Genomic DNA, 243,793 nt, shown 5'->3' with positions numbered 1-243,793 from the left:
TGACAATATCCCACTTGAAGTTCTCTGGAGAGCTGCTGCTGGTTAGTATAGATAATAGTGAGTTGGATGGACCAGTGGTCAGACTCTGTGGAAGGCTGCTTCCTATATTTTTGGAAGCCACCTAAGGTTGTAGTCCTCAACATACCAGAAAGTTAAGTACCATTATTAATCCAGCCCAGCCTTTCGCATGATGTATTCTGCATATAAATTAAATAAGCAGGGGGACAATATACAGCCTTGCCGTACTCCTTTCCCAATTTTGAACCAATCAGTTGTTCCATATCCAGTTCTAACTGTAGCTTCTTGTCCCACATAGAGATTTCTCAGGAGACAGATGAGGTGATCAGGCACTCCCATTTCTTTAAGAACTTGCCATAGTTTGCTGTGGTCGACACAGTCAAAGGCTTTTGCATAGTCAATGAAGCAGAAGTAGATGTCTTTCTGGAACTCTCTAGCTTTCTCCATAATCCAGCGCATGTTTGCAATTTGGTCTCTGGTTCCTCTGCCTCTTCTAAATCCAGTTTGCACTTCTGGGAGTTCTCGATCCACATACTGCTTGAGCCTTCCTTGTAGAATTTTAAGCATAACCTTGCTAGCGTGTGAAATGAGTGCAATTGTGCGGTAGTTGGAGCATTCTTTGGCACTGCCCTTCTTTGGGATTGGGCTGTAGACTGATCTTCTTCAATCTTCTGGCCACTGCTGCGTTTTCCAAATTTGCTGGCATATTGAGTGTAGCACCTTATTGAGTGTAGCACCTTATTGTTCACCCTACCTCCCTGCTAACTGCCAGAGTTTTGGACTACAATTCCCATCAGCCCCAGCCAGCATAGCCAATGGCCGAAGATGGTGGGAGTTGTAGTTCAACAGCATTCTGAGGACTACAGGTTCCCCCGCTCCTACAGAAAAAAGAAGCAGCGCCACCTTTCTAGTTCTGCTTCGCCACAGGTCTCTGCAAGCAATGGAGGCAGGAAAAGCTACGCGGCGCCTTTAAGAGCTCGTCCGCCCCAGCGCGGGAAAGGAAGCAAGCTAAGGGGCGGGACTTAGGCCAAGCCCGCGAAAGTCGGATACTTTGTTGCCGCCGGATGGAACGCTGAGTAGCAAGCCGGGCTCGGAACGTTCCATCGGGAGAAGAAGCGGCCACGTGGACGCCATGGCGCAGCTCCGGGTCACCGATTTCTTCGCGCAGAACAAGAAGGGCCCCGCGGGGGGCAGCTTGAGCGCCAAGCGCCGGAAGGTACAAGCTGATGGAGCCCCCGAGCCCCTGGAGGCCGGCAGGCCCGAGAAGAAGGAGCAGCAGCAGGAGAAGGAAGAGACGGGGCTGGGCCTCTTGGAGCCTCCTCGCACCCCGCTCGGCTCCAGCTGCCCGCAGCCCTCGCAGCCCAGCAGCAGTAGGAAAAGGCGCAGGCCGGAGCCCGAGGCGGAGCTCACGCCGGTCTCTGCCCAAGGCCGCCGCCGCCTCGGTGCGAAGGGCACCGCCCGGAAGACGCTGGTGATGCCCGCGGAGGAAAAAGGGGAGGCGGTGAGTGATCCGAAAGGAGGGGAAGCAGGACCGCGCGTTCTGACTTCGAGCGTCTTTAATCCGGATTAGTTGCCCGGAGCCTTGTTGTGTAGTGGGAAATGGTGGAAGTCGGGGTTGTGTGAATGGGCCCGCTCCTTCGGATTTTCTTGATCCTTCCCGGGTGTGAGCTCTGAGGCGACATAGCAGCAGGCACCGTTCTAGGGAAGAGACCTGTGGGGTCAGACCTGAGCCCGGCAGATGGCCAAGCCATTCCCACGTTGGTTGTCTGCAGTGTCTTGGATGGTTGAGTTAGACTGTTCCTGTATATGGCGGTGCTATTAAGTTGTCGTAGTGTAGAGGCCTTGTTATTCACTGTGCCCAAAAATGGGAAAAAGAATACTTTTGAAATGGGCATTAAAATGGTTAATGGGGCTCAGAGCAAAATATGTATAATCCCCCTGACTTTGCAGCACATGCATTTGTGCTGCAATTGGTTTGAATTGGTGGGAACTGACCAAGGAGGGAATATGGGTTTGTAGTGAGAACCCAATGTGGTTAGAAAACTTGGAATACTGTGTTCAGTTGTAATTTGAATCCATTGGTTTGGTTCCCACACTCTGGAGCAGCAGAAAACAAGCCAGCCCTTCAAATATTTGAAGCTGGCCATCATGTCAACTCTCAGCCTTCTCTTCTCCAGGCTACATACTCAACGCCCTTAAGCAACTGGTATTCTGAAGGGAGATGTGTTGCCAATTCTGACTGGAGTGCTTCTGTTTCAGGTCCCAGGCTTTGCTTCCCCCACAGCCCTTGGGCTACCCAGCCCCTCCAGTCTGGATAAAAAGGCAAAGGATTTGGCCAATGGGACTCTTTCACCAGGTCTGCAGCTGGAGACCACAGTGCAGCCTGGCATAGTGTCAGTAGAGAAGGTGAGCCTTGGAGAAGAAGGGGGTGGGGTGGCCTTTGGATTGTATAGGCCACCATCTCTAAACATCTGACATAGCATTCTGCTGCCTCTTGAAGCTTGCACAGCTCAGTAAACCTGATAGAGCTGCCACAGCACCCTTTGTCATTAGCATACACATTGACTGGGTTCAGTGGCTCCAGATTCTAATGGCCCAGCACTCTTTCCTGTGTTCAAAACTCTCATTGTTCTAGGTGCATTTTGCAACAGGGAATTTCATTAGTGCAAGCAGTTTCTGAGTTCTGGGTGCAGTACTGCGCCTAAGATTTCAGATTAAAACTGCGGAGTGGAAGGAAAGGAGCTTTTTCTGCCTCCCCACTTCCAGCTACTCTCTGAAGACTGGAGAAGAGACCTTCTAAAGAATGTTAGGGGGGGTTGCAGGGGAAGGACTAGACCATGTGAAAAATGAACATAATATTTTAGCTGCACTTCATTCATTTTCAGCTTCGTATCCTTGTTTTAAAAAATGGGTGGCTAGACATTCTGTTGTAGCACATGTAACCTTGGTTTAAGGTGCTATTTAGCTTCTAGCTTTCATATCTCAGTTTCTAACACTGACTACTTCAGAGCTGCGAGATTAAGGAAAGATGAAGCACTGCTGCTAAGTTTGCTTAAGAATTGCAACCGTAGTGATTGAGGGCTGGCAGTCTGATGGAGTCTGTGATGCTCACAGGCCATTCAGTTGCTTACCTCGCCACTGTTTGCCGCTTGCCACTGGCAAGTACCAAACTGTAGAGATTACTTAAAAGGACTGTCTGCTGGATATTTAGATTTCAAAAGGGAGGGTCGCCTGTACAAATGAACATAAGAAGCTGCCTTATAGCAGCTCAGACTATTAGCCTATTCAGGCCACTGCTGTCTGCTCTGAATGGCAGCCCCTCTCCAGGGTCTCTGGCAGAGAGAGGTCGTTCTTGCCCTTTCCTTCCCTATGTGAATAAGGCAGGAATCTCCCTAGCTGAGATTTCTCTCCTTCCAAACAGGAGGTGGTGTCTAAGGAGAAGTTGGCGGAGCTGAGCGGTCGTCTGGCGAAGATCCGTGCCCTGGCACAGAAAGTCACTTTGCCAGCCAGCTCCTCAGAGGCTGACGGTGACATAAAGAGCAGATTAAAACGGGCTCGGCTGCTGGAATCCAAAATCAGCAAGAGGAAAGAGGCTGAGAAGGAGAAAGTGAGGAACCTCCCTCAACTCCAGCTGGGCAAAAGCAATCCTGAGCCAACAGCAGAGACCAGGTAGGGGAAGAGCTTTCTGAGGGGTTGGCCTTGGTGATGAAGCCAGGTGTCTGGTGAGAGGGGACATGGCGATTTTCTAGATTAGGGGTCTTAGGGTATTGAACCCTTTTTTTTTTGGAAATTCCCAGGGCGACAGCTTGCATTTGATGCCTTTTTACTTTTAGCATATCAGTACTCATCAATCTTTCTTCTTTGTGTGTAATATTGTGCTGCTGCATGTAAAATTCTGCAGGGATTAATTTTAGCAAATTTATAAATTTGTTTTCTGTGCCTGGTGTTCTGTAGTGCAACAGTTACACTAATAGTTTGATTGCTGTTGTTTTCTGTTTTGTTTTGTATGTTATATATTTGTACAAAATTCAAAATTCCTTTCTGGTTACTGGCCATTGGCCATAATAGAGTAATTGATTGTTTGATTGAGTTTAGGGGTGGTTAGCTTGTGCCCACCCCAATTGTTATGTGACTGCCATTTCCCCTAGACATTATTGGCCTCGCTGGCTGGGATTGGTGGGAGTCTAGCAACATCTGGGCAGTGACAAGTGAGCCACCCCTGTTTGAGGCCATCAAAGAAGCCCAATCCTAAGCAGAGCTGGGCATTTCCTATAGTTTGAGTCTGCAGGATGGTTGGATGTCCCAGTCAATAATTAGGATTGCAACGCCCAGCCAATAAATTTAAAATATTTTTGATCCGCTAGAAAGGTGCCCCTCAGTAACTTGTACAGCAGATCTGAAAATGGCTTTGCTGCTCTTAAATGCTTGCAACTATCATCCAAAACCTCAGCCGACAACTACCTGTGTGAGAGCTAAGGTGACACTGTGCTGTCGTGTGACGGAAACAGCCGATCATTTTTATTCTCCCCATCTTCCCAGTGCGAAGGCTCCAGCCTTCCAGCGCTTCCACAACCTCGCCCAGGACGTCCCCCCGGGACTCACGCTGCCTTACAAGTACAAGGTGCTGGCCGAGATGTTCCGCAGCATGGACACCATTGTGGGGATGCTTTTCAACCGCTCGGAGACGGTGACCTTTGCCAAGGTCAAGCAAGGCATCCAGGACATGATGCGCAGGTGAGAGCTCACCCTTTCTCCTGGGGGTGGGCAGGGAGCGCGGGAGGCAATCGCCTGTGAGCAGTCAGTCTGGAGAAGCAGAGAGAGTGACTATCTCTCCACCTGGCAAGCTCATAATTCTGCCCAGGATGCCAATTGGGAATAACAGAGTGAAGATGACAGCAGCCTTTGTAACACAGCGGTAGACCAGAATTCCCTTCTGGGCTGGTGGTTTCCCCCCCTGATGTTAATTACTTGGCATGTAATAAAATTGATGGCCTTGCCTGAGCAGAAAGCAATAGTACTTCATGCAATGAGTGGCGAACCAAAGAAGTTTAGCTCACAGGGTGTTGTCATCAGCTGGTTGGCCCCCAGTACTCTTGCAATGCCGCACACCCTCGCCAAACCTGCTCTGTGCCCAGAGTGCTTTGAGGACCCATTAAAGCGGGGGTCAGCAACCTTTTTCAGCCGTGGGCCAGTCCACTGCCCCAAATTCCTATGCCCCACAAATAACCCAGAGATGCATTTTAAATAAAAGCACACATTCTACTCATGTAAAAACACGCGGATTCCTGGACCGTCCGTGGGCCGGATTTAGAAGGCAATTGGGCTGCATCCAGCCCATGGGCCTTAGGTTGCCTACCCCTGCATTAAACTGTGGTCATGCTGCTCAGTTGCAAAGAATGTATGAGAGAGGCTGCAGACGCCTCTGGCTTTTGGTGCAGAGGTTGGACTGCCCCCTACTGCTCAAAGTTAAGAGTTGCAGCTGTTGCCCTGCTCACTTTTGCCTCGACCCTTGTCTACATGCGCCCCCCCTGCAAAGGTTTCCCATTCCCTTGACTAGATAAAATCATGGAAGCTGGGTAACTGGTCTTGGGATCTCTTGGCAGTGATAAATGGTGTTGAAACCTCCCCAGCTAGAGTCAGAATACCTCTTTCTTCTGCTTGAAGACTTCTGTCCGTAGAGACAAAAGTGCTGGGCTAGGTGGATACTCTTGACCACTTTCCCTTCAAGCTTTTAGTCCTCATGGTGTTTTAGTACTAACACACAAGACCCTATGCAGCTCCGGGTCAGGTTACTTGAGAGAGAGACTGCCTTCTCTCTTATACACCCAGCAAATTGCTTGGTTTGCGGGTAAGTTTCTTGGGCAAGTCCCCAAAATCTCAGAGGTTTGTCCCATAGCAGCTTGGAGCGGGGCTTTTAGTGTGGCTGCCCCTGTTCCGTGGAATAGCATTCCTGTTGAGATTCAGCAGGCGCCCTCTGTCTGCACTTTCTGAGAACAACTGAAGACATGTTAGTTGTGATTCCTGCATTGCAGGGGGTTGGACTAGATGACCCTTGGGCTCTCTTCCAGCTCTTAGCGTTATTTGTTCCATCAGCCTTTCCCAGCTGGACCAATGGGTATTTGCCATCACTGTCTATTTTGGATGGTTTTCATCTTGTTTTAAATTTATCTGCTGTTTTTTTGTGTCTCTAAATGTTTTTTGTTTGCTTGCTGGTTTTAACAGTACGTCACCTTGAGATGATTGCATAGAAGGTGGTTAATAACTTAACAACAATATCACGGGTGCAAACCTACTTCGCGTGCCAGGCTGTATCTGTCTGCCAGACCCAAGAACCTCAAGACTCTCCTGGTCCTCATTTTGAGGGTGCCACCAAAATGATGGTGGGATGTTCACTCCCGAAGGGGTTGATTACATTCTATTTATCTGGTCATTTATAAACTTCTGATTGTGTGCAAGATCTTGGGCGCTGATATTCTCCCTGCCTGTCTGCAGGCAATTTGAAGAACGGAACCTGGGTCAGATCAAAGCTGTGTATCCGGCTTCGTACATCATGCGCCAGGAGAAGAACATTCCCACCTTTGGCACCCCTGGTCAGAAGAGAGGCGACTACCAGCTGACGATTGAACCCGTGCTAGAGGCAGGTGGGTCCCGTGCGGCATTCGCAAAAGAAGCTCCTATGAGCTAGGGAGGAAAGTGGGCAGGTAGACTTCATTGTACGTTTCCTGCCACACCCTTTGAAATGTACTAAAGACCAAACTTGAAGACGTTGGTTGCCAAAGAACCACCCCAGTGTGTGTCATTGTAGGACCATTGTAGCATTGTAGCAACCTTGGTCCCGGGGACCAGGTGTGGCTCTCCAGGCCCCTGTTTCTGGCCCTTGGGAGTCTTTTTGGGCTGCACCCTGTTTGTTCCTGACAGTGGCGCCTCTCGCTTGCCTTGGGAGGAGGATGGAGAGAGGAGCGTGTAAACACCAGCCTATGCCACATTTTACATTAGTTGCTCCGCCCACTTTTGCCTCTGGCCCCGCCCACCACTGGCATGTGCCCCCCCCCCCCCCAACTCAAAGGTTTCCCATCTCTGGACTGGTGGGTAGAAGGGAACAGCAGTTTCAGAGGGAGATGTGGCCCATCACCCTTCAATTTTTTTGTTTCAGGAGAGAAGCTGTCGGCATTGCACCTGATGCAGCGTCGGAAAATATTTGGCAGGAACTTGGTTAACATCGTGAAAGGGCACCACAAGGCGAGTCTCTTCTCCCCCCACCCCCCAAAAAAGTGCTGGATTTACCCAGTAAGCAGACTAAGCTCATACACCAGCAACGCATGAGAAGCTCTGGGAAGAATTTGACAGCTAAAAAAAACACACACACCAAAGAATTGGAACTTTCAGGCATCTTACACTCCACAGTCTTCCCCTGTTTTCCTGTTCTCTTCTTATTACTTATCCCCACCTAAACTGGGGGGAATGACAACTAATGTCTACTAACGTAGACCAAAAGAATGTGAAGAAAGCAGATCCTGTCATGGGTTGCACATGACATAATATGCGCACACATTTCTGCAAGCATGCAAGCTCTTGAAAAATACAATTTTATTTTACGGTTTAGCACCATCCTTGTCTTGAATTGCATATGGAGGCACCATCATCTTGTCAGTGCTTAGGACCTCTGAAGGTCTTCATCTGGCCCTTCCCCCTCCCAGCTGTCGTCTCCTCCCTCCACCATGGCTCGTTCCTGCCTTTGCCATGTAAATGAGAAAATACCTCTTATGGAGGGTTGCTTCACATCAGGCTTTCCCAAACTTGGGTCTCCAGATGTTTCTGGGTTACAGTTCCCCTCATCCCTGACCACTAGTCCTGATGGGAGTTGTAGCCCAAAAGCAGCTGGAGACTCAAGTTTGCTATACCTTATCAGGTGCTGGTCCGGGTGCTATATCAGGCATAGTCATCACCTCCCCTGTGCTAACTTCCCATAGGCTTTCTTGGCGTCTCTCAACCCTCCAATGGTGGTGCCGGAAGACAAACTGACAAGGTGGCATCCCCGGTTCAATGTTGACGACGTGCCCGACATCGTCCCTGCGGAGGTGCCTCAGCCCCCGCAGGTGGACAAAATCACGACTGCTCAAGAGGTGCTGGCCAAGGCTCGCAGCCTGATGACGCCCAAGGTAAAGCTGGCCAAAGGAGAAGGCCCTCTGAGTGTGGGTGGAACTCTTTGACTTAGCTATTATTTCCATTTTATATCCTGTTCTCCCTTGCAAAGGAGCCCCCGGGGCAGCAAACCTGTCAATAACATCAATTTTTTTATAAAGCCTTCTTGCAAACAGTTAGCCACTCATCTCTCAAGGTTGCCAGGAGCAGCTTCTTTCAGCCGTCAGATGTAATTCCTTGTGGAAGGAATTCCACAAATGGGGAGCCACCACCGAAAAGCCCCTGTCGTAGGTTGCTGCCAACTGGGTATGCCCCAGTGATGGCACAACTGAAGCCTCACCTGCCAATCTTGGGATAGGAGATATTGAGGAAGGCGCCATATAGGGATTTCTATGCTAATACTTTGAATTTCTGTGTACTAAATTTGTAAGGAATATTTTATATAAATTTGTACTGATACCTTGAATTTATTATGAGTGGATCTTGACCATCGAAGTATGAACAGTTGTTATGGGTCTGCCTCCTTGTGTGACTATTGACTCTTCCCCTGCAGTCAGAAGTTGGCCAATTTTTTCTTTGGACTTGATTTTATTTTGGCCTTCATGCCAGCCCATGGCAGCTCCCCCCCTAAAAAAGGGAGGGGTCCAAAATTTGGGATTTGGTACTAGAGAGGGAAAGCCTGTGGCTAGATAAAGTTGGTTGTTGATTACTGTGATGGAGAAGAGGGAGCAACAGGTCCTCTCTGCTGCCTCAACCACCTGCATCTCAGTTGAATGGGCTGTTTGTGCATGGTAGGGGCGAGAAATTGTTCAGGAGAGTATCAGTTTACTGTTACGCATGGCATCGCAATTGCTTTTCAGCTACGCAAGACTCCTTTGCTTGCCAGGTGAGAAAAACTGCTACTGATGTCTGACCCACCTGCTCTCTCTTTCTTTCTGCCACACCCAACAACAGATGGAGAAGGCGCTGGCCAATCTGGCTCTGAGGACTGCCGAAACCAGCCCCTCTGTGCCGGAGTCCCCTCGGCCACCCCCGCCAGCTCCGGCTGGCACCCCCAGCAGCCTGAAAGGGGTGTCGCAGTCCTTGTTGGAGAGGGTGAGTGCCTTGCCGTCTCCTCACCAGGCAGGCTTCAGGCTTGTGCGATGTGGGTCACCTTTGTTCTTGGTTTGTAAAGTAGGGAAGTCCAGGTCCCAACATCCAAAGTCATAAAGGGGTTTTGCAGATGGGGCAGGACCACTGACCTGCTCCATGTCATGCATCATTGCTATTACTCTTACTTTTATTTTATTTTAATTTTTATTTAGTTTAGTAAGTAGTATTAGGGTGGCGGGGGACGCGGGTGGCGCTGTGGGTTAAACCACAGAGCCTAGGGCTTGCCAATCAGAAGGTTGGCGGTTCGAATCCCCGCGACGGGGTGAGCTCCCGTTGCTCGGTCCCTGCTCCTGCCAACCTAGCAGTTTGAAAGCACATCAAAGTGCAAGTAGATAAATAGGTACCGCTCCGGCGGGAAGGTAAACGGCGTTTCTGTGCGCTGCTCTGGTTCGCCAGAAGCGGCTTAGTCATGCTGGCCACATGACCCGGAAGCTGTACGCTGGCTCCCTTGGCCAATAAAGCGAGATGAGCGCCGCAACCCCAGTCGGCCACGACTGGACCTAATGGTCAGGGTTCCCTTTACCTTATTAGGGTGGCACCTTTGAGTGCAAATTGCTGGAAACTGCAAGATGGGAGAGTGCCCTTGTGCTTGGGCCCTGCTTGTGGGATTCCCATTGGGGGCATCTGGTTGGCCACTCAGAACAGGATGCTGGGCTAGATGGCCTGATCCTGCGGGCTCTTCTTATATTCTTCCCCTTCCCACACAGACTCACTCCTTGCTCTTCTTGCAACGCTCTTTGCCCTGCCCTACCCACCCCCTTTCCTTGCCGCAGACAAGATGCACACTTAGAATTCTAAAGGACGCATAGCTCAGTTCCAGCAGAGCATCTGCTTTGCATGTAGAAGCTATCAGGTTTGATCCCTTCTGATGCTGCCACCACCACCACCTCTCTCCCTTTCTCTCTCTCAGGTCAGAGCCAAGGAAGTTCAAAAGCTGCAGGCGCTGATGGTGCGGAACCCGCAGCAGGAGCGGCGCCTGGACATGCTGTCGCGTCTGCCGGAGATGGCGCGGGTCCTGCGCAACGTCTTTGTGGCGGAGAAGAAGCAGGCGCTGCCCCTGGAGGTGGCATGCCAGCAGATGATGGCCAGCTACCGGTCCCTCATGACGTTTGGTAAGGGGAGGAAGTGGGCACACCTGGCGAGCTTTGAGAGGGAGAGAAGGGGGGTGATGCCTTGTCTCCAGGCAGAGATGGGGAAGCTGTGCCCCTCGGATGTTGCAGAACTATCATGCCTCATTTTAGGCGGCTCCCAACACCTGAATCTGCTCCATTCTTCCACCCCATCGGGGTTTGTTCCTTCCTGTTTATTTTCTAATTTCCCCCAGCCATTTTTAAAAGTGTGTCCCCTGTATGAAGTTCCAGAACTAGAATAGGCTGTATTTTAGGAGCATAGGAATTGGCCTGCTGGGTCAGGCAAGTGGCCCATCTAACTGAGCATCCTATTCCCCCAGTGTCTGACCAGATGCCTGTTGGAAGCCTGCAAGCTGGACAGGAGTGCAACAGTGCTCTGCCCACCTGTGAATCCCAGCATCCTGGTATTCAGAGGCCTAACGTCTCTTAACATTGGAGGCAGGGTGTAGCCTTGTCCTCCATGAGTTAGTCTGATCCTCTTTTAAAGCCATCCCACTTGCTGGCCATCACTGCCTTCTGTGGGAGGCAAGTTCGAGATCAAAGTTTCAGCTTAATTTATCTTTAAATACTTGACTTACAAAGCAATGCTTTGCTGCTGGCATGGCTTGGGGTGAAGTTGTTTACCTCCCAGCTGTGTAAGAACAAACACCTTATAGGTGTTTGTAGCACACAATCGGAAAAGATCAACTTCCACTGCAACAGTGGCTGAATTGGTCTGTTGTGTTTACCCCAAAAATAATCTTCTGTATACTTGAGGGTAACCCGATCAAACCCAGTTGGGCTAGGTATTCTAATCTGAAGCAGGGTGATCGCTAGTCTAGAAAACTTTCCTTTTTTTGTCCTGGCACCACCCTCTGCCAGCGTGTGACTCCCGACTTACTATACACGGAGCCCTGGGAATGTGCCCTCTAACCAAAAAAAGCTGCATATCTTTTTAAGAGGATTAATCGTGCAACCGTCTGCATGCAAAGAGTCCTTTCCCTGCCATGTTTTCAGTGGTGATTTAACCACCAAGGAGTCATTTATAGTGGGTATCCCTATGATAGACAGGGGCTTTCTGTTCTCGCTTAACAAAAGCTGTTAAGTGAGAAAACAATCAGATGGCCCAGCGCTCTGTCTGAAACTCTTCCTCTGTCCCTGCAGGAGAGACAGAAAAGCACCTTCGTCTCCTCTCAGAGCTGCTGCCTGGCTGGGTGAGCGTTGTCCCCATCCGGCAAGAAACGTACATCAAGCTGGACAAAAGCGTGGACCTCAACGTTGTCACGGAGAGACTGGCCGCAAGGGCAAAGGAAGAGGAAAGGCTCTAATCTATGCTGCAGGATGGGGGGAGATCATGATGCCTTAGGCTCAGCATCATTGTGTGCCTGTTGGCACAGTCTCTCTTGGGAAAGGACCCCGATGGCCAGAGACGTGTGTGTCGTTTTCTCTCCTTGCAGCTGATGCATGAATGTGAGCAAAATGTGAATATTGTGGCTTTTTCAGAATTAAGAGGATATGGCATCTCTCCTTCCTTCCTTCCCTCCTAGTTTTCTAAGTGCCATCCTGGTGCCTGTGTAGCTGTTACGGTTCTGTAAGGCCACAAGAGGGCAGCACATACAAACCAGGAAATTCAGTTTGATTGGCGCATCACAACAAAGTACCAAACTTTTCGCCTTCGTGCATTAAAAAAGTTCTTTGTCAGCACCGCTTCCCACTTGCCAGATTAGCTGAACAGGCATAGTGAATGACGCTGCAGGACCACAAAGCCATGACTAGCATTTCCATTCCCTCATCTGGCAGGAACGGGTGGGAGCTGCCTTTTTCCACAAAGGGAGTTTCAGTTCCTCCAAGACTTGGTAGACAGAGGACATTAAAAGTACTTTTAAAAAAATTGGTTGTAAAACATAACTTGTATATGAACCTTAGCAATAACTATTTATTGATCAGGAGGAGCTTAAAATGAGTGATTTTTAACTGGCCAAGCCATTTAGTTGACATTTTTGTCCCTTAGCTTCAGTAAAGGGGATTGAGCCAAGAGCAGCGGTGGTGGATTTCTGCAATTTCGTTTGAGCCTGAGGTCACAGGTCCACCATACATTTAACGTACTACACTTGCCCCAAAGAATGCTGGGAACTGTAGTTTGTTAAGGGTGCAGAGGTTCTAACTCTGAGTGGTAAACTACAGTTCCCAGGATCTTTGGGGGGAATTGACTTTGCATGCCTTAGAGCACCCTGTCTCAACCTTTCCCCAGATGTTGGACTTACAGCTCCCATCTTCCTTGACCACAGCTCCCGGCTGGTTAAGGATTATGGGATTTGTAGCCCAACCACCTGGGACCCTGAGGTTGGGAAAGGCTGGCTCAGCCCATTGTACGGCTCTACAATCTCACACATGGAACCAGGGAATCTATCTGCCAGTAAAGGGACTTCCTTGTGACTGCATGTGAGCTCATCTCATCCCCTTCCTTTATTTTTTTGGCTCTTTCCTTTAGCAGATGCTGAGACAGCTGCTGTGCAAACTGCTGTTGTGACTTATTTGCCTTAAACATATGAAATTATAGTTCACCCTGTTAGGCAATCCATGTGTTTGGGAGCTAAATGGGGCCCTTGAATTGAGGTCCCTGGCCTGCACCTGCCTCTTAGCATTGCAGCTATTCTGTACTGACTCCAAAACCATCAGTGGCAGCACTGGATTATCTGTTCTGTGGCCACAGGAAGCTGAATAAAACCCCTATTCACAAATACCTTATCTGACTCTGTTTGTGGAACTTTCATCACTTGCAAACTTAAGGGGTGGCTAATCTGAGGCCATCAAGCTGTCACTGGACTACCAATTCCTATCATCCCTGAACACCAGCCGTGCTAACTGAGGCTGATGGTAGTAGTAACAGCTGAGGACCCCCAGTAGCTACTACTGCCTTTTATTGAAATGATCTTGATGCCATTTTTAGTAGTTAGGGCAACCTTGCAATAACATTTTAGAAATCAGCATGAAAATAAAGAGAAAGCGGAATGCAACAAAACCAAACAACCCCAAACCCACAGCAAACAGAAGAATCCACACTAGAAAAGTGGCGCAGGTGAGTCTGCATAATGTATTTTGATGGCAAAACTGAAGATCTAGCTAGAAAAAATGGCGTCATTGTTAATTATGCAAATAAAACTTCTCATTCTTTTTGGAGTTGGTTTTTTTTTTTTTTTAGGTGCTGGCATGAGAGAAGTTCTATGGTGATTAGAGTATAATTTTTAGCTTTAAAGTAAACATAAGCAGAGACATTTTGTATGCCTCTCTTAATGCTGATAGCATAAATGATTTTAGCCAGGAAAGTTATTTTGAGGAGTGTCAAGGAGGCGGGGGAAGGAAAGGGGTAAGAGTGGGCTGTATCCACTATGTTTTACTTAGAGCAGACCCACTGAAATTAATAGACCTAAGTCATGTCCATTAATTTAAATGTTTCTACTCGTACACTGGATGGTTTTAAGTCACTGGTGCTTTTACTACCTGGTTCTCTTCCTCAATTGTACATTATGTGAAAGGGACAATTTTTTTTTTTACAAGCAGTTTCGAATTTGGGACAGAAGTATCTGAAGAAGAGGGCATGCACATGAAAGCTCATACCAATAACAAACTTAGTTGGTCTCTTAAGGTGCTACTGGAAGGATTTTTTTTTTATTTTGTTTCGAGCGCAGAAGTACTTTTCCATTCCAGGGCCAAAAGAAAAGACCTGTGCAGAACCGCAAGCCATAGCTATTGGGGGAAATGCTCAGGGTGCAGCTCGTCCAAAGTGTTCTAAGAGGATGTCCATAATATGCTGGCGTGGTTTAGGTGGAATTTAGCAACCAAGACCGATGCCAAACTTAGGCATCCCTGCCCTGGGGGCACATTCAAGCTTTTGCAAGGACTACATCTTCCATCATGTCTGCTCACTGAGGCTGATGGGAACTGTAGTCCAAAATGTTTTGAGGACACCAGGCTGGCTCTCCCTGCCCCCCCCCCCAATTAGCATAGGGGAATAACAATCTTTTGCTTTCTAAAAGGTGTAAGTGACTTCTGTTTTGAAAAGGCTGACTCTGGGAAGCCTCTATAGGCCTGGGTTCTGGTGAGCGAGTCGTCCCCTTCCCAATCTGCTAAGTCCAAGACTGCCTACAAGGAGATAGCCTTAAAGAAAAATCCCAGCTTCATTTGGTGCTTTTAATAATAATAAAAGCCTCTCCCATGGCACTTAAGTAATTAGCCCTTCACTTACAAAGTCCAAGGTGACAACGCCAACTTGATGGGAGCAAGGGTCTCTTTAAGATAAAAAAGAAAAGAAAGCTTGCAGGCAACAATGCAAAGCTAGGAATTGTTTGGCAGAGGAAGGCGGCAAGGCCATCTCAACTGAAACAAGGCTTGAGGCAGGCGGTCACTCCTGGGTATCAGTCATACTGCAGCAGTGAGTAGAGGGAGTTTGGCTTGATGGCTTCTTGCCCTTTAAGGGACTTTAACTCTATAAGCACCACACACTCCAGGATATTAGCCCCCAGCTTCTTCATCAGCTCACAGGCAGCTTGCATGGTCCCTAGATGAGAGACGGGGGTGTTACTCATGCAGAAGAAAAACCTGCACTGTTCAGCTACCCTTGATTGTAACATGAGAAGAACCCACAGCTGGAGCCCACATCCTGTTCCCTCCATGGCCAACCAGACAGCTATGGGAATATCTCCCCCAACTTGTGATTCCCAACAACTGGCACTCAGATCATGCTGCTTTTAACAGCGTGGGGTAGGGCACAACCTTATCCTCCACCAATATGTTAAATTCCATTTTAAACCCAAGTGGGCCAACATTACGCCATGCGTTTGCAATTGGGTAATTAGGACCAAGTAAAAAAATGGGGCAAGCTTCCGAGTTCTCCAGAATTCCTCATCAGGAAAAATGTGACACAAGTTGAGAGGTGGCAGTGGCAGCCAGGCAACATTTGAGGAGGAAAGTAAAACAAAAAGGCAGAAAAACGAGGCTGGATAATGTTTTAGCCATGAGATCTGCTTACATGTCAAGTCTAGCATGGAGATTGCAGACTTGTTCCACTCTCGGGTGCAGAACTATCATGTTGCACACTTGAGATTAAGGAGAAAAAACATGGCTGCTGTGCCCATTTCCTTGAGCAAGCAAAGCCTGGCATGTCACCCAGTGCTGACCAGCACCCACAATGAATCCATGAGGTCCTGGGCAGGCAAAAGAGCAGGAATAAAGAGGAACATGGCAAGTCTTGTCTTTGGGCTAAGTCAGCGGGGGCGTCATCTTCCATTCGGGTGTCTGCAGAACTGGAAAGGACCCCGACTGCCAATCCTCTCTACCCAACAGCCTCAGTACCTGCCCGGTTCTCACCTCCTGTGGCAAGTAGGTCATCGATCAAGAGCACATTCTGACCGGGGCTCACTGCGTCGTTTTGAACTTCGAGCTCTGCCTGTGGGATGCAAAAGAAGGGTGGATTTTAGGCTTGCTGAATGGGCAATGTAGTGGCCAGAATCCGGGGGGGGGGGGGGCTCATCACCCCAAAATGTGGGACAGAACTGCCTGGCATTGGCGAGGGAGCAGGGAGGACTCAACCGCCAGCAAGTCAGCTGTCTGTGGGAAGAACAGTGGCATGGATGCTATCAGCTCTGCTGATAGGGGATTGGGGTGGAAAGAGGACTTCAGGGGTGGGGCTACTCTCTATCAAGCAACGGCAGCCAGAAACGCCACTTGCCTCAGTTGTAAATTCCAAGAACTGTAAGAACTTGTGTTTGGCAAGATGTGGGTCACAATATTGATTACAAATTATGTGAAAAGCTGTGGAAAATGAATATGGATTTCATGGCATGCTATGCGGTAAAATATGAAAATGACCCAGAGATGGTGTTCAACACACACCAGATTGGCCAAAATGTCTAAAAAAAGAAAAAGGTATATGTTGGAAGTGTAATGAAATTGAGGGATCCTTTTTCCACATGTGGCGGTCCTGTAAAGTAATTAAGGAATATTGGGCAACTATATATAAAGAATTTAAAAATATATATTAAAAAAAACTTTCCCCAAAACAGATTTTCCTCTTGGGGATGGTAACAATGGAGGTCCAAAAAACCCGAGAGAGTTTATTACTATATGCCACCACCACAGCTAGAACCTTATTGGCACAAAGGTGGAGAACAAGTATAGTACCCACTAAGGAAGAATTGCAGTGTAAAATGTTCGAATATGCTGGACTGGATGGTCTGACAAACAGGATAAGAGAAAACGATGAAGAGGAATGGATAATGTTTAGTGAATATTTTAAGAACCAAAACAAATACATAGCTTAGCAGGTCTCAGGTAAATCCAGCAGTGTTGAAATATTTTTTTAATAGATAACAAACTGGATGATTAAAAAGTTGTGATTACATGGAGTAGAAAAACAAAGGAACCAGGATAAGGGTGGAAAGGAAGTTATATGGTATATGTATACATGCTGTATTTGGTACAAAGTCGTAAGTGGGACAGGCAGAGGGGGGGGGGTGAAATGTGCTCTGTTCCTGTTTTTGAAAATGCAAATAAAAAAGGGAAAAAAGAATTCGTGTTTGAGCTTTTCCCTCTTCCTTTTTCCTCATGTGTCATGTCTTTTTAGATTGTGAGTGTGAGGGAAGAGACTGTCTTAGAGCTGACTTTGCTAAGCTGCTCTAAGATTTTTTGGTGTACAAATGTGGTAAATTAAAAATTATAATACACTTTTTTAAAAAATGGCTTTGCATTCTCCTGCTGAGCCAGCATAAATCAACACTGGGCGATCGTTAGAAGCCCCTCCACCAGAGCTGCATTTGAAATCCTTTGATGAGCCCCCACCTCCACCCCCTAGAAAAAAAACCCCACCAATACCTGGCCATATTCCAGAGAGTAGGCAACAGACACTGTGGGACCTGGTAGCTTCCCCTTCTTCCGTATTAGCACAAATCCAACTCCCAATCTCTGTGCCAAAGCTGGTCCAAAAAGGAATCCTCGGGAATCAAGACCTGTCAGAAGCAGAGAAGCAGCAGCTTACTTTCTCAGTCCTCAAAATTAAAAGCGGTACTCCCATCGTTGTGGCACAGTGAGTGTGGTATGTGAGGCATTCTACCTGCTGACAGGAGGATGGGATTGTAAACCTGTCTCTGGTCTTCACACTGCAGGGGGGGCAGCGCGCGTTCACATGACAGAATGCTTCTCTATGCAGTGCAATCCCCCGCAAGTAGAAAGTTAGCAGACCAGGGAGAAACCAGGCACAGGTTTAGAAACTTCTGCTGCTGTTTGCAAGGCCATTCAGTGGAGGCTTAAGTGGAGCAAATGCCAAGCTCTTTGTGATTTAAAGGGAGTACTGTCTGGTTTCAGTGGCTCAGCCTTGGCATATACATTTGACCAAGAGTGCATCTGAGCATGCACAGAGAACTCAGAGGAGTCAAGGGAGGAAGATTTGTTGTCAGGATGCAGCATGTTTGTAGATGGGGCATTCATGGCCTCAAGATCCACTGACTTTCTCTCAAGGACAGCCTTCCCCAACCTGGTGCCCTCCAGAGTTTTAAAGACAAACCGGTCCCTGGCTCACCTGCAATGTACTCAACCTGGGGATGTGAGGCCTTGACGTGAGCTTCCAGGAGGTGAATTGCAGCTGCAAAGGCAACAGGGTCCTTTAAGAGGGGGGTGATATCTCTATGGAGAGAAAGAAGCACTTGTCAAAAAAAATTCTTTGTGAGTGGGAATTATCCTTCAGAAGAAAAATATTTGGGACCCAGCATTGGAGCTGCTTTACAAATGAAGTTAAAGCAACAGGTATCTAACCTCTTGTGTATTTCCCTTATTCTCCCACTTCCTCTAGGCTTAATCAAACCTGAAAGCTAGGTACTGTATCACTTCAGTCACGTCCCCTGGCCCACAGATGGCATATTCCGCTTGCTATGGCGCTCCTTGGGGCATGGGCCTCAGCAGGAACTTTTCGCTGGGGCAAAGTAAAACACTGAAAGGGGGAAACAGGCCAAAAAACGAGAAGAAGCATGGCTACATGTTTTTAGGTTCCACGCATGCTAGAAACAGCCTGTGGAATCAGGGAGTTTTGGGTCATGTCCCACCTACCCACCCCTGTGGATGCCCATACTTGCTGAGAGGGCAGAAGCACTGGGTCCTGGTTTTACTTTGTCCCCTGATCGAGGGCAGAAACCAGCCTGGGCCTCCTTTCATCTCTGCAGTGCTGGGGCAAATCATTTAGCAACTGCGCACATAAGTGATTATGCTTCTGGACTGCAAACTCTGCTCCAGAGACCTGCCCTGCTGGTACTTTGGAGAGCACCAGGCGCCTGGAGGGCGTGATAATAAATAAATGGATGTTTTTAGAAGACGACCACCCCCACCCCTACTTCGAGCACCGGCTTAATCTGAGCCCTGGAGCCTCTTAAATGAGGGGCATTCGACAACCAGAGGGAAGAAGTTTACGGTCAGAAAAAAAGTGTACTTCGGAGCATGGGCAGAGTGCATTTTCCTCTCCCCAGTCGCCGGGACCTTGTAGTGGCCCACTGGCAACAGGAGCGCTTCCCCAAGGGAGGGGGAAGGATTGCGCTCTGCACATGCTCAGGGGAACAAGACCTCGGCATCACATATAGCCCAAAGTGGCCGCTACCCGTCCCGCTTACCGGAAAAGCACCCCCGGCGTGGGAAAATCGGGGAACTCCCGGATCCGCTCCTGGACCAACCGCCGCTTCTGTTGCAGCCGCAGCTGCCGCAACTCAGCGCCCATGGCTAGAGCAGTCAATCTGCCCGGTACGAAGCAACGCGCATGCGTGGGAAAGTCGCCCTCCTGGGAGAAACCATTCGGCGGGGGGGACGACACTAGTTGCAAGGAACCACCACTCTTGCGCGGTTGGGGGGGGAGTGAGCAAAGAAAGTTAGAACCTTCAGGTCCCTATCTATGTGGGGTTATATTAACCACAAATAATTAGTGGCTCCTTATTTACCCTGAGTTTTAAGGTCCAGCTTTGTGCACAGAACCAAGGCCGTTAAATATTTTTGGTTTTAAAAACGGAGAGTTCTTTTCCTCCACTTTGTCAGCGGGTGCTCAAGGGCGAGGCAGGACTCTTGAATATTTAGCCGGTGAATCAGCAGAGACTGGTGGTTTTGCAGCCCTGGGCTTCCGCTCTCTGGCTTGCAGCCGTCCTCAACGCGAGCTATACTTTGCAAAGGTCAGGTCCCTGCCCCACCTCCCTTACAATCGAGAATCTTGACACAAGGCACACGCAGAGGAGAGCTGGGATCAGAAAATATGGGGTTATTGTAGCTACGAGGACTTGGAGTGGGTTTGTGCGCCATTTTCCAGAGGAAAAGTCCTCTCTTTATTTTCTGTCTTATTTAATTTTCCTCCAAGGAGCTCAATGTGGCATACATTGTCTTCTCCTCCTTCCCCATTTTTATAATTCACAACAATCCTGTGAGGTAGGTTAAACAGAGTGACTGGCCCAAGGTCACCCAGTGTCCAGTCCAAGTCTGGTTTAAAGATAAACCAGCCTATCAGTAATTAGCAGATCAAGCAAGCACACAACTCCTCCCCCCTGATATTTAAATCATTGTGATTTCCCTTAAAATATGCAAATATAATTGGTTTATGCAAATACAGTGGTATCTTGGGTTAAGAACTTAATTTGTTCTGGAGGTCCGTTCTTAACCTGAAACTGTTCTTAACCTGAGGTGCCACTTTAGCTAATGGGTAAACGTTAAAGAAATTGGAGTTCTTGTTGAAAATACACTGAAAAGGATATATCAAGAACTCTGGCCACAAGTTTCAATATAAGGAATAATTCCTACTCGAGAGTTGAAAAGAAAAACGTGTATATTCTGCTAAGAATAACAGTTTGAAGCTAATAGTAAATTTAAACACAACGTGTAAGTCCGATAGTTTTAAGGTAATAGTAAATTTAGATACAAATTTAGAAACTACAGAAATAATGTAGTTTCAAATATGCAGCTTAAACGTTGTATCTAAATTTACTATTACCTTAAAACTATCAGACTTGCACGTTGTGTTTAAATTTACTATTAGCTTCAAACTGTTATTCTTAGCAGAATATACACATTTTTCTTTTCAACTCTCGAGTAGGAATTATTCCTTATATTGAAACTTGTGGCCAGAGTTCTTGATATATCCTTTTCAGTGTACTTTAGCTAATGGGGCCTCCCACTGCTGCCGCATGATTTCTGTTCTCCTGAAGCAAAGTTCTTAACCCAAGGTACTATTTCTGGGTTAGCGGAGTCTGTTACCTGAAGCGTCTGTAATAATGCAAAGGTGTCCTCATTTTGTGTCATGCATTTCCTGTCCTTTGGCAATCTGTAGGTGGCCATCCTCTGTGTACTTTTTGCTTTTTCTATAACTTTTTATCGGGTTTTATAAACAAGGATCATAGGAATTATAAGTGATACAAATAAATAGACCAAGTCTTCTCATGTCATTTGTACATCACAAAAATAGCATAAAACATTTGCAGTAACAGCTACAACGTATATTCAACCTTTTCCAACCAAAGACCCAGTTCTAATCCAAACATGCATATGGAAACATGTTTCTCATTTATTTAACCATATATCTGTATGTTGGCCATGTTACTGTTGTGACCAACTTTATATCATGCCGTGATCCAAACTGTTGGCCCCAACCCACTAGCTGAAGTCCCAGTATGTAGTTTAAGCTTTAAACGGCAACAACAAAACCTTGAACTTGGCTTGGTAAGCAGTAGGCAGTCAGTGCAGATTGTTTAACCCTGGTGGATGTGTTCAAAGCCGGATGTCCCATGAAGCCCCCTGGTGGAGCCGAAGGGACAGTTTCTAGAACTCACCTTGGCAATGTTGGATTTCCAGTGGTAAAGGTTTGCTTCTGTTCCTGTAAGAATGTGGCTGAAACCCTGAACGTACTTCTCAATTAATATGCTTTGTGCAAGGCATTTTTAATCTTGTTGCAGACACAAAAGGGGCAGCCAGGTTTGGTTCATTAGAATAGAATCCACAGATCAGCTAAATAGCCAACGTTCATGGTACAGTCTGCAAGCTTTCAAGTTACGCAGAACTCTTTGCCAGGCTAGATAAGACGGAAAAGAATGCATCTTGGGTGAAGGAACACCAGACAAGGTGCTTGTAGGGGCACTGCCATTTCCCCGTTTCCAGTCTCCATTGCTGAGAATATTTATTTTTTCTTTAAAGGGATATAGTTGAGCTGAAAGCCTATACAAAGGTCACATCCATCCAGAAGGATTTGCATTTCTCAGAAAGGCCTTTGTTGGGCAAGACAGAAAACGGGCTGGGTGGGTGATGAAGCAGAAGGTCACTGTGTAGGCTATTTTCACAGCTGTCCCTGCTAATACTAGGATTTTCTCAAAGACAAATTATCTTCTCCACCACCAGAAAAAATCCTTTCCCCCAACAGCTGGCCCAAGCTGGCCAGTCCTTAGCAACAGAAGAAACAAACACTGACCCAAGCATGCAACTTTCCATCGGAACACAGAGCTTTTTTAACAGCTATATCCCCAAAGACAGGAAGTGATTGGAATTGCAGGGGGGTTCTGTTTTGCAGTTGAGTTTGTTCTGCAATTTCACCACCAATTCGGCTTTTCTGTGACAACCCTAACACTTTCCTTTTCACAGGAGAAGGCTATAGATAGCATCTTTATTACAACTTTGCCATCTTTATTGGATCTGTCTTCACAACAACCCTGTGAGATAGGCTACTGTCATAAAGTTTGACAGAGAAGGTGACTTACTCAAGGCTACTTAATGAATCCATGGCAGAGGCCAGTCTTTCAATGTCTCCCCTGGGATCCACTTAGTGAAGTGGAACAAGACTTTGCTGGTGTAGGCATGTGAAGAAATCCATCACAGCTTAAACCAAAAGGCTTGGTTTATCAGACAGAATTCTAGCATGACTGGCCCCCAAGGCACTTCTTCTCCTTTCCTTCCCCAACTTCTCACATTTTAAAATACTGCACGCCGGGATTTGCATTTCAAATCTTATTATCTTCCACAATCTCATTCAACAAGGAGCTCAGGGAAGAGAGACACAGCACTTGTAGATCACATATTATATTGGCCTTAATTTCTTACAATCACACAATAAGAAAGTTATAAAGCTGACAAAAGTATTTCTTGAAAGTTAACAACAAACATACAGAACTCTTCTAATCATACTAAAAACAACATCACAGCAGCAGACATTTATTCATATTAACCTTTGGCACTTCTTGAAAATGTATATTTTGGCACCATTTGAGACCAAGTCTTAAAAGAAATGTTGGCAATGGAGAACACTTCTTTGCATAGCAAAATAACAGAAGAAAGGTTTACCTTGCCAGCCATCTGTTTCCAGCAGTGGCTGACCAGGTGTCTCCAAGAAGCCCACAAGCTGGGCCTGATGACAACTACCCTGTTGTTCTTCCATCCCACAGCAACTGGCATGCAGAGGTAGACTGCCTCTAAACATAGAAGTTCCACTTAGCTATCAGAGGCATTAACTATTGATAATATAGCTCAGGTGTGGGGAGCCTCTGGCCAGACCATTTTGGCCAAGCCACACTCACCTGCCCTACACCTGCTAGCATATATTGCATCAGGTGTGAGATGCAGGTAAAGTAATAGCTGGGCCCAAAAGGGCACCTGCGGAGCCCTTTTTGAAGTGCAATGCAGGACTCTCTGCAAACACCAATGATCAGCTGACTTTTAGTGCTCGAAGAGAGCCCTGCACTGCCAAAGCCCCAACAATCAGCTGTGCTTGGCTGCACTAGGAAGTTATCTAGTGCAGCCAAGGGGGCTGCAGGAAGCAACTTGGATTTAAAGCACTTCCTCCTGTGTTTTGAATCCAAAAAGCTAAGAAAGAAAGAAAGAAAGAAAGAAAGAGAAAGAAAGAAAGAAAGAAAGAAAGAAAGAAAGAAAGATGAAGCAGTTTGTATTGAAAGCGCTGGAGAAAGCACTTTGAGTAGAGACCATTTTCTTTGCAGAGGGAAAAAGACTTCAATTTTAGGTGCATTGTCCTCTCTGCAAAGACTTCAAAGGGGCTTCCTGTAACTAATGATCAGCTGAATGGTGGATATGGCTAGTTCATTGCACTTCCAGTGCCAATCAGCTGATTAGTGCTGGAATAACATCCTCAAAGGAGGATGCAACAACCTCCTTTAAACTTTGACACCATTATGATGTCTGGTGATTGACAGGTGGGTAGTCCTGCCCACCTGCCAAAGCTGGCCTGCAGAGGGTATGGGAGACATTATAGCCAATAGACTGTAATGTTGCTGGCACTCCATGCAGTGAGCAGCAGTCTTTGCTCCAAACATGTTTAAGCAACACTGTACATTCGCTGGAGCTGCTGAATACTGGCATCAACGCTTAACAATTTTTAGATGGCACAAAGATGCTCTGCCTCATCAGGTCCAGAAGGGTTCCTGAGCTCCAGGACAAACTTCCAATTCTAGGCAGTGGGAGGGGAGCAGAATGCTGTGAGAGATGATCACAACTGATAACTGAGGGCTCAGTCTCAAAGGAACTTATGAGTAGCAAAGGACTAAGGCAAGGCTCTCCAGCCCTAATATCTGAAATAGTCTTAAGCTCACAGTACCTTGGCCCTGTCTGTACTGAGAGGCTGAATTCATATAGATTTACTGCTGTAACCCTGAGAAAGAGAGGAGGGAAACACTCTGCGCTTCTTCCCACAATGCCCCTTTCCTGAAGAAATGATCCGCAGCAGCCCTGTCTCCAGCAGGTCAGGCATGAGATGCTCAGTGGGGCCAAAAGCACTTATGAGGGTTGGGGCTGGGAGGCTTCAAACACTTCCCTATCTTCTCACAGCCTGGAGGAGCCCAATTCTGTTGTAAGACAGGAAGAGAAACTGGGTCAGCCACAAATCACTGGGAAAAATTAGTATCTGAATTTGCTTGCTTTCCTGTTATATCCCAACCTACCCCCATTTTCAGATGATGTCTCTCACCTTGGTAGCCTGGAGGCAGGGGCTGTTGGTTTGTTTGTTTTGTTTTTAAAAACCAAACACTTTGTGCATTACTTAGGATACCTTTGGCCAGAAGTAGCTAACCTGAAAGCCTCTGATGCTCTGCTTCCAACCCCCATCCCCCCTGAACACTGGCCTTCCTGGCTGGGGCTGATGGGAGGTGGAATCCAGCAAGGTCTGGAGGGATGCTGGTTCCTCACCCCAGGCTCAGGCACTTTATTAACAACAACAACTTATTTCTGTTAGAAAAGTGACATTCAAGAATCACTACACCTTGTGCACAGGATGGTAAAACTAGTGCAAAGACCCACATGCTAAAACCCCATTCCACCAGACTGGGCTGCCTTGTCCTCTTCACAACAGGGTCATGTATTAGCTCCCCCCCCCCCCCCCCCGCCGCACTATCCCTGCATTATTCTGGGGCTGTCTCAAATCCCTCTTCTGGCATCGTGATAAGTGAGCAAACCTTTGTATTGCTGACAGGAAGAGAGAAACAGCCCTAGACTTTGAAAGGCTCTATAATTATTTTGCACAGACATATTTGCGGAGATTACCCAAAGCGCTCAGGAGAAGACAGCAGTCTCGGAAGGCCAAGGGTGAGACAGATAAGAACATTTGTGTTTTAATGAGCAGTTTGATGGATTAGCCCGCCAACTGATGGATTAGAAGGCATTTACATGGCGACACCGAAACAGGAGAGCTCAGCCTCGACACCTCTGTGGTTCACCGGAATTATCATGCCCTTGCTTGAGTTTTGTAGAAGACAGCCAATGTCAGGAAGGAGGAAGAGGACACCCTCCACTAAGAGAAATCCCTCCTAGAGCCCAGAAGCGATTGGTTACAACCAGGCAATGAGTGCAACCTACCCACCTGAGAAGTCTCAAGGGGGCCTTTAGTCACCAAACAGCCTGTCTTTAGGATGAGCAGCACAGAATTCTCCAAGGGTGTTCCTGATGGCAGTGGGTCACACAACTGGGGCACCAGGGGAGAAATTGCCAAAGTGCCTTCCCTCAAATTCTTCACCTCAGCCCTTAATCCAGTGAGCTTCCTCGCTCCCCCACTTATCTCTGGGTCCCTCTGGCTCTGTCATCTTCGCCCTTGTGCTGGAAAAGCCTCTTATCCCTCAAAGGCATGTTTATGCCTAGCCTTTACTCTGGCCTCTGACACTTGAGATAGATAATATTTTGGGCCCCACCCAATTCCTGTGGCTGTCATTTGTTTTAAAACGTTATTAATACTGTATTTTCAGATTACTGTAACTTGCCCTGGGACCTTATGGTGAAGGGCAGGTAATAAATAAGGAAATCAACTCTATTTGGAACAGAGCTGAAAGCAGCTCTGGAGAAGGCAAGTGAAAACCAGCAGTAGAGTCAAGCCCTCACTCCTCATCAGCTAGTGTGGACAAGTCAAGAGGGCCTAGACTTCTGCATGAGCCACTCTCAGTCCCCATAAAATGCTCTCTGCTGCACATCCCTCATAAGCCACCCTACCTTCTTCCAATTTGTCCCTTCCCTCATTTGAACCTTTGCTGCTCATTAGTGAATCTATGACCCTCCATTTTGGTCTTTTTCATCCAGCAAAGGCTGCAAGGCCTCTGAGGTGGAGAATGCCTCACATCCATATTCTGTACTGCACCTAGCACACGCTTGGCCCAACATCAATCACCTTCAAAGGGCAGCCAAGCGCATCACCATCTCCCTCCTTCGGCGTCTCTCTGCAAAGCCCACCCATCCATGGGAGAATCCAGCTGTCAGTTTATTAAAGGTCATTCCTGCCCGCTCTGTGCTGTTTGCGTTATTTTTATCTGCTTTGTTTCATGTGAGAGCCCTACAGGGGGAAATAGTTTTTGAGAGGCTGCTGGTGAGTGAGGCTTTGCATTCTGCACTGCTAACACCAGGTGGCAATGATGGCCTGGCAATCACAGCAACGGGCATTTTTGCAGGCATTCAGCTCTTGGAAGGAGGGCTCCAGCCAACTTAAAGAACAATTAACAGCGTTTTCATAATCTGTCTATCACTTCCAAAATGTAAAGGGAAGGACAGTGGAAGCGGTGCAAGGCAAACAGATGGAAGCCTCAGTTGCCAGAGAAGCTGAAGTTTCTCACAGAGAGTTGGACTCTCCTAGATTTTATGACTGCAAGGGTCAAATTTCTACCTCTTTCAAGGTGCTGTGGTCCCTTGTACATTAACTGGCAACAGATCTACTGAGTTTCAGACAGTGCTATTTCCCAGCCATACCTGGAGATACCAGGAGTCGAACCTAAGACCTACTGCCTCCAAAGCACATACTAGGCACTGCAAAAGCTGAGAAGAGGAAAGATGCCTCAGTGATGATGGACAGAGACTTTTCAGGCTCATTTCCATATGTATGGAACTGGTCTTTCAGTGCTGCTGCCTCTTTGAATTCACAAAGGAAGATATAGTGACAACAGAAATGCATGGACTTTTTCTTTTACATAAACTCCTAGTGAATTGAAGCACTTCCTGCAAAAAGGGAAAGATGATGTTCTGAGTTGCCCAACCTAAGGGGAGATAAGCTCCACAGACTACATGAAGGACCAAGGGGTTTTATGCTTATTTACATTTTAATCCCTTACCATGACCGCCTTGTCACAGACGTTCAGCTGAGGCTGCCCAGGTAGCAATGTCTCCTTGTGCTGCTCGACGATGGGGGAGATTCTTTCTATAACACTTTGGTATTCAGCACTTGAAAAACTGGAAAGGCAGAAAAAGGAGATCAGGCACAACAGAGATGTAAACACAAGGAATGCTGGCATACCTGGTGTGGTGGATGGGAGATTGCTGTGTTATACCACATTAGACTTCTTTGACTATTTAGCCCAGCATCGTCAACTCTGACTGGCAGCAACTATTCACCACCTGCTACCAGATCTACCAGGGACTTCTGCAGGCAAAGCAGGTGCTCTATCATGGAGCTGTGGCTTGTGCTGAGTTACTCAACCCATATGTGGAGCGGCAGCTGCGGAGAGCCATCAATGACAACTTCTGCTCACTCTGGAGATGGTGCAGCACAGTCTAGATTAAAATTTCACGTGTTGCACGGCTGTGGGTGCATGGAGTTCGCACATTAGGACAGGAGTGGGCAGATGGTAGACAGACAGCTTGTACACAGAGATCATCCCAGCAAGCGGCTAATGGGGTGTGCAGCAGAAAACTGGCTCTGCCCCTTGAACTGCCTTTCTGAGCCTGGTTCTGGTTGGTGGATCCTGTGATTCTAATTTAAAAACAACAACATAGTTCTCCCAAGCCTGACATTTGTTCATGGTTGAATTAGGGATTACCAGACCTAGACAGCTTAAAAAACAGTCCTTCGGCTTCAACCCTAAGGGCCCACCACACCTGCTCCCATGCCTTCAGATGGTTCCTGGACCTGGATGCTTAAAACACTGTTAGGAATAGCATAGAATACGAAGATTGGCCTTCAGCAGGCCCAAGATGCTGTGGATACACAGGGAGCATCACAGCATCTGCCTCACCCTCTGCCTGCGCCCAAGGTAATAGACATAGACTCCATGCCACAGGAACACAAAAGTGGACTGACTCAAGTTATGCTTCACAGAATGGTACCCATTTAAATAGATGTGAATTCCTCCACTGCCACCCTACTGCCACAGAGTGAGCAAAGCACTGACATGTTCAAGGGAATATATTATCTTGAGAGTATATTTTACTTACTTACTTGTTAGAGTCTTTAATCTCATTTTGTTCCCAAATTCTGAGTAAGAAGTTAAGTAGTAACACAGAAAACACCTTCAACAACTCAACACCAAGTGATCCAAATCTTTATTTCTGTTTTGGACACTGCAATCATCCAAAGCTGATGTAGTTTAAATGTTCAAAGCTATGACCAATCCAGATCCAGCATGGATCTGGGTTGCAAGATGTCTTATTGTGGCTTCAGCAGCTTTGAGAGGTGGAGAGAGCAATTCTGAGCATGTGGCAATGTGCCTGCCCCACACAGGAACACACACTGAAGACCTTTACCTTGGTTGACTTTGGTCTGTACAAAAAGTCACTTGAATTAGAACTTCCCAAGATTGTGGAACGTGCAATGTTAGAAATATTGCAAAAAGTTGGAAAAACTAATAATTGGATACGGCAAAGATTAAAAGTAACGGATGCAGTGGAAAAGGTTGTGAAGTTAACATGGATATATGCAGGACATGTGGCAAGAGGCAATTTGGGCTGATGAAGGTTAATCAATGCTACAATTTCAAAAGGCCAAGGGCATGACCACCTATGTAATGGGTAGACAATCTAAAATTAATAGCAGGGCTTATGTGGATGCAAGAAGCAAGCAACAGAAGATGATGGAGGGAACTTGAAGAGGCATATATCCAAAGATGGGTGAGAGATGATGGAGAAGACGAAGACAAGGTTGGACACCTTGCATTGTTTTCACACAAGAGGGCTTTCACTGACTCTCCTGTGAATGTTAAGGAGGAGCAGGAAACCAGGCCCCTCTTCACTCTCCCCCACCCCAACAACCCACCCCTTACTCTTATCAGGATTATAAACTTCAGCAGGTATTTGTTTAAGTGGCTTAACGTTCCCTTTCACTGTGGTATTACTTCAAGTACTTCTTAAATGGAGGATTAATACCCAGTGATCTCATTTTGTCCATCATATTAAGAGTCACTTAGGAAACAAAGAACTGCAAATTGCTTTTGGAGATAAAATGGAAACAATGCCGCTCAGGCCTGACCCTGGACCCCCTTTACTCCTGGTCCGAGCTGCCCACTGGCCCTGGGGGCTCCAGAGCATTTCCTTCTCCAAAATCAATCACATTCGAAACCGAGGAACACGCCAACGGTTTCCAGTAAGTGCTATAAATACCATATCTTCTTGGCAGCCTTCCAGACAAACACACACACACACACACACACACACACACACACACACACACTAAGTCCAATGGTGGAGCTGGATCTAAGCATGGCTCAGAACAAAGTGGAAGGAAGGTTGCAAGGAGGAATTGCATTCTTGAGAACAATGGCAGACTTCATCTCAGAGAAGAGAGAATTTGTGACCTCTTCTGCCACAGAACATAAGAACCAATTGCTGGAGGAGACCCAATGGCAGTCTCTCTAGCCCGGGATCTTGCTTCCCAGTAGCCCACCAGATACAGATAAGCCTTTAAGGCAACGGCTATCAGTGGCTACTAGCCATTTTCTTGATTGGGACGCTATACTTCTGTTGATGCAGCCTAGAATAGCATTCGCTTCTTTTGCTGCTACATCACACTGTAGGCTCATGTTTAACTTCTGGTCTACTAAGACCCCTAGATCCTTTTCACATGTACTACTGGCAATCCAGGTGTTCCCCATTTTATATTTGTGGAGCTGGTTCTTTTTGCCTAAGCGCAGAACCTTGCAATTGTCCCTACTGAAATTCATTCTGTTAGTTTTGGCCCAGTTCTCCAATTTGTTAAGGTCATCTGTTGTGCTCAGATCCCTGCCTGTAGGCTTCCTGTAGGAATCTGCTTAGCCACTGTGAGAACAGGTTGCTGAAGTCTCTGGAAAATAGGGGCCTGCTTTGATCTGAACCCACTATCCCACTTTTTAAGAGGGGTAGCCCTGTTGATCTGTTGCATCAAACAGACTGTTGTGGCACTGAAAACAAATGCAAAGGCGTCTCAAGAAATTAGTAATAGGAGCATAAAATTTATATGCACACAAAGAAAGAACAGAGCAAGTCATTCCCAACAAGTGGCAATGGGGAGAAGTAAGTAGAGCAAGAACGATAGTATTGTATTGTTATCATATAGTATTAACACACACAGAAAGAGGCAACGGCCTGGTTCATGCGCCAAACTACGGCATCCTGGAACTGTGCAAATTTACAGGCTCCTGGAGAACAGCTTGCAGCTGCTTTGCTCTTCCCCAATTTTTCACTCCTGTGCTGTGCTATGCAAGGCCAAGTCGAGCCACAATGGAGCAAGGCAATGGCGCACTAACCTCACCTGTCTGTCTTCTTGCAGCTGCCCACCAGACATTGCTGTCAAGTTTAATAAAAGCAGGGAACATGGGCATCAGCCAGCACTGGGTGATGGAGGCTGTTTATTTCACTGGGGTACACACAGGAAATCTTCCCACACAAAAGCAGAGAGCCAGCAGCGCAGATTGTAGAGATCTTGTCTTCTCCTGCACTTATCCTCATCAGCTATTTGAACTGGTTAACAGGCTGGTGCACATATAGATTGCATATGGGATGTACAATACCCCCTGCTCTGCAAAGAAAAGCTGCTTGGTCATGCCCACCTCTGCATTATCCAAGGGAGGAAAAAGAATCATGAGGGAAAGAATGACCAGAATCCACAGCAATTTTCATGCTGCTGCTGGTGCTATGCCTGTACAGGTGTTTGGAACGCCTATTGTCTAAGCAAACTGACAGGCTGCTTTGCCCCTGGGCCGCCCTAAATTTGTATTCTGTCTCTTCAAGCCTGCCAAAGGGAGGATGGGAATTGCAGTGGAAGAATGAGAGGGAAGAGCGCGCCAGGGTGAGCAGGTGGTGTTGTGAGGAGTTTGCTCGGAGAGATTCCCCCTGTGTACGCAGAATTATTCCACGCTCAGGATGAAGGAGCAGAGTGGACAGAGTCCAGGGTCATTACACTAATTGACACTTTACCTCCAGGAAGTCCCCAGAGAGCCAATCAGGGATGGATTGGAGGCGCAAGGTCCCAGGCACAGGTGTGGCGTGTGTTTAGTTCATTTAGCGTAATTGTGCTTCTGCAATCTGTTCTCATTGCCCTCCCACTCCAAGCAAAATCTGTACACAACTCACTCCATTGTTAACCCCACTGTGGCCTGCCGTGAAAACTCAGTTTGGGGCTGGAAGGAAGGAGCTGTTGTTAATATATTGCCTCCCTCCCTGGGCTATGATGATCTTAATCTTTGAGCCTTTACACTCCCCTTTCCAGCTTCACAGAACTGTCTGAGGTTACTGAATCTGAATGATGAGAAGCCAAGCTGTAAATATATATATGCCTTTTTTGTATTTCTCTCTTCCTTTGTTTAAGTATCTGTGTACATACTCTCTCTCTCTCTCTCTCTCTCTCTCTCTCTCTCTCTCTCTCTCTCTCTCTCTCTTTCTGCATCCAAATGCCTGCAAAGCCAGGTGGTGCAGCTCTTTCCATCTGCAATGAGTTGTGTGTCTCACCCCCTGACTCAAGACAAAACAAAGAAGGATCTGGTAACATAGGAGTCTTTGCTAGAGAAAGCATTTCCCACCCCTAAAAACTTAAGATGCATAGCAATGCAAGTTGGCATAATACAGACATCACCTCACCTATTTTCTCCCCATTTTATATTTTATTACAAGACAGGCTGTCGTTTAAAAAACAACACCACTCTTCCACAGACCTAGACACTGGGAGAACAGCTTGGAACCCTGAGACTACAAAGAGAGAGGGCATGAACTATGCTGGACTATGAGGGACCTATGGCCTGATCCAGCTTTGGGGATCTTCTTATGTTCAGTAGTATGTGCAATACAGTGAGCTCAGGTTTACAGCATCCCCACAGACAGGCAGGTCCTCCCCATATTCTGTGGACAGAATCACTGACAAGCCCATTTTTGTTCCTCTGCTTGCAAGGCCCTTGCTGGTACCCATCTTTCGAGTGAAATTATGCCTGGGCAAGAAAACACTTGCTCTCCCTCTGAGAAGCACTAATACAGGGACTCCCAACAGGCAGGCTGCCAAGGGGGATAATTAAGGCAAATCAAAAATACGCACCCGCCACACTAGTAACATCTCTGCAAATGAGGATAATTTAATTACCCACAAAGAAGGGGAGACCTCCTTTACACAAGGCTTCCAATGTGACCGGAGATATGAGAGGATATAAACATTAGAGAGCTTCCCAAATGAACTTTCATTTGGTTTATTATTATATTTATTTAAAGAGAGAGAGAGAGAATGTGCGCCTTTCTATTATGCCCTGCATATTAAAACATCATTTCGCCATAATCGTGTCATAATCTCCCCATAAAATTCAATCAAGACAATAGCTTGCCGGGTGTTTGGAAAGCAAGGGAGCCAGATGAGAAATGGCTGCAGATGAAAACAATGGAATGCAGCTCAACTCAGAAAGGGCGGTTTTCCAAAGAGACAATTAGATGACAAGGCAGGGGATGCCCTGCGGAGAGAGAGCTCCCAAATCTGGATCCAAGTAGCTTGGATTTTGAAATGAAAACCCCTCAGCCCAAAGCACCTAAACTGGAGCTCTGTGTGTTACACTTGCAGGACTGGGACGCCTGGGATTTGCTGCTGGGTGCAGAATTCAGCATACCGACAGCCATAGCCTTTTCTTTTTGAAAGGAAGCTTTCAGCTCTTGTGGTTGGTAAGATAAACTTGACAACATTGGGGCCATGCCTGGGGGCCCAACAGGACATAAAAGAGATGGGGCGTCTGCACCAAGCATGGCAGGTTGCTCCTTTTGTAGGGAGAGGGGAATTGCAGAAATAATTCTATATATGCAGACTGTTGGACTGGCATGATGTATTCAGAAAGCCGATGTGTGGTGTGGTGAGCAGCATGTTGTGCAAGGACCTGCAAAGACCCTATAGTGTTCAGGCAGGCCTTTGAAAATTGAATTTCTTTACAAGGCAGTTCTTCTTGAGATGTTACTGATGTTATGATAATATGATGCCACTATGCTATTTCTATTTTCTGGCCAGCCCTGAGGCTCACTGCGTGCAGTTGGCCTGGCCATAATTTCACTGCCCAATCTGTAAGATAGATGGGAATAGGAATGTAATAAATAATAAATAAAATATTCAGCTCTCAGATTCAAGGTGTTGCTCAATGTAGCATTCAAAGTTGTTGCTCAGTGCAGCCCTACTAGGCAGCACTGGGCGGTGGTGGGATAGATGAAGGCAGGAACTTGTATATGAAAAGATGCAACAAGACATTTTAGAGTATTGGTCATAGCAGAGGTCGCACTTCAGGCAGCAAAACATTATGATCTGTCTTTGGGTGTGGGTTCGCTTGGTAGACAATTTCTGCTTCTAGTGTGGACTATGCATGGTCTTGACAAAAAAAGAAATAGTATTGCATAAACGATTATCAATATAAATTAATACATAGCTGCCTACTGAAATGTTAAGTTTCTCTTCACTTAAATCACACCTATGAATATAACTATAGCCTTTAAGTCAAGAGGAATCTGCAGATCCAAATTAGGTTAAGAACTTAAGAATGGCCCTGCTGGATCAGACCAAAGTCCCATCTGGCCCAGTACCCTGTTCTCACAGTGCCCCTCTGGGAAGCTCACAAGCAACACCCAACTCTCTGGGAAAGGGGCACAGCGTTCTTTCTGACTGGTGCAACCAAAACGCTTCAGAGAATGAGAGAAGGAAAGGAGAGAAACAAAACCACCCTCAAGGTGAGCGAGAGAAAGTCATATTGTCAGGCTCCCCTGTTTCCTTCCCAGTGGGTCATTACAAGTACTGAAACTTGAAAAAGTGGCGCCTGGCCTTTCTTTTTTCCTCCTCCCTCCTCATCAGTTTTTCCTTGCAAGTAATGCATTTCAGATTGGTTGTCTTACTACTAATGTTTGTAAACAGCTCTGGGAGCCTTTTTGGCTAATAAGTTGGGTCAAAAGAGGTTATGAATAATTTTGAGTTTGTGCCAGAATTGGTGATTCCAATAAGAACCACAGCGAGTTCAAAGATGGAATTATTTCACCCCCCACTCCCAATGACAGCATCTCTATATGCAGAGTTTACGCAAATTATGTGCACATTAAAACCTATAAGTCAGCTATACTTCTCCAGCTCATGATTCACTCCCACACTGCCTGCCCCTGCAGTTAGTGCAATGTGAACCAGCAACGCTCAAGCCACCAAAATCAACTGCAAAAAGAATTCATTAGGGCTGAAAAGCAGGAAGATCTTATTTACTCCAAGGATAGGACCATCGTCTCTTTTTCCTTTCCTCCCCAGCAGAGAACACTTAGTGGGCAGCGCAGTCACGTGGTTCTGCCAGGACAGTAATGGAGTGAGCGCAAGTGCTCCGCTATTTAGAAGGATGGGTAATTGCAGCCCTGTCAGTTCTAAGAGCACCTTGCTGTAAAAGCCACTTTGGTGCAGGTGGAGCCAACAACGTCCGTTTCCTCTCTCCTTAACGCTCCATTTTGTAAACAGGATTTGTTTCAGGGAAAGCAGATGGTACACTCCAGCTCCTCGTGAGAAAACCCGCCCAACCTTTCCAAGTGATCCACCAAGGCTCTTTTGCTCCATTGCCAATGCAACCTCATGTGCCTCTCTGCAGCTACTCCTGGTGGCTGCTAGAATCCCAGGCTCACCTGCCAATTTATAGGGAGGAGGCAGGCATGGAAATATGCTTACCAAACAGCTGCCACAGACTCTCAGTTCACACCCTGCCTTTCAGTGGCCTCAGGTGAGGGCAAAAGGCAGGCAGAAAGATGTCTTAAACCCTTTAATGGAGCATGGATTTAATCTTAGGGATAAGTGAAACCTATCTTGAATAGCTTCTGGCTACACAAACATGCCAAGTTCCTTAGGAACATGGAAAGCTGCCTTTTCCCAGCCCAGAATATTTCTCCACCTAGTCTGGTGGAGATCATCATCTGCTCTGACTGACAGTGACTCTCCAGGGTGTCAGGCAGAGTCTTTCCCATCACCTATGGCCTGATCCTGGAGAGGCAAGGACTGAACTGGGGACCTGGCGCTTGCATACTGCACCATCTGCTGCTGAGCTACAACCCTTCCCCTTTGCCACCAAGAGGGCTCCCAGCTCTGACATTAAGATGATTGCTACCAAGGAGACAGTCTTCGTGATTATACTCTTCATCAAAAACACCCTCGGGGCTGAAAGCGGGAGGGTGGGGGGAGCATTCAGAGCACCATTATAACTCCAAGCATGTTGCTTTCAGGGGCCTTCTCTGCAAAGAGCCTCCCGCCCGCATCCCCTAAAACTGCAGATCCCCTCCCGGTCTCCTCAGGGTCTTGAAACCAGCTTGCAGCATGGAAGTCTGGGGCCACTTGGCTGGAAGGAGGTCAAGACCTCTTGCACGGCTCTAATTAAGGTTGAGGGAGCTTGCAAAGAAGAACCAACTGGAGGGGAGGCGTTGTTCCACAGGTCAGATATGCCCCCGCTTTCTACTTAATGGCATTCAGAATCTACCACCTGAGACAGCTCCCTCACTTTTCACCCCACCGGAGAGCTGTCTTTGTCTGCAGCCATTAAAAATCCAGTTCTGTTGGTTTTAGTTCATTTTACCGGCTTGTCAGAGAGCTGTACAGCTGCAGTGCTGTCAGGATAATGCATTTTGATCCAACTTGCTTCTTTCACACTTTCATTCTGAGCTTCCCAGAAGCCTTGTTATTAAAAGCATAGATGCTGTCTGTCAACTTCAGGACCAGCCCAAGACATTTTGCTGCCTGAGGCAAAAGATAAGATGCCACCCTCATCCCCCGCTTTCCAAGTCCAGAAGCAGACCCGGCTAGCAGCCGAATTTTAGTTCAGCAGTGGCAGTGGGACACCATGGTCTACCACAGAGCAGGCTGTACATTGTACACAAAGTACCCTTTGCTGTGGATCCCTGCATCCCAGAACCAGCTGCCTGAGATGCCCGCCTTCCTCTGCCTCATGGTATGGAAGGCCCTGGTCAGCCTGGCTTTGTATGCTGCTGCTGAACAATTCTGTGATGCTCAAAAGCTTGCATTCTTTCCCACAGAGAAAGGACAAGCCAGTTAAAAGGGATGCTGTGCTTGACTAGTTTACCTTGCTCTCTTGTAAGGCTGGTGTTCACCTCAAGAACACCACTTGTGTTTCCGATCACATGCCTGCCTTACCTTATTGGATACTTTTCCCCAGGGTCCTTTCCCAAGTGAAACAGAAGTGGAAGCTTGGAGTGCTCCTCTTGGTCATGGGTCGTTACTCCAGAAACATTTTGGCCGGGGCAAAAATCAATGCCCTGCAAGAGAAAGAGGATCACCATTCACTAAAGATCAACAACAAAAGCACATGAGCTGTAGGTGGCCAGGGATCTTGAATTCTCATCAGTTTACATTAAGAAAGAAACTTTCAAGTCCTAGTGATTTAACAGAAAAACATGGAAACAAATGTATACAGGGCCCCAGATTCATAGAGTTGTCAAATGTTGCCATGTTAATTCCAATGGATTTCAAAGTGGCTCAGTGAAATCATGTTTCCCCAGTGCTGATTCATTACCAGAATCTCCTCTCCACACCCACACGCGTTCTCAGGCTGGCTGCCAGGCTGTACTGAGGACAGGAGAAGCTTCCTAATTGTCATTACATTTGTATCACCCCTTTCCTCTACCTGGAAAAGCTTGAGAATAGCATACATAGGCATCCCAGGTGGTCTCCCATCCAGGCAGGGACCAGACTCAGACCTTTTGCAGGGTTGCTGCCTCACAAGCCTTTGGACCAAAAGGCCAGTAAATTGGTTTCCTAGGAGTTCAATGTCACGCAAGAAAAATGGACCCAAAGAGGCTTGCAAAATGGAATTTGTTTTTCATGCTCAACTGACTGGCACATGTGTGGTTAGGAAGGACCTGCTCACCACCATCCCCAGTCAGTGACACACAACCCTCAAGACATGCTTTCCCCACAACCATGTGCCTTGACCCACTTACTGAAGGCATTCAATAATATCTATCCCCAGGACAGCTTGCTTGCTCCTGCTTCCCAACCTCTATGGCTTCCAGGTACACAATCTCCTTACTTTAATTAGTGTACACATGGCAAACTTCTCCACCATGCAAAGGGTGAAACCATCCCTCATTCTCTCAGTGTAAAGTGCAGAATCATAATCAAAAGATAGACAACACATATTGCTGGCCCCACTCCAGATTCCACAATAGTCAGTCAGGTTGAAATAGTCAAAACTGCTGCACTCCAGCAGCTGATGACAGTTCTAGAGCAAATCCTATACTAATGCACTGTCCCAAACTATCACACAGGGCATATCATACTGCTAACCACAGCATACCCTTTCTTTGCAATAATGCTATAATGTCTCTGGTCTATTCCATAAGGCAAACTTTTATTTGCCACACCCACACCCACACCCCACATCACTAACAGGGCACTTGCTGGAATCAAGAGCATGATGCAATGAGTTCTCTTTCTGCACCACACCCCCATGCATCACATCCTTCTAAAACATTAATCATGAAGAGAGGAGTTCATTACAGTTGTGTCTGCTGGATGCTCTGATGGCAACCTGGATGTTGCTCAGAAAGCTGCATCCTCAAGTTCCAGATGGCTGGCAACTTCCATGTAAAGATGGAAACAAATCCATCTTGGTTGCGTACAAATGTGCATTTGTAGACTGCTTACACCAATCTGAATCTCAAAGTGATCTATCATAGAGGGGCATGATCCTGTGCAGCAGGAAGTATCCACCCATCACCCAACATCTCTGGAGGAAGAGTTAACTGCTAGAAATCCCCCTGGCCTAGCGTGTGTGTGTTTTAAACCACCCACAGAATGGCTTCATTCACCTTGCCCAACTTCTAACCCAGCACTACAATGGCAGCATTTCCAATTACCAGCATTCTCACACTGACTGAGTTGAACTACCCAGTCTGCAACATCTATTTTCAGCCTGAGTGCATCTTCCCACTAAAGGAGCTGTCAATGGGTCAGTAGGATACTTTTAAATAAATATGGCACAAGATCAGCAAATGAGATGCCAGCTCAATACACATGGGCCCTAGAAGTGTCTCTTTGAATACCAGTCACCAAGTATGTTCTTACTTCTCCTCTTGTAGGTAACAAACCACATTTCTGCCTAGCAGGGGGGGAGCTGCAGATGCAAAACCTCCCCTCATTCTGGAGAGCCTAGAAGCAGGAAGAGAGAACACATGGTCACCTAGAAACAGCCTCTCATACATCTACACCGCCCCACCACTAGTTGCCTGAAATTGATGTTTTAGGTAACCGGGGAAGGAAGGAGAATCAGGAGAAGCTTGGGATGGGGAGGAGAAAAGTTGAAGAAGCTGCCCTGGAACTGCCTTGCTTTTGCACCATCCATGTGGCAAAAGCTAAAAAAAGATCATAGGTGGGCAACTTGCAGGCCAAGAAACCAAGAATGGGTCTGCATGCAGCAAGAGGAGAAATTGGGACCAAGGTGGCAGAATGGACTGGACCCATTTAGAGGGCAGGCAGAGAATTGCATTTTTGAATGCTCCCCTAGGTACAAGACAAAATAAACCCCAGACACTAAGCAAATAGAATACTAGTGCAGCAGGTAGAGAAAAGAGGCAAAAACCTTTTCCCAACGCTCCCTTATTTTCCAGGACTTTCTGCATGCAGAGCAGGTGCTCTGCCGCTGAGCTGTGACCCTGCCCATTTGAAGACAGGAGCTTCCACCCGCAGCCTGATATGGCACTCTCTGCTCTCAGTCTCCTGCATGTGTGGACCAGGCCCTGGTCTTCTTGGCTGGGGACTGCAAGATGACAGCACCCCCTTGAAGAACACCCCTCTATTCTATACCTCCTATAAGGTTGCCAATGGTCACAGCATCTCAGTGGCATCTGGTCAATCTAGGGCTTTCCTCTGTCCGCTTCCATGAGGCTTCTAGCCTGTCCAGGTTCCTTGAAGTCACCCTCCTTGTGAAAAGGACTTACATAATACAGAGGCCAGCATGGCAAAACCCATTTAAAGGGGGGACGGGAGGGGCAGCGGCACAGCTGTACTGTTTGCACATAGAACGAACACTAAGCTGAAAGGCTCTCCACAGACGTTGGAGGGGATTTGATTGGCAAACAATTTTCTAAAAATATCCTGTGTGTCTTTAATGGACAGGCTGGTCAGTGGAGCAGTTAATATTCTGCTTTTCAATAAAGTAAGAAAGGTTAGAAGCCCATGAAATCCCATTTACCTGCACAGAGCTATAGATTCCTGAATCAGTGGCTAGAAAAATAAAGAGAGAGAGAGAGTTGCTTGATAAGCTGCAGCAGGCAGGCCATAATGGATTTTAAATGGATACGGAGGTGATTGACCTTTTCACCTCCTGGTGCTGGAGACCTCCGAGACCAAGCGGGGTTTGCATTTGCGCAAAGTGGAGCATTTCAATACTATTTTAAGAAGAAGAAGACGGTGACAACAGCTAATCAAAGCCAAGACGTAACATACAAGTTGTAATTTGGATGCAAATCAAAAAGGCTATTTAATTAAGAGCCTGCTAATTAGTACTGCGCTCCTCTAGTGCAAATGTTTTCGTTTGAGGTAAGAATTTATTCTCTGGGTATTTGCTTCCACGCTGCTCTGTTTACAGAGCACCCTTGGCTTCTCATGTTAAGACAGCCTTAGCATTAACGCACTCAGCTGATTGGGGGCTGAAATATATTTCCACGCAACCAAGTGCAGGCCCACTGCCTCCAGATGTGAGCTATGAGTGCAGCCACCCAAGGAACAGAATGGTGGTTTGCAACTGCTGCACCAGCACTCAGCTTGTGTTTGGCTTTCATTCCCAATATTAGGACAGACCCCCAGCTCAGACCAGCAGGCAGTTCTCTTGTGCCAGCTGTGTCCCCTGTGACTGCTGCCACTTCCTTTCCATAGAATCATAGAGTTGGAAGGGACCCCAAGGATCATCTAGTCCAATCGCCTCCATGGCAGGAATCAAAAGGAACAACCACAGAGGGAGCAGGGGCTCCCACAGTGTGCTTCCTCTGCAGTCTGCTCCAACCCTTCTGGCCACCCAGTGGCTTCTGAAGCTTGTGTGGCCCAAGGGTTGCTGTTCCCCACGTTTTCCATGGCATGTTCTGCATTGGTGGCAGCCATGGGGAATCTAACTTGCTTTAGTCACTGTAAAAACAAAAGAAGGTGGAAGCGGATGTTACTCCAGATTAAGAAGGATACTCAGTTTCTTGTGTATACACACACTAAAGCACAAAAGCCATCTTGTTTTGAAAACTAAAGCCAGATGAAACAGTGAGGATTAGGCCAACCAGTCTTCTCTGAGAAGGATCTGAAGTGGCTTCTGGGAGGAATCCAGAAAGGGAACTTGCCTTCAAAAACATGGGCAGAAGTCCCCATTCTGATTTCCCACCCTACAGTAAGGCCAAAAAACCCACAGCTGATTTTTCCTTCCAGAGATTGTTAAAAACCTACCTACATTTTTTATTTTTGATTACCTATTGCTTTTTCTACGCAGACTTTGCCATAGCACACATCCCCAGAACAGTTTGAATCTCTTAAGTATTTAAAGAAGCACCGAGTTGTCTCTGTTGCCCTCCCATCTCCACCCTAGCTTTTGTGGAAGATCAGGTGTGTGTCCCTTCAGTCACCTGCCCTATTTCCCAAAATTTTTCTTCCTTCCTCTTCCTCCCCCTCCTCTTTCTTCTTCTTCTTCTTCTTCTTCTTCTTCTTCTTCTTCTTCTTCTTCTTCTTCTTCTTCTTCTTCTCTCTCTCTCTCTCTCTCTCTCTCTCTCTCTCACACACACACACACACACACACACAGAGAGAGAGAGAGAGAGAGAGAGACGACCTTGGTCACAGTGCTCTATGGCTGCCCTGCCAGTGCATCAATTTCCCAAGCAAATGGGCCACAGATGCTCAGTCGATATAAACATGAGGCAAAACAGCAGGCGGTTGCCAGTTGGCTCCCAGCCAAGCAGTGGAACCACCAACGTGTGTGTACGTGTGTTAACAAACGGCCTTTGGCAATCCATCACCTGGGCACGATCCCAGATCATTCTGGCCTGATGAGCAACTGCGATATCCGCCTGGCTGACACAAGGAGCGTCTCTGTCCTCTTGCCGAGGCTTCCTCATTCCAATAGACACGGCACAGGAGGAACAGGGGAAAGAGCGACGTACTAGGAAATGAAGTTATGAATGAGGAAGCTGATTGAGCCAGGAATCCTCAGCACAGCCACACTCTTGGCCCTTCAAGCTCCAGCCATCCTGTGGGAAGACAGGCTATTTCTACCACCCAGAGGATTCCAGGCAAAAGTCTCTAGAATTAGGATGCAGAGTGAGTCACCACCTAGACCCCTCCTTTGAAAATGCTATTACTATGACTTCTTCTCAGCAGCTGTTGCTTCAGCCCTGCTGAACAAAAATCGCTTTTCACATGTTAACTGTCTGGAAGGGACCGGGGGCGGGGGGTGCAAATCAGAAAGTCTCCATCGGCTCTCAAGCAGAAGCGATCGATGGCTAACCCACATGCTCAGAGGACCACAATCAAATGTCATTATTTGTGAGGTTCTACTTGACTTCACACCACACACCCTCCCCCCCCCCTCGCAGAAAAGGTGCTATCGATTGCTTCACGTCAGATGAGAAGGGCAATCAGAGAAGATTGCAGCATGAAAAAAACCCTTTGGCATTTTATATTAAAACAATAGGGGTCTTCGTATAAACATGGACACAAAACCTTTAAAAAATACACAGTGGCCTTTATGATAAAAAAATCATTGAAAGCTAACAAGATACGAAGCTGACAGCACCAGGAAGAAGCTGAAGCTATCGGCTAATATGCAATCCACCCAGGGGCTATGAAAAATACATCTTCTTTCAGGGACTGCAACCAGGGCTGTAGCGGGGACAGAAAAAAATGCTTTGTGGAAGGCAAGCAGAGAGGAGACTTCTGCCTTCATGTCTTGAAACGAGGAAAGCACAAGGGGCAAAAGAATGAGAGTGGAGAACCAATATGTGAGATGAGGACCAGGGAGATCTGGATTTACTCCTCATTCAGCTATTAAGCTCACTGGGTGACCAGAGACTATTCACTCACTCTCAGCCTAACCTACCTCACAGGGCTGTTGGGAAAGTAAGATGGGAGACAGCCAAGTACACCACCTTGAGCTGCTTGAAGGAAATGTGGGATAAAAATGTAACCAACAAGCCTTGAGATCCCAATTTAACAGACAGCATTTTAATAGTCCAAGGTGGTGGTGGTGTGGAGACCCTGCCCTCCTCTTCTTCAGAACGAGACAAGACTATAGAGAAGGTGGAGAAGAAGGTAGGGCCTCTTCCACCCAATACTGCTGCATCCTAAGGATGTAGGACCTCCTCTCTGGCCCACAGAATCTGTGCAAGACTGCTTCAGACTCAACCAATTCCTGCACAGAGTGCTTGTCTGTGCATAACAGTGATGATGCATGTCTCCATGTGGCCAAATGTATTTGTCACGGGGAAGTGCTGCCAACAAATCAGCTGAGCCTCTTTCCAAGAGGAACAGGTGAGCTCAGGGGCGGGGTCCTGACACTTCTAGGACAAAAGGGTAAGCGAAGTCACAGGCCTTTCATCCTTCCAAACACTTGCCAAGAGCTTGCCGTTCCTGTGGTATCTCAAATGGATTTGCCAGTGCAGCCCAAGGTTCTTTGGTTTGTCTGCATAGGCTTAAAAGAGTTATCTACTGTCCTGGCCCAGAAAATAAATGTGTCTCCAAAAATACCACAATTTATTTTGTTATTTACTAGCATCTCCCTCCCTACACTAAACTTTCCTTTTACTCAGCACAAACCCATTTATCAGCTTCTGAGTGTTATGACAATTTGAAACTACATAGACAAGAACTACTTGTAAATCACAAACAGCTCTTTTACAGCCTCTGGCTGGCAGCTAAGTAAATATTCCTAATGCAACCCTCCCGCACAACTTACAGCTGCAAAGCGACACAGCCAGGTTTTCTTTAGTCATGCGGATTTCCTGTGGAGTGGGTTTATATTTCTTCTTTTGGCACTTTAAGGAAAACAGGTGCTCACTAAATAACATTTATATTCATAATTAAGTCAGAGAAAAATGCCAAGGTGTTCTAGCTAGAAAACAGATCATGACAAGGAAGGGGAAAACTCAAATTGGAGAACACCAGCCTAGGGCAAGACTAGGTAGTGTATGTGAGAGAGACAAGTCATATTTTCCCCTCCTCTATTATTTACCCAGTAATATAGTCTTCATTTGGTGTGATGATGCAGGTGAGGGTGACGAGCTAGGATGGACTAAGCACCATCAAAGTTTAAGGAGCAAATGTTGTCTGTGTTTGGGACACTGAGGTTATTGGATCTTAAAACTGCAAACACCAGAAGTTAAGGAATTCAAACAAGACTTGATCTCCAGAGCAAATAAGATTAGCCAGCATGATTTGCAAGAATGGAGCACCTTAGCTGATGAGCCAAGATGAGCAAAGAGGAGCAAGCCGTGGACCAGGATCCCCATCCAGAATGAAAGCTCATATTGAATGGAGTACTTATGAATCTGTAACGTAGAGGAAAATGCTCACAGACATGGAAAGGGACCTGGGTCTTGTGAACTTTGTCCACCATTGCTATTACCACAGAATGTGGAACCTTCATGAAACTTACTCATTCATCACGGGTTGAAGGAAAGAGAGCCAAGAACAGACAGCCACTGTCCCTGCCTTAAAAGACCTAAAAATAAACAAACTGGCTTGTGACGACTGTTTAGATACACCTGATCAAGTGCAGTCCCGTTTAGATAGGTTGTACTCCACTACAATCCCAAGAGGTGCACTCTTTTGGTCGTCACAGCTTTGAATTCACAGCTTTGCAAGTGAAAGCTTTGGGGATGCAGTTCTGGCTCTAAGGAAGCTAATGACAATACTGCATTCCCTTGGGCCAAGCACAGCCAGGCATCTGGATCAAACGGCTGATTATGAGTCACTGAGGAGACCCAACAATTGCCCATGACAAGCTCCAGTGGATCCAATGCAATGTGGGATCAGCTCATGGCTGGAATTCCGGCGCCACTTACAATTTATGCATTAGGACTCACATTTTTGCAATGAAACCAACATCTGTAATTCCTAACACACAATTTTGCAAAGAAATCAGCTTTTGTAACTCCTAACACCCAATATCAACAATACTGAGATGGAAACTGAAGGCAGTGAAACAGAGATTGTACAACAATTTCACCTTGGGAGCATTTCAAGTATCTGCAAATCGAAAGCATAGCATTATTATTATTATTATTATTATTATTATTATTATTATTATTATTAAGCTGGCTTGGGTTGTAATTAATGTCTGAGCATGGGAAGAAGAATTTGAACAAATTTCAACCCCAGCTCTCTCTCTGAGCGTTGTTAATGGCTGTTCTGTCCACTAATTCTGTGCTCCAATTTTGCCCACATCAACCACAGACGACATGAGCGGCAGGAAGGCAAATGAATTTTTAATCATCTCTCTGATGTACAGTATAATTGCTGACTTTTATCAACTAGCAGTTAAACAAAGACTTAGAAAGGAATAAACATTCCTTAATTGCACGTCTGCCACTGCTCACAGGAGGATAACCTTGGGAATGAGTAACTGGTCCCCATTATCTCAGCTAAGCACACACAGAAAGGCAGACATGTAGCAAGAGGCTCAGGTCAAAAATAAATGCTTCTCAACATCAGTTTGTGTGCTAGATACTTAAAACACAGCATAAAAACAATTAAATTTATCCGAGTTCTCATCTTTGTATAAAATATGGGGGTGGGGTGGGTTCTGCCCTCTCCTGCTTCCAAATGCAACGGTCCTCCCACCATCACAAAAGGCCTATTCTCTCAAGAAAGCTAGGTAAGAAGATCCTGAGGGGACATGAAGGAGAGAAACAGAAATCTAAGAATTAAAAATACTAGCAGGATTGGCACCAATGCTAAGCTTCATCAACGCACCATCTCCATTGCCAGAGCAGCTTGGCAAGTGCAGCTGGAGGAAGGCTGTGACCAGATGGAAACTGGATGAGAGAGTGGATATGGGAACCTTTCCTGCAGCTACCCCCACTCTCTCTCATAGGAGTCTCCTTTGTCCCCCCCTTCTAGCAGGTGAAAACAATTTGGTTCAGGTGGGCTTTTCATTCATTTTGGTATTTGAAGCTGATTAACTATTATGCTGCTTCTGTTTTTTTGCATTTAATTTTATTTACATGTTTACTTCTTGATTCTTTTATTGTAGTTTTAATGCTGCCAGCCACCTTGAGCACTGCTTTGGTAAATGTAGACGGGATGGAGGATGGAGGAAAGGAAAGGCGCAGCTAAAAAGAGGAGAGCAGCCAATGGAGAGAAAGAGAGAGCGGAGAACAAAGCCACTTCGTGAGAAGCAGCAGAGATCAGATTGCCCTAGAGCTTGATGCATTTTTGAAGGGCGTTCTGTAATTTATGGTGTGTATTTGTGGCCCATCAGAGCAAGACAGGGCTTGGTCCTTGGCCTCATCCCACTTCTTTTTGGTGCGCTGGATACTAGGACCCCTGGAATCAGGTGCTGGGCGAGGCGTAAGCAGGTTTCAAAAGAACTTATTTCTGTAGTGGTTGAATGACAATGTGCTGGTGATCAGAAGGGTGTCTGTAGCAAACATCCACTGGGGTCTGGGAAGCCTGGCAACATCTAACAGTGGAGGCAGGAGGGGAGGGTCTCCTTATGCCAGCACAAGAAGCTCAGCACCCTGACCAGCTGCCTCTGTGCAGCAGAGCACAGAATTGGAAGCAAGCTACATTTTATTCATCCGTAGAAAGATGATCCACTCCTCCGCACTGCATGATCAAAGCTGCTGCCTGCAATATTTCTTCTGCTCAAAATTATTCTCTCTCGCTCTTAACTAAAGTCTAAACTCTGGGGCATTTGACAACTGGCAATGCCAAAAGTCTGGCAGGCTGATTATACCCTTCAAAGTGAGGCAGATTTATGCTGCTGTGGCTATTGGTGGTTCTGACAAGAGTGGCGGCGGCAATTTCTGAGATTATGGTTATTATCATTTTACATAGTTACACTTTACATACTGTTTCTTAACAGGGCACACCAAGCCTCTCCAAATACCCTCCAAGCCTCTGGTTCTTCCTTTGCCCTCTCCTTGATGCTGCCCAGCACTTTCCTCTGATGCTCCCAGAGGCTGCTGGTGCCCAGCTCCACCTGCTGTGCTTCCGGGGGATGCATATGCTCCACCAGAAGGAACATGACAGCAGCCAGGACTAGACAGAGACAGTCACAAAGAGCAGCAGGCACATGCACAGGTGATGGCCTCCTGAGCACCGCTCTGGAAGGTGGGCTAGCCTGATCTGTACCCCCTTAACATATCCCCAAAACTGTGGCTTGCATTAAACAAAAATGAAGATGGAGCAAAAGTTGACATTTTGATGATCTGAGTTTCTCTTCTGGGAGTGATGGGTGTCTTTCCATGGGAGGAGGAAGACAAACATGCAGTAGAGAAGGAAGGAGGGAGGGAGGATTTTCAATTACCTGGCTGAATTGCTCCCAGGAATTGCTCCAGGTCCAGTAATGGGCCTTATAAGGCCCAACCCGTATTGCCATCATCTCGTTGCCACGGTAATAAAATATTGGCCTGATGGAGAGAGGGAAGGACAACAAGAGAGATGTACAGCCGCATGAGAAATGTAACGTGTCCAAACAAGCGGCTTCCCTCGCTTTTGGCAGCCACACAGATAAGGGAGACAAACACTTTAATGGAGCCTGGCTGGCAACTCAGCTATCACTCAGGAGCAGGTTGCCTTCTAATAGCCTCCACCGCAAGGTTTTCAATTAGCATTTTTTAAAGCGTCCATCAAAGCGAGAGTCTGAGTTTGCGTAAGCAAGAATGAAATGTTATGCAAGTCATCTTGCTGGCAATTGTTAATCCTTGAACTACCAGACTATGTAATTTCACACACAGAGCCTGATGGCTTAAAATACTCCAAAAGGGCACCTGTGTAATGGGAGCTGCAAAGGGTACAGGAAGCCAAAGACTTCAGCGTACGGCCCTGGAAAGCCAGACTGTACAAGTGTGCTGCGAACACTGGCAAAGCAGAAAAGAAAGGGGAATTTTGAGCAGAACGGACAAATAATTATCTTGATATCTGCCATGTGAGGGACATCCTGTGCCCTACACCACCTTGAAACTACATTAGGGCGGGTGACAAAAATCTAGAGGAAAGGGATTTTTAAACACTGTCTTGCTATGCTTGCATGCAAAAGATGTAAGAGAAAATTCCCCCACCCAGATGTTTTCAGCGCACACAACGTGGATCAGCTGTTATTTTAAAGGAGGTTCATACTGGACCAGTATGCAGTCCATTAGCAATGAAGAAAATTCAATGGGGAGGTCTGCATTAATTCACATTTTCAGGATGGCTTCCAGAAAATAGCAGAAGGATCTGGTATAGTTTTTGCCCTTCACCTCATGTCCTGCCACTGACTCTCTCTACCCAGTATTCTTATTACTTGCATATGAACATTTGTTCCTAATTAGAGAGGACAAATATAATCGACATTGTATTATGGGTGTATATGTGAAGCTGCCTTATATCAGTCAAAATCACTGTAGTATAATTGTAAATTGCCCTGTGATCTTCGGATGAAGGGCGATATAGAAAATTTAATTAATTAATTAATTATAATAAATCAGAGCACTGGCCCATCAAACCCAGTCCTGTATACCACGCTGACCGGCAGTGGCTCTCCAGGGTTTTAGACAGTTCTCTAAGTCCTACTTGGGAGATGCTGAAGATTAAACCTAGGACTTTCTGCAAGCAATATGTGCTCTGCCAGGGAGCTAGAGTCAGTACAATAGCATTACTTTAAAACACCCAATCCAGCAGCCAAAATACCCGACCCATTCTAAAAATAAGAGGCTCTAAAAATATCCAACTTTTTCTGCTCCACACCAGTAATTGGAGGAGTCAAGGGATGGAAAGCCGCGAGTGTGATGTTCATAACTCACCTGTCAATTAACTTGCCTTGCAGGATGACAGGCGAAAGGTCGATTCCGTCGATCTGTCTGTCACTGGGAGGCTGCAGTCCTGCCAATGCGAGGCTGGTGGTGAAGAGATCCATCACGCTTGCCAGCTGATGACTCACCTGTCATTGACAAGACAAGAGCATTTGCAAAACAATCAAAGCTAGCAGACCCTGAGTTGAGGGAGCTTCTGCTTCCAATGATGAGGTCTTAAGAATAGTCTCATCACCTTCCAAGATATGCAGTTCAGGGTTTGATTCTGGATTCTACTCCAGGCAGTTGGGTAAAAAGCTTGTGTTTAGGAAGCTTCTTCTCAGTTATCACCTATACTGGAAGCAGCTTACCAGGGTTTCAAACAGGGTCTTTCCAGCCCCTACCTAGAAGTACTGCGGAAGCAGCCTGGAATCTTTTGCATGCAAAGTATGTGCTCTAAAACTCAGCAATGGCCCTTCCCTGGAGGGAAACTAAGAATCCTCATGATTCTGAAGGAAGGAATTATTAAAATAGGATCAGCGGAAGCTGCCTTTTATCAGATTCAACAGTGACTGACCACAGCTTTCTGGGATTTCAGACAGGTCTGTTTCCCCATCCTACATGGAGATTCCAGGAATTGAACCCAGAGCCTTCTGCATGCAATACATGTATTCTAACCTATAGCCATGTACCAGCATTATTTCATTTTTACAGCTAAAATTTTGTTTTACAGCTAAAATTTTATTCTGTGAACCACCCTGAGACCTCTGGGTATAGGGCAGTATAATAATAATAATAATAATAATAATAATAATAATAATAATAATAAACCAAGTACCAAGCTACGTGGCCCAAGTGTCTTTGAGGGAGGGAGTCTCATCCCACCTCTTGTCCTCTGTACTTGTTCTTTGAACTCTTAGACCCAAAGAAGCCGGGTGCCGGGCCTACCAGCAGAGGTTTGCTAAGATACCTAAAGGAAGCTGCGGAAGCAGTAAAGTCGCACACTCACCAGTTTCAGAGCAGCATGCGATTTAGAATTTTTGGACACATTCTCATGATTGAGATGATATATAAGTTTAAAATAATACAGGTAAGTGATGAAGTGTAGTATGGTGGTGGAGCTTTTCAGGGCGATGAGAAAAGGATACTTCTATACAATATGGTAGTAGTTGGAACCTGCATATTGTTTTTATGGGTTCATGTTTGCAGTTATATATTTCAAAAAATAAATTTAAAAAGACCCTTTCAGAGCAGCAATCAAGGTCGAAGGCTTTTGGAAGCAGCTGCTGAGCCCAACAGGAGCAGCATTTCTCCAAGCTGGGCTCCTGTGGACCACGTGATGCTGTAAATTCTCCAAGCTGCATTTGGGCTGGAAGGGCAGCGGCAGGGGGAAGAGGTGAATGGTTTAAGGTCACTTTTTTAACATAACATTGTGGGTAAACTCAAAGAGCCTTTGATTTCTGTCCTGAATCAATAGACTGGCCAGTAGGGAGCTGCCAGCGACTTCCTTGTACCTGCCCCTCGCTATTAAACAGAGCCCGAAGTGCAGGCAGCTCACTTTAAATGGCCAATTACATCCGTGGTCTTGCACGCTGTTCTCTCTGCGTAAAGGGGGAGAAAACTTCTTAAAAGAAATTAAACGTCAGTGTTACAGCCACTTGGTTTTATCTGTAGCACCACATTAAAGAGAAGAACGGGGGGGGGGAGTGGGGCAGGGAGGAGGTTACGATTTTTATATAAACTTTGAAGTATTTTCAGAGGAGAAATAAGGTTGGGGGGGGGATTTAGTATTTTCTTGCGTAGACAGCACGCTTTCATTTTGCTTGCAATTCCTGTAACAAATGGGGGGGGGGGAGGGAGGATATTCTAGAGAGTAACAGCCCAGTGAAAAATAAATAATGAAAAACAGAGGAGCAAGATCAGATATTTCCAGTATCAGCAAGGAACAGCCGGTATTCCGCAAGTAAAGAAGAGGTTGTGTGTTTTTTTTTTAAAAAAAATGTTATATATATATATATATATATATATATATATATATATATTTATAAACTCTCGGCATACACAGAATGTCTTTAAGAAAATGAAATCCTTTTTGCTCTGGGCCACATTGCGAGAAGAAATAGCCAGCGCCAGCGTTATCAGTGCTTTCAAGCTCTAACTCTGAATCAAAGGCGACAATTAATAAAGTTGCCCCCGCCAGGAATGGAAAGGGGGAAAGCTAAATATTTGAAACTGGGTGAACAAATGTCAGGGTGTTTTTAAATAAAATCCTTTTACATTTATCACAGCAAGCAGACCTGATATCCCTGTCTAATTCAATTTCAATTTGTGCCCTGTGGGAGATAGTGAAGAAAAGGTTGCACTGCTGTCTTTGGGTTGATATGTTCTTTTCTCCTTCAGGGAGCAGAACCAGGGAGGTGGGAAGAGGGGAGCGCACGCGGGGGGGGGGGGGGAGCTGTGGCGGCGGTGGGAGGGGAAGAGAAAGGAAAGGAAAGGAAAGGAGGGGGCACAGAGCAAACAGAGGATTCAAAGAACAGCAGAATACAGATTCCTGCCAGCAGGATGCTTCTAGAAGGCAGAGACAGCATGGGAAAACGTTTAAAGTTTGTTTTCGCTGGTTATGAATCCACCTGGAAAATTCAGCCAAGACTTTTGGGTAGTGGGGAGAGCAAGAAATCCAGAAAGAGTGCTTGTTTATGTTCCACAACCTAAAACAGTATGGGCAAAAAAACCTATGAAAACTGACACTATGAAAACTAAGTAAGGAGGATGCTTCTGGTTCAGAAAACTCTCCTCCAGAACTAACCCCAAAAAACCCCAAATCACCCACTATTCTCTCATTCCAGTTCTGCTGTACCATGTTCCTTTATTCTTATATTTAACACACTTTCTTCAGTTTGACTAATGTATGTATACTTAGTACATTCCCCATGTCCACTCTGTTTGCACACTCAAGAATCTTGACATGCATATTGACCTTCTGAGAACTTCTGCTTTCATTTGAAGCAGTTTCTAGCCCTCATGTCTGAGAGTATAATGAGGAATGTCTGTAGAAAGCTTAAAAATGCCATCTTGAGACAAGATTACGATAGTTCTCACATGGCAGGGCAGCTAATGCCTTCTCATACCCAAGCTATTTACCCCCTCTTCTATTGTTTTTCAATGTGCTAGTAGTTGCCAGAATATTCCAAATCCTGCAAATATAAATATATCCAGATTGGCAGTCTGCATACAGTACATAATTTAAAAGGCATATATCAATTGAGCTTCCTTTGGTACAATGAACGCACAGCTCCATCTTTAACAGACACATGTGCTGCTGCTTCTGTTGTTTAAAAATGGTTTATAAAGCTCCACAGCTGGAGAGGAGGCAGGCTGGTTTGTCTGTGAATATCAGAGTTCGTCATGTAACAAAAAATATCTGCTCACAAACCATTCATTAGGGCAAAAAAGAGTTCATGTCAAAGGCTGCAATCCAAGACAGAGACAGGAGTGCTTAAAGCCACTGGTCTCTGTGGACTAAGTGTACCTAAAATGATGTTGGAATGCAGCATTTCCTATGAAGCCTTTGACACAGCCACCTTCCCTTCTTGTATTACCGTTTTTGTGTCAATTTCAATACTGTATGTCACCCTTTGCCAGTGTGGTTCCCTCCAGTTATTTTGGATTACAACTCCCATCAGCTCCATCCAACATGGCAAGGGCTGATGGAAGCCGTGGTCCAAATCATATGGAGGGCACAAGGTTGGCAAAGGCTCTTGACAGTCCTTAGGAACAGGTGCCTGTTCTCTCCTCATTCTTTGTAAACTGCCATGTAGGTGGGTAGCTCGGTATCAAATTAAAGACAGCCAAAAGAAACAAAAACAGATCAGCTTCTGTAATACAACAATGGCGGAATACAAGGTTAACTGAGGATTTTTTCTGTTGCAATACATTCCTCTGGGAAGGAGCTTTTGCCCTCTCTTCAAAAAGAGGAAACTCCAGCCACGTAAACAACTTCCACTCATGCCTGTATTGATTCCTAGATTTCCAGAGGAGTAGCTGCCTTAGTCTCCTGCAGCAAAAACAACAAAGGGTCTTGTAACACCTGAAACATCTAACAATTCTTTTCTGGCATTAAGCTTTCATGGGCTGCACTCCACTTCATGATGCATGAGGTGTTATCTACGGATGTCCTAGAGATATTTCTGGCATTGATTATGAAGATAGGCTGTGAGCTACTTCAGCTTCAATTAGGCAACACAGTAAAGTAAGGAGTGAATTAAGCAATGCAGATATGCAACGAAAATCTGTAAATATGTCCCACTGAAATCCTTTTTTTGTAGAGGGAGCAGATAGAAGAGGTCAGGAAACAAACCTTGAAAAGAGAAAGAATGAAGAAAGAACTAGAAAAGCAGGAAAAGAACCATGCAGATCAGCAGAACTTTAGGACATGATGCCAGAGCAGATAGGTAGAAAGAAAAAGCAGCTCTTCTCACCTGCAGCAGGGAGACTGTGGGGCTTCAGAGCATAAGAGGTCTTGAAAGTAAGGAGGAAACAGCCATTAACATCTATTGTGCTGTATTTCTCTATAAAATAAGAGCTGCCACCACATTCTCATGCTGGCACATGGGACAGAGGCTTTATCTCTAAAGGTGTGCAATCCCAACAAAGGAAGCCAACTGCTTAGGAGAGCCCTTATAGGATGGTGGGTAGGAGGCACCAAGGGACGGTGGAGGGGCTCAGACGGGGCCTGCTGGCTGAGGATCAGAAGTATGAGAATTGCTTGTGTGCAACATTCAGAGACCACTGACCTTTGCTTGCAAAGAGTTCACCCACACAAACACATCTGAATAGAGATCGAAAGTGCTATGTTAAACATTTTAAAGAGGACGACATATGATTGTGTGCAATACACATTAACAGTGACAAACCGGAAATAATCTTTCCACTTTATTCACTGGGTTTAAGATATCTGGAAGCATCCTTTCCAGTCAGTCAATGACATGGTGCACATGTTAACATTGAGCCAAACCATGACTTAATGCAAACAAGCAAACATGATGATCACAGGGAAGAGCATGTTATGGTCGAACCTGGGCTCATCGTTTGTCTCACTCTAAACCACAAGGTGTGGCCAATGTTTGCTATTGGTTTACCACTTGTGGTTTGTCAGGGGGACAAGGCACGATTCAGGCTTAACACTAAGCTAAACCATAATGTAGCCCCAGCAGCAACAGGACCAAGGGAGGAATGCAGCAGCCAAGACCTTCACTCTGGGAACATGCACAATTGCTCATACCCACTAAGCCATGGTGTGTGGTTTAGCGTTTTGTGCAAGCTGGGCCAATGTATCATTCATACAGTGCCTTCTTCTCAATTTAATTAAAAAGCCTTGAAAGGAGATGTAGATTAGAAACTAAAAGTTTTCTTCGTCCAAGAGCACAAAGATTCATAAAAGTCCAGTTTCTGAATAGCTCTCTCTCTCTCTTTGGAATGAAGATATCCACAAAAGAAAGAAAACACCCATTATTTACTTAGAAACCTGTTTCCTGCAGGCTTTGATTGTTTGATCATTAATGAGTACCAAGATGGTTTCTTGCACACACCATTGTTGCCACCTGAGGAGAGCTACCTGCTGGTTACCGTAGAGCTCAGAATCACTTCACATTTAAGCAGAGAAACCGCCACATCCTAGTACACAGACCTCCCTCAGTGCAACAGTCACCTAAAAATCCCAACCCACTTTTGTCTAGTTCCAGGGTCTTGGATGCTTTAGGACAACATGCGAGGGCTGCTTCCCTAACATGAGATCTGCTAAATATCAGTTATAAACCCATCACTGTGCAGATACAGAAGGATTCTGTTCCAAAGGGCTCACAATTAAAGCTAAGTCAAGCTAGGGAGGAGGAGTGAGCACACATACTCCACTTTAAACATGTGCCCTGAATATTGTGCATGCACTTGTTACAGGTAACAGTGTTGGCCCTATGGAAGCAAGCCAGCAATCTGGAAGACAATTAGGGATGCTTAGGTGCATAGCTCTCATGGCAATGGCCTGGGTGGGTATCAGCAACTGTACTTTACGAAGGCAGTTCATAGTGCCATAGGTAAGCCACTGCTGCACAGCTTTAGTCCTCCCAGTCTCCCCACTCCTTACCCCTCCAATATGGGGGATAATAAAAGAGACTTCCTATGTAGCCTTACTATAACGGTTATGCATCAAAAGTAATGCATGTGAAGTGCTTTCAACTCCTGACTAATGTTAAATATTACTATTGTTATTTGCTTTATAGAAGGCTAAATATAAAATTAGGTAACTTTGCTCCAACAGCAGATTATCATGATTGGTGTTCCAACATTTTGCTTTGCCTTCCTACAATCTGTTAGGAAGAACTGAAGTTGTTTGTTCTAACCTTCTAGAGATACAAGGGGGAAAACATACTGAAACAGGCTGAACTGCCACTAAAAATGTCTAGGCAGGATTGGAGAAAGGTCATTCTAACTATAAGGGTGATGGAAGATCAACTGAGTTACCCTGATGATTATTCTAGCTGCCTAAGAACATACAAAACTGCTTTATATTGACTCAGACCATTGGTTCATCTGGCTCAGTGTTGTCTGCACTGCCTGGCAGCGACCCTCCATGGATTCAAAAGGGTGCAAGAAGCACACAAAGCAGGAGGCCACACAGTGCAGGAGAATGCCCATCTACAGACCAGAGGATTGCAGTTCTCACAAAGGGGGTGCAACCAGGGAGAGCAAGACTGGAGGCAAGGGCTCAAAAGGCCTCCGTCTACCTTTAGCCTTGTTGGAGCAAGTTGCTCACTCCATAGTGCTGCAACACCAGATCTTACTGCCGTGCCTGGAAGGCTCTTCTGCAAGATGAGAACAGGTCTCTCTGACTAAAAGCCCACTAGAATTCATTAAAAAGAAAGAGACACCTTCAGAACAGACTGTAACAAAGTCATTAAATAACTCCAGACTCTCACCTGCCCAGCAGGTACATGTCCTGGCCACCAGGCAATTGCTGGCTCTCTCATGCCACCTTCAAAGGTAGTTTGCTTGCCACATAGGAAAGGGCCATTGCTACCAGCTAGAGAAAGAGAAAATAGTAATTCTAAAAGAGCTCTGGAGAGGTATGACTCAAAGGTGAAATAAGCAAAACTAAAGGGTAAAACAAACCTATTCCCCAAGGACACCACCAACGAATTTTGTTCAAGTCCTTTGAACAATGTCAATCAACATCATAGTCTACATAGCATATTAACCCTTCCATCCTGGACATTTGCAATAGAATACTGACCTGTGACACTGGTGTGACATCACTGAAATATCATAATGACAACATATGCTTGATGTTCGTTTATTTCTTGACATTGCAGCTTTTAGAAAACAAGCTTTAAGTCTCATCTGAAGATCGTTTTTTAGCCTACAAACTACCATACAAACCTTAACGCATTCATCCTCTTAAGTGTTCCAGAAGATTAGGCTCTTAATTATTATTGTTATTATTATTATTAACATTTTTATGAGTAGGGAAGGAGGCTGAGAAACAGGGATTTGCTGAAGGCTATAAAGAGACAGAATGAGACTCCAGTTTCCATTCAGTGGGTTGGTTAACCAATGTCAAGAGTAATGTCCAAAGTACTATTGTTTACTTCAGTCTCTTTGCATCACCATTAATTGTAATTTGAATAAAGGAGAAACAAGGTGATTAGTAGCAGACAAATTTTCCTGTCTCTCTATACTAAAGATCACAACTGCAAACAGACATAATGTTCTAAATCAGCAGCCAGTTAGCAGAGGCCATTGCTGCTCAGCTGAAAGTCAGGAGTTGCAGGAGGTCATAAAAAGAGCCAATAACTTGACTGGGATTAGAACTCGTGGCAATTCCTTCTGATCTGTATGCTCCTGAAATCAACCTCAGAGTTGCCTCTGAGACTGCGGGGATGGGATGTGTGAACAAATTACAGGGGGCAAGTGATTAATTCACAGTGACTGTGCCCAAGGGAACTAAAAACCAAAAAGTTGTGAAATGGAGCAAACCTGTAAATGCAAGGGAATTGTCATCTTAACAGCTTTTCAGAGTTCAGCAGACATGCTTATAAGATCCTCTGCATTTATTGAGACATGCCAAGGAGAATTTACAGATCTGGGGCTTAATAAGTTGGTTCAGATGCCAGCAGGCCACATTTTACCTGTTAGATCTTAGGAATGGACCAGTTAGATATTAGGAACAAACTAGGTGAAATGCGGAAGTCTCAAATTCTCTATTCCTAACTTGACAAGCTCTGTACCAGGAAAACCAACCTTGATCAGGACCGGAAACAAGGGCAGCACCGTTGTCAGATGTGAAAAATACGAAGGTGTTGTTGCTTATGCCCAGCTTTTGAAGGCGACTCAGTATTTTCCCAATGCTGTCGTCAATTTCTCGCACTGCATCACCATACCTGAGAGGCAGGGAGAGCAAATGACAAGCTTGTCAAGTGGGTGTGTGGGTGTGTTTGTGTTTAGGACTTGTAGATTCTGTAATATGCAACGGTAATATTTATTTATCTGTAAATAGTTTCCAACACACTGCTCTTAAAGCTGCTTACAACAAAATAATAAACACATTATTAAACAACCCCCCTTTTTAAATCAACCAGTTCCAAAAATAGCAAGGGTTCAGAAAAAGTGTTTCATTTACAAAATAAATTTTATAACAGACTGCTAAGGGCTGAGGATACTGGTACCGATAAGGAAGATGTCACTCTTTATTGGTTTTAGGCAGCTATTACTCATCTATTTGCTAATTGTTTACAACAGCTTATGAGATCCCTGCTTACAGGATTCCCATTTGGGCATCTGGCTGCACACTGTGAGAAAAAGATGCTGGACTAGATGGGCTTTTGGTCTATTCCAGCGGGGCCCTTCTTCTTAAAGGTCTTAATACCAAGCTTTTAGTATTTCTTTTAGGTACTGTAGATGTTAAGTATTCAGTGATTTTAATGTGTTGACTTTATGTAGTCAGTATAAAAGTTAGCACATTATATTGGATTATATTGTTGGTAAGCCACCCTGGAACGTTTCTTAATGAAGGGCAGTATAAAAATGTCTTAAATAATTGGAAAAGGAATGAGTTATTCTGCATATTTGTTTGGGCAAAAAATGTTTCTTTCCAGTTCTTCAAATATGGAGTCTTTTTGGGAACTTAAATGTGTAAAAGCACATGCATGTTTACTCAGAAGTGAGTCTTACTGTGTTCAAGGGGGCTTACTCTCAGGATTGGATTTTTTTTCACCCTGACCTTGGAGTAAGCTCTGTTGAATGAAGTGGGATTGAATTCCAGGTAATATGCACTATTATTCTAGCAAAAGCTTGAATAGGTCAGAGTACATGCTGTCAAGATGCATGAGACATTCAGGTCGATTTTAAGATACCATAAACCTCTTTGTTTTTGCTTTAAAAAGACGGCTACCCACCTGGAATTTACAAATCTTAGTTATGTTTGGGGAGGGGTATGTTGGTTGTTAGAGCAAAGCTCTTAACTGTTTTTAAAAGTTTTATTTGTTCATAATTAACACATTATTAGGTATTGTTTTTATATATAGGTCTTAGTTATATTCAAGTGGTCACTCAGTATCACCAAGAGAACTTTCAGATGAGCTCCCAGAAAAGCTAAACATCCAACAGCAAGACCCACCCACTCTCACAAGGGAAGCTGCTGATCACCACAAAGCTGGCTCCCTTCTTTCTGATTTGGGGGCCTTTTGAAAGCCCCACTCCATTTCAGCTGGTCATCTTCACTCAGCACAGAATGTCCTCAAAGCAAAACTGGAATGGGTGGTGAGGAGAAGAGGAACCACAGAGGAAGTGTGTGTGTGGACAGGCACACACACAGAGTACTTGAAAGTTGCAAAGGAAATCTTAGTGCAAAGGATGGGGGGGGGGGGAAGTATTCCAAATTTCTTAATCTCTGATGCTGGACACATGTTCCTGGACTAAGCCCTGGTGATTCCTGGCTCAAATTAACCTCTATAAACAAAATTGGAGAGGGGAGGGAAGACACCATCCACTAAAAACACCGTGTTTACTTGAGTCTAATGAACCATCAAATCTAATGTGCACCTCTATTTTCAGAACCTTGAAACAAAACAAAAAAACCCTATTTGGTGGCAAATGTAAATGTGCCATAGAATCTAATGCGCACCTTAATTTTCGTAATGTAATTTGGCCAAAAAAGGTGAGCATTAGATTTGAATAAATACGGTATGCAGAAAGTTACCAATCTACTGTTTAAATAAATAAATAAATAAATAAATAAAATGTGGCCATTTTAAACGTTTATTTTTGGTTTTGCTTCGGGGTCAGTTGTCAGAAAATGAGAGTCTAACTCTTCCCTCCAGGTTTTTTTGGGCTGTACACCTTTGATATGACAGCTTTTATGCTTGGCTCCCTGGCTAGATAACCCTCAGATCAGCTTTGGTCTTGCCTCCAGACTGTACCCAGGTACCAGAATCTTTGATCTCAATCAATAGTTGTCAACCCTATTTGCTTTGGATGCAAGACTTTTATTTCAGATTGCAAGAGAGTCTTCAACCGAGGATAAACACTCTCAAAGCACCTGCTGCTCTTTAATGCTCATAACACACATACTTTTAAACTTGTAAGTTGTGATCTCTATTGTCAACCACCACTGTTCTTGGTTTTCTTCTAGTGCTTTTCTTCTAGTGCCAGAAAAAGGAGAGGAGGAGGAAATGATACTTCAGCTCAAAAAGCGACTTACAGCCCTCGTTGGCTAGTGCCCAAGAACTCCCTGGAGGCATACACAGGCGCGTGAGTAGCATCGATTGCCCAATACAGAAAGAACGGCTGTTGGCTGGCATGCTGTGTGCTAATGAAATCAAGGGCTTCCTGGAAATGACAAGAGAATCAACCTTAAATATGGCCACCCATGCTACATATGTATAAGCAAGCAAGCAGAAAGTGACTGTGGGTTTTAAAGAACGTTTTATCAGAATACAGAGTACCTGTAAGTACATTTGAGTTAGGTTGGCTTCCCCCGTCTTATGGTCAATTTTTACATCTTCGTAATACCTAGAAAGTTTTAAACAAAAAACAGAAAACATGTTCCAGGTGTTTTACAGGATATGGCAGTGGCGGAGTAAGTGCTTTGCTCCCCATCAGTCCCCTAGGAAGTTGGCAGCGAGTCACTATGTATTAGGAAACGTTACTCCATGTATGCAAACCATGAATACAATCTCAAATAGCTCTGCTCTGTTTCGCTGAGGATTGCTTTTTCAGCCGTTTATCTTATCTAGTTTAATCCAGCTTTCCCCAACACTGGGCCCTCCAGATATATAGGAGTACAGCTCCCATCATAGCCAGCACAGCCAATGGTCAAGGGTGGTAGGAGTTTGGAACCCAACAACATGTGGAAGCTGTTCAAAGTATCTGGAGGGTACAAGGTTGGGGAAAACTGCATTAATGTCAGAGTAATAGATAATGCATAGAAGGGACGCGGGTGGTGCTGTGGGTTAAACCACAGAGCATAGGACTTGCCAATCAGAAGGTTGGCGGTTCGAATCCCCGTGAGGGGGTGAGCTCCCATTGTTCGGTCCCTGCTCCTGCCAACCTAGCAGTTCAAAAGCACATCAAAGTGCAAGTAGATAAATAGGTACCGCTCTGGCGGGAAGGTAAACAGCATTTCCGTGTGCTGCTCTGGTTCACCAGAAGTGGCTTAGTCATGCTGGCCACATGTCCCGGAAGCTGTCTGCGGACAAACGCCGGCTCCCTCGGCCTATAGAGCGAGATGAGCGCGCAACCCCAGAGTCGGTCACAACTGGACCTAATGGTCAGGGGTCCCTTTACCTAGATAATGCATAAACAGGACCTTTTCCACCCACTCATAAGCACACTAGACTGGGCAGCACCGCAGACAAAAACACATTTAATGCCACACAGGAAGCAATCAGAGGCACTTCTTAATATCTTTTACCTTTAAATGGAGACATACTATATTTCTGTAGAGGAAAGCGTAACTTAGAAGGGGCCTTCAGAGTGATTTTCTCAGGAGTAACATTGGTTGGTGGATTTCAGCCAAAGCTACAGCAGAAGAGTAAGCCAGTTGGGGGGCTGGTGTTTCCTAACTTCCGAGTGATTAACTCTGCAACCTTGTCATTGTTAATGGAGTTCTCATACATAATTCACTGCATATGGCAGCTCCTCAGGGGGTACTGCAAGCCTGCTCTGTGTGCGTATCAGGTGGTGTTTCCATCACTTCACCTCGGGTGCCTGGTGTGTCTCAGTAAGTGTTGACGTGTGGTGGAATTTCTGGAAAATGCAGCCCTGCAGAGGTCCTTGATCCAGAAGCCTAGAGCCCCCTGGCCTCTTACAGGGGGGGGGGGAGGCAAACGCCAGCACGTTATGCTCTGCTGGAAGGAAGGAAGGGCAGCAGAATGGAGCCCTAGGCCCTCTTCTGTAGCAGAGCTTAATAGGAGCCAGAAAAAGCAGAAGAAAAGCAAAAGGCAACAAGGCACAGGTGACACAGAAAAGCGGCTACCTGCCAATCATTTCCCAGTCCCTGTAAAAAGGGATGTTAGGCGCTGCCTTGTTATCGTAAGGTCCAAAATGGCAATTAGGGGATCCAAACCACTCATCAAATCCATGCCTCAAGGGATGGAACTCAGGTCTGTGGCCAAGGTGCCTAGAAAAGAGTAAGAAAAAGAAAAGAAAAAGAAAAAACCAGTCAGGGATGCATAAGAGAAGATCAATCACCCTATGAGCACTGCACAAAAAATGCACTGTAACAAAGAAGCTGACAGATGTAATAACCCATGGTTAAGAAGTAGACAATGAATGGCCCACAGCTAACTAATTCAGATAATTTGTCTTTGGGGGCTTCCTGGTCCATCACCTGTAACCTCCCAAAGTCCCTTGCTGGACCATTTCCTCTGTTGAACCCTGCACAGCACTTATCAATAGTAGTTTCCATGGCTCAAAAATATGTGGAAAACGTAATATACCCTTCACCTGATACTCTTCAGATTTTCTTGGCTACAAGTACCATCAGTCCAAGCCAGCTTTGCTGTGCTAGCTGCATCTTATGGCAGCTGTTGTCCAGAACATCTGAAGGGCTCCAGGTTGGCAAAGACTGATGTAACCTTGTGCCATTTCCAGAGCCAGAGCAGGCATTGGTGCTAGTCCACATACTGTAGTTCCTTATCCTGCTCCATAAGCAAAAGAGGAATGATGATGGCAAATGAGAAAACCGAAGCCAACATGCTTAATTTGTATAATTAATGCTTAAGGCGAGTGCTGGCTTTTCAGTTTTGGGTGCTCTTAGAGAAAAATGATTATCTGGATCCAATCCAGTCTGAGTTCAGGCTTAGCCTGAGGATGCACAATTAACTAGTGGCTAGGAGCACCTTTTACCAGCATTGGCTGGTGTACAAGCTGTGATCATTCCTTGCCATTCCTGGACAAAGATAGCCTGGTCACAGCAACCCATAACGTTGGTAACCTCAAGACTGGATTACTGTAATCTGTTCTATGTGGGGCTGCCCTTAAAGCTGGTTCAGAAGCTGCAGGTACTGCAGAATTTGGCAGCTAGACTGCTGAGCAGAGCTGCCTGCTGTGACCATGGGATGCCATTGTTGAAAGAATTGAACTGGCTGCCAATTTACCACCAAGCAATATTAAAGGGTTTTTATTGACATAGGCCTGGACACTTGAAGTATGTTTTCTCCCATGCTGAGATTCTCAGATGAGGAAGTCTTAGTTGTGCCTCATCTTGCCTAGGGCCATGGTGTGACAAGCCTTCTCCGTTGGGCAACTGAGCTCATGGAATCATTTCCTCCCTGAAATAAGGTGCAGACTCTGATGCGCTTTTGACGCCTGCTAACGACTTGCTTTTTCACCCGGTTTTTAAGACCAGGTATGTGGCAATATGCTTCATTGTTTTACTGTGGTTGGTCATATCACATTGTTTACTGAGTTACTGTATTTTAACATGTTGATTTTATTTTTGGAATCACGTTGAAGGAAAGTATACCTATTTAAATGATTAAGTCACAGAATTCAGATTCTTTTGGGGGCAGAGTTTTGACCAGCTGGCTAAGCATGGAAGATTGCACCAAACCATGTGACAAGTGGGGTGGGGGTGGGGCAGGCACTGGTCCTCTACTTGCCCAGCACGGCCCACATTGCACTGTTTTTTGTGTGGGGGGAAGCACCACAAAAAGACAGCCTGCAGAGTGAAGAATGCACTGCATTCCCTCTTCTGCGCTGCACCCCTTTACCGATTGGCAATGAAATTCAGCCCTAGAAACAGGCTGACACAACAGGCGCCAGGTCTAACCAATCCGGTGCTTCCTACCCTCACAAGAGGAACTATGCTGCAAGCTCAGACTTAATTAGCTTTCTGCTATGGCTCTGAGGTTGTTTGAGACTTGCTGCTTTCCAGATAACTCCCTGGAACCAATCTGTATCTGTGCTGTTTATTTCCTTTCCCCAGGTGTATGAATTTACATTTATTAGCACTCAGCTGCATCCCATTGCCTGCAGCCCACTGAGCTGTATTTTTCTTCTTCGGCAGTCTGCTGTTTGGATTTGCAGCAATAAATAATTCACGGGTGTGGGTTCATTTGCTTTCTTTCCTAGGACGGTGCTTCTAGTGGCAAACAGCTTGATCATCAGTGAATGTTCGCTAGCTTGTTGGCAAATCCCCTGAAATATATGCATCCTTTCTTGGCCTGTGTTATTTTGCCCCTGTTTTTAATCTGCCCTTCCTCCAAGAAACAATGTCACCCCGCTGCCCTTTTATCTTCAATGAGGTGTAACGTAAGTTGAGCTGCCAACCAGGAGTCACATATACTGTACTGCCAAGCAAGGTGGAGTCCCCCTGGACTCTCTATTAACAATGACCCTTGAATCTGCTCCCCAAACTAATGGGGGAAAAATGCTCGTGTAGGTGCTGCATTTATTAGCTGTATTATCCTGGCCTGACATTTTTTGCATGACACACTTTATCTCCAGAAAGATTTGGCTATTAATTCTGTTGCAGAATGTGTTACTTGAAATTGGGGGAATCCAATGTGGTGCCCTCTAGATATTGGTAGACCACAACTACTATTGTCTATGACCACTGGGCCCTGCCGGCCGGGACTGGCTATCCTTGCTTTAAATTTGTTACAGCGGCAACCAAGGCCAACACACTTCAAAGTCAGAACCTTTGGGTCTGTGTATGGTTGCCTCATATGGTGAGCCACTCAATTACACACTGACTCTATCTGCCCAGGCTGGTATTTTGAATCCTTCAGGGCAGAAAACCACACAACAGGGTTGCCTGTTCCAGTTAAGGTCTTCCTGAACTGCAGTGTAATTTTGCATCCTTTTGACCATTCTTCAGTCCCGATTTCTGGCTTGTTTCTCAATTCTGCCTCCTGGTTTCTCCTTTAGTCCTGGGCTTACTCTTTGGTCCTGACTACTGGCTTCAACCCACAGCTCCCGGTTCCTGGCTCACTGCCCAGCCCCAGCAGTGGCATCCTTTGCCACAAAGACTTGCACATGCGATTTTACAATGCACTTTGATCTGAGAACTCCCCAATCCTGAGTCGCCCCATTAATAGATCAGGGAGGTGGCAGTGTAGCTGCAGGTGCTAAGGCCACAGAGTAGAAAGGAGGAGGTGTGTCTTTTAGGTTAGAAGGTAAGACCAAACCATGGTCCTTAAACACATGAACATTTCAGGTCGGAGTGAAAGAGTATAAATTAAGGGCATTTGCAGATGACCTAGTTTTGACTTTGCAACAGCCAATCACTAGCACAAAAAGAGTTTTAGAACTGATCGAGATATTTGGTCAAGTTGCAGGATTTAAGCTGAACAAACAAAAAACTAAAGTTTTGGAAAAAAACCTAACAAATGAAGAAAAAGAGACATTCCAGAATGAAACAGGTTTGGAGATAGCAAAAAAAGTGAAGTACCTGGGGGTGAATTTGACATCGAAAAATGTGAATCTTTTTAAAGACAATTATGATAAATGTTGGACAGAAGTTAAGAAAGATTTAGACATATGGTCAAGGCTGAAACTTTCCTTGTTAGGCAGAATTGCTGTTATCAAAATGAATGTATTGCCTAGAATGTTATTTCTGTTTCAGACATTACAAATAATAGACAAGATGGACTGTTTCAAGAGGTGGCAGAAAGACATATCGAAATTTGTTTGGCAGGGCAAAAAGCCAAGAATAAAATTTAAGACATTAACAGATGCGAAAGATAGAGGGGGTTTTGCCCTGCCGGACTTAAGACTCTACTATGAATCAGCAGCGTTTTGCTGGTTGAAAGATTGGCTGCTCCTCGAGAATACAGACATTTTGGACCTTGAAGGATTTGACAACAGATTTGGTTGGCATGCATATATATGGTATGACAAGGTAAAATTGCATAAAGGTTTTAAGAACCATATGGTGAGGAAAGCTCTGTATAATGTTTGGATTAAGTATAAAGACCTGTTTGAAAGTAAAACCCCCAGGTGGTTGTCACCAATGGAAGCAAAAGAGGTGAAAAAATTGAATATGGGTTCTAATTGGCCTAAATATTGTGAAATTATAGAACAAGATGGTGAAAATGTAAAATTGCAGAGTTTTGAGAAACTGAAATTTAAGGTGAGAGATTGGTTACATTATCGACAGATAAATGAAGTATTTAAACAGGACAGAAAGAAAGGCTTCCAGGTGGAGAAGTCAAAATTAGAAACAGAACTGTTAGAACCCAATACTAAAAATTTGTCAAGAATGTACAACTTGCTGTTGAAATGGAATACTCAAGATGAAATGGTGAAATCTAATATGATTAAATGGGCACAGGACATTGGGCATGACATTGAATTTGCAGACTGGGAGCAGTTATGGACCACTGGTGTTAAATTTACGGCATGCAATGCCTTAAAAGAAAACATTATGAAAATGATCTACAGGTGGTACATGACTCCTGCTAAGTTAGCAAAGATCTATCATTTGCCCAATAACAAGTGTTGGAAGTGCAGTGAAACGGAGGGAACCTTCTATCACCTTTGGTGGACCTGCCCGAAGATTAAGGCTTTCTGGGAAATGATCTATAATGAAATAAAAAAAGTTCTGAAGAGAACGTTTGTTAAAAAACCAGAGGCCTTTCTCTTGGGTATGGTGGGCCAAATGGTGCCAAAGAAGGATAGGACATTTTTTATGTACGCCACCACAGCAGCAAGAATTCTTCTAGCAAAGTATTGGAAGACGCAAGATTTACCCACGTTGGAAGAATGGCAGACGAAGGTGATCGACTATATGGGACTGGCAGAGATGACTGGCAGAATTCGAGACCGGGGGAAAGAGGCGGTGGATGAAGACTGGAACAAATTCAAAGTTTATCTTAAAAACTGTTGTAATTTGGAAAATTAGGGGCTCAGAGTTATAAGAGATAAAGAACTACAGTTGTATTAATAATTAACTGAAGTTAAATACATGAAATATACTTAAGTTATGATCAGAGGGTTGCTAAAAAATCTTGAAACAAGAATGCAGGAAAGGGGTGGTATGGGGAAGTCATGTTTTTGTTTGTTTATGTCTATGTTTTTGTTTTGTTTATTCTTTATTTATGGAAAACTAATAAAAATTTATTATAAAAAAAAAAAAAAAATAAACACATGAACATTTCAAACAGAAGAATCCCCTTAAGGAAAAAGTTACAAAACCCTGCCTGAGCCACTGATCTCTTCATCAGCAGTAAATTCATACACCAATCTGGGAAGTCAATCGTCAGGGGAGCAATAGGAAGAGAACAGTCATCTCTGTCTCTCTCCTTTTTTCTTCCAAAGTGGCTCAGAAATCACACTTTCCTCCTCAGCTGCTGTGAGGCCTTTCTTAACAACCATGATTTATATAAAAGAACCATTTTCAGTGGCCTTGCCGTTACCTTTGTTAACACCTGCGCCAGCACCACAGAGGTTTGTCATCAATTTCAATGATCCAACTCTTAGCTCTTTTAAAAGAGCTCCTGGGATACTGCACAAGCAGATTGTGGGTCAATATTTGTTCAGTAGTTCCCGGTTTACCCTCTGCCCGCCTAGATTATGCTATGACTCCTCGGAAGAGTGCTAGCATCAGTCCTTCTCTCCTTGGGGAAGGGAATGCATCTCTGAAGCCACTCAATAACTCTGCTATTCAAGCAGGATCAAAATGGAACAGCTTACAATTTAGGCAGAAAGTGCCATACCTCCGAGATCAACATTTTGCAAGGGCCAAAGATAAACGATTTGATGACTGCTTATGGCATGCTCTGGCAATGCAGGTTTGCAATTTCTTATGGAAATAAGTGCAGCATGTTGCCTCTATTATACGATAGTCCTTGGCTCTAAAATTAGTCACAGCAGGTGGGGGGGGGGGGGACGATTCCCTGCCAAGATTTCTGAAGACAGAAATCACAAACTAAACCAACTTATTTGAACTCTGATTCTCTCACATATAAAGCAAGCCATACAAAAAAAGGGACATATTCAAAAAGGAGCTTTACCATTTGCCAACGATCTTATTGACATAGCCTGTTTTCTTCAGCAATTCTGGAAGGAGGAGCTCCGAATCTGGGATGCCCCCTGTTATGACCTGGGGGGTGTAGGCTGCATTAAGACAAAAACACTTCAGCCAAATGAGAAGGTTTGCAGGTGGTAACATGATTTATTAACTGTACAGTGGTACCTCGGTTTAAGAACAGCCCTGTTTACGAACTATTCGGTTTAAGAACGCCGCAAAACTGGAAGTTGTTGTCGCAGTTTGCGAACTTTACCTCGGTCTAAGAACGGAAGCCTAACAGTGGAAGGGCACCGGTGGCGGGAGGCCTCATTAGGGAAAGCATGCCTCGGTTTAAGAATGGTTTCGGTTTAAGAACGGACTTCTGGAACGGATCAAGTTCGTAAACCGAGGTACCACTGTACTCAGTAAGAGGCCTCTTCAAGATCCAAGTGGGATTGGGGGATAGGACAAGACAGGCCAGAAAGACAGGTAGATTAGGGATTAGCAGGATTTAAGTGAGGTGTAGCTGATACGGTAACCTCCAGATGTAGTGGACTACAACTTCCATCTGCCTCTGCCAGCATGGCCAATAGATGGGGATGATGGGAATTGTGGTCTAAAACTGCAAGTAAGGCACCAGGTTGGGGAAGACTGATCTATAATTTATTTATTTCATAAAATTTATACGCCACTTGATTGTAAAAAACAACAACAACACCTCAAAGCCATTTACAAAAAAGATAATGCAATAAGATTAGCAATAAAAACAATTAACAATGATTTAGAACATTCAAAAAATTAAATCAACAATAAACTAAAAATAGATTAAAACATGTGCCATCTTCATTCTAAATATCTGGCCCAAATTGCACCAAACATTAGAGGACATTTCAAGTAACTGTCTCTGTGTCCATTCAGTTTCATGTCTAAAATTTTATTCTCTCAACATCAGGTTCCATTGCAGTGGTGTAGCTAGCCATTCAGGTGCCCGGGGCAGGGTGAGTGGCCCATGGGGGCAGGGCAAGCTGCCCACCGTAGGGCAGCTGACAGGGAGGCAAAAGACTGCAAGCACCTGAGCCACCGTGTCACTCCCAGGAGAGACGTGTGGCTTAGGCGCGCTGCAGGCCCCATGGTAAGTGCCACCCCCCGCAGTGTGACACCCAGTGCCCCCCCCAGCTATGCCTCTGTTCCATTGATTCCCAAGGTATTTCTTAAAGCAGAGAGCCAGTCAATTGTTTTTAGAAACACGAAGAATGCAGAGGGGCAGGGAACAAGCCAATATGGCAAACCTGCTTGCACCATGCACTGAGATGCAAATTTGCCCTCTGGCTCCCTCACAAGTAAGTGGAGGAGAGCTGCTTCCTTTGCTAAATGGCTTCTGGGTTCAATGAGAGGCAAAGCACTCTGCTTAAAAAGCCTTTAGATAATGTGAATGTGGTCTGTTTGTGCACATATCACCTGAGCAGGAGAGTCCACTTGTGGTTCTCTAGATAGCAGCTCCCAGAATTGTACCCTGGGCACTGAACTGAAAGAATGGGCAACTAACAGGCCAACCCCCCACAGGAGCTGAAGGATACAGACTTAATAAACTTGGTCCCACTGACACTGGCAGAGCATTGGACAGAACACTTTTGCCAGAAGTCTAAACTGATCACTTGCAGACAGATTTTCCTCCCCTCCTCCCATTTTGGGTCTCCCCCCCCCCTCTCTCTCTCGGTTCCCCCCAGCTGAATGAAATTAGGCTAGGAGCTCACAGGTGCCCCCCCCCCCCCCCGCTTTAAAGCATATCTCAGTTTTCTGTTCATTCTATTGTTCCTAAATGAGAAAAACTGCAGCCTGCAGATCAGGGAGGTACCACAGCTGAATGGCTAACAGGGTCAGCCACCAACATTGCTGGTAGTTAGGAGGACTAAAATAAATTCTTTCTAAAGACCCTGGGGATTCCCTGCCTCAGTACACCAGTGGCAGAACACATGCTCTAAAGACTCAACCTCTGATGTTGCTCTTTAAAAACAAGAACAGGGAAAAGTAGGCCTGTGGTAAACTTCTCCCGAAGACCTGAACAGCCACCAGTCATCAATGCAGACAGTAACAAGCTACATGGTGGATTGCTCAGAATTAGGTGACAAGCCCCCTTTCATGCCTCAAACAAACAAAGGACATGCAGATCAGGCCTCAGACTGTTAGCTAATTTTAAATGCATGCATTCTTCCATACTTCTTATGGACTTCTAATATACAAGCATCCCTCCACTGTCAGCTAAGAGATGAACACCCACACTTGCCAATATGCAGCACCAATCCGGAGCTGTAAATGCATGCTCTAAAACATATGGTCTCCTACAGCATCTGCCATTTTGGAACAAACAACCCTAACACCAACTAGATCGGCCGCAAATCAGCTCAAGCTGGCACCTCCCAACAGGAGCGCTAGAGCAAAGCACTCATTGTGGACAGCTTGGTAGTGCCCTCCAGACGCCCTTGCCTGGCTTAGTAGGAAGAACATATTTCTATAAGAGTGTATTTCAAACATATTGCTAACCTTCCATAATAACATGCAACTCTTCTCTTCACTCCACCCGTCTTTTGCTGAATCTTAATTAACCTATCCAATAAAACAACTTCTTTAGCAGCAAAAGCAAAAACAGATTTAACAACCTGAGCACTAGAATTTGTACTGTAGCAGGAACATTTGGAGACATTCTCTTTAGGCAGCAAGTCTTAGGTCTGCTTCAGGCTACTATCTGTATCATAGTTAAGATGATCGCAAGCAAGCTTTCATAAGCCTCAGGCTTTCACACTTGCCCTCTTTGCATGTGAGCAGAGAAGAGAGAATGCTTCTGCTTTCCCTTTAAAACAAATTGCACTTCTCTGTTGTGTACAAATTCAGGGAACTATGGTTTATTCTGACCCTGGTTAGTTAACAAAGCCGACTATTAAACCATGATCGGTTGATTTGTTTTAACTAGTTAGAATGAACCACAGTTCCTGTAGTTTGTCTATAACAGGAAACTGCAGCATGTCCTCAAGTGAAGAGTGGAACCTTTTTCTCTCCTCAGTTTGCATGCAGAGAAGAGGCAGTCATGACAGTCAGTAACACATGCAGGTTCATTCAAGATCCTATAAACCCTGTTAGCTGGACTAGCAACACCAGGCCTATTTGTTTGCAATACAACCCTGATCCTAAGCCTGGCAATTACTTCCATGATCTCAAAAAAGATTGATTTCTAAGTAGATGTGCTTAGGATTGCAGCCTATTGTAAACTGCCTGGAGGTCTTTTGTTCCAGTAAGTAGTATATATACATTTTGTTAAGTAATGAATGAATGAATGAATGAATGAATGAATAAATAAATAAATAAATAAATAAATGTGTCTTTAGTGGGGGAACTTGAAGCAAGACCCCAACATTTGGGTTGCAAAAGTAAAGGCTCATTTGCTGGAAAAGAAGGACATACCATTTCTGGCATGGGCATTTGTGGTGTAGAAGCCATTCCTGATGGGGAGACGACCAGTTAAGAGTGCTGCTCTTGCTGAGGAGAGAAAAGCAAGGGGCGGGGGCACACAGAAGTAACTGTATATATCCGTTGGGCGACTTTCTTTTCTTAGACAACATCCTTCCTGCTTCAATTTTACTATTTCATCACATCCAGTTACCACAATCTCAGTCCGTGTGGCTGGGGGACAGCTTGAAGGCATTTTGAGGAAACAGTTACCAGTATTATAAGGTCCTCCAACATAACAATTTCTGCTATTATTTTTCTTTAAGAAAATGTGTTCCTAGAGTATTAGGTTCTAGTACTGCTACTATTATTTATCAAAGCACATTTGATTTGCAATCTTAATCTTTAGAAGTTGAAGACAGCAATTTGCCTAATGTGATTTCATGACAGAGGTACGATTTGTACCAAGCCCAACTCTCCACCCCCTAGACAGCACTGCTTCTCTAGAGCTTTGGAGTTTACTCACATGGAGAACAAAGAGGGTTGGCAGTGTAGAAGCTTGGGAAAAGCATTCCTTCTGCAGCCATCTGGTCTATATTTGGGGTTTCTTTGGAAGGTTGCCCAAACACACCTAGGTCACCCCAGCCCATCTGAAGACATACCAGGACACAATACAAATAAACAACAATCAGTTGAAAGGACTAGTGTACATTTTTATCATTCAGCTATTTAAAAACTTTACTGTAGCATCCACCACTGTAATACCCAAGCACATTGTACAATGATTTCCACTGCTCAGCAGCCTGTTTAAGGTGAGCAGCCTTTTCAGCTTCATGGAAGCAACATGGATTTGCAGGGCAGCGAAGGGGAGAGAACAGTGTCAAGTGACCTTCAGAAACACAAGGAACAGGTTATTCACCATTTCCAGTTTTGTACAATAGGTGGTGTGCTGGCAGCGTCCAGCTGACAAAACACACTATGGGTGAAGCCAAGAAGCAGATCACGTCATCTCTGGCAACACCTCTGTGGGAAGAACTGCATCACATTTTCAGAAACCCTTCTGTATGAAATGTCAGGCTGGGTCAGATCAAAGGTTCACAAAGTCCAGTATTCTGTCTCTATCAATGGTCAGTCCGATGCCCCAGAGAAGCTCAAAAGTTGAGCAAGATGCAAATAAGCCCTTCACTGCTGTGTGCTTTCAGTGACATGCAATCACAAATATGCTGCTTCTGAACACAGAAGTTCCATTTCTAACTGTAAAGACCAATAGCCATTGATAGACCAATTCTCCATGATTTCCCCCCTAATCCTCCTTTCAAATTCACTACCCCAACTTTGTGAGTGAATTCATTCTTAACACAAATTATGTATGGCTTGATGAAGCAAGTTGTTTTGTGGTAGTTGCATGAATCCCCCCCCTGGGATGGGGCAAAATCAAGAGAACTTCCAACCTTTTGGGAAATGGCACCATACCTAGCTTGTCCTTGCTGGCACCTGCAGCTAAAACACTCATTCCTGCTTCAACTGCAACTTTTTCTTGACACATATTTACTGAATATAATAAGGAAAGGAGGGTGAGGGGATGAGAACCTTTTTGTAGCATAGGAAAATACTCAAATCAACAGGAGCCCCCTTTTTAAGGGGGAAAAAAATTACACCAACAATTTCAAGCAGCTAAAAACAGAGTGCAAAGAGTAATAGCCTGAAACTAAAAAGAAATGCAAGAAACACATTAGAAAGCATTTTTCTAACACTACAGTCAGCAGAGCAGTGGAATAATTTCCCTAAAATGGCTTATGAATCACAATCACGAGGTGCTCAAAAACAGACCGAGGCCCCAGACCTGAACTCTTGTAGCAAGTTCATATTGCTAAGCCTTTTACTGAGACAAGCAGTGTCCACTGTGTACAATCCTCCTCGCTTCAGTAGGACTAAGCAAGTTTGTGACCCTTCTATGAGGGATAGTTTTTTCAAGTGTTCAAAGTGCGCACTCTTATATGACAACAGCCCTGTAAAGCTTGGGTCTTTTATTCGCATATGTCAGATGTGAAAGAGCAGCTTACTGAATCTCATATGGACAACTATATTGGTCTGTGCCAAAAGAAATGCAGAGGTGCAATAAGGATTGAAGCTTAACACATATGTTAGTCTTGACTAAGGTCACATAGTGCATTGATGGCAAAGGAAATCCAAAATGGTGACGTTCAGATTAATAGCACACGAGTAGTTATTTATTACTTCTTGCCAGCAATAAAGGTGAAAAGCGAAAGGATTGCTCCACTTGAGACAAAAGGGAGAGGAATATCTAAACACTTGATAGAAGCTGCAGAATAGGCACCCTTGCGCAAAATTTCCAGCTCAAAGAACAATGGTTCCAGCTGCTAGCTCTCTATTTCTGAATGGTTTATACTGTCCTTTGCATAAGCCACAGGGCAGTTTACAACAAGGCAAACAGTTAAAAATCAATAAAAAACCCAATCCTTTAAAAACACATAACAAAAAAATCACTGCTGAAACCCTGAAAAAAATGTGTCCTAACTAGCCACCTAAAACCACTGAGAAATTAGGCCAGGAAGGAGAGTGTTCCATTGAAAAGGCCCTTTCCCAGGCCCCCACATCGTGTATTTCATACAACTTATTATTTAGAAATAAACCTCATTTATTTAGAAATGTACTTCACACAACTTATTTGTAACACACCATTCCTCCACCACCAACACAATCTCTGTAAAACTTGGCAAACTCCAAGCTGGCCCAGAAGCCTATTCATACATTTATGGTGTTTCATCAGGACAGTGTCATGTCATCTTACAAAAGAATTACAGCCCAGCTTACATACCAAGGCAGGGATTCTGCATCAAACTGCAAGACTCCAGCAGATAAGCCATTTGCCTCAAATGAGCATCCAGCACCCAAAGGAACATTTTTCATAGCCTTCCTGCCTACTTCGTGCCACATAACTGCTTTGGGACACCCCTCCAACACCCAAAACCAGTCCTTAAAGAAGGTTTGGGGAACCTGATCTAGGCTGCAGACCAGGTCTTAATCTCTCCAACTCCTCATGGGACAAATTCTGTCACAGTGACATAAGGTGATAACTGTTGCCACAAAGGGCTTGCAAAGAGATGTGTGTGGTGTGTTAAAGTGCTACTGATCAGCAGGCTTGTAGTCACTGCCTATCAGTTGATAGCTGGTGCCTTTGAAGTTGCTTTCTGTAGGAATCAGCTATGTAATGGAATTCTCCATTAAGAAATCGGTTCTGCAGTAAATCCAGTCATGTCTTGACTACTGAAATATGCCAGGTGTGGAGCAAGTGGGCATGGTGTAGGGTAAAGAGCCTCCCAGCCAAATTTGGCCGATTGGTCGGAGGTTCCCCATCACTGCCTTAAAGGGAAACCATTCCTCTCTCTTCCATCTTGTGGAAGAGGTGGAGAAACTGTAACTCAAAAAGAGGTTTGAAGAGCTAGGTCAACAAGTAACCGATTACTGTATTATTTTTGCCCCACTACCTTCCCCAGGAAAACCTGGTCTTCAGCACTGAACAGATGACAATTTGGGCTTTCCAGAGATTGCTGTTTGCTCCAGTTCAGTGGCAAAGAATGTGTTTTCATGAGGAAAGTGCCAGGACAAAAAAAAAAAAGTGTTCAGACACAGTGCTTTAAAGCATGGGCCCGTGCCTAAAAATGCAGCAGAAAGGGAAGTCTGGAAGTCTGGATGAGACCTCATTGTAATTTTCAGCCTAACTTACCTCACACAGAGTTGTTGTGAGGATAAAATGAGTGAGAGAAGTATGTATGCCACTTTGAGCTCCTTGGAGGAAAATATAAACATAATTTTAAAAAATGTAATAATGTGCAAATTGACCCCCAAAGATAAAGCACCACAGTGTTTTGAAAGCAACTGATATTACCTTGAATGCCTCGGTGCCAAAGGTCAGCTCTTCAGACACCAGGATATCAGAGCTTCATGGTAACTCTTCCTCTCTATCAAAATTCAGAATGGAAGCTCCTTGGGGCAGGGAATTGTCTTTTGACCACATTCATTGATGTGGTGGTGCCTGTATATATGTGTGTGTTACCATTCATGTATATGGATGGTATAATCCTAGAACTAGGCTTCTGTTAATTTACTGGAGCCATTTTCTAATACATATCACACTTATTTATTTAATCAATTTCTATCCCACCTCTCCTCCAAGGAGCTCAAGGGGGCATAAGTGGTTCTCCCCCATCTCCCCATTCTATCCTCACAACAATGCTGTGAGGTAGTTTAGGCTTACAGGCAGTGATTGGCCAAAGGTCACCCGGAAAGTTTTATGGCTGAGGGGGGATTTGAAGCTTGGTCTCCCAGCTCCTGGTCTTGACTCTCTAACCACTGCACCACACTGTCTAATGTAAATTCATACATTACACACACATACATATATATGCACATCGTTTAATACAGTACACACATACACACATACTGTACCAGTGTATGTGTAAATGACAGTCAGTCAGTCAGACAGACAGACAGACAGACAGACACACACACACACACACACCCTCCCAAATGTTTCACACCTACCAAATGGGCTCCAGAATGGAAGCAATGCTACTCTCAGCACCCCACTTCCTCCAGGAAGCAGACCCACCCAGTGCTCCCCAGAGAGGTGGCCCTTTCCGCCCCTTCCCAGGCTCCCTCTCTCCTCCTGACCCCTTTTCCTCACGAGAGGAGGAAGCCCCCCCCCCCCACTTGCAGGGACCATCCCTCCTTCCCCTGCCACCTCCCCTTCCCAGGCTCACATCGTCCATCAACAGCAAGACCAAGTTAGGGGGTCGTGGTAGAGTGGCGTTGGCGGCCCTGCCCAGGCCGCACAGGCCCAGCAGCAGAAGCAGCAGTCTCGTCTCCATGGCAACCACTCCAAGCCCACCGCGAGTCCGAAAAAAAGTTGGGGAAGAGGGAACGGCCCAAGGGGCACGTGGGAAAACTCAGGGTAACTAGAAAGTCACTACCGGTTCTCCATTGAACGCGCCGAGTTAAAGACATGGGCGAGACTCAAGAGGGAGCACTTTAGAAAGAAGGAAAGAGCCCACGCCACACTTTTGGCATATGGTATAATTTTAATTATATGTAGTAACCCACCCACAATATGGGAGTTTTGTAAATATAGGTGAAATAATTGCTCCTGGCCCCGCATATGGCGGCAGCGGATATGCTGTTCAAAAAAAGCTGGAAGTGGGAGGAGACTGCCTGGTAACCCTCGCCCGCAGTCTCTATGTAGGAACAAGAGTCTGGGCCGGCTCATTCACTCGCGCCTGAGGAGAGTCACGTGCGCAGAGCCGCGGAGGCGGAGCCGTGGTCCGCTGGGCTCATTGGTTCTCCGATCACGTGGATGTAAATACTGTAAGGGCAAAGATGCTGTTACGTGAAAGAGGGAGGGAGGAAGCGAACTCTCCAGTACCCAAGATGGCGGTTTGTATTGCTGTGATCGCCAAGGAGGTGGGAGACCGAGCAGGGGCAATTGAGGGACGGGGCGGCGGGTGGAGGAGGGAGAGAGGAAGGGTAAGGGTGGGGGAACACAAGAATTGCCTTCAGACATTCCTGGGAAGCCGTTAACCAGGGAATGAGGGTAAATCCTCTCTTCTGCTACTCTACCCCCCGCAAAGGGTACGTTAGGTCAGTGTTTCCCAACCTTGGGCCTCCAGCTGTTTTTGAACTACAATTCCCATCATCCCTGACCACTGGTCTTGCTAGCTAGGGATGATGGGAGTTGTAGTCCAAAAACAGCTGGAGGCCCAAGGTTGGGAAACACTGCGTTAGGTAGTTAGTCTATGGAACTCTCTGCCACAAGATGTAGTGATGGCCACCAACTTGGGTGGTTTTGAAAAAGGGTCAGACAAATTCATGGAGCAGGAAAAGCTATTAATGACTTTGCTCTTTCTCCACTGTCAGAGGCAGGTTGTCTTTGAGTACCAGTTGCTGGAAACAGCAGGATGGGAGAGGTGCTCTTGCATCACGTCCTGCTTGTGGGGCTTCCCATTGGGGCATCTGGTTTGCCACTTTGATAACAGGATGTTGGACTAGAATCAGCCTTTCTCAACCTTGGGTTTCCAGATGTTGAACTACAACTCCCATCATCCCTAGCTAGCAAGGCCAGAGCTCAGGGATGATGGGAGTTGTAGTCCAACAACATCTGGGGGCCCAAGCTTAAGAAACACTGGTAGATGGACCAGACTGAGCCTGTCAGACTCTTATGCTATGTTCTTAAAGCAGGGCTGCTATCTTTGGCACCTTCTGAGGCTGACACCTCAGCAGGGACTACTGCTGATCCCTGGAGCCCCCAGCTCCTCCCTTCTTGTCACTTCCCATTCGGTTGCATTCAATAAGCAAGAAAGGAGTAACAGCTGCAGCAGCCTCTGTTAAATTTGCGCTCTCTCTCTCTCCGGGCAGTGGTGCAGGTTGTGCATTAAAGGTAGAAGGACAAGTGAATGGGTTGCAATGACAACCATGATGAGGAGCTGGTTTTCGTCAGGTTTTCTTCTCCTTTCCCAAGTAATAATCAGGGAGGGGAATCAGGGGAGGAAGCAAAGCACCTAATTCATATATGAACTGTATGTGGAAAACTGTCAAACTTTTTGGGCACATTCTTGTCAGTACGCCTTTGAGCCGATGCCGACGACTGGGCTCAAAGGCTGGTTCTGCCCTGACTGGGCTAGGCGAACTGGAGCTCTTCCAGAGAACTTCCACTCCTGGAAAGCATGTACTTAAAAATGTGACCTTTGCTTGGGGATTTGAGTTCTTCCAGCTGTGAACCAGTTGTTGGGGGCTTGCACCTGGTTTGATTGAGATAGGTGTCTGATTTGGATTCTGTGTTAAAATCGGTCTGAAAAGGTACTACAGTACTTAGAATCCTGTTGTGGGAGAGGGAGTTAGAACTGCGTAGATCAGTTGGATCACTTCATAGTTCAGTAACTTGGTGGTTTGTTTGTTTTTTCATTCTAGAACTATCCTCTGTACATCAAGAGCATTCCGACAGAAAATGAACTGAAGTTCCACTACACAGTCCACACGTCTCTTGATGTTGTGGATGAGAAAATCTCTGCTATGGGAAAAGCTCTTGTGGACCAGAGAGAGCTCTACCTGGGGTTGCTCTACCCAACTGAAGACTACAAAGTGTATCTTAGATGCCTTTTGGGTTGAATGAGGAGTTGGCCTAGATCACATTCAAGATTCCTTCCAGCTCTGCAGCTATGTGATTGTTTCTCAGGTTCCCTTCTTGCAGTCTTGCTTCATTATTCCAAGAGAACTTAAAGGAGGGTAAAGTTCTGATCACAGCTGGGCTGCAGCACCTGAATTTAGTTGGATCTGTTGCTGTTTAGTTTTAAACTAGTATTGTGTGCTTTGATATATAGAGAAAGGTCATAGCTCAGTAGTAAGGCACTAACTTTGTATGTAGAAGGTCCGAGATAGGGGCATTTCCAGGTAGAGCTGGGAAAACTAGAGAGCTGCCAGTCAGTGCAGGCATTACTGAGCTTGATGGACCAATGGCTGACTCAGCATAGGCAGTCTCCTATGTAGTTTAGAAGTTAGACAGCGGTTAAGGCTGCATGCAACTGCTCTGTGGCCTTAAGACTGTGCAGTCAACAGCCGCTACCAAGCAACTTGTTCATCCAGTTGAAGGACAAATCTGGAATGTGATACCACAGGAGCCCCTGGAACTGAAATCTAAAGTCGATTGGTTTAAATAGGGTGTGGGTTGGGCTTGCAAAAGGAGTGACAGTGCAGGGAGCTGCTGTGTATTCAGTCTGAACCCAGTTACATGTGGGCAAGCTGCTCTTTGCTTAGGAAGTGTTTAGCATAACCCAGTTGTTTTGTGTTTATTTGTTAAGGGCTCAGTGATGGAGCACAGACTTATTTGGCCTCTCCAGAAAAGGCTGAGAGATTCTTGTCTGGAGCCCTGGAAAGCTGCTGCCAGTCAGTGTAGACCAGTGGTAGCTAAATTGTGCCCCCCACCGCAAATGTTGCTTAACTATAACTCCCATTGTCCTCAACCACTGGCTATTCTGGCCAGTGCTGATGTGAGCTGGGATCTTCAGGAGGGCTTCAGATTAACCACCCCTGGTATAGACAGTACTGAGAGATGATGGACCAATGGCCTGACTGTGCGTGAGGTGGCTTCATATATTCTTAAAAATAGACCTTGACTGCTGAAGCAGATATGGCTATGTGACCAATTCCAAGGTGAAGTTTGTGATGGTGGTGGATTCTTCCAACACGGCACTCAGGGACAACGAAATCCGCAGTGTAAGTACAGGGCAGCTGCAGGGAGCCAGTCAAAGTAGAACTTCCTTCTGTTTACTCAAGACTAATTGATGCCTACATTCTGGTCACTGAAGTGGTTCTTCCCTTTTCAGATGTTCAGGAAGCTGCATAATTCCTTCACAGATGTCATGTGCAACCCCTTTTATAATCCCGGGGACCAGATCCAATCCAGGTGAGCAGGCTGGTGAGAGTACCTGTCTCTTTGGAACTTAACTAGCTTTGTTGATCTTACAGGGCTGTTGGAAGCTTTGTCTTTCCAGAATCCACTGAACTATTCTAGTGGCATTTAGCAATATTATCCTGAGCCTCTCCCACATCTGCCCTGCAATAGTATTCACCTCGTTTCCCCTTCCAAAATCATGAAATCATGCCATAAACCTTCCTGTCAATTAAGATCTTAGAAGCTCCCTCACTGGGTGTTCCCGACTTTCTGGAGGTACAGCAGATAGCTGCTAAAGAGTGGGCTTCTTGTGGATTGTACCCAAATTATAGAACTTCCACCTGAGGCATTTTGCCTGGTTGGTTGTTTACTGTTTTTTAGATCAGCCTTTCTCAACCTTAAATCCCCAGGTGTTGTTGGACTACAACTCCCATTATTCCTTGCCAACATGTCCAGTGGTCAGGGATGATGAGTTTCCATGCGTACGTAAGAAAGTATGAGTATGCCTGTAGGATGGAATGAGACAGGTGAAGCAACCTGCTTCGTTAAATGCTCTCTTGGATCTCTGTGCTTTCAAATCTGCTTGCAACATTGAGGAACCTGATTTAAAGGCAACAGTGATAGATGTACCGCTGGCAAGCGCAGCCATATAAGTGAAAAGCTGCCTTTTTATTGCTCCATTATCTTAGTTAGCTGGTCTGTCTTTGATGAACCTTTGCCCTCCTTCTTTTAACACTACCTGTCCCTCCTTTTCCAAGGGCCTTTGACAACATGGTGACGTCCATGATGGTGCAAGTTTGTTGAAGCTTCTGCCTCTTCTTCCAGCTGATTTACCTGTGACAACTTGCCCCACTGTACAGAATTGTTTGTTGTGTATATTCTTCCTTCCAAAATCCCACATTGTATAATAAACTCATTAACTAAGTTAGTCTGTGCTTGTTCACCAAAGTATATGGAAGGGGATGGTTGTAGCCATACCATAAAAAAGTTGAGGAAAAGCCCCCTCTTGCTAGCAAGATGTCTCCCAGGTAAGAGAAACAACTTGGATGAGAGCGTAAGAATAAGCTTGCTGTATCTGACCAGTGACCCATCTACTCCAGCATTCTGCCTCTGACAGTGGATGGAGAACATAGCCATTGATAGCCTTATCATCCATGATGTCTATAATCCTCTTTTAAAATCATCCTCCTTGGTGGTCCTTGCTTGTTGGATGCAGTAGATCAACCCCAACAAGGTGCCCCCCAAAGTGGCCTGTTTACTTGAGCGTGGTTCTACTTCCTTAATGGTTCTAAACCTGTTACAAAAGAACTAGCTAGGGCAGCTCAGAGGGGTGATTAAAAATGGGAGATTAAACCATGAGAGTGGATCAGAACTAAAATCAGTATTTTGTCTGTTCAGAGTCCACATCAGATTACAGGTGCTTGTCACACAAAGACTGAATCTGGGATCTTCTGCCTGCAAGATACCTGCTCTTCAGCTAGGTCCCTTTACTGGATTGTACTACTTCAGTTTGCAGGTGGAGCTGCGTATTTAAATGCCCCTTTAAAAATCCCTTTAGTGCAGTAGGTTAGCATGTCAGGGAAACAGCTAGGTTAGTAATCTCTGACCTTCTGTGTTCATGGAGGGCTTCAGAAAACCCCCGAAAAAGGTAACAGGAGAGATATTAAAAACCCAGTCACCAGTTTGCTGTCCAAAGTGGCATAGTCCAGAAATAACTGCATTTCATGGTTTTTTTATGTTCATGCAATGTGACCTCTTAAAGGAGGCAGATTAGCCCAGAGAGAAATCCATAGCCAATGCTTTTGTTGTGGGTTTAGTTTAATCAGTTGGATCTTTTATTTTATTAAAAAATATTAACTTACAAACATTACCACAAATGGCATCTCTATTCACATACAAATGTAATACAAAAAACCCCTTTTCACTCTGCTTATTTCAACTTCTGCCCATTTATTACTCCTTTAGGATACAATCCCCAGGAACATTTCTCCTTTGCAGTTCTCTTACACAAGAGAACTTCCCAGGGGATTTATTGTTTTTCTTATCCCTTTAGGACTTGAAGTTGCATCTTTTCACTTGCCAAAATCAAAAGGTCATGTTTTTCACCCTGTAAAGGTGACCTGCGGCCACCCCCAGGTACCGCACTTCTTGGAATTGCAGTGCTTGAGGAAAAGATTACTAGAATGAATTATGGAATTTAACAGATGTTTCTTTTAGAATTTGCTGGCTACTGTAAAAACACTAAATGTGAAATATAAATTTAGTTAAGATGTGAGCTAGACTGTCCATTCCGGATAACAGTGCAATTCAGAAAACAAGGTGATAAGTTTCTCCCATATGAACAACTTTCAAGGTTTGACTTTTTATCATTATTAACGTTTTGATCTGGCAAGTCCTATTATTTCAGGGCTGCAGAAAGCTGCTTTTAGTATCTATCATTTCATTGGGATTCTTTTGGGCTGGAATGAAAACAGTCTAAACAGAGATAAATAGTAGGTGAGTGCAATAGTAAAAAACTCATTTAAATAGGCAATAGGTTAACTTCAAATAAGCTTTTCTTAAATTAGTTTTAAAAGGAGGATATGATAGGAAAGAAATGCAAGACATGCAAGGCAGACAGGAATAAAGAGGCCCTGCTGCCTCCACCGCTACCCCTTGGTGGTTCTCTTCCCAGCCCACCAAAATCCACACAATTTCCTTCATTTGGCCTCCACAGCTCCTCCCAAGCTGGGAAGAGAATGGAATTTAAAAATGCTCAGATTAGACCCATCAGTTTAAGCTCAAGCAGGTAGCAAAGGTGTACAAAACTGGCCCACCATTTTGAGTTACACCTTCATCACAAGCCCACGTATCAGAAAGTGGTTCTACACAACTAGGCTGAATGGGGTGCAAAGGTGCAAAGTATTACACAAAGACACCTAAGGCTGATGAGAGCTTCACAACACACCTGCCCTGCAAACTTAACCCAGTTTTTTAAAATAAATATATATACAATTAATGGCTTTGGCCAAGGAACCTTGGGAAGCACAGAAGTGCCTGTTTTCCAACAGGACTTGGGATCTAACTGTATTTGTTCGCGATCATACGAGAGGGTGAGCAGAAGGACCATGATATAATTAACTCAGCTTACGATTCATAGCATAGACACTCTAGATGCAACGGTGAGGAAGGGGTGGGGAGAGGAAGAGCAATGGAAATAGATGCCCTAGTTGCAAGACTTGTTCATTACTAGCATGCCAGTTGTTTGTTTCTCTATGTAAGAGTTGGATCTGGCCTCTTTCAAAGGAAACAAGTCCTCATTTGGGTTTGGGTGTTGTACATTTAAAACACCTACCAGGATGCTACTTAGTCCCCTTCTGAAGCCATCCCTAGAGTCAAATGCTTACCAAGAAAATCAACAGGATAATACAGCATGCCAAGAATCACGGAAAGGGTGGCAGAGAGAAGTGGGGTGGTTTCCAGACCCTACCAGAGTTCTAATTTTCTACCCATCAAGAGAAAATTCAAATGAAGCTCTAAACGATGACATATAAATTTGGGGGGAAAGTCATTTTTTGCACGCATTAGGCCACTCCAGCATTTCTTTTTTCCTTGCCCAAGAAGGAGATACCCTGTGTCTTGTCTGGAAGACTGGCATAGAAGTTCAACGCTTGCAAGTCACTCTCACAGGATAACAAAGGAGAAATATTCTTTGGGCGGATCCAGTTGCTTTTGCTCCCCTGTTCCGGTCCAAGTTGAGTCCTGGCTTGGGTCACCTTGCCCCACTGCCTAGTAAGGCATGTACCAAGGAGAAAGTCTTCCACGGCCCCTGGAGAAGAACACACACACACATTGGCCATGGCAAAAGTTAGCCTAGATGTTTCACCACCCCATCCCTGGCCAATGCATCATTTACTCAAAGGGATAAAATAAAATAAAATATTGAATTATTAAATTGAAGAGGCGCTTTGCCTAATTTCATGCTGGTGCCAACGAAAGAAACAATGGGGGCAGGTGCAGAGAAAGTGGGGGAGGGGGATAGTTGCCCTGCCCACGGCAGTCCCTTATAGTAAGGATGGGGAGCATTCTTCAGCCGGAAGGCCACATTCACTCATGGGCAACTTTCCGGGGGCCGCATACAAGGGTGGGCAGGGCCAGATTAACAGTGGGTAGAGCAATGGATGTGACTCTTACCTTAACACCAGTGTAGGCTACATTCTAGCCGAGCTAGTACCAGTGGTTTCTACCTGCACAAACACCCGTCTCCATCTTCGCAAGCTAGAGGCGTCATCACAGGTAAGCATTCGAAGATGGGAGAGCAAGGCGAGGGGTGTGGCCAGAGGAGAATCCCAAGGGCCAAATAGAGAGTGCTGCATTAGGCCTCTGGGGCTGAGGTTCCCCACCTCTGCCCTATAGATTGCCCCCTAATGAATGCAGCCCTTAAGAGAACCCTGGCCTATGATATATTTTGCTCTTCCACAATCCACCCAACCCTTTGTTGCAGAACTGTAGGCCTCTCTTATATGAACTTCCCTTTCCCAACACCCCAACTCCAGGATGCTGTTCCCCCAAAAACATCTAAAATTAAGAAATGCATACAAAATGGAGTGGAAGAGGTCAGGAGAAGCAAAGGGAACTGGGAGGAGAAAAGGAATTTCTTGAGACTCTAAGCCAATCTAGATGAGTAAATACATCCACTCAGCCTCTAAGGATGTTCTGCCTTTCCTTCATATAAGCCACTTGCTACAAGAGCCATCCATCACTGATAGAATTGATTCCCAGGGGCCTTGTCAAACTGCATTCAGGGCCGTGGTCAGCTGGAGCTATGCACAAAGCTGTGTATATTCTATGCTGTATGATCTCGGCATACAAGTATGGTATTGTTTTACAGCTGAAAACCACACATAGCAAATTTCTAGCCCTTAATCTTAATAATGAAGCACACTGGGTGACTTTCGGACAGTCACTGCCAGGTTGCTGTGAGAATAAAATGGGGAGTTGGAAAACCATGTGCACCAGCTTGAGCTTGGAGGGAAAAGGTGCCATATAAATGCAATGAATAAAAAATAAAATAAAATATCTTTTGCCATTGCTATTTTTTCATACTGTTTAGTGTTTTTTACTTGGTTAGGCACATTGGGTTCAGTTTGCTAAAGAAAATTGGGATCTAAATTATTAAAATAAACCCTTAGTTATCACAGTCAGTCCAGACTCTCAACAGCAGCAGAGATGATTGACAATGGTGTATGGAGACAGCCCTAAACACAGATCCCTGTACTCAGACCAGCTTTTAGATCCTGCAAAAGACAGAAAAGTTGTTTTTCGGCTCATCTAGGGCAAAGGTGTCAACCCCCCCCCCCCCCGAAACAACTTGGGGATGCTGAAAGTGTAAGCCAAGCCAGAGCAGCGCAAGTGACACACTTGCTCCCAGGGGCACTCCATGCCAGCTGCTCTTTCTGGGATACCGAGCTGACGGGTTGCTCATTTCTGTTCCTTCTGATATGGAAAAGAGAACTGCTGCCCATGGGCACCACTAAGGTGTCCAACTCCTTGTCTGCGTGCAGCTTACAGGCCCTGCTGGCCACGCAAATGCACAGGTGACGCTGAGCCAGCCTGACAGCAGAAGCTCCCAGGAGCCAATGTGCTTCTAGTGGCAGATTGCGCTAGCATCTTATACTGTCCCCCAGAAAGACGGTATATAGCAGGAAGAGGTCCTCAGTTCTCCTTCAGTTCCTAGCCTCAGACATCCAGGGCTGGATGCAACTAAGTTGTTGCGCTAGCAGAAACCAGCAGAATGAGTCCTGAGAGTGCTATGGGACTCTCCTCCACACACACACACACGCACACACACACACACACACACATCTGCTCAGGAAAACCCTCTGGACAGCATTGGGGTGTGGGAAGAGAGGAGGGGAGAGTTTTCCATCTGGCAAGCAGAAATACTTGTATTGATGGAATGATAGCCTTACTATGATGTTGGACTGGCACTAAGTACTCTTTTGCTGTCCACTCACCTGTGCACCCTTCCACGTGGCCTTAAACGCTGCCCTCCACAGAAACTGGAGCGGCGAGGCAGAGCTCCCCGGCCATGGAAAGCACCCCGGGAACCACCCCGGTCCGTGGAGCTGATGCCCGGCATGTTGGTCCTCTTGGGCAACACCTGAAGCAAAGCAAAGACAACATGGTGCCACAAAATTAGCACACATCACTTACAGCAGAGATGGGGAGCCTGCCCCCCGCTCCAGGTGTTGTTTTACTACACCGCCCTTCAGCCCTGACTGAGCCTTGTCCACGCTGGCTGGGCCTGATGGAAGGATCGAGCCCAACATCTGCAGAGGGTGCAAGTTTCCACATCCCTGCCTTTCCATCTTGGACTGGGATGTGAACACATGATGGAAGGCACCTTGAAATTTTGCACAGAAGTGAAACACTGGGCTGTAGTTAGAATGGAAGTGAAAGGCTAGTTTGGAAAGCAACACACACATTTGGAAAGACACAGATAGGGAAAGGTATATAGGTACCCATAGACCAGTACTGTCTACTCTGATTGGCAGCAGCCCTCCAGGGTCTCAGGGAGAGAGAGGCCTTTCCCATCAGCTGCTTACGGGGAAATGGTGCCAGGGATTGGGCCTGGAACTTTCTGGATGCAAAGCAGGTCCCCTTCCCACACCCCCAAGGTACGGTTCTGCATCCCCAGAGACCCCTCCTCTTCCCATGACACACACCTTGATGATACGGCCTCTGAAGGTACTCTCGCCCAGCTCCACAGCAGCCTTCACAGAACTCTTGTCAGCAAACTCAATGTAGGCATACCTGCAACAACAGGAGGAGCTGTGAAAGTCACCTGGGGCCAATTTGCAAGCTTCTGATGGGAGAAAGCTGCACTTGTGTATTCCCCCTGGGGCCACAGTGGGAAGCAGATTTGTCCTCCTCATTGCATCTTTATGTGGGGTGCCCCCAGACAGTCTCTATTTTCAGGTGCAATTCAATCACATCCCTGCCAATTCAGGTTGTGCACTTAGAGTGGATTCAAAGCTCCTGAAAAACAAGCCAGCTTCCCTGAAAGACTGGCTATTTTGTGGTAAGGAAAGTGATGGCAAAATGCACTGGAAACTGTTAGATAACACTATCTTTGATGTAACGTCGCCTCCTCCACAAACAAATCAGGCTGAATGCTACCTCAATAGCCAGCATTGTCTTAGTGCAGGCATGTCCAATAGGTAGATTGTGAGATCTACCGGTAGATCACCGGATGCCTATGGTAGATCACCGGTAGATCACTGCCCCCGCCAAGAAGCTCAAGAACTTCAGCTACCCTAAAAAAAGCTCAACAACTGTGACCTGATCCCCAAAAAAGGGGGTAGATCACTGTCAGTTTTTAACTCTGAGGTAGATCGCAGTCTCTTGGGAGTTGGCCACCCCTGTCTTAGTGCGGCCCTGCAAACAAATCAGGATGAATCTACTATTTTGGAAAATTGTGTGTCTCTTTGTTCTCTATGCATTTAGACACCTCTTAAGATACCATAACCAAATTTTGTGTGATAGTTTCCTGAGCTCAAAGAGCAGGTTTCTGTCTGTTTGTATACAAATGGATGCCGCTGTGAATCAAGATGGTGGACTGAACCCTTCAAAAGTGCACTGATTTTAACCCACTGATATCAAAACTACATTGATTTTTTGGTTCCTTATGATTCCCATGCAACGCTGGGTATGAGGCTTTTAGTATTCAATACACAAGCCTTCTGGAAGCACTCTTCATCTCAATGACTTGCTGGAGCAATACAAAACCTTCAGAAAGACATGTTGGCCACTCAGCCATTTACAATCTGCACTGTCAGGAGTGGAGGGACAGAGAGGAACATGTCCGATCTAGAGGGGCAGCCTCAGGGGTCAGACTCACTGGGAACCTGGCAAGACCCACACCCGGCCATGTTGCTCATGGCTGATCCCCAGAGCCCTGCCATGTGCAGGATGATCGCTTTCTTCATCACCATCTTGGCTTGTTCCATCTGCCCTCCCGTGAGCCATGAGACGAGCAAAGAGGAGGAGCCAGCCCCCCCCCCCAGTCTGCATTCACTCTGGCACCTGGAAGCCATCCCATCCATCTACCTGGTCCTCAAGAGAGGCAGCCACCCCATCCTTCAAAACCACAACTGCCCCCCTTCCCCACCATCAAATCACTTGCCCTTTAGGATGACCGGAGAACTTGTCGCAGAGGATAGTAACTCTGTTGATCTGACCGCAGCTGTTGAAATGGGACTCCAGCTCTTCTGCGCTTCCACCATAATCCACCTATAAAGATCACATCACACGTGTCCAGACTTCTGCCCCACTGCCCAACGATTCAGGGAAGAGGCAGAGGCTAGTGGGGAAAGCATCTGCTTTTTGCAGAGGGTCCCTAGTTCAATCCCTGGCATCTCCAGCTAGAACTGGGGGTGTCCCCTTGTCTGAAACCCTGGAGAGCTGCTGCCAGCCGGAGTGGACAATATTGAGCTTGGTGGTGATGAATTCAAATCATATCCTGCCCTTCTTCTCCCAGAGGAGCCGCAGGCAGCAAGCACATCAACAATAAAACAATTTTGGAGTAGGGGGAAACCATTCTAAAATCAGTTCTCAGGGCTGCCAGGAACACTGCCTTTCAGACATCAAATGCCTGGGTCAACAGGGATGTTTTTGATTTCCTCCTGAAAGTCGGTAATGAGGGAGAGGAACACACCTTAACAGGGAGGGCATTCCACAAATGGGGAACTGCCACCAAGAAGGCCTGACAGAGCAGCCCACAATGGACTGACTCAGTGTGTTCTTATGAGAGTACACAGTGATTTATAAAGATTAGCAAAGCCTCTGCAGCAAGAGAATATTTAACCACATGCTGGGAACGTATCAGGTCCTAAAAGCCCCCTTCCTCCTGCCCTCTTCTAATTGCTGGGAGTTAACGTGTCTTAATTTTTGGAAGACAGGTGCTGAAGCTCATGCCTGCCAATCACGACCGTTCTTGTATCCTAATCATGTGTTTTGCGGTCAACTGGTTTGCATCACAGCAACAAGGGGAGACTGTTCTGCAGGGTCTCTAGCCCAGACACTCAATGTTGCTCCAGCTCCCTTGAAGTCCCATCTCACTTACATTTCCCACGTAGACAGAGCGCTGGTCAACTTCCATTTTTTCCTGAGTTGCCCGAGGCAAACCAAGTCCTGTGGAAGGGAGGAGGAGGAGACCTCATGGGAATCGTGGTATGCCAGAAGTGGTTGACCTGTGTCTCTTCAGAGGTTACTAGACTCCAACTCCCATCTTCCTTGACCACTGTCCTGCCTGGATGGGGCTGATGGGAGCTGGAGTTCAGTTTCTGAGTTTTGAGAACCTGCTTTTGAGTTCTCAGCCCTTTGAAATAAGACCACATAAGAAATAAATACATTGATATCCCACCTGTTTCAAAAGGAGTTAAAGGCAGGGCATATGGCCTCCTCCATTTTAACCTCAAGACAGCCCTGCAAGGAAGGTCTGCCTGAGCATACGTAGTGGCTAGCCTTCATGGCTGAGTGAGGATCTGAATGCAGCTCTCCCCTGTCTTTCCCCCAACCTATTAGCCACTGCAGCAAGCTGGCTTTCATGGCTTGTAGTGTCCTCATAATACCTGTCCATGCAATCTTGAGGTCCAGAAACTCAAGGATGCAAGTTTACAGAAGTTATACTTAACACAGCTTCTTTTCTAGGCCTTTGCCAGCCTAGTAACCTCCATTTCTTTTGGATGACAACTATCATCATCCCCAGCAATGCCCTTCCCACTTGCGATTCCCAATGGGAGCCTCACATCAGGATCCAGGCACTGTTCAAAGGAACAACCCAGGCTCTGCCCAAAGACTTGCAACCTAATATTACAGGTAGCGCCCAGTTATGACTCCCTTTCTCCATTCACTTGCAGGCACTTGAGGTGGAATTGCCCAATGCTACAAGGTCTTCTGGGGCACACATATCTTTTGGAATCACACAGTGAAGCCGCTTGGGATAACAGCATGCCGCTGTCAGCCAACCCTTAAAACACACACGAAAACCGTACCTGCCTCTGATCTCATGATGAGGTTCTTTGCTTCGGCCTGCAGCTCCTGCAGCCACTCCTCCTCCTTCTCCATCTCACGGACCTTGGCCTTGATGGCCTCCAGTTCCTGCAGAGCAAGATTGGGGGAGGAGGCAATAAGAGAGGTGCACAGGGTTGTGTTGAAGGAGCACAGCAGAGTAATCAGCCCATCCTCAGCCAGTGTCTCTTCAAGGAAGGAATGAGTGAGACTCCTGTGCAAAACCAGGCTGCCCATTCTTATTGGGAAGCTCAGGCTTTTAGATCTCCAATTCCAAAGCTCTTTGCAAACTTAAAAGTTCCACTGTTGGATAAGTAGATAGGTGTGCATGTGTGCATGTGCATGTGCATGCACACACACAACTTTGCAAGGCTCAGCAGAAGTGGAGATGGTTTGCTGTTTGCCACCTGAGTCAGTTAACCCAACCAGCTCACCCAGCTGCACAGACAGCTTCTCAGCATATATTTCTGTCTCCAATGAAACCATGTTGCAAGAAAGCACCCTTGAAGCTGGTCCCTTTTGGTTTTTGTTTTTTGTTGTTGTTGTTTTTACTTATTTAAGCTTAGTAACCATAAATCCACCTTTCATCAAAATTGATCACAGGCTGACTTCACAACAAATCAGATATACATAAAAGCAAATATAAAAGATGCAGCCAGATCAACAATACTTTAAACATGTACTTTAGATGCCTGAACAAACAAGGGCTCTATCCATCCCCCAGATCAACCTTCACCCACCTGGTACACTCCAGTTGTTTTGGACTACAACTCCCATCACCCCTAGTCAGCACTGATGGGAGCTGTAGTCCAAAACATCTGGAAAGCACATGATTGGTGAGTGCTGACCTAGATTAAAGCAGCATTGGTGTCAGACAAACCTCCCAGCAGAGGGTATTCAAAAACTGGGGCAGCACAGCTGAAAATCCCATTTCCTCATTGCTTTTGCACAGCACATCTTACCGTACCTTACTGCCATCCTATGAATATCAGGCTCAATCAGTAGCCCTCCAGCTGTTGCTGCTACTACACCTCCCATCAACCATGACCACTGGCCATGCTGACCGGGGTGGTGGTGGTGATGGGAGTCCAAGCATCTGGAGGGCACAGCCTTCAAGTCATCCCTTGGAGTAGGGTTTCCCAAACTTGGGTCTCCAGCTGTTTTAGGACTACAGTTCCCATCAGCCCTGACTGCTAGTCCTGCTAACAAGGGATGATGGGAGTTATAGTCCAAAAAATAGCTGCAGACCCAAGTTTGGGAAACTCTGCCTTAGAGGCTCTTTCTGTTGTTGTTTCTCCTGCCTCAAAAGAAGCCAAGATGGTGCCTTCCAGATGTTGCTGGATGACAACTCCCATCATCCCTGGCCATGCTGGCTGGAAAAGATTTAGGAGTCTGACAACATATGGGGGCAACCACAGTCCACACTTACAGGGTCTTCCACTTCCAGGAGCTCCTTTCTCTCTCCTTTCAGAGGACTCAGCTTGGTCTCTTCTTCCAGGTGCTTCTGCCAAGCTGAGATTTCAGTCGCATCCCAAGGGGAATTGGCAGTGGCTAGAGACGGAGGGTTCTGCCACCAGGATTCAGCGTCAGGGAACTGGGGGCTTGGGGAGGAAAACAGAAGCACCAAAAGTGAGCTGGAGCTCTAAAGTAACTGGGAATTTACACAGACTCATCCAGACTCCCCACCACCCGTTTTCCTTCATGTGTTTTGGACTATGACTCCCATCAGCCCCATGACACAAAAACGTAAAGCACAGAAATTTGTGCCCATGGCATGCGGGCTTAGCAGCTGGGCTAATTCAATTCTTTCCAACCACAGACACTTACAGCAGGAGGAAACCTGTGGCCCTCCAGATGTTGTCAGACTACAGCTCCCATCATCCCTGGCTGCTCAGGCAGTTGGGAGTTGGCATCCAGCAACCTCTGGAGAGTCATGGATGTTCTCCACCCCCGACTTAAAGCATAGATTCCTCAGGGACGTGGGTGGCGCTGTGGGTTAAACCACAGAGCCTAGGACTTTCCAATCAGAAGGTCAGCGGTTCGAATCCCAATGATGGGGTGAGCTCCCGTTCTTCAGTCCCTGCTCCTGCCAGCCTAGCAGTTCAAAAGCACGTCAAAGTGCAAGTAGATAAATAGGTACCGCTCCGGCGGGAAGGTAAACGGCGTTTCCGTGCGTTGTTCTGGTTCGCCAGAAGCGGCTTAGTCATGCTGGTGACATGACCCAGAAGCTGTACGCCAACTCCCTCGACCAATAAAGCGAGATGAGTGCTGCAACCGCAGAGTCGGTCACGACTGGACCTAATGGTCAGGGGTCCCTTTACCTTAAGATTCCTCACTCATCATAGCTAAGCCCCACTGAGTTCAATAAGGCTCATTCTTGGCTCATCTTCCCTTTTCTTTTTCTTTTTTTCTCTTTTTCTTTTCTTTTATCTTTTCCATAATTGCTTATGTTCTGTGTCATATACTTTGATATTTTTTGTAGTTTTTAAAGTTTCCCCCCCATTACTATTAAGGCATTTTCCTTTGTAATTTTGGTTGTCTATATTTATATGTACCTGTTTAAAGCAAAATAAAAGATTAAAAAAAAAAAAGGCTCATTCTCCAGCACGCACATAGGACTGCAGCCTTTATGTGAAGCAGAGCCACAGAGGGGTGGAGGGGGCAGAATATATATCTAAGGGACCTGAGGCAAAGCAATAAATGACATCCTCCTTCTCCCAGCCCCCAGTCCAGTCTGCCTGAGGCAGAAATCTCACAAGTGACTCCCATCTTCCCTGGCAATAGAAGCAGAATGATAATAATAAAGTAAATAACGTGCAATTTGCTGCCCTTTCATGACATACATAAATCAGATCCCTAAGGCAAGCTCTTCACGCTGTCTAATGGTAGAACAGGTTCCCAGGAACCAGGTTAGAGGCACAGGGGAGCTTCAGGGAGGAGTGTGTGGGGTGAGTGAAACTCTCTCTCTCTCTCTCTCTCTCTCTCTGTGTGTGTGTGTGTGTGTGTGTGAGAGAGAGAGAGAGAGAGAGAGAGAGAGAGAGAGAGAGAGAGAGGTGGAGGGGGGGCAGAGTATATATCTAAGGGACCTTTTTCAGGCTGAGGGTAACGTCCCCTTCCAGGGTCCACATGCTAGTGGAGGGCGGGGGCAGAGGAAAAAGTGGGCGGTGCAACAAATATAAATTTTACCTTCGTACAGTAGGCTAGTTTCTACACACGCTCACATACTGCTCTTTCTCCTCCATCCAGGCAAGCAAGAGGCCTTACCAAAGATCAAGGACATATTACCGCTCGGCAAAAACACTTGAAGAGGGAGTAAAGCAGGGTTGGTGAGCGTTGTGGGTGTGTAGCTCCAAAGACTCACTTGGGCAGCAAACGAGGGGGGCCTTTTTTGGCCCCCAAATCCAAGGCTTCCCATCCCCATTATAACAGGATACACCCATCTTTAAAATACACCCCTATTTTGTTAACAAGTAATATGTACAGGGAGCAAGATGATTTTTGAGTTCAGGAAGGAAGGAAGCAGAACATTCCAGCAGAGAAATCCAAGGGAAATGGAGTTTTGCAGCTAAAAAGTCAGCTAATTTGGGGGAACCAGATACCCAGAGAGCACCAGCCTTCCTATCTTTTGGCAGGTGCCATGTTAGAAAGCAGCACCTCACAGTCACCTTTTAAGTGTCCACAAATGCTTGCTTTCCCATAATAAATATGCTTGCTTTTAAGCTGCCACAATGGAGCTTGCTGCTTTGGGATGCAAAAAGCACCAGAAGCCCCTATTCCCTCCTGTACACCTTTCTCCAGTTCTTCCTCCCAGCTGGCAGGGAGGACCTTGCACCCACCATGCCCTGGCCCCACCCATCCTGAAACCAAGAAAGAGGCTTACAGAGCTGCAGACCCACTCAAGAATCTCCCTCCCGCTTTATAATTACCTTGCCCCAAGTCCAAACATTGCTGCTCACTCACACCCTTTTTTGCAAGCAAGTCCACTTCTGTTTTATCTCACGTTAAGGAAGAGGCTCAGGCCAGTTTGGAAGAAGCAACAGGTGAAGAAGGTTTCTGGCCTTCCATTTGATACATCAACAGCCAATCAGATGCAGAGTTTGAGCCCCTGGAGGTGGGGCTAGCTACCTTGATGGGAGCAGAGAAGAGAAACACCTCCTGAGTCCTGACAGCCAATTCAAGGTCAGTTTCATTGGTCTGTTTAAAGGCACTTCTCAATTGTATTTAAACATCTCCAAGCGATATGCAAAAATGCAACACAGAAACAGAGAGTGTTTGCAGCTCTGGTTAAACTGACACACTTTCACAGATTCAAAGAAGGCAGGCAAAGGCAAGTTAGATTCTCAAGAAGCTGGGAAAACTTTGTTGACTACAGCAGAAGATATGGGACGCTGCCAATTATGACATACGAGTTTACATTATTTTAATTAGCTAAGATAATACAGCATGAGAGTTTCTGGGGAAAGCATTTGTTTGAAATGTCGATCCAGGCTATTTATAAATACCTCCAAATATCAAGTGTGTGTGTATTTGGCTGATAGTTTTTTCAAATAAATAAATATAAGTTTTTATATTAAAAAGACACAAATACAGAGATACAATATAAAACTTAATAAATGCAGCATATTATTAAAGAAACAGTCTGCACTAAGAAACAGACAAGGTGGTCCCTGGCCTCTTCAGTAGCTGCAGCTTTTGTAGCTGGAGTCAATCGGGGCTCCGCCCTCATGGGCTAAGTGGAAAAAGGCTTGCAAGGCAGGGAGCAGGTCCCCCAGGACTCACAGTCAATATGGGACATAGTTTGTTATAATCTTAGGCCTGTGGAGCTCCCTGCCACACAAGGCTGGTTAAGGTGTGTCCTTTTGTTTATAGATGGGACTTAGCTGGTTTTACTAGTAATAATGGTCATGGCTTTGCATGTGTATGTTGATTTAAAGTGTTTAAAGTGTTATGGTGTGTTTGGGGTATTGGGGAATGGTAGTACCTCTGGCAGGGGACATGTGCTCTTTCTGGGGCACTTAATTCTCACCTGTGGCCCCTGGAAGCATGTGACAGTGGCCACACCCCAGCTTCGACTGGCCAGCTAAACCAGGTGAGGGTACCCTGTGGGTCTCACACCCTCAGTGAGTTAGGGACTTCCCCTGCATGTGAGTACAGGCTCTGGCAGACTGAGCGGACAACACCAATAGCGGGGCCAAGGGTTGAGAAGGCAGTTTCTGCACATGCTGTAGAGGGAAAGGAGGGGCAGATGGGGCTCGTCAACCTGGGAAGGTAGCCCATCTAGGAGAAGGAAAACTCTGATCCTCAGCCTCTTCTGCCTTGTGGGATATCATCAGGAGAAGAAACGGCTAAGGAGTAAATGCTACACAAATCCAGAAGTCCAGAAATCCCTAAGGCAGTTAGATGGCACCTTGTACACCTCTTTCTGGCAGCTCCTGCAGCCAAGCTGGTGCCAAACATATTGCTCTGCTTTCCTTTGGACCACATCATTGAGGCCAAGATGCGGGTCTCGTTGTCTGGGCAGCCCAGGACCTCCATACACACTGCTCAGGCTTGTTCCCCAGGGAGGTCACTTTGGTACTGCTAACACTGTGGTTTGACTTCACCCCCAGAGGTGCACTCCATTTCTTCTTGAGACACACGGACGCCAACAAATTGTTCTGGGGCTGATGGGAGTTGTTCTCCCAAACATCTGGAAAGCACCTGTTTGGAGTTCCCTGGAACTCATGGGTAATTCAATGAAACTGTTTGGCTGGAGATTCAGGGCAAAGGGAAGTATTTCTTCACACAGTGCATAATTCATTCAAGGAGTTGTTTCTGCCAAGAGATGTGGCAATAGCCACTGGCTTACATGGCTTTAAAAGGGAATTAGACCAACTCTTTGAGGAGAAGGTGATCAGGGGCTATTTAGCATGGTTGTATGAAACCTCTGGGTACAGTGGCAGTTTATCTCTAAGTAGCAGATGCTGGTGAGCCACTGTGGGAGAGGGCTATTTCTCTAATGTAACCTCCTTCTGGGCTTCCTAGAGGTGTCAGGTTGCCTGCTGTGAGATGCTAACTGAAACGGACCTTTAGGTTTCACCCAGCGGGGCTCTCTATGTTGATAGTCTAACTCCTCCCCTTTTAAAATAACTCGGGGATCTCCAATTATTGTTCATGCTGCAGACAACAACGTCTGGAGAGTAGCAGGTTCCCCATCTCTGTACAAACTCATGGAGGAAGAGGAAAAGTGATCTATCAGCAGTTATTAGCCATGATAGCTCAGTGGAACCTCCACAGCCAGGGGTAGTATACATCTGATTACCAGTTGCTGGCAGTATCAACAGGATGCTTGCTTAGATGGGTCTTTGGCATGTGCCAACAGGCTCCTTTTGTCTTTATGCAGGCCAACATTGCTCTTCTCAAAGAATGGATGGAAGGCTTGAACTATTTTTCTGCATTTTGGTTTCAAGACTGTCAACAATATTAGGCATGCAGGCTTGAGTTAAGGCCTGTTAAAGCCTAAAACAGCAGTGATAGCTACAGAAATGAACTATCATTTCATTGTAATGGCTCTGTAAATGATTAATTAAGATGAATACCAACAAATACCAACTTCCCCCCATTTTCTCTTTTGAATTCTTGCACATTCATTGGCACCTGGAATTACTGGAGCTTGGGTTCCAGCTGGAGTGCCAAAGTTCCTCTGGTTCTTGTATTTATACAAATCTGACTACTTCCTTATTGGTTGGTTGATTATATTTCTATCCCACCTTTCCTCCAAGAACCTCTAGGCAGTGAACACAGTTCTTCCCATCCCCATTTTATCGTCAACCTTGCAAGGTAGGTTAGGCTGAAAGAGGTGACTGGCCCCAGGTCACCCAGTGAGCATCATGCAGCTGAGGGGGATTTGAACCCATTTTGTTTTTTTTGTTTTTTGGCAGAACATTAGAAGGCCTAGCAGTTCAAAAGCATACCAGTGCAAGTAGATAATTAAGTACTGCTGTGGTGGGAAGGTAAACTGCGTTTCCATGTGCTCTGGCACTTATCACAGTGTCCTGTTGCGCCAGAAGCAGTTTAGTCATGCTGGCCACATGACCCGGAAAGCTGTGGACAAGCGTCGGCTTCCTTGGCCTGAAAAGCGAGATGAGCGCTGCACCCCAGTTGCCTTGGACTAGACTTAACCGTCCAGGGGTCCTTTACCTTTTTGCCCTTTTTAAAGGGTGAAACATGGCCTTTCCTCCCAAGATCACATCCACCTGTCGATCAGCTGACATCACTTGGGAATTCTGCATTGGCTGCGCAGGTCACTTCCCTGCAGGGAACTGGTGCGGGCAGCCAATACATTCAGCTGATAAATAGGGGGTTAAATCCTGTTTGGTTTAAATTAAATTAAATCCTGCTCACTTCGGAAAAATTCAATGCAAACCCCTTCCTGAATCAGTAAGGGATTTGCATGGAACTCCCTGCTAAAATGAAGGGGGGAACCCTTTATTCCAGCAGCACCTTGCTTCCTGTGCAGTGTTTTGAAGTCCCAACATCTGGACTTCAAAGCACCAAATCACCTGTGACATCAAACTTGCCAAAAAAGATCTGGCCTATGCAGCCAAATGGGTCACTCCATCCCCTAACTACTACACTAAGCAGGCTCTCACTTACTTAACGTGGCAGAAGGAAGAAGCCCCCCCCCCCCAAAAAAAACACCAGATCCAGTTGGGTGATATTAAATTTTGTTTATTACACGGATACAGAGTTAAGAACAGACGTAACCTGAATCATAATGTTTACATCTTTCACAGGTCAAACATACAGTACATTTAGAGAAAGCAGGAAACAGCGAGGGAGTCGGGGACAGCATGCCGAAACAAGAACAGAAAAACAACCTTCCTATCACATTGTTATTTCTCTGGAATGGCCACAGAAACCCACAAACACCAGGGGAAGATGATCGGGGGATGGGGTGGCGGGAGTCGGGGTGGGGAGTTAGGGTTTTATTTCCTAAAATTTTTGTTTTGTTTTAAATTTCTATTAATTCTCCTCTCTTTAAAACCTCTTTGCAAACACCCACACACACGCGCACCCATGCCCGTCTGTACAAAGCCACGTCCTCCCCTCCCTCCTCTTCACAACACCCTCGGATTCAAGTATTGCACGGTTCTAAATGTGACACACGCTTCCCAAACACCCTGAGAATGGTGCTTTCCTCAGCCTGGCGGCTGCAGGGCTCACATGCAATGCCACCGGTCCGTTTTGTTTTTTAGTCTTTTGGCTGAGCTGCTCCAGGAACAGCAGAAGGCCCAAGAACGAGCCACTTCTAGTCCAGATGCTGCATCCCTTCTGGCCAAGAAAGGAGCCAGCCTTGGGACATACGCCAGCGAAAAGAATCAAGGAAAGGAGTCCTTTGGTTCCCCCAGAATTGCTTTGATTAGGTCATATCCACAAAATTTTGGTTGGCCTAATAAAGGTATTGCCCTAATATGGACTGTGTGAGTATATATATATATAAAATTCTTTTCTCATAGCCAACAAGGCCACCTTAACTTTATTTATTTTTTAAAAAGAAATAAGCAAAGGCTGGCCAAGGTTGTGTATGCATTCTAGAAGGATTTGAACCAAGTTCTCCTCCATAACCACTCCTGAGCCTGGTATTATTATTATTTTTTGGCTATAGAACTGTTAGAGCTGGAACAGTTCTCAGAATTTTGCCCATCTAATAATGAGGTTGAACAGAAAGTCTTTAAAGCTAGATTGGCCTTGCGTTTATCTTTCTGCGGGGCTTCTCTGTACCTCCGTTTCCCCTCTCCTCCCATTTGCTTCTAACTCTCAGAGCAAAGGCTTTCCCCCAAGTAACCGAGGACCAGTGATAATGATGATGATAATGACACCTTTATGTCTTAATGTGCGCCGAAAACATACCATGGGAAGAGCATCTGTTTCCAAGGCAATGTGGGTGACCTCAGGTCCTCCTTTCAGAGTCTGACCCCAAAAGCACCCTCGCTCAACACACTCAGAATACATCCTCCAGTTCCCACATTATATTTTCACACGAATTAAAACGTGGGGGGGGGGGGGGGGACGGACGGACGGGACGGGACCCATCTTTTCAAAATATTCACCTGCATGATACAATTATTGGGGGGGGGATCACATATACCACCATGCATACTGCTTGTCTCCTGCCTGTTTGTACTGCGGATGAGGGGGCAAATTCGCAGTCTGAGCATTCGTATGGCAAACTGCATGGGAGGCGGGTGCTGTCGGTGGGAGGTGCTGAACATCTCATCACACCATCTCTTGGCAAGCAGAAGTAGAGAGGGGCATCAGTGGCAAATGAAGCACCACTGTTTGTCAATGGACCCGGTTTAGGAACATAGGAAGCTGCCTTAGACAAAGACCACTAGTCCATCTAGCTCAGTATTGTTCACAGTGCCTGGCAATGGCTCTCCAGGGTTTCGGGCAGGGGTCCTTCCCTGTCTGACCTGGAGATGCTAGGGATTGAACCCGGGATCTTTGACATATAAAGCATGTGCTCTGTGACTGAGCTATGGCCCTTCCCCATGTTGGTTGCTAGGGATGATGAAGCCTGCACACACACAAGAGACATTCGGTGCTTCGTTTCATGATGACCCTGGGACTGTATGTACAGAGCAGGTGAGGCCAAGTCAAGAGAAACAGCAGCTGGATGGTCTTTCTGGAACAACAGATGGATGGGACAGAAAATGAGACTTGAGAGGAACCCAAAGTGATTATAGTTGGTGAGCATGGAGAAATAGTTGTTTGTTCCCCAGGTGGTCAGGCCTACAAAATTTTGGAAGTATCAGGGGAGGGAGGGAGGGACCAAAGTGGATTTTATAAGAATCAGCACCCAACCAAAGAGTGTGACCTCAAAAGACACCTGACATTTTGGTCAAAGGGAAAATTGGACTATCAACCCCCAATTCAAGAAGTTAAGAAGGATGATCAGTTGGCCATGTTTCAAGACAAGTTGCCTCTTTTCCATGGAACTTCGGTGCCTTCAACTGGCAAGACAAAAGAATGGTTCCCTGTGTCTATGTTCAGCCCATTTCTCAAAGGTCACGAAAGGCACTGTGAGCCACAGGGTGAGTCACGGTATAATTCTGTGTGAATTGGATGCAGCCTGTCCAAAAGGTCATGTCTGACATAGACATCCAGCAGGTCAACGCTGCCGTTCAACCAACTTTGGTTGGGAACAACTTAAAGCATGCTGAAGGGGTTGAATTTGGAAGAATGCCACAATGTAACTGAAATTAAAGAGAGGGCCTCTCAGAGAAAGCATCTTCACAAGGGATGCTAAGGATGGACCTGAAGTTTCCCATGGACCTGAAGTTTCCCATCCTTTCTGTTAAAAAATGTCTCTCTTCTACTTTCTACTTGGATTTACTTCTGGGTAAAGCATGCATAGCATTGGACTGTTAGCTTCATTTGTGTGAACACCCAAAGACTACTGGGAGAACATTTCAATGAAAGAAACCATTTCAGCTTGTTTTTCACCAAGAATTCACCCTCCACCCACTTTTTTAAACCAATGGGCAAGTTTGGGCCAATGGACTTGAGGATGCTTCACAGACATTCAAGGCCATGCTCTCATAAAGACAGAGGATGGGCTGCTCTGGCTTCCCACTCCTGTAAGTTACAAAGCCATCACACCAGTTAATCTAAGCCTTAGTGATCTTCCTCTTTGCTCTCCCTAACTTTGTCAGAAAACCATTGACAGATGCTGGCAACCTCCTCACCTCTCACCTGGGACACCCATGGTCACATACCCATAATTAGAACCGTGTGCTCTGTCTTAAATGACTTTGAAATAGTTGCCACCTCCTGGCACCTTATTCAGTCTAATCAGAGTTAAGGGTATGACAGGGCGATTAAAAGGAATTAAGGAGCGTTCAGAAGAGCTTGGCTGCTGGATCAGGCCAGTGACTCATCTAGCCCAGCATCCTGTTCTCACAGTGGCCAATCACATGCCCCTGTGGAAAATCTGCAAGCAGGACCTGAGCGCAACTCCACTCTCCTCACCTGTGGTTTCCAGCAACTGGCATTCAGAGGCCCTCTGCCTCCATCAGTGGACTGTGTTACTATAGATCAGCAAATTGACAAAGGAGTAGCTTGGAGAAAACCACACCTGAGTGCAGAACCACCTGAAGAGGCTGTGCCTCCATCCATCGTCACCAAACAGCTTTTTCATGAAAGGTCTAAAGGTTCTAACGTAGGGTTCATCCACACTTCCTCTTGTCCCACTGCTTTTCCCTGAGGAAAACCACTCTTTAGCATTCACTTGGAGCAAACAGCAATTTGGGCTTTCTCCGGATTGATGTTTACTCTGATTTCGTGCTAAAGAGCAGATTTTATCTAGGAAAGGAGTGGGGCAAGGGGAAAACCGCTTGGAGCCATGTTTTCTAGGCACGGGACAAGTGGAAGTGTAGACAAACCCTTAGGGTGCTACCAGAGGGGGACTTAATTTGCAAACAAGTCATGGAGATATTGCAAACCAGGTCAGCGGCAGCAGACTTTATAGCTTACTGAATTTCCCCCAAAAAGGTCAAATCTGGAAGCAACTTGAAGAGGAGACAGATCACAAGACAACCCAGTTTTAGTGGGGTGGGGGGAGTGGTTCCTTCCCTCCTGGAATATTCACCTTCTCCAAGTCTCTTACACCTTCCGGCAGGGCAGGTGCCACAGTTTGAGAAATACTGTCTTAGCTCCATGCTTTGTAAAAACTGGGCCACCTCTTCAGCTTTACAGAGGTGACACAAGTGAGGCCATGAACAGAAGCTGTCACAACATATGTCTCTAGGAATACTTGTGCCATCATGCAGCCTGCCCACTTTACTTAGAACAAATGTCTGTGAAGTTCTCAGTATTGGAGAGTTCTCCCTGTCTGATGCTATTATTAAACCCACCCAGCTGCTTTGTGCTCTAGAGGGAATACCACTTTTGCAGTTGGCAGGTAGGGAGTGGAATCTGAAAATGAGCAGGATGTGAAGGGCAGACACATTCATGAAGTAGAAGGCCTCCTTGCCTAATGCAGTTTGGAACAGGAAATCTCACAGAAAAATGACTTGGAAAGCAAGCCACTCCCCACCCCACCCCGTAACAAAGTAAGGAAGCCCCCCCCCCCATTGAACAATTAGCATTGTAAACGAAGCCCTTATTTGACAGCAGAAACACTTGCATTGGTTTCAATCATGGAAGATCAAAGCCCCACCTCTGCCCCTTCTTTTATAGCTGCTTCCTGCTTTTTGCTTGTTTCTTGTTGCCCACATTGGGGGGGGCATCATTTTGGAAACCAATGAGATGAGGGTAGAGAGGAAAACATGCATACACCGGAATACCATACTTTAAAGCTATCAGATTTGGGACAACTGTTTGAGGCCCTGATGGAGGCAATCTCCCTCCTTTAGGATTTGGTTTGAATGTAAGCTTATTTCATTCCTTATCCATTGGTATATTGTTAAATTCCTAAAGGATTTCTTCTGTCTGTGGTTTCCCAGCCAGTCAGAGGTAGCATTACGAGGTCCAGAGATGCAGAGCAGACGAGAAACGCCGGACGTGACCCCCGTAATCATGAGATGAAGTTTTGGCAAACTAAGGGATGAGCCAGTGAGCATATCTGAAAACACTCCATTTATATATTACCTCTTTGCATGAGAAAAACAAATAAACAATATACACATATAGTGCAGAGAAACAAGCAGGACACCCTTACAGCAAGAGGCTGAAATTCAGATCCATTTTGTTGTCTTTCTGCTTCTAAACAACCCCAGCTAGAGGCAGGCAGGCAAAGCAAGGCCCTATGAACCACCATGCTGCCACTTCACTGCCATGTGGCAACAGTGGAGGACTGCAGTTGCAAAGGGGAAGATCTCACAGGTTGGGGAAGATACCTATCTCACTCAAAACCAGCCTGCTGACTGGGGCTGATGGGAGTTGTAGTTTAAAACAACTGGAGGGCCCTCTGGTTGGGGAAGGCTGGGGAAATTTTAAAAAATCGCATTGTGAACAAGGCTGCAAGGGAGGAATGAAGCAGTTGCAAGGGGAATTTGGGTTTTCTCTCATTCAGAGGCCTTTGGCTGCATTTACAGCAATCCCACAGACACATACCTGGAAGTAAGTTTGATTGAACTCAATGGGATTTACTTCTAGGTAGACATGCATAGAGTTGCACTTTAAAATACCAAGACTGCTCAAACAAATTCCCAGCAAGGGCTCCAGACTGGTTCAGACACTGGAAGTAGCAGGCCCAGCTGTTTTGCAGTAGACAGCTACCAACAACCAGCTTGCACATTCTTTCCTGCTTTTACTGCCTCCCATCAGCTGTCTCACATCGATAAAAGCCTCTCCTGCCGAGACCCTGAGCAAAACGCACCAGATCAATGACATGTTGGCCTACTGTAGCTGCAGAGGAGACCTTTGGGTGTAAAAACAGAAAAACACTTCCAGCGATAGTTTTACAGGCACAGCTACGGTCACAGGAGGTGTATGCAGCTAACACAAATGGGGCAGCTCAGCCCAGATGACAGAAAGAACTGGATAGCATGCTGCTTATGGGACAGAAGAGATTTCGGGAGGAGGTTCCTGCCCACCAGGTAAAGCAATGCTGTACTACTGGTTTTGCATACATGGAGATGGAGTAAACACAAGAGTCCATCTACCCCAGACCTGTTGTTCTGAGTGGCAACAATTCTCCAGGATCACAGGAAAGTACTGCCTCAACACCCAAAATCTTTGTAAGTGGAGATACTGACAGGACCCTCAGCATGCAGATCTACTGCTATCTTCTTCCCCTCTCCTGGTTTCTGGAGAGCGCAAAGAAGATAGCAGGAGTTACTTTGAAGATGGAGTGGCAGAAACTAAACATTCCATCGTGCATTAAACAATTGTCCATTCCATTTCCCCACCCCAAGGCAGCTACTTCTGACTCCGTAGGCTACTGACTGCAGCAGAGAGCTGTTGGCCACAAACTGGAATGCAGGTCAGGAGGCCAGAAATTTGGTTGCACAAGAGAATCATCTCATCAAGGAGATCAGTTTGTGCTCTTCTCTTGCCTGCTCCTTGCAATGAAATGCAATGAGACCCTTGTATTCCATGGCACAATATAAAGCTAGGGTTGCCCAGTGGCTCACTTTTAGAGCAGTGCCTGGCAGCTGGATCAGGCCAATGGCCCATCTAGTCCAGCATCCTGTTCTTACAGTGGCCAACCAGATATCCCAATGGAAAGCCTGTAAGCAGCACCTAAGCAAAAGAGCCCTCTCCCTTCCTGTGGCTTCCAGCAACTGGTATTCAGATTATAATCCTCAGTTTGACGGTGGACTTGATTTGGAAGGCTATCTGGCCCAAGTCTGGTTTAAAGATAAAGAACCCCAAGAAGGGAGAGCAGAGAGCTATCCAGGCCACCTGCCTACAGTCTTCGGCCATTGTGGTGAGATGAATGGCATTTCTATTTAACTCCTAAAAAAATTGGCACCTACACATGAATTGGCATATACTCTCCCCTTTGCAAATCTGTGTCATCTTGGATGCTGTTCCAGTGGCCACCCTAGAGCAAGCCTTACATGGTTTCATAAATGAGAACAGGACCTCACTTTTGCCCTGGGCCTTCTGTGCTTTTAAAGGAGAAGGCTCAGCCAGAGCTCCCCTGTTGGGACCATGCCACACCTTGCAGATCTGTCTTCAAGAGGCTGAAGCACCACCAGTAGAATGGCTGTGCCTTTAGGAGGTTGTCTCGTGGAGCCAACATTGAACAAACAGCAGCTGGCTATAATAAATCCCTCCAACATGCAGGGACACGTGAATGATCTGCTCTCGCCTTCCTCCTCCCTTGTCTATTTTTTTGTAATGACCTAGAACCAAGGAAGGGAACCTTGAAATTGTCAAATCATGGATCTGCTACGTAGAAAAGTGGAAAGGGATTGAGAAAGGAGAGAACGAGTGGAGGTTTGTAGAACTTAGTATCTTCCCTTCTCATTTCAGCTGTAGTGGAGCCTGGTCCATTGGGGCAGGTGTGGCACGCCCCTCCAACCTCAGTCTGCTGCCACCTACCTGCTTGCCTTATTTACCACCAGTCCAGTTGGCAGCACTACCTGCCAGTGTCCTCCCCCTCCTCCTTAGGCTCAGTACTGCCCTTGTTGAACAAAGCAAGGAGGATGGGAACAAAGCTAGAATGAGTTGACTCCGCCTAACATTGGCTCTGGTGCCATCTATAGTTGGGCCTCCTGCCTTCTGCCCTACCAGCTCCAATGGCCAGCCATGGCCACTGACTCCAGGCATGCCTTTTTCCTAGGGCGGGGGGGGGGGAGAGATGGAAGATGACGTAGGTGATACAAAAGTGGGATGGAGGGAGGGACCCAGAGGGAGAGGGAGAGAGAGTGGTCAAGGGGAATATGGGTGGGGCAGCTAAAAAAAGGAAGAAGTAGCTGATATAGCCTCTCTAGGCCCACGGTTCAATTGTCCACAGTGCTGCCATATGCCGGGACCTGGCCCTTTCTTTCAAAATCCCTCCTTTGGAAAAAAAGAAAAGCACAAAGTATTCTGTGAATTCCGGAAAACTACACCTCCTAATGACCCCGTAAGTTTGTCTTTCTTTGAAAACCTATTTCCCAACTGTTAGCATACTTTTAATGGTTTGTCTGTGTGTTTTTTAAATTATTTGGCAAAAAGTCTCATTATTATTATTATTATTATTATTATTATTATTATTATTATTATTAATAATTATTATTATTAGTATTTTTGGACCTCTGCAAATACTATATACATTCACATTAAAGGTACAACGTTTCTGCCCTGAGCCCATGGCTGGGCAGCCTCTGTGAGGGTCCCCCGCCCTCCGTCCCTACAGCCGTGCCATTTCCCCCCATATTGCACTACCGTCCTCAGCGCTTTGTACAACGATGCATGAAATGTGACAAATCGACATTGTCTCCTCCTCCTCCATCATATCTAAGGACAAGCATCTGTTGGTTTCCTCCCAGAAATAATTGCAAACCTAGTGGGAATGGAAGACGAAAAGAGGCCTGAGGTGGGGTGGGGAGAGCAAAAACATACCAAGAGAAAGGGGTTAAGGGAAAAAGAAAAGAAGGGGGGCAAAGATGTTTTTTGTCACAGGACATTTGAAAGATGAGACATGTACACACACACACACATAACGAGAAGCCAAGGGGTATCTACAGGCCATGGACGTAGGAGGGAAAATGAAATACTTCCTTCGATTCTCGTGGGTGTTTGGAAGAAGTCAGGATGACAAAACTGCAAAAAAAGACCGCCTGGAGTTTGGGAGGTTACGGAGAGCAGAGAGAGGTAGTGGAGGAAGGGTAGAAGCTCCAGGCGGAAAGCCCTGGGTACAGTTATTTTCTGCTCAAGAACAGGCAGAAGACGATCACAGGTTTTTCTGGAACAGTGCTCTCTCTCTCTGGAACAGGCTGGGTGGGTGTGTAGGTGGCTGTTTATAACTCTTTTTTTTTTTTTAAACAAAAAAGCTCTTTGAGAGAAAAAAAATGCAACAGATTTATAATCCACCAAGGGAGGAGGGGCTTCCAAGAGTCACTTCTGCCTCTTGCACACACACACACACACACACACACACGCAAACACACACTCTCCGCACACGCACAAAGTGGTGGATTTAATATAATTTTTTTTGCTTTTTTTTTTTGCTTTATTCTACGAAAATTTCTTTCGATCCCACAGTTGCACGTCTAAGTCCTCCTTCAAAGGGTATACATCGGAACGGTGAAGGTCCAAGTGCATGAAAGCCCCCTCCTCCCACCCCCAACTGCCCACCCCCCTGCCCACCCCCACCCCATCCAAGAACACAAGGAGTTGAAATGAAACCCAGCAGGAATTGCTGTCGGTCAGAACGGCGCAGTTGGCTCTCTGGACCTGCGATGATGCGCATGACTCCTCGGTTCGCAAAAAAACCGCAAAAATAAATAAGAAGCCCCCCCAAAAAACGAGGAGAAAGAGGGAAAAGAAGAAACCAACCAACTGAAAACGAAAAAGAAAAAGAAATAAACTTTGGCAGTGGAAAAAAAGTTTGGATTTTTTTTTCTGTTTTTGGATTTCCTTTGGAGCAGAGGTGAATCTGGTATCTTCTTGGCTAGCTAGCAAGGTAGTTTACAGGTAAGCTTCCTTCACTTGGTTTTTGTTGGGTTCTTTTTGGATTTTATCTTTTCTTTTCTGTTTTACTTAAAGCCAAAGAGTTTGATGATTTTTTATTGTTTATTTATTTTATTTTTTTACAAAAAAGGAAAAAAAATCTTGCTTTTTGTAACTGAAATCCTTTCTCTTTTCTTTTCTCTTTTTTCCATTTCCCCACCTTCTCCCTCTTCTCCTTTTCAGGGAAGGGGGGTTTTGTTTATGGTTTTTTCCCAGTTCCTTCATTTCCTCGAACACATCTCCAGCAGAAGGACGGGCAGAAGCACCTTTTCAGTTCCCTTCTCCCGCCCGCCCCCCTCCAAGTCAAGATGCACGACGCTTGCAAACAAATTCCTCATCCAAAAAATAAAATAAAAAGTAATAATCATAATAATAAATTTCCCCAACTCATATTTGTAAGAAGAAGAATTAAAAGCAAAAAAACCAAAAACTGACGAGTGAACGGAGAAGGTTGGTATTTGCCTTAACTCCACTTAAAGCCCAGGTTTGAGGATTCGTGAGGATTTCGTGTGAGAGATAGAGGTCGTTTTGGAGGTCAAATACGTGTCAGGTAGCTGAGGGTTTGCATTGAATGCAGTTTTTTTTTTTTTTTCATTTGGAGAGAAGTGGTAGCAGCAGTGACAGTTGTTGGTCGGCTCCCCGGTTCCCTTTCCCCTTCTGCCCGCCTTAGCGGGACGCCGTGTCCAGAGGAGCCGGCGTGGCCGGCGTGCCGGAACGCGAGGCGGCGGCCGAGCCGGAATCGCTGGGGCTGCCCGCCACGGCTACGCTGGTGATGGAGGTACTCACAGCCACCACGTCTGGCTGAGCCGACGCTACGCCCAGCCCCGAAGAGGCTGCCCCGGCAGAGGCCGGGAGGCCTTGGAGAGTCTGCCCACACACGTGGTGATGCTTCTCCCAATCTTTGTGCTGGCAGAAGGAGCCGCAGTAGCGCGCCGTGTTGCATCCGCTGCAGGTCTCGCTTGCCTTGCGCCCGCAGTTCCAACAGCTCTGCAGGAGAAGGCGAAAGCACACAGATCAGCGCGGACCGAAAGACAAGCGCAGGGCTAAGGGGCTCTCTATACTCTCTTCACCGGGGCCACCGAGCGCACGGGCAGTCTCTCCCTCTGGCTGCATTCGCACTGGGCTTTGGCTCAGGTCCAGATGGAGCTCAACGTCATACATTTAAGGAACGGAAAGTTAGGGGGGGAGGAAAAAAGGACCGTCCTCACTGTTTCCAGCCCACTACTCTGGTGCCAATATCCACGTTGGGAGAGGGTGTCACTACCTCACTGGAGTCCTCCTGCTGGTTAATGACGGTCAGCGCATCCTCGGAGGCCTGGCGCTTGGCTTCTGCCAGGGCTCGCTCCATCTTGGCTCGCTCCGTCGTGATGAGCTCGTGGGCTTTCCTCTCCGCGTCGGACACGGCCTTCTGGAGCTCGGACATGGCCTGCCGCTTCACCTCGTTCACAGCTTCTTCTGAAAGGAAGAGCACAGGGCAAGGCGGGAGTCATGTAGGGGGCGCTAAGCAAGGGGCGGCACACTCAGTCTGCAGCCCAGGCACTCCAATGTTGGCGGGCAGCTCGCCGCTCTTCCTTAGACTGGACAGGCCTTCAAACAGAGGGCCGTCCTTTGCAAAGTAGGACACTTGGCCACCCTGAGAGGTCTATAACTGAATGCATTTTTGCATTTAACTTCCAAGGTTGTGTGAATGCTAGTGATAATGACCACAGTAGGGATCTAGGAACTGATGGATTTGATGATTTCTGGCTCTAGCTATGTAGTGCAGGAGTTAGTTTTGTTCTTAAACTATTTCCTCATTTCCCCAAAAAACTCACCAGCTTTCCTCCAGATTTCCTCTGGCATGTAGCCAGACAGGGGCCTGGATACAAACTCGCGGTGAGCATCTGGGAGAAAGACAGATGGAGAAAATGCTGTTAAGAAATGCTAAACATTCAACCTGATTTAAAAGCAAAACAAAACACGAAAGCCTGGCAACCTCCTCAGCAGATCAGTGGTGGGAGAGCTCTGGCCTCTACACTTACCTTCTCGACACCTGATGCCATGTATGCCATCATGTGGAACAGGTAAAGGCACAAGTGGGCCAATTCCCCCCCCCCAAGCCCTATTGCACTGTGATTTGCAAGCACTAAGAATCAGCTGATCCTTGGGGCTTGCAAAGCTCAGTGCACAGCACTGTGCAAAATGCCAGGTGACCGACAGGCAGGTGGCCCTGTATATCGTTACACCTGTCCAGTCAGGGGATGGGGCATGCTTAAGTTATGACTGTGTGTCCAGCTGTTTGGTACAGGACTATCTGCCCCCAAAGCTAATAGTGGGTGGAAGCTAGTTTAATGGCAGGGGCCCCTCTGCCCCTGTGCAAAGTCAGTGGCACAAAATGCCATGCAGTGAGGAAGAGGGATGGCAGGGATTAGTCTAGGAAGAAAGACTGAGAATGTTAGCGGAGTCTTGCTGGAAGAGAGCAAATGAGGACCCAGCTACTCTTGCATCCCACAGTGGCCAGCCATATATGTCCAGGAAGCCCAGTGGTGGGGAGGGAAGGCAACAGCCCTCCCTGAATTCTTTCAATGCCTATCATCTAGTATCGATGAATGGACTCAAATAAAAGAAATATATCCAGAGGCAAACTGCCTCTAAATGTGGAGATTCCATGCAGGCATCATGACTAATAGCCACTGACTACCACGAATTTGCCCAACCCTCTTTTAAAGCCATTTAAGGCAGTGGCCACCATCACCGGCCCTTGTGGCAGTAAGTTCCACAAGTTACTTGTGAAGCAGTACTTCCTTTGATCCACCTGTAACCTCCTCGTTCCTTTCATTGGGTGATCCCCAGATTCCTGTACTGTGACAGAGGGAGAAAAAGCTTCTCTCCATCCTCTCTTTCTCCATAGGTTCTCTGTTTATGATGCAGTCATGACAGATGTTGGAGAGGTGGATTGGAAGCTGAAGGAAACTAGCTCAGGGGCAGAGCACCTGTTTGGCATGCAGAAGGTCCCACGTTCAAATCTATGTCACCTCCAGCTTAAAGGCATCATGTAGCAAGTGATGTGAGTGACTTAAAAAAAAAAAAAACACCTGAGATCCTGGAGTGCTACTGCCAGTCTGAGCAGGTAGCACTGGACAAGATGGGCAGAGATGGACATAGGAAGCTGTTTTATACCAAGTCAGGTCCTTGCTCCAAATAGCTCAGTGTTGCTGGCACAACTGGCAGCAGCTATTTAGGGTTGCAAGCAGGATTGCTTCCAGACCTACCAGGAGAGGCTGCCAGGGAGTGAACCTGGGACCTTCTACATGCCAGGCAGCTGCACTTCCCCTTGACTTGGGGCACTTCCAGCCTGTCGCTGTTTTGGAGGTGGGATTCAATCACATCCCTGCATTTTCAATCTGCTGATTTGCAGCTCCTGATTTGCAGCTCCTGCAGAACAAACCCGCTTCCCTCAGAGACTGGACTTTTTGCAACAGGCGGGAAAGGCACCTGGAAGCATGTGATGAGTCTTGCATTGAGGCCACGTCATCTAGCCTCCCTACAAACAAATAACCGGAAATGCTCATTCATTAGCTAACATTGTGTAGTCGCCCAGCAAAAAACAAACCAGGCCAAATGCTTAGGAGCCCAACCTATCCCTCGCATGGGTACCTAGAGGGGACGCCTCGGTGTTGGCAGTGCTATTGTGAGGTCGCGTGGCAGGGCTGGGCCCCTTCTTCATGTCCTCGGCGTCACTGTAGCGACGGATCCAGTGGTTCAGCTCCTCGCGGTCGGCTTCCTGGCAGCGGCGAAGCACGGTGAGCGAGCGGCGGGTCTTCTCCACCATGTCCATGATGCAATTCAGCAGCTGCTGGGTGGAAGGCCACAACATAAGATCTTGGGTAGCCTGGGATGGGGGCACCCTCCATAGCCCTGGCCTGGTGGATCTGCCCAGGCACCATCAACCGTGGTGGCCTACTTTACAGGGTTGCTGTGAGGACGGCGAGAACTAAAACCGCATCCGCAGCATGCATTTAAACCACATCCACACCACTTTCACAGTCATGGCTCCACCCAAAGAACCCTGGAAACCATAGTTTCCTCACCCACAGAGCTACAGTTCCTAGCACCCATGAAAACTATAGTTCTCAGGATACCTTTTTTTGGCAGGGAAGCCATCTGCTTTGCATATAGGTTTGCATATGGGTCACATTCCCCTACCTCCTTTTCCAGATAGCTTTTTTTTTAAAAAAATTACATTTTCCTTTTGAAAGATCACTTTGATCCTATTTTAAATATGGTGGCCAAGTCGAGTTGCTCCTGCTGTTTCCTCCTTGAAAGTTTATGTTAGGCTGCTGCCGTTTGTTCATTTGTGTGCTATTTTTATTGTCTATTACTGTCTTTTCGCCTGATCTGCTTTATATGTTGCATTTGCTAACAGTTTCTTTATTGCTTGTAGGAGGGCTTCTTTCAGTATTTGTTCTGGGCCCAGAACAACACATATAAAAACATAATAAAACATCAAACATTAATAGTAACAATCCGATCCAATATAAAGTCATAATAAGAATTATGACAATATTAATAAACAACAATAATAATAATAAACTACTTTAAGATTCTGAAAAGCTGGTATCACTGGATCAAGTTCAGCAGTTTTGCTGAATTAATTAAACTGAATAGTTTTAATTGGATTTTGAATAAATGTGCAATTAATTGTAACTTTTTTGAATTTTACTGTGTTATTATCCTGCTATTCTGAATAATGCTTTTTATAGGGTGGAGTTGGGGGCCCCAGGGGTGTGTTTGTGAAACCGAGGGGATGGTGGCCTGAGAACGTCTGGGAACCGCTGCTCTAACCACTACACCCCTCCACTGCAGGCAGGTGTGTCTTCCCTGTCACCTGGTTTTCCAGCCAGTGGATGGTATCCGGAAGAGCAAAGCTAACGGGTTCTTTTTGTCAGATGGCCAGCAAATTTTCTCCAAGGCACAGGGACATCTTGCTTGCCTGCCACCCTGGCAAAAACTAGCAATGAAAAAGTCCAAAGTGCATAAGCGACTGGATGCTGGCCAATACCAAGGGAAGGGTCTTTATCTCTGTGGCCCCTGTGCCAACGCAGCATCCTTCTGGAGCACAGCTGTGTATCAGCCACTTCCCTCCCCTAGGGGTTCAGCAGGCAAAACTGTTTTAGTTGCTCAAGCTGTCCTAGGGATATAATTATGCTGCTTTATCACGTGGACGCCGCTCCGCTGCCAATTTCTGTCCGGTTAATTGTTTGGTGTGTTTCATCCCGGTGTTGTCCTAACCTGTTGCCAGCCTCCCTAGGGATTGTGTGATCAGAAAGCAAGGGTGTAGGTATTGACAATCAATACGTTTATATACAAAGGTCTGCGCTACAGCGTCTGCCCCACACCCAGATTCCATCCCAGCCACCGCAAGCCATGCGGTGGGATTTGGTACATACATTGTTGAGGTGCTTCCACTCCTCGGCCCACTCTCTGTCTGTTAGCCTGTGGTCGATGACTTCCTCTTGCCGGGAACTGTGCACAGCTTAAGGGAGAAGAGGAAAATATCACCAATCAGGAAGGTAGGTGCCACCTTAAACTTTTGGCATCAGGCCCTTGAGAGCAGTTGCAGAGGGGTGGGCCTGGCCACCCCACACAACACGCCCACAACACACCCACACATATAGGGCACACACAGGTAGGGATGGGTCAATATGCCAACTCAGTTTTTCTCTGTTTCTCCCTTTCGCAGACCTAAGTTCAGCTTTCTGCTGTTCCACTTAGTCTGCAATATATTAAAGTTATCATGAAAACTTACCAGCTCGCTTGTGTAAATTTATCCTAGTTCAGAATATACATTTCTGAATGCAGTTTTGCCTAATATACACATTTTTTGCAAAGCAAAAGGTTATTTCCACTAATTTGTGCATTTATATGCAGACTTTACCCTAGCACATGCATTTCTGTACACGTGGCTCAGCTGGAAAACTGCACTGCAAAATTCAGCTACATTTTGGTCTGCATTCTGTTTTAGAAAGTGCAGATTGGGTAGACTTGCCTTTAAATGCAAACTGAATCAAATTTCCCTCCCATCCTTATCCATGGGGACACAGCAGCTCCTGGGTCCAAGTGCCCGATCTAGGCTCCTCCTCTTTTCTCAGGCACCCAGAGCCTTAAAAGCAGAGTCCTCTGGTTGGCACCTGGTATTTTGATCACTTCTTCAGGAGCAAGCATTGGGGAACATGAGGGTGTTGATCCCCAAAGTGATCTGGCCAGGTTGTTGTCTCCATCCTTTGATTGGCCGAGGGTACTGAAAGACCGGCCTCTGGCTCCCTCGTTCTCTGCTCTGTGGTTCTTGAGCTTGGATTAGAAATGCCGGCTAACTGCCCACTCTGGCTATCAGCTCAAGACTTAAGGGAGGGATGGGATGCTGAGGATTGAACCTGGGTCTTTTTAATGCAAAGCATGCTAATTCCTTTCCACTTGCTAGACCTGCTTCCTTCAAGTCCTTCTGTGGGCTCAGCCTGGCCAGGAATGGATAGCGACACGTACCTTTAAGACCACATCACTTCAAGGGACATGCATTTACAGTAAATTTGTCTCCTATCCCTTTCTGGCTGACACTCTGTGATGTGACAGATCCCTCATGCCTCGTCTAAGGATGGAGGAGAATTTCATTTGGTCAAGTTGTTAAGCAAACCAATTTGTACCTCCTGAACTAATGCACAGATCATTACCCTTCAGATTTCACACCCTTCCAAATGTTGCTGTACAGTTCTCAGCTGAAAAACATCCCCAAATGCATTTTTTTAAAAATAGTAATATGGATTTTATGGTAAAATACATTCAGGAATACATACACTGAGATGGATTCAAGATGACCTTAACAGAATAGAGAACTGGGTCAAAACTAACACAATGAATTTCAGCAGGGGCAAATGTAAGGTTCTACACTTAAGCAAGAATAGTTAGATGTGCAAATATAGGATGGGGGACACCTGGCTTGACAGCAGTGCATGTGAAAAGAATCTGGGGGGGGGGGTCTTAGTAGACCACAAACTTAACATGAGTCAACAGTGTGATGCAGCAGCAAAAAAATCTAACACTATTCTAGGCTGCATCAACAGAAGTAAAGTGTCCAGATCAAGGGAAGTAATGGTACCACTCTGTTTTGTCTTGGTCAGACCCTCACAGTTTAAGAAGGATATTTAGAAACTGGAATGTGTGCAGAGGAGGGTTTGGAAACAAAGTCTTAGGAATAGTCAAATGAGTTGACTGTTTAGCTTGGAGAAAAGAAGACTGAGAGATGATAGGATAGCCATCTTTGGCGATCACTCATAGCTGAGTAAGATTGTCTTCCATGAACATGGTCTTAACACTGAGTCCGTAAGTGCCTGTGGAGGCCAATTCCGGATCCACACGTTCTTCCACAGTGGGGACATAGGTTTCTGGATGGGAGTTGATCATGGTGAGGGTTTGCCAAACGAGTCTTCCTCTTAACACGTTTCTCCCTTTCATCCTGAGTTCAAGTGTCTTCAAAGTCCATGACACCCTTGGTAAAGGCTGTTCCCCACTTGGAGCACTCACAGGCCATTGTTTCCCAATTGTCAGTGTTTATACTACATTTTTAAAGATTTGCCTTGAGAGAGTCCTTAAACCTCTTTTGTTGACCACCAGCAATATGCTTTCCATTTTTAAGTTTGGAATAGAATAGTTGCTTTGGAAGATGACAATCAGGCATCCGAACAACATGTCCAATGAACAACAGTCCGAACAACAGTCCAATGAAGTTCAGGTTGAAGAATCATTGCTTCGACACTGGTGATCTTTGCTTCTTCCAGTACACTGGCATTAGTTCGCCTGTCTTCCCAAGTGATGTGTAAAATTGTTTGGAGACACCGTTGATGGAACCTTTCAAGGAGTTGGAGATGGCGTTTATAAGTGGTCCATGTTTCACAAGCATACAGTAAGGCTGGTAGTACAATAGCTTTGTAAACAAGAATTTTGGTTTCCCTGTGAAAGTCTTGGTCCTCAAACAACACTCTGCACTTCGATGCTGGTTTTCGGCATCAATGTCAGCCCTTGTGGAAAGATAACTGCCCAGGTAGCAGAAGCAATCGACACTTTCCAACGTTACACCATTGAGTTGGATCTGTGGTGCTGCAGAGGGGTTGTTTTGTGCTTGTTGGTGCAGCACTTTGGTTTTTTGGATGTCAAGCAATAGGCCAAGTTTTTCGTAAGCTTCAGCGAAGATATTTAGGATGGTTTGGAGGTCATCCTCTGAGTGTGCGCACACTACGTTGCCATCAGCATACTGAAGCTCTATGACAGAAGTTATGGTAACCTTACTCTTTGCTTTCAGCCTACTCAGATTAAAGAGCTTTCCATCTGTCCGATATATGATTTCTACTCCAGTGGGGAGTTTCCCTTCGACAAAGTGTAGGATCATGGTGATGAAAATAATAAATAGAGCTAGGACGATTGTTGTTGTTGTTGTTTAGTCGTTTAGTCGTGTCCGACTCTTCGTGACCCCATGGACCAGAGCATGCCAGGCACCTCTGTCCTCCACTACCTCCCGCAGTTTGGTCAAACTCATGCTGGTAACCTCGAAAACACTATCCAACCATCTCGTCCTCTGTCGCCCCCTTCTCCTTGTGCCCTCCATCTTTCCCAGCATCAGTGTCTTCTCCAGGGAGTCTTCTCTTCTCATGAGGTGGCCAAAGTACTGGAGCCTCAGCTTCACAATCTGTCCTTCCAGTGAGCACTCAGGGCTGATTTCCTTAAGAATGGATGCGTTTGATCTTCTTGCAGTCCATGGGACTCTCAAGAGTCTTCTCCAGCACCATAATTCAAAAGCATCAATTCTTCGGCGATCAGCCTTCTTTATGGTCCAGCTCTCACTTCCATACATCACTACTGGGAAAACCATGGCTTTAACTATACGGACCTTTGTTGGCAAGGTGACGTCTCTACTTCTCAAGATGCTGTCTAGGCTTGTCATTGCCCTTCTCCCAAGAAGCAGGCGTCTTTTAATTTCGTGGCTGCTGTCACCATCCGCAGTGATCATGGAGCCCAAGAAAGTAAAATCTCTCACTGCCTCCATTTCTTCCCCTTCTATTTGCCAGGAGGTGATGGGCCCAGTTGCCATTATCTTCGTTTTTTTGATGTTGAGCTTCAGACCATATTTTGCGCTCTCCTCTTTCACCCTCATTAAAAGGTTCTTTAATTCCTCCTCACTTTCTGCCATCAAGGTTGTGTCATCTGCATATCTGAGGTTGTTGATATTTCTTCCGGCAATCTTAATTCCAGCTTGGGATTCATCCAGCCCAGCCTTTCGCATGATGTATTCTGCATATAAATTAAATAAGCAGGGAGACAAAATACAGCCTTGTCGTACTCCTTTCCCAATTTTGAACCAGTCAGTTGTTCCATATCCAGTTCTAACTGTAGCTTCTTGTCCCAGATAGAGATTTCTCAGGAGACAGATGAGGTGATCAGGCACTCCCATTTCTTTAAGAACTTGCCATAGTTTGCTGTGGTCGACACAGTCAAAGGCTTTTGCATAGTCAATGAAGCAGAAGTAGATGTCTTTCTGGAACTCTCTAGCTTTCTCCATAATCCAGCGCATGTTTGCAATTTGGTCTCTGGTTCCTCTGCCTCTTCTAAATCCGGCTTGCACTTCTGGGAGTTCTCGATCCACATACTGCTTGAGCCTTCCTTGTAGAATTTTAAGCATAACCTTGCTAGCGTGTGAAATGAGTGCAATTGTGCGGTAGTTGGAGCATTCTTTGGCACTGCCCTTCTTTGGGATTGGGATGTAGACTGATCTTCTCCAATCTTCTGGCCACTGCTGAGTTTTCCAAATTTGCTGGCATATTGAGTGTAGCACCTTAACAGCATCATCTTTTAAAATTTTAAATAGTTCAGCTGGAATACCATCACTTCCACTGGCCTTGTTATTTGCAGTGCTTTCTAAGGCCCATTTGACTTCACTTTCCAGGATGTCTGGCTCAAGGTCAGCAACCACACTACCTGGGGTGTACGAGACATCCATATCTTTCTGGTATAATTCCTCTGTGTATTCTTGCCACCTCTTCTTGATGTCTAGGACGATAACACAACCCTGTTTAACACCTGATCCCACTGTGAATGGTTCACTTTGAGAGCCATTGTTATCTGCGATTGTTGCTGTCATATTATCATGGAGGAGCCGAAAGATGTCCACAAATTTATCTGGGCAGCCAATTTTAAAGAAGGACAGTCCACAGGGCATTAAGATTTACTGTGTCAAAGGCCTTAGTCAGGTCAATAAACACCATGTACAGGGGTTGGTTTTGCTCTCTGCATTTTTCTTGAAGCTGTCAAGAGGTGAAAATCATGTCCACTGTCCCCTAGAAGGTCAAAAACCATTTTGGGATTCAGGAAGGGTAGCCTCAGATATTGTTAGGAGATGGTCTGCTAAGATTCTTGCAAGAATTTTGTCGGCTGCAGCTATTGAAGGGCTGTCTGAAGGAAGATGCAGTAACCTTGTTTCCTGCTCCTACGGAGGGTAGGACCTGAACCAATGGATTCAAATTACAAAGAAAGGAGATTCCAACTAAACATTAGGAACAACTTTCTGGTGGTAAGAGCTGTTCGGCATTGGAATGGACTACTTCGTAAAGGAATGGACTCTCGTTCGTTGGAGGTTTTTAAGCATTGTTTGTATGTCATGTAATGTCATTGAGATTCCTGCACTGCAGGGGGTTGGACTAGATGACCCTTTGGTCCCCATCCAACTCTACAATACTATGATTCTGTGAGTTAAAATAAGTTTGCAAATATGTTTTCTGTGGTAAAATTAAAAATTAAAAAAGATATTGGTAAAAATTTTTTTTTGAACTGTTAATAATAATAATAATAATAATAATAATAATAATAATACTACACAGATTACTGTGAAAACTGGATGGGATGGGCACAGAACAGAAATAGGCAGCACCCCCCATGCCACTTACCAGCTTGCCGGTGGCGTTCCCTCAGCTCCCGAGGGTCAGGGTGCCGGTAGGCGTCCCGGTAGTGGTGTGCTATGGCCATGTCCTCGAGGCGGTAGTGCTGGGGAGGGGGAGGCGTGGGGTGGGGCAGCCCATTGGGCTGGTGGCTGATCCCATTGCTGGGACTGTAGCGCTGGGCGGGGCTCATCGTGCATGGCCTTTTGGTGAGGTGTTCCGGGTGCAGAGGGTCACGGTCCAAGCCATTGTCTTTGGTCCTGTCCCGGAAAGAGGGTGGAGCGTCAAACGGCTTTTACAGAACCAAGCCAACCTTAACCAATAGTTCAGAATAGTAGCAGCAGGGACAGAACTAACAGTCAGTCCTCAAGAGCCAGGCCCACTTTTTGAAAGGAGCACAGTCCAGGTCTATGGATATAGCACCTTCCTTTGGAGCAAGAACAGCCAACCTGGTCCCCTGTGCTAATGTGGTTAGGGGACTACAACTCCCATTATCCACAGCCATTGACCAAGCTGCCTGGGGCTGATGGGAGTTGGAGTCCCACAATATCTGGAGAAAAGCATGCTGCCTTTTCTTGGCCCAGAGTCAAAGTTGAGGATGCTGTGGAACAAGACTCCCATTAGGTTGGGGGGAAAAAGGTGTCCCACCCTTGCTGTAATCTGGAGGGCACCAGATAGGCAAAGCCTGAGCCAAAGGCACAAAAGAGTGGTTTCCTGCATTTTGCATTTCTTGCTCCAAGCTGCCTTGAAGATCCTTTGATCGAAAGGCAGCCTGCAAAACGCTCCCAATAAATAAGAATTTGTTGGGGCCAAGCCTCCACCCAGCCTAGCACACCAACTCTGGCCAATCCCACCCCCTGGCTTTTTACCCACGGAGGCCTGTACCTGTCTGGTGTCCTTCTTTTGCCCCCCTCGTTGACCTCCAAGAGCAGCTCTGAGGAGTCGATGGGGGAGGAAGCGTTGGCGTCCAGGAGGAGCTGCTCGTGCTGCGCCAGGTATTGTGCAGGCGTCTGCTTGGCCATGCGGGCGCAGTGGAGGAGCTCGCGCTGCAGCAAAGGCAAGTTGGCCTGGAAAGAGGGCAGAAGGTGGAGAAGGTGAGGAGCGCTCTCCTTAAGAAGGAAAAAGAACAACAGGCTGTGGTTTCGGTATAAGCAACTATAGCCTGGCCTGGATACTGAACGGCAGGGGTTGGCCTTTTTTTCAGCAGGGGGCCAGTCCACCTTCTCTGTCATGAATTTGTCCAGTCCTCTTTTAAAGTGGGAGGTCATCAATGTCTCCCGGAGGAATGAGCTCCACAGTTTTAACCATGCCCTGCGTGAATAAATACTTTCTTTCACCTATCCAGAATTCTCTAACATTCAGCTTCATTCAATGTCCGAGAAAGAGAGAGAGAGAGAGAGAGAGAGAAACTTTCTCTATTCTCTTTCTCCATGCATCACTTCTACCGTGTCACTTCTTACGTGCCTTTTCTCTAAACTTAAACGTTCCAGAATCTGAAGGCCTTCTTCAGAGTAGCTCCAACCCCTGGATCATTTGGGTTTCCCTCTTCTGAACCCTTTGCAACACGGCAGTATCTTTTTTTTTTTTAATGAAGCAGCCAGAACCGTACACAGCATTCCAAATGCGGTCATGCCGCAGATTTGCATAATGTTGTTACGATATCTGCGGTTTTATTTCCGGTTCCTTTCCTGATCATCTCATAAACAGGGAGCCACCGCGGAAAAGGCCCTTTCCCCTTGCCGTCCTCCTCTGAGCCTCCCTCAAAGAAGGGACTCGTACTGGAAGTGAGATTAGGAAGGGGCAGAGCTGTGTCCGTTGCCTGGGGACTGCGGAGTTCACTAGAGCGGGGGCTGCTCTCATTGCTCCATTGAGAAAACAATGGCCCCCAGGCAGCCTCAGCGTCTATCAATGAGACTGTGCTGGCTCTGCTCCAGAGAAGCCTGCGAGGGTCCCATGGCCCTACAAGGTCGTTCCCATCTCTCCTTTGCACAACGGAAAGTGTTTGTAAATAAGCTTTCTCCCCTTTGCTCCTTTGACTCCTCACCCCACCCAGCGAGTTTCTCACGAAGCTCCAGCCCTCCAAGAAGAGCATCCGCAGGAGCAGGAGCAATTAAGCAAGCCCAGAGCAGAGCTTTGTGCCGTCAGCCAACCCTGGTTTCCTATTTAGGCAGCTGATCGCCAGCCAAATCCCCATCTGTTGGACATGTTAGAGCGAGGACTGATGAAATCCACTGCTGTGGATTCCAGGGCAGCAAACATCCCCCCCCCCCGCTCTGCCGCCACCCCCCTCGTTCTTCCTCCATCTCCCTCCTTCCCTCTCTCCCCTGCCCTCTCCACCCCCCCACCCCCAGTCACCATCACATTTCAAGAAAGAAAAACAATGAAAAGAAATAAATAACATCTCTGGGAAAGGCGCGCCGGAGGCCGCCTGGTTGCAGTTAGGGTAATGAGAAGCATCTGGAGCCCTGGGTGGAAACAGCTGGAAGCAGGGTGGGTGCTGGAGAGAGGAGCAGGAGGGGAAGAGATGGGGGAGAGGGCTGTCAAAGGGCTCCTTTCTCATTCAAAACACTGAGTCTCTCTCCTCTCTCTGCTGGCAGAAAGGCGCCAGGCTTGTGGTCTGCCCCCCAAAAACTCTGCCAGGAAGAGACAAAGTGGTGGTGGTTATGGGGTAGGGGTGGGGGTGGGATAACAGACCAGTTTTCCCAGGAGTTGCTCAGCATTAGAGCCAAACTAGACATGGTGTTTGATGCAAGGAATGACTTTGTGCTGTTTGGCCTTTTTGCTAAGGAAAATAAAATACACTACAAACCCTCTTTCTCCCCCCCCCCACCTGAATTGGGACGTTAGTCTGGGGTTAGCGGGCTTTAAATATTTGCCCTTGCCACAGCCCCAATGAGAATTGCATTGTCTCTCCTCCCTGGCTTGCTATTTGCAAGTGGATGAAAGCTTCCATTGGTGGGAAATGGATTTTCAACGGATTTGAGTGTGGGCTGGGTGGGCTGCCATGGTCCCAGTCTGTCTCAGGCCTCTTTGCCTTGGTGGTTTTTTAAAAAAACAAAACCACCCAAAAAACATTACATGCAGGGCCACATCAAGTGACAAATGCCCATGCTTTGGATGCAAAAAGGTTTCAGATTCAGTCTCCGAGTGTGCCTGGGAATGACTTCTCTGCCCCTGAAACCCTGAAGAGCTGCTGGCCACCAGTTTTGGCAACACACAGCTAGATGGCCCAATGACCGGACAGGGCTTAAGCCAGCTTCCTATGCTCTTAATGGTGCAGCTGATAAATTGCTGAGCGTGTACAACAGTAGAAAAAACATAGCATAGGCATCCCCCTAAAGGTCATGTGCAGAGTGTCCTTCTTCCCCCCAGGGATCGAAAACCTGCCTGGAAGCCATTCCATCCTCATTCTAGACATACAGTGCCTCTCTGTGGTTAATCACATATCCTCCAGCTTCCCGCTGATCAAAATCGGGACACTTGTTTTTTGGTCCCAAGCTCTCATGGGAGCCAGGTGACCTTCGAAAAATGAGCTTCTTTTGGTCTGGCACTCTGCTTGCACCAAAGCGTTGGACCAAAAAATGGGACATTCCAGGATGTAACCAGAAGTCGGGATGTCTTCTGTAATTCCAGGATGCTCCACTTAAAATGGGACAGTTGAAGAGTATGTAATTGGTGATGAGAAAAATGCACTCTGCACATGCTCAGAGGCAGGGCTAAACTCTAGCAAGTTCCAGTTTGCCTACATCTGAAGGAGTTTGGGTTTCTGCTTAGGGCCAAACAGCACCTTATAGCAAGCATGCAGCCAACTATTGAGTGCTTGTTTTCCTTTCTTAAATTAATAGCCTTGAGGGAGGCAAGGCAGGGAAGAGATGATGAGGACTGGGGCCCTAAGGCAGGTAAAGGATGTCATTCCCTTGCTTTCCCGCTCGGCGGTCCCGATCCTGATCAGCCCCCTCCAACTGCTGTTCAGCAAAGACTGCACATCGCTACTTACAGGCTTAACGTAACATGTGGTTTGACCCTGGGTCAGCATTTCTGGATGGGCTACATGGGTCAGCAGGAAACCTTCTCTGCTCAGGAAATATTTTTTTGCTGCTTCTCTAGAGCCATGGAAATCACAGCCCCATATAAGTGGGAGGGTGGGGGGTGGGGAAGAGGCAAAAGGCAAGTCTTCTGTCTTTCATGCCTCTCTGATAAACAAGGGCAGCTGAGAGCAGCCTTTGCAGCTTCTGCTAGAGAGATCCCGTCTTGCTTGCTTCTACAGAAATGCCAGGGCTCAACAGATCCTCAGATTGCAGGATGGGCCTGGCACTAAGCAAGAGAGAGACACGGGAAGACGCTGATCAAAGCTCAGAGACAATTGCTTGATATATTCTCTCTGTCCTGGCCATTGCAAAGAGGATTTGTTTTCTGAAAACAGCAGACCTTGCTATGCAGCAGAAGTCAATGCGGTGGGAGTGAGAAGGAAAGGAATGAAGGGTTGGGGGGGGTGTGTGTGTCACGGCCAGCCCTGACATTAGACAGTGAGGCAGATCTTACCTTTGAGATGACACATCCTGAACATTTTTAATTGTGTAATCAGCTCCAAAGCTTGCGGTAAGCCTCCCTCGGGAGCTGCTGCCAGTCTCCATAGGAGAAAACAGCCTACCCATCCGATCCCTCTCACAGAAAGATTCATAGCTCAGTGGGAGAGAAGGTCTCAGGTAGGGCTGGGAGTTTCCCCTGCCTGAAGCCCTGGAGAGCTGCTGCCAGGCAGTCTAGGTAATGCTGAGCTAGAACAAGGGTCTGACTCAGTAGAAGGTAGATGCCTCTAGTCCCATTTTAACCAGTCCTTTCTTGAGAACCATGAGGACTGGAATCTTATTATTCTGTTTGAGGGAAGGGTAGAACATCTGCTTTATATGGTGGCCTAGACAGTACATAACCAGAAGGGGCACTGAACTGGCTCAGTGTAAGATAGCTTCCAATGTTCCAGGACATGTCTTGACCAGTCCAGGAAGTAGAGAACCAACCAAGCTTTATGTGTGGATGATGGTTCCTGGAAACCATCAACTTCTTCCAAAGGGAAGGACCTGCCAGGACCTGACACAATGGTGTCTAGGTGCCTCCGAGAGAGAGAACAAGTTGGCCCAAGCATTCTAGGATCCAACTTGCATTCAGCTGTGTGAAAAGGTGTCTATGCAACAAAGAACCTCCCCAAAATTATGAAGCTGGTATAAGTTCAAGTCGTGCAAGACAGAAGTCTTATAAAGGGTCTACCTTCAAGAATGGGATGACGAAAGGACGCAGAGGGAAGTTTGTGGCCTCCTGGAGCTTGGAGTGGAATTCCTCAATGGTCAGCGTGGAATTCTGCAAAGTAGAAACAGCACGGGGTCAACGATACTGAGGACTGTGGATTCATGTCCAGCAAATTCTCTTCACTGGTCTGGCTCGTACCTTACTTTAAACCACCGCAGCACCCTGGTGGAATGGAAGTGTGGCAATTTTCTCTCCATGCACCAGCATGCTTGCTCTTAAACCATAGTTAAGCTGAACTTAACTTTGGAGAGGGGGCCATGGCTCTGTGGTGGAACATCTGTTTTGCATGCAGAAGGTTCCAAATTCAAACCCCGGCATCTCCAGGTAGGGCTAGGAGAGACTCTTATCTGAAATCCTAGACAGCAACTTCCAGTCAGTGCAGACAACACTGAATTAGATAGACCAGTAAAAGGCTGCTTCCTATGTCTCCTAAATGTGATTTAAATGGATGCTGTCAATCATATTGGGGTTCTTTAATCATGTGCTGCCCCACGCCCCCACCCCCGGTTTTTATCAGAACCGCATTGCATAGGGAGTTTTTACTGTGTATTCATGTAAACTGATGCCCCTGCCATGCTGCAATTAGTGATATGGGGGAAAGCCCCCATGGTGCCAATGGGGGCTTATTACCTGTCACTAATTGCAGAACTGAGGGGGTGATTTGGGCAGAAATCATGGCTGGGGAGGAAAAGGGGGAAACTCCTCTCCTCCTTATAAGGTGAGGGCTCATAAAAAAAAAATCCCTTGGTTGATTGTTAAGGAAACATATACAAGCAATTGGAAGTCACACATTCAGTCATGCCTCATTAGGCCCTCTGTGTTCCTACATCCTTACACATCTCCGCCAATGACATTCCCTCTTCCACTGTCCCCCACATCACCCAGAGGTCTCCTTCTCTCCCTCAAATGACTCCACCCTTTCCCTCTTGTTTTGCCCAGCATGGATATCAGCAGAAATCACGGGCTTACGTTTGCAGCTCAGGGTGTTGCTAAAGGCACAAGAGCCACTAAGAAACTGGCAACACCCCTGCCAAAATATGGATATGGTTTGCTTGCCTTGCTGACAATTTGACAGGGGCAAGGGCACTTAATTTTTTTTGTATCGGATGACATAACCCTGTCCAGCTAAGCAAAGAAATTACCGCTAAGTAATATCAAGCTGAGCAAAGTATTACAACATTGCATGACCATAACTTTCAGAGTATGAATCTGTTGCAGCGCAAATGACAAAGAATCTTGGGGGGTTAGCATGCATCTGGTGAAAGGGACCCCAGATTACGCTCTAATAAAAGTGTTGGTATCCGAGGCAGTGGTGGGGAACACTTTTTAGCCCAAGGGCCAGATTTCCTCACATTAAACCTTTCAGGGACCACATCCCAGTGGAGCCAAAGGCAGCTGTAGGTGGAGCGACAGATGTGACCTTCGTGTGGTCAGTCAGAGGTTTGTGGATAATCCACACCCCACACTCCTCCCATCCATGTAAACAAGAGGCAGGATCCCAGTTCAGGGACACATTCCAGCCAGTCAAAGCACTCAAACAGGCTGCAGAGCAGGACCATTGTGGGGTGCCCTAAGAAGAGTCCCCTGAAGGGCCATATTTTCCCCCTTGCCCTGACGTTTCCCAGCCCTGCTTTAAGGTGCCCCAAATCTCCACAGTGCACCTGTAGCAGGTGTAATGAGCAGAGTAACGGCATTGCAGTTTAACAGCACCCACTGCTGCCTTCTTTGCAAAATGTATTTCAACCAGCTGCAATGGCTACCAGGTCCCCCCGCCAGCCAAGGATCTCTGACTGAAGACAGGGATCTCGCCGCCAAGGGCAGAGCACACAGTCTGCGAGCTTACCACGAGGCCCAGCACCAGGGCACGAACGCGCTCCCCGATCTCCGGCGAGATGTCGTTGCCGAACTGCTGCAGCGTGGTCAGGAAGCGCTTCAGTTTGCTCAGCTGGCGTGCCCCGCAGGCCGGAGGGAGTTGGTGGTTGGACAGCGAGGCCGTGGAGGAAGTCGCAGGCCCATTGCTGAAGCCATTGGGGGTGGAGGGCGCACCGTTAATCGCCGTCGGGGAGTGGCTGCTTCCATTCATTACTGCAAGGAAAAAAGGGAGAAAGCGGTAACAAGAGGGGGTCTGCTATTGCAATCTTGCATATAGCATGGCACTGTGGGATAAGGGGGGAAATCATAGTGGATCCCAGAGGCACTATGTTAGTCAACAATGGGACACAGTTGCAAAAATGGCTATGGCCCTTTGGGGAGCGGTTTTGCAGGAGGATCCCAGGCAAGGAGAAGGCTATGTCTTTTAGCACCAACAAACCCCATGAGCTTTTCAGGTGGAGGCGAAATATAGATGCTAAACCAGTTGAAAAAAAAGACCAAGCAAGATTGGCAGATGTGCATCCCCAGAAAAAGGAATAAGATCAGTGGAGTTAACCCTGGCTGGTTCGGAGTAGGGGTTGGCTTTTTACCTGAAGGGGTTTTCTGTGCATGAAAGCTAGGTCATTTGAAAGAGGCATACTTTTAAATCATTTTGCAGATGCAAACAAGCAGTATTTTTTCCTCCTCCCTGAAAGAGAGAGCGACCCTAAAGACACTCTTCTCAAATGGGTTTCTCTGAGCTCCACAAGACCCCAGCTGCTTCCCTTAGTCAGTGAGGGTGGAACAAGAGGAATGAAACAGTCTTATCCAGCTGGAGGGAACGCACAGGGTTAAATCCTGCTCAGAACTGTCAGGCTGCAGAAAGATGTCCCAAAGGCAGATTATTGACCACTGTCTGGTCCTCTGCAATGTTACTAAAGTGAATGGGGACTTGTGCAGGAGACATTTTCTGGTGGATTGGGACCCGGCTGCCTAACACAAGAGAAGCAACAGTGCTTTAAGAGTCAAGGCAGAAACTGTAATATCCTGATGCTGAGATTCTAAAAAGCAAACACACCCCATTTACTTGGGAGCAAGCCCCATTCTTGGGACGATGTGCTTCCAAGAAAAAGAGTGTTTTTCCAAAGAAGCATGTCCCTCCAGCTAAGTGTGGATAGGATTGTGCCATAAATATCCTAGAATCATATTCCAAGGCTAATTGTCTTCCTGACGAGCCCTACTGCTTCCAAGACCTTTCCACACAAGATGCTACACTCCCCCCCAACGCCCAGCTGACCTCCCCACCCTGAAGCAGTAAACAAGAGCTGAAAAGCCGGCCTACAACAACAAATCTTACTGCGCTGAACAGAGGCAACATATTCCCAGACTGCAAAAACTGCCTTCCAGCCCTGTGCTTTTACACGTGTTCTTAGGCCAGAGACTAATGACAGATTTTGAAGCAGTATGAAAGAGATGTTGTGGTTCTCTCTCTCTCTCTCTCTCTCTCTCTCTCTCTCTCTCTCTCTCTCTCTCAACTTTTGATCCTCTCAAGTCAAACAGGTGTTGCAGGTTTTAAAAAAAACACCACAGGAGCTCCCCTGCAAAGCCTGTTTATCAGAGGTCAGAACCTAACTTGTTTGCCCACCCCCTTGCAAGCAGCCATCCCTCCTCCCCAAGGACCCTCAGAAAATGTAGAAGCGCCTGTCTCTCCGCAGTCAGGGCTGAGAAAGAGCAGGCAACAATGTGCCCCAGGCAGACACTGTCCCCTGCCTTGGAGGGAGAGCCTCAAATCCCAGCATCCTTCTTGGGAACAAAAAGAGATCCTGAGCAGTCCTCGGAAGGTGCCAAGTTTGTCTTGCCTAGTTTCAGTCGTCACTAATCACTAACCTTTCCCGCTGTGGCACTGACACCTCCTTGGGAAGCCGCAGCCGTCGGGGCTTTTGCCGTGTGTTCCTGGGCTCCTGCTCAGTCTCCGGCAGGGCGAGAACCGCCGCTTGCTAAAGAGGTGCCGAAAATAACCGCTCGGCCACAACTGCTTTTATTCGAGTGACAGGTGTGTTACTAAGTTAAACTCTGCATATGTCTCTGACGCTTTAGGGATGGGGGCTGCGTTTGTGGGTCCTCCTCGGCGGAGAGCTGCATTTGTGGGTCCTCAACTAAAAGAGGGAAAGGATATTTGGAAAAAGTGGGGCACGTCAGCCATCAAGCTGCCGAACTGCCCTAATTGCACTGGGGAAATAATGGAAGGTGTCCTTAGGCTGCACCTGTGCTCAAGCTGCTCTGAGGTCGAAGAGGGCCTGTGTGCTGTTGCCTCTTTGCAGAAGTGAAGGCATATGTGTCAGCTTGCAAGTTTGGCAGGCAGTTGGGGAAGGGAGGCAGGGTTCAGGCGCTTCTCTCCTATGAAACTTTTTTTATTCACAAATTATGCAAATTTAAAAATGCAAAGTTCATTTAATACTTTTGTATCCTTTGTTCAGGTCGTGGCTCTCCAGTGTAGCTCCCAAAATATATTTGCATAGACAAGATTATATGCATAGATGCAAATTTAGGACTGTACCAATGGGAATGCAATAAATCTCACCACAGCAGGGGAAACTGGCCAATGAAGTTTCCTTCCTTCCTTAGTGCTCTATTACACACACACGCGCGCGCGCGCACCCACCCACCCACCCACCCACACCCCTTCTGTATTATTTTCACAGAGATCACCAGCAGTGCTACAGACCCAGCTATTATTTTGCAATAGTATGCACGGGAAGTAGAATGGAACACCTTGATGACTGTTGGAATTGAAGTCACAGAATGGACCGTGTGCTACAGCCACCACTCTGTGTACGTAAGAAAAACTTGTACCTGGACACTGTTCTTTTGAAGGGTTAATTTGAACCAAGACCTATTATCCCCAGTCCATATTATATACAGTGGTACCTCTGGTTATGAACTTAATTTGTTCTGCAGGTCCATTCTTAACCTGAAACCGTTCTTAACCTGAGGTACCACTTTAGCTAATGGGGCCTCCCGCTGCCGCTGCACCGCCATCGCACGATTTCTGTTCTCATCCTGAGGTAAAGTTCTTAACCCGAGGTACTACTTCCGGGTTAGCGGAGTCTTTAACCCAAAGTGTTTGTAACCCAAGGTACCACTGTATTGCCCATGCAGTGGTTAGTCCCCTTGACACCAAATGACTGAGCTGGTGTGATGACAGCACAGAAAGTTTGCAAACATTCTGACTGGCCCAGGGAAGCAAAGCTATCAGAATGCTTGCAGTCCAATTTACCTGAGGGAAAGGTACATTGACATTTTGACTGGGATTAAAATTCCACACAGGTCTTAGGGGCAGGCACATCTTTGTGGGGTGGGATAAGAAGTGGGAAAAGATCCTAGACTGATGGAAAGATTAGGGGCAGAGGGCCCAGAGGCAAAGTACTTGAAGAATGTGGAGCAAAGTAGGCAACTGACTTTCTGAGTGGAATATTACTGAAGTAAATAGAGAATAAGAGAAAGGAGCTGAATTTTATTTATTGATTTGGACTAACTAGTCCATTCTGTGGTTGAAGGCCTCTAGCAGGCAGTAACAATAGCACAAGCAGGTGCCTCAGAGCATGATAAAAGTTTCCTCACTTTCTTCACTGACCAGCCACTATACCTGAAGCATTGGGAGGTGGTGCCTCCAAGACAAAAGGTGCAGCTTTCTTGGTGTCTGTCTTTACAAAGCTTCTTTACAAATGATTTGCCATTGTTCATTTGAAGATGCCAACTGACTAAATGTATGCAAATTTAAAATGGCCTACCCCCTAACACTGAGGCACCCAAAGGACCTTACAAAGAGGTAGGAAGAAGAAGAACATTTCCTGTGATGCTGGCCAAATGGGAACCCTCTGAGAGTGAAATGGGGGGTTTGCCAACCTATGGGGCAGCACCCTATAGACAACACTGCCTGCACCAACTCCAGTAAAAGTGCATTTGCTCCCCTCCTGTATTTACCTAGGGGAGAGGTGAGCAACCTCAGATCTGGGGGACAAATGTGGCCCTCCAGACCTCTGTGTCTGGCTCTTGGGACTTTCCCCCCAGGCTGCACCCTCCCTAGCCACACCCTCTCTGGTCTTGCTTCAAACCCTTATTGAGCTCCCCCCCCCCCGGCTGGAATGTGTCCTTGAACTTTGATCAGGCCTCCTGCTTGCCCAGATAGCAGATCATGTGAGTATGTGTTGAAATTTGCCTACTGTACAAAGGTAAAATCAACATGCATTGCTCCACCCACTTTCATCCACCACAGGCATGCGGCCCCTGGGAGGTTCCCCTGAAGAGAATGTGGCCCTCGGGTTTCCCCCCGCCCCTGCTCTAGGGGAAGCAAAGCTGAGCTACAGCTTCTGCGGTCTCTTGCTGACGGGCACGTTTCATCTTACTTACAGAGACACACCATGGACCATTTCAAGCAACCATGAAAACGGCCGCGGGGCAGAAACATCGGCGGCCCAGCTTCACGATCTGCAAGCAAAATAAAACATACGCTATCAGGAGAGACCAGAGGTGGCAGGGCGCTTCCTTCTTGAAGTCCCTGATCAGGGCTGGGGCAGGAGCTAGGCAGGGCCTTAAGCTTATCCATCTTGGCTGGGAGATTTCCTTCCAGCGTGTGAGTTTAGTTGCAGGGGCAAAACTCTTAACCAATACTGTCCCTTCTGCCTGAGGGTGTCCTGGAAAGATATGGGTTGGTCATGCAATGCCCAAACAAAGACTAAGGTTGTGCCAAGAGGCTTGCGCTAAACCAGCTTCATAAACTGCAATGCAGATTGAAGGAAGCCACTCCCAGCTTCCTAGATTGCCAAATTAGTGTGGCTTACCTGCCCGTATTACAGACCCTCCCTATTTTCCTGGGACAGTCCCAAATTCAAAGAAGCTGTCCTGGTTTCTGATTTGATCCCAGAATGTCCTGCTTTTCCTTAGGATGTACCTATTTTCATTGGAGAAATGTTGGGTGGTATGATATTATCTCAACTGAAGGAGCCGGGGGCTGACAACTCACTGTCTTGATGACATTTGAGACTCACAAATGGTTGCTCTTTGGCCTGCTGATTAGGGGTGTTGCTGCCAGATACTCAAAAGGATTGGGGGCCCAAATTTGCACAGGTGCCTAGAGTGCCTGTGGGCAGGTGGAGAGGGTGGGTGGCATCTCCTTTAGGCCTCTGTATCTGGCCTGAAGAACTCTCCCCAGACTACACACCTCACTGACATTGCTTCGCACCCTGGGAATATATATTTTTCCAGCTAGAATGTGTCCTTGAACTCTGATAATGCTTTTTGCTCATCCGAATGGAGGCTAGAGAGGGATGCACAAGTAGAAAATTGGTGCTAATATTTGTTGCTCCACCCACTTTTGCCTCTGGCCCCGCCCACCACTGGCATACAGCCCTTGAGGTTGTCAGGAAAGGAATGAGTCCTTCAGACTGAGATAGGTTCCCACCCTTGATCTATAGCTATGCATGCCATAAAGCCAGCTCCATGCTGAAATGGGACCTGTTCTAGAAAGGACAACCATGTGGATGTGTTTGTTGGTTTTCTAGATAAGAAATCTGCCTGGCAACAACCCACTTTCCAGGTTAATGGACTTTGTGCTGAAGCCTGGTGAACAGCTCTCCAACAGCTGTATTGTTTTGCTTTGTTTTTATTAATTAAGTGCATGTATCGGTCGCTTTGTAGAAGAGTTTCAAAGCGATTTAGCCAGATAAAATACAACAAATAGAAGCAATTTAAAACCAGAAAAGATTTATAACAACGAACAGTGCAAAATGCATACGGTGCTGATCACAAGATAGTGACGTGATCGTCAGTATTAACAAACACTTGGAAAGTATAGAATAGCCTTTCCTGATCTGGTATGCTCTAGCTGTTTGGGACTACAGCTCCCATCAGCCTCAGCCAGCAAAGCTGGGGTTGATGGGAGATGTGGTCTAAAACAGCAGAAGGGTACCAGGTTGGCGGATACTGTATAGATTCAAAAACATACAACAGAAATTAAGAGAAGGAAGGGGCGTGGGAATGTAGAGCACCTCTGATTTCCACCAATGTGGCAAAGAAAATCTACAGAGGGTGCGTGGTGTCCTCCCCACCCCCACCCCTCGCTTCCTCATGCAACAAGCCTGGCTCACTATGACATAAGAACAAAGGAGAAGGACTGGCTTGATCAGAAAGGGTCAGATGGATTAAGGGAACTTGGGCTACAGAACTGACAAGCATGTCCGGTTCAGAACCAATTCAAGATGTAAGAACGTAAGAAGAGCCTGCTGGATCAGGCCCACTAGTGGCCCATCTGGTCCAGCGTCCTGTTCTCACTGTGTCTAGTCAGATGTTGCCGGGAAGCCTCCAAGCCGGTCCTGAGCACAGCAGCCCTCTCCCCTGCTGCAGTTTCCAGCAGAAGGGGAGGTAGGACATCATTAGTAACCATTGCAACTTGCTTGTTGACATCAGAGCTGGAATAACAGGTCCGAGGTTCCCATGCCCTATGGTGTAATGGTAACTCTGTAAACAAGCCTTCCTTTATGTAACTGAAACAACCATATATGGCTCCCCTTTTTGTCCCTGCCTCTCCTTCCTTCAAATTCACCGGTGTCAAATTTCTTCACTGTATGCTCCTTGGGCAGGGACCTGCCTCCTTGTACACTGATTTCTCCATCCCTGGCTTACAAAATATCTTTAGTGAGCTTATAAGGGCTGGAAAGATAACTCTGGCATCTAGCTTTCCTTGGGAAGATTCCCATAATAAAAAGGATCTGGGGAGAGAGGAACCAAGCAGTTCATAGACTCCAAGTCCTCCTTTGCACATCCATGTGCTCTCAGCAGCCACCATCTGGCTGGGAAATCCGCCCCTGGCGTCTTGCTCCTTGGCTGTGGGATCCTGAGATGGGCCAAGTCTCTGCCATAGCTCTCGGGTGGCAAACCATCAGGCTAGGTGGTTATTAAAGCCGCCCAGTTTAGGCTGAACATCTTAGCAGAGCTCTTAGTAAGGGCACAACACCAGCTGTTTGCTAATATCCACTCGAATTAAGTGCAAAAGTCACAGCTTCCAATCCTTCTCTCTTCCCTAACCTCTAAGCGCTTTAAATGCATACACAGCATCACTGTGGGGTGGTGGCGGGACGGGGACTGGGGGGGGGGGAGGAAAGGCTAGTCCTCCCAGGGTCAGCTATTGCAAGAAGGGTTGTTGTTTTTGAGAGGGGGGAGGGGAGAGCAGCAGCAGACCCTTTTCAGAAAACACAGCAGACTGGCTCAAAAGCGCCTTTGCATCTGCTACTGAGAGCGATTAAAAGCAAACCCCATCAGATCACAGACGAGCAGAATCCGATTTCTAATTAGAGAACATCTGGCTCCAAAAAAAAAAAAAAAAGGCTGGAGCTGACTTGGAACTGCCACTCGGAATCAGGGAGGCAGGGGACACAGAGAGAGAGACTATCCCCCCGCCCCGCAAGGTGCAATACAAAAAAAGGCATTTCTTTTCAGAAGGGAGGAGACTTTGCAGCTCAATGTGGAAGGTGAGGGGGGTGGGCATGTGTTGCTCTTTCTGATTGTGAGCAAGAAGAAGTTAATTTTGACCCGGGCTGCATGGCTTCCTTGCAGCTGAAGGGCAAAGGAATCTGGGGGAGCAGGCTATTATAGTCACAACTATTTCAGGGCTTTCGGCATCAGTGTGCTGCGCCTGCGGATATAGCCGCCCATCTGCCATTGGATCTTTTATCTGTGGATGGAGGAAAGGCTCCCATCTGTGAAGGGAGTGGGGGGCGCAGACTCCCTTCCTGCTGCTTAGGCTGCACTTGTGGCACTCCGAGCGTTTCGGTGCATTATGCACTGGCGGGCAACTGGACGGGGTGATTCTCTGCCTTGCAAATTGGGGTGACCCTCAGGCAAGAGAAATGCATTTTTGCTGCCCGAGGCAAAGGAGAAGATGTTGTCTCTCACACACACAAACACACACACACCTGCACATACACAGGCTGCCTGGACTGGCTACTGAATCCTCCTTCAGCCCTGGCAATTTGAAGGCAGCAAACTAGCTTATGGGGTGAGACAGCTGTGGAATCACAAGAGGTGAGCCCCCTCAGGTGCCCCAAGCTCTCCTGTTGCCAGAGAACTGAGGAGAACTGAGAAGCAAGGAGACATGGTTGTGACTTCCGGGTTCTGGCGAGATCTAGCAGAACTCCCCCAGAATCTTGCAAGAACCCAGAAGCCGCAGTTGAATGACACTGGTAAGGAAGGATTTAGCAAGCGCAGTGGGGGGGGGGGGATAGAGGGCAGCAGTGTGGGTGGCACTTTCTTGTTTCACCTCAGGAGCCGTGTTCGAAACTCCCATTGTTCTAGGTGCATTTTGCGACAGGGAATTTCATTAGTGCAACCAGTTTCTGAGCTTTGGGCGCAGTACTGTGCCTAAGATATCAGATTAAAACAGCAGAGTGGAAGGAAAGGAGGAGCTTTTTCTGCCCCCCCCTCCAGCTACTCTCTGAAGACTAGAGAAGAGACCCTCTTAAGAATATTAGGGGGGTGGGCAAGGAAAGACTGGACGTTGAACATAATATTTTAGCTGCAGTTCATTCATTTTCAGCTTTGTATTCTTGTTATAAAAAAGTACACCTAGTCGTTCCGTTATTGCGCCCATAACCTAGGTTTAAGGTACCATTTAGCTCCTAGCTTTCATATCTTGGTTTCTAACACTGCTCAGGAGGCAAACCAGAATGGGTCATTCCTGGGTGCAGGTTAGGTGACACAGTTCTGTCCTCTTATCAGAAGGAAATGGCCTCGGAGGCTGCTACTGCTGCCTCACCAGCACCTGCTGCCTGAGTGAGTTACCCTGCCTAATGGTAGGGCAGGCCTTTGATGAGCGGTGGAAATCCCATAGGGGGGTTTAGCATGGCTACAGCTAAGCCATGCAATGCTCAACTTTACTGCTCTGCAGCCTTGTTTAAACAGGGTTTGGAATCTAGTTTCAACACCAGGGCTCTGGTGAAACAATCTTCCCTCTGAGCATGTGCAAAGTAGTTTGCTCTGCTTGCAGAATATCCACACAGTGAAACATAGAAAGCTGCCTTATATTGAATCAGACCATTGGTATGTTGAGCTGAGCATTGTCTACACTGACAGGGAGGGCCCCTGCAGGGTGTCAGGCAGGGACTCGTTCCCAGTCCTACCTGGAGATGATAGTGGAGATTGCACCTGGGACCTTCAACATGCAAAGCAGATGCTCTCCCACTGAGATCTGCACTACCTTACATTGGAGCTCAGAGGTCTGGATTCTAGCAAGACCTGGGCCCCTGGCACCCATCCTTTTTGAAAATAATCCTGAGTGCTGCTGTTGCCTTTGCTGTCTGCTTGGGGTTCAACTGCCCTCTCCCTTTTTGCTTCCTTATGCACCTTCTGGCTGCGAATCGCAGCATCGCTCATGAACAGCAGGAGCGGAGACGGCTGGCATCCGCATCAACGGGGAAGGGGGAGGGCTGCTTTCCTGGCACTCCAAATGTGGTGCCATCTGGCACTGCCATTCGCTTGAAAGGCGATGCATCAAGAGGCGAGAAGTGGCGAGGGTGGAGGTGGACAGCATCCAAGCCCACCCACCCGCCCCGGCATCCGAAGCAGCTCCGGGTCCTGATGACAACCGGAACCTCCACGCCAGAGGAAAAGAGCTTGGGGATCAAGCGGGGAAATGGGTCTGGCTAGATTCCGTTTCTGCAAAGTCCTCTAAAGTGCAAAGTCCTCTGCTTGGGTCGGGGTTTTTGTTTTTTTGTTTTGCCTCTCGAAAAGGCTAATGAACAGCCACAGCTCACAGTTCCTGCTGTACAGGTCATTGCAGAGTGGGAATAGCATGTGTGCGGGAGGGAGCGTATGTAAGTGTTTCAGTCTGCTTCAGTTCTGGAAGCAAACAGGCCACAAGGATAGAGCGCAGGCAGATAAGTCAGTGATGGGGAAGCTCAAGCCTCGCTTAGCAGAATTGTGCGACTGCTGCTTCCAGGTTCCACCAAGACCTTGCAAGAGCCCCATAATGTTGCGTGGAGGGCTTTGGAGACCCTGGTAAGTGAGGGGCTCTGCCTTATATACTGTGGTCTCAGGATGATTGTGCAAGACCTCTGAAGGCCTCTAACAGGGCTCTTGCGGGATCTCACTAGAAGCTGGAAGCCACTGCTTCTCCTTGCTTCTCTGGCTGGGGTGCATACCTGCCAAGGCGCCCCTTGGAGTCTGCCCTCTGGTTCTTGTGTGGATAAAATGAGGAAGAGAACTATGTACATCACCTTGAGCAACTTGGAGGAACGACAGGGTGTAAACATAATAATAATAATAATAATAATAATAATAATAATAATAATAATAATAATTGTACACCACATCAGGAGAGACCTTTGATTCCCCACCTCCACCCCCTGGCCACCGTTTCTGTTTCCTTTGCCATTTTTGATGCCCATCACTGGGCATGGTGTTGACTTGACTACTCACTAGGGTTTGGTGTGAAGGTGGGGTGTCGCGTTGCTCCCTGCGTGACGGCTGGTGACGGCGGTGGCATGTTGGGGGGCGTGGATCGGGACTGCGTCTTCACGTCGGCCGGTGAGTCAGGCATTGTTGCTGCCTTGATCTCCGTACTACCTGCAGAACAGAGAGAGGGAGGGGAGGGGAGGAGGTACAAGTGAGGAGAGTCAGAGGCAAAGATACTGGCCAGGAAACAAGAAAGGGAATATTTAGGATGGAAGCCCCCAGGGAAGACATGATTCATGCTGATGCCCACTTCAGCCACATCAGGGATGGGGAAGTATTTTCAGTCTGAGGACCACATTCCCCCCTGAGCAGCAAGCAAACATGCTCCTAGACAAACAGCTCAGCAGCCATGGGAAATTTCCCAGTGCCAGCTGAGAAATAAAAATGCTAACTGTGGGGGGGGGGGGGTATGTGCAATGCAGTATCCCTGATGAGGGCACGTCTGGCTGGCTCATTGGCAGGCACCCTGAACAGGAGCACACTGCAATGTTTTGTTGCGGATCCCATGTAGCAACATCAAAAGCAATGTATATAATGTATACATAGAGCCCTTCTCAAGTAGACCAAAGCCTCATCTAGTCCAGCATCCTACATTCCACTGTGGCCAACCAGGTGATTCTCTCCTGAGAAGCTCACACAAGGAAGCCCCAAAGGCAATGGCCATCCCTTGGCGATAGCCCCTGCCCCAATTCGGTGTCATGCAGCCTCTGAACCACTCAGAGGTTCCAAAAAGCCATCCTGTTTTTGTGGGGTGATGAATGTGACTTGTGGAAGTGTTATCAGGATGGGAGGGACGAGGTGGGCTGGGAGACGAGAGGTAAATGGCAGAGGAGCAGCCAGCCCACAAGAGCAGCTGCCGGGCCGTAAGGAAAGGCACCTGCCTCTGACTTTGGAGGCCGCCAAGTTCATTTCTCTCTCTCCTAAAGTAAAGAGGATGCAGTTGAGTTTGATGGCTCAGCGCAAGTGCGAGGGCAGCTGTGGCACTCCGTCACTGAGCCTCGCGCCGGCAGGGCCCTGCCAAGACCCAGATGAGGACCAAAGAAGGAAAGCCTCCCCTTCGCCGCCCTGGCTTGGGGTCAGCCAGCATCTCCTCGAGGTGACACTGCCTCCATGAGACCAGCAGAGAGCTTCTCTGCAGACAGTTGCACGGCTGATAAAAACTCTAATCTGTGGCGCATTCCAAATGCATTGCAACTGTTGCACGATTAATTGAACACACACACACACAATGTGCACAGTCCAGGCTAAATAAAGCTGTGATCTTAGCCAAAGGAAGATATCACTGGGGTGCGCAGAGGAGGCAACCTAAGCTGGAGCTGAACATAAGTGATCATACATGATCTGTTATGGATACAGGTGGCATGGAAACCCTTCACATGAGGGAGAAGTCTGGCTTCAGTGGGCATTCATGAAGGCTTGACTCCATGCAAGGTATAGCCTGGGAACACAGAACCAAGCCCAGACCACTGGTCTATCTAGCTCAGTATTGTCTACACTGACTGGTAGAGACTCTCTAAGGTTTCAGGCTGGGATATTCCTGGTCCTACGTGGAGATGCTGGGGATGGGGCCTCGGACTTTCTGTAGATAATCTGCAGTTGAGCTCTCAGTGTACCCAGCTGTCCTCCCTCATCATCATTCCAGGGTTCCTGAACACAACCTCCCCATCTTGCAACATTTGGTTTTTAAAATTTAAAATATTGGGTTGTATGCAATGTTAGTCCTATGCAGAGTAGACCCCATTTCCAAGTAATGGCCTATCAGTGGTCCATTCATTTCAGTGGGTCTACTTTGAGTAAAACTCAGTTGGCTACACCCCTTTATGTTTAAACAATTTTATTCATCTCTCTCTCTCTCTCTCTCTCTCTCTCTCTCTCTCTCTCTCTCTCATCTATCTATCTATCTATCTATCTATCTATCTATCTATCTATCTATCATCTATCTATCTATCTATCTATCTATATCATCATCTATCTATCTATCATCTATCTATCTATCTATCTATCTATCTATCTATCATCTATCTATCTACCTAAGTTTCAATTATGGGACGCTGTGGGTTAAACTACAGAGCCTAGAACTTGCTGATCAGAAGGTCGGCGGTTCGAATCCCCGCGACGGGGTGAGCTCCCGTTGTTTGGTCCCTGCTCCTGCCAACCTAGCAGTTCGAAAGCACGTCAAAGTGCAAATAGATAAATAGGTACTGCTCCGGCGGGAAGGTAAACGGCGTTTCCGTGCGCTGCTCTGGTTCGCCAGAAGCGGCTTAGTCATGCTGGCCACATGACCCAGAAGCTATACGCCGGCTCCCTTGGCCAATAAAGCGAGATGAGCACTGCAACCCCAGAGTCGGTCACGACTGGACCAAATGGTCAGGAGTCCCTTTACCTTTACCTTTACCTTTAAGTTTCAATTGTATAGTTGTACAAATCACCCTGGGGTTGCTTTGATGAAGAGTGGTTTAGAAACTGTATCAATGAATGAATGAATGAATGAATGAATGAATGATTAACATAAACATGGGATCTATCTCTGAGGCACCCACAAAATTTTATTTTTTATATTTCATAATTATGGCTGTTACAGTTTCTCCTCCCACAATGATGTGGCAATGAGGGGAAAATTAAGGGGTGGAAGAATTTGAGCATCTCAGTTTCCCCCCGTTTTCCATTTTTCAAATTCTAAGTTTTCCACATTAGTTTGCCATTAAAAAAAATTTACCATGAAAATTCATTAGTATATTGATGGGAATTTCTCCTAATATACCTGTTTTCATATGCAATTTTGCCTAATATACACATTTTTGCCAAGTGATCTTCCCTAAAACAATGCATTTCTATTTTCATTGGTATTTACATTTTCATGGACACTTTACCCGAGTATATGCATTTTTGTGCACCATACTTCAACTGGAGAACCGCACTGCAAAATTTAGAGAAGTGTGGCTTTTGAAGGATTGCTATATTTCAGTTTGCATATTTTTTCACATAGTGCAAATTAAGCAGGTTCGCCTTGAAATGCAAAATGAATCAAATTTCTCTCCCACACGTAGGGAAACCCTAGCAACTGATCATCATCTCAACTTGAGAGCCCCTATAGAATGCTGGACTAGGGCCTGGGAGAGACCAGGGTTCAAACCCCCACTCATCTGTGAAACCCACCAGGTGACCTTGGGCCAGTCACTAGCCTACCTGACAGGGTTGTCAAGGGGAGGAATTGAGGAGGGGGGAAACCATGCGGGACACCTTGAGCGTCTTGGAGGAAAACGCTGGGATATCAATGCAACAGGTAAATAACTAACAGCTCCCTTCAATGCTTGCTGTTTTAAAAATTCACCATCCACTTGCCCAGCCAGTTAGAAAGAGCCCCTCTTGCCAGCCACCCTTGGATTGCCTCCCTCTCGCTCCTCCTGCTCATTGATGAGCTCTGTGTTCCTTTGCCAATAAGCAATGCCAAGGCCGGAAGGAGCCAAGAGTCATCCTTTACTTGTCAATGATAGTGATGATGAATAAATTGCCCTGATCTCGACTCTGCAAGGGTGGGAAGAGGGGGTGGGGGACTCCGTCCTGGGTATATCCCTGAACCAATAACTTGCCTTGCACAAAGCCCTTCCCAAAATGCCAAGCTGCTGTCCACAATTCCAGGAGGTGCAAGCAGCTTTCGCAGGCAGGGGCCACCCCATCTGCAAGAAACCCCCATGCCGGGCCTTCAGTGTGGGTCATTTTCCATATTTGCTGAAAGCTCTCTCCCCCCCCCCCGCCCCGCATCCAAAGAGTTACACGTTGTGGAAAGAACTCTGGAAAGGAGCCAGGGAGAGAACCACCTCAGCCCCAGCAGGGCCGCCTTCCTTCTCAACGCCATTCCCAGCATGCAGCTGAGTTCGGGCCAACAAACACGAGCTTTGCCGGCTATAAATCAGCTCCGAAGGCAGCTCCGGCTGAGGCCAAGGAGACGGAGAGGAGACTCCCCAGCCTTGCTTGGAGTCCCTTTGGCTCCGAAGCCTTTCCTGGCATTGCAAAGCAGGCCTGTCCTCTCTGCAGCGGCGGGAGGGGGTGGAGGTTACATGCCACAAAGTTGTCTTAATCTTTTCCCGCCATGGTTACGCCACACACAGGGCTTAGGGCAGATCCACACTAGACATTTTAATAATAATAATAATAATAATAATAATAATAATAATACCCCGTTCATCTGGCTGGGTTGCCCAGCCACTCTGGGCAGCTTCCAACACATATAAAAAGCATAAAGATAATCAAAACATTAAAAACACATGACTTCTCCCAAAGAATCCTGGGGACGGTATTTTACCTTCACAGAACCACAACTCCCCAAACCCATAACAAACTACAGTTCCCAGGTTCCGGGGGGGGGGGGGGGAGTCATGCACTTTAAATGTGTGTCAGGTGTGTTTTAAATTTATGGTTTGGACCTGCCCTTAAAATGTGAGCCAAGTCAACCCAGGGGCTCAGCCCCAGAACCTGTTTGCAATTCCACAGAGTTCAGCCTGCAGAGTTATGCCAAGTCACAGCGCTTCTGAGCAACATCCAAAATAGGTTCTTTTTATCACGGAAGCCTTGTAGCCCCCTGAGCACGCATACTGTGGTGTAGCCAGTGCTATTCTTGCTCAGGGTAGACCCACTGAAGTTAATGGGCATAATTAACGTAGGTTCATTGATTTCAGTGGGTCAGAGGGTTCAATTAGGTTCAATTTCAATTGCTGAGGGTCTTGACTGACCTCTTCATTATTTTCTGTCTGCTGCGGCAATTGTAATGCATTGTGCTGGACGTTGTATGTATTTTACCTGTATTTTTACACACATGCTGTGGACCACCTGGATGTCTTTCACGGACCACAGTTTGGGAACCATCAGACTTAAATAGATCTGGGTCAAGTTTGAAATAGACATGGTAGGCTGAGAACAGTATGCTTTGGTTAATAGGGACAATTGGAATGTGTGTTAGGGTCAAACAGAAAGCAGATCTTTCTGCTTGCAAAGTCCGCCTGCCTTTTTCGGTTGTTATTCTTTTTCCCTAGGCAGAATGCTGGCTGTTTATCCCCGGCTGCAATTGCTTCACAGAAGCAGCTGACAGTGGTGGAAATGTGCACCAGACATGTCTGAGCGAAACACACCCAAGGGAACCAAGCCACGAGGTAAGGAATGGCTGGTTTCACACAGGAAAGGTTTGGGGGCAGAAAGATGTTGTGCAGGGACTGTGAGACAACACAAAGGACATATATTATGGTTGCTGCAAAGTTTGGCCAGCATACAGAGAAAACAAGGCGCAACATCATGGGGCTGGGATTTAGGCACCCGTTTCTCTCTCCAATGTATGCAGACTTCTGCAAAGGGAATAGGGGGGAATGGAATTGCTTTGACCTCCCACATATATGTGCTCTGCAGGCAGCATTTCTTAGGCAAGCCAGTCCAGTGAGCAGCCCTGGATGGGGCAACCATGGCTCATCAGACATTCAAATCTGGGGAAGTGCTGGAGCTCAGTGACAGAGCGTCCTTGGAATGCAGAAGTTCAATGCCCAGCATCTCCAGGTAGGAAAGGGAATGTCTGCTGCCTGAAACGCTGGAGAGCTGCTGCCAGTCAGTGTAGGCAATCCTGAGCTAGAGGGAGCATTCTGGATCTCACCACAATGCACTTGGAAAAGTCAGTTTTCACTGTGAAAGTTTGCTTGAATACAAACCCAAAGTGCTTGAGGCCGGGAGGAGAACAAAGGGCGCATTCCCATTTAGAGCCGAGGCTCATTGCGTGAAATGCAGGAAGCTATTTGTCTATCTGAGAGGCATGGCGACAAAGGAATCTGCCTTATGGGAAGCTGCATAGGAAGACAGGAAGCTGACCACCTAGGACAATATTACCTGTGCTGGCTGACAGCAGCTTGCCAGGATTTCAGAGAGGAGTCTCTCCCAGGCTTAGAATTGTCCTACCTGGAGATGCCCTGGATTGAAGCATGTGCTTCACCCCTTCCCCTAAAATTAAAGTAGGACTCCAGCCCTCGTGATGCTGAAAAAAAGGGGCTCATTTAATGGGAACATAGGAAGCTGCCTTATACTGAGCCAGACCATTCATCCACCTGGTTCAGCACTGTTGACACCAGTCATCAGTGGCTCTTCAGGGTTTTAATCATGGTCCATTCTCATTCCATCCCAAGTGGAGATGCCAGGGACTGAACCCTGGATCTTCTGCATGTGAAGCAGCTGCAATCCTCTTATGTCAAGTCAGACCATTGGCTCATCTGGCTCAGTCATTTCAGCTCTTACTGACAGCAGCATCTCCATGGTCCAAAGCAAAAGAAGGGTTTCCCCCGGCTCTACCTGCAGATGCTGTGATTCAACCTGGGACCTTCTGCAAGCAAAGCAGGTGTTCTCCCACTGAACGGGGACCATTCCGCAAAACACAATAAATGTGCACGTTTTAAAAAATGTCTCCTGCTGAGCTATGTCCCCTTCCTGACTCTGTGCAGACCGAGATTTACTGTTGAATTTCTAACCCACCTAAGAGTGCAAGAGATGCAAACTTTTTTTTTTTGCCATGGCCTGATGATTATTGGCTTGTGGCAACACAGAAGCGGGCTTTTTCACTGGTGGCATGAGTGATGTGGAATGCTCTCCCTGTCTGCTACAATACCGGAGGTCCCATTTGTACTGTCATTCTGCTGCTCCTTAAAGACACACTTGGTTAGATAAGAATTTCCCAGCTTGGGTCTCCTGCTTTGCTTGTTGTTTTAACTGTTATGCTGTTTTGAAAGCCTTGCTTATTTTATATTTTAAATATGGATGTTTTAACGTCATTGCTTTTGTATGTATTTTAATTAATGTATTTTTAATAATTGATTTTATTCTTATTATTTTTGTGTGTGTGAACTGCCTTGGTATTTCCCCCCTCTGAAATGTAAGTTGGTATATAAATTCCTTTAATGGCAACAACTCGCAAGATGCTGAACTTTCAGCCTGGGAAACCTTCCACCTTGATCCCAGACCTTTGGGAGAGCCACTGCACTCTGCACATGCTTGCATGTCTCAGGGCTAAACACTGCCATTTAAAATATTCCAGGGCTCAGCCTTAGCACCAAGCTTTGGCAGAGTACAAAGTCCTTCTGGGGCCCAGATCCTGTTTGTTTCCAGGCTGGTCTGCTCCTATAAATGTTCCACTCCTCTCTGCTATCCCGTGCTGTTTTTGGAAGTGTTGAGGGGTGAGAAGCATCATGTGAAATACTGTGCATCGCTCTGACTGATGACAGCATTCCTGCGACTATCGATGCCTGAGAATGGAGCCTGGCATGGTGCGGGGCCGTTGACCCCCCCCCCCATGCTTCCTGCTTTATTTATAAATACTGTCCTGAGTGACAGCGCAGAGCCAAACAGCAGCTGAGAGCCTCACACAGCAGATGGGAGCCCACAGAAGCCCTGGCATGTCCAGAGTCCTGTCATCCTTGAGAGACAGCAAAGAGGTAGTGGATCTGGGACACGGCAAGAAGAGCCAATGCAGCTGGGAAATGGGATGCTGCAGTCTGCATCCAAAAGGATGCAAGATCGGAGACTGGCTTGCTTAATGGTCAGGGCCTGAACTGGAGCACAGCATGCTTTTTATAAAAGTATTTATGTACTGCCCTCTTATATAAGAACATAAGAAGAGCCCGTTGGATCAGACCTATGGCTTATGTAGTCCAGCATCCTGTTCTCACAGTGGCCAACCAGATGCCTTGGTGGGAAACCCCCAAGCAGGACCCAAGCACAAGAGCACCCTCCCCTTCTGTGGTTTCCAGCAACTACTATTCAGAAGCATTGCTGCCTCCAGCTATGGAGGCAGAGGACAGCCATCATGGCCAATAGCCATTGATAGCCCTCTCTGCCATGAATATGTCCAATCCTCTTTTAAAACCCACCTAGGTTAGTGGCCACGGGATGTGGGTGGTGCTGTGGGTTAAACCACAGAGCCTAGGACTTGCCGATCAGAAGGTCAATGGTTTGAATCCCCGCAACGGGGTTGCTCAGTCCCTGCTCCTGCCAACCTAGCAGTTTGAAAGCACATCAAAGTGCAAGTAGATAAGTTCTGTGCACTACTCTGGTTCGCGGCTTAGTCATGCTGGCCACATGACCCGGAAGCTGTACGCCGGCTCCCTCAGCCAATAAAGCGAGATGAGCGCCGCAACCCCAGAGTCGGCCACGACTAGACCTAATGGTCAGGGGCCCTTTTACCTTTAGGTTAGTGGCCATCACTGCGTCCCATGGGTGTAGCCAAGAGCGGGCGGGCGGTGGGAGGGGGCATCAAGTAAAACAATAGAAATACTTAACTAACTGACCAATCACATTGGTCCTGCCCCCCCCAAGTCCTGGCTATGCCCATGGTGCCTCCCATGGAAGTGAGTTCCATAGTTTGAACTATGTGCTGATGTAAAGATGTACTTTCTCTTCTCTATCCTTACAAAAGATCAGAGTGCTGCCCAATAGCATAAGATTAAATGTCGAGCAATTGTTCAAATGACTCAAGAAAATTGTAAACAACTGCACAAGCTTGCCAGCATAAAAAGGTGCTCAGCAGATGTCTCACAGTTAAAAGCAGGGGTGCCTACCGATTCGCCACAGCATGGGATCACCGGTTGAGGCCACTTGGGCCTCTGTGATATGGGGAACAGCTAATAGCATTCTTCCAAATGATCTCATTCAGGGGTCAGCAAACTTTTTCAGCAGGGGGCCAGTCCATTGTCCCTCAGACCTTGTGGGGGGCCAGAGTATATTTTGAAAAAAACAATAATGAACGAATTCCTATGCCCCACAAATAACCCAGAGATGCATTTTAAATAAAAGCACACATTCTACACATGTAAAAACACCAGGCAGGCCCCACAAATAACCCAGAGATGCATTTTAAATAAAAGGACACATTCTACTCATATAAAAACATGCAGATTCCCAGACCATCCGTGGGCCGGATTTAGAAGGCAATTGGGCCGGATCCGGCCCCCGGGTCTTACTTTGCCTACGCATGATCTCATTGATCGGGCTGGAATGTAAGGGCTCAGGTGATCTGTGTGACACCTGCCCGGTCTGCTATGCAGGGTTGTTGTGCAACTTCAGAGTCCCGGCTGCTAGCCCTTCCTAGAGTTCTTTTTCTATTTCGCTTTGATGGGGGGGGCAACCCTTCAAACAGAGGACTGTCCTCTGCAAAGTAGGGCACACTGGCACCTCCCTCTCCCACCCTCATCTCCTCTGCTGGGGATGCAGAGGGTCACCTTTCAAGTTCTGATCTCCTCCATTCCACGCATTCCAGAGATGCCTCCCTATCAAGAAGCCACTTTGAGCAATTAGCTTCCATATAGAGATAAAAGCTGCCCTTCCTGGACCATTAAGGAATATTAACATTCTTTTGTCTGATCCCAGACTCTGATCAGGCAGTTGCAAACCACAATGGAAAGGCTGATTCACAATATTAATGTAGCAACCTGCAACACTTCTTATATTTATATCTTGCCTTTTGTCCAAGGAGATCCAGACAGTATACATGCTTCTCTCCTTCTCATCCAACCACAGTTTGACCCCCTACAACAACCCTGTGAGGTAGGTTAGGCTGAAGCAGAGAAAGAGAGTAAGGGGCCTGCATCACCCAGGGAGATCCATGGCTGAGTGGGGATTTGAACTTGGTCTCCCCAGTTTTATTCTAACCACTAAGTGACACTGTCCTCCTGTAAGTCCCTCTGCTTTTGGAGGTGTGGTACCAGTGATCGAAAGCAAGACATCTCATTTGTGACATCCCAACTGTGGAGCATCTCCCTGGAAAGGTTCACCAGTCCTTGAGTTTTTCAACATGCAGAGGCATTTCTTAATTTTACTAGGCTGCTTCTCACTAGGTGTTTTAGGTGCCACAGCCCAGCCAAGGTTTGGATTGGTGTGTTGTCTGACCCGGGATTGTGGTTAAGGTCATTCCTTAACCATAGCCCAAACCATGGCTACAGATCAGGGTTAAGGAGGAGAGATTTCACCTACAATCCCACCTTTGTACAACGCACCAAGTTAGGCAGATCTACCCCATACATTTAAAGCACACCCAATGCACATTTAAAGCCCATGGCTTCGCACAAAGAATCCTGAGAACTGAAGTTTGTTTGTTTATTAAAAAAATTATATGCTGCTATTCCTTTAAAAAAAAAAAAATCACAGTGGTTTTCAACAGTTGTACATCAAACCACACAATAAAACAATCTAAAAAGTTAAAATCAGAAATCAGCTAACTATGTGGGAAAAATGTATTCTTAATTGCTTGCATAAGCCTGATAGAATAGAAAAGGATTCAGCAGGCATTTAAAAGTTGAAACAGAAAGTGCCTGCTGAATCTCTGTTGGCAGAGTATTCCACAATACTGAACTAATGACACTTAAAGGCTCAGTTTCTTGTTGCTGTCAGATGAGCCTCGCCTACTTGACAAATGGCCAGTGACACTCCTGCAGATGATCTCAGTGATCGACCTGGGATATAAGGGCTCAGGTGCTCCCTGAGACACCCTGGGCATAAGTTGTCCAGAGCTTTGTAAATTAATACAAGGACCTTGAAGGAGGCTTGGTAGTAGATGGGCAGCCAGTGAAGATGCTCTAGCAACAGAGTCACGTGTTGTCAGCCAGATGCCCCACCAGCAATCTGGCCGGCACATTCTGCACCAGAGCTGGAGCTTCCAAACCAGGTCCTAGGGCAGCCCCCCACACACAGCGCATTGCAGTAATCCAACCTCAAGGTTACCAACACATGGACTACAGGCTATCCCTGTCCAGGAACTCAATAGCTGGTGAACCAGACGAAGCCAGTCAAAGGAACTCTTAGCCACAGAGGACACCTTGACCTCAAGTGGCAAAGATGTATCCAGGAGTACCCTCAAGCTATGCACTTGCTCCATCATAAGGAGTGCAACTCCATCCAGAACAGGTAACCTGCCTATCTCCCAGACATGGGTACCACCCACTCCAAAAGCTTCTATCTTCCCAGGATTCAAGCACAGTTTATTGGCCCTCATCCAGCCTACCATGGCACTGAGACACCAATCCAGAGCTTTCGCAGCCTCTCCTGATGTTATGGAGAAGTAGAGCTGTGTGTTACCCACATACTGGGGGCACCCCTCACAGAGCTACACGTCCCAGCACCCTTAACAAACTACAGAACCCAGAATTCTTTAGGGGGAAGTTGCATGTTTTAAACGCACACTGGATGTGCTGTAAATGCATGGGGTGAATCTGCTAGCCCAACCTCGGTTTAGCTGCCAACCTGTGCCAAACTAAAAAGCCTGGCGCGGAGCAGAATAGGTGTCAAGTTCCTCTCCAGAAGCCAGCCTATTTGCACCATCAAGGGAAGCCTGAGCTATGGTGCCACTCTAACCAAAAGACCTTCTGTTTTGAACCCGTGCTCACCTGGGCTTCTCTCCAGAATCTGTGCCAGGGATCAGACCTACAGCGTTTGAAGCATTTATTTATTTATTCCTCAAGTTAAAAGAATAGGTGTTCCTCCACTGAGCTATGACCTCTTTCTCTCAATCCTCAAAGGGTGGCATAGGGCAATGAGCTTTGAACTCTTGCTCCCTGATAATCTTACTCCCCTCCACCTTCTCTCCAGCTTTCAAGGTTTTGCCTAGCATGACCCATGAGAGCTAGAAGCTTGTTAAGAATCTCACGGTGCTGAGTTCTATGGCCATGTGTGTGTGTGCTTGCAAAGTGGCATATATACATGCCTGATAACAACGAGCCATGTGTTAAAGCAGCATGTTAAGGATTGTACTGGAGAGGAGCCAGCCTCGTTTGCACCAATGAGAATTTGTGTCATTTCCCTTCGATTTCAGGAACCTCGCTTGCCGTGATGATTTTCTGAGCTTCTTTTTGCTTGCTTGCACGCTGGGCTGATTCCTTAGGAGCCCTGGCTTCAGCCATCCAAGTCCAAGCAGTTTATGCACAGTCTGTGCGAGATTAGCAATCGTGATGGGGACTTAATCTTGCAGAGCAGAGATCCTGTGCATAAACTGAAAGTGGGTGCCTGCAGAAACAAAACCCCAAACCTAGAACGCTCTCATATTGAGAAGTTGGGGATGAGTCTCGCTTCTCCTTTGTTTAAAGCAGGAGTTCTAAATGTCACCACGATTCCCCACGATGGCTCAGAGGCTGAAGGAATGAGCTGCCTCTTACTTGGGGTGGGAAAGGAATTGGGGAGTGGGGCTGGGAAGAGGAAAAGAGCCGAATAATTTGTCCCAACTGCGGAGAGCTGTGTGTCTGCCTTCTGACATCTGGTTTCCATTAGCAGCTGCGGAGCTTAGGCAGAGAAGGCAAGGATCTAAAAATGAAAGGATTTCTATTTTTCTCCTCCTCCAGACCGAGGGGGCCGCCCATCCTCACCCTGCACCTCCCAGTGGGAACAGAAGGGCAATTCCCAATCTCTCTCTCTCCCCCCCACGCCACCTTCCCCCTCCTCATTCATTCCACTGTGATTGAAAGGTTTGCTTCAGTCAAGGGTGGGTTTCATCCATTGCAGCTGGGCTCCTTTCAGCCCCCAGCCAGCAGCTGGAAGCAATACCAGAGGGTGTCCACACGGTGGTTATAACAGAGGACAGATTCTGTTCAAGGCATGGCCAAATCTGACAGTCTAATCTGCTACATCCTTGACTGGGGTCCGGTCAGTCTATTACACCCCAGGAGGTAGCGATTGTGAGACCAGCATTGTGGGTCAGAGTGTTAGGTGGTGGACCTTTTTCAGCTCAAGGGCCACTTTCCTTTCCAGGCAACCATTTGGAGGCCACATGCCAGAGGAGGGTGGGGCCAGAGGCAAAAGTGGGTTGAGCAGTGCATGCAATTTCCCCCCTTTGTACAGTAGGCTTGCGTCTATACATGCTCACACTGCCCTCTCTATCCTCCATGCAAGGAAGCAAGAGGCATCATCAGGGCTTAAGGACACATTCCAGTCAGGTATTACAGTCATCTCCTATATCATTTCAGCTTGCACCTTGTAGTGGAGCAGCACATGCAGCAGAGTAAGCTGGAAGAGCCCTGAGCTGGCGAAGGCAACTGTCCTGCTTCAGGCTGAAGGCAGGTAGCAGCAGTTTAAAAAGGCACACAAATTCCCTGCAAGTAAAGATCTAGCCCACTGGTGACAGCCCAGAGCACTCCCTGCTGCACTAGCTTTCAATGTGAAAGGAGAATTATTCACAATATAACAAGAACAACAACACATCCCTATGGGAAGCCTGCAAGCAGGACCTGCATGCTTCAGCAACTCTCCCCACTTGTGATTGCCAGAAACTGGTCTTGAAAGGCTTACTGCCTCCATCCATGGAGACAGAACATCGCCATCATACCCAGTAGCCATTGGTAGTCTTCTTCTCCATGACTTTGCCTAATCCTCTTCTAAAGCCAACCAGGTTGATGGTCACCCCTGTCTCTTGTGGGAACAAATCCCATAGTTTAACTATGCCCAGGATGCGTGCATGGAGAGACGTCTTAGGCCAGGCTGCTCCAACTTGCTGCCCACCAGATGGCTGGGGCTGCTGGCCGTTTTACTCCAAAACTTCAAGTGGGCTCCAAGTTAGGGAAGACTGTCTTGGACCCTAGGCCTTGGCCACCAGGAGCAAAACATCCTTGGGGAGGGGGAAAAGTCCTTTCCCTCTTTCTTCCTCCCCTTTCCCCTCTTCTGACCCTGGGGGAGGAAGGGAGGCAGGAGGAAAGGGTTAAACCGGCACTGGCCTGAAATCCCAGCATCGTTTCATGCTCTGCAAATGAAATCCAGATGTGGGGGTAGAGGGGGAGCGCTGGGTCCACTGCCTCCTTCCAAATAAAGGCTGTGCATTCCTGCTCTTCAGCTGCCGGTGCCAGCAGGGCCAAGAACAACTCCCCGATATGCTCACCAGGGACGGAGCTGCTCCATCTGGATCGTGTTAGCTCAAGCACTCAGTGCTGGCGGCAAACTGGGGATGAACTGCAGACCACTCCATGTGGGAAAAGATGGGGGAGGGGGGAGGGGGCTCAGCCTGTCTCCCAAACCTTCCTCAGGAGCCCCCTCCTCCCCCCACAGCTGGGGCAGCTGGACCCAGTGCCAGGCTCCTCCAGCAGCCTTTCCCTGTTAAGGAAAACAACGCTGTCTCCTTCCTTGTTTTCCTTTCGTTTCTTTGGAATGAATGGAGTGCATCTCCAAAGCTTGGCAGCTGCTGCCCTTGGCACCTCTGGGCCACCTCGCCTCTATTTTCACCCCCCCCCCCATAGGCAGCTGGGGCACATCAGCCCTGCCCACCTGCCCATGGCCCCCAAAAAGCAGGGCTGGTGGAAGCTTCCAACAGCTGCACCATGCATTAGAAACACATTGAAAGCCCAGGACTCCCACCCCGGGAACTGTAGATTGTTTAGGGTGCTAGGACTGTGAGGGTAAACTATGGTTCCCAGGATACTCTTTGCAGGGAAGCCACGCAGTTTAAGTATATGGTGTGGATGTGACCAAACTCTGGGTTACATCCTGCAGCATCATAAGTAGCTGAACAAGCTACATGCCAGGCCAAAGTGTCTGTGCTCTCCCTTCAGGGTCATAGCTCAGTGGCAGAGCAGCTGCCTTGCATGAAGAAGGTTCCAGGTTCAATCCCTGGTATTTCCAGTTAGGGCTGGGGGAGAGCCCTGTCTGAAGGCCCCAGAGAGCTGCTGTTAGTGAGTGCAGGCAATACTGATGAGGGACCAGTGGTCTGACTAGGTGTATGCGGGATGTGATCAAAGATAAATGATGCTCCATATAACTGGCAGGGTTCAGAATACGCTGCTTGCAGGCTATAAATTGACTACAGTGAGGGAAAGCAGGGAGGTGTGGGGCAACGCTTTGAGGAAGTCCTTTGAGGAAATGGATGCAAGGGGATTCAGAAAAATGGGGACATGCAGTAGACGAGAAGCTGCATTATACCAAGTGAGAGTGTTGGTCCATCAGGCTCAGCACTGCGTGGATTCTACTCTGACTGGCAGAAGCTCTCCAGGATTTTAGACAGGTGCATTCCTAGACCTACCTGGAGATGCTGGGGATTGAACTATAAATGAATGGTGCAGGAAGGGGCTGGAAGAAAAGTGGGGAATTAAAGAGAGACAAAGGGACAAGAGACTGGGGACCTGGCATAAAGTGGGCACAGAAGCAAAAGCTTCCCTTCTCTTTCTTGCACAGGCCATGAAAAATGTGCCAGAGAATTTCTCTTTCTAACCTGTCCTGGGGACTGGAGAGGAAGATACACCCCTTCCTTCCTTCCTTCCTTCCTTCCTTCCTTCCTTCCTTCCTTCCTTCCTTCCTTCCTTTTGGGAATTCAAAACCCACAGAGCTATTAGGAGATGCTCAGCATCCCAGTATCAGCACAGGGCTTGACAGGAGTGATTCAGTATCTGCTGAAATGGAAAATCACAGTGTTAAAGAGCAAAGACGGTGCTTCTTGCCCCCTCTTCGATATTCATTAGGATGTGATGCCAAGTCTTCCTGGGACCGATTGAGGACTTAGCACACCTGAGACCAGCCTGCTCTCCCCGCAGCTGGGCTTCCAGCCATCTGGTCTTTGCCGGCAGGCTGCCAAGGCCTCTTTCCAGCAATAGCCAAATGTTTCACTATCACATTTCTTATCTGCTGTGGGCCGTGACTCTGGGGAAACTGAGGTGTGCTGAACCCCTTTGCGGCAGAGGCAGAGGCCATGGACCTGCCCATGGCTAGGAAGTCACAACATGCAAACACCAAAGGTCAGACCTTCCATTCAGAGTAGGGTCACTCCAAGGCAAACTGTTAGCTGAGAACTTGTCTTCATTTATTTGCACAAAATTTGCAGGGAAATTATACAGTGCTGCCTGTTTACCAAGCATTCACTGTGATTTGTCGGCAGGGAGATCATATGACCTTGCATCAAGCAGTTGCCATCCCACACTTTCCAGTACAGCCCCCTCTATCACTTTTCCTTATTGCTCAAGTCTGGTTTCCTTGCACAAGAGCTCCCAATCAACTTTAATTTTGACATCTGAACTTGCCAATATGTGACTGAATCCCAAAAACAGAGCAACAGCCTGGATGGGCCCTAGAGCTGCACCAGGAGGGAGGAAGACCTTCTGAACAAGAAAAGCATTTGGGGTGGGCAAGATCCCCCCTTTTTTTTCATGGATAATATATCAGGTCTTTCTGGCCTCTGTGGCATGGATAGTCAAACACTCCATGCAAACAAGTGGGGCCTAGCTATCAGTGGTAGAACACCTGTTTACATGCACGTTCAATCTCCAGCATCTCCAAATACGACTATGGTAGACGGCTGACAGAAACTCTAGAGAGCTCCTGCTAGTCAGTGTGGGCAAGACTGAGCAAGATGGATTAATGGTCTGGCTCCGCAAAGGGTGGCTTCCTATGTGCCAAGGAAAAAGAAACTAAATATTTGGTTCACCAGCTCAAATCAACATTCCTCTGGATACCAGAGGGAGGACTAAATCAGGGGTCGACAACCTAAGGCCCATAGGCCACAGGCACCCCATGGGGGTCGTTTAACCGGCCCATGGACCCCTGCCGCCCGCTCGGTCGCGGGGACCGCCTTCCGCGACGCTGGCTGGCTTCCTATTGGCTGCAGAAAGCTCCTGCAGCCAATGGGAAGCTGCGCACTCCTCCTCCACACTGGAAATAGCATTTGTGTGTGCGTGCATGTGTGGTCTGCGGGACCATGAACTGGCCCAAGCCACAAAAACTTTGCTGACCCCTGGACTAAATGGTCCCTCAGCATGGTGCTTCTTATGGTCTTCATATTGTGACACTTAAGTTGCAATCCTGTCTTGGGAGGAAGCCCCTCAGTTGGGGCTTATTTTTGAATAGGAATGTAAAGTATTAGGCTGTCAGCCTCCAATGCCCCCAATCTTGCTATCTGCCTTCTCTGGCCTCTGAAAACCAAAGGAGACTTGACCAGTCCCCCCTGCATGTCTTGCTGTTATTCTGGTCACTATCCCCAGCTTTTGCCTTTACAAACCTTGACCATTACATGCAATGATGCATCCAGAGTGGCTGTGTGTCCTACTCTGCAGAAGACAGTCCTCTATCTGAAGGACTGTTCAGCCCAAGTCCAGTTTAAACCTGAAGAAGCGTGGAAAAGGAAGAGCAGGGAGCTGCCTCCACAACTATGAGTGCCTAGACAGCTGACTGAGCAGGCAGGCAGCTCACCTGTCACCACCTAGCTTTTCCATTTAAAGGTTATTAATTGCTTCTAAATCTGCCTTTACGCACATAGATCAGCATATGCAATTTTTAATGCAAATATGCATCAATGTTTGGGCTCTTTTTGCATATGTGGACACCTGACCAGCAGCCCTGTAAGCAAAGCTAATTTTTAAAACAGCCTCTCTCTTTTTTTAAGGGAGGGAGGAAGCAGCAGCTGATCTGGGGACCAGTGGAAAAGATCCAGGGTCCAGCCCTGCTCTGCCACCCTGTAACAACATCCCTGTAGCTGGCATGCAATTAAGAACGGGGAGGAACACATCTTTGGAACGGAGCCTCAGTCCCTGGCACCATGCACAACCCCCAGGTGCTCTCCATCAGTTTGGCCTCAGGCCTGATGAAAAGGAGCTGGGAGAGATGGCTCAGATCCTGCTGCATGTGGAAGGAAAAACACCCTGTTTTACAAGCCTTCGTTCACTATTGTTTATATAAACAGGTAAATTGTTTCGTATCTCAATTAAAAACATCTGCCACATAAATGAATACCAATTAACTCATCCTGTTTTTAATTACTCTGTTAATTACACACAGGCAGCAGCAAGGATGGCATGGGAATAAGGGGAAGCATGCAAGCGAGAGAAGTCTCTCTCTCCCCCCCCCCCCCACCCGCCGCTGCCATACGCACACCAATTCACTTTTGGCTCAGATCTGAAATATGCCCAGCTAATGATGGATTAAGGTGGTGATGGCTTGCAGCCATTAGGAAAGGATTGGAAGGCACTACTCGGCTCTGCAGATGAGCTCAGGATAAGCGAACAAGTGTTTTTCCTCCTCTTCCCCTCTTGTCCGTGCCCTCCCTACATCTCCAGAATATGCATGTTTCACCTTCCCTCTACCACTCTCCCTACCCGCCTTTGGGGATGAGCTGCCTGCTTCCAACAAGCTGCAGACGGCTTAAAATCACCTTTTGACTCCCTGGATTACATGGGACTTACACTGCGATATTTGCCAAAGCCTCTCCCCTCCGAAGGGGAACTTCTTGAGCCCAAGCCACAGCGCAATGGACGGGAGCTGCACATGAGCATGTTCGGTGTGCAAGAGCGGGGGTGTTATCCAGATGTTCAGTTTTAAGTCACCAAAACAGCTGAGTTGACTGGATAGCCTATACGTTCTACTCAGACACTATCTCTATGGCTCTTCTGTGGTCAGGCATTTTATCAACTCCCCCGCCCCACTTTTCATCACAGGGGAACTGACAAGGCGCCCTCCAGATGTTATTGGAATCCAACTCCTGTCAACTCCAGCCAGCACGAACGATTATCAGGGATGATGGGAGCTGTAGTCCAACATCTGGAAAGCATCTACCCCCAACATTGTAGCTGCACAGGCCTGGCCCAAAGGCAGCATCTTCAGGCTGCTATTGCATTTGTGGAGCAGAGGTTTGCAGCACAAGTGCCATCATTTCAATTTTGTTTTACTTTTAGTGGCATGTGTGTTTTGTGTGCTGTTTACTGGCGCACCTATTGAAACCAGGGTTCTGATGGGTTGGCTACAGTGTGCAAGGATAGCCTTGTAAGGGCACCTTCCACATAGCAAGTGAAGACATCAAGGAGGTGTCCTCGGTGGCCCAGGCTTCTGTTCTTCCCAAAATGATGGCAACACTTTTCTGTTAAGAGATTATCAGGGGATTCCTTGCAAGGATAGCTAGTTTTTCAATAGAAAAAAAAGAAGCACCCTACATTTAAGTCCTTTACTGTAATTCATAATGTCACCCTGTAGGAACTGGATGGGTTAAAAAAAATATCTAAAAGCACAAGAATGTGCGCAGGGGATCATTTAGCTGAAAGGTGTAAGAGCTCTTTACTCAGCAAAGAAGGCTCACTTATCTCCTCCCATATATTTTGCCTTTGCAGGAAGTGGGCAGAAGCAGTTGTGGAGACAGGTTTTCCCCTAACCCTGTACAGTGGTACCTCGGGTTACATACGCTTCTGGTTACAGACTCCGCTAACCCAGAAATAGTACCTCAGGTTAAGAACTTTGCTTCAGGATGAGAACAGAAATCGTGCTCTGGCGGCGCGGCGGCAGCAGGAGGCCCCATTAGCTAAAGTGGTGCTTCAGGTTAAGAACAGTTTCAGATTAAGAACAGACCTACAGAACAAATTAAGTACTTAACCCAAGGTACCACTGTAATAGTAGAACGTGATGGCACTGATGGGCATTAGATTCAGGAAAGACAAAAGAAAGGACTTCTTCACATAGTGCGCCTTTGGAGTATGGAATTCACACTGCCAGGAGATGCGGTGATGCCTTCAATGAATCATAGAATGGTAGAGTTGGAAGGGACTGCAAGGGTAATCCAGGCCAACTGAAATATACTCAGAGTCGCAAAGTGATTTCATGCTCTTTATTCAGCTCATAGTGGTGAGGAGGAATGAATGAATGTCTGAGGGGTCTGCTTTATATACATTATTTACACAATGGGCTGCACATGATTGGCTAATTCTGGAATTCTACTGTAAGCCAATCAGGTTGTGGATTCACTTCTATCTGGAGCATGATTGGGTGGTTCCTGCCAACCAATCATACTGCTGCATTGTTCTAAGACCAATCAGACTGCTGCATTCTGAATCCTATTGTTCTAGGACCAATCAGACTGCTGCCTTTTGGATCCTATTGTTCTAGGACCAATCAGACTGCTGCAGTTTGGATCCTATTCAATTCAGTACATAACACCCCTCCCCTCTAAGTTCCAGTCCTGCCCGGGAGGTCGCATTCATAGTCCTCAAGGTATGCCAGCGGCCTACGTGTGCGTTGCGGCCTGGGGTGTTCCCTGGTCTGGGGTTCAGGTTCTGGCTCGCGTTCCAAGGATGCTGGCTGTGATGGGGCTGTTTGGTCTGGTGCAACCTGCTCGCTCAGTCGTAGTTCTGGTTCCGGTGTCCTTTCGGCCTCACGGGTCCTCTCTGTATTTACTGATTCTGCCTCTCCTGCTTGCCCTTGCTGCTCTATGGGCCTCACTGCCCCACTGTTCCCTTGGGACTCCTTTGACCTGTCCTCCTCCTCCTGGTTTTCTCCCGGGAATCGTCGCCGTATCTGGTCGCAGTGGCGGCGCCAGCATTGCCCCCCATCTGTTAGCACCTCGTACGACACGGGGCCAGTGACCCTGGTGACTGTGGCGGATACCCATGCAGGGCCTGCCCCAAAATTCTTTGCGTACACTGGGTCCTGGGCCTCGAAGGTCCGGGGGTTCCTGCCTTCCCCCACCCCTACCTCATCCTGAGCTCTATCGGGGTGAAGGCGGTCCAATCTGATTGCAAGGCGCCGACCCAGTACATAACACCAACCCTCTGCAATGCAGGGATCTTTTGCCCAATGTGGGGCTCAAACCCACAGCCCTGAGATCAAGAGTCACATGCTTTACTGACTGCTTTAAAAGGAGGCTTGGCAGATCCATTGAAGGGGGAGAGAATCCTTCAATGGCGATGTGTTAATTAGCTTAGCAATGCCTCTGATACTGGAGATAAAGTGTAGTCAGGATGACAAGCAGCCATCGATAGCCTTTCCCTCCAGGGATTGGCCTAATCCCCTTTTAAAGCCATCTAGGTTGACAGCCATCATCCCTGCATCTTGTAGTACATCTTGTCGTGGTCTTCCAGATGCTGTTGGACTCCAGCTCCCATCCGACTCAGCCAGCATGGCCAATGATCAAGAACGATGGGAGTTGGAGTCCAGAAACATCTGGGAGGCTACAGGGTCCCACCCTTGTAGTAGTAGTAGTAGTAGTAGTAGTAGTAGTAGTAGTAGTAGTATCTGGATGCAGCTGCTTAACTGCAAGGTACTTTTTAAAACAACTACACAGCAGTATGAATCTCACCTAGGCAGACTGAGATGAAGGCCAGGAGGGGAATTTCACATTCCAGTTAAACGGAGCCCAACTTAACCGGTGCACAGCCTGGTGTTTCTGAGTGACCTCTCAGGCTGATCCCTCAGTGGGACTGGATTTCCCCCTAATCCTTTTCTTTCTGCAGGCATCCCAATTGTGGGAAGCATTCCAAGCAAGCAGATGGAGCAGTTGGAGTCAGGGTGTTATGGGGAGGGGGGAGGAGAGAGGGAGAAGAGAGCAAAGCTGTTGCAGTTCCTAGCATCAGCATCAGGGAAGGAGACAAAAGGCTATTCACACCCCCTTTGCCCCCCCCCCCACGTAATTATTTTGCAAGCAAACAGTTTCAGGATTTTCAGCTGTATCTAAAATATTATTGAAGGCTTGCAATTTCAAAATCATGCTTAACACACAGACACACACTCACACACAGTTTTTTGTGCACAGGAGACATAAAACGTGTTGCAATCAAGGAGTGGTGATGGAAACCCTAGGAGGAAAGGGGTAGGGAGGAGGAACTTTTAGGTTTGGGGTGGGGGAGTGAGTAATGGGGGCGCATAGAGGTGTATAAAATGCCGACTGTCATGGATGAAGTGGATCTCATAATGTTCGGGCCCATCCAATGATCCTTCAGATTCAGGGCAGGCAAAAGAAAGCACAGCACAGAGCTAAACTATAGAATTCACTCCCACAAGAGGTCGTGATGGCTTTAAAAGAAAGTGAGACAAATTCATGGAGGGTAAGGCTATTAATGGCTGCTAGCCACAATGGCTGTGCTGCACCTCCCCTGTTGGAGGCGGGATGGCTCCAGATGCCTGTTGCTGGGGCTCACAATGGGAGAGAGCATGGTTACCCGCAGATTCTGTTTGTGGGCCTTTCTGATAGGGGCATCTGGTTTGCCACTGAGAGAAGAGGATGCTGGGCTAGATTGGCCTTTCTCCTGAACCAGCAGGCTTCTTCATCTGGTCTTATAGTGTAGCTACGTACTTTGCCGAAAGGGAGCAGCTTAGTTCCAAAAGGTTTATTGAGATCATTACGACTAAATGGTAGAAAGTACTCACACTACCAGCTATGCCCAGGAGGTGCAGGTTCAGCCCTACTAGCATGGCATTAACCCCCCTGTTGGAGTTCTGTCATCAGGTCTAACAAGACTGGGAGACCAGGGTTAAAAGTGCCCATGGGCTGTGAAGCTCACTGACTCTCAACCTAACCAACCTCACAGAGTTGCTGTGGGGACTAAATGAGGAGTGGCAGAACCTAGTAAACCACCTGGAGTGACTTGGGAGGAAAAGGTGGGATACAAATGAATTAAGGACATGAGCAAAAGAAATAGAATATGCTGAAGTTTGAGATTTTGAAATGCAAAGTCATTTGGCAGCTAGACTTTGGAGGCACTGAAAAGCTTACATGTTTCCCTATAATAAAATGCAAACAAAATATGATTCATAAAATGAGAAAGAACAACAAGGGGAAGAAGTGTTAGCTCTGAACAGCTGCAGTGAGAAGCCCCCAAAATTCAAGAAACCGTTAAGCACATGAAACCCAAACTTCCTTCTTTTCAACTCTCTTTTATCAGGATTTGGCCCTACGAGGATCAAGCTAAACTTTTCCCCACTGACTGTCTTTTGGCATTGGTCCCGAGGGAAATGGCACATTGCAGTCTTTGCCAACCTGGTGCCCTTCAGATGTTTTGGACCACAATTCCCACCAGTCCTCGCTAGCACAGCACACCAGGTTGGCAAAGACAGCAACCTTAAAGCATTCAAGAACAAAGCATCTCAGCAATCTCTTCAGCAAGTGCCAAATTAACCCACATGAATTTTCCACCCTGGAGAGCCAAAAGCTCCAGTAGACCACTAGCAAGTAAAGGTTACTTGCCTAGATGCCACACCTGGATATCTGCTAGGTAGCGAGGAAATGTACATTCTCCTCAACCCGCTACGAGGTGCTCCAAGTTGTGTGAATAATGCAGCTCCATTTCTAGCGGAGACATCTTCCTGCGCACGGTGCGAGTGACACTGTGGACTGACAGAAGTATCTTGGGTAGAGGCCCCTTCTGCGCCACCATCTTGTCAACTGTTACTAGGAAACGGGAGGACCAGGCAGCTGGGCCATTTCCTGTCAGAACAGGTGGGAAGCTGAGCCCTTAATGATCTCCTCACTAGACAAAGGAGCTGGCTACCCAGCCAACACCACCACTGTTTACCAGCTGTCTTGTGCTCAGGGAACGCGAACATCCTCCCTGACCACCAAGAGTAAACAGAGCAACACGATCTGGCCTGGCCCTTGGGTGCAGCTGCAGGGAACCAGAGCAAGCCCCAACACGCTGGCGGGATCTGAGGTGGGACAATGCACCTGTTTCCATGAGAGACACAGGGATGTGGCTCAGGGGTAGAGCATCTGCCTTGCATGCAGAAGGTCCCAGGTTCAATCCCAGACATTTCCAGGTAGGGCTAGATAGAATAGAGCTAGGTCTTAAAACTTGGAGAGCCACTGCAAGTCAGTGTGGATAATACTTAGTTCAATGGATGCAGTACAAAGCAGCTTCCTATGTTCCTAAAACCAAGTGACAGAGAACTTAGGAAAGTGCATCTAAACACAGATGCAGGTGGAATTCACAATTAAACACCAGCTTTTGTTTTAAAAAAGAAAGGTGCTGTGAGTCCTCATGGACCCAGAGAAAAGAACTGAAAATGGAAGCTATGTATCCCCTAATCTGCTTCTCCTAACATTTAGAGTGTTTTCTCCTAAGATCATAGGTCTTGGAAGTGATCTCAAAGACCTACCGGTGCAAGAGACCCACTACAACATCATCCCTGTTAGTGTAGGTCACCCAGCTTCTGCTTAAAAACTTATAACAAAGGAAAACCCACCATCTTCAGAAGCAGTCTGCTTCACTGTCAAACCGCTTGTGATGTTGCAAAATTCTCCTTAACCGTTTTGTCTCAGTCAGGAGTAGGGGAGCCGGGGACCTTCCAGATGTTGTTGGACTCTAACTCCCATCAGCCCCAGCCAGCATGGCTAAAGGTCTGTGAGAATGGGATTTGTAGTCCAGCAATGTCTTCACGGCCCACATATTCCCCCAGCCTTCATCTAAATCTCTGTTCTTCTAGTTTGAACCCATGGGTTCAGGTCCTACCCTCTGCAGGATCAGAAAAGACATTTGCTGCAACACTGATGTGGCCTTCCCCTAGCTGTGCTTAGAACTAAGACAAAGGAAGAGATGAGGAAGAGGCTTGGTGGCTGGGGACAGCTGGAGAACAGCCATAGGTCTGGAACACAATATGTCACTGTGCAGGGAGGGTGGGGTATCATCCTGGGAGGAGCCCCAGGTGCCATTATTTGCTTCCCATATATTATCCATCAGTGGTGAAAAGTCTGCTTTCTATATGCCTCCCTATAAGGCAAGGGTGCAGGTTTGACCCCCATAACGGAGAGCTGCATATTCCTGCATTGCAGGGGGTTGGACTAGATGATCCTCAGGGACCCTTCCAACTCAATGATTCTATGATCAAATGCTCATTTTATTATTAATTAGTTAATTAAATTATTTATTATTTAAATTTGTATACCACCCTTTATCCATAGATCTTTTAGCTCACAGCTTGGGCCGATATGCCTTTTATTTTTTTGCTGGAAACACTGAGGATTTATTTATATTTATCCCACCATCCCTCCAAGTGACACACATGGATCTCACACTCCCTCCATTTTATTCTCACAACAACCCTGTGAGGTAGGCAGGCTGAGAATGGCTGCGACCGTCCCACAGTTACTCAGTGAAGTTCACAGCACTGAGCTTTGAACCGGGGCCTCCTTGGTCTTAGTCCAGTGCTCTGACCCAGCTTCCGTCAGCCTTCAAACCATTGGCTGGGTATAGGATGAGGCTCTGACAACACCACCACATTACCTCAGTTACAAAGGCTTGGGTTGCTCACCCAGGAAGGCCTCCCTGTCTCCATGGGCACTGCATTGGTGACCTGTGAACTATGGGCTAAATATGGGCTAAATATGGGAGCAGGTTTTTTGCATGCAGCGCCTGCACTCTCCTGCAGAGCTAATGCAGACCCTCTTCCTCCACTCAATTGTCATGAGAGCCCAAGCTGCTGCCACGGAATCTGTGCTTGCTCAACTCCTTCCTCCTACCCACAGGCAAGGTTCTGTTCCTGAGCCATATGCTGGGAATTAAGTGAGACACAATTTCCCCCTCAACATGGAAGTGGGGGGGGGGGGAGAATCTGAAAACAAAATGAAGCAGCAGAGTGCAAGGCTCTATCCCCTTGCTCTGACCTGGCCCCCCCCACATTAGCAGAGGAGCTGAAGATTCATTTCAGGGTGGTGGTGATGAGCCCCAGTGACTTGTGGAGGCAGCTCTGGTTAGGCAGAGGCAGTGATGTGGAAGGGAGCCAGGGGCAAATTGGGGTGGGGGCGGCTCATATATCTGTTTAAGCCCCAGAAAGAAACCAAAGCATTATATAATTGGAGCAGTGTGTAGTGATGGATGAATCTGTCACTTTTAGGTTCCCTCATTTCCCCCTATCTTAAATTCAACTCTCCACATTTCAGCAGCAACTTGTGATTTTGTTTAAAAAAATACTCATGAAAACTCATCAGCATCTTTAGTACGAAATTCTCACTTTTTTTGCATGCAGTGTAGCAAAATTTTTGCAAGCCATTTCCTCTAATGAAATGCATTTGTATATCCTTTTCACTAATGTGTGCATGTTTGTCCACAATGCTTAGCTAGAGAGCTGCATCACAGAAATATGGGGGGGAGGATAGTTGTGTTTTGGTTCATTTATTGATTTGAGGAGTGCAAATTAGGCTGTTCCTCACTACAATGCAAACAAAATTGAATTTCTTCCCCATCCCTAGGGGTGTGTCTGGGCAGAAGCAATGAAGGCTGGTTGCTTCTCGCTTCCTCTCGGATTCCTGCCTGCTTCTTTCTGTCAGCCTCTTCCCTGTGCTTAGAGCCGCCTTCCCCAGCCAGTGCCCTCTGGCTATTTTGGATGACAACTCCCAACAGACCCAGCCAGCATGGCCATGTTGCCTGAGGCAGATGGGAACTGTACTTCAAAACAGCCAGAGGCCACCAGGCTAAGGAAGGGCGGCTTAGAGCTGGATTCTTCAACTTTGCCTTCCCCCACCTGGATGTTGTTGGACTACAACTTCTATCACCCTTGACCATTGGCTAAGCTGGCTGGGAATGATGGGAAATGGAGTCTAACTATATCTGGGGACTCAAGACTGAAGAACTCCTTGCCTCTGTTCAGCCTGCTGCCCCCCTCTTTATCTTCCAAGCCCATCAATAAACTCTTCCTCAAATTAGGAAAGCTTCTGATACTCTTCTTCCACTATTATTATTAGTTACAGGTAGGTAGCCGTGTTGGTCTGCCGTAGTCGAAACAAAATACAAAAACTAAGTTTCTTATTGGTATGAGCTTTCGTGTGCATGGTATGTGAAGAAGCACACGAAAGCTCATACCAATAACAAACTTAGTTGATCTCTAAGGTGCTACTGGAAGGAATTTTTTTATTTTGTTTCAACTATTATTATTATTAATTAATTAATTAATTAATTAATTAATTAATTAATTAATTTATATAGTGCTCATATCCAAAATAACTCCTGAGCAGTTGACAACTATAAAATCAAAACATAATTAGAGGATTGTAGAATTGGGACCACCCAAAAAATTCAACCTGCTGAAGGTGGGATATGATTGTTCCATTGGATACTGAGCATTCCCTTCCGCCACTACCTGTCCGCCTCACCTGTGACTGTCTGATGCAGCACCTGAAAAGTCTCCAGAGGAGGGGATGCTGTGGTTCCTGCATTGTGTACACAGCACCTGACCCACCAGTGGAACTGCACCAAGACATTAGTAGTAGATGCTATGTCCTGGGCAGAGGGAGAAGGAGCTCCTAGTGACCCTGGCAAAGGGGTGGTTCCCCAACTCACATCTGCCAAGGCGAGGTGCATTTCCTTCCTTCCTTTATAACATTTGTGCCCCAACCTCTCCATCAGAACTGATCCTCAAGGTGGCTTGCTAAACTTGAGAACGATCTGCTGAAAAAGCACAATGGAAACAAACCCATTGAGAGCAGCCTAGAGCAACACTGTTCCTTCAAGAGCCCACCAAATAAAACTGTGTTCAATTGCCGCCTAAAAGCCAAGAGACATTGGGGAGGGGAGAGAGATGGCGCTGTACGGATGTATAAAACTATGCCTAGTGTGGAGAAAATGCATAGAAAAAAACACATTTATCCTTCTCAGAACACTAAATAATAATAATAATAATAATAATAATAATAATAATAATAATAATACTTTATTTATATCCCGCCCTCCCCAGCCAAGGCCGGGCTCAGCGCAGCTAACAACAATAAAAGTAATACAATTTACATAAAATTACTAGAACCCAATGGAGCCATCCAAGAAAGCTGAATGTTGGAAGATTTGGGATAGATGAAAGAAAGGACTTCTTCATGCAGCACATAGTTAAATTGTGGCATTTGCTGCCACGTTGGCCACTAACTTGGATGGGTTTACAAGAGAATTAGTTAAATTCATGGAAGTTAGGCTATTGAGGGCTAGTAGCCACAATGGCTATGTTGTACCTCCATTGTCAGAGACAGTATGCCCCCAAGTGCCAGCTGCTGGGAATCACAAATGGGGGGCAATGCTCTTGCACTCAGATTCTGCTGGTGGGCTTCCCAACAGGGGCATCTGGTTGGCCACTATGAGAACAGGATGCTGGACCACATGAACCTTTGGGCTGAACCAACAGGGCTTTTCTTTAGGGGTATTTCTGGAGAGAGGAACCCTCAACTGGTGAGCCACCACAAAGGAAGCCCTGTTCCAATCTCCTAGGCTCTGAAAATGAAGCAGGCCTCCATCATAGGAGTTGGACAGGATCTGGTACAACCCCTTGCTCAGTACAGAATCTGCAACTACGCATCCTTGACAGGTGGCTTGCCCAGCCGCGCTTATATACTTCCAGTGAAAAGGAGCCCACCATATCCTGAGGCAGAATGTTCCACCATTCCAGAAGTTTCTCCTAATGCAAGAGTGACCCAAGGCAACTTACTACCACCAAAGCAGGACACCCACACCGCAAGCGCTGAGTGCTTTATCTCTTGCACTGAAACCAAGTGGACTGGTTGTTAGATTTTACTTCAGCACTGGTGAGAGGACAGCACCCTTAGGGACTAAAGGCCATAACACAGTAGCCCACACAGCTCTTGTTTTCCAACACCTCCCTGAAGCTCCAGCTCCATCATGCCGGCTCCATCTTCTCCATGACAGCCCTTAAGATATTTGGAGACTGCTTTCATGTCTCGCCCATTCCCCCACCCCCTTAAGCTTCTCTTCTCCAGGCTAACCATCCCCAGCTTTTTCACCCTTTCCTCATCCAGCCCTCACCACCCTGATCACCCTCCTCTCGGTCAAAGTCCTTCCTCAAATGACCTGGATACAGCACTCCAGATGTGTCCTGACTAGTGCAGAACAGAGCAGAGCTATTACTTCCCATGGGCTAAATGGAGGGTTTCCGTGAGAGATGGCAAACCTGAGACAAACACAGGGGTGGAGGAATTTGTTAACAGGTGCTTGATTCTTCCGTTGAGTCATCCCTGCAAATGCCCTTCTCACTGCTGGGCTTACCTCTGTTCTAACAGCACAGCTGGGGATCATGAATGGGGGACCCACAAGTAGTTGAGACATATGCAGCAGGGGAGAGTAAATAAACCAACAACTCTTGCCTGCTGATTTCCCTCTCCAAATGCCCCTGCAATTGTACCACCTCCTTAGCAGAGGCAGGATTGGTGAAACTTTTTGATCTCAGAAAGCAGTTCCACTATGTGCTGAAAACCAGGAATTTCACCTCTGTCATGACCTTAGCAGGTCCCTTTAAGCAAGGCACTTTTCACTCTCAGCCTATGCCCTGCATGGGGGGTGGGTGCAGGCAATAGCACCCTACCTTATAGGACTGTTGTTAAGATTACTGAGATAATGTAAAAGGGGAAGCATTTTGCACACCAGAGAGACTCGACAAAAATGCTCGGAATTTAAGGAAGCAGAGGCTGGTGCAACAGAAAACATTCATGTCTTTCCCCACACAATGGAGTGTTCCAAAGTGACTTCCAGCATAAAAGACATTTAAGCCCTGCAATAAATAAAAATAAAACACATGACTCATCCATGAATATTTATAAAAGGACAAATCCTACCCAACCTGGCACCAAAACAAAACACACACACACACACACACACACACACACACACACACACCTTCCATATTATTGGTCAAAGGCCGGGGCAAACAGAAATTATTTATCCTGATGTCTAAAAGAAGAGGACCATGGTGTCAGGCAGGTTTCCCTGGGGAAAGCCTTCTGTCAACTGGGAGTCATCAATGAAGGGTTGTTTCTGTGTTGCCACCCTCTCTACTTCCCTTGAAGGGGGCAGACAGGCGGACAGAGAAGGGCCCCTATGACAAATACAGCATCTAGGCTGGTTCATATGGGGAGAGGCAACCCTAAAGGTACTGTATTGGAATCCTCAGCTGCCTAAGGCTTTATAGGTCAGGAAAAGGTTCTCTAGGTCTAGACACTTGCCTCACTACAGCATTTGTGGAATATTATCTTCAAGATGGAACAATACATTTCTCTACAGTCCAGAGTGTATCTGTTACAGCTTCAGTTTGCAAATCCTCTTTGAAAGCACACACACTTCTAGTGAGTTGAGAAGACTACATAGAATATTGCAACTGTTATTGCAAATGTTATTTTGCATTAAGGTACCTTAATGCTTAGGGTGTCTGTCCAATTGCTACATGTGAGAGGGGACTTTATCTCTATGTCAGAATGGCTAATGATGATCTCAAACATTTTATCCTCTTCCAATAGAATGCAGCTTGGCTCACTTATCCGAGTGATCTGGATTGTGCGCTCAACCAAAAAATCACAACAGTAACCAAGCCTAAGTTCTTGCTGTTAGTAACTACTGGTGTTCACCTTCACCATTCCTACCCTTGTTTTCCTTTCTCTGCTTTCCCTTTCTTCTGCTATCCTACCCACTGTGAAATTGTAAACTCCCGGAGGCAGAGACCTGCCCTATGGAACTCTGTTAATGTACATTGATGGCACTACATTTTCATGCAGTGAAAACTTGTCATCTTCTTCCTTCCCGCCCCTTCTGATTGTGGCACGCTAGCTAAGGCAGGTGACATGGCAGTGCAATAAGTGATGATCATTTTTGGTGATGGCATCCATCTATGGAACTTTCACCCTGGGAAGTTTTCCCAGGAATATGTTATCTTACCTTCCTACTATGAAGGAAACCATTTTTCATTTCCCCAGGCTTTTTAAACCAAGTTGAGCTTTGAAGTTGTTCCTTTTTGTGCTGCGTTTTTTTCTGCTGTTCTAAGCTGCCTTCCTACAGCCACTTACAGGGAATAAACCCTGCTGAACTCAGTAGGACTTCTGGCTAGACATGCCTAGAATTGCACTGTTAATCTTGTTCTTTTATTGCTTTTAAAAATATTTTGCTGCTGAACCTTGTTTAAGCAGCCTTGGAAAATTGTAGTTGAAGTGCAGGACAGATGTTTATTCATATTGATAATAGCAATAGCAATATGGATTGCCATATGATCGGGAACTTCCTCAATAACTAGCAGTAGCTAGTAAAAGAGGAGGGCAGTGATTAGATCATTATTGGGAGAAGAAAGACAAAACAAATTGAAATAATGTGTGCTATTTGTAAAGCGCTCTAAGCCGGAGTGCAGCCGTCTCTCACTTTAGAAACTGTGACTGCAACCCCGACCTTGTCTACTCAGAAGGAAGTCCCACTGGATTCAATGGGTAAGTAAGGTTAGGATTACAGCTAAGTCAGTCTCCAGGGGATGAAAGTGACTCTCTGTCCACAGAACCAGGGCACTATGAACAGGTGGAGGAATTTGTGGAGAGCCAGCTGTTGGGCTGGCAGGGAGATGATCCAGGCAGCTGAGCCAGAACTTCAAGCTGGTATGACCCAGGACCATGAATTAAATACTTCTGAAGACAACTCTGCACACAGCTGGGCATCTTCGCTCCTTATTCAAATTAGGCCCATCTGCCCAGGACTCTCTCAGGAGCTCACGTAGGAAGCTGCAATATACGGAATCAGAACATCAGCCTCTCCAACTCAGGCTTGTCTGCAGGGGCCTTCTAGGGTTTCAGGCAGGGGTGGGTCTCTCCAAGCCCTGCCTGGAAATGCTGGCACATGGGACCTGATGCATGCAGAGCTGATGTCTAGCTCCTGAGCCGCAGTCCTTCTTCAAAGTTAAGTTTATGCAGTTGTTGCTCCAGCCTGATGTGGATCTCAGAGAATAACAGGGACGCTGTTAATGGTCTCCCACAGAGCACACACTTTTTAAAAAGAAACAAGCTGAAATCCTGACCCCTTCCAAAACAACGGGGAAGGGGGGGGGCTTTCTCTAATTGAGCCTGCGAAACGTGCACAGAGACAGCCTGCCCCTGCCCTCAACAGCTGCATTTCATTCATTTCCCAGCCCAGCGGCAACCCAGAGAGAGCCAAAAGTTATAAATAGCCATTATGTCATTGGGAAAAAAGAGAAAACTCTCAGCCCCCACCCCCCAGAAAGCATGGCTCTGTGCAACAACACAGGATCTTCGCTAGGTCCCCCAGCAGTTCAGTATTTGCTTTGATATTGCAACAGCCACACCCAGTATCAATCCTTATCATCGCAAGTGGAAAGGAGGAGGATGGAGGCCTGTTTCCTTTGGGTGGACTTTGAAACATGGGGTAGGGGAGAGGGATGAATGGGGGGGGGGAGAACCTGGCAGACCATGTGACCAGATGCCTAGTTCTGATTGGTTTCAGAGATGCAGGTCCTTTAGTGCATCCTTGGAATGCGATGTTAAGCACTTTCTGCAACCTATAGATTCCTGTTCTTCCCATTGCCACCACACACCGCTGTGTAATTCTGAGGCTTAGTTCATCCCCTCAACAAGACTTTTGAAGATTTTGTGTTAAGTCAACAAATTTATCACAGCAGAAACTTTTGTGGGCTAGAATCCATTCCACCCAGTTCTGGACTGGTACACATGCACATACTATTTGCAACGGAAAGGCAGGCCTATGACTTTTGGGTCAGCCAAAGTGTTATGGGCCTGCTTGGCATGGACCAGTGCAAGACACCTTTCTGCACAGCCCACAGCACTTGCTGCTTATCCTCCAACACTCAACAGAGGGGAACAGGATGCTTATTTTTATGGTGAGGGATGAAAGGATATGAGAGCAGAGCATAGGAATGGAGAACCTTAGACTTGGGGGCCAAATGTGGCTGCCTTTCCATCTTGCCCTCAGAACTCTCTCTAGGCCACAGCCTCCCCAACCCTGCTTCACACCTTCCTTGAGTGTTTTTGCCTGGCTGGAATGTATCCTTGAACACAGATCATGCTTCTTGCTTCCCTGCAGAGCGGCGAGTGAGTATAGAAACAAGCAGAGGTAACATTGTCACTCATTGCTCCACCCACTTTACCTCTGGCCCCTCCCACCACTTACAAGTGACCCATGGAAGGTTACCAAGAAAGGTATGTGGTCCTCAAGCTGAAAAGGTTTCCTCTCCTCGGCATAGCCCAACTACCACCTGTTCCTACCCACTGCTGCAGCGCATAGCCATCCTGGGCACCATCTCCTCAACAGAGGATGCCCCCTTCAGCAAGTCCAATGCATGTGCCTCCTCCAGAGTTCTAGTAGGTTGTCTCTCAAGATGCATTTTCATCATCATGCAGAACAGCGCACACTTTTGCGCGAAGATTTTCCCTGTTTGCACACCCTGTGGTCCTGCATCTCAGGTCTAGGCGGTTCATAACTATGCTTGACCTGCTTGCCAGCTGTCAGGCATCACAGAATCCTTCAACACGTGTAACTCCATGCACACAAAATGACCATTGATGTGGCTTTTCCCAGGCAATGAAGAGAAAAGTCACCCCCCCCAAATACTCCTAAAACACATACCCTCCAACATTTCTCTGATGAAAAGAGGGACGTCCCATTCCATAATTATCATTTTACTATTTATGCATCTGACTGGGATGCCCCAACCACTCTGGGCGGCTTCCAACATATATAAATACATAATAAAATATTAAACATTTAGAAAACTTCCCTATACAGGATTGCCTTCAGATGGCTTAGGGGTTGGATAACTCCATATTTTCCAACATTTCTCCAGCGAAAATAGGGACATCCTAAGGAAAAGTGGGACATTCTGGGATCAAATAAAAAACTGGGATGGCTTCTCTAAATCAGGGATGTCCCTGGAAAATAGGGACACTTGGAGGGTCTGAAAACAACAAATCCTTGTATTGTACAGTGACTCCATCTAAACCTGTAAAATTTAAGGAATTTCTGTACCCAGCCCAACCTAGCCCAGCAATGGAAAGCACAGCCCTTGACTTACCTTCCAAAGTCTCCTCTTCTCCATTTGGCACGATACCATTGCTAGAAGGTCTTTATGCTCAGGAAGGATCTCTCCTTCCTGTTTCCTTGAGTGCTAAGACCTTCTAGCAATGGCATTGCAATTGCACCAGAGGGAGAAGAGGCACCTTTGTCAGTATGGCATGAGGGTGAGAGGAAAAGGTGCCTGATTTTGGGAGAGGGCTGGTAGGCCACTGGAACTGGCTTCATGAGCTTGATGCAGCCCACATGCCGACTACCCTTGATTTAAGCTTCCCACATTTTCTTCCCAGTCTTAGCTGCTGCCACCCAGCTTAGCCAAGAATGCTGCCGCTTGACTCATTTGCAGAGTGTGGTTGCTGAGTAAAAAAAAAGTCTATCTTCTGAGCTAATTAACATATGAGCCATTTTTGAGCAATGAATTGAAAAGCAATCCATGTTGTCCCTGTGTTCTCATGGAAGCTGCATCACAGTGAATAATGTCCTTTACCCACTTGGAGGGTAATCAGCTCTCATCCCCAATGCTCTTCTGGGACCACCACAGCTTGCAATATATAGCCATTATATATTTGGAATGCCAAGATTCAGCCCACATTGGCAAAACTGACACGGTGATGCTCGGCTCCCCAGGAAAGTTAGTAGTGCTACTCAAAAAAATAAGTGTTGTTTGCTTGTTTGTTTGTTTTCCCCACATTTCCCATTGAAATAAATGGAATAAATTCACCATGGTTGACTTAACCTTCTCCAGATTGAGGTCTGTGAATATCTCAAATAGGGTTAGGAGGGTACAGTCTGCTCATTATAACTGACACTTCAAAATCCCAGCAAGAGAGCTTTGCCTCCTTATCCATCTGGGACTGGTCCAAATCCCTCCAATTCGTTCCTACAGGAGTTGCATGGGAGAGTGTCCCAGAGATGGTGTGTCCCCCTGGGTTTTCCACGACCCTTGAATAGAAAGGCAGCGTTTTGCTTAGAGTGCTTGTGGGTTTGTGGGGTGGTAGATGAAATCTACTCCCTTTGTTCTTTAGAAGGGCAAAAATATCTGGAACTGGAGATTTGGAAAAAAACAAAACAAAAAGAAAAACACCAACCCCAGCCTCACAAACAGATGTGTAGCTAATTTACCGAGACTGCAAAGGATTTAATCTAGAGTGGTTCATGACACAGATGCAGAGTCCAGATTTGTAGCTTGCAACCTAAGTTGTTTTGCTGGGCTCACAACTCCTTTGTCCCAGAATTTATTTTCAGTTACAAGACTGAGCCCAGGGATGGGGGTAGCCACAACAAAGAAGACAATACCTCTGAGCATGTGCAAAGTGAAAAACCCCTTTCCCAGTGCAGCAATCACAGCCAGCTCACTCATATGGGATTATGGGGTTGTGAAATATAATTTCTAAATAGTATTGAGCTTGACGGTGGTGAATGAAGGGAGGGACTCCCTTCCAGCCCACTTCCTTAAGCACATTGATTTATTAATTCTGCGAAGTCATAATCATGGAGGTTCATTTGCTCACATTCTGCAGTCCTGCCCCACAGACAACCCCCTTCCTATTCACACACACTTTGCGCCTAATTTCTAATATGGAAAGAATTGGGATTTTAAGACTCTGGAAGTCACATTTTCTGGGCTGGAAGTTCTGCACCCTGCACTGGGCCTGGGAGTTACTTAGGCCTTGCCCATTATGAGGATGCAAACCTCTCTGCATATGCTCAGGGACATTTCTTTGATTTATGTTCATGGGCTCAAGGTCTGAAGCTGCAAGCAAGTCTGGCAATGCGGAAAAAATAAATCAGGTGTAAATCGGGGTCTGTTAGATATCTTCCCAGGCCTGGCAGTGTGTGTATGTGTTTTTTTAAAAAACCAAACAAGACAAAACCCTAGCGCATGGATGATTACTCAGCCAGGATACTTATTTGAAGTATGGAACGATCATTTCCTAAAAATTACACTGTCTGGACTCAACTTGGATAAGAAGCTCCTCAGGCAACTTGTAACCAGGCGGGTGCGAAAAGTGAGGCAAGAGTTGTTCGTCTTCCTTGCACAAGGTTCACACAAAACAATGTCCGAGTGGCTTTGGTGGCCCATGCTAATTAGTGGCTCATTTGGGTTTCCTGCCATTCTGTCCTCTGCCCGATGGTTCTCAGCAAGACTCCCTAAAAACCACATCGGAGGTTCTATGAAAACTGCACCCCACAATTTCAAAGCTGCTCACTCCTGGCTCGTCCACCTCCAGCTTTCCTTTCCCTACAGAAGGTTTGAATTGCCAAATCGCACAAGTTAATGTCATCCAACTAGAGCAAGAGGAAAGAGGCACCAGGCAGGTCTGGGTCAGGCTCCATCCACTCACCCTTCCAACCACGCCAATTAATGTCCCTAAGAAACTCTATCTGCCTTCCCCCACAAAACACACACGCACATTCTGCACTTGGACATTTCCTCTAAGGAATTAACTATCCCGCTAAATTGAAGAGGATGGTGATGTCTGCGGAGCACTTAACACAAGGGATCAAACAAAGGCGTCCTTAGACGGGGCAGAAGGGAGCTTCCTGCAATGGGACCGGAACCCCCCTTCTTCGGAACACTTAAACCTCTCTCCGTCTGGGTGCAAAGAAAGGGGTCTTTGGGGTTCCTCTTGCAAGGCGACGGAGCTGCGGAGCGGTCAAGTGTCGGGAGCTTCCACCGACCCTCGACAGGGACCATATCAGCTTCTCGCCTTGGCTGCGCTGAAGCGGCTGTCACTTGGGCAGCCGCTGGGTCTATAGCAGAGCGAGCGAGGACCACAAAAGTAAGACACGGTCTTTTCTTCAGAAAACAGCCCCAGCAGCAACTACAGTAATTTTGGGGGTACATCGAGAGACAAGGTACAGGAACCATCACTAGGTCAGGGGAACCAGGCGCGCGCGGCTTCCCAAGCCCAGTCAGGCTGTTCTGCCGTCCCGTGTCCACGCAGCCCCTTCCCCACAGTGCATTCAGGAGACCCCATAGCCAACCCTCGGGGAAATCGGTGTGGAGTATTTGGCGAACGGCAGGGCGGTTCAGGGGCGCACATCTGGCCACATCTCTCTCTCTCTCTCTCTCTCTCTCTCTCTCTCTCTCTCTCTCTCTCTCTCTCTCATATCTCTACCCCCGCTCCACCCTTCGCCTTTGTTTGGAAGTGGTAGGATAACGGGTGGTGGATCAAGCCCGGGTTTTGTTTTTGTTTTTTGCTGGTTTGCGCCCCTCTTGCCCGGTTGAGATCCGGACAGAGGAGGAGCGCAGTGGACCTCTTCATCTTTTGGGACAATTCAAAGAAACCACCGCGACAAGCATGCCCGGGGAGTGCGAGGCGGGGGGAACACAGCTGGGACACCCAGAGGCCAAGGGATGCCCGTCTCCCTCTCCTCCAACCGCAAAAACTTCACCAAAAGGTCAAAATAACAAAGGCAAGAGAAAGAGAAGACGCGAGTGCGTGCTGGGGGGGGGGGTCCCCTCTCGACGACATTTCTTCGGATCAGGCAACTTAACGGATCTCCCACCCGCAAATCGCTCTGTTCCCTCCACATCCCATCGCATCCCTACAGCCGGGAGGCTAGTAAGCTCTGTAAAAGAGAACGGAGCGGAACTTACAGTCCTGAGGTCGGTGGCGAGGTGAGGTGAGGTAATAGTCCCAGGAGAAGTCGAGGGAGGTGGCCAGGCGTCGGACAGTTCCCGGAGAACCCAAAAAAAGGGGATGGGGAGAAAGAAAGACGGGAAAAAAGAGAGAGAGGGGAACCAGTTAATCCAAACGGGGTTCCCGGGCCCCCAAGAGGCTCATCGACTGGGGCGAGGGGGCGCCCTGAGCAGGTGCGATCCGAGTCCTGGCGATGCCCGATGCGCCCCTCGACGTCCCAGCGGCGCGCCTTGCCTAGCGGTCCCTTCCGCCCGCCTGCCTTGGGAGAGGAGCTGTCCGTCTCTTTTCTGGAGCCCCTCCAAGCGGCGTCGGAGGAAAGCGGGCGTCGGCGCTTGGCTAGCGCGCCTACTCTCCGGCTCTTTGGTAAATGGCGCTCCCCACGCCGGGCGCCGGGCTCTCCGCTCACCGGCTGCTGCTGTCGCTGCGGCCGCCGCCCTCCGCTTGCCCGGGCAGAAGCCTGGCCGCCGCTGGACGTGGCCTCATTCTCGCTGCCCCTTCAGGCCTGGCGCTGAGTCGGGGCCATGGGATGAAGCCAGCCGCGCCGGGTCCCAGGTGGGGCAGTGCGCAGCGAGGGATCAGCTGGGTCCCTTCCTCGACGGCGGGCGAGTGGCCAGGCGCTGCTCCCTCGCCGTCTTCGTCGCCTTTTCCCTCCTCCTCTTCCCTGAGCTGCCTTCCAGCTACTGCAGCCGCCTCCGCCTCCTCCGCTCGCCCCTTCGGTGTGCCATCTGGCGAGGGACACCCCGCCCCCCCCAATGCCCTCTCCGCCGCTCGGCTCTCGCTCGCCGCCGTCCAACAACGCAGCTCGGCGCCTCTCTCTCCTTCCCGAGGGCTCCGCCACCTCCCGGGCAGGGAATCCTCGGAGCGCCGTCCGCCCCCTCGCAGGAGGACGAGCCGCGAGGGTGGCTCAGCTGGGCACGAGGGCGGCGGGCGCTCGCCTAGCGGAGCGCGTCGCGGGGAGCCGCTCGCTCTCCGCCTAAGGCTCCCGGTCTCCCTCAAAGCCTGGCCAGCGGCTCCGGGCTTCTCTTGCGCGGCGGCGGCGGCGGCGCTCGGGCTCCCCGGGACATGGCAGGCGGCTCTGCCTTGGCGGGTCGGGCGGCTTCTCGGCTCCAGCAAGCCGGGCAGGCGGCGGGCGGGCTCCTGGGAGAGGCGGCGGCGGCGGCCCCCCAGCCCGCCTTCCTGCCTCCGCTCGCTGCTGCTGCTGCTCCCGCTCTGATGGAGCCCAGCCCTGCCGGACGCGCCGCGTTGGATGCAGCGCCTGGCAGCGGCGGCGCCTTGCCTGCTGCTGCTGCGGCGACGGGCTTCGCGCGGCTCCCGGCAGGGGGCGCTCCACCCCTACTGCTGCTGCAGCAAGTCCAGCCCGGCAGCAGCCTGGCCAGGAGGCGCGAACCGACGCCGGCTTCTCCCACCGACTCCGGCTCCTTCCCAGCCTCCCTCTTCTCTGCGCGCCGGATGGAATCGCGCCTCCGCCACTTTGCCTTCCCGGGCTTCGCTGAGAAGGAGGCTGGGCGGCTGCTGCTGCCCTTTACTTGCCTTCCCGCGGAGCTCCAGCGCCTGCCTACTCGGGAGTAAGTGCCACCGGCATCTCAAGAGGCTTCCTCCTTCCGAAGCAGGGATCCAGGAACTGTGTCCCCTCGTGGAAATCGCTAGGTCAACTTTATGCCCGTTTCCCTCCCAGAATTATAAAAAAAGCCCTCCTAAGTAGAGCTGCCCAGGTCCATTAGGGTTCTGAGAGATCATAAGGCCCACCAAAGGGTCACTGGAGGGGAGCAGCCTGCTCCATCCTGGCGCCCTCCAGATGTTTAGGACCAGAAGTCCCATAGGCAGGGTAACTGTCAAAACAGGCCATAGGCCAAAATAACTGTCTGCTGCTGAGGCTGGTGGGAGTGCAGAAGCTGACTGGACCAGCAGTGGAAGCAACACATCATCCACTGTGAAGGCTGAACCCATTACTTTATGGGGTGCATGACAGGTTGTGTGACATTCACAGCACTGATCTCCAAAAGTGGGGAATGACTCAGGGGCCATATCTGTGTCTTCCACCTGAGGCTGTTGCTTCACTCTGTGTGGGTCATCTCTGTGTGGGACGGAGGAAAGAAGCAGAAGATTGTATTGACCAGGAAGCTTTTACCAGCTTGCATCTTCCTTCCTTCCTTCCTTCCTTCCTTCCTTCCTTCCTCCCTCCCTTCACCTTATAAACTCAGGTTGAATATTGCAGTTAACCCTGTTGACTCCTTGAGGAGCTTTTGTGCCTACCAGAACTCTCAGTGTTTGGTTTTGGCACATTTCATTGGTTGTCATAAAAGGCTACATATCCACATGTCGAAATAGCCAGAGAATGGAGTATTAATTGTATTAAAGGATGGTTCCTTGTGCAGACACTCGCCCAATATTTGCCTCTGTGAAACAGGTCATACAGGTTTTTAAATCTTGTTTCAAAAGTCTATCTGAGCAGAGGTAACAGTGGAAGGAAAGAAACATGTGTTTTTGCTCCAGTGGGAAGGGCTGGCCTTGACACACCACTTTTAACTCTCTTTAAAAGTTATTTTATTTTTATTTTGTAAAATTTATATGCCGATTGTAAAATACACTCAAAGTGGTTTACAAAAAGAAAGTACTGAAAATCTCCAAGCCTGAGTTACTGCATAGACAGAAGCCCCGTCCTATCGAGCCTCTGTAGCCCAAAACATGACAACATCTAGGTGAGCATCCTGTTCTCACAGTGGCCAACCAGATGCCCATGGGAAGGCCCCCACAAGCAAGACTTGAGTGGAACAGTGCTCTCCCCACTGGAGATTCCCAGGAACTGGGACAGTCTCCAACAGGGGAATGGAAACATAACCATTGTGGCTAAATGCCTCAACTTAGCTGGATTAAGTAGTCTAGGACTGTAGTTTGAGAAAAGCATTATCTATGGGCTCAGAGGCATGCTGCCTGCAGCACTGCAAAGAAAACCAAATACCCATGTGTGGCATAAAAAAACCCTAATATCTGGGACCTCTCTTTTGTGGCCAGACAAATGCTGCTGCTGATTTTTATTCCTTGGGCTGGAGAGATCAAAAAGCATTGTCACACTATGCCCACTTTTTAAAGCAGTGAGGTCCAGATTGTATCTGTTGGGAGACAAAGTACTGGAAACTTGGGGTGCTTTTTATTTGTAATATTTTGATTTTTAAAAAGCTTTTTTAAAAAAACAAAAATAGAGTTTAAGTGGAGGCAAGGAGGAGAGGAGCAGCTCCAGTCAGGCAACACACCTGCTACCTTGCACCAGATCACCAGTGAATGGCAAGTCCAGACTGAGGGAGACTGAGATGGCAACAGGTTAGGAGGCAGTGGCAAAAGAGCATCCTCCCTTGGTGACCACATGATGTGGAAGAGAGACAAGAGAGAGGCAGCTGCAGCACGTGCTCAGTCAACTCCTTATGTTCTGGCCAGACCCTGCTTATTAGAATAAGTGGGTGGCCATAGAAAGACTCTCTGGTGTTCCAGACAGGGTGTCTCTCCTAGCCCTACCTGAAGATGCCAGGGATTGAACCTGGAACCTTCTGCTTGCAAAGGAGACACCCTACCACTGAGATGCAGCCTTTCACTATACTGGTGCTAGAAAAATGCTAAAAAACACACACAGTGACACCGACTTATTGTTCTTTGGGATCTGGCGATTTGTTCCTAGGAAATATAGCAAACAGGACATCAAAAAATATTAAAACAACAAGAAGCACGATTAATATTTTTATTTAAAACATTCCAGCCAGTATGATTAAATTCCAAATTTGATCTTTCAGTTTTCATTTAATTACAGCAATGGGCATTGAAATGTGTATCTGGATGCAGAATGTATGAGATGTAAGTATTAATAGTATTATGTCCATCCTCTACTCCACCTCCTCACCTCTCTACTAATGTAAAACACCTGTTGAAAAACCTATAATGAGAGAATGTGTATATATATCTGTAATCAAACAGGGCTACCTTGCTAAGCTATTCAGTCTTGTATGCTTAAGCCAAGAAATTGTCTCTTCAAAGATATGTAAGTACATAATTATGAACTTTTGCATCAAAATGGATTCTTTGTATATAGTGGGAGAATTTATATTTACTTTGTATTTAATTGAACACCTAGAAGTGTATTATGTTGATTCTGATAAGATTCCGTTTGGATTATTATCAGTTAGCACTAGTAGACGCATCAATGGCACAACTGAAGAAGGCCAGAAAACTGTGCTCAGGGAGTGTGCTATCTGCCAACCCCAACAAATTGGCGCTACCGGGGGCGAAACAGCAGCCTCTCAACTGCATGGACTGCTAGGGCGAAATGGGGGTAGAACGTGTGGGAATGTTCTGAGGTGCAGGAGAGGATATATTATAGGATTATATCCTAATCCAACTTGTGCTAACAAGTTCCCAAAATATCAGCAGAGTTTATAGACATTCCCCTTTAAGTTCGCAACAGTAACGCTTGCACAGGTTCGCTAGAACCTCTGTAATAATTACTCTGGTAATTTCCCCTTTGTTCCCTCTTAAAATACAAGACACAACACAGTCTTTATAAAACGTTCTGTTCACAATGTGATCCCAGAAGGCAGACAGACTTAAAAAGGTAAAATACACTCAGAATCTATCTTATGGAAGATTGTCCCTTAGTCCTCTCTTGGCTGAGAGCCAAGAGGGCATGTTGCGCCTTCAGAAGATGAAGATGAGAGAGAGAGAGATATGGCTGCCTGCCCTGTGCTTTTATCATTTACCTGCACAGGTGAGGCCACACCCACCTCTGGTCACATGCGGAGGAAGTCCGTCCCCAGGAAATTTACCTGCTTGCTCGACAGACATCCCTCCCCATGTTCTAACGTATACACTCTAGGAATGTTGTCATTGACTGCTCCTGCATTTTACATCCCACAGAACGCTGGCACCCTGTCTTCTTTATTACTTCATACACTGCTTCATCAGCACCTCACAGCTACCGGGAACAACACTGAACTTACCCTTTGCTTGAATCTTCTTGAACTTATTTTAAAAAAACAAGAAAAAATGAAAAACTGAGTCAATAATTTGTAAGAACCTAGTAAAATCTGATACTGCAAGTTCACTTTATTTTAGGTAGTTTGTAAGTTTTCATGGCACTTTGTAAGTAATTGTCTCTTTCTCACATATTTGATAAATGGTGTAAAATTATTTTTGAACAACTGTGTGAATATTTGTCGCCGACGTGCTGTACGAGTTGCACTTCACTGTACTGAGTCCATCTAGCTCAGTATTGTCTGCACTGACTGGCAGCAGTTCTCCAGGGTTTCAGACAGGGAATATTTTCCAGCCCGGAGATGCTGGTGATTGGACCTGGGACCTTCTGCATGCAAAGGAGGTGTTCTGCTGCTAAGCTGTGGCTCCTCCCATCCACCCTGAGCCATCAACACGTAATGGCAGCTATGGCAATGTATTAATAATATCTGAGTCCACATGTGCCAGTCACCAGAGATTAAGGCTTCAAGAACTGAGGCTCAGGCCTTGTTGAAAGCAAACCAGACCAGGCACAAGGCTAGAGAATCAGGGCCCTTATTTTGATCCTGCAGGGTTTTTCTTTTTTACCCAGTGAGCTCACACGGTGCTACCCTTTAGGGACCTCTCTTTTCATCCCATTACGGAGGCAGACTGCAAGGTCAGGTGAAGGAAGGTTGCTGGCTCCCCATCTGCGAAGAGACAGATGACATTTCCTGCACATTGCCCACTGAAAAGGCAGAAACAAAGCTTTTGTCTGGGAGCCTCAGCACAGCTCGCGTCGCCTGGTCCACGGAGAGCTGATAGGGAATGCCAGGCAGCGGCTTGAATTGCCGCTACGCACAGATGATGGCTTCGGCCTGATATGACATTTATCTCCCTCAGCAAGGAGATGGATTACTTATTCACGGCTCCCCCACTCAGGAGTTATCAGGTGTCTCCTCGTGAAGAAAGATATCTTCTCCGATCCAGGCCTTGCTGTCAGGATCAAACTGCTGGTGCCACTGCTGGGCTGCTGCCACTCCTGGCAGGAATTTGGGTGTCGACAGGAGATGTTGACCACATGCATCACTCAAAAGGCCTGTCAATCAAATTGGTTCTCCCGCTGGTGTCAAAACAGTGAGCACCTTTATGTGCCAAGCCAGAACACTGACAGGCTTAATTATTGCCCCCCTGCCCTATACTTTTCCAGTTGTGAACAAGCCCTTAAGAGTAAACAGCATTGCCAGCTAATCAAAGAGGAACCGGCCTGGCCTGCCCCCAAGCCTTTGACGAGCATTTCATTTTCAGAAGCCACATGGAGATAAATGTCACCTCTAATGCCTGCAAGTCAAGCTGCTGTGAGAGGTACATATGAAGCTACCTTCCACTGAGTCAGCCCATTGGTCCAGCTGGCTCAGTATTATCTGCAGTGCCTGCATTTCTCAAACTTGGGTCCCCAGCTGTTGTTGGACTACAACGCCCATCATCCCTGACCACTGCTCCTGCTAGCTAGGGATGATGGGAGTTGTAGTCCAACAACAGCTGGGGACTCTTCAGGCCCAACCCTATCTGGAGCTACTGGAGATTGAACTCAGGACCTTCTGCATGCTTTGCCACTTAGCCATGGCTCTTCCACTTGAGTCACAGTCATACCTCTTCCTTGCCTAAGTAGAGGACTGGAAAGTTGTGGGCAGGTGTAGGAACCTCTGGCTTTTGCATGGCTGGAGTGTAGCCTATTGTACAAAGGTAAGAGTCGCATCCATCACCCCACCCACTTTTGCTTCTAGCCCCACCCACCACTAACATGCGGCCCTCAGAAGGCTCCCCAGAAAGGAATGCGGCCCTTGGGGTTAAAAAAGATGCCCAAACCTTGTGCTAGACTACAGGAGGCTAGCTAGAAACATGGGCAAGTATTCTGACCTTTTATAAGGCAGGTTTCCATGAGAGTTAAGTCAGAAAAGTGAAAAATGAAAAATAGGAAGCTCATGCCGACTTTTGATCATTTATTATGCTATTGTTATGCTGGTCTGAATAAGATGAAACCCAGCAGAGTGGTGGTGGTGGGGAAGTGTTACTTCACAGAGATCTGACCCGAATGGGCTGATCTTTTGAGCCAGGGCTCTTTGGGTCACATAACATCCCTGCTTCCCCAACCTACACTGCTCTGATATGCACACATGAAAGATGGGCGTATCTGTTAACATTGTTTTCTTTGCATTTCTCACTTTCCCCATCTTAAGTTCAGTTCCCCAGATTTCCACATCAGCGTGTGATTCCCCCCCAAGTCCTCATGAAAATCCATGATCATTTGGCTGCAAACTTCTAATATACACATTTTCGTCCGCAATTTTGCCTAGCATTTACAATTTTGCAGAGCAGTTTCTCCTAATACAAAGCATAAGAATGTAAAAAGAGCCCTGCAACTGGATCAGGCCAATGGCCCATCTGGGTCAGCATCCTGTTCTCACAGTGACACAACCAGGTGCCTCAATGGGAAGCCTGCAAGCAGGACACGACCACAAGAGCACTCTTTCATCCTGTGGTTTCCAGCAACTGGTATTCAGAAGCATGACTGCCTCTGACCACATTTTAGGACATTATTTACACTAATAGATGCACTTTTCAGCACACTTTAGCATACGTTGATTAGGAAGGCTTACTTTTCAGTGCAAACTGAATGGCATTTCTCTCCCTCTCCTCCTGCCTTGGTGGTGGTGTGGAGGGGAGAAGGGAGGATTCCCTACACATCCACTATCACTGCGCCAAGGAGCAACTGGCGAGGCTAAGTGATCAATATCCTCTGGATACAGAGGTCTCCTGCCATGCTGATGGCAGCTATCGACTGAGACACAGACTCACAAAAGGGCTTTGTCAAGTGCAGGGGAGAAGCCCCTTCTGACGTGACGTTAGCAGAAGATGAAACTGCAGAAGGGTGGCCTTCGCCTCGCCCAGGCTTCCAAACCTCACCCGCTCCAGCCCCTGGCACTGTGCAGAATAGATAGAAGTTCCTTCTTGGCTGGCAGATAAAACCACAACAAAAACTGGCCTCTTGGCTGAAGACAACTTGACATGTTTTGCCTCCCCGCCCCCTCCCACTGCCCTCTGAATGTCAGTTTGGGCTGCCAAGGTCCCCCCCACTCCCCAATTTATGCACAACATGGGCTGTAATTTCAGCCTGTTGAAATCATAATTTACCTCCAGGAGAAATAACGGTCTGCTTTTGCTGGTTTTGTTCCGGGAGCTGTGTAGGAATGTTAAATGCACGGCATGCCACTTTGGTTCAATTGCAACTTAACCACAGCTTTTATCCAGGGGTGGATAAAGGCAATTTTTTTCGGGGGGGGGGGTTGCACCAAGGGGTTGCATTGTGCCAGCAGAGAGCAGGCTGGATCTATCATTAGGTAAAGTGAGGTGACGGCCTCAGGAAGCAGATGCTGGAGATGGGGCAGCAGTCGCACCCCCTTAGTTGTTCTTTCCAAGACTCCCTGCACCTGCACACCACCACAGTTGTGGGTCCTGCAAAGGGATGGGTGGGAGGAGAAATTTGATTCAGTTTGCATTTAAGGGTGAACGTACATAAAGCATACTTTCCAAAACAACACAGTCATAGCTTGGGTTGAAGTTGCTTCAGGTGGAGCATTTTTGGGTTGCGCTCCGCGGTGACCCAGAAGTAACGGAAAGTGTTACTTTCAGGTTTTGCTGCTCGCGCATGAGCAGACGCTCAAAATGACGTCACGCGCATGCGCAGAAGCGGCAAATCACGACCCACGCACGCGCAGACGCGGATTGCATTCGCTTCAGGATGTGAACAGGGCTCTGGAACAGATCCCGTTTGCATCCAGAGGTACCACTGTATGTGAATCAAAACATGGCCAGTGTTTGAAATTTGCACTTCTCTGAATTTTGGAGTCTGGGTTTGTGGCCAAGTCGTGTGTACATGCATAAAAATGCAGACATTTGTGTCATGAAAATACCATACAAAAATGGGTTATATGAGGGGAAACATGTCTATTAGGCAAGATAGCATACAAAAAAATGTGTATATTAGGAGAAATTTGCATTAAAATGCTGGTGGATTTTCAGGAGGATTTAAGAAAAAGAAAACTTACAAACTGATGTGGAAATGTGAAGAACTGAATGCGTGAAAAAAATGGGATACTTAGCAAAACTGAAATAGACAGATTCCACCACCGCCACCACATCCCTAATCCTACATGGCAACCTAAACTAGTTTGCTGCCTCTGATATAGTGGAGGGCAGCATCCCACCATTAGTACTGAAGTAAGATTCTACTGTCAGTCCAGTGCACAAAATGGCCAGGAAGAGCCATTTGTCCTCTACCTCAGGTAGTGAAAGGTCTTATGCTGTCCTTAGCAGAGGAGCACTCTGACAACCAGTCCAGAGGATGACCCTAATTGCCAACTTCCTCCTCCTTAGTCTCAGTGTTGCCCTTGTAGAACTCAACAGGGAGGAGGGTGAGGCAAAACCTGAATGAGTTAGCTCCACCTCTCTCATAGGCTCTGTCTCCGCCTCTTGTTGGGCTGAGCTTTCTGTCATCTCACCCTCCAAGCCCAATGGGCACCAGCCACCACTGCAACTGTGGAACTCGGGGAGATTCACTGAAGTTTGAGCTTGAGCATCTTGTGGCAGGACTGTTGAAGGCTTGTGATTTGGGGGTGATGCCCATAAATGGGTTTTAACATTGGGGAGGTTTAGCTAGCTAATCATTCCCATATCTCCCCTGTTTTGTGTATTGGTACTCGGAAGCTTGTGGGATTGGCAAAGCTTTGAAAACCGACATAAATATACTCCCCTCTTCCATCGAATCCTGCCAACCTGAAACTTTCTCCGCATTCACCATGCACTTGGTTCCCTTTGGGGAGCAAGGAGAGGAGAGAGAAATGATAAACCACTGGGGAGAAATGTTCTCTGCATGGCCCTAATGCATTGTTTGAAGGCCTTCCAATACGCCAAGGCAGAGAAATATTAACAACTGAAAAACTGGGAACATGAGGTCTCCGGTTGAATTACTGGTTTGTGCCACCCATGCGTGCTGGCAGAAAACAACCTACTTTCTTCCCTACATGAACATTGCCTTTTTATTCCACTCATCAGGCACAAAAGTATCCCAAAGTGGACTTCTGCAAACATACAGTATGAGAAGTCGCTGCCCTTAGTACACAATCTAAAAAGCATGACCCAAAAGGAAAAGGGACTGGTACAGAGGAGGGAAAACCCAAACCCAGGCACTATTTCTTAGTTGCATTGCATGCATGTAGAAATGTGTTGTGCTGCATCAGAGCAGAATAAGAAAAGAGACATGCATCTTCATGTTACAGGAAACAGTGGTACATAACATGTATACCTGCAGCTTCTGTATTGTTTTAGAAAAGTTGGGCAGATTTGGAAAGACCCGCAGCATGTGCAGTCCCAATGCACCTTCCTGCTCTAGGGCTGCACTAGTAAAAAATGGTGTGGCAAATTGGCAGTATAAGCTGGCCGTGCACAGTGCTGATTGGCCCACACCTGTGATGTTGCCCTTTGCATCCCTGGAGCTGAATCACCTGAGGAATAAGATGACAAATACATGAATAAACAGAATCACATACAGTGTCCCCCCCTTTATTTTTTTACAAAAAGAAGTTTAAAGGCAACCAGCCTGGCTGGAGCATGTGGGTTGTAAGACAGCATTTAACTTGCTGGGATGCAGTGGCAGCTGGTGATCATTGGGACTGATACGTTGGAAGGCAGGGAGACCTTTATAGCAGATGAAGTCAGAACTAGCGACAGGCAGAACCGCCCCCTGACTGGCTTTCAGTAAGAATGGGCTGGATGTGATCAGTGGGACAGCACCCTGTCTGCCTAATGGACCACCCCCCATTGTTGGGGTGCACACCTGTCATTCTAGTTGTGAAGCCAGGAGGAAGGATGCTCTTACATCCTATTGTATCAGCCCTGCTTTTAGCCTAACATGCAAGTGGCCCTGAGATTGATGGTCTGCCTGTCTAGCCTGAGACTGTCTTCCCCGCTTGGCTAATGGCTCCCTGGTGACTCTGTCAGCCCTGATGTTGACAGTCCTTTTAATGGAAGATATTGGGGGGTGGGATTGAACCTGGGTGTTCCTGTCTCTCGCCTGCATGAGCCTACAGGTAGGGATGGGCAAATCTGTTGGTTTTCATTTCTCTCTGTTCCTCGTTTTTCCAAACGTAAAGGCAGCTCTCCACAATTCTGCAGCAATTTGTGATATTGTTGCTGCTGCTGCAGTTGTTAAAAAAACCCTTATGACATTTCACCCGCATTTTAGTCTGAATTTCTCTGATCAACACCTTTTTGTATGCCGGTTTGACCAAAATGTGCATTTTTGCATGTTGTTTCCCCCAACAGAATGCATATTTGTATGTCACTTTCAGTAACATATGCATTTATAGACACACTTGACCCTAATATAGTCATTTTTGCACACATTGCTTTGTTGAAGAGCTGCACTGCGAAATTCAATAAGCTGTGAACTTTGAAGAAGGGCTGCATTTTGCTTTGCCTTTTGTTTTCAAATGTACGGATTTTATGTGTTCACTTTTAAGTGCCGTCTGAATTGAATTGCTCTTCCCATCCCTACTTACAGGCCCTGGGATCCTCACTGCTGCCTTCTTCCCTGCTCTTGCCACTGCCTGTTTTCCCCCTTCCAATCCTACAACCATCAAAGGGTCTCAATTCTGGGACAGCAAGTGGGCGGCCAGAGTGTGTGGGGGGTGAGGAGGGTGGGGGGGAAGTGTTCTAATGAGTTTCTGTCAGTCACCCAGACACATGATTGATGGCTCCCTGTGCAAGGATTGAGCTCTGGAGATTAAGGGTACATGTTCTGTCAACTTCTCCTCCCTCTCTCCCTCTCTCTTGCTCTCCCTCTTCTCTCTCCTGCACTTTGATATTTTTAAAGGGAAGCCTCGCTTCCTCCATCCCTCAGAGCCACCCACATTAAAATTAACTCCTCTTATGCAAATCATCAACTGCATAAAAAGTTTTTTTAAAAAACCCAATGCCTCCTCTTTGTTATTTAAACAAAAGCTTCTATCCTTACTAGTGGGGGGAGTGCGGGGAGTTTTTAAAACTGTGTTTCTTGCCAACAGGAGCCAGCCTAAAACTACAGACTTTTCCTTCTGGGATTTGTGCCCACAAAGGGGTTTGCAACCACCAGAGAGGTGGGCACGACTCAGGGTTCAGTTCCCTGCAACCAAACGGGGCAACGGATGGTGCCCTTGTTTTCTTTTCTTTTTCTGACGATGTGCATATTGCAGGGGACATATGGTGCCTCTCAGCGGGGCTTTGGAAGAAAGCGGCTGGCTGGGTGCGGATCTCTTTTAATACTAAGCAGATCCCTAGACTCGCTCATCTGTCAATCTCTGAGCTGTGTCAGGAGGATCTTCCAAAATGGAAGAGGGAAGGAGGATGCCTCTCCAATGTTGTTCTGGGCCACAACAAACAAACAAACAAACAAACAACCACTCCCCAGTGGGTAAATGATCCAGGCAAGGAGATGCAGTTTCCTCTGAGAAGGGTGGGGGCGGGCGGGTTGTACAGCCTGTGGGTGTTTAAACTGGGGGAGGGGCTCCAGAAGTCCTTTTATTGTGCATTTGTGGCATCTGGGCACATGATCCTGCTATTAATATTATTCACACCTGCAAAAGTTTCAGGGACAACATTTCCCATCAAGTGCATGTCTTGTAACATCCTGCTGAAATCCTGCAACTTTTCATACCACAAATATACTGTCGCTTTTTTGGGGGGGGGTGTCCCAATTTCATTGTCTTATAGCCCTTTGGGACAGTAATAGCATGATAACATTGGGGAAGCACCGCAGAACAACTAAAAAAGCAGAACAAAGTTGCCACTGAGGAGCTATTCTTGTGCCAAAAGCATGATGTAGAAAACACCCTCAATAAAACACTGGTCTGGAAAGGGGCTGGATTTGGGGTTCCAGAAAAAATAATTGCATCAAGTGAGAGCCCTGCTCCTCTTGCCTTTCCTTGTCTCTCTGAAACTCCGAGAGAGAGAGAGCACCACTCTCTCTATTCCCAGCAGAGAAGTCGTAAGAACAGAATAAGAGGAACAGACCATGGGGGCATCTTGTCCAGCATTCTTTTCCCACAGTGGCCAGCCACTTGCCTTTTCTGGGAAGCCCACAAGCAGGATCTGATCACAAGAGCACTCTACCCTCCTGTGGTTTCCAGCAACTAGTATTCAGGAGCACGACTGACTCCAGTCACGGCAACAGAGCATAGCCATGATGGCTAGCAGCCATCCATAGTGTTCTCCTCCACAGATTTGCTGAAGGCTCTCTTAAAACTATCCAATTTGGTGGCCATCAATATCTCCTGTGGAGCGAGTTTCTTTTATCTGTTTCGAATCTCCCTTTAATCCTAGACTGCTATTAATGCCCAACATGAATAAAACAAAAAAAATTCCTTCCAGTAGCACCTTAAAGACCAACTAAGTTAGTTCTTGGTATGAGCTTTCGTGTGCATGCACACTTCTTCAGATACATCTGTAACATGAATAAAACAGTTATTTTTAAATGGCACTATTCTCTATGTCTTTTACTCAGAGATGCTCCAGGCCTTGAGTTCTGATTGCACTACTTCTTCCCCTCCAGAAAACCTCTCTCTGAAGGTATGATGGACTATCATCTGCTCTCTCCCTCCTCCAATAGAAGCAAGAGAAGGTGACATCCTGTGTTCTGTATTGAACAGAAGCAGGGTGGCCTTTGGTGGCCTGTCTCTTTCTGAATACTGATGCTTCAGTGCTGAAGGGGAGAGAGAGAGAGAGAGTTAGGGCTGGCCTCCAACTTGCTGCCACTCACAAGTGGCAGCCTGAGAATTGTGCTCTGTGCCACATCATATCCAATTTCTTCCATGATTTTGGAGTCTCCCTCTCAAAGTGTGCAGGCCTGCATTGCTTCAGTGCTAACATCTATTGGGACAAATGCCTTTAAGAGAGAAAGTGGATCTCCAAAATCCAGCAGGTAAAAACCTCTTCACGGCATGCAGGTCAATGCAGATCATCTGCTCCTTGCTGCAGATCAAAGTTGCTGTTTAAAGGCATAAGAGCAGAGGCAGGCTGGAAAGTTGGCAACTCTCTCTGTTGTGCCCCCAGAAATAATACTGCCCCAGAGGCCATTGAAGTGGGGAGACAGGGGAGAAATCCAGGCTTCCCTTTTTCTTCCTCAGATGCTGAGGCATGTTGGCCAGAGGCAAAGCCAGCAAGAGAATTTAGAAAGGAAGACAGTGTGGCCAGATGTCCAGGGCTGACCTGAAGTCTCCAGGTTTACCTGGCTCCCTTCAGGTGGCAGGTGGAGGGCTCGAATCTTCAGGTGAGCGAGAGTGCCTTTAATTGATTTATTTTTATTAAGAAGACTATATGTGCAGCTTGCAGGCATCATTAGCCAGGCAGGAGCCAGATGAACATTATTGCATACTGTATATTCTCAGCTGGGGGTGGGGGTATCTGCTCCCCTCATCTCCCTCCTCCCCTCTCCCAATTAACCTCCATTTCCAGGGCTCAGTGGTGGGAGGGCATGTGGAGGAAGAATCAACAAGGGCCGCCCCCATGATATCACCAGGGGCTGCCTCTAGGTTTCAGGTCTGGGCTCTAAAATCTCAGGGTCTGGGATGATCCTGACCTACTAAAGCAAAGGAAGACTGTGTTTCAGGTCAAAAGCACCAACCTCTGCTTTGCGCAATGTTTGCCTGGCATGTGCAATAATCCTCTGCAGGGGAGACAGACAGGAGCTGTGGCTCTGGTGAGACAGTGGGGTGCGATGGCATGGGCTCCACCCAGGGCTGACCCAGCCTGAGGCTCTTCCTCCTCCTGTCCTTGGGCTCAGAACCTGCCACCTCTGTGTCTTTGTTCCTCCTTTTTGTTTTCCTCCTTTTCTTTTCTTGCCTGCTAATTTTTCTTACTCCCTTGACAGCTCCCGCTCCAAGTTATTTGCTGAGATCATAGAGTTCTGAGTACACAGTGAAGAGCTGATTGGTATTCAAGCCACATCTTCCTGCTCATAAGTGTAAGGGTGGGTTTTTTTGGTAGGTTTTTTTTTAAAGAGCCGGTGGCATTAATTTATCACACTTTCTTCTGCACAACACTCTGGGAATCCTCCCCCTGTTCGCTGAGTGCGGCTGGCTTCAGCAGAAGAGTCAGCCAGAAAGAGCCAGATCAGTGCCACAACAAGGAAAGAGAATTGTTAAAACCTGTTCCCCATTTCTAAGCCTGGATGGAGGCAGTGAAATGCAGACAACAACATGGTGGTGGAAGTCACAGAGCCATTGCAGGGCTCTTCTGGACAGCTCTTGGGGTGTGAGAGCCCAAGAACATAAGAAGACCCTGCTGGATCAGGCCAATGGCCTATCTAGTCCAACATCCTATTCTCACAGTGGCCAACCACATGCCCATGGGAAGCCCACAGGCTTCTTGTCCCTTGCAGTCTGCAGCCCCAAACATCTAGAAATTGCTTCCTGGCAAACTTGTGAAACATTCCAAGGGATTCTGGAGATGGCCTCTTAAATCTCTTGAGGTACAGCTGCTTGGTGTCTTGATCAACTCTGCAAACAGATAGTTTTGCCTAGGGCAGAAATTAATGAATTTCTTACACAGCATTACACTTTTGCACTATCAGAACCCTCAAGGAAACAGAAGTAGAATCCTAGGAGAGGCCATAGCTCAGAGGGTAGGGCACCTGCTTTGCACACTGAAGGTCCCGGGTTCAAACCCCAGCATCTCCTGTTGAACAGGATCAGGTGGAAGGAGGACTTTGGACAGCTATTGCTGATTGGAATAGACAACACTGCTGAGATGGATGGATAAATGATCTGACCTGGTGTTAGGTCGCCGTTACCAATTGGGGTAATCCAGTACTAACTCTGCTGTCAATACTGTGAGACACCAGAGCTATCACTGCATCTGTCTGTAATGCCAGTGTCAAGACCCGAGCCAGACCCTTTCCGACCCTGATTGTGGGCTGCCTCGCCTTTCTCAGGACCTCTACATGTCTTTGTAATATTAACATTCTTCTTCTTCTTCTTCTTCTTCTTCTTCTTCTTCTTCTTCTTCTTCTTCTTCTTTGATTTATTTATTGGCCTTTATCAAAAGATCGTAAGGCAGAGTACAACTTTAAGAACACATTTTATGGAGCATCAATAATAAAAACACAATAAAAAGCAGAATAACAGACAGCATAACAATAATAAAATAACCATAATGATACATTAGCATTTATACCAGACCATCCACACATCATTCCATTTGACTACTTCTTCTGTGATTTTCTTCCCCAATGTTAGCATGTTATTGCCATCCACACTTCTGCTCTAAAGAGCCACCAAAATAAACTGGAACATTTGTGGTATGATAAGCTACAGGATTTCCACAGGAAGCTACAAGGCATGCACAGATTGGAAACAAAGCACTATGTCCACCCCGAAACTTTTCCAGGGACAAGGAGTATTGAAAACAGGGTCATGTATAACTGCCCCAGTACCATAACGGGTGCAATTCATCATGAATGCACAATAAAAAGGATGTCTGGAGAGGCCCCCTGTGGCAAGGGAATAGAGCTTGTGGCTAGAGCTGTGTTATTATGTTATTATCAGCAGAGCCTTGAAGACCCATCTTGGACCAGGCTCAAGGGAAGCCCTGCAGAAGATGCCTAATGGGCTGCGCATGGCTATGCATGCGCTGTGCAAGCAACTTGCAGAACTGCCCCCTTGCACAGGCAGCCAGCCCACTGCTCCTGTCCTCTTCCTGCTGCCGCATAACACTTTCCCTGCTGCCCAAGGTGGGCAATTGGTATTCATGAGGTGGTGCCTTTCCCCGCACTCCCACCCCCTTCCTCCCCATTGATGCCTGGGTGTGTTTGTCTTAATCTCAGTGTCTAAATCCAGCTCGCAGCTAATCCCAAGAGCCAGGCTGCAGAAGGGCATGTTGTTGCCTTTTTAATTTCATTTGAAACAGAAGCGCTCTCCTTTCTTGGCTTTTTTTTTTTTAAATTCAGGGTGGAATGCACGGAGGAGATAAGGGACTTGGAGGGAACCAGTGGGCTGAGGAAGGCAGCTCCCCTGTGCTCTGGAGTTATCGCCACTTGCAGCTGCTTCCGCCTGGGTGACATCTGTGAGGCAGGAAGTTCCACTTGCCAGTTCTTGAGAAAAGTAAGTGTGTGTGTGTGTGTGTGTGTGTGTGTGTGTGGAGACAGGGTGGGGGAAGGAGCTGTCTTGTTTTGTGATTGCCAGTCACTTCCTCTTATTCGCTTCCCCCTCCCAAATTTGTTTGTTTGTTACCTAGAAAGGGCCTTTGCTCAGTGGCGGTAGAGCATCTGCTCAGCAGGCAGAAGAAGAAGAAGAAGAAGAGGAGGAGGAGGAGGAGGAGGAGGAGGAGGAGGAGGAGTTTGGATTTGATATCCCGCCTTTCACTCCCCTTAAGGAGTCTCAAAGCAGCTAACATTCTCCTTTCCCTTCCTCCCCAACAACAAACACTCTGTGAGGTGAGTGGGGCTGAGAGACTTCAAAGAAGTGTGACTGGCCCAAGGTCACCCAGCAGCTGCATGTGGAGGAGCAGGGACGCGAACCCAGTTCCCCAGATTACGAGACTACCGCTCTTAACCACTACGCCACACTGGCTCCTGTGTTCCAAAAGGTGTTCCAGGTTCAATGGCATCTCCAGATAGAGCTGCAGGAGACTCCTTGCCTGAAACTCTGCAGGTCACTGTACTCAGCTTGATGAACCAATGGTCTGGTGCAGGATAAGGCAGCTTCCTATGCTCCTAAGATCAAGTGATGGCAAGCTCAGAGAAGAGCATCTGAGGCAGATGCAGGTGATGTGGACCACAAAATGCCAGCCTTTGTTTCAAAAAGAAGGGCGCTGCTAGTCAGCATGGACCCAGAGAAAACCAAGTAAATATATATCCCCTAATTTGTTTCTCCTAACCATCAGAAACCTATCCTACTTCTAAGGTCTTGGAAGGGATCTCACAGGCCTGCTGATGCAGGTGACCCACTACTACACCATCCCGGATAAGCAGGCTATCTGCTTTCAGCTTATAAGCCTCTGACAAAGGAGAATCCATACTGGAGTGCTGCTGCCAGTCAGTGTAGACAACATTGATCTTAGATGGACAAATGGTCTGAGTAAGAAGAACGGCTTTTCTAGGAATCTAGAAGCTGCCTTAGATGGATTCAGGCCATTGGCTCATATAGCTCAGTACTGTCTACACTGACTGGCAGTGGCTCTGCAGGGTTTCAGGCAGGAGTCTCTCCCAGCCCTGTGTAGAGTTGATGGGGATCAAACCTAGAACCTACAGCATACAGGTGTGATGTAGGCTAGAGAGAAGGGGCAAAAGAGAAAGAGACATGACCAAGTGTGAGTTTCATGGTTGGGAGAGATTTGAAACTTGGCTTCCCACAGCCAAACCTATTGCTGCATCCTAACAGCACTCTCCCCTCCCTTCCCCCTTCTGCCTAGCTGTGGCTTATCATAATCTATCATCCCCCCCATCCCAAAATGGCCCATCTCTGCTCTGATTGGAGAATGAGTCAGCCAATCCCGAACTCCCACAGCCTCCTGCCAGCTCTTAACTTTGGTACTTGGGGACCTTCCTTGCCGTCCCTCCCTGAGAGTGGCAGGACCTGTGATGGACATTGGGATTGGGGCAGGGCTCACCAGCCTTTCTATTCTTGCTTAGCCCTGTGGCAGGAGGCTTGCCTGGGTTTTCTGAGCCCTGTGGGGTGGAACGGGCTGCAGGAGGCCTTTTAATGATGGGGTTTTAATTAGCTTGTGTTGCGCTTCCAACACCTCCTGTTCCTGCGAAACAAATCAAGATGAATTAATAGCCGTCAATCTAGCCCAGCCAGACAAGGCTCTGGGTGACGTATTGCGGCAGGGAAGACAGCTTTATCAACCCTGGTCTGGGCAGGAAACTCTGTGGCTGGTGGAATTGAAGGAAAGGTATTCCTGCAAGGAGAGCCCAAAGGAAAATGGAGGCTGAAATGTGGGTGAGGTACCCTCCTGCAAGCATTACATGGAATGTCTCAGAAGATGGTACCGCATGACAACAGAAGAGGTCAAAACGTATTTCACAGAGTTGTCATCGGATTAAAGAACTCTTAGTTGTTTAGATAAATTCTTCTGATACTGTAGCAGAAGCAGCAAGCTGAGTTACTTGCATTGCATGAAGTTTAGAACTGTACACAGCCCGATGTGGATTATAAATGAGGATAAGGATATAAGGAGGTTTTGAGAACAAATATAGATAAGATAGAATGGCCTGATCATCCTTACACTGAATTTTATAATGATCTGGTAGTTTGAAATGATGTTAGTGAATGTCCAGTCATTAAATTAAATGTATGATAAAGGTAAAGGTAAAGGTAAAGGGATCCCTGACCATTAGGTCCAGTCGTGGCCGACTCTGGGGTTGCGGTGCTCATCTCGCTTTATTGGCCGAGGGAGCCGAAATACAGCTTCCGGGTCATGTGGCCAGCATGACTAAGCCGCTTCTGGTGAACCAGAGCAGCGCACGGAAACGCCATTTACCTTCCCACCGGAGTGGTACCTATTTATCTACTTGCACTTTGATGTGCTTTCGAACTGATTAGGTTGGCAGGAGCAGGGACCGAGCAACAGGAGCTCACCCCGTCACAGGGATTTGAACCGCCAACCTTCTGATCGGCAAGCCCTAGGCTCTGTGGTTTAGGTTGTTGTTAAATAACTGTTGTAAGTTGGGGATGTTTTTGGCACATCTAACAATAATTATAATTATAGTCATGACAATGCAAACATTATTTGGGCAGTTTTCCTATTCCTGCTCATTTCACTGGGTATTGTGCAGAGGAATTTCTACAAAAAGGAAAATAAATATGAGTTGATTAATGGTATTAATTACCTACACAATAAATAAGTTACGTGTTACCTGTACTTGTGCTTCTGGAGACTGGCATGCATGCTGTTGGTTTTTTAATGGTTTGACTCTTCCACTGGGTTTGGAGAGCTTCTCCCAGTCTGCAGGCACATTTCTTTGCAGTCCACGTACCAGAAGCGTCATGCTAGTGTTGAGCAGGGCCAGAGGCAAAGGTAGGCGGGGAAAAGGATGTGACACTTACCTCTGTTTGGCGGGCTGCATTCGAGTAACAAACAAACAGGAAAAGTCAAAGGTTTCTGTATGTACACCCCACATCTCTCCATCTTCCATCCAGGCAAGCCAGAGGCATTAACACAGTTCAAGAATGCTTATTAGTCAGTCAAAAGAACCCAGGGAGGGTATCATTGAAGGGCTTGGCCTGGGGAAAGTCTCAAGGGCTTGCCAAGGAAACTGGGGGGCGGGGGGCGGGCTGCATTTTGGTCTCTCGGTCCTCTCTCTCTCTCTCTCTCTCTCTCTCTCTCTCTCTCTCTCTCACACACACACACACACACACACACACACACTGTGGTTTGCACAATGATTAATAATAACAATAATTTTATTATTTATACCCCACCCACTCTGGGCGGCTCCCAACAGAATATTAAAAGCAAGATAAAACATCAAACATTACAAACTTCCCTAAACAGGGTTGCCTTCAGATGTCTTCTAAAAGTCAGATAGCTGTTTATTTCCTTGACATCTGATGGGAGGGCGTTCCACAGGGTGGGCACCACGACCAAGAAGGCCCTCTGCCTGGTTCCCTGTAACCTCACTTCTCACAGGGAGGGAACCATCAGAAGGCCCTCAGAGCTGGACCTCAGTGTTCGGGCTGAATGGTGGGGGTGGAGACGCTCCTTCAGGTATACTGGGCCAAGGCCCATCTTTCCTTTAAGTAACTCAAGATGACACCCGTTATGTTTCTGGAATGATATGCAAACTTTAAACATAGCCAGCTGTTGAAATGTTATATTAGGGGGGAAATTCTTCGCAAAAATGTGTCCATTAGGCAAAGTGAAGTGAAAAATGTGTATATTAGTAGAAATTTGCACTGAAATGCTGATAAATTTTCATGAGGAAAAAAACCCCAACAAAAACAAACTGCAGACTGGTGTGGAGATATGAAGAACTGAACTGAACATTTAGAACTGGAAATGAAAAACTGGGATAAACAGAACTTTGCAAATTCGCCTGTCCCTGCTGTTGGGTATGTGAGCTCAGTGTGATTTTGTACATGTTTGAAATGTGCACTGCTCTGTAGTCAGAGTTTCACTCAGACCATCGGGCCAATGCCTATCCCTAGCACCATTTTGTGAATGGAACAGAAGAGAAACGTCGTGGGAAGCAACAGCGTGGCCTGGCCTTGGCCACCTGCCCCATTTCCAAGTTCCCAGGCTAAAAACAGGGCTTTGTTATCAGTGGCAAAGGGGCTGTGTCCTCTCAAGTCTGCTTCCCTTTCCCCAGCCCCACCCTCCCTGCTCTGGTGCGCTCATTGAGATAACAGGTTTTCTCTCTCTCTCTCTCCCCACTGTGGAGCCAGGATGAAGGGTGGGCCAGGGAGGAATACCGTTCTGCAGAGGGCCACAGGGTGGGGTAGGGGGGCGATCGAGAAGTTTGCTGAGCTGCTCAGCTAGTAAGACAAACACTTTTCTTGTCAGCATCCAAACAGTATCTCGCTGCCCCTACAATCACTGCCCCCAACGTTTGCAAGTCAGCCTGCTTTCCCCTTGTGTGTGAGTTCTCTTTCCTAGCCCTTGGTGGGTATTAAAGGCTTGGCGGCATTTATTTATTTTATAGTATTAAGTTAACAGGATTTATATACTGTACCACTTAGTAATCAAAACCTACAAGTGTTCTAAATTAAACTACTAATAAACTCAGATCTTAGAAACAAGTTAGCCTTTGCAGAAATAATAAAGAAATGAAAAACAAATGCCGCAATAGCAGCGACACCAGAATTTGCACCATTAAATCTGCATATGGGAGCAAACCAAGTTGATACTTACAAGCAATTAATGGGTTTTCTAGAATGTTAATAGCCCAACATTTAATAGCCCCTAAAAAGGGTGATCTTGGCTGCTGAAGGGGAAGCCTGAACTGTACCAGCTTTAAGAATTGTTTAAGAATTGGTGCCTGAGACTCTCCTCCCCCCTTCCCTCCCTGTCCCTTTTTCCTTGTGTGCACTGTTTGGTTGGTTGGTCGGTTTACAGATTGCAAGCCTGTGTGGGCAGGGACTGCCTTGTTTTAACTGGCTGTATGTAAGCCAGTCTGGGAGCCTTTTTGGCTGAAGGGCAGGGGACAAATGCGCTGGTTAAAGATAAATAAATTGGAAAGACTCAAAAGGACTTACTGTACTCTGGATCATTGGTACAACAAGGGATGGGACATAGCCTTCTAGGGGGCCTCGCCAGCTTGCCCGCTTCCCAATGCCGCAGTCTCCCCTCTCCCAAAAGTGTAAACCCAAGACTTCATGCAAAGGCAGGGCAACTCAGGTCCAGCAACTATGAGACTCAGGGCTAGCCAGTGAGGCCCAATTTGAAGCAGTGGGGAGCAACTTGAATTTTTGTTTGTAGGGCCCCAGTTCACAGCCAAAGTCTGCAAAATCTTATATAAAATCCATCTAGATTGCCCTGGTGCAGGGACCCCTTAGGAGCGGCATGCAGGGTCCAATTTGGCCAAATTGCTCCAATTGTTTTAAGGTCAGTCCTGATGAGACTGTGCAGGGGTTGGACTGACAAGTCCTGCACCTTCTAGGTCCTTGGTGTCACCATTCAGAGTACAGACTCAAGGACTTGTTATGGAAATAAAGGGACAACCTTCTAAGCTGGCCATGTGCGCAGTCTACACAACCTTGGGAGCTGTAGTTCGTTAAGGGTGCTGAGAATTGCAGCTCTGCAAGGGACACACTACCATTCCCGGGATTCTTTTGGAGGGGGAATGTGCTTTAAATATGTAGCCTGGGTCTTCCACTCAGCCTGGGCCTGTGCATAGCAGCCGTCCCCTCCCCTCCCCTCCCCTTTGGACAATAGGCACACCTCCCACCTGCTCTGCCAGGATCTGCCACTTGAGCCGCGCCGTGTGTTGTGTTTGCCGTGGCCAGCTCCCTTTCGGCTGACACCTGTCAGCCTTGTTGGGACAGGCCACCCTTCTGCCCTGAAATACTGTTTGATATTTGGGAAGAGTCAACAGCTTGGCCCTGTGTGTGCGTCAACAGAGTTTGATGACTCTGATGCCCAAGAGGAATGAATGGTTTGTGTGTGTGCAAGGGTGGACAATCTTGTGGTTCCTTCCATATCTCACAATATTTTGTAGAGAGGACACTTGTACACTTTGGGGTGGGGCTGAAACTCAGTGGCAAAACACCTGCTTTGCATCCTGCTTTAACCCTGCCCAGTGGCCTCTAGCTATAATAATCTCATGCTGCAAGCGAGGGGCAAGATCTCTAGGAACACAGGAGGCTGCTTGATGCTGAGTCAGACAACTGGCCCTCCTAGTTCAGTATTGTCCACCCTGACTGGCAGCGGCTCTCTAGGGATTCCCAGCCCTACCTGGGTTTGAAGCTGGGACCTGCTGCATGCAAAGCAGATGCTCTACCTCCGGGCTACAGCCCTTTTCATGAGACCCTGGAGCTGCACCGAGAGCCTCTTTCAGCATGAAAACTGCAGAGCTGCTTCCAGTCAGGGTGCTCAGTGCTAAGCCAGATGGACTAAAGGTCTGTCCTGATAACAAGGTGGCGTCACAAGGCCTTTGACAGTAGAGGTGGAACATAGCCATAACAACAACAACAACAACAACAACAACAACAACAACAACACTTTATTATTTGTACCCTGCCCATCTGGCTGGGTTTCCCCAGCCACTCTGTGCAGCTTCCAACAAAGATTAAAATTGCATTAAAATGTCACACATTAAAAACTTCCCTGAACAGGGCTGCCTTCAGATGTCTTCGAAATGTCAGGTACAGTGGTACCTCGGGATGCAAACGGGATCCGTTCCAGAGCCCCGTTCGCATCCAGAAGCAAACGTAACTAGTGATGGCACATCTGCGCATGGACGCGTCGCTTTTCGTCGCTTCTGCGCATGCACGTGATGTCATTTTGAGTGTCTGTGCATGCGCGAGCGGCGAAACCCGGAAGTAATGTGCTCCGTTACTTCTGGGTTGCCACGGAGCACAACTCGAACATGCTCAACACGAAGTATGACTGTAGTTGTTTATCTCTACGACATCTGATGGGAGGGCATTCCACAGGGCGGGCGCCACTACCGAGAAGGCCCTCTGCCTGGTTCCCTGTAGCTTTGCTTCTCGCAGTGAGGGAACCGCCAGAAGGCCCTCGGCGCTGGACCTCAGCGTCTGGGCAGAACAATGGGGGTGGAGACGCTTGCCTCCTTCTCCATGATTCTGCCTCTGCCCCCTCTTTTAAAGCCACCCAAGTTGGTGGCTATCACTGCCTCCTGTGTAAGCGAGTTCCATAGTTTAACAGTGCACTGCCTGAAGAAGAACTTTATTACATTCTTACTGGTAATGCCCCTCCATTAAACCTCAAACGTCTAGCCAACCTTTGGCCCTCCAGATGTTGCTGGACTACAACCCTCAATGTTTCTGACAGCAACATCTGGAAGGCCACAGGTTAGCCACCCTGCCCAGCAGCCTTGCAGGACAGCTGCCTGACCCCCGTCTTCTGTCCCGAAATGCTTTCTTCCCCTTTCTGCATTTATTTACTCAGCAGTGCTCTGTCCTGCAATGGCTTCAGCAGCAAGTGTGCCTGCAGATGGAGGCTAACAGTTTTATTTAAAAGTAAGGATGCGTGGAATTGCAGCCTTTGCCTCACACCCCTTTCGTCTCAGGATAAGTAACCACAGTTGAAATCTAAACTCCTCCTTTGGAGTAAGCCCCATAGAAGTGAATCGGTCAATTCTACTTTCTCTCACTTTCTCTTTTTTCCAAACTTAAGTCTAGTTCTCCACCTTTCCAGATGAGCTTGTGTGTTTTTTAAAAACAACAACAACAAGGTTCTCATTAAAATTCATCAGCATTTATTGCAAATTTCTCCTAATATACACATTTTTGTGCAATTTTGCCAAATGTAATGCATTTTTCTGTGTGTCTCTGAAATATAAATTTTTATGAATACTCCCCCCCCCCCAGTGTGTGCATTTTTGTACACATCACTTCGCTAGAAAACTGCATTGCAAAATTCAGAGAAGTGCTAATTGTGAAGGGCAGCTGTGCTTGTGTTCATGCCTTGCTTTGGAATGTGCAAAATGTATCAAATTGCTCCTCCATCCCCATTGGAATGCATGTTCTTCCCTGCTTCTGCTGCAGCCTGCTCAAGGGCCTAATTGCCAAAGCCTTTGCCACTGGTGGAGCTTTGGAATGGCATTTGAGCACAGCGGTGCAAAACACAACTGGAGGTGCAGGGTCTGCACCCACTCCTGCTCTGTTCCTGGTCATGCATCCCAGCAGAAGGGGGACTGGCAAAGGGTTGGCACCAGCTGTGTGGTCCACAATGAACTTTCCTGTCACTTGAATGGCATGGCAGGCAGAAATTCAGCAGAAGAAACCGGGTGCCTCAAGGCAGTGAACAGCTTCACCTGTTGGATTTCACCCCTTTCGTGTTGTTTTCGATGCACGGGAGGCCCATTAGAAACACATACGCAGGGAGAGTTGGCAAGCTGGTGCACACAGAGTTTGCAGGCTGGGTGTGGGTTGTGAGATGGAAAGAGGGTCATGCCCCACAGCGAGAGGGGAAGGCAAAACAGCTGCTCTGTGGTGATAGTGCAGAAGGCGGGGGAGGGAAGACAGCTGCGCCATCCTCTTTCCCCCAACAGGAACCATCTGTGTCAGTGGGCAAGTCCAGCTCCACAAGCCCTACCAGCCATTCCGGAGCGATTTCCGAACAACTTCCCCTTTGTACTTCCCCAAACATGGAAGCAAGGCCTGAGCTGTGGACAGGCAGGCGAGCCAAGAATTCTCCATCCCTCAGCCATCAAGAGCAGGAGGAACGGGCAGAGTAGGAGGAGATCCAGGTTCCCCCTCCCACTCGATAGCCAGGTTAATGTGTGGCATGAGAATGTAAGCCTTTGATCGTGCCTTAATGCCACTTGCGGAACAGCAAAGTAATTTTATACTCCGGACTTAATGCCCTGTTGCAGTGGAGGGTTTATAATGTGCACTTACTTAAAAATGTGATGAGCCACCCCTGTTGTGTTTGTCTCCGTCACTGCTGCCCCTCTGCTCATTCTTCTAAACAGGACTTGAGAAGGCAGGGCTTCCAGGCAGGACCCCCCCCCCCAGCCAACTGGAATATTTTCTCAAAGAGGGCCCCAGAAGACGAAGAAGTGGAATTCTCCCATATCCCATAATTCAGGGACATCCAATGAATGTTGGAAGATTCAGGGCATGCAAAAAAGGTTCTCCCCCACCCCCCATGCTCAGAGCATATACGGTACTGTAGATAAACTATGAAACTCACTTCCACAAGAGGAAGTGATGGCCACTAACTTGGATGGCTTTAAAAGAGGATTAGATCAATTCATAGAGGAGGAGGAGGAAGCTACCAATGGCTATGTTCTCCCTCTTATCGGTCAAGAATGTGTAGGAGAGCACCAGGGAGGCACTGGAGAAAGGAAGTGGCTCGTTTGAGAGAGAGAAGTGAAAGGCTGGAGGAAATGCACATTTAAAGTAGAGCACCACACGCCCCCTGACGCTCCCTTGAGATGCACCACTGGGGGCTGGGAATGGAAATGGAGGCGATGGTGACCTGCAGAAGATGCTTCCCTTTTGCTTCCACGCTCTGTAGTGGTGCCAGTTTGACTCCCCACTAAGCGGGCAGCATGACATCCACACCTTGGGGAGTTCTTGCAACAGGTTATTGGCTCTCTTCATTCCTTGGCTCACGACTTGGGGAGGGTTTGTCGCCACATGGTAGAGCACAGGCTTGAGGGTGCTGTGCTCATTTAGTAGCATCTCCACTTAAAAGGAGCTAAGATGCAGGGTTCAAAAAGACCCCGGAGAGATACCGATAGGCAGAGACAAAGGCACTAGGTGGGCCAGTGGGTTGCCTCAATAGAAGGTGACCTCATATGTTATGGAGAGGCAGGACAGGCCTCTGAACACCAGTTGCTAGGAATCAAAAGAGCAGGGAGTGCTGCTACACACAGGTTCAGTCCTTGGTATCTCCAAGTCAAAGGATCTAGGGTAGCAGGAGTTGATGGCAAAGGAGCCTCTCTGTTTGATAACCCACCCCGTACTCATTCTGCTACATGCTGAAGACCTTTATTCCACCCCCCACTCCATAGGCAGGGCACTTGCTGGCTTTGGGGCATAGAGTTTTGGTGTTATGGTTTTAAACTAGGGGTGGATGAATATGTCAATTTTAGTTCATCTCAGTTTCTGATTTTTCCAATCCTAAATTTAGTTGGCCACATTTCTGCATCCATTTGTGATTTTTTAAAAAATAAATATCTGCTTGAAACATGACCAGAATTGGACTGGATTTAAATAAGAAGGCAAGCAGGTGGGGGTGAGCTCATGGCAAACTGAGGCTGGTGGGGACAGTGCCCCCTTCACCCTAAGAGCCTGTCTTCCACTGCCTGGAGAAGTATGGACTCTTCTGGCGAGAGCCAGCGTGGTGTAGTGGTTAAGAGCAGTGGACTCGTAATCTGGTGAACAGGGTTTGATTCCCTGCTCCTCCACATGCAGCTGCTGGGTGACCTTGGGCTAGTCACACTTCTCTGAAGTCTCTCAGCCCCACTCACCTCACAGAGTGTTTGTTGTGGGGGAGGAAGGGAAAGGAGATTGTTAGCCGCTTTGAGACTCCTTAGGGTAGTGATAAAGCGGGATATCAAATCCAAACTCCTCCTCCCCTCCTCCTCCTCCTTCTCCTCTTCTTCTTCTTTTGGCAGGTGCCTAGCCATGCCTACCCCTGACCCTGTCTCTGCCTCTGAATTTATCTCACCCTTCCTTAAAGCTGCTTCCGTTGCAATTCTGCCACCACATCTGATAGCAAGGAGGCCATCCCTGCAGCCTTTTTGGAGTGTACGCCTGTGTCCCAATAGGGCAGGCAGCTGCGTCGCTCTGCATTGCCAGCCTGTGCTGACACCTGCAGCCTCTTTCATTGCTCTGATCAACACCAGTTTCCAACTTGGGATGCCCCCTGCACCTGCTGGGGCCTTGCTCCTCCTGATGCCCCATTTTCTATGCATCAGTGACTGGGCCGCAAGACAGATTTGTTCCAGCAGCCGCGCAATAAGCCCGGCTTGTTATTTTTGGGTGGGGACCCCCCTCCCAGCCCGCTCTAGTTTCATTATGAACAAGAGGGGAAGACGTTTTGTTGCTCTCAGCAGAACGGAAAACCCCCCTGTCAGCTCAGAGAAGCTGCACCGGCTCTCACATCCTCTCTCATGAGTCAGGCCCAAAGAGGGAACAGGGCTGGGAGGGACACCCCCTTCCAACAGCTGCCAGGCACTTCAGTTCACTTGCTGCCTAACAGGGTGGATCTGGGACTTTGCGCGTGGTGGTAGCCTTCATTTACCCAACAATGCACTCTCTCTCTGCTTGGGGAAGGTCAGCTAAGGTGGATCTGCCAGCATTAAACACAGAACTAACACAGCCACTTCGCTGATCAGGCCAAAGGCCCAGCTAGTCCAGCTTCCTGTCCTCCCAGTGGCCAGCCAGATGCCCCAATGGGAAGCCCGCAAATAGGACAGTAGGAGCATAGGAAGCTGCCTTCTACTGAGCCAGACCACTGGTCCACTTAGTTCATTACTGTCCAGGGTGATGGCAGTGGCTTTCCAGGATTTCAGGCAGCACCTGAAGATGCCAGAGATTGAATCTGGGACCTTCTGCATGCAAAGATGATGCTCTAGAATGGATGATGGTCCTTCTGAGTGCAACAGCACTCTTCCCAGCCAACAGTATGCAGAGCAATACTGCCTCCACTGTTCTCCACTGTTGGAGAGCATAGCCATCATGGTTAGTAGCCATTGGTAGCCTTCTCTTCCATGAATTTGTGGAATCCTCTTTGAAAGCCATCCGAGTTGGTGGCTGCCACTGTCTCACATGGGAGCAAATTCCATGGCTTAACCGTGCTGTGTGAAGAGGCCCATCCTTTTGTCTGTGCTGAATCTTCCAGCATTCAGCTTCATGGGGTGATTGCAGGTTCTTGTAATATGAGAGAGGGATATTTTATTTTATTTTTATTTTTTAAAACTCTATTCATTTTCTCCATGCTATGTCAGAATAATGGGGGACAGAGGCAGAAAAGCACATGAGGCATTCTCTCCAAGCCAAAGTGCAAAGTGCTTTGGGGCCGAGATATTTTGGCACTTGAAGAAGAAAATCCTACAACTGCCTCTCCCTGGGAGTAAAAATATACTACCACCACTACTACTAAATTAAATAATAAACCATGTGCTGCTCTTTCATGACACACTAAGTCAACTGACTGATGGCAGTATAAAAATCAATAAAAATGAACAAATAAACAAACCACTGAGTGAATGAAAAAAAATCAGGCAAATAAATAAAGCAGGTAAAGTGTGCTTTAGGCACCCGGTTAAAACTATTTTCTGTGTGTGTGCTTTAGCACCACTTTGATATTTCATCACTGTTGTTTTTATCGTTTTATATTATGCTCTGCTGTCCAGTTTATTTTATTGATTGTGGATTTAACTGGATTATAAATACTCTTTGCTATGTTTTTGGAAGTGATTTTTCCCTAACACAATGCATTTCTGCATGTCATTTTCACTAATATATGCGTTTTTGTGCACAGTCATTAGCTGGAGAACTGCACTACCAAATCTGGAGACGTGCAGATTTTGAAGGATGGTTGTGTTTCGGTTCACTTTTTGTTTTTCTGATAGTGCAAATCAAGAAGATCCACCTTTAAGTGAGAACTGAATTGAACATTTCTCCCATCTGTAGCTGGGAGCTTCAGCCGGTGGTCCTCCACTCCTTTGACATTCTCTACTCCAAATCTCATACAGCCAGAGGTCTTATGGGAAAGGCTGCAATGCAGTCCCAGAGCATCTGCTTTGCATATGAAAGCTCCTGGGTTCAATCCCTGGCATCCCTAGGTAAGGATGGGAAAGCAGCCCGACCTGAAAGCCTGGAAAGCAGCCACCATTCAGGGTAGACAACCCTGAGCTAGAGGTGTTCCACCTTCTCCTTCCTAGTAAATTCCCTAATTTTATAACCTCATTAACCCACCAGCTGGAAGGCAGGAGAGAGAAAATTCTCCCAGATGCCTCCTCAGAAAGAAAGAGCAGCATCTCTCTACCTTTCCTGCCACCTTTGACAACTTTCACAGATAAACAAACCAGGGCAGATGGCGTTCAGGAGTCTTCGGCTCGAGTGGTTGAGTTTGCATTTGCAAGGGTCAAATGTTGTATTAGCACACATGCATAAGAGACTGCACAGGAGGGATGCATTCTGGAACAGAGGACTGACTTTGGGAAGCAGCTCCTTAATGCTTCACCTTCAGGCTTTATTCTAGTTTTGCTCCAAATCCCTCCCCCTGGCTAGCTGCTTTTCTCTCCAAAGATGTGGGAACCTCATTGTCCAGTGAGCTGGGCCCTCACTGTCCAGAATACAAAGGTGTGAATATATCTTGAGTCTTCCCGTTGCTGAAACTTAACACAGGTTTGGGGATTCCTGTTCCTCATTTCAATTAGCCCTCCTTTCTGCGTTTTGCATTACCTCAATTCCCTCTGATACTGACCTTGTGCTGCTGCCTGACCTTGCCTCTAGATCAGGTTTCAGACCTAGACTGGTTCTCTGTGCTTGACCTTAGTTAGTTTGGACAGCCTTGCACATGCAACCCCGCTCTCGTTGTTGGGTATTTTGCTAACCCACCTGAGAACTGGACCCTCACCCCTGAGGGCATCTATTGGAGCATGACATTATCCCAGTTCAAGAAGACCAGGCAAAAGCACGAAGAGCATGCAGAGCTGGGACGAGAGATAAAGAGGTCCTCAGCCCTCCTCCTGGTTTTTTGCTTTTGCTGTCCTTGTTTATGAACTGATCTAATTGCCAGTTGGTGTTCCTTGCTTTCAGTGCTCCAGGGGTTGAGGCTGAAGATGTGTTTGTCTGCATCTAAGTTTGCTAAACAAATACTTTAGGTTTTCATTTAAAAAGTGATTCTCAATAATTACCCAATTCTACTTTTTTTCCCTGGATCGTTCCCAACTTCTCAAAAACAAAAACAATCATGTAATGGACGACTGCAAAAGCCGAGCGTGCATTTGGGATTTGCCGCTTTGCTAGGCATCTCTGTTTGATTGTTTTACATGGCGCAGTTTGCTAGCCTTACCCTTCTGGTTTGCCCAGATAAAACAGGGATTGCCACTCCTTCAATCTCTGCTCTGATACTGGCAGAGGACTCACTCGGAACCTTTCCAGCGCCAGGCGTTCCAGCCCTCGCTTATCATACAAAGCTATTCAGTGGCCTGATGCAGAGAAAGGCAGAGCTTTGGTTCATCTAGCCCAGGCACAGATGGCCTGAGTTCATTTTAACTGGAGATGCCAGGGATCAAACATGGGGCATTCTGTATGCAAAGCAGCTGCTCTCTGCAGCCATGACCTTCCATCTGGGGAAAGTTCAGACAATCCTTCTACGTTCTGGCAATGAGAAAGTTGCAGAACTTGTGGAGTTTTCAGATGGGAACTTCCAGTAACAGAACCATTACCTGGGCAATGCCTGGAGGGGGCAGAGTCTGCAAAGGGGTGCAAAGCTGCATGGATTTGGTGCAACAGTCTCACATTGTATGTTCCTACTAATGTTCTGATCTGCTGTTTGGATTGGTGGGCATCAATGTGCTTAGCAGCCTAGTCCTTTTGGAGCTGTCAGGGGTCAGGTTAGTGCTCTAACATCTCCAAAAACAAACCAACAACCCTCTCCTGCAAGCAAGTGCCTTTAACAACTGTCGTCACATTTCCAGAGATCCTGGCCAGCCCACTCCAGCTGTGGAAGGTGCGCTGCTTTGATGCCAGAACCCAGGCACCGTGTCACACCTAATCTCTTCACCATCGCAGGATATGATTCCCATGGGAATCTGAGAGGTACAAAGTCACTCTTGAAGACGTGAATTACTAGTCCGGGGAGAAAGGAAACAACAGGCAGAAAAGGGACACAACAAACTGAAATAAATTATTCTTTTTTTAAAAAAAAAAGTAATCAAAGGGAGGTTTGGAGTAAAAGATAAGAGGGAAGACAGAAAGGGGTGAGCATAAGGGAGGGAAAGAGAAATGAGCCTGGAAGAGAGAGGGAATGGGTGGAAGCTGGAAGATGAGAGCAAGAAAGTTGTGGGGGGGGGGGTTGGAGGTGGCCACCCCATCACCAGCCACACACCCAGTGCCTATCGGCCCTCTCCATCGCATTAGCCCAACATCGAGTAGTTTTTCACCAAGATTGGAGTGATCAGGTAGTCTGGCCCTTGCAGCTGCTGCTAGGCTGGTGAATAAGCACCTGCTTATCTCTGCCCAACGGCTGTGAGCGGCTACAGATTGTGTTGGGGATGAGGTGTTGGCTGTGCACTGCAATTTCCATATCAGTACCCTGCAGCCGCTCGAACCGAATAAACACAACAGCCACGTGGACAAGAGGTTAATTATCAATTTTCAGAGAGAGGAAAGAGGAGGGGGAAGCACAGAGAGGGGGGGGGGGAATGGCAGGGGCAAGAAAGGAAGTGCCAGACCAAGTGTGGATTTCTGAGTGCTGGTGCAGGGGACCCCGTTGGAAGTGGTGCAAAATTGACCCTTCGGTGGGTCCAGCTTGGTGCACCAGGCTGGTGACTAGCAGAATATTTTGAAATGAGTGGGGACTTCTCCTTTTTCCACATCATACATAATTCTGAACACCTCTGTCAACTCTTTTTATCTAGGCAGAAAAGTCCCAAATGTTGTAACCTTCCCTCCTATAGGAGTTGCTGCAGTCTTTGCTCATCTTGATTTCCCTTTCCTGAACCTTTTCCATCTCTACGATATCTCTCTCCCCCCCCCCCCTTTCAGGTGAGTGGCAACCAAAATTATGCACAATATTCCAAGGGTGGTTGGGCCATTATTCTAATGGCATTATGATATTGGCAGTATTCACATGTCAAGTCATGCCCTCTCCTTTTTTTCTTAGCCACAAATTCTTGACACAGTCTGTGCAATTTGAAATAAAGTCTGTTTTCAATGGTCCCCATTGAATGGTCCTAAATCCATCTGCTGCTGGAGACGTGTTGCTGCATACTCAGGCTTCAAAGGCTGAACTGTGAATTCACAAAGGGAACGAGTTCCTCCACAAAGTTCAGGTTGGCAAAGTTTGCAGAGACTTGGGCTCGTACTGCGCCTTTTGTTCACAATCAGAGGGAACCTGTCAAACTGGAACTCCGGACTGGATGGGTTGGCATGTAAGGAGGCTGGTGAATAGGTGGTCTCACCTTAGAGACAGAGTTTGAAATGCATAAATGTTTGCTCCCTCCCTGCTCTAGAAGTTAGGGCTGGTTCACACGTGCATTTCCACCACCTGACAATTGTCAGCAGAATGTGTACACAGACTTTTAAAGAACATTGGTGTACACCTGAGGTCACCCTCCCTATGGCTATGAATAGCCACAATGGCTATATTTTGCCTCCATTGTTGGATGCCTCTGAATGCCAGTTGCTGGGAATCAAAAGTGGGAGAGGGCTGTTACACTCCACATATGGGCTTCCCATGGGGATCTAGCTGGCTACTGTGAGAACCAGATGCTGGACTAGAGGGACCATTATAGTCCAATAACATCTAGAAAGCACCAGGTTAAGTACTTAAGGAGAGCCCTGCCGAACTCCCATTACCCTCCGACCCATTGGCCATATGACTTGGATGGGATGGGAGTTGTAGTCTGAAACATCTGGAAGGCACCAGTTTGGAAAAGGCTGATCTGAAGTGGCATGAAAGTTCTCCCTCTGGTAAGGTAAAGGTAAATGACCTCTGGATGGTTATGTCCAGTCAAATTTGACCATAGGGTCATCTTGCTCATCTTGCCTCAGGCCAAGGGAGCTGATGTTTGTCCGCAGACAGCTTTTCCAGGTCATGTGGCCAGCATGACTAAACCACCTCTGGTGCATGGAACACTGTGATGAGTGTCAGAGCGCACAGATATGCCATTTACTTTCCCGCCACAACGGTTCCTATTTATCTACTTGTACTGGTGTGTTTTCGAACTGCTAGGTTGGCAGGAGCTGGGACAGAGCAACGGAAGCTCACCTCGTCAAGCGGATTTAAACCACTGACCCTGCAATTGGCAAGCCCAAGAGGCTCGGTGGTTTAGACCACAGCACCACCGGCGTCCCTTCTGCCTCTGGTAGCTCATGCATACACATGTGTGTGAGCCCCTCTGCCATGCTGCAGATCTCCCAGTGGCAAACATTCATGAAAGCCAGTGTGGTGTAGTGGTTAGAGAGTCAGACTAGGATCTGGAAGTCCAGGGTTCAAATCCCCACTCAGCTATGTAGCTCACTGGGTGACCTTGGGTCAGTCAGTCTCTCAGCCTAATCTACCTCACAGGGTTGTTGTGAAGATAAAATGGGGAGAATGATGACCACACATGCCACCTTGAGCTCAATGGAAGAAAGGCGAGACAGAAATGCAGTTCAATAAACTGAAGTAGCTTTGAGATCCCTTTAGCTGCCCAGGAAGGCAAGACTAGAGTAACCATCTTCACTCCTCACCATCACAAAAAGCTAGCTTGCCCAGGGTTGCGTAGAGCAGCCTTAATGAACCTGGTCCTGGCTGGGGCTGATGGGAACTGTAGTCTAAAGCCAGGCTGGCTGAAGCTGATGGGAGTTGTAGTGCAAAACATCTGGAGGGCACAAAGTTGGGGGATGCTGATTTGGAGTGTGTACATGTGTGTGTTACCCTTGTGTTACCCAGGTTTGCTCTGTCTGCTTCCTCCCTCCTCTAAACCCCTCACATGAGTGTCCTTGTCCTAGTATAAACGGGGTCTGTAGCAGATAAGAGCGAGGCAAGTGCTTTCCTCGCCTCGTCTTCTGCCATCCGGGATGCTCATCTCTCAGCACACAGACCACCCTCTTATCATCAAACCTCTGCTGGATTTATGTCCCGTCAGGCCAAGGGTCACTGATAGAGAGGATGGAGGACACAGATGGAACAAGGTGCTCTGGCTTCTGAAGCCCCCAGACCTTCTGAAAGAGAGATGTGCATTAAAGTTGGCTGGCAGGGCTTACATTATCTCTTGAGTGCGGCTGCTTGGCTGGCCTATAATCCTATTGCTCCGAGTGTCTGAAGAACCCTCCCTGCCTTCTCATCCTCTCGCCTCTCTAGGCCAGAGATGAAGGAGTAATAAGCCATTAAATGGGGCTATGAACCTTGCCTGCTTTCTCGCCACCGGGAGAGCTTATTGGGGCAAAGGTCCATCATGGGAGCCACTAAGCTGGTTACCTTTTGCTTCTCAACAGGACTTTCTTTTGAAGGAAGGCATTGTGTGTGTGTGTGTGTGTGTGTGAGAGAGAGAGAGAGAGAGAGAGAGAGAGAGAATGCTTGTGTCCCCTTCACCTGTAACTCTCTGGCTCATCTTCTCCCATGCACATAGAAGGGTGTAAATGACAGTCCAACCCTTTCTCAGACACAAATGTAGTTCTTTTTTCTCCTTTTGCTACCTGCCTTCTATTAATTCTCTCGGGTGGGTCCTCCCTAAGGCCTTTCCTCCTTAGTGATGACAGCCCCCTAAACTAATTGTATTAACTGGAGTCCAGAGCACTTACTTCACCTGGAATAAATGAATGGGCCATTAATTATTATTTATTTTATGGGTAGAATTGAGAGAAAGAGAGAAAACACACGAGGTCTGGATAGCTCAGTTAAAGCGTGGTGCTGATAACACCATGGCTGCAGGTTCGATCCCCGTATAAGAAAGCTGCATACTCATGCCTTGCAGGGGGTTGGACTAGATGATCCTCAGGGTCCCTTCCAACTTTACGATTCTATGATTCTGTGGCTCACATGTATGAATGTGCCATCACTGATTAAAGTGCTGTAAATATCTGTACATGTATAATACATGCAGTTTATATAACTTAGAACTGGATGGTGAGGTGGGAGGGATCAATAACCAAATCCCCTCCTCTCGTAACACCAGAACTCCTAGACATCCAGTGAAGCTGAATGTTGGAAGATTTAGGACTGATAAAGGTCCTCTTCATGCAGTGCAGAGATAAACTATGGAACTCACTCCCACAGGAAGCAGTGATGGCCACTAAGCTAGATGACTTTAAAAGAGAATGAGACAAGTTCCTGGAGTAGAAGACTATTGAAGGCGACTAGCTGGGATGGCTGGAGGAAGCAATGCTTCTGAATACATGTTGCTGGAAACTGCAGGAGGGGAAGAGTGGTTTTGCATATGGGTCCTACTTAGGCATTTCCCCCAGGTATCTGGTTGGCCACTGTGAGAACAGGATGCTAGACTAGATGGGCCATTGCCTGATCCCTCTTATAAAACCAGTGTGAAGCTTGTGTGCATGTGTATGTGTGTTCAGGCATGTTTGCCAGGCTAAACATAGATTGCTCACCTATCAAATTTGATTCGCGAGGCCCCATCCTGATAAGGATTGGAGCGTGGATAGGTTACTCGCAGGGAAAGTTGGTTTGCACACTTGGTCTGCACTCTGTGCAGCAAAAGTTGCACCTCCAGTTTAGCTTAGCCCTCATGGCTAGTAGTAACCAACAAATAGCCTTCTCCTCCACAAATTCTTTCTAATCCTTTTTAAAAGCCATGTAAGTTGTGGTCATCACTGCCTCCTGTGAAAGCAAGTCCCATAGTTTAGCTATGTGGTGCATACAAATGAGCCCCACAAACTTTGCACGGGATCAGGTAAATGCTGAGATCATGGGAGCATGCCACGGGGATTGGTTCTGGAAGGTGGAATAAGAAAGAGTCAAAGACCAGGGACAGGCCATATAGTTTACACAGCAGATGGAAGCATCTGATTGAAGTGGACAGAGTTTATGTCTGCCACTTGGATCAATAAGGGAGCTATGTAGTTTGGCCAATCAGAAGCCCCTGGCTTCCTATTGCTTTTCTCTCATTCAGCCATACTTAAAGACCTGGGAGATGCGGGTCACTTCCAGATGGCCTGCATATGGAACGTTCATCCAGTTTCATTTGCACCAAGGTTTTCAGGTGTTTGCCTGGTGTTTACTGTGCATTCATTCTGATTTGTTTGCAGGGAGGCGAGGCAATTTCCATTCAGCAGTTGTTACCCTACACGTTCTAGTGCATTTTCCTTACAGGAAAAAAAGCCTGCTTGGGGAGAGCAGATTTGTTGTGCAAGAGCACCGAAACAGCTTTAGTTGCTGAATTTAGACAATTTCATGGAGGAGAAGGCTATTGATGGCTACGAGCCATGATGGCTATACCCTGCATCCACGTTTGGAGGCAGTAGTGCTTCTGAATACCAGTTGCTGGCATTCAGTTTCCCACAGGCATTTGATTGGCCACTGTGAGGACAGAATGCTGGACTAGTTGGGGCAGTGGCCCGATCCCACAGGCTCATCTTATACATTTGTGACTGAATCGCACCAGAAAATGGAAGGGCCCCTATGGTCTACCGCCCAGACCCCCAATTTGCAAGCAGAGGCAGCACAGTGCTACATGCCCTTCCCTTCAGAGGACAGCCTCCCCTGCATCCTGCTCATTGTGGTACTCCTGATTAGGGATTAAATTCAGGAAAGGGTGGCAATGGTTGGTTTTCAATCATCCTTGGTGTCACAGGCGCTGTCCAATAAGAGCCCCTGACATTTGGGCAATCCTGTGTATTCAGTATTCACAGCTGAAATGGTGGTGGTGGTGTTGCAGTTCAAATGCTGTAGAAATGCAATAATCAAGCAAAATACTTGAATAGATGATTTGGAAAAAAGAAAGAAAGAAAGAAAGAAAGAAAGAAAGAAAGAAAGAAAGAAAGAAAGAAAGAAGGAAGGAAGGAAGGAAGGAAATGATCAGTGGTGGAAAGCTTGCTGTTGCTCTCTTGTAAACCATTCTAGGCTGCTAGCAGGGGGAGACTTTGGTCATCTTTTGTAATATGCTGCTCTGAGGAAGGCCAACATTTGGCACTCCCACATGGATCTTCTCAATTGTGGATCTTCACAAGTTAGCTACTGGCTTGCTGATAATGAGGAGGAAGAACGAGCACCCGCAGGGGTGGAATCTGCAGAAATGCATGTTAACAGAACCATAAAAACTCACCATGCTTATACATTGACATAAGACGAGCCTGTTGGATCAGGCCAGTGGCCCATCTTCTCTGGCATTCTGTTCACCACAAGGACCAGCCAGATGCCCATGAGAAGCATGCAAGCTGGACATGAGCACAATAGCCCTCTCCCCACCTGCAAATCCGAGCACCTGGTATTCAGAGGTATGATGCTTCTGACAGTGGCGTAAAGCCATGCCTAGAATGCCTTCCCTGACCCGGGGCTCCCCACTTGTTGTGGACTGCAACTCCCAATGGCCCCAACATCATATGGCCATGCTGGCTCATGGCAGGGGGACACTGATAAGAGCTACAGTCCCAAACAACTGGAGGACACCAGATAGGGGAAGGATGGCCTAGCCCTAGACAGAGGAAGCAAAGAGTGGCTAAAAGGCATTGAATAACCCATTTGGCATCTTAGCAAGGCATGATCTGGGATTTTGTGTTTGCAGAAATGCAAAGTCTTTCGACATTTCCATTTGCAGGTTATTTCAGTTGATAACTGAAAACGACTCTGACTGTTTTGTTTTCCATTTGTTTTCCTCTCCTTTCTTTTTTGTTAACAGGCCTGCTGCTGCTGGTTGGAAGTGTCCTCTCTGCCCATCTGTCTCTCTTCAAGCTGTCCCTTGCAGCCAGCACTGCTTCCCCCCCCCCTCTCTTCTTAACCTCAAGTTTGTGCGTGTCTCTCTCTCTGTGTGTGTTTTTGGCAGAGTCCCTTGCAGCTGGTTCCCTAGAAACTTTGCCCAGAAGGCACAGTGGCTCCCTCCCAAACAGCAAAAACCCCTGGCTTTAGATGCTCAAAACAACCGACTAAAAATAATCAGAAACCCGAGGAGCGTGTGAAAAACCCTGGAGCCTGTGGGCTTCCTCCTGCTCCACCCCCCCATCAATCCATCTCTCTGGCTCCCCCCACCCCCACCCCAGTTTCCCAGACCCGTGCAAGGAAGCCTTGACTTGCCTTGCTTTGCCGCGGTCTGACCCTCCACTTCCTGCCTGAAAGCTGCATGTCTCTTCTACACCTGCGCTCTGCAATCAGTTCACATCAGCTCCTAAATCTAACCGAATCCAAAAATATTAAAACCAGGGCCCATCTGTTGTCCAACTGATCAGAGCAGATGTGCCGAGGATTTCAGAGGCTGGCTGGCAACCATTCAAAACTGTCAGAACTTGCACCTGCCGCACCATTACTGTTCCCCTTTTCGATTTAATCCCCTCACTCTCCCTCCTCCCAATTTTGCAAAGAAAGGGAGGGGGAAATCCTCACCCCCAACCAACCAACCAACCAACCAACCCCCACCCCCCAAGCTAGCTTTAGGAGATGTGTATCGTAAACAGATCTAATCATCCCCCCTCGGACACACTGATGCTGTTGACAGCCTATTGTATAAACACGAACGGGCAAATATGAAAATACGCTGGGGAAAAGAATATATGCGCCAGAAATGCGGTTCCCCAAACCCCACCCCAAAGTAGATGTACAGCTGTTAGGAACAGGGATTGTCACTCTCGTACAGATGCAACAACACTTGTAATACCAAGAGCGCCTGCATGTGCTGGGAAGACAAAGGCAGATCAAAACACAGGCCCGGCATTTGCTCAGCACTGCTTATTGGGGATTTGAACATGGAATCGTGGAATTGTAGAGTTGGAAGAATCCCCCAAGGGTCATCTAGTCCAACCCCTTGCAATGCAGAAATCTCAGCTCAATAATCCCTGGCCATCCAATCTCCGTTTAAAAACCTCAAGTAAAGGAGAGCCCACCACCTTCCGAGGTGGTCTGTTTCAATGCCCATCAGCTCTTAGATTCCCCCTCTTTATGTTGGGAAGGAAAACGCTGTGTCAGAAATGGCTCAGTGATCCAAACACCGCATTGCTGGAAAGGCTCTTCTCCTGAAAGATCTGTGAAGCTCACCAGGGCTCCATCAGCTCCATCCTTTGAATAATTCCACCATAAAAGCAACTGTATGCAAATAACACCCATTCCCTTTGAAAGACTCAGGGCTCATCCAGAATTCCTTTTGTGCTGAGTTTCAAGGCAGTGACGCAGGTCTGGGTTTTAAAGTTCCATGTCCATGATAGGGTGTTTTTTGATGGAAAACCCGATGGCCATTTGCAGTAAAACGTGGGTTTTCCTGTGGGAAGTGCCAGGATGGGGGCGGTGCGGTGCGGTGATGCTCAGACACAGAGCTTTACAGTGCTGACCTGTGCCTGGAAAGCAGGGTACAAAAGGAAGTCTGGATGAGTCCTAAACTATGCTGACCATGGCATTTTTCAATGGCACCTTTTGGCATGGCCTTCCCCTTGTGGCTCAGCAAATCGGTGCTGTCGGGATCAGCTGAAACTCACCCGTCCAAAGTCCGCCCTGTCTCTCTGCCAATGGTTCCATGGGAAACATCATTCCTAAAAGGTTTCTTAGCATGCCTGTGACAGAGCATTTCCCCTGGGTTCCTTGAGGAATGTGCTGGCTATTAAACCAGTTTCAATCTAGCTTTGGTCAATAGTGTGTACAGGAATAAGACTGTCCACTTCAAGTAAGGCCACAGGCATGTTTAAAAGAAACAAACCTGCACGTTTCAAAAAGGGACTATCTAACCGAGATAGAGGTGGGCAGACGAGGCATCCTTGTTGCCAGATAACTCAGGCTGCTCTACTGGTGTGGGAGCAGGTTCTTCAGGGTCCTCAACTGAAATGGAGGCCACTGCAGGCTCCCATCCCTCATTCTTGAGAGGGTTCTCCCTGGGGTCATGATCAAGCTGGACTCTGACACCAAGGCTCTTGATAGCTCAGCTGTACATTTGGCACCTGGGTGCAGTTACTAGCCAGCTGACATGCTTGGGAATATTCCTGCATTGCAAGAAATTGGACTAGATGACCCTTCCAACTCTACAATTCTATGTCATCCTTCCCCTTTCAGCCAAGGACATAGCTAGCACTGCAGCCTTGCCCCAAGTCTGTCCATTGACCCATCTAGTTCATTATTGTCTACACTGACTGGCAGTGGCTCCCCAGAATATCAGATAAGAGAAATTCCCTGTCCTACCTGGAGACATTGGGGATTGAACCTGGGACCTTCTGCATGTAAAGCATATACATTTTATCACTGAGCCATGGCCAGTGGCGTAGCGTGGGGGGTGCAGGGCGGGCCGGCCGCACCGGGCGCAACATCTGGGGTTAGGGCAAATCCACGGGTTAGGGGGCGCAAATCCACGGGTTAGGGGGCGCAAATCCACAGGTTAGGGGGCGCAAATTACTTGCCTTGCCCCGGGTGCTGACAACCCACGCTACGCCGCTGGCCATGGCCCTTCCATCTTGAGAGGCTAGTTTGCTTCATGTTAGCTAACAGGGCAGCACACACAGAGACAAATTAAGGTGACTATTTTTTTTCCTTTTTGTGATTGCCTGGCGGGGAATCCCCCAGCTCAGATGGTGACCCCGTAACAATCCCACAAGCCCCGAAGTGAATAAATGCCAATAATCCCCTTTTAACGGCAGCCCCTTGTGGGGAGGGGGATTAGAAGCAGGCCCAGCAGTGCTGTCCTGTAGGGTCTCCGCTCTGCCAGTTCTGCTGTGTGGCCGTACATATATGCTGTCAGGAACAGCTCGTGGCCGGACCTGGTGGTGGCCACGCCATCTGAAGGAGCCCCGTGTGGTGCAGGATGATTAGGATTAGCTGCCCTGGGGGGTGAGTTGAGAGAGAGAGGTGATCATGATGGGGCCCTTAGGGGATGGAGAGGGATTAGATTTCCTCTGGCTTTCCAAAGGGGTTTCCATCTGCACATATGGCCATGTGCTGCCCTTCTGCCCAGGAATAATAATAATTAAAAAAAATCCAATGAGGAGTTTTGCTGTCATTTGGAAAGGCCTCAAGGATTTCAAGTCCACTCAATTTGGCCAAAGAGAAAATGTAACAATGTAAGAAGAACCAGCTGGATCAGGCCAGTGGCCCAACTAGTCCAGCATCCTGTTCTCACAGTGGCCTCAATGGGAAGCCTGAAAGCAGAACTTGAGCGCAGGAACACCCTCACCTCCAGTGGTTTCCAGCAACTGGTGTTCAGAAGCAATACTGCCTCCGACTTTGGAGGCAAGGCATAGCTCTTGTGGCTAGTAGCCTTCAATAGCCTTCTTGTCCTGGGATTTGTCCAATCCTTTTTTAAAGCCAGCAAGGTTGGTGGCCATCACTGCCTCTTGTGGCAGTGAGTTCCAGAGTCGACTACGTACTGTGCAGCCCTCCCCTCCACACACATCTCTCTCCATCCTGGCAAGGAAGAGGCATGGCCACAGTTTCAAGGACTCACTCAAGGAGGGTGCAGGGCTGCAGTAAGGGGTGTGGCCTCACAAGGGGTTGAGTCTAGAGAGAATCCCAAAAACTGAGCTTATATAAAATCTCCATCTGGGCAAGAACAACTAGTTTAGGGGTGTGAAGAGGCAGCAAAGCCTGTTATGACAGGAGAAAATATTAGATTCATGGTATGAAGGAGTGCTTCCCAAATTGCGGCCCTGGAAGCATAAAAGACTATCAGCCTTGGAAAACCTGGTATCATTGGATCAAGTTTTAACTGGATTTTGAATAAATGTGCCTTTATCTGTTACTATTTTGAATTTCATCATGTTACTAACTTCCTTAGTGAGTTGTCCAAACCGCTATTCTGAATAATGCTTTCTATAGCACAAGTTAGAGGGCACTAGGGATGTGTTAATGAAACCAATGGCCCCCAAAAGTTTGGAAACCACTGCTGTAGAGGATCTAAAATTATGGTTGTGACTGAAAGCTTGGGGTGTGATTGGGGTGGCAGGAAATATTGAGGGGAGCAGCGCTAACCCTTCTTGTAGTCCCTGTGCAAATACCACATTGAGGGCATTAGCAAATAAACCCACAGAGTTTCCTCCAGGCTTGCTAAACCCCTCAGGCTGCACTAGAGCTCTGTAACTGCTCCTCTGCAGTGGACATCTGCTCTCTTGCACAGGATCCTGAGACTTTCCTCATCCATGAGGACAATGCAGCCCCTTGGGTTGGATCAGTGCAATGCTTTGAGCTGCATGCTCCTTCTCCTGATTCACCTCCTATGCCCACAAACCTCCTCTGTTCCTCCCAGGCTGTGCTTGGCACATCGACTGCCAAGGCTGAAGTGATACATAAACAGGGGCCACCTTGTCGAGGAAGCAGATGGAAGCCAAAGGGACCCGCTGGTGCACCTATCAGCAGATCCCACCCAGCTGTTCCTTCCAGGCTGACAGCTCTGCCACGCTGCTGCAACGGAAGAGTGGCTTCACTGGCGGGGCCTGGCAAGCGGGGCTCGGCTGGAGACGGCTGCCCAGAATCTGCCTCCAGGCGGGGCGGAGAGCCAAGGCAGCTGGCCAAGTTCCCTGCCAGGGAACAATAGGCTGGAAAGGCAGGCGGGGAGTGCGAGGCATCAGAGGGAAGCTGTCGACTTCTTTCCACAGGACGAGGATGTCCCTCGACCTTCTCTGGGGTCACAGCCAGGGGAAGGCCAGCCCAGGCAGGTCAAGGAGAGAAAAGCATTGGCGGCCTGGAGGAAGGGTGCCAGAGATCCTGTTTCCACAAAGGCCCGGAGACCTCCTAGCCTCAGCCCCATTCAGCCAAGATGCAAATAGCCTCCTCGTGTGGTAAAAGAACAGGGCTTCCTTTTTATTTTATTTTATTTTTTTAAATGCCTTTTACATTACAGTGGTACCTCTGGTTGCGAACGGGATCCGTTCCGGAGGCCTGTTCGCAACATGAGCAGAACACAACCCGCGTCTGCGTGTGCGCAGGTCGCGATTCACCGCTTCTGCGCATGCGCATGACATCATTTTCCATGTCTGCGGATGCACATGCAGCGAAACCCAGAAGTAACCCTTTCTTGTACTTCTGGGTCGCCGCAGGACGCAACCTGAAAATGCGCAACCTGAAGCAAACGTAAACATGAGGTATGACTGTATTTTTTTTGCTATAGTGTCACTAGGGCAGGATGACTGAGGTACCTACCCAGGGCGTAATGTGCAATTTCAAGAGTTGCTGAGTGCTGAAAGAGTCAGGGCAGATTTTAAAAAGCATTTCTTCACAGGGCACATTGTTCAACTATGGAACTCACTCCCACAGTGAATGGAGGAGAGCGCTATAAATGGCTCTTAGCCATGCTGGCTATGCTCTGCTTCCAAAGCTGGAGGCAGTAATACTTCTGAATACCAGTTGTTGGGAACCACAGGAGGGGAGAGTTCTGGACTAGATGGGCCATTGGCCTGTTCCAGCAGGCTCTTTTTCTTAGTGAGAGCAGCATGGTGCACAGAGCACAGCACCCACCTGGCTCCTCAGTGGCCCTGTGTTCGCAGTCTGTCATTCAAAGCACATTCATGCATGCAGCGTTAGTGGCGGAGGAACAGAAAATTGGAGTTATACGGTTGTTGTGGTATGTGAGTGCTAAACAATGGCTCCTTAACAGGAGCAGTCTATCCGAGAAGTGAAGACTTGGCATTTCAGCAGCTGCATCCTTAAATCTCTGCAACCATTCTTAACTTGCTCCAGTGCTGGTCATGTTCAGGAGGAAAGGAGCAGGAGATTACGAGCATAGCGAGAGCATTGATGAAACTCATTACAGACCCAGCTGCTTGTTGACCTTCCGTAAACATTCTAGATAGTGATCTGCTTTGCGGGAAGGAACCTATTCACTTTGTCCTTTTGCAAAGCACTTAGTATATATTTAGCCTTTTAAAAAGGAAAATAATGAGTAAGAATTTTTTTTTCTAAGGGACTAAACTGAAATATTTCAGTGATGCTATCAATATTTGTCAAAAATACAAGCAACAGCAACACCCACCCACTAACAATGATTCCTCTTTGCCATAAGATGTGTTGGGGTTAGAAACTAGGGGAAGGTCTTCAATTATCAGGCAAGCAAAATTCTGCAACAGCATCCAATAGCATGAAACTGGCTCACTTCACTTTTTATGCCTCCTACCCTAGGGCAATACCAGAAAGAGAAAATATCAGAGGCTGCTAAGGATGGGGGAGGCTTTCAATCAAATTCACATTTAAAGGCAAGCCTATCAAATTGGCACTTGATGAAACAATGCACAACCCAAACACAGCCAGCCTTTGAAATTTGTACTTCTCCAAGTTTTGCAGTGCTCTTCTCCAGCCAAGTAATGTGCACAAAACACATCTACCAGGGTAAAGTGTGCAGGTATTATTGAAATTAACATGCAACATTACATTATATTTGGGGAAATGGGCAAAAACTGTGTACATTACACAAAATCGCATATAAAAATTGGTGAATATTAGGAGAAAATTGCAATAAAATGCTTCAGAAATGTGGAGGGATGAGTTTAAGATGGGGGGGGGGAGAAACCAAGAGGACTGAAACTGACAGATCTGTCCCTCTCTAATGGCTGCTGCAGCAAAAGTGCTTTCCTTCATACAGCACATATCTAAATTATGGAACTTACTTCCAATAGGAGACAGTGATGGCCACTGACCTGGGTAGCTTTAAAGACAATTAGACAAATTCATGGAGGATAATCAGTGGCTACTGGCAAATTGTCTTTGCTCTCTGCCTCTATGATCAGAGGCAGCATGCTCCTAAATACCAGTTGCTGGAAATCATGAGCAAGATTGCTCTTGTGCTCAGGTCCTGGTTGTCGCTTTCTCACAGGCATCTGGGTGGCCACTGTGAGCAGATATAGGAACACAGGAACTGGGGCAGCCCAGCCTGAAGCGAAATGGGAAGCTGCCACTGCTACTGCCTCTCTGCTGTTTAAACCTTCCTAATCTGGGTTGCATGGTGGCACCCACAAAGCAGCAACAATGGCAGGTTCTGGCGAGATCTTGCTCCTTTCCTGCCAGCAGCGGGGCTCCTTCAGGGGTGCTGCCTCTTGGAGTTCTGCCACCTGAGGCAGCTGCCTCAGCTTACCTAATGGGCGGGCTGGCTTTGAAAAGAAAGATGCCTTTGCCTTGCCTATATTGTCTCTGCAATGACTGTGGTTTTCAAGTGGGGTTTTCCCCACCCATACCTGGAGATGTGAGGCTCTGAACCTGGGACCTTTTTTACCTGCAAAGCACCTACACTCGACCACTCAACCACAGCCCTTCCCCTCTCTTTGAACTGGGGTGTTTCTGGGTCAACTCCAGCTCCTTGTCTGTTCCTCTCCACTGGCAAATCCTTGCAGGGAGACGAGCACGTGTCCGGGTTGTAATTGTGAGAGAGAATGAAGTTTGCAAAAGCTTTAATTGAAGTGCTGGCTGCTGTTAATTATATTAAAGAGTGAGAGAGCGAGAGCAATGGGCTTTTTATTAGCTAATAAGGATTTCCATTTTTCCGCCCTTTGATGTTTTAGAAGGCTAATGGCTGCTAAATTAAAACGGTTTGGTTTTCTTTCTCTCTCCTTCTCTCACCCCCCCCCCCCAGCTTCCTTGGTTAAGAGCTTGTGAAGGCAGTCACCTGGGTTGAAGCTGTGGGGCTGAAAAGTGGGGGGAGAGAAGCTTAGGGAACTGAGCAGGGAATTGATTTTGTATAATGAAGTGATTTTACCCTTTTAGCATCTCTGGTGTGCTCAGCAGCAAAGCCTCCCCCCCCCCCCCCGGCCAAAGCCTGCGCTTGTGCTTAAAGAAAATGTATAGTAACTGTGCCATTAAAATCATTATTCAGCTGAAAAGGTTGCCTCTCCTCCTCCCAGGACACTGCGCTGTGGTTTATAGGGCAACGCATTAGGCCCCAGGGACCTGGGCTGAGGGGCATTTACTCCCATCGTCCTGAGCATTCTCCAGGCACCACCAAGCCCAGGAGGAGACCAAGGCTGGTGCCTGACCTTTCTTCCAGAATGGACTTTGTCAAGCTGATCAGAAGGCAAATGAAGCTGATGGGGGAGAAAGGAGGAGTGGGGAAGGGAGGCGGGGAAAGGCCACCTTGCCATTTTGTATTATGTAAAAGGACTGCAGGAGAAAATGCAAAAGATGGATTAATGGTTAAAGAAACAGACAAGGAATGAATAAGCAGCAGGAGCGCCAACTATAGGTGCTTGTTGTGGGTGCTCAGCACCCACAATGCAGGGCCCCTGACGCAACTTCCGAGGTCTCGCAAGACCTCGGACAGCATCTCTGAGGCCTCACAAGGCCTCCTGTCTTGCAGTTATTTATATTTGAAGCAGACTTGGATGGACAGCCTTTCCAACAGAAGTTAATTTCCAACAGAGGACCGCACACTGTAAAGTAGGGCACAGCCACACTAAGGTTGGACTATCGCTGAGGCGGGGAACCTTTTTGGCCCAACCGGCCAGATCTTTATCTCCTCACCTTGCGGGCCAAAAAGGGCAGGTGGGTGGCTCCACCCCTGCCAGTCACCTGACACCAGAGGCGGCTCACCTTTCTTGGCCTGCCCCAGTCACCCTTTGCCACATGCCAGGGGTGAGTGTGCCTCCCCGGCATTCTTATATGTGCAAACACACACATAGGCGCACAGCTCCCCTCCTCAGCTGATTTGTCCAGATCAGCTGAGGGCTGTGTATGTGCAGGGCAGGGACACTTATCAGGCCTCCTTTGCTCATCAATCCAATGACCAGGGAAAGGGTAATTTGCAATCCCCACCAGAGTGCATGGTAGAGAGATGTAAACCTCTCCACTCACCCCAGAGCTGTGTCTAAGTGTTTTCCACCCCTTTCCCCTGCAGCCAAAATGAGTGTTTTGGATGGGGACAGAATGCTCCCTTGAGGCCTGGATCAGTGTCCTAGGATAGAGATTAGCCTATGCAAAAAGCAGCTTCCTGTGTTCTTAACACCTGCGGACGGGCCCTCCCTGCGCTTGCCGCAGAAGCCCTCTGAGTCACCCACCTGTAAAGAACCAGCAGTCAAATAGATTTCTGCCACTTTCTCCTTCAAAGGTGGCTGTGAACTTTCTGCCACTTGGAGAAGGGGGTGGGGGGGGGCAGCAGCAGCAGCGAAACGGGGGCCCAGCGCTCAACTCTGCCCAATCTCAAAGAGAAACCAAGCTGGGGAAAGCGGTTGACAGGATAATTCTCTCTCTCTCTCTCTCTTAAAAAAAACAACCCTTCTCATCCTTTTCTTTGTGCCTGCAATGTGGGGGAAAAAATTGCAAGGAGTGGGAGGGAAGGAGGCAGAGAAACCTTAGCTATCAATGGCCCTGCCTTGATGGGAATAAAATATGCACTGAAAGACATTAAAATGGAGTAAATAAAAGAGATAAAAATGGAACGATCAAGCCGGGAACTTCTTCTCCTCTGATTAAAAAGAGAGGGGAGGTGGAGGGGGGGGCTGATGGAGGAGGGGGTGCTCCAGCCCTTGAAGAGGCAGGCTGCTGCAAGAACAGGAGACTGATAAAGGGTCTGCGGCTGCCTGTTTGTGAGAGATAAAGCCTGAGTCCCAGCACTTGCTGTCCTCAATCCAAGTCTTACCATCAATGTTAATACAGCCTGACAAACTGGCATTTAAGATAGAATAAATATAGGCTGGTTCTGCTATTACCTAGACCTTATTAATCTGCTTGCAGGCATTTAAATGGCGTTAAAAATATGGAGTTTACTACTCAGTGCTTCAATAGCTCTCCAATTCATCACATTTCTCTCTCTTTCTCTGCTCCCCTCCCCCGCCCGCCCCCATCCCTTGAACTATTGTTTCCAAGTCCCAGGTGACCTGTATTTTTCCCCTTTTAAAGCAAACTTTCTGATAGGATGGGAAGGCAAAGGCACTTCTGTGGCTGTGGGTGGGTAGTGGGGAGGTAAGACAGGTGGGAGCTGGTATGCAGTGGCATCTGAGAAGCACATTGGGTGCCCTGACCCAGCAGGGAGGCTGCTGTAACTGGCTGGAGGCTGAAGAAGAGGGGAGTTGCTAGAACTTTGGGGACAGGGCCATAGCTCTGTGGCAGAGCAGCTGCTGTGCATGCAGAAGGTCCCAAGTTCAATCCCCAGCCTCTCCATGTAGGGCTGGGAAAGATTGCTCCCTGAAATCCCGAAAAGGCAGCCAGTGTGGGCAATGCTGAGCTAGGCAGACACAGTGGTCCGATTTGGGTATTCATTTTTTATTTATTGTATTGATACCCCACCTTTCCTCCAAGGAACTGCAGAGGATGGCACCAGATTGATTACATGGCTCTTCTTCTCTCCCATTTTATCCCCACAATGACCCTGTGAGGTAGGATAGGCTGAGAGACAGTAACTGGCCCAAGGTCAACCAGTGAGCTTTGTGTCTGTGTGGGGATTCAAACCCCTGTCTCTCAGGTTCTCACAGTCCAGAACTCTAACCTCTACACCACACTGGCTCTCTGTAAGGCACCTTTGCATGTTCCCTATATTGCCTTTGCGTAGTTCAGTGGAAAAGCACCTGCTTTTCACGCCAAGCAGATTTATTGTGGCACAAGCTTTCATGGACAACCTGATGGAGTAGATTCCAGTCTGCAAAAACTTATGCTGCAATGAATGCTCATTTTTAGGGTGCAACTTGTTTGTTTTGTTATTTTTCTTCATAATCAGGAGTCCCTCGGTGGGCAGAGGACTGAATGCCTGTGGTTTCAAATTTGAAAGCTGCCCCTGTTCCCTAAACAGCACTCTTAGAGATGCACCCAATTCCTCCATGCTGCAAATTTGCTGGCACAAAAGCTCAAATCTTCTGATATTCAGCGGCAATTTTTTTTTTTGGGGGGGGGTGTGTGTGTTTCCTGATCCCTCTGACTGCGCAGCTCTTCCGCAACCCACCTCTGCTCAGAAGAGCCTCCTCAGGCCTATGCCTGCTTCTCCCACCAGCCATTAACAACCCTAATGATTTCCCTCCACTGAACTGAGCTGCTTAAATAGCAGCTTTAATTGCCCCCTTTGATGTATCTCTCCCATCCAGGCTTTACTTTATAAGAAAGACGTACAGTCATTAAGAGAAGCTCTTAGCAGAATCAACTATTAATGAGCCAACCAGGCCAAGGCGTGACGATTCCCCAATTCTCTCGCCTGCTGGAATAACGTGAGACTCCCTAAGGATGCTGCCTTAGGGAGCTGCTGCCTCTCCCACCAGAGAAACTGCAGAGAATGGCACCAGATTGATTACAGGCTGGCAGCCTTGAATGCCATCAGCAGCCTATGTGCTAACTCCGGTGTCATGGGGCAGCAATGGCTCTGAATGCCAGTTTCTGGGAATTGCAAGTGGGCTTTTGGTGCTCCTTATGGGCATCCTAGAGGCATCTGGCTGACCACTGTCAGAACAGGAGGCTGGGCCATAAGCCCTGCCGGATTGGCCCACTGTGGGTCCATTGGATCTAGCATCTCGTTTCCCAAATCATTGTGGATAAAGCTATGGTCTATCTCTGAATGCCAGCTGCTGGGAATGACAGCTGGGGAGGCTAGTGTTGCATTTAGGTCCTGCTTGTGGTCTCCCTCATTCCCTGAAGCATCCAAAAGAACCCTATCTAGATACCTGAGGCTGGCAGGAAATCCCACAACTGTGTCTCTCTTGCCGTGGTGGTAAAAAGACAGTAATGATGAATTAAATCAGGGATGATGTCAGGGAGTCAGCCCGCAATAAATCACATGGAGTACATGACATTAGCAGAAACCAGGCCAGCCCAACGGAGTTAGGTGTAATGAGCACAACAACTCTTCTTGGTAGGTCTTGCCCCTATGAGGCAGTTGTGGAGGCTGAAGATCCTTGCCTTCCCACAGCTGCCTAAATCTCATCCTCCCCCAGGTCTTTGCCAAGCAATCTGAGATTCCTGCCTCTGCTTCCCCCTCTTCATACCTCTTCTGGTCCTCAGAGACCAGGGGTCAGGGGAGCTTGTTGCAGTAGGATAAGCTTGTCTTCACCAGCCTGACTCATCTCTGCCTCTTGGCCTCCCTCCTCTTGCTTCAGTTTCTGACTCTGATTCTGGACTTTCCTCTTCCACAGACTCTCCCTGCTCACTAGGCCCTGTTACCTCTTCAGCTTCTGACACCTCCTCCTCCCAGGCTTCTCCCTCTGACCACTCATTGTTGTCCCACCACCAATCGCCAGACTGTGATCCTTCTTCCCTTAGGGGTTCCCCTGTTGGTGCCTCCCACCATTCCTCTGTGTCCAGCCAGTCCATGACTAGGGTTGCCATATTTCAAAAAGTAAGAACCAGGACACTCCAAAAGGTTTTTTTTAGGAAGAGCCCAAAATTGTTGAGCTTTTTAAAAGAAAACCACCAAAATTGATTCGATTGACTTGCCTAAGATCCAGGTCAAAGTGCCGTCTTTCAGAAATTCCTCCTGGACATCACGTCAATTCTGCCTTTGGAATTCCAGTGATGTCTGGGAAAATCTGGATGTATGGCAACCCTATCCATGACAAATGAGAAGCATTAGGACCTACAAGGCTCTCTTTGGCCCCAGGCCAACCACCTCCCCAGACTCATGTACCTTCCTTAATTGTTTTTGCCTGGCTGGAAAGTGTCCTTGATCTCTGATAATGCCTCTTGTTTCCCTGGGTGGAGGAAAGAAAAGGGTGAGGGTGTGTGTAGGAACTAACTTACTGTACAAAAGTAAAATTTACATTTATTGCTCCACCCACTTTTGCTTCAGGCCCCGCCCATCTCTGGCCTATGCCTCCTTCCAAAGGGAACGTGGTCCTCAGGCCGAAAAAGGTTCTTCACACCTGAATGAAATCGTGCCCTTTCATGATACACAGAAACTGCTGCCTGAGATGGCCAACTCGTTTTGCCCAATAGCAGGGCCAGCCCTAGCTAGGCTCAATGAGCAGGAGAGAATGGTGAGCTTTGGGGCCAGTGAGGGAGAAGAGGTCTGTGTGAGCGAGGCAGGCAAGGGGAACCCCAGAAATGGGGGAGAAAGCCCTCTTGGGAATCAGGCCAGACTGAGAGCTCCAAGGAGTGAGGGAAGGTGCCAACAAAATGTATGGAGGACAGAGGGGGAGGGTGCATGAGCGAGCAGAAAAAGGTGAGGATCTGAATGAGCTGTTCTCATTAGACATCTATTACTCATCACAAGCTTCTGCTACCTGCCATCTGCTCCTCACTGCAAAGGCAGGCAGGCACCACCAGCAGAATATTGAGGCTCAGAGTCGCCCTGCTCTTGCCAGCATATGTGGGTTGCTCTGGAGTGAGCAGTGGTGAAAGCTCTGGGCCTTTTCCAGCCCAGGGTCACATTCCCTTCTGGGCAAACTTCCAAGGGCCACATGCCAGTGGTGGGTGGGGCCAGAGGCAAAAGTGGACAGAGCAGAGTTTCCCGTCATTAGAGCAAGGTTCGCTGGAATGGAGAAATGAGCTGGTCAGGGCTTGGGTTTGCTGGCCAGCCCTGTGGTGTCTTTAGGATAAGGTCATGCAAAGTTCACCCTGAGAACACCCAGCCAGCACTGAGCCTTTAAAACTCAGCCTATTCTAGTGACCAGGAGCCCATTCCCTTTTCCCCATCACTGATAAGAAGACACTTCTCACAATATACCTTACAAGTACAGACATAAGATGAGACTGCTGGATCAGACTGTTGGCTCAAGGTAGACTGCCCTTGAACATGGAGGAGGTCCCATATAGCTGTCATGACAGATAGCTATCGATGCTTGTAATATCCCTTTTTTCCAGCACAGGAAGCCCCATTGCTGATGACCTTTTGCAACAGCTGGGTGATCTTAATGATACCCCACAATGTGTAATTCTACCTGGAAAGGAATTAAAAACCACAGGAAACATAAAAGGGCAGCACATTAGCTGGGGATGCTCAATTCCTGTTTGAACCAAACAGGTGAGCCCATGGATCTCAGTAATAGGCTTGGATCCACACATCAAGGGGCAGGGGGTGAGCCCATCTCTTTCCTTGCACTGCACTGGTGTGGGCCAATTCACAGGTTGCCGAAGAGAAACTTGTTTCCACTTGGGGCAGATGGCAGGAAAGTAACTTCTGACCTCTGATGAGGCTGCCTGCTGTGAATTCAGAGAGCCGTCCTCTTGGACGAGAGAGAGTGAATTGGATGGTCTCAGCCTAGTCCCTAGTGGAGATCTGGCCAAATGACAGGATGGACACATTTCACAGGCACCTGTGGTGAGTAGCGAGGGAGGAGGAATTTAATTCAGTTTTCTTTTAACGGCGAACCTACCTAATTCACGCTTTCTGAAACAAGAAGTAAACTGAAGCACAGCCAAGGTTCAAAATTCACACTTCTCTGAATTTTGCAATGTAGTTCTCCAGTCATGTAAATGCACAGAGGAGAGTAAAATATGCATATATTTGTGTAAGTGGCATACAAAAATGCATTGTATTAGGGGAATTTGCTTTGCAAAAAAATGTGTATATAGAGGATAATATAAATGGGTTTATTAGGAGAAATTCATACTCCAATACTGATGAATCTTCATGACATTTTTTTTTAAAAAAAGAAACTAAAAATAAATGAAACACAAACTGATGTGAAAATGCAGATAACTGAACTTAAGACCACTAATAATGAAACATGTTGTAGATATTTTCCCACATTTATTATGCTATTTTTGTGATATACAAATGACATGAAAAAACTTGGTATACTTGTTTGTATAACATTATTCTTGTTTATAAAACTCAATAAAAAAATTAAAAAGATCGGAAAGTGAGAGCACCTGAACTTGAGTGATTCACCTATCCACAGTGAAGAGACAAGCCTATAGTTGGGGATATGGGCTGGGTAGGAAGGGAAATGAGTCATACATAGTGATGTGAAGAAGGATGGGGCAGTTGTAGCTGCTGGTCATTTGTGTCAGCTGTTCATGCTGGGGATGGGATAGTGGGAGGCCCATGAGTCAAATTATTAGGGACATCACACAAAATCCACCTTTCTTATGTGTCTGAAATGTCCCAGGCTACTTTCTCCCAAGGGCAAACTGGGTTAGGGCGTCACAGTCACTACAAGTGGGACTTGCAAAAAAATAAATAATAATAATAATTGTGGGGTGCTCCTATTCACTGTTCTTAGCGGACATAAGGCAGACCTCAAGGTGAATGGGCAAGGCATTCCCAGAGGTAACAATAGCCCCAAGTGGGCCATAGCTTAGTGGTAGAGCATCTGCTTTTCCTGGAAGGCCTATGGTATCTCCAGGAAAGCTTAGAGATGACCCCTGTCTACAACCCTTGTTAGCCACTGCCAGTCAGTGTAGACCAGGGGTCATCAACCTTTTTCAGCAGCGGGCCGGTCCACCATCCCTCAGACCATGTGGTGGGCTGGGCTATATTGGGGGGGAATGAAGGAATTCCTATGCCCCACAAATAACCCAGAGTTGCATTTTAAATAAAAATACACATTCTACTCATGTAAAAACACACTGATTCCCGGACCGTCTGTGGGCCAGATTGAGAAGGCGATTGGGCCACATCCGGCCCCTGGTGTAGACAATACTGGGCCAGGTGGCCCAATAGTCTGACTCAGTACAAGGCAGCTTCCCTTGTTCCCACAAGCAAGGCTTTATGTGCCTCTTACTAGACCTGAAACCTGGCCTGTCTTATTTCACCACAGGTGTCAATGCACTGTCAAAAGGACACCCCCTTCAATTGCCTTGCTGCAGCATTCTGCACTAGCTGCAACGTCTGGATTAAATTTATGGGAAGGCCCATATACAATGCATTGCAGTCATCCAATATGAAGATTACCAATACCTGGGTAATCTGCTCAGGAACAGCTGTAGCTGCCATCCCAAAGTGGCAGAAAGTGTTTCTAAGTGACTCAAGGCACTTGGGCCTCCAGTGACAAAGATGGATCCAGGAGCTCCTCCAGGCTATGTAGCTGCTCCTTCAGAGGGAGTGCAACCCCATCCAGGGCAGGCAACTGACTGTTATGCCTCCCCAGGCATGCCATCTCTTGGACCACTAATGCCACAGAAAAGCCTTGCTGGCAGGAAGACCATCCAGCTCAAGTCATCATGTATCTTTGGTAATGTGGACTCTGGAATTGGCCCTTAGAAAAGGAGTTAAGGCAAAAAAAAAAAAGAGAGAAGGAAATAAAAGCAACACAGTGCAGCAGGCCTTTCATGGAAGGAGCTTAGGCACAATCGCCCCACACTTGCTCTCCTAGATATACAGTGGTAACTCTGGTTGTGAACGGGATCCATTCCGGAGGCCTGTTTGCAACGTGAAAAGCCCGCAACCTGAAGCGCCGTATCTGCGCAGGTGCACGACACAATTTGGTGCTTGTGCGCATGCACGAAGCACGATTTAGTGCTGCTGCGCATGCGCGAGCGGAGAAACCCGGAAGTAACCATTCCGGTACTTCTGGGTCACCGCGGAACACAACCTGAAAAAACGTAACATGAAGCACATATTAACATGAGGTATGACTGCATTACCCAAAGCATTCAAACCCGCTATGGACTTTCCATAGCAGACCATAACCATACACAGGCCCCATTGTTGTCTGCTGCCCATTAGGACTGGTGGGGCAGAATGTAGGGAGTCCAACAGGGGCTAGATCCAGAGCCAAAGACAGGCAGAGCCAACTCATTTTAGTTTTGTCCCCCAACTCCTCCTTGCTGAGTCCTGCAAGGGCAACACTAAGACTAAGGAGGAGGAACCTGACAGCCAGTGTCTCCCCCCCCCCCCCCCGGACTGGTTGTATAAGTAAGAAGGCAGGAAGGTGGGGTTTTTTTTGGGGGGTAGTGCTGACTGACAGCAGACTGAGGCTGGTGCATCTGTACCCCACTGTACCCTAATGCGCCAACTACCGCTATGCAGGCCCATTCATCTCTGGGCAGATTAAGGTTTGCTTATTTGGGTCTCTCTCTCTCTCTCTCTCTCTCTCTCTCTCTCTCTCTCTGTGTGTGTGTGTGTGTGTGTGTGTGTGTGTGTGTGTTTCTAAAAGAGAAAGCTCTTCTCTTGGTGATAATTATTGGAAAGTTCAGAGCAGAGAGAAAGAGAAGGGGGGAGGGAGGGAGGGAGGGAGGGAGGGGGAGAGAGAAGGAACCCAGGGAAAGCGAGTTATTAAAATGCATGCACACAGCTTGCCTTTGCAGCAGATGTTGGCATAATTAGAGAGGAAAAAATTATGAAATTAATTTGTGGTTCAATGTAAATTTCAGCAATGGGGGGAAAAGCGTGGCTCCAATCACCTCTTGCGCATAGATAGCAGCATGTGCCCACACTCACACACGCACACACAAAACAGCACACACCAGCTGCCGGGGAAGTGGTAATTGTCAGAAGGTATCCAGGGGGAGAGACGGGCATGAAAAACAAGGAGAGGAGAGGAAATGGGAGAAATAATTCATCCTCTTAAAGGTGCAGGGACTCTTTTTTGAGGGTGGGGGGTAGAGAGAAAGTAAAGCTGGATTGCCAAAACAAAGGGGGAGGAACTGAAACTGGACTCAGTTCTCTCTATGAGAGGAAGAAGAGGAGTATAGGAGGTAGGAGTTTCAGAAATGTGTGTGTTGAGGAACATAACAATTTTGGTTGAGATGGTCAAATAGAACTGGAAAAATCCAAACAACTGTCTACTACAACACATACTGAGCAAGAACAAGTCAAGACAACCTCATTAACAAGGCAATTTTAAAATAAATTGGCCGGTTCCTTCACCCTCCCTTCCTCTCATACCATTATCAACCCATGGGGAATGACAGTGATGGGGAAGTGGTGGAGATTTGACCACTCTGCCACCTAAAATGGCATACAGCAGCATAAGAACATAAGGAGAGCCTGCTGGATCCGGCCAAAAGCCCATCTATCCCAGCATCCTGTTATCACAGTGGCCAACCAGATGGCTCTGGGCACAAGAGCACTCTCCCTTCCTGTGGTTTCTGACGACTGATATTCAGAATCATTGCTGCCTCTGACCATCCATAGAGGCAGAGCAAAGGTATCATGGTTAGTAGCCATGGGTAGCCTAATCCTCCATGAATTCGCCTAATCGTCTTTTAAAGCCATATAAGCTGGTGGCTGCCACTGCTTCCCATGGGAGTCAGCCCCATAATTTAACTATGTGCTGCATGGAGAAGAGCTTTCTTTTATTTTCCCCAGTCAAGCTTGCAAAAATTTACCACTTGTCTGATAATAAATGCTGGAAATGTAAAGAGACTGAAGGCACATTCTTTCACCTTTGGTGGACATGCCCAAGGATTAAGGCTTTCTGGGAAATGATATATAATGAAATGAAAAAGGTATTTAAATATACCTTCTTGAAGAAACCAGAGGCTTTTCTCCTAGGTATGGCCGGCCAATTGGTGCCAAAGAAGGATAGAACTTTCTTTATGTATGCTACAACAGCAGCAAGAATACTCATTGCAAAGTACTGGAAGACACAAGAACTACCCACCGTGGAAGAATGGCAGATGAAGGTGATAGACTATATGGGACTGGCAGAAATGACCGGCAGAATCCGTGACCAGGGAAGAGAGACGGTGGAAGAAGATTGGAAGAAATTTAAAGACTATCTCAGGAAACATTGCAAAATTAATGAATGTTAGAACGATGTGGATTTTAGAAATTAATGGTTTTCAGCTGTAATGATTAAGTAAAAAGAAAAGAAAGGTTAAAAACTAAACAAAAATTAAGGGAGAGTATTTGCTGAACTAATGAATTAGAAATTGGAATACAGAAAGGGGAGGTATGAGGAGGTCGGGGAAGTAAGTTATAAGAAAATAAGGGAATGAAATGATACTTGTTTTGTTTGTGTTTTTGTTTGTAATACTGTTTTTCTTTTTGTATAATTTTTGAAAATTTAATAAACATCTTTTTTAAAAAAATATATATTTTCCCCGGAATATTCCAACATTCATCTCTGTTGGGTGTCCCCAAGGTCTAGTGTTAGGGGAAAGGGAGAAACTTTATCTCTCTAGCTACTTTCTGCATGCCATGCACAAATTTCTAAACGTCCACTGTGTTGCCTCTTACTTACCTTTTATTTAAACTAAAAAGTCCCAAATGCTGCAACCTGTCCTCATAGGGCAGTCACTTCATCCGCTCAGTCATTTTGGTTTTCTTTTTCTTAGCAGTGCAGTGTTGGGGAATTCAGACTTCTCCCTCAACTTGTGTGGAGAACATCACATGGTTTGAGATGGCTCTTAGACATCCACCCCCAAAGCCTTGCTTTAACATGTGCATGGATTCCAGCCCATATCCAGCACCTTTGCCCCCTTGTCCCCTTGAGCCCATTTCAATCAGCCAGCAGTGATGAAAAGCATGGTCACTTAATATGTTCATATGTTAAAAATGCTCTGTGATGTGAATGCAAAACCTGCATTGGATAGAAAGGGACATTTGACCCGATAATGGTGATCTTTCCACATTCCATCCCACGTTCAATTCATTTCCACATTCAATCCCTCAATTTAATAGCAGGTGAAATTTTTATGTTTAAAAACTGCAGGTTCCTGGAGGGACTCTGAGAAGCTGTAAGATGAGGAGCTGTCCATAGAGCCCTGGTGCTGAACTCCAGAGGGAAAGCTATAAACTGACATTATAATCAGCTGTAGCAGCTGTCTAAAGATGCCAGAACTTTGATTTTTTTGTTGTTATTGAAATTGATTAAATCAGTATTAAAGACAAGGAAGCCATGGGCTTGGGACATTGGTTGTTAATCATGTGGATGTTTTTATTATAAAAATGCAGCTCTTAGATTTAGGCACACTGAGCAGAGCTAGTCCACCTTTGTAAAATGATGGCGCTTGAATTATTTTATTTATTTACTTTATATTCTACATGTCCTTCTGAAGGCTGGGAAACAGATAAACCATTTAAACAAAGGCAAAAACATTCAAACCAGTGCAAACATTCTAAAAACAAGCATTACAGTTAAAAACACTCAAGAACCATTACTTTTGAAAACAGACTTCAGACACAAACATGCACAAGCATCACCTCGTAATCCTGCTGTACTTGTGCCGCACTACATGAGGGCTGTCATTTTTGTGTCAGCACCACAGAAGAGAGTTGCCATTTTTTTTCTGCTACACCTATTCGGGAATCACTCACTTGGAGACTGAAGATGTCTACCTTGGTTCACCTGCTTGTATGTAATGCTTGGGGCAAGTTGGTGTTCTGCCTATGCTTCTGCATCAGGTTGAAGGCAGGAAAAATGTTGATAGAAGAGGTGATAAAATGAAGTACCCTCAGCACCATTTTTCAGGACCTTGAATTTGGTCTTCTAGTGCACAATCTGGCATGTGGCAACAAAATCATCTCTATACCTAGAGATCTTATTTCCCTGCTATTATAGTAGCTCTAGAACTTATTGCAGAATCAAAGTTGGGCCATCTGAAAGTCATTCTTTAACGGATTACTAAAAAGGGCTGTGTGTCTTCCTTGGAAGAATGGAAGGGGCTGCCTGACCTCAGATTTGTTGAAGATCACAAGGAGTTTTTTCTGTGAGGCAGCCATTATGTTGAAGGTTTTCTTCTTAGTTACACTGAATTAAGGCTGTGTTTCCAAATAAATGATCACACTTGCCTTTCTTTGTTAGCCTTTTGGGGGCCCCTTTGATACCTAGATAATTTTCAAATGTTGAATGGTGACTCCCAAACCATCCTCTTTCCTTTATATTTCCCATTCCCTCCCTTTATTCTGATGTTTAAGAGGTGTAGTAGACTCTTTCTTTAGTCCCATATTCCCAGGAGGTTTCTCTGAGACTTTGAACAGATATCCACGTTAATGGGGTCTCTCGTGTCCATGGTGACTGCCTGTATCCTTTGATTAAATTTGCTTCTTACCTGTGATGCACAATGATTTTTTTAAAAAACCACAAAAACCCTAACCATCATTTCCTCACTTCTCAGTTTGCTAACTAATGTGTCCAATCCTTTTGCCCAGACACTGAATGAAATTATCTTAAGAGTTAGGAGAAGTGCTGGTTTGCACGGGGCAATGTGTAGTTGCTCTGCAAATTCCAGGAGGTGGAAAAGCTCCCCAACATCTGAACCACAATTGCACCGGTGGGAATTGTCTGCAGATGCCAAACCTTAAATTACCCCTTCTCTGAGCAGACTTTCTATTTGCTTGTGACTATCCAGAGCAATTTTCCCATCTTGATTAATAAAGTGAACGTGAAGAGATAGAGTCTTATTACTTGATGGATCAACATCGTCAGTATTTAACAGTGCCACAATGTGTATAATTAAAACAGAGCTATATGTTGCCCTGAAGGCTTATTGCACCCTCACCATGACCTCATCGTGGTTTGCATTTGACTAGAGACTAGAGCTGAATTTGACTAGAGACTAGAGCCAGACTAGAGCTGAATTGAACATGCAAAGCACAGTCAGACTTTGACAGATATTATGCATCGACCCCACATCAGGCTAAAACCTCTGTACTATTATATTTGAGGACCTTCCACAATGCATAGAGCTCTTAGTTTGATGTCTATCAGCTCTTGAGAACCTTAATTCTGTGAGTACCTTGTTTTAGTTTTTTCATCTTCCACATCTGAGAAGCTGATTCTATGTTGCTGTAGGGCAGGAGTGGGGAACCACTGACCTGGATGTGGCCCTCAGGCCCTCTCTATCCAGACTTCAAGGCTTTCTGCAGGCCACACCCACTTTCCCTAAGGCCACACCTACCAGTGCCCTGCTCTGCAGCCTCTGCAATTGCTTTTGCTTTGCCAGAATGTATCTTTGAATGATGATTATGGTTCCTGTTTGCACAGATAAGGATGGGGTTTGGGTGATTCACTTCATCCAGGTGTGTGTGTGTGTGTGTGTGTGTGTGTGTGTGTGTGTAAGGTAAGCCTCTGTTTTTTGTGTGGCTGGAATGCAGCCTATTGTACAAAGGTAAGAGTCACATCCGTTGCCTCATTGCATCTGGCCCCACTCACTTTTCCCATGGCCCCCATATGTTTGTGACCAGAGCAGTGACTAGGGGAGGAATGGCTGCTAGGAGGAGCGCAGAGAGAAGAAATGCCGTAGTGCACCTGCAGCACCACAACCAGACGCCTTCATCTGCCCCAGCTGCAGCAAAACATGTCTCTTCCATATTGGTCCCTACAGCCACAGCAGGCACTATAACCTTCCAACAGTTTGACTTCACCCTCAAAGGCACCCTCCATTGTCTCCCGAGACAGATGGATGCCAACCATCAACCACACGTTTGTCCAGAAGGGAATGAGGCCGTTGGACTGAACACAGTTTCCCCACTCTGCTCTGGAACATGTGGCAAGCAAAGGGTTTCTTGCAGGGCAAACATACTGTATGCTTTCCCAATTGTATCAGAGCTGACAATTTGCCCATCCATTTCAAATGGGGGCAAGCATAGACAAAGCTTCTCCTACATAGGACTGCCCTTGAAGACTGCTCAGAAACTTCAATTGGTCCATATAAGCTCTGTTTTAAAACAGTTGCACTGGCTACCAGTTCATTTCCAGACCCCCTTTTAGGTACTCATGCTGCTGTTTAAAGCCCTAAATGACCTAGGCCCCAAATATCTGAAAGACCACCTCATCCCCTTTGTATCCTCTTGGGTATTAAGATCAGCAGAGGGGAACCCTCTTAGTATCCCTAAGAAGCTAGGGGTGGTGGTTACCCAGGAGGGGCCATTCTCTCTCCCTAAGTTGTGAAACTTTCTCCTTACAGAGGTGCATTTGGCACCTTCATTAGGCAGTTTTCCTGTTGAAGACACACCCCTTTGCCCTTGAGATATGTATTCTTAGGAGCCACCCTATTTCTGTAATTCTAAGTTGTTTTAAACGGGTTTGAATGCTGCATTTTAAATTGTTGTAACCCGACCTGGGACCTCAGGGTGAAGGGCAGAAAATGAAGGAGGAGGAGGAGGAATGCAATTGCATGCCAACTAGTAATTTTAACAAGCACCGGCAGACATTCCAACCAGGGTTTACATTGCACTCCTAATGTGTAAAAAGCTTTGCTGTCTTAATCATTTTTCCTCTTGACACTTCTGATTTGAACTTGACTCTTCCTTGTCAACATGCAGCTTCCTACTCAGTGCATCACCCTGCTTCTTAGAGACATTCTCCAAGTAGTCACGCCATGCATGTTAAAAGCATCATGTGGCTTGATGTCATCAAAGAATGCCATTTTGATGGCCTCGGCTTGATAAGCTTTCATCTTCCCACCACCAGGCCTCATATTTATATTCAAATGTGTGTCAGAAGAATTGCTGGTGTTATAGACCACCTGATCTGGGCCCTGCAGCATCACTAAACCTTCTCCGTGGCTTCAGAACGGCTCTTCTCTCCACAGGACAGGATTACCCAGCTGTTATCGGAGGTAGCACAAGGGCCTCCTTAGTTTGGAAAGGTTCCCTTCCAGAGGATTATGGATAATGCATCTGGAATACCATTCACTCATCCTGCCTTGCGATTTATCTGGAAATCAAATTCCAGTAATCTTGCCTGCCATCTGGTTTTGTGTCTGCGGCACTCAGACAGGAGCACACTTGCATACAGAAGGGCATGGGCACAAGCAGGCATGAGCACACATGTGCACACATGTGCACGCACACATGCATGCGTGCACACACACACAAACAAACACAGAAAGACAGATACAGTTGTTTCAGTGGGAATGTCATGGGACATTTTCTGCCTAGTGAATAGCAAAAGTGGCTGAGAGTCCCTAGAAAAGTGAAAGCATTTGGGGCTTTCAGGTTTGGGGAAAAGGGTAAGAGGGGAAGCAGGAGGGGTGTATAAAATTATGCATGTGTGGTGAAAGTAGACCAAGAGAATGTTTTCTTCTTTTTTATTTATTGAATACCAGAACCTGATGGGGTCATCCAATGAAGTGGTGGAAGATTCTGGACAGTCAAAAAGAGGCACTTCTTCACACAGTACGTAGTTAAACTATGATATTTGGTCCCACAAGATGTCTGATTAAAAGAGCAATAGACAAATTCAGGGGAAGATACCAATGGCTATGACCTGGACCTCCCCTTTCAGAGGCAGTATGCCTCTGACACCAGTGAATAATAACACTCAAGAGTCAATGGAAGCTTCTGCCTTAATATGTGTGTTCCTGGTGCTGTAAAAAGCAAAAACAAAAGCTTATTTTGTTATTCATTCCAGTTATATCACATGTTCTTGCCCTTTGGGGCAATCTGAGAATGCCTTATAAGACCATAGGCGCCGACTCCATGGGGCTTGAGGGGGCCCGAGCCCCCTCAAAAATTCGTTTGGGGGGGCTCCGCCCCCCCAATAATCTCCGGCGCCCCTCCAGCAGAGCGCCATCGCCGCCCCTCCCCCAGCCCAAAATGCACAGGGAGGGGCGGGCTGCATGCCTCCTGCCCTCCCTCCCGAGCAAAAGCTCCACCCAATTTCCTTTGGAGCTGATTAATAGGCGCAGCACGCTCTCCCCTATTCGCTCACGAGGAGGCGGCGCCACTTTATTTGCATATTCATGAGCTTATTTATTATTCATGAGCTTTCCCGGGCCCCCCCAATATTTTTTATAAGTCCGCGTCCCTGTATAAGACTGAGAGAAGTTACAACTAAAGCCTACAACCAAACTATCAGCAACTAAAGGGCAGCTGTGCATAAAAGGCAAAGCAACAGGCCCCCACTAGCAGCTGAAGGCATCCCTCTCTGCAACAGATTCAGTCTTCCAGTCTGAACAGGGAGGTGAGGAGAATGAGGTGGCCACAGCCCTCAACCCACTCTCTGCTCTCTGCTTCTTCACGGGCTGTGCTTATTTATACTCCACCTTTTCATTCTTACAGGGACTCAATGTCTGTGTTGGTAACGAAAGCATGTTTAATAAATAAATACATTGAATGTATTACTTGTGTATTTAATTATATATATTCAATTAAATCTATATTAACCGTGTGTGTTAAGTAATATTAGCTATATTGGGAACACTTTAATTTGTGATATGGAAGTTTTGTTCAGTGCAGCTAGTGGGTTCCTCTTGTGGCCCACTTGGTCTGAAACGTTGGACCGCTCTGGTGTAGAGACAATACTGAGCTTGATGGACCAAGGCAGGCCCCCGTGTTCCTGTTGCAGCTTCCTGTGACTACCTTCTTCTGTTGCTGCCAGAGGATGGTACAGTGGAAAGGGATTGTTCTTGTTTTCACTGGCCTTCCAGTGAAGGCTGAAGGAGTCCCCAGTGGAAAGGTCTAGTAGCCAGCTGCCTCTCGATGTCTCTGCCTTCCCCTGCCTCCCCTTACCTCCCTGGAACCATTCCTTCAAATCAGCGGGGAGATTTTCTGTGGGTGAGCAGAGAGACATGTGCTGAAATTATGCTCAGAGCTTGGGGATAAATTCCTGCAGGAGGCAGGCACATATGTTCGTGTAATAACACTTCTTCTTTCGCTGCCCTGCAGAAGATTCCTATAAAACCCCACGACAGCAGAATGCAAGAGAAGAAAGTTACTAGGCTGGCTGCACACAACCCCTCCACCCCCTGCTACACTCAGCTGTTCCCCAACTTTACAATGTGGGGATTAAAAAAATGGGGGGGGGGGAGGTAGGGAGATTACCTCCCACCCCCTTAAAAACAGCTTGTATCCCTGCCTCGTTCTGCTTCCCAAACTCATCAAGGCTCCCCCATTATTCTGACATTTGTGCGCGTCACGTACCGGGAAGAAGTAATTTACTTAGAAGAAATTAAAAGTTCATTTTAATTGAGCGCACACTGCAGTATGCAAATGAGCAGTGCATTATGTACACTGATGCAGAGACAAAGGCAGTAATCACTGGTTAACCCTTGGTAGGCCAAGGCCCTCTAAACAGGGCGGGCAGCCAGGACGCTTTTGCCTGCATAGAAGAAGCCGTGGGTGGTGTCTGGCAGGCAAGCCTGCGATGGAGCAAAGGGCCACTGAGAAAGGGGCTAATGAAGCCACAGAAGGGCTTGTTGCTTGTCAGCTGCAATGGTAGGATGGACTGATGCAACAATGTCTCCTTAGCAACAGCGGACAGCTGTATCCTTAGCAACAGGGTAGAAGAGGGGATTCTGGTAGGTGCAGCTTGCTGTGTCGTAGCGCTGCGGTGCTGGGAAAAGCTGCACCTTCCAAAATTCACTCTCCTGATCAGCTCTTGAAGGACTAGGAGCCTGGTCTTCTACTGTGCTGGGTTAATTTCTGCAGAAGTTATGTGGTGCTTCAGGGTGGGCCTGTGGCTCAGTGGCAGCCCACCTGCTTTGCAGGCAGGAAGGCCTGGGTTCAGATCCTGTCTAGTGAAAAGGATCAGATGGCAGGTGGTGGCAGTGGTTTTATCTATATAGCACACTCACCTAGGGATGGGTAAATCTGTCCATTTCAGTTTTTCTCCATTTCTCATTTCCCCAACCTTAAGTTTGGTCCTCTGCATTTCCACATCAGTTTGCAATTGGGGGGGGGGGGGGAAACCTCTTGAAAATTCATCAGCATTTTAATCAGCATTTTAATGCAAATTTCTCCAGATAGACACATCTTTGTGTGCAATTTTCCCCTATGCAAAGCAGTTTCCCTTTTGTCTGTGATTTTCACTAATGCATGCATTGTTATGCACACATTACCCTGTTAAATGCATTTTTGTACATGTTTGTTGGTAGGACAGCTGCATTGCAAAATCTGAAAAAGTGAAAATTTTGAACTGTGTTTCAGTTCACACATTGCTTTAGAACATGCAGATTAAGCGGGTTTGCCTTAAAATGCGAGAAGCTGCTACTGATTGATTGCCCCTCCCTAGTTGCATCAAAAGTGAGAGCAGCCCCTTCCCAAACACGGTGGTCGCCCCCTATGCCCTATGTCAGGTGCTTTCCATAGCCAGTTTGTATCCACCATGCTTTCTATGTGACAAGATGGTGTGCTCCTTATGCACCATCCCAGCTATGCTTGACTTTCTGTTGGTACTCAGCTCCTGTGGGAGGACTGAATTCCCAGAGCAGCCTTGTGCCTGCAGAACCATCCCAGGGAAATCAAGAGCAGCCTGGGTAAAGCTGCTCTCCTCCTCCCTGCATATGTTTGGTGATTAATATTATTTGTATTTTCTGCTTTCTGGCCAAAAGCATCCCCTGCAAAGCGACACTGTAAAAATAGAAGCTTATATGACAACTCTGTTTAAGCCAAACAATTAAACAAAACAGGAGAAAACAACACTAAACTGGAGCAGCTGTCAGTTTTTAAAGCAGTGTGGCACAAATATCCAAACCAGGGGTTTTAAGTCAGCAGGGTGGTGCAGAAGGAGAGTCTTCCTCGGTTTAGGATGTCCTTGGAAGGAACAAGGAGACCCTCCCTTGCAGCTTCCCCCAACCTGATGCCTTCCATATGCTGTTGGACTACAATATGCCATCATGGACTACAACTGACCATGTTGGATGGGACTGATGGGAGTTGTACTCCAATTTTGCAGCAGCAGCAGCATATGAAGAGCCTTCTGGATCAGGCCATGGGCCCATCTAGGCCAGCATCCTGTTCTCTAGGAAGAAGACCCAAGCGCAAGTGCACTCTCCCTTCCTGTAGTTCCTAGCAAACTGATTCCCGGCGAGTGCCCCCCCTCCCACTCAAGCAACACCTGGAAGGCCACAGGTTACCCACCCCTGCCCTATACCTTTGAAGGACAGCTACCTGAACCACCTCCTCCATTGCTAAAGGCTCTCCTAACTGCATCCATTTATTCTGCAGCACTCTGTCCTACAATGGTTCCACTGCTGAGTCCAGTGGGACTTATTCCCAAGAAAGCATAGGATCTCTGCCTGATTTGTGCCTACATCGTCCAGAGAGGTCCTGATTCTCTGCTGCTCTCTAGTGGCAGCTCCTGCCCCTCTTTTCTTCTCTTTTCCATGTTTCTGGTTTGCCCATGCCTGCTCAGTACCTGTCAAAGTCTCCAGCATCCCCATGAGCGGAACCTGCCTCAGTTTCTGGTCCCTCTGCCATCTAGGCCTGCTCTGAAGCCCTGTCAACCAACGCTCCTCACTCCTTGCCTTGAGATCTCTCCTGGCTCTTCCTTTGCTTCGCTTGGGAAGTGGAGGAAGCTGAAGCTTTTCTTTCTTTCTTTTTTTAAAAAACTACCTGTCAAACCTGGTGTATGTATTGCTGGGTGGTGGGTTTTCTTTTTTTCTTTTTCTTTTTTAATGACGGTGCAAATGAAACCGGTTCACAGATGTGAAATGACAGCCAGCTGCAGGAGACAGACAAATTATTGCCAAGCCCAGTTTGAGACGCCCACAGATTCCAAACAAAGGGAGCCATCTCGGCTCACTCGGATGAGCAAGAGACAGCGGGGAGCCTGGGAGACAAGCTGCTGTGCTCCCTCCCTGCTTGCAGCTCCCTCAAACCAGCTCCATGCTGTGTAGCAGGCTCTGCTCTCTCTCTCTCCCTCCCTACCCTCTCCATCACATGCAGCTCAAAACAGCCCCAGACTGTAAGCAGTGCCTTATCTTCTGCAATGAGCCACGGGGCCTTTTCTGCACCACCACCACCCCTCTAACAGAAAGTGCCTGGCCAAATGCACAGTGAGCATTTGCACAGGAAGCTGCCTTATACTGAGTCAGACCTCTGGTTCATCTAACTCTGTATTTTCTATATTGACTGGCAGGAGCTCTCTGGGATTTTTCAGACAGAGGATGCTGGGACCTTAACCTGGGCCTTCTGCACACAAATCAGATGCTATGTCATTGAGCTATGGCCCTTTCCCCAAATCATTTGTTCTGCTTTGGTCAGACTGTATATGGTGTCCTGTGTTCCATTCTGGGCACCACAGTTAAAGGAGGATATGGACAAGTTGGAAGGGGTGGAGAGGAGGGTGACCAAGATGATAAAGAGAGTGGAAATTAAGCCTTATGATGGGAGCTGGTATGTTTGGTATGGAGAAGAGAAGAAATGGCAAGTGTGGTTCAATGTAAATGCAATGTGAAACAATCTGATGCAATAATAATAATAATAATAATAATAATAATAATAATAATAATAATAATAATTCTTCTAACTTCACAGGCATGTTGAACGGTAGTGATTAATCTGGCAAGAGATTTGGGGGCAAAAATGAAAATGCCGACCCAATGTGCAGCAGTGGTGAAAGGCAAATAACATGCTCGTGATATCTAGGAAATAGGTTGAAAGTAAAACAACCCATATCATAATGCTTTTCTGCAAATCCATGGTGCAACCAGATTTGTCATGCTGTGTCTGGGTGTGGTTACCATACCACAGGGCAAAAAAAGGATATTGTAGAGCTGCAAAAGTTTTTGAAAAAAACAACCAAAATTATCAAAGGCCAAAACACCTTCTGTATGAGGAACGTTTGAGATTTGTTTCATCTGCGGTGAGGGGAAATGAAAGGAGAAGCAGAAGGAAGTCATTCGCACAAAACAATCAATTTTGGAAATTCGCTGCCTCAAGATGTGAAGATTGCCATTAGTGCTTCTGACAGTAGCTGAAATCCCTTAATCCAAAGATCACCTAGCAAAACATACATACATACATACATACATACATACATACATACATACACCAAAGTTTTTGTTAGCCAAAATATCTAAAATACAGACATCAGCTTCATTCTGCAGGTAAAAAAAAATAAAGGAAAAAATAAGAACTTTTCCAGACATTTTTGGGTTGGCATCATAGTTAAGAATCTCTGCATTTTTTTTTTTGTGATGCCATGCTTTACCTGGGACTTCCACCCTGAAAAAGTATATTTGCTAGTCTGGTTTGCTTTCCTTTATTTCCCTTTTTTAGCCAGCACATGAACATCCGAAGCTGCCTTATACTGAGTCAGATCATTGGTCCATCTATCTCAGTATTGCTGACACTCACTAGTAGTGGCTTTCCAAGGATTCAGGCAGAAGTCCTTCCTAGTGTACCTGGAGATGCTGGGGATTTAGCCTGGCACTTTTTGTAGACAAAGGATGCGCCCTTTATCAATGAGTCATGGCCCATCACCAAGACGGCATACAATCTTGATGTCCACAGAATAATAGAATCAGAAGATTGTGGTGTTGGAAGAGACCTCAAGCATCTTCTAGTCCAACCTCCTGCAATGCAGGAACCACAGCTAAAGAATCCCTGATTATATTATCCCATATTAAATACCTCCAATGAAGGAGAGTCCACCACCTTCCAAGGTAGTCCATTCCACTGATGTACCGTTCTTACCACCAGAATGTCCTTCCTAATGTTAAGTTGGAGTCTTCCTTCTGGTCATTTGAATCCATTGGTTCAGGTCCTACTCTCCAGAGCAGCAGAAAACAAGTTTGCTCCATCCTCCATGTGACAGCCCTTCAGTTATTTGAATATAGCTATCATATCACCTCTGGTTCCTAAAATTTGTTTAACTCTGTTATATCCTTTTGGAGATGAAGCCATTAGAATTGTGACTAGATTAGAAGTCTAGGTGGTGATTGATCTGTGTCGCTTGTGCCTGAAACTAGGTAGTCTTCCTTGTTATTTGGATACTGACATGTGAATCCTTTTGATTCATTGGGTGGACCCAAGTCTCTGAACTGCAATATGAATAAATCCAAATTAATTCCTTTTGCTCTTCAAAGGTAAGTTGTAGTGCAGAAGCTACTGGATGTCCATCTGTTTTATTCTGATACTGTTTCACTGCTTCTGTAGAAAAAGTGTTTCCCCAGTATTGGTATAACAACATCCAAGCAAAAGTCAGGTATCTCCACTAAATGAAGCTATTTGGTGAAATTCAGGACCCTGGAAAGCACTGGCAGTCTCAGAGCTTTTCAGAACCATTTTAGAGACGCAAAAGTTATCACTACAGAGGACTGAGCAAGTGTCTGTCCAGGTTAACAAGGGGTGTTTTTGTTGTTATTTACTTTGCTAACCATGCTTCCCTCTAAGGTCCCAGGAATAATAATAATAATAATAATAATAATAATAATAATAATAATTTATTATTTATACCCTGCCCATCTGGCTGGGCCTCCCCAGCCACTCTGGGCAGCTTCCATAAAAACCAAAAATACAGTAAAATATCACATGTTAAAAACTTCCCTAAACAGGGCTGCCTTAAGATGTCTTCTGAATGTCAGGTTGTTGTTTATCACTTTGACATCTGCTGGAAGGGCGTTCCACAGGGCGGGCGCCACTACCGAGAAGGCCCTCTGCCTGGTTCCCTGTAGCTTTGCTTCTCGCAATGAGGGAACTGCCAGAAGGCCCTCGGCGCTGGAAGGGTTGCAACAGTTGAAAATGTAATTAAAACAGCATGAAACAAACCACATTCACAAGAAACATACACCTCAAAGGCATCAAAGGACAAGGTAAAGAGTTGTGTCTTCAGCATTCGATGGAAGCAACACAATGACAGTGCCAGATGCATCTCTGGGGGGAGGCGAATTCCACAGCTGAGGGGCTGTCCTCTCCTGTGCCACCATCCCCTGAACTTTCGAGGGTGATGGAACGATTCTATCTCCTCTGGGCTGTGAGAATTCCAGAAAACATGTGAACGGAGTCCAAGAGCTCCATTAAGAACAAGATGTTAACAGCACAGCATTTTTAGCTGGGTGTGAAAAGGTTTCTCTCCCTGTGGAAAGTAAAAGTAATGAGCTGTTTGTAAGGCCTGTTTGTAAGGCTTGATGATAGAGCGTAGTTATTGTCATTGTTTTGCTGTTTTGTTTTAATCATTTACTTGTTTTTAATCCTGTATTTTATTCTGTGAACTGCCCTGAGATCTTATAATGAAGGGCAGTATATAAATCTAATTTGAAAATAACAATAATAAATAGTGATGGCCACTTCCTTGGATGGCTTTAAAAGTGGATGAGACAGATGCACAGAGGAGGAGGAGGAGGGTGTCAATGAATAGGGATAACTTTTTCTCCCACTCTCTTAACCCTAGAACTCAGGGACATCCATTGAATCTGAATGCCAGAAGATTCAGGGCAGTCAAAGGAAAGTACTTCCTGCCACAGCACATAATTGCAATTAGGAAATGTGCCCCCACAAGAGGTAGTGAAGGCCACCAACTTAGAAGGCTTTAACAGAGGATTAGACCTATTCATGGAAGATAAATCAGGCTTTCCAGTGGCTACTAGCCACAAGGGCTGTGTGATGCCTCCAATGTCAGAGGCGCCATGCTGATGAATGCCAGTGGCTTCAAATCGCAAATGGGGAGAGCACTGAGGTCCTGCTTGCAGACTTCCTGCAGGCATCTGGTTGGCCACACTGAGCAACTGCATGCTGGTCTACAGGGGCCCTGATCCAGCTGAGCTATTCTTACATTTTGCAGGCAGAAGGTCCAAGTTCACTCTGCAGCATCACCTGTCAAAAGGATCAGCTAGTAGGTTGAGGCAGAAAGTTTTTCTCTTCCTGAAACCCTGGAGAGCCACTGATGGGCAAAGCAGGCCATGCTGAGCTAGACGGACAAAAAATGATCTAACTCTGTATATAACATATTCATGTGTTGGCAACTTGCCTTTATTCAGATTCCCTGGAAGTGTGGGCTTGCAGCTGGGAGAGCTAACTTTGCTTCCAGAGGTGTACAGGCCACGTCATAAATATAATGGGGAGAGGGGAAGAAGAGACTACATCAAGACTTAGGGTGCTTCCAGACTCACTATTTTCAGGTGGGATTTATTCAAATTCAGAGGTGGTACAGTTATAGTTGATTGATAGATCTTGCACTACCAACTGGCTCCCTCCAAAGATTGGGCTTTTTGCAATAAGTGATGGGGAAATGCAATGGGAAGTGTGGGATAACATTTACTTTGATGCAACATTATCTTCCTGCAAACAGACCAGAGTGAGTGCTCATTAAATAACCAATGTCATCTAGCTTCCCTGCAAGCTCAATAAAACCAGTTGTTAGGAAGTGCCCTTAGTGTCTGGCTTGTCTGGATCCCCAATCCCTGCTTCAGTCTCCTATCCTTTTCCCCATGAAACTCCCCAAATGGTCCCACATATCTGCTTCTTCAGATCGCATTATACTACCATTCAGTGTGCATCTTTTTCAGCCCACCAGACTCATGCTCCCTGTGCATCTGGTGTTCTAAAGAGGTTCGGTCCCCCTGCACTGCACCCCCTTGAAGTCTTCCTTTACTAGATTGCCTTAAACACTTCAAAGCAGAAGAGCTTTAATGCTCTTTGTTTTCAGAGAAGACAAATCATGTAGCAAACGCCTTTGTCTGCAGCATTAACTGTTCCTGACCTGGATTCCCTGGTGTGCACGGGAATGAAGCATTCCCTCCCTTCATTCCCCCCCCCCACCACCCACACCCAGTTTTCCTCCTATGTGCCGTCAATTATACTTTCTCTGCAGGCTGCATTTGCATGGGCTCCTGGCAGCTTGGAATTGGTCTCTTCCCTGGGAAGTCCATAAGGTAAAACTGGGCTCTGGAGAGGAGCAAAAGCCTGAGGGTCAGCAGTGTGAGGGACAGATCCCACATGG

General features: G+C 47.0%; 6 protein-coding genes across 15 annotated transcripts; 2 read left to right on the top strand and 4 right to left on the bottom strand.

Moving 5' to 3' along the window:
- Window positions 1-950: 950 nt before the first annotated feature.
- On the top strand, window positions 951-14,801 carry CDT1 (chromatin licensing and DNA replication factor 1). 2 transcript variants are annotated; one of them, XM_028739977.2, is made up of 10 exons: window positions 951-1,519; window positions 2,278-2,424; window positions 3,440-3,687; window positions 4,558-4,752; window positions 6,511-6,659; window positions 7,172-7,257; window positions 7,989-8,177; window positions 9,115-9,255; window positions 10,223-10,424; window positions 11,586-14,801. In XM_028739977.2, exons 1-10 carry the CDS (start codon window positions 1,151-1,153, stop codon window positions 11,747-11,749), a joined length of 1,890 nt encoding a protein of 629 aa, XP_028595810.2. In that variant the 5' UTR covers window positions 951-1,150; the 3' UTR covers window positions 11,750-14,801. The 2 variants fall into 2 exon arrangements, with proteins under 2 accessions (XP_028595810.2, XP_028595811.2); XM_028739978.2 differs by lacking the exon at window positions 2,278-2,424.
- Window positions 14,599-19,232, bottom strand: APRT (adenine phosphoribosyltransferase). Its single transcript, XM_028739984.2, has 5 exons — window positions 19,073-19,232; window positions 17,995-18,098; window positions 17,292-17,425; window positions 15,789-15,867; window positions 14,599-14,979 (listed from the first exon to the last, which is right to left on the bottom strand). The coding sequence occupies exons 1-5, from the start codon at window positions 19,174-19,176 to the stop codon at window positions 14,837-14,839; spliced, it is 564 nt and encodes a 187-aa protein (XP_028595817.2). The 5' UTR covers window positions 19,177-19,232; the 3' UTR covers window positions 14,599-14,836.
- Window positions 19,233-22,483: 3,251 nt separating this feature from the next.
- GALNS (galactosamine (N-acetyl)-6-sulfatase) lies at window positions 22,484-75,033 on the bottom strand. 2 transcript variants are annotated; one of them, XM_028739979.2, is made up of 14 exons: window positions 74,815-75,033; window positions 70,557-70,680; window positions 70,046-70,120; window positions 66,594-66,696; window positions 60,611-60,754; window positions 59,079-59,145; window positions 58,835-58,962; window positions 56,377-56,516; window positions 55,056-55,159; window positions 48,097-48,233; window positions 46,620-46,722; window positions 36,253-36,374; window positions 27,008-27,125; window positions 22,484-24,271 (listed from the first exon to the last, which is right to left on the bottom strand). In XM_028739979.2, the coding sequence occupies exons 1-14, from the start codon at window positions 74,920-74,922 to the stop codon at window positions 24,185-24,187; spliced, it is 1,560 nt and encodes a 519-aa protein (XP_028595812.2). In that variant the 5' UTR covers window positions 74,923-75,033; the 3' UTR covers window positions 22,484-24,184. The 2 variants fall into 2 exon arrangements, with proteins under 2 accessions (XP_028595812.2, XP_028595813.1); XM_028739980.2 differs by lacking the exon at window positions 74,815-75,033 and adding an exon at window positions 74,597-74,700.
- A 339-nt stretch (window positions 75,034-75,372) lies between these two features.
- On the top strand, window positions 75,373-79,422 carry TRAPPC2L (trafficking protein particle complex subunit 2L). 2 transcript variants are annotated; one of them, XM_028739985.2, is made up of 5 exons: window positions 75,373-75,511; window positions 77,015-77,187; window positions 78,229-78,316; window positions 78,427-78,506; window positions 79,253-79,422. In XM_028739985.2, exons 1-5 carry the CDS (start codon window positions 75,428-75,430, stop codon window positions 79,296-79,298), a joined length of 471 nt encoding a protein of 156 aa, XP_028595818.2. In that variant the 5' UTR covers window positions 75,373-75,427; the 3' UTR covers window positions 79,299-79,422. The 2 variants fall into 2 exon arrangements, with proteins under 2 accessions (XP_028595818.2, XP_028595819.2); XM_028739986.2 differs by having other exon boundaries at window positions 75,383-75,484.
- Window positions 79,423-80,300: 878 nt separating this feature from the next.
- On the bottom strand, window positions 80,301-92,720 carry PABPN1L (PABPN1 like, cytoplasmic). The gene is made up of 8 exons (XM_077931592.1): window positions 92,474-92,720; window positions 89,977-90,148; window positions 88,532-88,637; window positions 87,601-87,668; window positions 86,662-86,768; window positions 85,202-85,289; window positions 84,491-84,636; window positions 80,301-82,302 (listed from the first exon to the last, which is right to left on the bottom strand). The coding sequence occupies exons 1-8, from the start codon at window positions 92,491-92,493 to the stop codon at window positions 82,263-82,265; spliced, it is 747 nt and encodes a 248-aa protein (XP_077787718.1). The 5' UTR covers window positions 92,494-92,720; the 3' UTR covers window positions 80,301-82,262.
- Window positions 92,721-105,742: 13,022 nt separating this feature from the next.
- CBFA2T3 (CBFA2/RUNX1 partner transcriptional co-repressor 3) lies at window positions 105,743-172,650 on the bottom strand. 7 transcript variants are annotated; one of them, XM_028739987.2, is made up of 12 exons: window positions 171,422-172,650; window positions 134,279-134,425; window positions 128,219-128,296; window positions 123,801-124,042; window positions 121,919-122,008; window positions 117,542-117,723; window positions 116,666-116,916; window positions 111,128-111,213; window positions 109,335-109,533; window positions 107,513-107,581; window positions 106,963-107,153; window positions 105,743-106,685 (listed from the first exon to the last, which is right to left on the bottom strand). In XM_028739987.2, the coding sequence occupies exons 2-12, from the start codon at window positions 134,397-134,399 to the stop codon at window positions 106,365-106,367; spliced, it is 1,830 nt and encodes a 609-aa protein (XP_028595820.1). In that variant the 5' UTR covers window positions 134,400-134,425; window positions 171,422-172,650; the 3' UTR covers window positions 105,743-106,364. The 7 variants fall into 7 exon arrangements, with proteins under 7 accessions (XP_028595820.1, XP_028595823.1, XP_028595821.1 ...); XM_028739990.2 differs by having other exon boundaries at window positions 106,963-107,150; XM_028739988.2 differs by having other exon boundaries at window positions 109,335-109,530.
- Between the last annotated feature and the right edge of the window lie 71,143 nt (window positions 172,651-243,793).

The sequence above is a fragment of the Podarcis muralis genome, chromosome 7, assembly GCF_964188315.1.
Source record: "Podarcis muralis chromosome 7, rPodMur119.hap1.1, whole genome shotgun sequence".
In the NCBI taxonomy this organism is placed as follows: Eukaryota; Metazoa; Chordata; class Lepidosauria; order Squamata; family Lacertidae; genus Podarcis; species Podarcis muralis.
The sequence above is the reverse complement of the archived record's forward strand: the minus strand, read 5'-3'. Positions and strand labels throughout refer to the sequence as shown.

Coding starts and splice junctions, on each gene's coding strand:
- CDT1 (XM_028739977.2), top strand. CDS start 1,151: ATGGCGCAGCTCCGGGTCACCGATTTCTTCGCGCAGAACAAGAAGGGC. Junction 7,258..7,988: donor TCGTGAAAGGGCACCACAAG/GCGAGTCTCTTC, acceptor AACTTCCCATAG/GCTTTCTTGGCGTCTCTCAA. Junction 10,425..11,585: donor CCGGTCCCTCATGACGTTTG/GTAAGGGGAGGA, acceptor CTGTCCCTGCAG/GAGAGACAGAAAAGCACCTT.
- CBFA2T3 (XM_028739987.2), bottom strand. CDS start 134,399: ATGCCTGACTCACCGGCCGACGTGAAGACGCAGTCCCGATCCACGCCC. Junction 128,297..134,278: donor CACCTTCACACCAAACCCTA/GTGAGTAGTCAA, acceptor TTTTGCTTGCAG/ATCGTGAAGCTGGGCCGCCG. Junction 109,534..111,127: donor AGTGGAAGCACCTCAACAAT/GTATGTACCAAA, acceptor CCTTCCACCCAG/CAGCTGCTGAATTGCATCAT.
- PABPN1L (XM_077931592.1), bottom strand. CDS start 92,493: ATGTTTGGACTTGGGGCAAG. Junction 86,769..87,600: donor GCTCTGTCTACGTGGGAAAT/GTAAGTGAGATG, acceptor TGATCTTTATAG/GTGGATTATGGTGGAAGCGC. Junction 85,290..86,661: donor TTCTCCGGTCATCCTAAAGG/GCAAGTGATTTG, acceptor CTGTTGTTGCAG/GTATGCCTACATTGAGTTTG.
- GALNS (XM_028739979.2), bottom strand. CDS start 74,922: ATGGAGACGAGACTGCTGCTTCTGCTGCTGGGCCTGTGCGGCCTGGGC. Junction 48,234..55,055: donor GACATGTACCTGCTGGGCAG/GTGAGAGTCTGG, acceptor TGTCAATGACAG/GTGAGTCATCAGCTGGCAAG. Junction 46,723..48,096: donor CAAGGCAAGTTAATTGACAG/GTGAGTTATGAA, acceptor TCTCTCCATCAG/GCCAATATTTTATTACCGTG.
- APRT (XM_028739984.2), bottom strand. CDS start 19,176: ATGGGCGCTGAGTTGCGGCAGCTGCGGCTGCAACAGAAGCGGCGGTTG. Junction 18,099..19,072: donor ACGCCGGGGGTGCTTTTCCG/GTAAGCGGGACG, acceptor TTCTCTCCATAG/AGATATCACCCCCCTCTTAA. Junction 17,426..17,994: donor CCAGGTTGAGTACATTGCAG/GTGAGCCAGGGA, acceptor TGCTTCTGACAG/GTCTTGATTCCCGAGGATTC.
- TRAPPC2L (XM_028739985.2), top strand. CDS start 75,428: ATGCTGTTACGTGAAAGAGGGAGGGAGGAAGCGAACTCTCCAGTACCC. Junction 75,512..77,014: donor TTGCTGTGATCGCCAAGGAG/GTGGGAGACCGA, acceptor TTTTCATTCTAG/AACTATCCTCTGTACATCAA. Junction 77,188..78,228: donor CCAACTGAAGACTACAAAGT/GTATCTTAGATG, acceptor CTGCTGAAGCAG/ATATGGCTATGTGACCAATT.